The sequence below is a fragment of the Onychostoma macrolepis genome, chromosome 19 (genome assembly GCF_012432095.1).
Source record: "Onychostoma macrolepis isolate SWU-2019 chromosome 19, ASM1243209v1, whole genome shotgun sequence".
Taxonomy (NCBI): domain Eukaryota; kingdom Metazoa; phylum Chordata; class Actinopteri; order Cypriniformes; family Cyprinidae; genus Onychostoma; species Onychostoma macrolepis.
Genome location: NC_081173.1, coordinates 5,122,770 through 5,411,127, shown reverse-complemented (window position 1 = coordinate 5,411,127; position 288,358 = coordinate 5,122,770). Strand labels below are relative to the sequence as shown.

General features: G+C 36.4%; 4 protein-coding genes across 40 annotated transcripts; 2 read left to right on the top strand and 2 right to left on the bottom strand.

Moving 5' to 3' along the window:
* The first annotated feature begins 47,555 nt into the window (after positions 1-47,555).
* On the top strand, positions 47,556-56,040 carry cthrc1a (collagen triple helix repeat containing 1a). Its single transcript, XM_058754069.1, has 4 exons — positions 47,556-47,918; positions 49,961-50,179; positions 52,039-52,255; positions 55,280-56,040. Exons 1-4 carry the CDS (start codon positions 47,802-47,804, stop codon positions 55,420-55,422), a joined length of 696 nt encoding a protein of 231 aa, XP_058610052.1. The 5' UTR covers positions 47,556-47,801; the 3' UTR covers positions 55,423-56,040.
* A 4,134-nt stretch (positions 56,041-60,174) lies between these two features.
* Positions 60,175-73,418, bottom strand: slc25a32a (solute carrier family 25 member 32a). The gene is made up of 7 exons (XM_058754252.1): positions 72,992-73,418; positions 72,051-72,201; positions 69,704-69,789; positions 67,000-67,154; positions 64,146-64,259; positions 61,593-61,738; positions 60,175-61,144 (listed from the first exon to the last, which is right to left on the bottom strand). Exons 1-7 carry the CDS (start codon positions 73,185-73,187, stop codon positions 61,018-61,020), a joined length of 975 nt encoding a protein of 324 aa, XP_058610235.1. The 5' UTR covers positions 73,188-73,418; the 3' UTR covers positions 60,175-61,017.
* Positions 73,419-76,247: 2,829 nt separating this feature from the next.
* rims2b (regulating synaptic membrane exocytosis 2b) lies at positions 76,248-251,737 on the top strand. 36 transcript variants are annotated; one of them, XM_058752960.1, is made up of 40 exons: positions 76,248-76,498; positions 76,879-77,027; positions 92,166-92,204; positions 93,441-93,527; positions 96,591-96,801; positions 115,654-115,826; positions 154,678-155,555; positions 164,707-164,918; positions 168,815-168,934; positions 171,540-171,639; positions 174,298-174,421; positions 177,070-177,116; positions 177,216-177,325; positions 181,448-181,495; positions 185,791-185,921; positions 186,610-186,781; positions 188,290-188,443; positions 189,983-190,009; positions 191,295-191,363; positions 193,042-193,177; positions 194,540-194,626; positions 194,979-195,050; positions 196,932-197,027; positions 200,689-200,748; positions 200,925-200,999; positions 202,807-202,863; positions 203,243-203,428; positions 206,033-206,142; positions 210,332-210,565; positions 212,122-212,169; positions 212,845-212,880; positions 213,816-213,857; positions 216,919-216,941; positions 219,564-219,703; positions 227,806-228,020; positions 245,611-245,752; positions 245,908-246,020; positions 248,299-248,400; positions 248,494-248,633; positions 248,988-251,737. In XM_058752960.1, exons 2-40 carry the CDS (start codon positions 76,894-76,896, stop codon positions 249,192-249,194), a joined length of 5,157 nt encoding a protein of 1,718 aa, XP_058608943.1. In that variant the 5' UTR covers positions 76,248-76,498; positions 76,879-76,893; the 3' UTR covers positions 249,195-251,737. The 36 variants fall into 36 exon arrangements, with proteins under 36 accessions (XP_058608943.1, XP_058608944.1, XP_058608946.1 ...); XM_058752961.1 differs by having other exon boundaries at positions 76,876-77,027; XM_058752963.1 differs by lacking the exon at positions 76,248-76,498 and adding an exon at positions 76,657-76,780 and having other exon boundaries at positions 76,876-77,027; positions 227,833-228,020.
* Positions 251,738-263,264: 11,527 nt separating this feature from the next.
* lrp12 (low density lipoprotein receptor-related protein 12) lies at positions 263,265-278,965 on the bottom strand. Of its 2 annotated transcripts, XM_058753855.1 has the most exons (7): positions 278,026-278,965; positions 275,166-275,222; positions 270,897-271,032; positions 269,835-270,037; positions 267,721-268,822; positions 266,128-266,260; positions 263,265-265,737 (listed from the first exon to the last, which is right to left on the bottom strand). In XM_058753855.1, exons 1-7 carry the CDS (start codon positions 278,090-278,092, stop codon positions 264,808-264,810), a joined length of 2,628 nt encoding a protein of 875 aa, XP_058609838.1. In that variant the 5' UTR covers positions 278,093-278,965; the 3' UTR covers positions 263,265-264,807. The 2 variants fall into 2 exon arrangements, with proteins under 2 accessions (XP_058609838.1, XP_058609839.1); XM_058753856.1 differs by lacking the exon at positions 278,026-278,965 and having other exon boundaries at positions 275,162-275,219.
* Between the last annotated feature and the right edge of the window lie 9,393 nt (positions 278,966-288,358).

The following is a 288,358-nucleotide window of genomic DNA, read 5'->3' as shown; positions in this document are numbered from 1 at the left end:
AGAATGATGAGTACCATCCCAAGAACACCATCCCTACTGTGAAGCATGGGGTGGTAGCATCATGCTTTGGGGTGTTTTTCTGCACATGGGACAGGGCGACTGCACTGTATTAAGGAGAGGATGACCGGGGCCATGTATTGCGAGATTTTGGGGAACAACCTCCTTCCCTCAGTTAGAGCATTGAAGATGGGTCGAGGCTGGGTCTTCCAACATGACAATGACCGAAGCACACAGCCAGGATAACCAAGGAGTGGCTCTGTAAGAAGCATATCAAGGTTCTGGCGTGGCCGAGCCAGTCTCCAGACCTAAACCCAATAGAGAATCTTTGGAGGAGCTCAAACTCCGTGTTTCTCAGCGACAGGCCAGAAACCTGACTGATCTAGAGAAGATCTGTGTGGAGGAGTGGGCCAAAATCCCTCCTGCAGTGTGTGCAAACCTGGTGAAAAACTACAGGAAACGTTTGACCTCTGTAATTGCAAACAAAGGCTACTGTACCAAATATTAACATTGATTTTCTCAGGTGTTCAAATACTTATTTGCAGCTGTATCATACAAATAAATAGTTAAAAATCATACATTGTGATTTCTGGATTTTTTTTAGATTATGTCTCTCACAGTGGACATGCACCTACGATGACAATTTCAGACCCTCCATGATTTCTAAGTGGGAGAACTTGCAAAATAGCAGGGTGTTCAAATACTTATTTTCCTCACTGTATGTATATATGTATGTATATATATATATATATATATGTATATATATATATATATATATATATATATATATATATATATATGTGTGTTTTCAAAGGAAACATGTACTTGTATAATTGTATTAAACGTGTTTTTGAATTGAAAGACAAAGTATATATTAAAAAAAAGAAATACATAAACAACAATAATGAAGAAAACAAGATTATAAGGCAGCAATACAAAGGTTTTTAAGCATCTTTAATAAAACATTAAAGTATTTTTTTTTTTTTTTTTTTTTTGCCTGACGGGATAAACCATTCCATAATTTTATACCCCTAAACTTTATCGAGCATTGACCTCTATGTGAGAAATGTAGGAAGATGAAAATCTAAGATTTGACAAGTTAAATGATAGTTAGCCTGCAAATTTACTATAACATTGGTACAGTATATACTGAGAAATAATCTTTTTAATATTTTATAACATAATTTTTGCCATGTCACCAGTTTATCTGAAAATAAAAAATTCTGTCATTTTTTAACCTTGTGTTGTTCCAAACACATTTGATTTTCAGTGGAAACCAACAGGAGATGTTTAGCAGAATGTTTATGCTGCTCTTTTCCATACAAGCTCCAAAAAGCACAATAAAAGTGCTCCATATGACTCTTTATTTATACTCTATATTCCAAGTCGCCTGAAGCCATACAATAGCTTTGGTTGAGAAAAAAATTAAACTTCATATTATTTACTTCTTATGTCAAAAGGAAAGCATACTTTAGCACAATTTAAAAAAAGAGTAATTATCATGGAAATAATATACTTTAAAAAGAATACACTTAAGAGAGCTGAATAATGTTTCAGACACTTAATTGTATGTTAATTGAATTAAATAAAATGTATTATAGTTTAAATGTATGGTATATTGAATACAGTTAGCTGAAATTTACCGTTTTTTTTTTTTTTTTTACCCATCTAAGTAGGACTTAAATCCATCTTTATGTACATATATCCTAACTTATATTGCCTCTGAAATATGGTTAAATTGTCCTGCTGAATGTACTGACAAGCATTTATGCATTATAACACATACTTTAATGTCATTCCCGTTGAAACTTGGTAATTACACATTGATAATGAAGTTGCAATTAGTACATTTAAAAATATAACTTCAAACTTTACAGTACAGTTAAAATTCACGACAAAATATTTTTAAAACTTGATTTAAAATGTACACTTATTAAGTGTATTTCACTGTGTTAAGAAAGTCATGAAAATGACCTCTCTTTAAGTACACTTTTTATTTCATTATTATAATTTTTTCTGCAAGTGCAGTTTTTTAAAACTATACTTTTAAGATTTGAAGTACACTGCAAGTGCACATTCAATACAATTAAGTGAACTCCTTTTTCACAATGGTTTGCAAAATGTTCCAGTATGCAGCTATAAGAAAGAAACTCACAGTATGATGACATAGCTATCCTTTAACTAATGGCAACTGTTCAGAAATATAACTTGCTGTATTTCAAACTGATTTGGCAATTTCTACACTCTCAAAACAAATGTTAGACATTCCTATTCATCAAATGCTCCACCAGAGCTTTCTCTAACGCGTTAAGTGCTTGTAGATTTTGCTCGGCTCATCACTAAAAACTTTAGAAGACTTGAAATACAGTGGCAGTAACAACCAGTTCAATGTACTTGTATGTGCTTTTTGACCATCTTACAGAAACTGTCCACTTTTAGATTTTTGTATGGAAAAAGTACATCTTTGAATTCTGCAAAATCTCTGTCTTCTGCATTAAAAAAATAAAAGGAAAATAACTTCCTTTCCTCTAACACTCACTAGTCTCCTGCATTGTTTAGAAACAAAACTCAAGAAGTGGTTTGCACACTGAAAGCTTATAAGATGTTGTGGGCTGGAGAAATGAAAAGAAAAAAGCATAAATGGCAAGACTCTAATGCACGAAGGACTAAAATGAATCCAGTCAGCTGTCGTCCTTTAGACATGCTGTACAAAACAGGATCAGGGTTAAATAGAGAGTAAGCGAAGAAAAAAAAAAGGTCTAAATGGAAGGTTGGTTATTGTCGAAGGCTCACTGTGTAACAAATGGACTTCTCTGTCTGAGATAAAAAAAATCAGTGACATGTTTAAAAAGGCTGATTTTCAGAAGTCTGCAGCCCTTAAGAGAGAGGCAGTGTGTAGAGCCGTCACACATGGTCTCGGTTGCCCATGGCGACATTTATCGCTGCTTCAAAGAGTCGACAGTGGAGTTACTTGCGTCCTGATGTTTGCGGTGTAGTGTCACTGCAGAGTAGCATTAATGCGGAGATTTCATGAGGTGCCTGAGTACTAACTCATTAATACCTGCTAAACAGAAGAGGAAACACATTTTTAAGACACAAAAGAACTACACAAAAGCACCGCAGGAAACATCCACCGCACTGCTGCAGCTCCAATATGAAAGCCAGCAAATCATATGGTTGCCATAGCTTCTGAAAACTTTCACTGATAAGATTTACTAAAAGAGTCGTGTGTTGTGACTGTGTACCGCAGACTAGGGTCATTGCTAATAATATATTTTATGTTTTTATTCTGAAGTCAAAGATTGTCACATCTCCCTGTCATTTTTGGAATATATACTGCAGAAATATTAGTACTAGTAAAGGCTTTAAAGACCCCCTGTGGTGAAAATCATCCTTTTAATGCTGTTTACATGTCTGTCTGGTGTTTTTGCAATGTAGTCAATCACAGACATATCTGCTGATTCCTGGAACGAATTGACCAATCAGAGGTCAGATTAAGTTACTCAGAATCCACTCAGCACTCAAATCACCCGAGTTATGTATGATCGCAAATCCTCTCATTATGCAAAATGCAGACAAAATGTAAATGGAGAAAAAGTGTTAATAGTGGTGAAAAATAAAACATTATTTGGAGTTGAAAGAGTTATTAATATTTATATATTAATGAGGCTTTACTGTAGAATTTCCTGCAGTCAGCTAATTTCCTACATGTGCTAGTTTCTTGTATCTGGTATCAATCGGTCATTTCTCACATAATAAAATTCATATTAATATTTCATTACCATGTGATAAGCATGATAAAATATTGTTGGAAGTCGGAAGTCAAGAACAGCCTTCAGCAAGTTCCTTTATTTCAGTGATGCTTATCACACAGTTTAAATATCAGAAAGTCATACAGTCTTATTATAACTAGGCTTATTGCCCCAGACCTCAAATCTAAGCTAAAATGTATGGTAAGTTGACATCTCTCTCGAGTTCCCACATGACTGACAAGGAATTTCAATGATTTTACCAATTGTATGAGATTACTAGATTTAAATCGATTAATTGAAAGCACTGAAAACTCATAAAAACGACAAATCTGACATCATTATGGCTTGCAAATGATTTTTTCACTAAACACGCTATATGCTGTATACAAGAGCAATATGTAGCCGATAAATTCAGTAGAAATTCTCATGAAAAAAACAAGGACTGGAAAACACTATTTAAAAATTCCTTGATATATAGGTTTCCATGATCATAGGAACTTTGTAACTTTTAACTATCAATAAAACTGTAATACAGATTAATTAATAAAAATAAATAAAATAAAAAACATAGCTGTATATAAAATGTTTTAAAAAGAATTAATTTATCAATTTTCACACAGAAATGACTACATTTATGAAAGAAACAAACTTTGAATTAATCATGAAATTTAAAGTATAAAGACTGAAATAATATTCTCTTGTAAACCATACTTCAGTAATCTTTGTTTTATCTGCTTCAAAAATATATTTTTAACAGTGTAGTTAAAATTACTTAACAAAGTACTTAAAATTGATATGATAAACACTTTGACACTCAGCCAGGAAGAGTGTGGAATCACTGCCAATGTTAGTTTGTTCATGAGTGTGATTGACCAATTTAATGTGTTACAGTTACTTCTGGTCTCCCTTATGTTTAGGTATGGGAAATCATGTTATATTGATTGATTATAATCAGAAGTGTTTGGCTCTAGTTGGACGCTCCTCAACCCACATGAGGTGTTGAGTATGCAGACTGTTGTTGACTCAGGGCTTGTGATGGCATTATCCACTCTCATGTGCATCTTGTGTTAATTAGCACCTGGCTGCCTTTTATGTGCTGATGATGGCAGCGGGAATTAAATATAAATTTGCATGAAAAGCATTATAAAGCCTCAGCTGTATAAACATACTTAGAGGCAAAGGGAAACACAGTATCATAGACAAATGAGGAAAATGTTTGACTTTAATTACAGCGATTCATATTAGTTAAGTCAAGACAAATATGGTTTTACATATCCCACACTGCAGGAGTTGGGCTTGTAAATTAATTACTGTAAGATTTAGATTTATTTTCTTAGCACACACTTTAAAGATGACTTTAAAGAAAGTACATACTGTTGTAATGTTAGAACAAAAATATTATTCTTATTTATATGTTCTCGTTTATTTAAAGTGGTGTTCAATGTACATTCATCCAACCTGCCACCTCACTGGCTGCCTCCAGCTTCTTCTTCGTGGGCAAGAAGGACGGGGGCTTGAGGCCTTGCATTAACTACCGTGTTCTGAATTCCCAAACAGCGAGGCTGCCGTATCCACTTCCCCTGGTCCCTGCCGCCCTCGAGGAACTCTGTGGAGCTCGCATTTTCTCCAAGTTGGACCTGCGGAGCGCATATAACCTCGTTCATATCTGGGAGGGCGACGAGTGGAAGACGGCATTCATCACACCATCAGGCCACTATGAGTACAAGGTGATGCCTTGTGGGCTGTCCAACTCACCGTTGGTCTTCCAGAGCTTCATGAACAAGGTGTTCCGGGAGTTCCTCCATCGATTCGTCATAGTGTACATCGACGACATCCTCATATACTCCCAGAACCTGGCCGAACATTGCCACTACGTGAAGCAGGTCCTCCAATGGCTCCGACAACATCACCTCTACCTCAAGCTAGAGAAATGTGAATTCCTGGGATTTGTCAACTTCTACCATCAAGAACTTCAGTATGCTCACTGCTCCGCTCACCTCCCTCCTTCAAGGAAAGCCCCAGTCCCTGTCCTGGAACTCCAACGCACACGAAGCCTTCGAGAAGCTTAAAGAAGCATTCAGCATGGCCCCCATCCTGTGCGATCCTGACTCGTAAGCACCATTCGTGGTAGAGGTAGACGCTTCCACCACCGGAGTTGGGGCTGTGTTGTCCCAGCAGTTTGACGAGCCTCCTAACCTCCACCCTTGCACATATTACTCCAAGAAACTGTCTCCAGCAGAGGTAAACTATGACATCGGTAACCGAGAGCTGTTGGCCATCAAGTTAGCTCTCGAGGAGTGGCGGCACTGGCTGGAGGGAGCACTGCATCCATTCATAGTGATCACAGACCATAAGAACCTCCAGTACCTGAGGGATGCGAAGAGACTAAAGCCCCGTCAAGCATGCTGGGCACTATTCTTCACACAGTTCAATTTCAACATCACCTACCATCCCGGAAACCGCAATTGTAAGGCTGACGCCTTATCATGCTTGTACTCTCCAGAATCACCCTCAGAACCAGAACCCATCATCCTTCCAGCCCTCATTGTCAGTCCCATCCAGTGGGACCTCTCCGAGAACATCCGTGTCACCGCTCTCAACGAACTGGCTCCGCTGGGAGGCCCAGAAGGGAAGATCTACGTTCCAACATCTAAACGTCAACCCCTTCTGGGCTCAGTGCATGACATTCCGGGCTCTGGACACCCAGGCAGCAGACGGACCCTCTCGCTCCTTCAAGCTCGGTTCTGGTGGCCCAGTATGACCCGGGATGTCATCCTGTACGTCCACAGCTGCTCAGTCTGTGCCATGTCGAAGACGCCCTGTCACCTCCCAGTAGGCAAGCTCGTGCCGCTGCCCGTCCCACGTAGGCCCTGGTCCCACATTGGAATTGATTTTGTGATGGACCTTCCCAACTCCGACTGCAACACCTGTGTCCTGGTAGCTGTTGACCGCTTCTTAAAAGACTGCAAGTTCATCCCCCTCAAGGTCTCCCCACAGCCTTAGAAACGGCTGAATGCCTATTTAACCATCTTTTCAGGAACTTCGGTCTTCCAAAGGAGATCGTTACAGTGAGCTTGTTCTCCGGCTACCATCCTCAGACAAATGGCCAGGCTGAGCGTAAGATCCAGGAGCTCGGATGTTACCTTCAGTCATACTGCCATGATGACCAGCACAGCTGGAGTCGCTTCCTCCCCTGGGCCGAGTACGCCCAGAATTCTCTCCGCCAAGACTCCCTTCCAATGCGAGGTCACCTACAAGCTACAACTTCCACCCAGGTACCGCATTCACCCAACCTTCCATGTTTCCCTCCTGAAACCATTCTCTCCAACTGCACCAGGACCTACCGAGCCAGAGACACCTCCTCCTCCAGAAATCCTGGACCAGCCATCCATCTACTAGGTTCGGGACATTCTCGATTCGCGGCGACGGGGTGGCCAGCTAGAGTATCTCATTGACTGGGATGGATACGGACAAGAGGAAAGATCCTGGGCGGCCCGGGATGAAGTGCTCGATCCTTCACTGTTGGCGAAGTTTCACCGTAACCATCCTGATCATCCCACACGCCGCTTGAGGGATACAGGAGGGGGTAATGTCAGGGATTCTGCACAGTCACCATCACCACAGTCACCACAGTCATCATCCCCGACGCACACCAGATCCCAGTCATCTGATTATTAATCACCGGCACCTGCACTCACCAATCAAGCCCTCTACATAACCGCTCCTCATTCAGTCCCTCATCGTCTGGTCTACCATTCACTAGCCTGAACTTACCTGACTCACTCTTGATACTTACCTGAATGTACTTACCCTTAGATACTCCTGCGATCCAGTACTCATCCGCTCCACCATGATCCTGTTCTCCTCAGCTCCAGCACAATCCCGAACCACCTGCAAAAGACCAAACATCAACCATCACAGATAAGAACCCAAGAACTATTCAACGTGTTCAGACTCACCTCCTCACCGCTATCGCGATCTCATTTTGCAAACCTGTCAATAAACTAACCTGTGTTTTCACTTACCTATTGTCTCCGGCTTGTGTTGTGACATAAAGAAGAACAAACGTTTCACTTGTACACTTGTACACTAAACTGTAAATAGTGGTAACTTGTAATTGTTATCCTAAAAAGCTATTTTTTCCTGATATTCCCTTTAAATTGAGTTTTCTCACCAAATTACTGAAGCAACCTAATATTGTATTTCTGATTTGAATGAAATCAATTAAATTAGATGTTGCAACATGAAGCACATATTTAGATTATTATTATTTTTTTTTTTCAGGGAATAATACTGTTCTGTTATTGCATCATGTAAAGAACCATAACAATGTCCTTCAGGAACTGAGCTCTAATTGTCTGATTTTAATTCTGTTGCTCTGTGGAACAACATTTAGTCTATAAACTACCAACTGCTGCTTCCAATAAATCAACAGAGTGAGCAAACGGCTGTGGAAAGTTATTAGAGAAGTGCTTCACTTTAGCTGGAACTGCTCTGAACACAATCGCATATTGCTTTACTGGTATGGGAATTTAATTTAAAAAGAAAATAATAAATAAACAAATAAATAAATAAAAATATAGCCAAAAATATGTCCAACTAAAATGAGATTCTGTTCTCAACAAAAAACTATTTAATTTTATAGATCAGACCCTGAGGGTACAGGACATATTAAACTGGACACAAATAAAAACAAGACTTTTTATTGTAACATGTACCGTTTATGGGTATACACAGACAGACATCATGGGTTGTGAAATTAATATGTGACCTTGAAGGAATTGTTCTCCCTCAAGTTGTTGCAAACCTGTGTGAGTTTGTTTCTTCTGTTGAACATAAAAGAAGATATTTTGAAGAATGTTGGTAACCAAACAATTGACAGTAGCTATTGTAATATAATATAATATTATTAGAGATGTGAAAAGATGAAAGATAAAAATTAAAAATGAGTTTTCTAATCATTTCAACGTTGCATCAACTACTGATAAACACATTTTAATTTGAAGTGTTATTTAACCACTTATTACTGTCTTTGGGAAGCTTTTGTCTTTCAAACACATTAAACACATTTTTATATCATTATGGTACAAGATTATTCAAGTTGGGTCAAAAGTAATCAAAAAAGTAGTCTGATTTTATTAGCTAAATTGTGTAATGTAAAATGTGTAATCATCCTGACCATGACACCCGAATGACCATCACCAGCATATTCTCACAACTGAAATGTACTTTCAAAAGGCTAAAACAACCATATTCATAAGCTTCTACTCAAAGCTTTTTCATTTGGTTGTGCAAACATCCATAATCCAGAAAAACCAACTCGAACTGAGGAAACTTTTCAGTGTAATTTATAGGAATACTTTATGAAAAAGCCATTATACCCAGTTGTCTAAAAACCTCAGATCATCCCAGACTGGCTTGCAACTACAAAAAGAAGCCTTCAGAGATAAGAAAATAATTGAGCCAGGATTGCCTTGTAAATGAGGGCATACCGGCGCAGCTGTGTACACACTGAACAGGTCACCCCACCGAGTAAACACTCTGACCAAACGCAGCAAAGCACGATAAACAGAATTCATTTACAGGACAGAATTTAATTTAATGCTAAAAAGTCTTTTGCTGGCAGTTGTGATTTCAGAGCAGATAAACGCAGTCATTTACTCCTCCACTGTCATTATCCCTGAAAACTGGAAAAGAACACATTTGTACCTCGCTGTTTATTGTACTTCATAGTGGAAGAGCTTTAAAAATGTATTACACGCTGCACTGAGTGAACAGACCCACAAAACAAAAAGCCATCCGAAATTCTCGCTGTGATCTAAAAGTACAGAAATTGTGTGCAATATTGTGATAACTAATGGAGGACTTCATCACAATTCCTCTTCATCGGTATTTCTGAAGATTAAGCCATAGATATCGATACCTTTAAGCAAACAGTCAGTAACGAAGAACAAGGCCTTACACTGTGAAAAATATATATATATATTCCCAGTTTATGGGATTTTTTTAGTCACAAATACTTGCAGTGTGTTTGAAACTACATAAAAACCAATGTTAGACCAACAGAATGTTTAAAAAAAAAAATTGTGTTGTGGTCTATATAAAACCTTAAGAAAACTCTTGGATATCTTTGATCTGTAAGGTGATTATGCCTTCAGAAACAAAGATTGTATAGCTCACTTTATACACTTTTTGTATTAAGTGTTCTTTTGAACATATAAGGGTTTTGAAAACCCTTTATGCCATTATCATCAAAAGCTGCATTTAATGACTCATGTGATGTAACCCCATTGTAAAAAGTAATATTTTCCTTATACCTATATATTTTTCAATGTACACATTTTCTAAACATACATCAAGAGCAATGATTATTATGTTACTTTTAATAATACTGTTGGATTTAATACAGCCCTGCTCCCTTACACTTTCACAAAGATTTAAACTTACAGTAAATCAGTTTTTATAAATGGAAATACCAAATGAAAGTACCCAATTTTAGACCTTGGATGACTACTTTAGTCTAGATAAGTAGTCAGCTACTCATCAGGGCAGTGTTTATATAATATAAATGATTGACCTTACGCTGTGCTGCTTCAGTGGTCTTTGCTGGCCAGTTGAATGCAGTGCTAACAGAGCATGCATGAGTAGAGAGACTGTCTGCACAGCTGAGATGATGTTGGTGAGAAATGCAAGCGTGCATATCTCCTTCACCAGACTCATGCTGCTGGCATTGACACAAACAATGCCAAAACACTCCTGTTCCTCTTGCTTGTACTGTCTGCCAGCCGGTAGTTTCAGGGACAACACAGCATATTCGAAATCTACCATGGATTATAATATGTTTGTGAATGCAAACAGAGACGTCAAGGGAGGAGACCTTCACTAATACAAAATCAATGGACAAAATCATGAACCTCAATATGTTTGTTGCATGCACATTATAGTTGGACCTGCCTGGAAATGTATTTTTCCATATTTTTTCCCCAAAAACAGACAATGTGAGACTCAATCTGTAGTTCTGTAGAAAAGCTCAGCAGATTTGATCTTCTGAGGCTCATGACTTGCTTTATATGAATATGGATGAAAGAGACAGGAGAGGAGGCTGACTGTCAGTTTATATGACTGAATAATGACAGAAGACAGCATGAATGAGCTGAGACAGAAACTTGTACTTTAAACTATTACATTTGAGATGTTTAAAGGAGTTTCTGCAACTTTTATGTCCCAGGGTGTTATATTTCTTTCTTATTATTATATGAAGTCACATTACAACTTGGAAACTGCGCTCAGTTTCTTCATCATTTATTTTTTACTACATATAAAATTAAACACATTTGTGGCATCACTTCCACCACAACAAATGGGTTTCAAATATTTTTCAATAGTTAATGTGCTTCTATCATTTCCAATTAAAGGGTTACTCCACCCCAAAATGAAAATTTTGTCATTAATCACTTACCCCCATGCCGTTCCAAACCCGTAAAAGCTTTGTTCGTCTTCGTAACACAATTTAAGATATTTTGGATGAAAACCAGGAGGCTTGTGACTGTCCCATTGACTGCTAAGCATGTAACACTAGCTGTTAAGGCCCAGAAAAGTATGAAAAACATCATCAAAATAGTCCATCTGCCATCAGTGGTTCAATCTGAATTTTATGAAGTGGCAAGAATACTTTTAGTACACAAAGAAAATGAAAATGATGACTTATTCATCAATTCGTCTCATCTGCATCACCGTAGCGCCATTTTGGAGAGTATCGGCTGGACGCAAACTGCGTACGCTGTTCTGAGTCAGCCGCAGCACACGGGTACGTGTTGAATAAGTCGTTATTTTCGTTTTCGAGTTCTGAACTAACTGGAGTTTATAGAGAAGTTGAGAAGGAAAGCCAGTAAGGAGAGCATTTTAATAAATTATATTTGAGGTAACCAGTGCATGAATAAGAATTGCAGTATTATTTGTTGTGAGAGAAGGATGAAGCTGATTAATATTACGCAGGTGGAAATATGCAGTATGTGTAATATTATTAACACGGGCTTCAAAGGACAGTGTGCTATCAAAAATGGCACCTCCTAACCTGGTGAGAAGGACAAATTACATTATGATCCACAGAAAAACAATCAGATTTAGTTGAGTTTTAGAAAGTTGGCTGTGTAACGTTAGAGGTGTGAAAATGGAGTTGGAGATCCACATGCAGGCTTTATTATAAAGAGCGTAGTCAAAAACAGGCAGGGTCAAAATACCAGCAAAACAGTAATATCCAAGACAATCCAAAAGAGTACTCCACAAACAGGCAATGGTCAGGGCAGGCAGCAAGCAATCACAAAAACCAGGTAGACAGTCCAGGGTTCAAAAACACAAAGGCAAAGCAAGGCAACACGGGTAGAAAACACGGAAGACAATGAAACACACAGGCTAACAATAATCAGGGCTGCATTCTTTTTTTATGACCTTCACTCGCAAACTTCCCCATGTCTCGTTTACTCGAAGGTACGTCATTGATTACGTTGCTGGAGTGCCCACTACTGGCGGAACCTTTAGAATGGGCTGAACTGAAGCATCCTTCACCCTTGATCACTTAGAATCTCCATTGGAGTTGGTTTATTGTTTACGTTTTTCCCCACATTAATTTGTTTGGTGCAGAATTCTATATGAATATAGGTATGCTAATATAGGTATAAATCATTTATATATTATAGTGTTGTTTAGGGTGGGGGGGATAAATTAAATGCGATCAGCGATGACATCATAATCGTGTATAATAATTACATAATTGTATTCTATGGAGCGGCCTGAAGTGTGCATATGAAGCAGACTGGCTCCCTTGGTCAAAATCGAGAGGTCGAGGTGATGTCCATATAAATCTCCCTCGTCTACCTCACGAAGTGGAACACACTTCGAAATGGCAGCGGGTATTCCCCCAAGGGGAAGTGCTTAGGGAAGTTCATGAGTGCATATCTAAAAGTGGAGTGGAACACAGCACAGCAGTGTATGTGTGTGTGTGCAACCTTTATAGTCCTCCTGATAAGAAACAGCTGGAGTCCGATAATGAGTACCTAGGCAGAGGGTTATGGGAAATGGAGTCCAGGGAGAGTGGTAACAGTAAGGGACGGAATGGAGTGCCCTCTAGCTGAGCTCATGGGCACTCCAGCTAGTGATTGTAACAGGCTGAAAGCCAATCTTTAATTTCAGCTAGACATCTAGTCAAGTAAGGAGATGGAAAAGAACTAGAGGGTTTGGAAGACAGGTAGAGCTGGGTGACATCGGCATAGCAGTGAGAATATATACTATATTTCCTGACAATATGGCCAAGGGGGAGTAAATAGATGATGAATGACAGTGGCCCTAAAACAGAACCCTGAAGGACACCAGTGGTAACTGTAGATGGTCTTGATCGAAAATGTTTAATTTGAACAAACTGAGTGCGACCAGTGAGATAAGACCTAAACCAGGACAGGGGGTGCCAGTGATCCTTATAGAAACTAACCTGTCCAGGAGTATTTTATGCGAGATGGTATCAAAGACCACACTCAGCTCGAGAAGGACAAGTATTGTTAATAAACCAGAATCAGCGCTATTACTGTGCGCTCATACTATGTTCACAGTGTGAGGTCACTGTACACTCATACTGTGGTCAATGTGAGGTCACTGCACACTCATACTGTGGTCAATGTGAGGTCACTGCACACTCATACTGTGTGCTCATACTGTGGTCAATGTGAGGTCACTGCACACTTATACTGTGGTCAATGTGAGGTCACTGCACACTCATACTGTGTGCTCATACTGTGGTCAATGTGAGGTCACTGCACACTTATACTGTGGTCAATGTGAGGTCACTGCACACTCATACTGTGTGCTCATACTGTGGTCAATGTGAGGTCACTGCACACTTATACTGTGGTCAATGTGAGGTCACTGCACACTCATACTGTGTGCTCATACTGTGGTCAATGTGAGGTCACTGCACACTCATACTGTGTGTTCATACCGTGGTCAATGTGAGGTCACTGCACACTCATACTGTGGTCAATGTGAGGTCACTGCACACTCATACTGTGTGCTCATACCGTGGTCAATGTGAGGTCACTGCACACTCACTGTGCGCTCATACTGTGGTCAATGTGAGGTCACTGCACACTCATACTGTGCGCTCATATTGTGGTCAATGTGAGGTCACTGCACACTCATACTGTGGTCAATGTGAGGTCACTTCACACTCATACTGTGGTCAATGTGAGGTCACTGCACACTCACTGTGCGCTCATACTGTGGTCAATGTGAGGTCACTGCACACTCATACTGTGGTCAATGTGAGGTCACTGCACACTCATACTGTGCGCTCATACTGTGGTCAATGTGAGGTCACTGCACACTCATACTGTGGTCAATGTGAGGTCACTTCACACTCATACTGTGGTCAATGTGAGGTCACTGCACACTCACTGTGCGCTCATACTGTGGTCAATGTGAGGTCACTGCACACTCATCCTGTGTGCTCATACTGTGGTCAATGTGAGGTCACTGCACACTTGATTCTGCCACGGGATTAACATTCCGTGGTAACTAGGAATTACTGAAGCGTCAGTCTGGATCCAACCCTTAAAAAGATCCAGGATGACCAAACACCTGAGAAGAGATGATGGCAACCCCTCAGAGGACCACGGAGGATGCCAACCCTCAGACAACATACACAATTACCAAGTTAAGTCTGTCATAACTTAAATATATTGGGTTTCTTCTTCACATATATATGTGTATATATGTGTGCATGTGTGCATATGTGTATGCATGTGTATGTGTATAGTAGAAACTTAATTTCCTGTAAAGCTGCTTTGCAACGATTGTATCGTAAAAAGCGCTATACAAATAAACTTGAATTGAATTGAATTGAATTGAATTATACTGTGGTCAATGTGAGGTCACTGCACACTCATACTGTGGTCAATGTGAGGTCACTGTGCGCTCATACTGTGTGTTCATACCGTGGTCAATGTGAGGTCACTGCACACTCATACTGTGTGCTCATACTGTGGTCAATGTGAGGTCACTGCACACTCATACTGTGTGCTCATACTGTGGTCAATGTGAGGTCACTGCACACTCATACTGTGGTCAATGTGAGGTCACTTCACACTCATACCGTGGTCAATGTGAGGTCACTGCACACTCACTGTGCGCTCATACTGTGGTCAATGTGAGGTCACTGCACACTCATACTGTGGTCAATGTGACGTCACTTCACACTCATGCTGTGGTCAATGTGAGGTCACTGCACACTCACTGTGCGCTCATACTGTGGTCAAAGTGAGGTCACTGCACACTCATTCTGTGTGCTCATACTGTGGTCAATGTGAGGTCACTGCACACTTATACTGTGGTCAATGTGAGGTCACTGCAAACTCATACTGTGGTCAATGTGAGGTCACTGTGCGCTCATACTGTGTGCTCATACTGTGGTCAATGTGAGGTCACTGCACACTCATACTGTGGTCAATGTGAGGTCTCTGTGCGCTCATACTGTGTGCTCATACCGTGGTCAATGTGAGGTCACTGCACACTCATACTGTGTGCTCATACTGTGGTCAATGTGAGGTCACTGCACATTCATACTGTGGTCAATGTGAGGTCACTGCACACTCATACTGTGTGCTCATACTGTGGTCAATGTGAGTCAAGTCAAGTCAAGTCACCTTTATTTATATAGCGCTTTTAACAATACAGATTGTGTCAAAGCACTTAACAGTATCAAATTGGAGGATAGAGTGTCAGTAATGTATAATGATAAGATTAAACACTCAATTTTCAGTTAAAGGCATTTCATTATTGAATTCAGAGATGTCATTGTCTAGCACAGTTTAGTTTAAATAGTATCTGTGCAATCAAATCGGCGATAATCGCTAGAAATTAAGTGTCCCCAACTGAGCAAGCCAGAGGCGACAGCGGCAAGGAACCAAAACTCCCTCTGTGACAGAATGGAGAAAAAAAAAAACCTTGGGAGAAACCAGACTCAGTCGGGGGGCCAGTTCTCCTCTGACCAGACGAAACCCACAGTTCAAAAGTTTCTATTTCTATTTCAATTTTGTTGCAAGTTCTAACAATAGTAGTATTATGTAGTTAGGTATTTTATTATATTTTTAGTTATTTTGTTATATTTTTTAGTTTTATTGTATTTTAATCTAGGTTTTCGCTGGGGATATGTCTCTGGGGGTCATCTGGGTGTCCTGGTCTCCGCTGACGATCAGGGCTGTATCATCTCTTGGTGCTGATCCACCATCTGATCGTATACGGACTGAGAAACAGAATAGGAAAGAAACAGACAAATATTAGCGTAGATGCCACTCTTCTTACGATGTAACAAGTATATCGTGTGTTATGGGGAGTGTTCCCGGTTCCGGTTGATCTAATTAATGCAGCCTAACAACCCTTTAACGGATTTGAATTATAGAAGTGTATTAGTGTGTTATGTGTACGCCAGGATAAAGAGATGGGTCTTTAATCTAGATTTGAACTGACAGAGTGTGTCTGCCTCCCGAACAGTGATAGGTAGATTGTTCCAGAGATTGGGTGCTAAATAGGAAAAGGATCTGCCGCCCGCAGTCGATTTTGATATTCTAGGTATTATCAAACGGCCAGAGTTTTGAGAACGCAGCGGACGTGGAGGACTATAATGCGATAAGAGCTCGCTCAAGTACTGAGGAGCTAAACCATTCAGGGCTTTATAAGTAATTAACAAGATTTTAAAATCTATCCGATGTTTGATAGGGAGCCAATGCAGTGTTGACAGAACCGGGCTAATATCGTCATATTTCCTGGTTCTAGTAAGGACTCTAGCTGCTGCATTTTGGACCAACTGTAGTTTGTTGATCAAGCGTGCAGAACAACCACCCAATAAAGCATTACAATAGTCTAACCTTGAGGTCATAAACGCATGAACTAACATTTCTGCATTTGACGTTGAGAGCATAGGTCGCAATTTAGATATGTTTTTGAGATGAAAAAACAAAGTTTAACAGATGCTAGAAACATGGCTTTCAAATGAAAGATTGCTATCGAACAGCACACCTAGGTTCCTGACTGATGAAGAAGAATTTACAGAGCAGCCATCAAGTGTTAGATAATGTTCTAGGTTATTACATGTGGGGTTTTTAGGTCCGATAATTAACACCTCTGTTTTTCAGAATTTAGCAGTAAAAATTACTCGTCATCCAGTTTTTATATCGACTATGCATTCCGTTAGTTTCTCAATTTGGTGTGTTTCACCGGGCCGCGAAGAAATATAGAGCTGAGTATCATCAGCATAACAGTGAAAGCTAACACCATGTCTCCTGATAATATCTCCCAAGGGTAACATGTAAAGAGTGAAAAGTAACGGCCCTAGTACTGAGCCTTGAGGTACTCCATACTGCACTTGTGATCGATATGATAACTCTTCATTCACTGCTACGAACCGATGGCGGTCAGATAAGTACGATTTGAACCATGCTAAGGCGCTTCCACTAATGGCATCAAAGTTTTGTAGTCTATTCAAAAGAATGTTGTGGTCGATAGTGTTGAACGCAGCGCTAAGATCCAGTAGAACTAATAAAGAGATACAACCACGATCAGATGATAGAAGCAGGTCATTTGTAACTCTAATGAGAGCAGTCTCAGTGCTATGATACGATCTAAATCCTGACTGGAATTCCTCACAGATATCATTTTTCTCTAAGAAGGAATATAATTGTGAGGATACTACCTTTTCTAGTATCTTTGACAGAAAAGGGAGATTTGAGATTGGTCTGTAATTAACTAGGTCTTTGGGGTCAAGTTGCGTTTTTTTTATGAGAGGCTTAATAACAGCCAATTTGAAGGTTTTGGGGACATATCCTAATGACAATGATGAATTAATAATAGCCAAAAGAGGATCTATGACTTCTGGAAGCAGCTCTTTTAGTAGTTTAGATGGAATCGGGTCTAACATACATGTTGTTGGTTTAGATGATTTAACAAGTTTATACAATTCTTCCTCTCCTACAGCAGAGAATGAATGGAATTGCTCCTCAGGGGATCTATATCTGATGCGATACTGTAGCTGATGGCTGCAAGGATACAATTTTATCTCTGATAGTATCGATCTCGGAAGTGAAGTAGTTCATAAAGTCATTACTGCTATGCTCTTGGGAAATGCCAACACCTGTTGATGCTTTATTCTTAGTCGCTGTATTGAATAAATACCGAGGGTTATGTTTGTTTTCTTCCAGAAGAGAAGAAAAATAATCAGATCTAGCAGTTTTTAATGCTTTTCTGTAGGATAGGGTACTTTCCCGCCAAGCTAAACGAAATACCTCTAATTTAGTTTTCCTTCAGCTGCGCTCCATTTTCCGGGCTGCTCTCTTTAGGGTGCGAGTGTGCTCATTATACCACGGTGTTGGACTCTTATCCTTAATCTTCCTTAAGCGTAAAGGAGCAACCGCATCTAAAGTGCTGTAAAAGACAGAGTCCATAGTTCCTATTACATCATCGAGTTGTTCTGAGCTATTGGATATGCTGAGGAACTGAGATAAGTCAGGAAGATTATTTATAAAGCAGTCTTTTGTGGTAGAGGTAATGGTTCTACCATATTTGTAACAAGAAGTTGGCTTTACAGCTTTAGCTATATGGAATATACAGGAGACTAGATAATGATCTGAGATATCATCGCTCTGCTGCAAAATTTCAACGCCACTGACATCAATTCCATGTGACAGTATTAAATCTAGAGTATGATTTCGACAATGAGTAGGTAGAATGTCTATAAATACTGATCCCAACGAATCTCTTTCATTATCAACATGGATATTAAAATCACCAGCAATTAGGACTTTATCTGCAGTCAGCACTAACTCCGATAGAAGATCAGAAAATTCTTTAATAAAGTCTGTATGGTGCCCTGGTGGCCTGTATACAGTAGCCAGTACAAACATCACAGGGGATTTATCATTAACACTTGTTTCTTTGGATAACGTTATATGAAGCACCATAACTTCGAACGAATTATACTTGAAATCCGACCTCTGAGAGATACTGAAACTATTGCTATAAATTGTAGCAACACCTCCCCCTTTACCTTTTGGACGCGGTTCATGTTTGTAACAGTAATCTTGTGGTGTAGAATCGTTTAAAGTAATGTAATCATCTTGTTTTAGCCAGGTTTATGTCAGACAAAGCACATCTAGTTTATGGTCAGTGAACATATCATTTACAAAAAGTGCTTTTGAAGAAAGGGATCTAATATTCAATAAGCCAAGCTTTATCATGTGTTCATCTGTATTATATCGGTTTCTTATTTGTTAAACATCAATTAAATTGTTACTATTACTTTGGTTTGGATGTTTTCTGTATTTTCTAGTTCGGGAAACAGACACAGTCTCTATAGAGTGATATCTAGGTGAAGGAGTCTCAATGTGCTGAGAGTTAACTGACTTCTGTGACGTGAGGCGGCTAGCAGACGATCGGTTTAGCCAGTCTGTCTGCTTCCTGACCTGGGCTCCAGTTAGTCAAGTACGAACTCTAAGACTATGTGCCATATTTCTAGAGAGAAGAGCGGCACCACCCCAGGAGGGATGAACACCATCTCTTTTCAACAGGTCAGGTCTGCCCCAAAAATTCTTCCAATTGTCTATGAAGCCTATGTTATTTTGCGGGCACCACTTAGACATCCAGCCATTGAGTGACGACAGTCTGCTATGAATCTCATCACCACGGTAAGCAGGGAGCAGACCAGAGCATATTACAGTGTCTGACATCGTACTTGCAAGTTCACACACCTCTTTAACATTATTTTTGATGATCTCCGACTGGCGAAGTCGAACATCATTAGCGCCGACGTGGATAACAATCTTACTGAATTTACGTTTAGCATTAGTCAGCACTTTTAAATTTGCCAAGATGTCAGGCACTCTGGCTCCTGGTAAACAATGGACTATGGTGGCTGGTGTCTCTATTTTCACGTTCCGTACAATAGAATCGCCAATAATTAGAGCACTTTCATCAGGTTTCTCAGTGGGTGCTTCACTGAGTGGGGAGAACCTGTTTGATGTTTTAATCGGAACGGAAGAGCGGTGTTTTGACCCGCGACTATGCCGCCTCAAGCTTCGTTTATACTCGCGCCTGGCTCCACTTTGCAAGCCTCCGCTGACTGCGCGCGCACCTCCCCAAACGGACGAGGCGTTTATACTTGACGCGTTCGCCATTGAGATATTCTTTGAAACGACAGGGGGCGCACAAACGAAATCGTCCTTTAAATCCGCAGGAAGTAGAAGAGAAGTAGGAATTTTACCGGAATTACGTCAGATCATTCAAGATGGACTATTGTTTGTTGATTTAATAAAATTTTACATCAAACTTTTTGTTCACTCTTTCATTTCTGTGCATAATGCAGACACATTTCTACATATTGTAGTATAGCTAACGGTATGTGGGTTATTCGACAGTGTTGGAATTTACAGGATGTCTTATTTATTATTCTAACATTTCAAATTAGACCACATTATTAGAGTACAAGTTAGACAAAAATATTGCCACGTTGAGGCTCAAGTAGGTGTAGCTGTTCAAATACCAGATTAATGTTATAATGTATATAAGTTGAAACCCTACAGTGTTTTGCAAATGTAACACTTCTATAAAGGTTAGGGACTGCAAAATGTACTTTGCCATAGATTAACCCATGTGATGTCTTTGTTATGTTATATAAAATGAGAAGATATAAGAACAGTTCAAAAGAGCAATGTTGATCAATATTGTTTTATTCTGAATACAATATATTACAGACACATTGTTATGTGGTGCATAGAATACTTTGCTATAGTTACAGTGCTACAGGCATATGTGAATAATTATTTTAAAACTATTATAAAAATTACAAAGAAAATATAAGCTGTTCATGTTGACTGCGGCGCCGCGTGAACTGTTCGAGTTGAGTCTCAAAAAATGTCGTGCACACCGCCACGCGAAATGAGGTCGCGCTCACCCAAAGCGAACTTCCGCTAACACCGCGATGACGTCATATTTGGCGCGCGCACCCAAGCGAACTTGCGGACGCGTCGAGTATAAACCAGGCTTCACTGTCACCCAGTTGCCCTGCTGCACGGGCTCAACCGGAACCGAACAATGTACAGGACTCCCTGAACTAGTCGCATCCAAAGCTATCTACAGCCCTCACATTCTTACTGTCCTCAACTAAAGTTTGGATGCGTGTCTCTAGTTCTAAAACCTTCTCTGTCAGCCTAACTATTTCCCTGCATTTATCACATGTGAATCCCTGGCTGCTGACAGAGACAGATAAACTATACATGTGGCAAACAGTGCAAACAACAATAGCAGGAGAAGAAGCCATTACTCACCGTGATTGATGAATGATACCAACTTAACTTACCACTGTTGTTTGATGAGCTCGTGAAAAACGGAGCGAGAAAAAATTAAATAAAAAAAATAATAGGCCCGAATAGAAATGCAAATGGTAGAGATTCAATAAAAAGCAAAGGTACACGGAGCTACAATCACAAACCTCAGCAGCGCAACAGACTGAAGCAATCGATCTCAGAATTTCTGAGTGACCAAAAATCATTGAGGTCACTTCACACTCATACTGTGGTCAATGTGAGGTCACTGCACACTCACTGTGTGTTCATATTGTAAGCTCAACATGTGAAACCACTGTCATATCATTGTGTTAAACTCATTCTGTTAGTTTAGTGTGAGCTAACTGTGATCTAAAAGTTCTCTAATATCGGTCAGTAATATTACAAACATGTATAATTTCATCTTTTATTTCCTTCCAAGTATTTCTACAGTTCAGTTTCCTTGTTTGAAACTGCCTCCTTACAACCTGCTCAAAACTGAATTCATAATGAGCTCACGTATTACTCACACTGTGAGGATCACAGTATGAGGATCGTTTGAACTCACAAATAGAAAAATTTTAATAGACTCATTTACAACATTAAATAAAATATTTTGTCAGAAACTCAAGTAGGCAAAATTAGCCTACATATTTAGTTTGGTTCGTTCCGTGATCCATGCTGCAGTCAATTAAGAAAATTGCGTCTTAACTGAACTTCTAGGACTTTCAGTTTTGGACGCCGCCATCTTTGATATTTACTTTAGTCTCTGTCGCTATGGTTACAGGTCAAACAGAATACTGGCTTGACTTCTGCGTTTATGATGTTGGACTTAAAAAGTTGTAGTGTATCACTTTTGATCATGTGTTTGACTGGAAGAACAAGATATATCTGTCTGTTTATGAAGGTAAATCTCTATAAAAATACATTAATACAGTGAAAATGATCGACTTGTTCAAGTTAATTCTGAAAAGAATCTCTTAAACATGTTCTTCATTTCTCCCCATCTTCATGCCATTGCCATGCAAGGCAAGAAAGACCGCAATAACAAGTTAGCTAATTTAGAATTTACAAAAAGTTTGAATGTGTATAGCATAACAATACATAAAAACAGTGCAACATGATTTTTTTTTAATTCTGGAAAATCACTGTATTTCTGAACTCTTCTGTTTCTTTCGTTGCATAATTCTTTCCATATACATGTCAAGGTTTGAGTATCATGATGGTAAACTAATGGCAGCAATAAAGATAAATCAAATCTCAAATACATAAAACAATTTTTTAAATTGTATTAACTGATGTTAAATTCCAGCACGAACCTTTAATTTTGGAAAATCACTGTAATTCTGAATATGTTCATCTGTTTCTCTCTTTGTACTCTTTCCCACTACATGTCATGGTTTGAGTGTCACAATGGCAAATATATATATATATATATATATATATATATATATATAAAGATCACATGACAGCAATAAAAGTTAAGTCAAATCTGAAAGTTTTACATATGAATACATTTTAAAACTGTATTGACTTGTGTTAAAGTGCAGCATGATTGTTTTATAATGGAAAGATAAGACAAATATAAATAGATAAGTCAAATATAAATATGAACACATTAAACCAAATGCCCCAAAGACTTGTGTTAGTTTGTGTCAAAGTACAGTAAGAATTGCTGTATTTCTGAACATGTTCTTCTCTGTTGCTTTCTTTGTATGATTCTTTCCATCTACATGCCACGGTTTGATCGGCCACAATGACATGGTAAGGTAAGGTAGATCATCTGACAGCAATATAAGGTATATCCAATCTGAATGTTTTGTATATGAGTACATTAAAAGCTGTATTAAGTTGTTTTCAAGTGCAAATTCACTGCATTTCTAAACATGTTCATCTGTTTCTTTCTGTGCATAACTCTTTCCATCTACATGTCATGTTTGAGCATCACAATGGCAAACTTATGACAGCAATAAAAGGTAAGTCAGATCTCAAAGATTTATATGAAACATTATTAACTGTATATTAACGGATGTAAAATTCCATCAAGAACCTTTAATTTTGCAAAATCACTATTTCTAAGCATGTTCTTCCGTTTCTTTCTTTGCATGACTCTTCTTCTTATTCAAAAACAGTTTTTTTTTTGGAGGTCAGGTGTTAGTCTAGAAGATGATAGACCACCAGCCTAGTCAAGACCTTCAACAGTAACTTAAATTGTAAAAAGAAAAAATGACTAATCAACATGGTCAAGCTAGTTAAGAAGCCTGGTGGGTTTCTCAACAGGGTAATTTTTCAGATTCAACATTTTGGTAAAAAGCTTATTTTGTTGCTATTTGAGTGTTTAATGTCGTCATCGGGTAATGTTTAAAATATTTGCATGAAGAAACAATTCCTGTCAAAGCATCAAGGCTCGTCAAGCTTAAGAACAATAAGAAAAACACAAGAAATGAATGTAGACACTGCAGACAAGGCACACAGAAGAAAAATACAAAATCTGCTCTTCGAGAGGTCTGTTTACTTATATCTATTTTCATTTCTAATGTGTCATTAAACCCTATTTAAGCCATTCATCTTAATTTTGCATTGCATTTACATTACATCACCCCCTTCAAACTACCCACCAAAGATCTATATCATTCATAATTATCAGTTCATAAACCAGTGCTCGTACACTCTCCATCAGACAGGAATCAATACTTAAAGGTAGTCATGACAGGCCTACAAGGAGAGACCGCGCGTGCGTGCGTCCGTGTGTGTGTGTGTGTGTGTTCACTACTCTGTACTAAAGACATTTTTACCCATATGAAGGTGAAGGACTCAGGAGAGCTGGCTCTGTTTGATCTCTCTTGAGAGTTGGATCAATGATGTGCAATAATATAGCTGTCCACTCTGAGAGCTAGCAGGAACATCTGCTGCTTTTGGGAGAGACGCTGTAAGAAGCGTGTAGGGCTGGACTGAGTGCCAATCTTGGATGTGTTACACAGATGGTTTCTCTGAAGCCCATTACCTGAGCTCCAGATTGGTTTGGGCTTAATCAAAACACAAAGAAGGAAAGTGAACAGTATATCGTGGAGAACAATGCCCAAAATGTCACGGTTCTTAAATCCCATGCCTCTTTCTCGTCTCGTGCTCGTTGTTCATGTGTGTGTGAGAGTGTGTGGGCGTGCTGACTAATCAGCGCTGATCAACAATCCAATCATCAGCACCAGCTGCAGCTCATCACATCACCTTTAAATACTCACCACTTTCTCCTCTCCTTTGTCAGATCGTTGTTTGTGAGTCTCCGGTTGTGTTGCCCCGTCTTCATTTCCAGCCTGGTGTTTTCGTCGATCCTGTTTCGTGTTCCTGTGGATTCACTCTGGATTTGTCACGTATCATCAGCACTTCTCTTCACGGCACTCATCTGACCATCGAAGTCCCTGCACCACTATCCTGTTTCTCTCTGAACTGTGTCTATCATCATTTATCTGATTTAATAAACGGAGAGTTTACTTGCAACTTGTTTCCGCGTTTCTATCGTAACAGAACAATCTGACCACCTGATGGAAGCAGCGAGTAGCTCTACCGGATCGCTGGAAGGAGTCGTGAACAGCAGCCTACTTCGTATGGATTCCCAGGAGAAGAATCTCAACAATACAGCTCGCGTTGTTCAGGCTCTAGTGGTGCAGGTGTCCGAGCTCACCCAACAGCTCCAACATCTGCGAGGTTCCACTGCGCCCCCCGCACCGCCGGTTTCCCTACCACCACCAGAGAACCTCTACCAGGCGGAGCCCTGCCTACCAGTTCCAGAGTCATATGCAGGTGAACCCAACTACTGTCGAGCATTCCTAACACGATGTTCCATGCATTTTTCTCTCCAACCCAGAACATTTAATAATGAGCGAGCCAAGGTCGCCTTTGTGCTAACCCTACTGACTGGGAAAGCGGCACTCTGGGGAACGGCGGTGTGGGAAAATCAAGATCCGTGCTGTTCCTCGTTCCAGGATCTCTCCGCAGAGATGAGACGGGTGTTCGATCGGGCCGTTGCTGGTAGAGAGGCAGCAAGGATGTTGGCCGATTTACAACAGAGAGAGAGGTCCGTATCGGATTTTTCGATCGAGTTTTGGACCCTAGCGGCGGAGAGTCAATGGAACGAGGAAGCGCAGTGGGACATGTTCCTGCATGGAGGTCGAATCGAAGGTCAAAGCGGCCTTAGAAGGGGTAACGCCTCCGGCCCGTTGCCCACCGAACCGTTTATTTGTGCCTGAGGAGTTACGGTCCAGCGTTATTCAGTGGGGACATTGTTCCAATGTGGCTTGTCATCCAGGAGTCAGTCGTACTAAATTTTTAGTCAAGCAACGATTCTGGTGGCCTCTCATGGCTCGTGACGTTCACAGTTTTGTCTTGGCTTGCTCAGTCTGTGCCACTGGTAAGTCTTCCAATCGACCCCCAGATGGGTTACTTCAACCGCTGCCGGTGCCTTCGAGACCCTGGTCCCATATCGCTCTAGATTTTGTCACCGCCCTCCCACCCTCCCAGGGTCACACGGTAGTTTTGACCGTGGTGGACCGGTTCTCAAAGGCAACCCATTTTATTCCCTTGCCCAAATTACCATCAGCCAAGGAGATAGCGTTGATTGTCGTTAACCACGTCTTTCGGTTACATGGCCTCCCGATGGACATGGTTTCCGACAGAGGACCCCAATTTGTGTCCAAATTTTGGCGAGAGTTTTGTAAGTTACTGGGGGCGACTGTCAGCCTGTCCTCAGGGTTCCACCCCCAGAGCAATGGTCAAACTGAGCGAGCCAACCAAGATTTAGAAAGAACGCTGCGATGTGTGGTATCCAAGAATCCTTCCTCGTGGAGCCAACAACTTTCTATGGTGGAGTATGCCCACAATGCGTTGCCAGTGTCATCCACGGGCCTATCCCCGTTTGAGTGTAGCGTAGGTTACCAGCCATCAATTTTTCCTAGTCTGGAATCCGAGGTCGCGGTCCCCTCCGCCCACGCCTTCGTCCAGAGGTGTCACCGCACTTGGGCTAGAGCCCGTGAGACTCTACTCCAAGTGGGGTCACGCACCAAGGCTAAAGCCGACCGCCACCGGTCTAGGCCTCCCGTATACTCCCGGGGTACTGTCACGGTTCTTAAATCCAATGCCTCTTTCTCGTCTCGTGCTCGTTGTTTATGTGTGTGGGCGTGCCGACTAATCAGCGCTGATCAACGATCCAATCATCAGCACCAGTTGCAGCTCATCACATCACCTTTAAATACTCACCACTTTCTCCTCTCCTTTGTCAGATCGTTGTTTGTGAGTCTCCGGTTGTGTTGCCCCCGTCTTCATTTCCAGCCTGGTGTTTTCGTCGTTCCTGTTTCGTGTTCCTGTGGATTCACTCTGGATTTGTCACGTACCATCAGCACTTCTCTTCACGGCACTCATCTGACCATCGAAGTCCCTGCACCACTATCCTGTTTCTCTCTGAACTGTGTCTATCATCATTTATCTGATTTAATAAACGGAGAGTTTACTTGCAACTTGTTTCTATCGTAACACAAAAGCATTGTATTTCCCCCCTTTTTCATTCCTTTTCTTGGGTTTTGTCTAACTTTTCTTCCATAGGCTTCCCTCTCTCAGACCCAAATAAAAAGTCCCTTTGGGGCAAATTATTTGTAAAAGAACTGTGTTTTCATTCATCCAAAAGATCCAAAAACATCCTCCTGCGTAATACTTTGAAAAGGGAAAGCATTGGGTTTAGTTAACAGGTGGCATTTCATGGTTGGCAGATTTTCTGACAGTTTAATTATAAAGCTGCATCTTAAAGCCGCTGTAAACAATTTATGTGCAGCTAGTGTCACCAATAGGATTGTCAAAAAATTAGTTTTTAGGTTTCTCAAATAGCCTCATCTGCCATTATCCCAGGTATCCCTAAACTCACACCATTGGCAGCGTTTCTGGTTGGCTAACGGCCCTCAGTCACATTGGTTTATGTTTACAGAGCCTAGAGCTGCCTGACACAGACACAGGTGTGTTTTTGTAAAAGCATCCGTTAGCTTTTTCATTCATCACTGACGATATTCTTGAGGGTGGGCAGAAGACTCAGTCTTCTTTCTCTTTCTAAATGCTTCTATTTTCTTTTTCTCTGTTTTTATCCCTAAGAAGACAGAACCATTACGGAAAATGGCTTTGTGTCACCCAGGGAAATGTATATTCTTACACATATTTCTTAGTTATAGTCTTATTTTGGCTCTTGAATTAAATAGTTCTGTTTATCATTCATTCATTCTGTCCTTATTTACTCATTCACAGTACATAGTGATGTCTGTCAAACTTCAAAATGACCAAAATTACAACAGGTATGTCTGGTTCTCAAACCTGATTGGTAAAGCAGTGTGTTTTAATGCTTCTTGAAATTGTAAAAGGCTTGTAATATGCTCACCAAGGCTGTGTTTATTTGATCAGAAATACAGTTATATTGTGAAATATAACTATAACTTATAAAATATATTATTACAATTTAAAATAACTGTTTTCTATTTGAATATACGCTCAAATTTAATTTATTTGTGTGATGCAACGCTGAATTTACAGCATCATCCAGTCTTCAGTGTCACATGATCCTTCAGAAAGCAATGTTTTTTGGAAACTTTTTTTTTTTTTTTTTTACATGAATAGAAAGTTCAGTCACACTTTATTTTAAGGTCTTATTCTCACTATTAATTATAAAATTATAAATATAATGTTGCTTATTAATAGTTAATAGTGTTTATGCAATAGTTAATAATAATTCTCTTGTGACAGAATTTTCATTTTTGGGTGAACAATTCTTGTAGCCAGAAATACAACATGAAACATTTTATGAAACAAATAACAAAGAAAGATGTAGGACAAGTACATTTCCTACATGGATAAATACAAACCTATAAAATGTCAGCGTTGTTTGAGTCTGAAGACATGCTGGAGAGCTCCATTAATGGATGTGAGACCGCTACAGCAATCACACATCAAAGCACAAAGCCTCAGCAGCACTGTAACATAATGTCTGGAGCTGATTCCACATTTTCTTCCCACTATTCTGTTTCTCCCCAATGAGCTGTGCCAAAATTTCTCTCCACAACAGAAGGGCTAATTAACTATGCTATCCCTGGATGAGGCCGTGACGTTTCTGCTGAGCTTATGGACCGTGGCAGAGCAGTCTGCGAGAGAAGAATCTGTGGGATACAGTGATGTGTTTTGGCTAATTGGCCATGGAAAAAGGACGTCAGAACAGCATGGAGACAGTGAATAATAGATTAATGGGCATGGCCCTAATTGATAAAGCATCACTTTCTGAAGCTAGAGGTTGTGTGGGTATGGAGGATGAATCAGTGAAGAGCGCACTGCATGAACAGGAAATACCAGGTTTACATCCCACCATGAGCTCTTCTGATGGATGAATGCTGTTCATGCAAAGCATTTTAATCTCATCTGCTCTAGGTCATGATACCGTAGCTTTCCAGTTATGTGTGTAATCCATCTACAGTCTGCCAATGTAGATTATTTTGCAAAAGACTGCTTCCTCTTACCTTCTTATAGCTTCTATAAACTTGAATCACGTTTCCACCAATACTCTCATGGCAATTCATAACTTTTTATGTTTTGACAAATAAGTGATGAATTTATGTCATTTTGCATTATTTAATTTGTGCATTTTGTATGATTTGCATACGCCCCACTGAAGACCTTCATGCTTTCTTTTTGTTCTAAAAATCATGTGTTTTTTCATGAATTAAATCATATGAGTTCATGTAAAATTGGAAAATCACAAAATAGTTATGTTTTCTTGTTAGTTTGGGTTTCCACACAGGTTCACAGTTAAAAATAAAGTATGAAAAGTATTTTGTTTGTTTGTTTTACAGTAATGGCATAAGAACCATTTTTGGTTCCGCAAAGAACCTTTTATTGATCCGTTCTTACAGTAAGTACTTTCTTTGTGTGAAGAACATTTCAAAAATCTAAAGAACCTTTTTCCACTATAAAGAATCTTTTGTGGAATTGAAAGGTTCCATGGATGTTAAAGGTTCTTCATGAAACCATCAATGCCAATAAAGAACAACCTTTATTTTTTATTTTATATTTTGGGTTTCCACACAGGTTCACAATTAAAAGTAAAGGTTCCAAAAGGGTTTTGTTTGTTTGTTTGTTTTACAGTAATGGCACAGAAGAACCATTTTTGAAGAACCTTTTATTAATCCGTTCTTTAGTTTTTTCTTGGTGTGAAGAACGTTTAAAAAAATCGAAAGAAACTTTTTCCATTATAAAGAATCTTTTGTGGAATAGATTTTATTTATTTATGTTTTATTTCTAATTATTTTATTTTATCATATGTTTTTGTCCAGTGCACATTAGTTTACAATTTAAAAAAAAATTAACAATGTAAAATAATTGTAAAATAGTTATATTTTCTCCATGACATCAGGTGTGCATTTCCAACTATAGTTGCAAATTTGTCATCAGAAACATATAATAATTTGGTATTTCCCAAATCCATAGTTTCTACAGTCTCGGGCCCTTGGAATCATCCTAACCTTCCCCCCTTACAGCGCCCCCTGGTTGGAACCACAGCTTTCAACCTGTGGTTAGAAGCATAGTTTCTTGTTAGTATGACATATGGACTTAAATACATCATGCTCTTGAGCAAAATAAGCAAACTAACATTCAGTACAATCTAAATCTTTTATTCCATTCATTTACAGATTTCATTCTGTCTTTTAGTTTGTTAAGAGAATTAAAGCTCAGTGCGAACGTGCTCTATTATCATTGAAAACCAGCAAAATAAAGGAGAACGAAAAAGCGCAGCAGTCCTTAGATGCCACACTGTAAAAAGTGATAAGTTGACTTAACATAAAAAAAATTGAAGAAACCCATTGCCTTAAAATGATTAAGTACATAATAATTAAAAAAAAAAAAGTTAAGTTAACTTGACAGTTCAATTAACTTATTTTTTTAATTATCATTTACTTTAAAATTTTAAGGCAACAAGTTTCCTCAATTTTTTTAAGTTAAGTCAACTTATCACTCTTTACAGTGCATTTTCATTATTTACAATAATAATCTGGCATTATTTTAGCAGTTATTACTTAAGTTATTACTCCAACACCCTCTTGACATCATTAACGACAGTTCTAACTAACGTCGTTTGAAGACGGATGTGAGACAGGAAACAATCTTGACCAGCTAGTTAGTTTCTCCAACAATGCATATGGTACAAACCGAACTCCAGAAATGTTGGGAAGTTTTTTAAATTTGAATAAAATGAAAACTGAAAGAATTTCAAATCACATGAGCCAATATTTTATTCACAATAGAACATAGATTATAAAACAAATCTTTAAACTGAGAAATTTTACAATTTTATGCACAAAATGAGCTCATTTCAAATTTGATGCCTGCTACAGGTCTCAAAATAGTTGGGACTGGGGCATGTTTACCGTGGTGTAGCATCTCCTCTTCTTTTCAAAACAGTTTGAAGATGTCTGGGCATCGAGGATATGAGTTTCTGGAGTTTTGGTGTTGGAATTTGGTCCCATTCTTGCCTGATATAGGTTTCCAGCTGCTGAAGAGTTTGTGGTCGTCTTTGACGTATTTTTCGTTTAATGACGCACCAAATGTTCTCTATAGGTGTAAGATCTGGACTGCAGGCAGGCCAATTCAGCACCAGGACTCTTCTACTGCGAAGCCATGCTGTTGTAATAGCTGCAGTATGTGGTTTTGCATTGTCCCGCTGAAATACACGTCGTTTGGAGGGGAGCATTTGTTGCTCTAAAACCTTTATATACCTTTCAGCATTCATAGTGCCTTCCAAAACATGCAAGCTGCCCATACCATATGCACTTATGCACCCCCATACCATCAGAGATGCTGGCTTTTGAACTGAACGCTGATGATACGCTGGAAGATCTCCCTCCTCTTTAGCCCGGAGGACACGACGTCCATGATTTCCAACAAGAATGTCAGATTTGGACTCATCTGACCATAGAACACTTTTCCACTTTGAAACAGTCCATTTTAAGTCAGCCTTGGCCCACAGGACACGATGGCGCTTCTGGACCATGTTCACATATGGCTTACTTTTTGCATGATAGAGCTTTAGTTGGCATCTGCAGATGGCATGGCGGATTGTGTTTACCGACAGTGGTTTCTGGAAGTATTCCTGGGCCCATTTAGTAATGTCAGTGACAGAATTATGCAGATGAGTGATGCAGTATCGCCTGAGGGCCCGAAGACCTTTGTTGGATGGCCGTGGTCTTCGGGCCCTCAGACGATACTGCATCACTCATCTGCATAATTCTGTCACTGACATTACTTGTTCACAGTTAAAAATAATGTTCACAGTTTAAAAAATAATAATTTTAAGGATTTTATCATTTTTACCCTCAAGGTTGTCAGATTTGTGCATTTTTGTAGAAATCAGATCACACAAATTCATATGGAATTGCCATCTAGTAAAATAGTTACATTTGCTCATGAGATCAGGTTGGTTTCCACATAGGCTTTTAGTATTTTTGTTAGGCCCAGTGAACATGATTTGCTTTATACATTTTTTGCTCTGTGCTTCACTATTGTTATTTATCTGATTGAGTAATACCACTGAGACTCTGGGGAAAAGCCATGCAGACAGTCTTTAATGTCACACTGTATGATATCAGTGGCCTTCAAATGTTTGTAAAAGCCAAAGGGAAAGTAGGGTTTTCATAAACTCCTTTAATATTTTGTGATAACAAACTATTAAATCATCTTTATGAAATTATATTTAATTAAAACTACATAGAAGAACATAGTCTGAAATTATTTTATTTGCTAGTCTTAGTTACTAAACTAAACCAACTAAATACCATCTTGACCAGGGGAATCCAGCTTGACCAGACTGAGAGGTCATTTTAGACCAACTTGGGCTGGATTAATCTAGAAATAACAAGAGATAGAATCTCTAAATTGTGATATGATTGGTCTGTTGTGTATTAACCGTAATTGGCAATCCATCAGTTAAGCTATAAGCATATACTGATTTAATAATCTTCAAAAAGAAAGCCAAATAAATCCTGTAATCAGGCATCACAGCTGCCAAAGTGGCGTCTGACTGGGATGTGTATATGCTGCTAATATTATGTAATCGAAATTGAATCATTTTTCTGGTATTCAGTGATAGTAATATTGGTTCTTCACTGACAGGCATTGAAGCAGTAGTCTTTGACATGGTTATACTTAATCTGAGATCCATTGTAATGTGAATCAATTGATGGATGGTAAGCATGTCACAGTAAGGGATCTAATGCTGCTTATTTTGCCCTATGATTAAAGTTATTTGTTTTTTATATCATGGTCGCAAAATCATGCAGTGTAACAAGATTCTTTGCAACCATATTATATGCTAATGACCCAATTTTAAACGAGCAAACTAAGAGGAGCATATGTTAAGGGAATAGGGTCTGATGAGAAACAGCTACCGATAATGACAGACAAATTGAACAGCACAAACAATATGGTAATGTACATACTATATAGGGAATTTAAAACACAAAACAAGTACATTAACATGTTACATAATGAATAGAACAACATTCATTAGCTCCTTCCACTGATGTGTTGCATCAGCAGATGAATGTCTAAATATGTAATGATATAAACACATAAATTAACAAAATCTCATTTTCTTTCTAACGTGGAACACAAAAAGTGGTGTACTGTACTGTAGAGCAGTAGATTTTCAGCAAATTAAGTCTTTGTTCTGTTTGTCACACACTGCTATGACTTACAGTGTAACATTGCACACGAATGATATGAAATATGACTTTGTCCTTGACTAGTCATATAAAGTGATACTACATATTTTGTATAACACAACTGGGATGCATCATTGTTTGTTGCTCCAGTTGTATATGCACACATCATTCCAGACCAGAGTGTGAGTGCTATGGTGTGGAATGGTGTAATATGGGTCATGATCAAGTTTATTGAAAATCAGAGAATCAGTGTGTTTCTGTCACTTGGGATAGTTAGCAAAAGCATAGTTAGCCAACTATCGTTACCAACAATTCATTCTTTCCCAAAACTACAAACATTCACAAACAATATGGTAAATGTTAGTCTATCAAGATAATGAAAGCACCATTTTTGAAGTGTGTGCATGGGCTGTAGTGGATTACTCATGGATTATTGTGATGTTTTTATCAGCTGTTTGGACTCTCATGGGTGACGGCACCCATTCACTGCAGAGGATCCACTGGTGAGCAAGTGCTACATTTCTCCAAATGTGTTCCCATAAAGAAACCAACTTATTTTGGATGGCTTGAGGGTGCATAAACTTTTCAGCAAATTTTCACTTTTTGGGTGAACTATTCCATTAACAGCAGCTCTATATTGTTGAACCGCAACATTTCGATTGACAGATGTGAGAAAAAGTTATTAAGGTTTTGAGAAGCAGCTGCAGCTAATTTCTCCAATGATGCACTGAACTATGGAAGTTACTTGAGTGTTTAAAACTATGGGCTAAAGACCTTAACAGATGTACTGAATATCAGCAATGCTATAATCAGCTACAGCCAAATAAACCTGAAATAAAATAAAAATAAGATCAGAAATATTCTACTATTTATATAAATCATATTTACTAAAGAATTACACGTGCTTCCTACTCCATGTGAGAAAATGAGAGTTTACAAGCACAATAAAGCTGTTCACTCATCAATTCATAGTCCTTCATGCTAATTTGACATGAGCCTCCTCAGGAAATTCGGATGGTTTTGATTTTTTTGTGGTTTTAGACTAATTAATGTCAGTGGTTCACTTGACTTTCATGTTTTGTTCTACAACTTCAGTTACACACAGTCATATTATCTTAAAAAGCGCTGTGTACTTTGAAAACTTATGCTGCTGCATAACGATGACAGTGGTTGCCTAATTAAAGCATGTCACTATAAACCACTTATGTAGCAGCTTGTATAAGCTTATATAATTTGTATAATATGCAGGATATATGCCAAGCTGGCAAGCTCTCTGAGCTAATACAATCATCATCTGATCTGATTATTGCTCAACAAGCACCTGTCAGGGACGGGAAAGCCTCTGCAGAGCAACAAACGCAAAAGCTTGCATGCAGCAGATTTGGAAAAGTTTTAGAAAGTGTACAAAAGATGAAGCAAATAGACAAAGGGCTTGTCTAAACCTGTTCAAACTGTACTTTGATTTTCCACTGCTGAATTCTGAGGTTTTGCCATTGTCCTGTCAATTTGTGCCAAGACTGCAATGGCTCCAGGACACTTTCCAAAGCTACTAATGAGAGAAATATCTGTGACTTGCCAAATAAACCAAAAGATGAACATAGTTTTATAAGTTTCTTTTGGACAAAAACCAACCTAAATGTCAGAGAATGTGATTAAGGAAAAAAGATTAACAGATATTTAAGATAATTTAAAGGAATGTTTTACCCAAAAATAAAAATTTGATTAAAACCATCAGGCTATCAAAGTGTAGAAGAGTTTGTTTCTTCATCAGAACAGATTTTGAGATATGCAGCAATACATCACTTGCTCACCAATGGATCCTCTGCAGTGAATGGGTGCCGTCAGAATGAGAGTCCAACAGCTGATTAAAACATCACAATAATCCACACACTCCAGTCCATCAATTAACATCTGGTGAAGTGAAAAGCCATCATTATAGCATTTTTAAAATTTTTAATCAATACTTCAAGCTAAAATGCAAGTCCTCTATTCATAATATTGTTTTCCTCAGTGAAAAATTAATCTCGTCTGAATCAGGAGAGAAATCTGCACACATCAAGCACCGTTTAGAGGCCCAAACAGTCCAAAACAGTTCTAAACAAATATGTGGGTGGATTTTGATGTGAGAGAACAACTGGAGATGGACTTTTTCTCCAGAGGAAGCATTATTATGGATGCATATTTTGTCCAAAAATGGCAACTTAAAGTTAAAATGCATTTATGATTAATTTGTTTCTTACACACAGCTTTTCTCTTCACAAGACATTAACCGATGGACTGGAGTGGTGAGGATTACTTGTGGATTATTGTGATGTTTTTATCAGCTGTTTGGACTCTCATTCTGACGGCACCCATTCACTGCAGAGCATCCATTGGTGAGCGAGTGATGTAATGCTACATTTCTCCAAATCTGTTCATGAGGAAGAAACAAACTACAAATCTACATCTCGGACATTTTCATCAAATTTTCATTTTTGGTTGAACTGGATGCTTCAACAAAGAAAACTGGTACATCTGCTAATTTTTTAATAAAATTGACAAAACATGAAGGATAACAGCAATCAACAACAGAGTTGTGCAATTCAGGACATTTCTTACAGTCTTCGACCAGCAAATAGATCAATTTTACTTGAATATGTTGCCAGTGATAGACATAACGTGTGATGCCTGCAGCAGAGGCAGCTGTCATACTTCATCTGAGGAAAGCGGGATGATGTGAAGCAGTGCAAAGTGTATACATTTACTGGACTAGTAGTTCGCTTTATGTATGCCCTCAAAACAAAAGCAAATGCAATGTTCAGATATTAAAGATCTTGTCCTTGTGATATTGATCTTCTGTCCAGGACACTTTCTTATATTACATTTTCTAAAGAAAGAAACCAGCACTGCTTCTGCAGCCCTGCTTCATGACTGACATACATTTTAATGCTGTCATTCAGTGGCTAAATATTAAATTAATTAATTAATTGCTTAATTAACAACAGGTGCTTTGCAAGGCTTAACATATTTAGGACTGGGACAATAGCTTGGCTAAATATAATATAATTTCTTCCTAAAAACAGAGCAGAAACCACAGCCAAGATAAAATGTACAAAAGCAAGGTGACTTAATGAGTAAATATTTGAAATGTTCAACTACTAGATAAAGCTATATTACTCAAAAATAATCCACACAGGCCAACATCAAAAGATTTTTAAAATGTGCTTATTGATTTGTGTACTCCATTTTTTTTACTGGAAAATAAATTATTTTATGGTTCATAATCAAATCATATATATATATATATATATATATATAACATCAAACAAGCGGCAATGCAATAAATAATATATATATATATGTATTTATTGCATTGCCGCTTGTTTGATGTTGCTAGAAACTAAATTGTTTTATTTTTGTATTATTCGTTTTATTTATCTCATTGCCACTAGTTTGAAGTTTCTGGAAACTAAATTGTTTTTTTTTTTTATTTATTTATTTTCATTTTATTTATCGCATTGCTATGGAAGCCCGTTTCCGCCACTGAATTTAATCCGCCACTTTTTTTAAAAAGTTTATTGCGACTTTTTATCTCGCAATTGCGAGTTATAAAGTCAGAATTGCGAGAAATAAAGTCAGAATTGTGATTTATAAAGTCACAATAGCTAGATAAAAACTCGCAATTCTGACTTTTTTTCTCAGAATTGTGAAATATAAACTCGCAATTGCGAGTTAAAGTCCAGTTTTGAGGGGGGTGGGGGGGGGGGGGGGGGGTTCACGAATCCGGTTCGTGGTCTTCCGTCCAGGTCGCCTTTCCATCATATTGACTCTCGCACCACACAGACTATTATACACTCTATTTAATACCCACTCAGATCCTGTTCAGATCGCCAAGTATTGTCTAGCGTTTAGCACTCTCCTAGTGTTAGCTACTGTACCGAGTCATTCCGTGTTTGTTTTCTGTTTAGTCTCTAGTATTGTTCTGCGTTTATCATCTCTCCTAGTGATAGCTGCTTTAAGGAGCCTTTTCCTGTCTTAGTTTCCAGTGGTGGAGGTAACAAATTACAACTACTCACGTTACTGTAATTAAGTAGTTTTTTCGGGTACTTGTACTTTTTTGAGTAAATTTTTAAAGCTGTACTTTTACTTGTACTTAAGTACAAATTTAGCAAAATAATCTACTTCGTTACTTTTAAATCATAGTTTGTTACTGAGTACGCCCACAATTTGAATTCATATTCAAACCTTTGTCGGCACTTCAGTAGCCAATAAAGATATCCGATCGTAAACGGACCAATAAAAGCCCTGATATCTGAACCGGGAAAAGCCGCCGCTACAGCAGGTTTTGAAGGAGCTGATCGGACAGTGAGGGAGCTCAGTGTAACTTATGGACTCAAAGTTTGGAGAGACAAATGACATGGTAGTGTTATCCTGAATATCTATATTTTGATACCGATAATGAAATATGATACGGTTCCATTACTCATTCTCCACAGGAGAACCTGTGTCCGGTGTATAGTTTACCGTCTATACACCGATATACGCTGCATCTCTCTCCTCTCCTACAGCGAGTTTGACACCATCAGCCTCCCGTCAGTTACAGAGTCTGAATGTCCGCATGGGATCGCAGGTATTCCGCCTAATTTTAATCATTCCCGCGCAAATGTGGCGAGCGCTTTATTGTAACATGAGAACACAGTCATGTAATCGCAGAAAACTGGATGCGAGCTCTCAAATAGGCCTGACTTATACAAATGAACTGCCTGCCCTCTCACTCCAATATTGCTTGTGCGCACTCAGACTGTGTGCAATCGCGATCGTTCCATGCTTTTAAAGTAGAAATTATTTCTCTTTACTCCTGGATTAAACTTTGTGAAAGGTTATCAACCAATCAGAATAGATCCACGCCTGACTGATGGAAATGCTGGAAATTTTATTGGCTGTAAGTGAAATGCACTAGAAAGTCTTTCAACAATCAAAGATAGAACTTTAATTTCTTTACAATGTAAATTTATGCTAGAAATGTTTCGGAATGGGATATTTGTCTGATTTGTACATATAAATATCCTAGTCTGTCTAACTGCATCACTACATTGTACCGACATTACAGGTCAAAGCCATCCATTTATCAAAATAAACAACATTAAATGGCTCTTAAATCACTGCTTAAAAAAATTCAGTGTTGTCATATTTCGAATACCTCAACTAAATTGAGGTCATTTGTTTTATAATTTTATCACTGATTGTGTACTTGTCTTTTTTTGTAAATTCAATTCAATTTGAAATCGTGCTTTCTTGTGCTGTAAGCTTTTGCAACAGTTACCCTATTTTAAAGACACAAATACACAGAATGAGCAAATGTTTAAGATTGAGATTTTTGTAAAGGTAATTGATCACTGTTTATATGCATGTACATAAAAGCCTATATGAAAATATGTTCATCATATAAAGCGAACGTGTCTTTTTAGAAGACTTGGATTAAACCACTCAAAGCTTGACATAATGATTGCCTTGAAAAAAATGGATGGACAAAAAAAATTGAGATATTAAAATACCTATATGGCAGTATACAGTATGTGGTAGTTTTGCCAATGGTATTGAAAATGATTAAAGTTGTCATGAAATCAAAAAATGACCCTACTTACTTTTTTAGTGCACATTACTAGTCTTGTGGTGAACAATTAAACTGTACACAGAAAAAATAAATAAAAATGGTCTGCCATCGTAATCTTTAATCAAAAACTGAAAATGTGCTTCTGCTCTGGAATGGCGTTCTCGCTCTGATGACGTCAGTTTGACAGCTTGGGGAGAATCCTCTTGTTAAGTCTGACGTAAGGACTGCAGTTTCTGGGTCCATGCCTCTACTTACTTCATTTGAGAATGCCATCTCAACAACCATTTATGAGCACTATTTAATACTACATATATAAGCTAAGCGTATAAAAATATTGCTGTGCACACTACAGTCTCCGTGCTCACAGTGTCCCAGACACTAATATTTTAGTTATTCAGTTTTAGACAGTGTTAATATTTTATAAACACTGTCTGGCCATCTGGGATTTCAGTATGGAGATAAAGGTTAGGGTTATAATTTTTCAGTATTACATGACATCGTGGGTGTATATTAGCACAGTTTGTTGTTTTCTCAGGGCGTCTGGCAGAGCGTTAGGACCCAGAAGTGGTGAAGCGTGATGTCAGACGTAACAAGCAGATATTCTTAACCACTCCTATCCAACCGTGAATCTGCTCTGAGCAAGAGGTGGAGAGGAGGTGCACCACAATAAAACCCCGCCCTTTATTCAGTATTCTGTCTCACTTGGAAATACATCACAGCACTGAAGTCAGTTGCAATGTTCGGTTCATGGGGACCTCAATATTGATATTTTTCAAGGTATTGAAGTTAGAAATAACTGTATCATGACCACTAATTCACGTACTTTGTTAATAAGTTAAAAGTGGGTTTTGTTCAAAGCAGCTATTATCCACATAGATCTTTGATATGAATGAATACGAAAATCATTAAATATCGCTGGCCAAAAAGTAACTAGTACTCTGAGTAGTTTTTGAGAAGAGTAATTTGTACTTTTACTTAAGTACTGTTTTTACACCAGTACTTTTACTTGTAATTGAGTATTATTTCAGCAATGTAACAGTACTTGTACTTAAGTACAAATTTTCAGTACTCTTTCCACCACTGTTAGTTTCTAGTTCCTAGTTCTAGTCTTAGGGTGAATCCCATTTCTCTGTCTTACCCCTTCCCCTACGTCTTACCCCTAACCCTTGTCCCTCGAAACCGAGTGGTAAGCGCTAGGGGTGAAAACATACCCCTATGAAATGAGACATCACTTGGTTACGGTTACGTCATCATACACCGTCGCTAGCTGGTGATGCATCATACGTGATCCGAGCCAACAAGTGTTGATCACGAACTTTGGATCGTTTTACAAACTTGTTAAAACTGTAGACATGCATGGAGTTCATTCAAGGCTAGTCTGCGGGACTGTTGTGCAAATCAGCAATGTAACGTTAGCGTCGCAAACTAGCGATTTTAAAAACGTTTCAATTAAGAACATGGTTGCAAATATATATGTACAGGACTGTCTAGAGCACAAAACAAGACTGTCGTAATTTTTAAATAAATTATTTAAGCCGAAAATACTTGATTGTTGCCGGTTGCGCAGTGTGTTCTGGGTACCCCTCGGTTTCAAGTAAGCTCGCGAAAATGCTTGGTTTTAAAGGGTATCTACCCCTTCCCCTTAGCCCTACCCCTCTATCAAAACGAGAATTGGGATAGCCCTTACTCTCACATGAACGCGCAAAACTAAGGGGAAGGGGTAAGGGTAAGACAGAGAAATGGGATTCACCCTTAGTCTAGTCTCGTTGTGTTTCCAGATTTCCTAGTTCCTGATTCTTGCCCATGTATTTTGGATTAACCCTTTGCTTGCTGTTTCGGACTGTGTTTGCTCCTCGCCTGGACTTTTGCTCACGTTATCGGATTACCCCTCTTGTCAAGCCCTCTGGATATTGTCCGCCGATCAGAGACCCACGTTTGCCCTAGGATTACTCCTCTGTCTTGCCTGTGCCATACCTGTTTGCTGTTGTTCGACCCTACCTGTGTTTTGACCATGTTCCATAATAAAAGCTTGCACTTGGATCCGCACATCTCACATCTCGTTCGCCCCATTAGAGGGGGAAAGACTATGTTCTCAGAATTGCGAGTTTATATCTCAGAATTATGACTTTAACTCGCAATCGCAAAAAGTGTCACGCAATTCTGAGAAATCAGTTGAAAGTTTGAATCACGCAATTATGACAAAAAAAGTCAGAATTGTGAGATTAAAAAGTCGCAATTACCTTTTAAATGTTTTATTCAGTGGCAGAAACGGGCTTCCATACATTGCCACTAGTTTGATGTTTCTGGAAACTAAATTGTTTTAATTTAAAATAATTTATTTCAATCTCATTCCCTTACATTACAAAAAGCAACACTGTGCAAATCAGCATATGCATAAAACGGCGGTATACATTTCATTGCTATACATCACATGCATCCAGTCGCTTGCTCCCAGTGTGCCCAACTTTGATGCACTGTAGCGCTCAAAATACCCTTGATACCGGTCTTCAGATGGTTAAAGACGGCTCACCCAGACAAGGTTGTAACAACATCGTCAGACAGCATCAGAGCCTTTTTCCTCCCCAGCATTTTTATTGTGTTTCTTTTCAAGATATGGGTATAAATGGAGTTCATTTAAAGTTTTTGAAGAAAACAATTTTACCTCAAGGTGGCTTCTTCGATTTTGCTATTGTCAACCATAATAGGAAATTAAAGACTTTCCACTCTATTAAAGACTCGTGGCCACCTGGACATCAACACACGTTTGATCTTCCTATACACTACTGTTCAAAATTAATCAAAAAGAAATTAATACTTTTATAAAACAAAAATGCATTAAATTGATCACAAGTGATAGTAAATACATTTATAATGCTACAAAATACTTCTGTTAATAAATCCAAATAAATCCAAAAGTTCTGTCATGAAACTCTAGATGGCACAGTCCGATAGGTCTAACTCAATCAGACATAATGACATCATTATCACTTAGCGCAGCTGATTGGTTCTTTTTGTACATGACCATGCCAATCCCTCTGAGAGTTGTCATGATAGAAATGCTGTTCTTTTGAACTTTCTATTGATTAAAGAATCCTGGTGTAACAATTTCTCATGTTTTCCACAGAAATATGAAGCAGCACAACTGTTTTCAACATAGATAATAATAAGCATGTTTCTTGAGCAACAAATCAGCATATTAGATTCAGCTTTAATCACATTTTAAAATATATTACTCTAGAAAATAGTTATTTTAAATTGTAAAAATATTTCACAGTATTACTGTTTTTACTTTAGTTTTTGATCAAATAAATCCAGCCTTATTGAGAATGTTGGTATTGACTTTTACTGACCCCAAACATTTGAACAGTGTATTTATGTAACAAAGATGTGTGGAAACTAATGTAAGTCTCACTTTTACTTTGTAATTTGAACAAAACCCTAAAGTCTGACATTTTCGTTAGCGTTTTTTCGTATTTGTCAACCTTTCCTATCAAAATGCTTGCTACGGCAAATTGAAAATTGAACCCGATCCAAATTTTTTATGACAGGAGAAAGTTTCGGAGGAGAATTTCGGACTCAGTGTGCAAAGACCTTAAGTATAAAACTTGAGTGTGTAACTCGTCCTGCACTGTTTGTGCTACAAAATGAATGAAACCTCAAATCATGCGAAAAGCTGAACAGAGGTGTGCAATTACTTTTCTAAGTGACTGGATTTTATTTCACCTAGCGAAAACCCCCAATAGACTTACAATGAAGGAGGGATTCGATTCACATCTAGAGAACAGAATATATTAGCAATTCGGAAGGTGATCTTTTTACCACCTAGCAACCACCCTAGCAACCATGAAGCAATGCATTAAAACACTCAGAACACTTCAAAATAGCTTTAGCAACCAAACAGCAATACTCAATACGCCAATTGCACGGCCAAACACCATATTCATATGCTCTAATTTATCATTTACTTTCCTTACTTTCTCTATGTTTTTTTGCATTGAGAGGAACAAAGTAAGACTGGTTTAACAGCATAAAATGGCATTTTCAGCAAACAATCATCAATTTACCCCAGGGCCTCTATAAGGAAAACACAATTATAAGAGAAGTTCAGAATAATTAGAAAGGGTTTGTTCTCAGCAGGAAACAAGCAAACTCTATATAAGTGCATCGTTCGTATTAATTAAAAAATTAAAAATAAAATAAAAGAATAAATAAACAATAGACCACCAGGAGCTTTGCCGTATTTAAATGCCTCTAATTTATTTTCCCGGTAATTCTATTTACTCAAATAAACAAACTCTGCTCTGGTGATAGACTTTCCACCTCTCCTTGATGGTAACAAAAGAACTAATGACATTTGCTTTCCTTTCTTGTTTAATTATCCGTATTGTGCTTCCACTTCTCATCTCTTTGAATTTAACAAACAAAGTCACTTTGAATTGAGCAAACTGAAGCGAGGGTGGCTGTATTTGCTTGTAATGGGACTAACAAGCTGTCTGAAACTGGCAAGTGTGATTTAAATGCAAAGTGTGTAGCTGGTCTGTCCTCTGCCTGTTGCATAGGAACAATATTACAACCAGGCTGCCTTACTTTTCTTAATCAATGGCTTCCCACTCTGTTGTGAGTCACTGAGCGGACAGAAGAGGTCTGGACACATGGACACAACACACAATGTGTGCTGACAGATTATGAGCAGTGGGCTTTAGATGGGTATTTTTATGAAGAAAATATGGCGACACCACTATGCAGCCTGTTCTGGGTGATTGATTTCTGTCTCAAATCAAAAGAGTTGACTCCTGAATCTCACCGAAGTTCAACGTTGGTCAGAGATCCATCAAGTGTAATCAATAAGGATGCTTGTCTTATAACAAATGCCACTAATAACAAAAGAAAATAACAAAAGAATTATTTCAGTAATTCAACTCAAATTGTGAAACTCGTGTATTAAATAAATTCAATGCACACAAACTGAAGTAGTTCAAGTCTTTGGTTCTTTTAATTGTGATGATTTTAGCTCACATTTAACAAAAACCCACCAATTCACTATCTCAACAAATTAGAATATGGTGACATGCCAATCAGCTAATCAACTCAAAACACCTGCAAAGGTTTCCTGAGCCTTCAAAATGGTCTCTCAGTTTGGTTCACTAGGCTACACAATCACGGGGAAGACTGCTGATCTGACAGTTGTCCAGAAGACAATCATTGACACCCTTCACAAGGAGGGTAAGCCACAAACATTCATTGCTGAAGAAGCTGGCTGTTCACAGAGTGCTGTATCCAAGCATGTTAACAGAAAGTTGAGTGAAGGAAAAAGTGTGGAAGAAGAAGATGCACAACCAACCGAGAGAACCGCAGCCTTATGAGGATTGTCAAGCAAAATCGATTCAAGAATTTGGGTGAACTTCACAAGGAATGGACTGAGGCTGGGGTCAAGGCATCAAGAGCCACCACACACAGACGTGTCAAGGAATTTGGCTACAGTTGTCGTATTCCTCTTGTTAAGCCACTCCTGAACCACAGACAATGTCACAGGTGTCTTACCTGGGCTAAGGAGAAGAAGAACTGGACTGTTGCCCAGTGGTCCAAAGTCCTCTTTTCAGATGAGAGCAAGTTTTGTATTTCATTTGGAAACCAAGGTCCTAGAGTCTGGAGGAAGGGTGGAGAAGCTCATAGCCCAAGTTGCTTGAAGTCCAGTGTTAAGTTTCCACAGTCTGTGATGATTTGGGGTGCAATGTCATCTGCTGGTGTTGGTCCATTGTGTTTTTTGAAAACCAAAGTCACTGCACCCGTTTACCAAGAAATTTTGGAGCACTTCATGCTTCCTTCTGCTGACCAGCTTTTTAAAGATGCTGATTTCATTTTCCAGCAGGATTTGGCACCTGCCCACACTGCCAAAAGCACCAAAAGTTGGTTAAATGGCCATGGTGTTGGTGTGCTTGACTGGCCAGCAAACTCACTAGACCTGAACCCCATAGAGAATCTATGGGGTATTGTCAAGAGGAAAATGAGAAACAAGAGACCAAAAAATGCAGATGAGCTGAAGGCCACTGTCAAAGACACCTGGGCTTCCAGACCACCTCAGCAGTGCCACAAACTGATCACCTCCATGCCACGCCGAACTGAGGCAGTAATTAAAGCAAAAGGAGCCCCTACCAAGTATTGAGTACAAATGCAGTAAATGAACATACTTTCCAGAAGGCCAACAATATTGGTCTTATGAAGTATTCTAATTTGTTGAGAGTGAATTGGTGGGTTTTTGATAAATGTGAGCCAAAATCATCACAATTAAAGAACCAAAGACTTAAACTACTTCAGTCTGTGTGCTTTGAATTTATTTAATACACGAGTTTCACAATTTGAGTTGAATTACTGAAATAAATGAACTTTTCTACAACATTCTAATTTATTGAGATGCACCTGTATTGCCTTTATAGGTTTACTGACCTTTGCTTCTACTAACTTTTGAGTTCTAATTGAGATTTACTGAGAATTATCATGTTGAAAGCGCACTTTACAAGCTGTGTGCATGTGCTTATATGCCATTTTTGAACAGGATGAGTTTTGTAACAAAGTACTTCTGCCATCTACTGGTTCCTTTTTCTGTGTTCATGAAGATCTTGATATGTCAAGTCATTTAAGTTGGTTGAATTCTCTGCAACCATACCTTAAAAAATAAACTAAAATTGAAATGAGACTTATAGAAAAGAGCAACAAAACATTTTTGTTCATATAAGAAAATTATAAAATGTAAAAACTGTAACTTGAATGCAATGTAAGTCGCTTTGGATAAAAGCGTCTGCCAAATGCATAAATGTAAAATGTAAAATGTAAATGAATGTAAATGTGTATACCTAACATATTTTGGGGACAAATTTATACCCAGAACTGAGCTAAACCTGATAAAACCTCCTTTTGAGAATGTGCTCATTTGTAAAAACAGTATGAAATTAAATATAATAAATACTTAAGTTTTTATTATTTTTTTAATTTAAAAAATAACACAATTTAAATGTGCCTTTTAGAAATTAATTACCAATTTTAACATTTTTAAAAAATATAAATAAAGACATAGTCTGTGTCTACATGTAAACTTGCACAAAATTATTTAGCTAAAAATAACATGGTTGATACAATAAAACTGTATGGAAAATATTGCTTATATTGCACTAAACCCTAATCCTAACCCTAACCATACAGTAAGTACATGTAGTTAATTAATATTACTCGGTACTTAAATATATAATTACACTGTAACAAGGACACCTTAAAATAAAGTGTAACCAAAATGGTTTTAATAGTTCAGTTAACATTAACAACAATGTATTTAACAATAACTAGCAAACGTATTAAAATAGTAAAATAGTTACATTTGGCTGATATAACCGCATCTTAAGTGACTGAATTGAGGCAGAATTCCCTTGGAGTCAAATGTTTGCTATTTCCTCAGATAACATTATGAATATGGCCAATGTCAGTGTGTTCATATGTGGCGTGGAGGCAGGGTTACGGGATGTTGACAGGGAAATACCTCAGCTGAGGTCTGAGACCCCCTACAGACGCTGTCTCTGTGGTGCCTCCGGGTCAAAAGAGGAAAAAGAAACACATGGCCTCTCACAGAATGAATAGACTACTTGTTCAGAAACACCTTTTCATTTTTTCAGTTTATATAACTATAGACTGTCATTAAAAAGTCTTAAAAATCTGAAATAACTTTCGCAAGAGTTCCAGAAGTCTTTTCTTTAACCCTGAGAAACTCCAACTGCTACTTTAACAGCTCAAAAACATGACTTTTCATCTGTGAATGTATATGATGATACTACAACAAAGGGTTATGTCTTAAAACTGTGGAATCTTTAGATTTAAAAATGAAGAACAAAATAGGAATGAAATAAAAGGAACAAAATATTTAAAATGAAAAGTAATTACATTATTCTGAATGCACAGTCAAATATACTGTCAAGTATATTTAAAAAAATTTAGCAAATATATGTTTTGTATATTTTAAATGTATAAATATATATTTTTTTAAATATTCAAAAAAATGGCCAAAAATATATATTTGCGAAAATATGTTTCAAAATGTATTCACATAAATATATTTTCTACCAATATATTTTTTGGCCATTTTTTTGAATATTTAAAAAAATATATATTTATACATTTAAAATATACAAAACATATATTTGCTAAAATACGTTTCAAAATATATTTATGTAAATATATTTTCTACCAATATATATATTTTTGTTGTATATTTTTTGTATATTTTTGAAAATATATTGTAAATGTTTAAATATATTTTAAAGCATTTAAAAATATATTTCGCCCTCTATATATTGCATTCACATATGTCACATTTGAAGAAAAACTTGAAAATTTGAACACGTGTGAACATATAACACATTTGAATAAACTTCAGCAAGGAACATAATTTAAAATGCTCCATATAAAAATATTAAACATTATTAAATCATTATAAATTTTGATCTCTAGTAGGCCATTCACATTTATATTTAGCCTAAATATAGGCTATACTGTAAGACTGGAAATGTATTTTCTTGCCCCTGAGATTTTCTATTTCAAAAATATATTTAATTTAGCTTTACTGTTTGCAACATATATTAAAAATATATGTTGGCCACAAAAAAAAAATATATATATATATATATATATATATACAGTATATAGGCCTATATATATAATTTATTTAGTTATTTATTTTTGTCATATGGGTACCTTTACACCATTGAAGGCCTACTGTTTTCTGTGAAAATAATGGGATATAATGAAAGCCTATTTTTTATTTAGTGTAAAAGGAAGATTATATTTATAGTGAGATGCTTTTTGTTTCACGTGTAGCAACAAATATTGTTTACACTATCTTCATGTTTACACTAAGTGCAAATAATGGTAGATACTAGCATAAACACGTACACAAAAGTAGGCTAAACATGAAGTTTGCACGTAAAGTAACACATCTGAGCAAGGTTTATCAGTTTTATTGTTTAAGTGTAATAGGGACAGTGTTGCCATGTGGTACCCGTTACTTTTCTCATCGCTGGTGTGGAAGGATCAATCACAGTCGTTTGTGATTAGAGGATGAAGATCTGTACAGAATAACGTTGTAGAGATTATTGGGGCTGCTTTTCATTTATAATTCAGGTATCAATCCTCGACGTTGAAGTGAACACATCTGTCTCCAGCGACACAGTAGCGTCCCGAGGTTTGAGTGCGGCTCTACGGCGGACTCGTCTTCTCTAGGCCCCCTGCCGGAGACAGAAGAGTCTGCGTCTGTGAGGAAACTCTTATTAGTTGGCAGCAGTTGATCGGAGCAGGAGCGCATGCTGTGAACCGCTGCAGTAAAGCAACGATGGGCACTAAACTGGCTCAACTTCTCCTTTGCTTTTGGATAACTTTACCATTCTGTATCACGGAAAAAGTCAAAGAAAGGAGCGCCCGGCAAAGAGACACGGAGTTCACTGACAAGGTAGGTTTCTTTTTGAAGAAATGTGTTAAACTTTTATATGTGAAAAAGCAAATTCAGGTCAAAGTTAGAGCAGAGGCATCGTACCAGCTCGTTATATTTGAATGTCCCCAATTCTTGCCATTTAGGTATACAATGTGTTTAAGATTGTCAGTCTGATTCTGGAAGAAGACAGCTAGCCTATAATTTGTATAAAAGAAGCCAGCGTTAACTTAAAGTGACATTTTACTTATTTTTCTGCCATTTGAAGGGTTCATTTTTCTTTTGTTCTCCGTTGCTTAGTCATGATTAGTTTGATTACATTTGATTGAGAGATTCAAGAAAAGATTAGCTTATATGGAAAGTCATTATTCAGCCTCATAATGGATTTTTTAAAAAAAGAAAAAAGGTTTATAATGAAATAATCCTACGCCAATTAGAATATTTTTTTTTTTTTTTTTTTTTTTTGTTCATGGATTTAAATATAGCCTATACCAAGATCCAGTGAAACCACACTGTGTTCATGGTGTGTTAAACAATGGCTTTGCAGTGATGTCCGAATCGCGAACGAGTCGTTATTGATTCGGTTCTTTTTAGTCATTCAGTTGAATCGATTCGCAGTGCATTAGTAAATGTAATCAGAATCAGAAGAATAACTTTGTAATGGATTCAGACAGAGATGTGTGTAACCTAATCGAAAAATAGTTGTAAACATCAATAGTCGATTTAAAAAGTAAGGCATAGTACTTCACGGAACACTACTGAGTGGTGCCTCAAAAGAATCGTTTTGATTCATTAAAATGAACTGATTCGCCAAAATGGTTCGGACTAATCTTCAGCTGTTCCTCAAGTGACTCTTTAGAGAAATTGCTATACACGCTAAAGAGATTTGGTTTGAGAATCCGTGGGAACACATTTTAACCTGTTATGTGTATACAAATGTTGTAAGCAGATACAAAGTACTAGCTACACATCACACACAAACTTTACAAATCACAGTCTGTGAATGCAAATTAATTATGATCATAATAAAACAGAGATGAACAATCCAAAATGTAAAATAAGTAAATGTAATGCAAACCTACCTTACGTGATTCACTCAATTCCCTTCATGTTGTCTGATTCATTTGAGTGTTCACTGGAAGACTGTGGGAATGTGGTGACAGATGCTTAACCTGAAATTCAGTTCATTTCCACACTGGTCAAGTGTGATCAAGATGGCCTTTCCACTTGGTACGTTTCTTTGGCGGCTCTGACTTAGCAGCTACCTAATATTTTGGTTGGCTGACTTTCAACTGTCAACCACAATTGAGTAATATTTAAAAAACACAGAACTGTACTTTCCACATTTTTATAAGCGGATGCAAACAAACCACAGCACTGGGACTCATTGGGGTTTGTATGCCTCACTGATGTTCACACATATGGGTTATAATTCATAAAACCTGTGTGAGAAGGGTTTGGTCTGTAAAAACACCACAAGGAAACAGAGAACTGTCATTATTGAAAAACCACAAGATAGTGGATTACATTTACTCACTAGATGAAAACCCAAGAGATATGACAAAGACTAATTAAGATATTTTATTGTGTATCAGTTTCACATAGTATTATATGTATACAGTATATACTACACAGTACTTATACTAAAAAGAATACTAAATTATATATATATATATATATATATATATATATATATATATATAAATGTAGTATTCTATTGATTATATATGTTTACAGTATAAGTACAGTACAGTATTAAAAGTTCCTTCTTTTAGAATTCCTGTAATACTGGCTTTGCTTTGTCTTGTGTCAGAGCTTAAATAAAGTGAACAGACTGTGACTGTGGTCAGGGGATTTTACACCAGTTCTCCTTCCAATTTTGTGTTTTCTTTGTTTTATTCGTTTTGGCACAAACGTGTCCATCTCAAAGAAAACAGGGTCATAGTACTTTCCCACCCGCAGCGGTCTGTGCATCATGATGAATCAGTCCCATTCTCATTAACTAAGCACAAAGCCTCTGCAAAGTACTGACATGCCTGTTTGCTTCATGTTTTTGTCATTAGTACCAGACGTGCATGCAGGGTGTACCTGGAGTGCAGGGCAGGGATGGGAACCCGGGGATAAATGGTATTCCAGGCACCCCAGGAATCCCTGGGAGAGACGGACTTAAGGGCGAGAAGGGAGAGTGTGTGACTGAGAGGTTCGAGGATCCCTGGAAATCCAACTTCAAACAGTGCGCCTGGAATTCTTTAAACTACGGCATTGATCTGGGCAAAATAGCCGTAAGTATTATGTTCGTAATGGAAGAGCTCACAGCAATTTCATGTGCATTCGTACAATGTGAATTGCATGAGAATGTATGATTTTTAGAAGCATGAAACTCCAAAACCTATCCTTCAGTGGGGCGTAAGCAGATCACATGAAAACATACAAATGAGATACGAATTTATACGAATTATCCACTAATTCGAAATTTGAACTGAAACTAACTCATTTGAAATCACTAACCCCAGTATAATCTCTTAATGTTTAATTACGTAATGTTTAATGCACTTCATGAATGGAACGAACGGAATATATTTCCTTTCTCTTTGTATTTTTATACTTTGTGTTTTATGTAAGATTATCCTCTTTAAATCAATCTGATAAACAAGTTTGGTCAAAAGTAATCTAAAAGTAATCAAAAAGTAGTCTGATTATATTACCTAAAATGTGTAATGGATTACTTTACTAACAACAATTTTTATCATGTAATCTGGAATCAGTAACGGACGACAATTTGCACTGCATGCTAACCAGCCAAACTTTAAACTGCCTTTCAACTATCTGTGATATTTGATAGTAAAATGAATGGATAATAAGTATATCCACAAAAATCCTTTACAACAAGGTTTCATTTGTTAACATTAACTGCGTTAAAAAATACAATCAAAAATACTTCTGAAACATTAATTAATCTTAGGTAATGTTCATTTCAATATTTACTAATACATTATTAAAATATTCAAAAGTTGTATCTGCTATATTATTTAATGGACTTGAGCTAACATTAACTAACAATGAACAGATGTATTTTTATTAACTAACATCAAAGATGGATAAATACTGCAACAAATGTATTGCTCTTTGTTAGTTACTGTAAACATAAAGTAACTGCCCACTTTACAGAAATAGTGTTTAAGGTGCCATGTTTTATAGATGATAATAAAAAAAAACATAGATACAGTAGGTGAGAGATTGTCAAAAGATAGAAAGAGAGACATTTCTCTCATCTGAACGCCTCTGATTGGCCATTGCATTCCTAAACTCAACAGAATCGTGTGTGATTGGTTATAATGCGCAACACTGTAAAAATGCCTAAAATGCAATACGGTGCAATATGAGCAAATCTTAATTTAATGCCGCAATCGACACTTTCTATTTGTTTTTACTTTGTTAGCAACAGACATGATAGATTTAATTTGTTTGTGCAGGGGCATTTTTGCCCCAAGTCCCCGTGGCCAGGAAGGCTCCGCCTATGGTAATGGCCCTAAATGTGTCTACAGAGTGCTGCAGTGACATATTTATTGCAGAAAATAAGCTCTGTGATAGATAGTCTTTACAAATGAATGAACTTTTTCTGAATTTTGAAGCCTAAATAAAATTGGCAGAAATAAAATGCTAAACGTAAGTTATAAACAAACTACACCACAGTCACATGACTCCAACGTCACCATCACGGAGCTTCTGACAACTCTTTCAATCTTTATTTAAAAAAAAAATATCACTTAAGTTGAGTTAGAATAGTTTGCTAAAGTGTGATCATAAGCACAATGAGGCTGTGAAAGTGAGTAGTCATCAGATGAGTTTATCTGTTCAGTGTGAGGATGTTTTATGTCCTCAACAACCTCTGTAGTCTCGTTTAGACACTTGTTACTGTATCTGTGAAATATCTTGAGCTTGTGTTCACCACAGACCCTTTCAAATATTTAACCAAAAAAAACATGAAAAAAACCCATTGACTTAAGGATGATGGAACCAGAAGTGATACACAGTAGTCTATAACAAACACTATAGACTGTAGGTTTTCTTGCCGTTAAAAATGATTATTCATTCAGTCAGTGATTTAACAGTGGAATGTGTCTTGATTTTTCTTTCACAGGAGTGCACATTCACCAAGCAGCGATCGGACAGCGCTCTGCGTGTGCTCTTCAGCGGTTCTCTCAGGCTCAAGTGTAAGACGGCCTGCTGTCAGCGCTGGTACTTCACCTTTAATGGGGCTGAGTGCACTGGACCGCTGCCCATAGAGTCCATCATTTACCTGGACCAGGGCAGCCCTGAACTCAACTCCACCATTAACATACACAGGACATCCACAGGTACCATTCACAAACCATAGATCGTTATTTTTTGTTTTCTATAAGACAGTAATATTTACAAGATTGCAAATCTGACATAAAGTATACCTACTAGTCAAAATAAGATAAACACAGACACTTAACAAATAGAAACATATGTTAAAATGAGATATTTTGTTAAATGTTGCCAATAAAAATATTAAATTTTTACATTTTTTTCAAATTTTTCGCTTTGATCTTACATTTACGCTACAAGTATTTAACTGATTACATCTATATTCATTCACTCCCATATGTTCTTAAATAAAAAGTGTGATGTTATAAAAAGATTTTTAATCATAATGCTTGTTTATGGCTGCATGTGTGAATCGCACACTCTGCAATTATGCTCCTATTTATGGCCTTGTTTGGTTTTCAAAATATGGTACACAGCAAACATCAATTGGACTCACAGAATATACATTCCAATAAATTATACATTCCACTTACACAAAAAGGTGTGTGTATTGAAACCTTTTGATTTTAATTCAATTGTCCACTTTCTTTGTGTTCATTCTGTCACGACCAACACTTTCTTGTGATCAGAAATGTTTAAAAATACCATTCTGTTTGAAATACCATTTTCATAATCATACTCCACTGTTTTATACATCAGACTCACACACTGTATTTTTTGAGAGCAGATAGTCTCTTATGCAGATATCTTTGTCACATGGATTCCTTTGAGTGTTCTTTTGTGTGGTTGAATGCACTTTGGCAGCTTTCATAAGCATCTATGCTGCAATTACAGAGAGACCAGAGGAATTTGAGAGCTCTGTGTGGTTTCTCACCAGCTCACATCCCAGCATTCACTCTACACTTACTCATGACCAACACATCAGCATTGCTCAACAACACAGTCTTAACTAGCAGACAGGGACCTGAGATACAGTGTGCATTCATTCACAAAATTACACTGACTGCACAATGCACAAATAAAAATAATAGCAATAATAATTTGTGCAAACTTTGTCCAAAAACCTAAATAAAAAATAGATATAATAAACAAAATAGATATAATAATAAAAAAAAAAAAATAGAAATAATAAAAAAAGATAGATACAGTAGGTGAGAGATGGTCAGAAGATAGACAGACATTTCTCTTGTCTATAGATAGAAGTACAGACAGACAGGTAATAGATAGATAGATAGATAGATAGAAAAACAGACAGGTAATAGATAGACAGACAGACAGACAGATACAGTGAGGAAAATAAGTATTTGAACACCCTGCCATTTTGCAAGTTCTCCCACTTAGAAATCATGGAGGGTCTGAAATTGTCATCGTAGGTGCATGTCCACTGTGAGAGACATAATCTAAAAAAAATCCAGAAATCACAATGTATGATTTTTAACTATTTATTTGTATGATACAGCTGCAAATAAGTATTTGAACACCTGAGAAAATCAATGTTAATATTTGGTACAGTAGCCTTTGTTTGCAATTACAGAGGTCAAACGTTTCCTGTAGTTTTTCACCAGGTTTGCACACACTGCAGGAGGGATTTTGGCCTCCTCCTCACAGATCTTCTCTAGATCAGTCAGGTTTCTGGCCTGTCGCTGAGAAACACGGAGTTTGAGCTCCTCCAAAGATTCTCTATTGGGTTTAGGTCTGAGACTGGCTAGGCCACGCCAGAACCTTGATATGCTTCTTACAGAGCCACTCCTTGGTTATCCTGGCTGTGTGCTTCGGGTCATTGTCATGTTGGAAGACCCAGCCTCGACCCATCTTCAATGCTCTAACTGAGGGAAGGAGGTTGTTCCCCAAAATCTCGCAATACATGGCCCCGGTCATCCTCTCCTTAATACAGTGCAGTCGCCCTGTCCCATGTGCAGAAAAACACCCCAAAGATGATGCTACCACCCCATGCTTCACAGTAGGGATGGTGTTCTTGGATGGTACTCATCATTCTTCTTCCTCCAAACACGTTTAGTGGAATTATGACCAAAAGTTCTATTTTGGTCTCATCTGACCACATGACTTTCTCCCATGACTCCTCTGGATCATCCAAATGGTCATTGGCAAACTTAAGTCGGGCCTGGACATGTGCTGGTTTAAGCAGGGGAACCTTCCGTGCCATGCATGATTTCAAACCATGACGCCTTAGTGTATTACCAACAGTAACCTTGGAAACGGTGGTCCCAGCTCTTTTCAGGTCATTGACCAGCTCCTCCTGTAGTTCTGGGCTGATTTCTCACCTTTCTTAGGATCATTGAGACCCCACGAGGTGAGATCTTGCATGGAGCCCCAGTCCGAGGGAGATTGACAGTCATGTTTAGCTTCTTCCATTTTCTAATGATTGCTCCAACAGTGGACCTTTTTCACCAAGCTGCTTGGCAATTTCCCGTAGCCCTTTCCAGCCTTGTGGAGGTGTACAATTTTGTCTCTAGTGTCTTTGGACAGCTCTTTGGTCTTGGCCATGTTAGTAGTTGGATTCTTACTGATTGTATGGGGTGGACAGGTGTCTTTATGCAGCTAACGACCTCAAACAGGTGCATCTAATTTAGGATAATAAATGGAGTGGAGGTGGACATTTTAAAGGCAGACTAACAGGTCTTTGAGGGTCAGAATTCTAGCTGATAGACAGGTGTTCAAATACTTATTTGCAGCTGTATCATACAAATAAATAGTTAAAAAATCATACATTGTGATTTCTGGATTTTTTTTTTTAGATTATGTCTCTCACAGTGGACATGCACCTACGATGACAATTTCAGACCCCTCCATGATTTCTAAGTGGGAGAACTTGCAAAATAGCAGGGTGTTCAAATACTTATTTTCCTCACTGTAGATAGATAGATAGATAGATTTCTCGTCTATAGAAAGACACGCACACACATATATATGAAAAAAGTAGAAAATTTTTCTTTAAATCAATTATTTGTGTTGTATGTGTGTGTTTGTATGTTACAATAAATGTTAATATTAATAGCACATCAATAAGACATACTGTGTATTAGAGTATACAGTATTGCTGACGGCGTGTGTGTGTGTGTGTGTGACAGTGGAGGGGCTCTGTGACGGGATCCAGGCCGGGCTGGTGGATGTTGGGATCTGGGTGGGCACATGTGCTGATTATCCTCGCGGAGACGCGTCGACAGGATGGAACTCTGTCTCCCGGGTGATCATCGAAGAGCTTCCAAAATGAGCTTCGTCTTCATAACTGATCACTGTCATCATCACCATGGCAATAGAAGACATTGTGTTCCTGTCACAGAGAGGACCTTCCTCACAGAAATGGGACAAATTAAAGCTAATCGAGTTGCTTTGAGTCTGTGCAGATCTCATGTTGTGTCAGATTATTATTCTCATTGTGAAAGTTGGGGAATTCAGTATTCTCAATTTAGACAGTATAGACAGTTACAAAATAGAAGCACCATGTTTGTACTATGGTTTTTTGGACACTACCATAATTGAAATTTTAATGATGAGAAAAGTACCTTGTACAACGTAAATATGGTGTTACTGTATCACGTCATCACTGTACAATGCTACCGCCATTTTAAGGAGAGTCCAACAAAGATGATCCTTGCTTTGCTGATATTTATTTAGTGGCTCCTCCTATTGTGCCTGGATGACTAGAACTCATATTTTTGTATCCATTGTGTTTTTATTACCTAACACTATGAAGAAAAGTCAGGTCATGTTTCACCTCAAAATTAAAAATGAAATGTGAAAACAAATCTCAATTTCTTTACTGTAATATATATACAGTTGTGCTCAAAATTATTCATACCCATGGTAAATATGATCAAAGGTGGCTGTGAAAATAAATCTGTATCATGAATCCTTTTGATCTCTCATTTAAAAAATTTACAAAAATCTAACTTGGGAGAGAAATCTCATTATGAAATAAATGTTTTTCTCTAATACCCATTGGCCAGGAAGTCATGGCTGGACAATTTCATGCTCCTAGTCACCCCGGTGTGATAAAAAATACAAATATGAATAGGAATATACTTCAGAGATGTGTTACTCATAAGAATGTCTAGGGGTGCCAATAATGGTAGCTTACATGCATCGGAGAATAACATTTCATTCATCATGAGATTTTCCCCCACTTTTTTTTACTTCAATTAAAGGTTAGAATTTTTAAAAATTTAAATAAGAGCTTTCTTTAAATATATATATATATGAGAAATGTTGAATGTGTCTGAACAAATTTTGGTTTGATTATATATATACTGTAAAAAAAAAAAAAGTTGAGCCAACTTAAAATTTTAAGGCAACCAGCTTCAGCAGATTTTTGAGTTTGCTCAACTTATTTTTGTGGGAGATTCTCAAATTTTTGTTGTATAAACTTAAAACGACAAGTTGAGAAAACTCAAAAATCTGATGAAGCTGGTTGCCTTAAAATTTTAAGTTGGCTCAACTTTTCTTTTTTTTTTTTTTACAGTGTTTATATACTGTCTGTATATATATATATATATATATATATATATATATATATATATATAAAAGCAACATCACACAAGTAGATGTGAGATATGGCTGTATATCAGCACGGCTGTGATTCAGCCGTACGCATGAGGCTGCAGGCCGTGAGATATACAGCCATATCTCACGTCTATTCATGTGATGTTGGGTTTATACAACAGTTCGACGATGACATCCTGTTCAAAAGTTTACACCCTCTGCCTCTTAATGTTGCCTTCTTGAGCGTCAGTAAATGTTTCCACCTTTTGTAATAGCTGTGTATGAGTCCCTCAATTGCCCTCAGTGTGAAAAGATGGATCTAAAAATTATATAGTCACTGTTGGAAAGGGTTTGAATATGCAGAAGATGCTGGAAAACCAAAGAATGTGCAGGAGCTGGAGGATTTTTCTGAAAAACAGGCAGTTGAACTGCTCAGGAACAACTATCACAACACAGAAAAACAGTCGTGGATCTTCCAGGAAACAACACAGAATATTAAGATTCAAGGGTATGTAAACTTTTGATCTCTTATGTGAAATAGCTTATTCAGGAGAGTACTAAATAAAAATAACATGCAATTTTCATGATCCCTCTTATGTAGTTAAAATTATTAACATATTTGCATATTCTGCAAGGGGTATGTAATCTTAAGAGCACAATTGTATCTATCTATCTATCTATCTATCTATCTATCTATCTATCTATCTATCTATCTATCTATAGAATGCTTAATTTTTAAGAAATTGTTCCAAATCCAAATATATGTATATATTGTTTTCTTATAATATTGGGGTTGAAATATGACAGGCATTACTTTAGGACATTCCCCCCTTTATATCATATACACATTTTGATACATATTAAAAATGCCTATTTTAATTTAGACCAAAGTCTTGGTAATAACTTAAAAAGCTGATGAATAAAAAGTACCAAAAGTACCAGCATCATAAAATGTGGTGTAGATGGAAAACGCAGCGGGCTGAAGTGTGTGCAGCATGACTAAGGCTTGGAATGTCTGCTGTGGTACTGAAGTAGTCTCACAGCTGCTGCTGAGTGTTCAATATTAAGAGAAACCAGATTCCTGTTACTACAGGTTAAGACACACTGGCCAATATAAGTATATACACATAAGTCATACAGTATGTTGCATTAAATAATAAAACAATGCTGTAATATCACCAAATCACCCAATGATTAAAAGTCATTGCAAAAATGACTCAGAAAAGTGTAAGTCTAAGATTTACATTGTGAAAAGAAGTACATTTTTGCATGCTTTCCAAAAGTGTACTTATTACAGAAAGAATATACTTAGGAATATACTTATATGTGAAATGAATGTAATGTTGTCTGACACTTAATTGCATGTTATTTACAACTAAATGAAAATGTATTATAGCTTACTTTATATATAGTATATTATAGTAACTTTAGAGTGATTTTAACCTATACATTGTAAGTAGGACTAAAGTACATCTATATGTCATTTCATAACTACAACCCGAATTCTGGAAATGTTAGGACGTTTTTTTAAATTTGAATAAAATGAAAACTAAAAGAATTTCAAATCAGATGAGCCAATATTTTATTCACAATAGAACATAGAGAATAAAAATGCTTAAACTGAGAAATCTTACAATTTTATGCACAAAATGAGCTCATTTCAAATTTTATGCCTGCTACAGGTCTCAAAATAGTTGGGACGGGGGCCAGGGTTTACCATAGTGTAGCATCTCCTCTTCTTTTCTTAACAGTTTGAAGACGTCTGGGCATCGAGGTTAAGAGTTTCTGGAGTTTTGGTGTTGGAATTTGGTCCCATTCTTGCCTGATATAGGTTTCCAGCTGCTGAAGAGTTCGTGGTCATCTTTGATGTATTTTTCATATAATGATACGCCAAATGTTCTCTATAGGTGAAAGATCTGGACTGCAGGCAGGCCAGTTCAGCACCCGGACTCTTCTACTACGAAGCCATGCTGTTGTAATAGCAGTATGTGGTTTTGCATTGTCCTGCTGACATACACAAGGCCTTCCCTGAAATAGACATCATCTGGAGGGAAGCATATGTTGCTCTAAAACCTTTATATACCTTCATTAATTGTGCCTTCACATATGGCTTCCTTTTTGAATGATAGAGCTTTAGTTGGCATATGCAGATGGCACGGCGGATTGTGTTTACCGACAGTGGTTTCTGGAAGTATTCCTGGGCCCATTTAGTAATGTCAATGACAGAATCAGGCCGATGAGTGATGCAGTGTCGTCTGAGGGCCCGAAGACCACGGGCATCCAACAAAGGTCTTTGGGCTTGTCCCTTACGCACAGGGATTTCTCCAGTTTCTATGAATCTTTTGATGATGTTATGCACTGTAGATGATGAGATTTGCAAAGCCTTTGCAATCTGCCGTATTCCACAATTTCTTTACTCACTCTTTCGCAGATTGGAGAGCCTCTGCCCATCTTTACTTCGGAGAGACTCTGCCTCTCTAAGACATCCCTTTTATAGCTAATCATGTTACAGACCTGATGTCAATTAACTTAATTAGTTGCTAGATATTCTCCCAGCTGAATCTTTTCAAAATTTCTTGCTTTTTCAGCCCTTTGTTGCCCCCGTGCCAACTTTTTTGAGACCTGTAGCAGACAATTTTAAATGAGCTCATTTAGTGGATAAAAGTATAACATTTGTTATACATTTGCTATGTTCTCTATGTTCTATTGTGAATAAAATATTGGCTCATGTGATCTGAAAGTCTTTTAGTTTTCATTTTATTCAAATTTAAAAAAACGTCCGAACATTTCTGGAATTCGGGTTGTATATTGTCTTTAAAATATGGGTAAAGTGTACTGCTGAACGCAGTGACGGACATTTGCACTATGAGAAACTAAAATATACTTTAAATGTCATTTCTATTGAAACTTGTATGTCATGAATTTAAATATATGTGTAACTAATTACACATTAATATTGATGTTGCAATTTAGAACATTTAAAATATATTCCCTTTAAAAGCAATATCAAATAACACACTACATTTAAACTTCTAATGAAGTACTTTTCATGTGCTTTAGTATGTTAGTAAACACATCAAAATAAGTACACTTCTTTAAAGCACAACAAAAGATTATAACAATGATTTAAAATGTAATTTGATGTTAAACTTTTTACATTTGACATTATTACTAAGTGCACTTTTTAAAAATCTACTTAAGTGCATTTAGAAACATGAAAGTGTCTCTCTTTAAGTCACTTAAGTGTCCTTTTATTCCATTAATATTATCTGCAACCGCAAATAAATGATACTTTTAAGATTTGAAGTACACTACAAGTGCGCATTCAGTGCAATTAAGCGCACAAAACCTTAGCTTTTTAGTGTAAACTGCAATTTATTTGATTAATCGTATCTAACGCAGTGACATTAAGACATTTTAAAATGTGAAAAGTCTGAATCGTTTAGAAGTGAAAGTTTATCAGGTTTCTGTCAGACATTATTAAAAACATAGTTTGTACAATAGCTCAGGCTCCTTTGTCTGTTCCATATTTTCCTTTATTAGATGTGTAAAAATGGCTTATACGTACATCAGCTCTTCTTTGTGCATCACAGACAATAGCACATTTATACATACAAACATAACAGCCTCTCAGTTACTCAGTTCTTTCATTGCAGTTAAAGCGCTCCTCTCTTCCAGTAGATGTCATCTACACACATCTGGTTAAAATCTGCTCCTGTCCTCCAGTAAAGTATCAGTTTCTCCATGCCTGTGTGCTATTATCCTGCAGCGTGACATCATTTCCTGAGCATGCCCAGCCAGCCGAGATCTGCTGAGTGGCTTCGTTCTCTCGCAGAGCTCAGCAAATATAGGAGCTGTTTGGTGAAAATATCGTAAAAAAAAGACAAACATCTTCTTAAGCACTGTGTTTGGTGAATACGGTGTTCGGTTCCATTGTCACAGGATGGCTTGAATCCACTTTTCCATGAGCCGTTCTTGTCATTGACAACTAGAAATCAATTCAGATCTTGAAATGACACCTTTTGTAGTTGAATATTCAAGACAATATGTATATTCTCTCAATAAACTCAACAATACAACAATCTCATATATATATATATATATATATATATATATATATATATATATATATGCACCTGTAGTTTCTTCTGTTAATTCAGTGCACACACTAAATGCTAGTTTTGTCTGCATGTCGAGTTCAGAGTTAAACAGGAAATGTTTGGTATTCCTGCTCGTCTCTAACACACACACACACACATACACACAGTCCTGGTATATTGCGTCGAGTTGGTCCGTGGTTGCGTTTGGTGTGAGCGCACCTGAAGCTTTAGTGATACTCGCCCAAAAGCAGGCGCGACACATTTTCGAACACCAAAAATGTGATGCAGCATGCTGGAATGACTCGCACCAGGTTTGGGACCATGCCTTTGTAAAAGCCCTCGACCCCCTCGTTGCTAGAAAGAGCCAAACACAAACATACTGAGCTGATGTACAGTCAATGTTGTTATGCATAACATGAAAAATCGTAGTGAAGAAAAATTATTTAAATAAAGGTTTTCTTGTCGAGATTTTTATTCATTTATTTATTTAAGTACTTTGGGATAATCATGAATTATTATTTAGTTAAAAACATGTATTAATATATTTTTTAATATAAGAATAAGATTAATAAGTAATAAGAACGCATCTATTTTAAACTAGATTTTTAAAGGTTTTTCATGTAAATTTTCTTTATCATTTTTGTTTCTTTATTATATATACTCTTATAAGTCACTGATTAATATTTAGTAATTATTATTGATATTATTTATTTAATTAGCATTATATTATCATCAAGTACAGTTTTTAAAAATATACTTTTAAGATTCTAAGTACATGTGAGATGGAGATGTGACTCCATACCTCCATGTCCTCCTGATGACGTCCACTATGCCACTGTAGTTGTTGTGCTGGTCCTGCAGGCGAGCGCGCACCACCTGGTACGGGTAGGTCACTGCTACAGCAAATATTTTGGAAATGGCTGCCATGGTGATGTATTCCAATGGAGACTGAAGCAGAGGCAGACAGGAAGGAGAGACTGACTCACAAAGATCATTACTGCCTCCAGTACACATAAACCGCTCTTTCTAAAGGTTACAATATACAGTCAAATGCCATATAATGGTACAGCTCATTCTTGTCTGTGGTGCCTTTATGGTACCTCATAAAATGTTGGAAATAAATTTGGATGAGTTTATAGTTCAAGACACTGTCTGAGCGCAAGAGTTTTATTAGATAATATTATTCTACAAAGGTTTCCAAGTCTAGAAACGTCATTGAAATTAAAGGGATAGTACACCCAAAAATGAAAATTACCCCATGATTTACTCACCCTCAAGCCATCCTAGGTGTATATGACTTTCAGACGAAAACAATCGGAGTAAGTTATATTAAAAAATATCCTGGCTCTTTCGAGCTTTATAATGGTAGTGATTCATGATTTTGAAGCCCAAAAAAATGCATCCATCCATCATAAAAAGTGCTCCTCACGGCTCCGGGGGGTGAATAAAGGCCTTCTGAAGTGAATCGATGCGTTTGTGTAAGAAAAACATCCATTTTTAAAACTTTATAAACTGTAATTTCTAGCTTCCACTAACTATCGTATGTGTGTTTGTTCACGAGATAATAAGCTGGTCTCGCAAGAACCAAGTTTTGTTTTCACCAAAGCAAAATCAGTCTCCGAAATCGTCCAACATTTGTCTTTACAAATCCTCGTTTTGTACTTCTGATTCATGAATGGTGTTTTGTTTTGCTCTCTTCTCTGTGCTTCACATTCGTCATTTCTCACCGGAGCTTTCGCTACTCTCTCGTGAACATGAGTACAAGAGTTAGCTGAAGTTAGAGATTACAGTTTGTAAAGTTTTAAATATGGATATTTTTATGATGGATGGATGCACTTTTTTGGGCTTCAAAATCTCGACCAGATTCACTGCCATTATAAAGCTGGGAAGTGCCAGGATATATATTTTTTTAATACACCCCCGATTTAATCTGTCTGAAAGAAGAAAGTCATATACACCTAGAATGGCTCGAAAGGTGAGTAAATCCTCATTAGCCGCTTTCCACTGTCAGGCCAAAATGCTAGTGCACGCCAGGGCCACTGTCACAGTTTGAACGTGCCTCTTCGGGGCATCCGCGGGGCCAATGGCCAGGGTTTTTTGGCCCACCATAAACCTTGGGCCAAAGCTTGAGGAGTGGTTATGAATAAAGGAGGAGTTTCTCCGCGTCTGGAGAGCGTCAGTTCCGTGGATTATTTCATATAGTTAACAGCTATTACACCAGCATTAAAGACTTTTAAAATTATTTTAGCTCAAAACTCACTTTCAGACAGCAGTGAGTTTTTAAAATAACTTCTGTTTGAGATCAGTTGTAGATTATGATCATCATACAAGGCAGAAATATTTATAAGCGATGCAAAAGACTATGCACGCTTGCCATTACCATAGTAAACATGGTAAATACGACTGCTTGAAGAAATCAGACAAATCATGCAGGCTATCATCACAATCTTGTATTTATTTAATAACTTATTTTATCTGTAAGTCTCGTCTTTTTATACCTGACTGTCTGATGTTCATATTTAGCTGATCATAAACATCATACATTTTGTTCGGGAGCTCCCTCTGATACTCAGGTCGTATTTTTGATGGAAAATTATAGAAATGATCATTCTTTCTAAATGTGGTGTACACTGTGACTACAAATAAACAGAAACAGACGTGACTGAATAATTATGTGCCCTCTTTCTTTTGTGAATTAACGGTAAATTATACATTTAAATCTAAGTAAACAACAAAAAATGTAAATAAACTTTTTTCATGTTCATTTTGTGATCTCGCTATTTCCAGTGATTTATTTCTGATTAGTTTTCTGATAACTTCTCTTTGTTGGTGAAATGATGGGGTTGCGTGTTGTTGTTCCAGAGAGGCGTGTAAAGGGCGGCTTTTAGTGAAGCACAGCGGCGCTTCTGGCCTGACGGTGAAAACAGCATGATTTTGGGCTCGGTGCTACAGGTCTGAGGCTATTAGCCCCGCACAGCCCGTTGAAAGCACTGGCTCGCACTGACCTGACAGTGGAAAAGTGGCTATTTTGGGACGAACTATCCCTTTAATTAAAATCTGAAAAAGTCACGGAAATATCTTTTATTTTTATATTTTTATTTCCAGTTATATTGAAGGACTGGTCATTTGCAACCTTTATGCTGGATGTACATGACATAAATTTCTGTCATATGTCCCATTCCTGTTAAAATTTTGCTGACTTGGCCAAAATAAGCTACAAAATGTACCATATGCATAGGAAAACTACACAATTTTAATTTAATCAGAGTTGATGTGAAAATCACAGTGCTGCATCTCATCCTATTGTACGTTCCTAGTGTGTGCTAAAAATGTAAGGCTGTCTTTATTTCCTCACCAGCAGCGATTCAGATGGCATCTTCTTGTATTTGTTCTGCTCTCTTTTTAGCCCCTCATAGGTCATGAACTGCAGTGCAGCATGGGAAGTCCCCACCAGTCCAGGCACGAAACCCTGCAGCGGCAGAACAACAAAATGAGGCTCACAAAACCACAATCATACAGTTACCTCATAGTCTAAGAGCAACGTCATCGTTCTCAACTAGACTAGACTAGAATTAAACTAGAAGGAAGTCTACTTAAATACGTAATAATTTTAGGACAATCTGGCGTGACTCACAAAGCCTATGCTGTATTTAGGCCTAACTGGAAGCACAGGTTAAGAGCTGGATAAATCCTCTAAACATAATACAATCCCACCCTCTTGTGGCACTACAGAAAACTACAATGTTACAGAGCAAAAAGCTGGATCAGCCCACTACTTAAAGTCAACGTGAAATGCAATTCATTTTACATCCATAATGTGACACATATCAGAGTAAACATGATATAATGAGAATAGGCAATTAAGTTATTACTAGTAAATTATTGCACCAATTTAGAATACAAAAGACAAACTTGCACAGATGACCCTTGTGAAAAAAAGAAAGTGCAATTAATTGTATTGAATGTGCGCTTGTATTGTACTTAGAATCTTAAAAGTATATTTTTAAAAACTGTACTTGATGATAATATAATACTAATGAAATAAAAGGCCACTTAAGTGTACTTAAAGAGAGAGAACTTTCATGACTATATTTCTGAATACACTTAAGTACTTTTTTTTTTAAATGCACTATGTAATGATGTCAAATGAGGAGTTTTACTTTAAAGTGCATTTTAAATCAACTTTTGTCATGTTTTAAAAAGTACACATATTTTGATGTGTTGACCAACATTTCTAAAGCACATGTAAAGTACTTGATTATAATTTTAAACTGTAGAGGGTTATTTGATATTACATTTAAAGTTAATATATTTTAGTATTCAATTTCAATGCCATCATTATTTATGTGTAGTTATAAATATATTTAAATACACAACATGTAAGATAAATTAGAAATTACTTTAAAGTAAATTACCATATTTTACAGCAGTACACTTTAACCATATTTCAGAGACAACATAAGTATGAATTATGAAATCATATATAAAGATTAGTGCTGTCAAACGATTAATCGCGATTAATCACATCCAAAATAAAAGTTTTTGTACTGTGTATATTTATTGTGTATATATAAATACAAACACATGCATATATATATTCAAAAAAAAGTTATATTTGTATCTTAAATGTATTTATATATAATATAACATATAAATATAAATATATACATGTAAATATTTTCAAAATATATACTGTATGAGTGTGTATTTATATATACATAATAAATATACACAGTACACACACATATATTATGTAAACAAAAACTTTTATTTTGGATGCGATTAATCGTTTGACAGCACTAATAAAGATGTACTTGCGTCCTGATTTATTGGGTTAAAAAGCACTCTAAACTTCAACTAATTGCATTTAATACAAATTTAACCAATTACATCTTCATTTAATTGTAAATAACATGCATTTAAGAAAACAAATCAAATTTGCACTTAAAGCTGCAGTCCGTAACTTTTTTGAGTTAAAAATGATCCAAAATCCATATTTGAGCAAGTACATAACCAGCCAGTGTTCAAAACTACCGCCTTACTTTAGCCCGATTCACAACGGTTAGCTTATAATAATGTTTTCTAATTTGAGTGGTACGGGTAGGTTTTCGTGGGAAATTCGAGCATGGCACTGCGTCATTACGTCACGTCTGTAAACATTAAGAAGTTGTCCCAGCTAGTAGGCTATCACATGTGAGGATCCTGCAGGTGACGGATCATTTATAGCCTTTTCTCACAGCAGCTGGAATAATTAAATATATCATTTTGATGGCGGATTGTAATCCAGAAAGGATTGTGTGTTTATGAAACACATGTGAATGAAAATAAATTATATTCCAGTTTTAAATGTGCTTCTGATTACAGATAGCCTGGGATTAAACAAGATTTGTATTTTAAAGAAAACCAGTTCGAAGGGAGCATAGTTTGCTTTTTGGGTTAAAATAATTTCTTAATATGAAATTCGAAAGGCATGACAATTAGATATTAGACTGTACAGAAATTGAAATTACACGCTAATACACACTATACTCATAGTCACGCAATGCTGATGTTGTTAACATTAATAATTTGAGAATAAAGTATAACAATAATAATAATTTGCAAGGTTTGATGTGATATGAGCTAACCGATTGTTAAATTAAATCACCATTGGTAGCGAGATTTATGGTAATGTTTTTTTCCTCAGTTGGTCAGAACAAACGTGGCAGACTTGTTACTTACTTGTTCAGATGGCAATATACAGTGAAAATTCTTATTTGGGTCATATATTCCAAGACGTAAGCTAGAATCTGTGATTCCTGAGTACAGTATCCACACCGGTGCGGTGACTGACAGCTACACATTCACCTCAAACATTAGATTCATCTATGCTGGAGAACAACCCCACGCAAGCAAGATAATTCCACACAGAGCTGCAATTCCAGGTTTTCAAACAGAGATGGCGACAAAGAGGCAAAACTTACGGACTGCAGCTTTAAGTATATATATTTTTAATTATATTATTTTCAAAATTAGTACTCTTTTTTTTTTTAAGTATGCTGAAGTGCTTCTTTTTCACAAAGGGGAACTGAGTACAAAACGTGCGTTTAAGGAAGTAATTGGGACAAATGTTTAATTTCATGTTGACTTTAATCTTGAGATTAGCACACATGAAAGCTCTATTCCACCTGCAACAGGATCTCGGGTTAGTTTAAAATCGGTAGATGTACCCTGTAGAGTCCCGGGATACCCTCGTGACGGTATATTTTCACGAGGGCGTCCATCATTCCCTTGTACTGCTTCCGTGAAGGGTCTGCATTGTACTGCAGCACCAGCCGGGTCTTTGTCACCCAGACTGGGTTGGTGAGGCAAAGCGTCAGCATGCCTGGAAACATGGAACAGGGGACCTTCACACCAACATTTAACTAGTCACTCCACGTTAGTGCTCTGTCTGAGATCTTACAGGTTTTTTTTACATGTAAAAGAGACCAATAGGAATAATAATTAATTGCTGTATTATCATTATGCGTCTAAAAATGCAGGCTGGGGTTGATATAGTGTTTTTGTTCATACTGGTAAATCTGAAGCGTGTTCATTTTCTATTAGGTAGTGATAGCATTGTATTGCACTTGATATTGTTGGACTATTTTCTTCCTCAATATTCTTTAGTGATGAATTGAGAAAAAGCAGCTTGTTTCACTTCCTAAGCTGATACCACAGTCTTGTTTCTTCTCTATTTTTTGTCAGTTTCAAATTGGCCACATAGAAAACTGTTTTGAAGCTGGTCATTCCTGTTATGCAATGCACTTTCATATCCTCATGGTATGTATATTAACACACAGGATAGAAATAGGATAGAACTTAAATTCGTTTTTCTTTTCTTTGTTATAATATAATATAATATATTATTCTAGCATTCTTGACTGGAATGAATTGTGATACTACAGATCATATTTACTTGCCATTTTTCTTTAAAGAAATGAACGCAGTAACATCATTAAAATTGGCAGAGACTGCTAATCAAGGCCAACGCTTCACGCAGTCAACGGCAAACAGAGAATCTCATTTAAAAGCTGATACCATTAGTGTAAGTGAAACGAGGTGGCACTTATTTGATCAAAAGGACAGTAAAAACACTAATAATTGAAATGTTATTCCAGTTTAAATGAACTGTTTTCTATGTGAATATATTTTAAAATGTAATTTATTCCTGTGATCAAAGCTGAATTTTCAGCTTCATTTCTCCAGTCTTCAGTGTCACGTGATCCTTCAGAAATCATTCTAATATGCTGATTTGCTGCTCAAGTAACAATTCTTATTATTCTCAATTTCACTTTCCATTCTATTAGTATTTTGGAAAATATCCTTTAAAATGTCCTTAATGACTACCTAATGACATCCTCCAGGAAGTGACATCATTTTTCGGAGGGAAAAACAACAGCCCGATTGTCAATAAAACATTAGTGGATTTAATGATTTCTTTGAAGTTTTATAGTATTATTTGGTTTGTGTCACTCTAAAATATTCTATCGTCTTAAAAATAAATACGAAAATTGTATTACATTACCAACAACATCAAAATAAACTCGAATTTATCTTGAAAGAAAATGAACTCAGTGCCCTCAGCAGATTTAACTGAGCAATATCTAACTTCAGCTATTTCCATCCTGTTTGTTTGCTTGTCATTGTGCAAATAATCAAGTTTAAGCCTCTGAGTTTGACCTGTTACATTCAGTCTGGTCTATTTTATTAAATTAAAACAAGTGGTTAACATTTGATGGTCACAGAGTGTGCGGCATAGCCTAAAGTTCAGGCATAACAGGAATGATCCAGTGGAAGAACACAGAGTCTCCAAGGTAGGGGTGTGCGATATTGAAAAAAAAAGAGAAAAAAGAAAAGATATCTTGATATTTTCTGGGGTTTTATTGATAACGATAATTAGACAATATTTTGTTGAGAGTGTTATTATTCTGGTATCTTAAGGACTGCCGTGGACGGCTGACTCTTAAAGTTTTTGATATTCTTCATACTCTGTGTGGTGGTCTGTTCACAGCAGTGATAGAAATTCAACTTTTCCAATATGTTTAAATAGATTTTTACCTTTTATGGACATTTTTACCTTTATAAAGCCATTTTTACTATTTTTATACAGTTTTCCTCATCCTTTGAGCCATATTCTTACATTTAATCAGTCATTTAGAATAATGAGATATTTGGGTTGTTACCAAGTAAATTAAATCAATATCAATAAAATTCATCTTTGCAATGCAGAGGAAACACAGAAGCTGCATCTGAAGTAGCATTTACACACTGTTTAATGCAGGACATGAATGCATTTAACCTGCAGTTACAAATGCATAAATAAAGTTTTGAATACTCATTTGAAATTATTTACAAAGAAGAAAGAACACTTTAAATGTGAAATTAAAACAACCAGTATATAAGTGAGTCATTGCAATTCAACCGACTCATTTAAACAGTTGATTCATTCAGGAACGAAATGTTGCTCACAAATGCAAAACTGTGCTGTGGTGGCTGTGTGATTTTTGGAGAAAGAAATGGCACTCTTTGTGTGATATTGATTAACTATACGAAATTACATAAATATATACATTTTCTGTACCTATATCTTAAATTTCGGGATCATTCTAAATGCATTTTAACAGACTGAATCACGCAGTGAAAGAACGCACTCTAAATGTGCGCGCACTATCTACTATACTTCACGGCACACTGTAGGAGTGTTTTGTTTGGATTTTGCATTACTCGATAATGTCAAATCGCACATCGTTAAAACAACAATTACGATATTATATACCGCACACCCCTAGTCCAAAGCCTCTGACATTCCAGTTGTTCCCGTCTCATAGCTGAGCTACAGATTTAGCTGTGTTTAGTTTGTCAGGCTCACAGGTGGCTCTTTCTCAAACTGACCTGCCTCCGCTGCAGACACCAGGTGTTCGCCAGCACTCAGCTCTGTTTGCCGTCCCTCCTGCGTGTACGCTTTAATAGCATTATAACTGCAGGAAGATGAGAAAGGACCACATTATGTTCCCCAGAGTCCTTTAGCACATGCATGTCTATTGTACAGTGAGGTAAACTGGCCATCCTTTATGTAACTGTTATTGAATCACCATGGGGATTTCAGGGAGGTTAGACTTACATTCATGGAAAATGAAAAACATTAATTACGTCATCATTTACTCACTTTCATGTCGTGACAACCTGTAGGACTTGAGTAAATCAACAGTTTTTATTTTTGGGTCAGTGCTGCTGGATATAAGACTGCTGAGCTAAATCTCTCCAGATTTATTGTTATGGTCAGATCTTCACCTGATTTCCCTCTCACTTAATCTCTTTTATCCACAGCATGACTGATTCTATAAACAAAATATTAGAAGAAACGTTCTTCTTGACATTAGAGTCTGCTTACCCACTGTTTTTTGAAGGACAAAGACCAAATCAACAAGGATCTACTACTTATATTTCAGTGTTGGCACCCGTGTAAAGTTGCACATACACACTTTGTTTGCCAGTGATCCTGATCTGAAATTAGGTCAGATGACTTCCTGGAGTATCTTCATAACTCATACAGTATCAACTGACACGGCACTGTTGGCAGCTTCTTTTTTTGGCCTGTGAGCTTTAAAGGATCCATGCCTTTTCAAGAAAGTTAACTTCTATTATTATTATTTCTTTGTTATTTTATTTTAATTAATTAATTTGTTTATTTGCATTTATTTATTTTGTAAAAAGTCAATATCAATGCCATTTACACTACTATTCAAACGATTGAAGATAAGTATTTTCTGCTCACCAAGGCTGCATTTATTTGATTACAAATACAGTAATATTGTGAAATATTATTACAATTTATAATAACTTTTTTTGTGTGTGTGTATATATATATATATATATATATATATATATATAGTTTAAATATTCAAGGACTCATGTATGTCAAAAATGTTCCCACCTGGCATTTTTCATGCTTTAAAATATTTTACTAAATATATACAGTATATATAACCACTACTGGTCCTCAGAAATCATTCTAATATGCTGATTTGCTGCTCAAGAAATATTTCTTATTACAATTGTGCTGCTTCATATTTTTGTAAAAATCGTGACATTTTTTTATCAGGATTCTTTGATGAATAAAAAGAACAGCATTCATTTGAAATACAAATCTTTTGGAAAATTTCATCTTTTTATCAATTTAATACAATCTTGCTAAATTAAAGTATTTTATTTAGCAAGTAAATTAAAAGAAAAAAAAAAATTGTATTGACCCAAACTTTTGATCAGTACTGTATTGTCAGTTTTGGGGAGTAACTAGTTACATGTAACATAGTTACATAATTTAATTACAAAATAAATGTAACTGTAATCCGTTACAGTTACTGAGAAAAAAAAAATGTAATTAAATTACATTTGCATTTAGTCATTTAGCAAATGCTTTTATCCAAAGCGACTTAGAAATAGTAAATTACAGTTACTTATGAATTTTATTTTATTCCCATTTTCATTTTCAAACAATTACACCGGGTGCTACATCTGAATATTTGCTGTAAAAAGTTAGGATATGTTGAATAATATTAATTTGTTATTTTGTCTGTTTTTGATTGACCGCTCTAAAATATGAGACACCAATATTTCAGGAGTTTAGGACACAGAATAGTACAAATGCTTATTCAATAACTATTTATGCATATGCTTTATTTTTTAAGATTAACAGTTTTTTTTTCCCAAAGGCACTGTTAGACGCCAGTGTTTCCTGTCATAGCTATGCAAAGATTTGATTTCAAAAACAGTATCACAGCTATTAAACCATTTCTTGTGATTTTAAATCTGTATTTAACCTCAAAGTAAAAAGAGGTGTTAAAGTCTGATTTTGTGGAGGATGTGCTTTAAAACTAAATTACTATAATCTTAATTCAAGTGATGAAAGATTGTGAAAGTCTGACAGTAATCAGTGTTGAGTACTGCTCTAAGGTTAAGCCTGCCTGCTTTAAATGTTTCTAAATGATTAACACAGTTGAAAAATTTGGTTAGAAATTTAGAAAAGTAATCAAATGTAATCAGTTACATTACTTTAATAAAGTAATTTAAATAGTTACATTATTTATTGCATTTTAAATATGGTAATTTGTAATCTGTAACCTTTAAATTTTCTAAGTAACCTTCCCAACACTGAATATAGTGAAGTTGTGTTTAGAATACATTCAAACAGGAAATTCCATTCTGTGCTTCCCTTTTCAACACAACTCTGACAACTTACAAGAGGAAGTACAGGCCCCATGATGCCCCGGCCCCCCAGATGTTGGGGGTCACACCCTGATAGAGACCTCTAATCCCTTCCATCTTCCAGATGGTCTTCATGCAGTGCATCAAGCCATCGTACTGGGGTCGCATTTTCAGACCATCACTTACTGGAAAGAGTAAGAAACAGTGAGGGAAACAACACAATCTCACTTCTGCTTTAAAATAATCTAAAAAAAAAAACTTGTGTTGTGCCCTCTGTGTGTGTTTTTCTAGTTTTCTGGGATGTGTCCCAAAACCTTAGTGCTGTCAAGCGATTAATCGCATCCGAAATAAAGTTTTGTTTACATAATGTGTGTGTGTGCTGTGTATATTTATTATGTATACATAAATACACATACATGCACATATATTTACATTTAGTCATTTAGCAGACGCTTTTATCCAAATATATTTAAGAAAAATATGTTAGGTTTACACATAAATATATTTATATATAATATAAATTATACGAATGTAAACATGTATGTAAATACATCTATACTGTCTGTGTGTGTATTTATGCATACATAAATATACACAGCACACACACACATATTATGTAAACAAAAACGTTTATTTCGGATGTGATTAATCGCGATTAATCGTTTGACAGCGCTACAAAACCTAGAGAGAGCATGACACAGTTTTTCAGATTGTGAAATTGGATCAGCATAGTGTTTTTTCTCTGTTGTTTGCATAGCAATTTTTGACAACATGCATAATTAGGTTAAGATTTTGAACATTTCATTTATTTAACAGAAATAATGGAAAACTATGAGTAGTGAGTTATTGTGACATTTTTTTTTTTTTTTTTTATTAAAAAGCCTGTCTAAACAGTATTTTTGGCCATTAATACATGCTGTCTAGGTAGGCAGCTCTAGGTTTTGAGAGTATTATATAAGATAAGCATGTACTTACCTGCGAACCTGATTTTGATCAGATCCAGGGGGTGCAACACCATTGTGGAAATAACACCCCCGCTAAGTCCAGCAGCAAGATTTTCATATTTGATGTGTTTCGAGAGTCGCAGGAGGCTTGCAGTAAGAGAAAAAGAAGAGCCAGAGGAGTCTGCAGCGACTGCAGCTTGTCTCTGCCTGGAAATGGTAGCGGTCATGTTTGTTTACGTACTAGAGACGGACACCCTGAGCAGCAAGAGGCAGTAAAATATACTTTGTGAGGGCAGACAGCGGCACACTAACCCTGTTTAAAAAATATAGATATTTATATATATATATATAAACATCAAGTAACCAATGCCCCTATTAAATTCAGCAGCCACCTCTGGGCCATCATTAATCGCTCCCGTTCGTCTGACCTGCACTCCTCTCCACTGCGGGATAAGATGGTAAATAACAGAGCGTCGTGACGCACTCAGTGGGCGGAGCGACGTGCATCGCAGCAGCCAATCCCCATCACGCATGATGTGACGTCAGTCCTCTCCACAGGCTCTAGAAATCTGTGCGTGTGTGCATTGTTTTGAGATTGAGCTTGAGCTATATTTGACGACGATTTATTACACTATATTTACTGTGACCTGCTATTTATATATTTATAGTAAATGTGCTCTACATACTATTTTGTACTATATTCTAATGCGGCGCCTTATAGTAGCCTATATATTCAAGCTACTCAAAATGAATGAATGAATTATATAATGATTGATTTTGAATGAATGAATTTAATGAATGAATTCTCTCCTTCACACTACTTCCGAAACCTGTTATTATTTTATAGGCTACAGCAATCTGAAAGAAGAAGAAGAAGAAGAAAAACACCAGACACATTTTATATTTTATTTATATTTACAGTTTATATTCAATTTATATATATATTTATATATATATATATATATATACAGTGTGTATATATATATGCCATTTCGACCTAAACGATTATGATTCAATGTTTTAAATTAGTATTGTTGATGTTATTATAGCACATCATAAGTCGTGCCTTACTTTGAATTTAAATTGAAGACCAAAATGGTATTTCCTTTTCTTTATGAATGAGATAAATGTGGCTCATGATAAGTGACAGGATATGAACTCCTTCAACAAGGCATCTCAGTATGCAACTCATAAAGTTGGTTGAAAGAAGGTCCTCAGGTAATAGCAGCTCTGAAAAGGTGGAAGCTCAAATATAAAATCTGATTTGCATTTTTATCATTTTGATGCATTTATTTTAAAATGTTTGGGTAATGTTGTAGATGTATAAAACTATTTAAACATTTCATATGACACCATACCTGCTTCAAAGATGATGCACATGTTGGTCTGTTATTACATAACGTTTATTAATTGTAAGACATATTTTAAAATGTAATTTATTCCTGTGATCAAAGCTGAATTTTCAGCATCATTACTCCAGTCTTCAGTGTCACGTTATCCTTCAGAAACCAGACTAATATGCTGATTTTCTTATAATCATCAATAATAAAAACAGTGATACATTTTTTTTTCAGGATTTTTTAATGAATAGAAAGAACAGCTTTTATTTGAATTAGAAATCTTTTATAATTGTAAATGTATTCACAGTTACTTTTGACAAATATAATTAGTTCGTGCTGAATTTAAAACACTTACTGAGTCCAAACTTTTGAACGGTAGTGAAAATCTGATTATAGGCCTATGTGCAATGTCACTAACTGACGTCCAGATGTATCATTTTAACATTCAATTTATAATCTGCCACTCAGTTAATACTTAGTTTTGAGTTATGCCTTTTAGTTTTATAATGCACTTCCAAAAACACGTGGATGATTTGATGGCAATGGTATTAAGTTAGGTAACATACTTCTTAAAGAGATCTGAGGTGAAAAAAAAGAAAAAAAGAATTTAAACTAATAGAAAGAGTTTTAATTCACCACATAAACGATTTAAAAATAATAATAAATTAAAAACATAATAAAAAAAAAATGTGGTTGATGACTTGTCACCAGTGTTGGGAAGTAGTTACATGTAACGGAATTATGTAATTTAATTACAAAATAAATGTAATCAGTTACTGACAAAAATGTAAAAAAATAAATAAAATACAGTTACTGATGAAAATGGTAACGATTACAAACAGGGTTACATCTGAATATTTTCACACACACACACACACACACACACACTCACACATGTTCGTTTTTGTGAAAAGTGGGGACATTCCATAGGCGTAATGGTTTTTATACTGTACTTACTGTATGTGCTATTGTCCTACACCAACCCTACACCTAAACCTACCCTTTACAGGAGACTGTGCATTTCAACTTTCCCCAAAAAAACCTCACTCTGATTTATAAGCGTTTTGAAAAGTGGGGACATGGGTCAATGTCCTGAAAAGTCACCTTCACACACACACACACACACACACACACACACATTCAGATTTAATTGATTTCTTTCATAAATTGCATCGACTGCTCTAAAATATGAGGCACCAATATTTCAGGAGTTTAGGACACAGAATAGTATACAAATGCTTATTCAATAACTGTTTTCTATCCAATTTGGATTTATGTATATGCTTTTTATTTTTATTAGTTTTTTTCCTTGGCATTGTTAGATGCCAGTGTTTCCTGCCATATAGCTATGCAAAGATTTGATTTCAAAAACAGCATCATAACTATTAAACTATATCTTGTTATGATTTTAATTCAGTATTTTTAACCTCAGAACGACCTCAAAATAAAAAGAGGTGCTAAAGTCTGAAATTAAATGATTATAATCTTAAATCAAAGATTTTGAAAGTCTGACAGTAATCAGTGTTGAGCACTGCTGGAAGGTTAACCCTGCCTGCTTTAAATGTTTCAAAATGATTAACACAGTTGAAAACATTATAATTTTAGAAAAGTAATCAAAAAGTAATAATAATAGCCAAAGTTACATTACTTGGTAACACTTTATTTTAAGGCGTCCTTGTTACACAGGTTGCATGTACTACCATTATAATAACAATTAATTATGCAAGTAACCCTAACCATATAGTAGGCTACATGTAATATTACTCAGTACTTAAATGTATAATTACACTGTAACAAGGACACCTTTATTACAGCCTAATTGAAATAGTTACACTACTTATTACATTTTGAACAGGGTAACTTGTAATCTGTAATCTATTACATTTGCAAAGTAACCTTCCCAACACTCTCTCCTCCCGTTAATGAACGCGGCGGGCGGGGGCGGCGGAAGTGGGACCGGACCATCTGATCTTTGTCCTACGTAAGACCGTCGCTCCGCCTCGCTCTCCTATCGGACCGTTTCCCTACCGCATCCATTTTTGTGCATTCAAGAAATCTCTTGGAGTTAGCAGCAGCAGCAGCAGCGGCGGGAGGGAATCGCGGCGGAAGCGAGGACGCCGACAACCGCAACAAGGATCGCGGCAGCAGCAGCAGCAGCCATGGGTTAGACTGCATTCACCATGATTGCGAAATAAAAGGCAAGCGCCCGTTTTATCTCCACACACATTAAAGCCTGGGATGCCCTCGGCTCCCGGAAACGCGAGAAGCCCGAGGGTTTTCTCACACCTTATTCTCAGAAGATGCTTGTTTTTATGAGGCAGCGTGACAAGCTACATCGCGTACACGCGTTTCCCATGCTGTCACTGGGATGCATATTGATTCTAGCTAATAATGCACCACTAAATCTACCAATGCAGGGTGGGAAGGTGTTATTATTATGAAACCATTAGTTGTCTGCGGTCTTCAGCATCATAATGCATGTACTAGATGAGATCAATACACTCATAAACACAACATTGGCTACACGTGTAGGATGCATAGAGACGTGTTTAACGTTCACGCATCGCTCTCTCAGCAGCATCCACACCTGAAGATGTCAGCTTTGGGGGCCCCTGCGGCTCCCGCTCCGCCGGACCTGAGCCACCTCACCGAGGAGGAGAGGAGGATCATCCTCTCGGTCATGGAGCGGCAGAAGAAAGAGGAGGAGAAAGAGCAGTCCATGCTGAAGTAAGCTTGCGTTCAGCACCCTTAATAGGGGACGAGGGCTGCATTAAACGCGCTCCCTGTCATTTTCAGCATGACTGTGTCCTGAAATTTAATACGTCTGCTTACGTCGACTGTCAATATTAGGCTATTGTTGAGACGAGAGCGGACAAAACAGAAGGGTTAGCCGTCAGAGGAGTCAATGTCACGCGTCTGGCGGCTTTTCGGCGCTCGTGTGCCGCGTGTGGATGTAGTATTTCGCCTCTGGTGGGCTGGGTTAGCTGTGGGCGCCATCTTCGCTAAAAATCCCATCAGCCGCCGTTTATACCAGAGATTACTACACGCTTGAATGCGTGCTGTCGAATAGGTCAGGCGTTAAACATTAACGCGACGCCCAGCGCCGCGATGTATGCGCGATTGCGGTTGCCATGGAGCCAGCGCGGTGTTTTCAGCACCACGGCGCTGTCCGCTGCGGATGAGTGTGTCTCTGACTCCGCGCTGCTGACTGACAGATCAGGCTGCCTGTGTGTGTGTGTGTGTGTGTGTGTGTGTGTGTGTGTGTGTGTGCTCGTGTTTGCTTGACAGGCCTTATTAATTGCAAGGGTGCACCTGTTTTTCTTGTGTGTATAGAGGTAGTTGATATCAAGCAGTGAAAGTGTCCTGCAGTGTAACATGAAACACTTCCTCTAAGTCTGTCTGAAACAGCACTGGACCTGTAATTCTTGTTTGATTACTATAGTATTTTATTTTATTTATTTATTTTTTGTAGTTTTGTTTGTATATGTATGCATGTGTGTGTGTGTGTGTGTGTGTGCGTGTATACAGTGGTGGCCAACATTATTAAAACACTAGTATATTCACCAGCAATAAAAATGGTTTTAAGTCAGTTATTTCTATCTTTTGCTGTAGTGTGTCAGTAGGAAATATCAGTTTACATTTCCAGACATTAATTTTGCCATTAATTGTAATAATCCAGTGAGATTTTTGTCTGACAGCAGAGATCTGATCTGATCATCATCCAGTCTGTCTGTAATGACATGAAGAAACTGAACAAACTGAGACAGACTCAGTCCAGAAGAACTGAGGCAACGTCTCCAAGACGCTTCAAGAAACCTCCCTACAAAGCTACAGTACTGTTAAAAGTTTTAGGCACTTGTGTAAAAATGCTGTAAAATGAGGATGCTGTCAAAAATAATGTCAGAAATAGATTTTCTTTATCAGTTAATTTCTATTAACTAAATTAAATCAACATTTGGTTTGAGCATCCTTTGTGTTTAAAGCAGCTTTTGCCCTCGGTGCACTTGAACAGAGTTTCTCAGGGAGATTTGCAGGAAGGTTTCTTGAAGCATCTTGGAGACGTTGCCTCAGTTCTTCTGGATTGAGTCTGTCTCAGTTTGTTCAGTTTCTTCATGTCATTACAGACAGACTGGAGGATGATCAGATCAGATCTCTGTGTGGAGCACTGGCTGTTCTCAGACAAAAATCTCACTGGATTATTACAATTAATGGCAAAATGAATGTTTGGAAATGTAAACTGATATTTCCTACTGACACACTACAGCAAAAGATAGAAATAACTCACTTAAAACCATTTTTTAGCTGGTGAATATACTAGTGTTCTAATCATTTTGGCCACCACTGTGTATATATATATATATATATATATATATATATATTCAATATTCATTATTAACTCATATGAAATTATATATCATAATAGCAAGAAGATTCTACATTATTTCTAGGTTGCTAATTATGTGTTGGTCAAAAGGTGAAAGTGATTTGAACTTTTTGAGTCAAAATGCTGCTATTTTTGTAGTTTAATACAAATTATATTAATAGCATGAAAATTGCTATATCACTTTGAAAAATTGAGTATGCCTTCTTTATGGTGTGAAATGATTCTGCACTGTTCTGCACTATTCAAGATAAATTTATATTTATATCATATTTATATAATTTAAACTTGGATTTTTATGGCATGAATTAAAGAATATTCTGCATTGCTTCTAGGTTTCTAATCAAATGCAAGCAATTGTATTTTTGACTATATTGGTCGAGAAGTCAAAATGATTTGCACTTGTTGAGTCAAAGTGCTACTGTTTTAGCTTAATATAAATTCCAGCACATATTAATAGCATGAAAAATAAGCACGGATTGGAAAATATCCCTCTTTTGTTTTAATGTCTGCAGCATTTGATCTGCATGAGCTCCACGAGTTTGTATGAAACCCGATGATCATGTTTCCCAGCATGATTTGAGAAATATTCTGAGCATCTGAACGTCATATGATCATGAACTACTCATAACCTGGAGTCCTCTGTGATACAGTCATCTGCTATTTCTGTATAATCAGTAATAATAATAATAATAATAATAAAAAAAAAAACACTAGACGTTGCTTTTGACATACTAGAGGCAAATTGATTGCTGAGAATTGATGGTTTTATCCACATTTATCCACGTATTGCTCAATGCCTCAAGGCACTGGGAAGAATTTAAAATATTTATTTCAACTATCCCATAATTAAGCATCTGTTTATCAAGCAGTCTTGCGCTGTGGTTCTGCATCTTGCTCTTAATATTTGCTCTCAGATGCAGTGAGCTCTGTGTTTAGAGAGAGAGTAGACATATTATTTACTGGAGTGGCCCAGTTGGCTCCACGTTCCAGGGCTGGACTGAACCCAGTGGACCTCCGGTGCTGTGCCAGTGCTCCGCTCACGTCTGTTTGTAGGCCACCTGACCGGCATCACTGCCAAACAGCGTGAGCTTCAGCTGCTCTACACCTCTGCCACGTGTTTGTTGATAGAGAACTGAGACCAAACTGAAACTGGTGTAACTCACCTCCAATGCTGAAGCTTCAAGTATTATCGCATGATTTTTATAAAAACTCAATGGACTCAAGCTCTCCGGTGTCACACTTCCAGAGTGTACTGTTGGGATACTGCTGTGTTTTGATGCCTCGAGACTGTGTTTATCAAGCTCTTGTGGTGGCAGATCAGACTGGTTAATCAAAGTTCATGTTTCTGATAAGCCATATCACTGATGTTCTGCATAATGCAAACATGTCTGGGTTATTGCTGGTAACTGTTCAGTTTAGTTATTTGTTTATTGTGACATACCACCGGTCAAGGTTTTTATTTCTTTGATAGTATCTATACGTTTTCTCAGCAAGGATGCATTAAACTGACCAAAAGTGACAGCAAATACATTTCTAATGTTACAAAATATTTTTTATTTCAAATAAATGCTGTTCTTTTGACCGTGATTCATCAAAGGATCCTGAAAAAATGTATCACGGTTTCCACAAAAAGAAAAAATCAGCATGTTAGCATGATTTCTGAAGGGTCATGTGACACTGAAGACTGGAGTAATGATGCTGAAAATTTAGCAGTTTATATCACAACAATAAATTGCATTTTACAATATATTCACATTGAAAACAGTTATTTTAAATTGCAATAATATTTCACAATATTACTGTTTTTACTGTATTTTTGATACAGTAAAATTAAATGCAGCCTTGGTGAGCAGAAGAGAGAGAGAGAGAGAGATTACCAAATCATTTGAATGCATGCGTGCATATACAATCTGCAATGTTTGAGATTTTCACTTCCACCCCAAATGATCTGTTTGCACTGTTGTTGTGCTGAAAGTATAATAGGACATTGATAGCTTAAAAATCAATGCGTTTACTGCCAGACTCAAACGCGCCACAGTAACTACTGAGCATGAGAAGAGAAAACATTCTTGTGCATTTTGGACACATTTCAAGCTCAAGTGAGATTTTCCAAATATTCCACATGAGTAATTGCTATATTTACATTTACATTCATTCATTTAGCAGATGATTTTATCCAAAACAACATACAAACAAGCTGTTGTGTTAGTATGTGATTTTGGTTGCACTTTATTTTACAGTACATGCACTTACATGTAATTACAGTGTACTTACTTAAGAAAGTCCTGGATAATATAAGGTAACCACATGGGTTAAGTTAGGTTTAGGGGTAGGTTCAAGTTTAGTACCTAGTTATTGACCAGTTATTGTAATTACAATAATAAGTGCATACAGAACAGGAGTGTAAAATGAAGTGCTACCATGATATCTCTCTTAATAGTGCTAATATATTGCTCATTCTTTAGGCTAGACATTTTGGTAACTCTTTATTTTACAGCATCTTTGTTACATATTGCATGTACTTGCTATAATAATAACAATAAATTATGCATAATTACATGCAACTACCTCAAAATTTAACCCTTATCCTAAGCCGAATCATATAGTAAGTACATGTAGTCAGTTAATATCACTCAGTTCTTCAATGTATAAGTACACTGAACCAAGGACACAAAATAAAGTGTAACCGAAATTTAAAAAACAAAAAAACTGTAGTCACGTAACAGTGATGTAAAAATATCACAGCACACATCTCTAAATAAACTGCATGAGACATCATTCATGTTGTGAAAACATTATATGAATGTCTGTTTTATTCAGTTGGAGAGACTGTATTTAAAGTTCCTTAATCTCTGTCTATGGCAGTATCGGCACCTGACATGAACTTGTTTGACTGACACAGTTTTGTAAGGCCTGTGCCACTGGAGATCTCACAGTCACTCGGTCGGATGTCAGTCTCTCTGATCTGGGTTGGATACTGTGGATTAATCTGATCGCTGTCTTATTAATTAGTAGTTCACCGGTGTCTTTCTCACAAATGTGAGATTATTAACATCCAAGAAAAATATTTTAGAAGAACTTGCTGTTTTTTTCTAGTCTAGTTTCTTGTGTATGTTACTCCAAGTTCAAGCTTGAATTTATTATAGCATTTGGATTTAAAACATACACTGAAACGCCCATCTTAAAGGGATAGTCCAGCTAAAAATGTACATTTTGTCATCATTTACTCAACCTACACGAGCTTCCTTCTTCTGTTGAACACAAAAGAAGAAATTTTAAAGAATGCTGGTAACCAGTTGATAGTTGTCATTGACTTCCATAGGATGGCAAAAATAAATTGACAAAAAAGTCGATGGCTACCGTCAACTGTTTGGTTACCAGCATTCTTTAAAATTTCTTCTTTTGTGTGAGTGAATAAATGAATTTTAATTTTTGGGTGAACTATCCCTTTAAGAAATGTGTTTCAATGTATGAAGTGTTTATTTGCAAAAACAGATAACTCTTTTTTTTTTTTTTAATTTTCAGAAATCGTGTTTTTGTTATTATGTTATCATGTTTTTATTGTGGTAGTTAGCTGTATTTTTTAGTTATTTTTTAACCTAATCAAAACAACCCAACTGCAGTTTGATTGAGATTAACTGGAATGCACAATGAAAAAAAACATGATTTTTGAGTTATCAGTTTTTGCAAATGAAATCTTCAAATGCTTTATATGCAAATACTACAAAACTACCATACATTCAAGCTTGATTTGATCAAGAAGACATCTAACCCATTAAAGTTGAACTATTTTTAGACAAAAATATTTTATACATTCAGAGTAACATCTTTAGCCACAAGCTTTTTAAAACTTGTCTCGAGACTCCTGTCATCTGTGGGATCCTGTTGTGCTTTGTAGCTGTTTTGCACATCGCTAAAATCAACGGCTGATGTTGAAATGTTTTTTGGCAGAGCAGCACACAAACGGTCATCTGAGGCGAGACGGTGCTTTCTAGCAGATATGTCCATATCTTGTGCTTTCACTCACTCCTGAGTGTTAAGTGCTCAGAATGATGATCTATGGAAAAATGAGGCTTCTTATGAAGATTAAAGAGTTTTTGCTAAGTCAGTCATGTGCTGGTTAAGTATTAATCAAGTAAGTGCAGACCCACTGCAACATGCTGGAGTTCGTATCTTCGTCTCTGTGTGTCTGTTTTGATAACAGTTGTGCTGAAGTCTCACACACTCTTTGCTTTAAGACGTGTCTGCTGCGTTTGTGCTCAGATAGAGAATGAAACAGTGTTGTGGTCTGATAAACCTATGATGCTGGAAAAACTCTCATCCGTTGTTCAAACAGATGTTGGTGCATTTAGTTTAAGAAATTCTTTCCTGGTATGCCAGGTTAAATTTGTAGAGTCAGCTATTTTTAGGTTGACTTGAGTGTAAACAAGTGGTTCTTTCAAAACTTTGTTTGCTTGTTTGACCACCCCAGTGTGCCAGCTTTTGAAATTACATAGAAATATCCTAAAATAAAATAAAAAAAATAGATCAACATGTAACATACATTTGAACTATAATACATCTTCATTTAATTGCAGTAACATGCAGTCAAAATCTTACATTTAGTTAAAGTATAATATTTCTGTAATAAGTACTTTTTTTAAAAGTGTACTTGTTTTTCACATGGGTACCTATTTGTCTGAACAATGAAAAAAAAAAAAACAATGCAGAAAAATAGTAAAAAAATAAAAAATGTAATAAAAGTTAATACAATTAAAAAAAAAAATAATAAAATAAAGCAATTTAAAAAAAGGTATTTATTTTATGAGACTACTCACTACTCAAAAAAAAAGATTTTTCAGAGTTCGATTATTGAAATACATTTTACAATAAAATACTCTTTCAGACATTCTATTTCATAATTGAATGTTTAATTCAATGTATTACTTGAATGCGATTTCTTTGTTTATTTGTGAAACTTACACTGTAAGAAATACTGTATATCTGTAAAATAACAGCTCATTACTGGGACATTATCCATTAATTTTACGGACATTTCTGTTGACTCTAAAACACAACACAATGCGGTGTAAATTCAAAGGAACAACATCTGTAAACAATAAATACGGAAAAGTCCTTCAAATTAAGATACTGTTCATTGTGCCTTATTTTACTTGTACTTTATTTATGTATTTTTTTTAAATTGTACTAGCAATTTCAGAATTCTGAGTGACGATTGTTTCACAGTAAATCCTACACCTTTTTTTCAGTATAAGCTTCTAGTATTAGTATGTCTGCAAGTGTTTGCTGCACATGGTTCAGCAGAATTCATAGAGCGTTTTAATGCAAAATGCAATGCACACTTCTTCATCTATGCTAGGATTGAGTTCGCTATGTCTGGTGACTGCTGTGTTTCAGGCTCTGGTCTGGTAATATAACTGTTGCTGGTTTGGTGTCAGGTAGAGTCACTTATGAAATGAATTACTGGGAAACGTCTGTCACCGCTGTGCCCTTGGGTCAGACACTTAACCCCAGCGTGCTCCAGCGGGACAGTCCCGGCAATTAGCACACCGTAATACGCTTTGGAAAAACACGTCTGCTAAATGACAAATAAACTAGTCTGTCTAAAAACACATTGCTGTATCTATTATGAGCCTTTAGCTTTAAATTCAGAGTCTGGATTGGCTTCTGAGTTGGAGTTTGATTGGACTGCATGTCACAATGTGACGTAATGCACAAAGACAGAGAAAACCCTGTGGGTATTCCTCCACACAGCACAATGAGTGAGTACAGCATTTAAGAATTAGGTAATGTTGTGTCTCTTGTTTAGTAATGCCATTATTTGTTCAGTCATACAGCTGCTCTGTGATTGGCTGCCTAGTCAGATACACTGTTGCTTTAAATGGTGCCTGATCACTTGACATTTATCAGAGTAAAGCCATATGAGGCATATTCCATTCAGACTCCATTCAAACATTTGTGTCTGACTTGATCTGGCCAAGCGGATGTGTTTTAGCCTGTAGAGAGTGTAGCTGTGTTCCAGAACCTCATTCGCTTATTAATAAGGGTGTAACGATCCATCGATATGGATCCATACATCGATCAAATGTTTAACAATACGATGTATTGATGTCGCACGTAAAATATCGATATCTGTAGTATAAATAGGCACCTTATTTTGGCACTGTCCATATTTTCACGCAATGTCCGTCTATGCATTACCACCAATGTATGCATTCTCATTCAAACTCACGTGTCAGGACTCGATAATAAGACTGCCTGAAGGCACAAGGTGAGCGTAAAAGACGCTTGGGACAGCTGTGAGAAGTTTTGAGAAGGATGAACAAATACAGACAAAATTTAATCAATATGCGAGTCTTGGTGAATATCCTAGTAAACACAGTAGTGCTGTCAAACGATTAATCGCGATTAATCACATCCAAAATAAACGTTTTTGTTTACATACATTACGTGTGTGTACTGTATATACTGTATATATAATATACAGTATAATATATCTCTATATAAATACACATACACACTGTAAAAAAAAAAATCCTTAAAATTTACGGTAAAAAAAACGGCAGCTGTGGTTGCCAGAATTCTATCATAGAAAATACGGTAGCAACATTTTAGGTTTTACGGTTTTAACTTAAATTTACAGTTAAATACCGTAATTTCATTAACTGATATAATGTTAATATACCAACCTATAGAAGTACTGAAATCTGTTTTGTATCTTTGTAATGCACTGACAACCACCAAATGCAGGTGGTGATGAGAAAGTCATGTTCAAGATGAACGAAAGCCCATCACAAGCAGCTTTTAAATAATAACATAGGTACATCTCAATAAATTAGAATGTAGTGGAAAAGTTCATTTATTTCAGTAATTCAACTCAAATTGTGAAACTCATGTATTAAATAAATTCAAAGCACACAGACTGAAGTAGTTTAAGTCTTTGGTTCTTTTAATTGTGATGATTTTGGCTCATATTTAACAAAAACCCACCAATTCACTATCTCAACAAATTAGAATATGGTGACATGCCAATCAGCTAATCAACTCAAAACACCTGCAAAGGTTTCCTGAGCCTTCAAAATGGTCTCTCAGTTTGGTTCACTAGGCTACACAATCATGGGGAAGACTGCTGATCTGACAGCTGTCCAGAAGACAATCATTGACACCCTTCACAAGGAGGGTAAGCCACAAACATTCATTGCCGAAGAAGCTGGCTGTTCACAGAGTGCTGTATCCAAGCATGTTAACAGAAAGTTGAGTGGAAGGAAAAAGTGTGGAAGAAAAAGATGCACAACCAACCGAGAGAACAGCAGCCTTATGAGGATTGTCAAGCAAATTGTTCAAGAATTTGGGTGAACTTCACAGGGAATGGACTGAGGCTGGAGTCAAGGCATCAAGAGCCACCACACACAGACGTGTCGAGGAATTTGGCTACAGTTGTCGGATTCCTCTTGTTAAGCCATTCCTGAACCACAGACAACGTCAGAGGCGTCTTACCTGAGCTAAGGAGAAGAAGAACTGGACTGTTGCCCAGTGGTCCAAAGTCCTCTTTTCAGATGAGAGCAAGTTTTGTATTTCATTTGGAAACCAAGGTCCTAGAGTCTGGAGGACGGGTGGAGAAGCTCATAGCCCAAGTTGCTTGAAGTCCAGTGTTAAGTTTCCACAGTCTGTGATGATTTGGGGTGCAATGTCATCTGCTGGTGTTGGTCCATTGTGTTTTTTGAAAACCAAAGTCACTGCACCCGTTTACCAAGAAATTTTGGAGCACTTCATGCTTCCTTCTGCTGACCAGCTTTTTAAAGATGCTGATTTCATTTTCCAGCAGGATTTGGCACCTGCCCACACTGCCAAAAGCACCAAAAGTTGGTTAAATGGCCATGGTGTTGGTGTGCTTGACTGGCCAGCAAACTCACCAAACCTGAACCCCATAGAGAATCTATGGGGTATTGTCAAGAGGAAAATGAGAAACAAGAGACCAAAAAATGCAGATGAGCTGAAGGCCACTGTCAAAGAAACCTGGGCTTCCATACCACTTCAGCAGTGCCACAAACTGATCACTTCCATGCCACGCCGGAGGTGATGGCATGGAGGTGATCAGTTTGGTAGGGTATTTGAGCAAACAAATACCCTACCAAGTATTGAGTACATATACAGTAAATGAACATACTTTCCAGAAGGCCAACAATTCACTAAAAATGTTTTTTTATTGGTCTTGTGAAGTATTCTAATTTGTTGAGATAGTGAATTGGTGGGTTTTTGTTAAATGTGAGCCAAAATCATCACAATTAAAAGAACTAAAGACTTAAACCACTTCAATCTGTGTGCATTGAATTTATTTAATACACGAGTTTCACAATTTGAGTTTAATTACTGAAATAAATGAACTTTTCTACAACATTCTAATTTATTGAGATGCACCTGTATATAGAAGGTGCACAGTGTCATTCACACAAACACTAAACACCATCATGGTGAGACTCATTAAACTGAAATATGCAATAAACATTAATTTAACAACATTAGACGTAACATACAACCCTAATTGTGGCGAGTAGGGCAGGGCCGAGAGCCGTGGGAACGGAGCGAGGCCGGTGGAGTTAATGATAATGAGCGACACCTGCGCCACTCACCACACTAATATACATAAATGATAAGAAAAAACTAAGAAACAGTTATTTCAAAGAAAAAACATCCAATTTGAAATGCAACGCAGGGAATTCTGGGAACGTCAATTTACTGTTTTTTCCTGTAAATTGTACATCCTTTTCCACTTCCAAAAACGGTATTTCACCATACATTTGTCTGAAATGTCTATTACAGTTTTTCACCGTATATATCAGGGGAACTTACTGTTAACCATTTAATAGGTTTTTACTGTAGCATTTTCACAGTTTTTTACCGTTAAAATCACGGTCATTTTTTACAGTGCATGCAAGTAAATATTTAAGAAAATTACTGTATGTTTACACATAAATATATTTATATATAATTTAAATACGAATATAAACATATATGTAAATGTAAATATTTTCAAAATGTATACTGTCTGTGTGTGTCTTTATATATGCATAATAAATATACACAGTACACACACATATATTATGTAAACAAAAACTTTTATTTCAGATGCGATTAATCGTTTAACAGCACTAAAACACAGACGGTTAGGCCTATGTCTTAACGTAAACAGTTCTCTCACTGCTCTTGACTGAACAACTTTTGTAACCTAAATAAGATTTAATCTATATGCATTTAATGTATACAGTAACAACTATGCAGGGTTATTTTACATATAATTATTTACATTTCTGTACCTTAATATTTCTTTTAGACCTACCTGAAAAACCTAAAAAGCACTGTTTATTTAATTTGTCTTTGTTCTGTTGTATTTATTTTCTGCTATTGCTTGTAATTTGGTTATCTGTAGAAATTATTCTTAGCTCTGAGCCCATAGTCATAGCCAAAAAAAGAGTCTTAAAAATATGTTTTAACAGCTTATTTTTGCTGATTTTTTAAATTTCATTTTTCTTTTTTTTAAAGATTTGTTTTTGGCGTTTTTGCCTTTTATTTGATAGGACAGTAGGTAGACAGGAAACGAAGTTGGAGAGAGAGAGGGGGACGGGATCGGGAAAGGTCCGCGAGCCGGGACTCGACGCGCTGCCCACGAGGCTATCGGCGCCGACAATTTAATATTTCTTCATTAACATATTTTTTGTACAGCTGGAGTACTTCGTTTTTTGTTTTTTTCCTAAGGATTTACATTATACACTTTGCACATTTTAACGCAGAAGCCTGAAAGATTTCCTTGACTGTTGTTGTGTCATAAGATTACTGATCTGATTTAAATTATTGTTCCAATTATTTATTTATTTATTAAAGTGTATTTTTTGTTGTGAATGTCCCAATTGAGGTACAGGATGTGGAAATTTCAGATAAATGTTCAAGTTATATATTTTGGTTGCATTTGTGAGTTAATAAAAATGTAGATGTTTTTTTTTTTAAATGGGTACATAATATCATTATATGAATAAATCGATCGGTATATTCCTGGATCGAATCGTATCGAAATCTTATCATAGAATTTTTTGAGGTATCGGCAAATATCTTATCGCTGGGTATGAGAATCCATATCATATATCATATCATATCATATCATATCATATCATATCACTCTCTATTGAGTACTGCAGTGATAATGTTTTGTAGGCCAAGCCTGAAGTTCCCTCAACAGGATTTCTCCATTGGCTTTTGGATTATTCCATTTAATAAGATCTATGACCAACAAAAGTTTATGATTCTTGCATGTTTTGTCCTTCATGATATTCTTAATAAATGAAGACAGCTTTTATAGATTTTGAAGCTGAAAGACAATCAGCAGAAGTAAAAAGCTAAACATAGGCTATAAATGATCTATAGTTACATGACTTCAGTATCACCACCATTAAGCTTCTGACAATTCTTTCAATCTTTATTTAAACACATTTTCCCTGAAAGTTTGAGTTAGAATAGTTTGTGAGAGCGAGTTTATAAACACAATGAGGCTGTGAAAGTGACTAGGTGCTATCTTGAGCTTAGTGTTAGACACACACCTTATTTCAGGCATTAAACAAAAAAAACATTCAAAAAATAGGAAAAAGAGCCTTTGACTTTAGGACGATGGAACCGGAAGTGATGAAATGCAACTCCTTTTTGGGTTTTGGCCTACAAAAATACATAATTCCTGTAGCACTCCACTGAATTAAATGTGAATAGAGTAGATGTGTTTGTTGAGTTCTGAACAAATATTAACTGAACAAATATTGTTATTTTCAGTTTTGGAATTTGCCCTAGTTGGTATCCTCTGTACAAAATACATTACAGCATCAAAGTGTGCTTAATTCAGGTATATGTCAACTTATTCTACTAACCCTAACTTTGTCAGTCTACTAATACTCTAATGACAATTAGTTGACATGTAGTTGCAAAGTTGGTCCATCGAAATAAAGTGTAACCTTAATAACTGGACATTTTGGAGAACCATTCATATTTCACTGCATCCAAACTCCAACTCCAAACTCACTCACACAACACACTCTCAACCTGTCCATAACATCTGAATGATGCAGTTTTCTTAAACGAGGACAGACGATGTTTATAGACCCTAAATGCAACACTCATGTACTGCTTGCTGCACACTGTGCAGTATTTATACTGCATGCTAGTTTGTAAAACTACACTGTATGCTGCATCATGCCGGTATTCCCAGCATGCAGAGCGCACATACTGTACACATATAAATATTGCATACTGCAGAAGAGTAGTGCTACAGTATGAATGATGCTACAGTGGTGCAAGTGCACTTGATCTCTGTGTCTGAGCTGCATTAGGACTCAGTGTCGGGCATTTAGAAGCGCCGGTGCTGATTGGCTGATCACAGCTAGTAATCTCTTTATGTGTTCAAAGTACACAGTGTTTAGCTGGACAAACATACACTAGGGTTTCCACTGGACTGCTCTTTGACTATAAAATATTTCCATATGACAGTGCAGGAATTGTATTTTTTTTCTCTCCATGTGATGCTGTAAACATAACTCTGTGCATGAGCTTTTATGAGGTCTCAAGTAATGAGTTTATGTCAGGCTTGTTGTGTGAAGACGTTGTGTAACAAGATTAACACTTATAGTAACCTATGCTCATTGGCTCTGCCTTAAAAGGTTGCTGTATAAGTATACTACTTTTCACTCAGACTAGGGTATAAAACAACAACGGTACAGTAATTTTTTTTTTTTCAATTATTTTATAGCCTTGTACACTGTTTACATTTAAATATATATTAAAGATTTCAAATGGTACCATTCTACATTAGAGTCCAGATAGATTTTTTAATTTAATCCAGTTATGTGCAAAATATATTTTGGATATATTTAAGTCAGAACAAATAATAATAACAATACAAAAAACAAAAAAAACAAAAAAACAAATTAAGTTTAAATTTAAGTTTTTCAAACTTAGGGTTAACCAATTAACAGATTATTACATTGTATTTTTATAATCTTTACTGTTAAGATTGCAAACATTTTTATAGCCATTAAAAAGAAATAACCAGTTTATTCATTAAACATGTGGTAGGCCACATTAAGCACATTGCATTGTGGGATATAGTGTGTTTCATGCAGTGCATCCTGGTTGTGTAATATATTATGGCGACTGCATGCATACAGAAAATGAGCGTAATGTTGTGTACAGTACGGTATGTATACTGTATGCCGCAGAAACAGTGTGGTTGTGTGCGACTGTGTGCTGAGCACTGTGGATGTGAAGATCTGTGCATCTCAGAATTATGTTGTGATATAATAGTTCTCAGATGAACAATGTGTTAATTGGCTAATTATCATGGGATTATGGGATTTTACACAAAAGGTCTTTAGATTAAAGATTAATATTATAGCACATTGCATACAACACCAAAAATCACATATAAGGCAAAACATCTGTTTCTCTCACTATATATGATTTGTTCTCTTTATGTTAATGTGTTTCATTATGTGATTTTAAGATTCATGTTGGTTTATAAATATATTCTTTTGTAACACTCATGATTTATGTTTATTTATATAATCATCCGCCTATGTATTTGGGCTGCCAATAGATAGAGCTTTATCGATCTTATAAATTTCTCAAATGCTGAATTTGGTTAATTTTGTATCAAAATATAGGCAAGGCAAGTTTATTTATATAGCACATTTCATACACAATGTAAATGCTTTACATAAAAATGATTTAAAATGATCATAAAATAATCACAGCAGATGCACAATAAATAAGAGTAATAATAAAAGCAGAGAATAAAAATGATTATTAAAATGTAAAATGTATTAAATTGGTTAAGACCATCCATATGAACCATCGGAGGAACTTGAACCATCCATTTCCAGGATATATTTACATAAACTTTGATGAATACATTAGCAAATTTACACTAATTCATAATTCTTAAACGTCTACTAAATTATGCTAAAATTAGTTCTGGGCAATGATTAATTGCAATTATTCACTTCCAAAACAAAAGTTTTTCTTTATATAATATATCTGTGTGTACTGTGTATATTTAGACTGTATATATATTTTGAAAATATTTACATGTATTTGCATGTATGTATTTATATTCATATAATTTATATTACATATAAATATATTTAATATATAAACATAACACATATTTCTTAAATATATACATACATGTATATACATAATACATATACACAGTACACACACATATATTATGTGCACAACAACTTTTATTTTGGATGCATTTAATCATTGCTCAGCACTAGCTAAAATAAAATTGCATTAAATGTAGTAGTAATAATAATAATAAATAAGCTTGCATATTAATTTGGCAGCCCTAACTTATTTATTTATTTATTTCATTTGTTTCTGCTTTGATTTAGTCTGTTGTTTTGCCCTGTATGTGTGCTGAGCTGTTGAACATGTCTTTTTAGGGAACCTCCTAAAGAAGACACAAAGCCTCAGCCAACTCAGTGAGTACAAGACAACTCTTCCAGCGTTCAACCTTCCTTCTCCACCCTTCGCTGTCTGTGACACATCCCTCAGAGCTGACCCGTGATCAGTTATTTGACTCTATGATGTCCTGTAGTTGGTACACTTGTACAGCATCACCTCTAGTTTTCTTAATACAATGCTTTTACTGAAACTGTTCCTGTTTTCTCACCCTACTTACCTTTTTATCCGTTCAGTAGCACATCTGTGTTGCTGTAGTGATGTAGTTGGTCAGCTGCTCCTCCAGAGTGCTCCAGTAATACAGCGCTACTGTCTTCTTGTGATTCAGACTCAGCTGCTTTCTCCTCCCTCAGTCCTTATGCTGCTGTTTCTCTAATCACTCGTCTCTTTTTAGTCAATTCTAATGCATTACTCTCTCGTTCACCAGTAAAACTAGTGAGCATGCTTTAAACTAGATCAGTTTACTTAAGTGGCATTAGACTTGTTTTAATAGACTATATCTTTAACAAAGATCATTTAATTTGTAGAAGAAAAAAAAAATTCTTGTTTTAAAAATATACCTTTTGTTACCAGTAATTTATTTTAAAACAAAATCAAAAAATGTCTTTACAACAAAAATACAGTTTTGTTCTCAAGTACATTACAAAAAAAAACAAAAAAACAAAAAACAAAACAACAACAACAATGATAACAATAATAATAATATCAATGTAGTTTTAATGTTTAACTTTTAATGTTAAAGTTATTTTTGTGGAATCCATGACATTTTTTTCTGCTGACACTTTAGGTCGATTAATGCATCTTTGCTAAATAAATTTTATACATGCATACATAAAATCTTATTAACCCCAACATTTTTAACCATAGTTGAAACATTGATAGTCTATTCAAAAGTGAAACTCTGCTCATCATCATGTCATTCTAAACCTGTTTGACTTTCATTTTTAAAGCACAAAAGGAAATATTAGGCTATATCCAAACTGAAAAACAGCTGAATAAACAGTTTGTTCAATATCCCCTAATGTGTTCAGGTTTGCTGTGACATGACATTTTCATTTTTGGATGAACAATCTCTTTAAACACAGAAAAAAACAGATAAGATTTGACATATATGCAGTGATTAACAGTTGCAATCAAGTATTACAGCACAGTTCAACAAAATGTTTTGGGATTCCCAAATTTGAAGTGTTAGAGGAACAGACAGAAACACACCCCTTGGTTTTTGCCACTTGATGTTGCTATGCTTGTCTGAACAGGTGGAATCCTTTCAGTGGAATCACTGAGCTGGTTAGTAATGTTCTTCAGCCCCAGTCAAAGTCCCCCAGTGAGGAGCAGCCGAAGCCGTAAGTACAGCGCAGGGCCTTCAGTGCATACTGCCGAAAGAAATAGTTCACCTGAACATGAAAATCTGCTCACCCTCAGGCCATCCAAGATGTAGATGTTTGTTTCTTCATCAGATTTGAAGAAATGTAGCACTACATCACTTGTTCACCGATGGATGCTCTGCAGTGAATGGGTGCCGTCAGAATGAGAGTCCAAACAGCTGATAAAAACAGCACAATAATTCACAAGTAATCCACTCCAGTTCATCAGTTAAGGTCTTGTGAAGAGAAAAGCTGCATGTTTGTCAGAAACAAATCTATCATTATGGCGTTTCAACCTTAAACCATAATAGCTGGCCAAAATATAAGTCCATAATCCATAATAATGCTTCCTCCACACATTTGATCAACTGTTTTGGACTGTTTTTGCTTGTAAACAGTTCTTGATCTGTGCAGATTTCTCTCCTGATTCAGACGAGATTACCTTTTCACTGAAGAAAGCAATATTTAGATAGAGGACTCACATTTTAGCTAGAAGCAACAGTTGTCTTAAGGATGGATTTGTTTATTACAAACATGCAGCTTTTCACTTCACAAGATGTTAATTGATGGACTGGAGTGGTGTGGATGATTGTGATGTTTTTATCAGCTGTTTGGACTCTCATTCTGACGGCACCCATTCACTGAAGAGGATCCATTGGTGAGTAAGCCATGTAATGCTACATTTCTCCAAACAAACACATCTACATATTGGATGGCCTGAGGATGATGAAATTTTAGCAAACTTTCATTTTTGGTGAAACATTGCTGTAGTCCAGTTGGGCCAAGTCCAGTGCTCTAGTGGGTTTGATCCCATATATAGTGAATGGTTTGTCACTATAATTATACTACAAAAGAAATGAGTAACATTTTACTTGAAGCCTTTGTGTATAATGCATTATATCTTCTCATAAATAAGATATAAAGTCAAAATGAATTATAATATCTGCAGATTCCTTGTTACATCTGGTTGTTTGTCATGTGTTTGAATGTGTTATACTTTCTAAAGGTGTAACAATGTATTATGATGTATTATAAGGTGCGTAATTAATGCATAAAAGTATGTTTATAATGCATTATATATAAGGTTTCAAGGGAAGGGTTACCAAGAAATGCTCTGGGCTCAAAAGTACCCATGGCTGCATTTACAGGGCATATCATGTGAAAGTTACCACGCGCACATATAGATAAAAACACTGCCAACCCTATGAGCGCGTACTAAAGTTTAAAATGTTTTGATGCTTGAATGGACAGTCTTGTCAATCTCCTAAATTCTATGTCAATCCATGAGCCACGCATGACCAGTGACTCTGGATATTCAGAGAACTCCTGCGGAGAAACAGTGTCGGATTGTTTCAGTGTGAACACCATTGATTTTCTGGGGCTCAAACTGAATATCATGATGTGTAGAGCGTGTACAGTAAAAGCCGCCCCTGTCACATACTTCACTGCTCCATGCGTCTTAAAAAACAATGGAAAATTCACTCCGGATCAATAAACATCTGATGAGTAAGTGTTTTCTCGGGATAGATTATTGATCGAGTCTGTCTGCATTAGGTTTGGATCCTGTCAAACCGGCACACTCTCTCATCCCGAGTCTTATTATAGCATTAGACGTATCCTATCAGTGGTTACGGTCTCGTTTCAATATGGTTTGACTGATGAATGGAGAATAGGAATTAACCCAGAGTGTCAAGCCTATTATATTAATGCAATTACTACTGAATAAAGAACTTAAGTCATGTTTACTTCCCCAGTGCTCTCTAAAACCCAAAGAACCACAACACTCATGTGCCAAACCATTACGGTTTTGGAAACTATTGTTTTATACATTCTCAAAATAAAAGGCACGAAATCTGTCAATGGGGCGATACTCTTAAAACATGCAATAATGCATGTACCATTTAGAGGTAAATAAGGTACAAAAGTGTACTTTTTTAAAAGGTACCGCCCCAGTGATAGCTTCCGTACTTTGTTTTCTGAGTGTGTCCATACTATTTGCACTTGAATGTTATTTTAGTATTATTATACTATTTATTCATATTTTGATTAGCTTTTATTTTCAGTTTTCATTTTAATTCTGATACTTTTAGTAGTTTTGGTATTTCTATGTGCTTTTGTATTTTTATTATTATTTCTTTTCTCTTTAGCTTTAAGTTATTTTTATTTCAGTTTAGATTTAATCATTTTCTACTTAAACTATTTAAAAGTTAAATTTTATTTCAACTTTATTTTCAGCTAATATATAATACAACCGAAAAAGTTGTAAATGTATTGATTTGATGCATATAAAAAATGATTTTTAGAAGAAAAGCAAGCATGAAAGTCCACTTCTAAACCATGGTGTAAGCAAACTGTACATATATGTATGAAAGAAATCATACAAATTAACAACCAATTCACCAAAACGTAAAATAGTTTTACATTACGTTATGTTGTAACCTGTTTCTCTTTACTATGTTAAACAATTTTGGTATTGTTATCCTTTTTAAAAGATGGAACATCTAGGCATCAAGGAAGTCAATCCATTTCCTCAATTTCTATAAAAAAGGTGAATCATTTTAGTTTAGACAGTTTTAGAGTTTTTTATTTATTTATTTTTTTCAAAATGTAAAGTTTATTTCTAGAAAATAATTATTGTTATTATTAAACATTTTTAATGTTTTAATAGTATTCAGGCATGCCCTCAAAATTGCTACCCTCATATAAACAATCATAAAAACAGCTCATAATATTTAGTTTGACCTCTTGAACTGGACAAACAGAACATTTTCCTAAAGTTACTTCTTTTCGCAAGATTGATTTATTTTTTCCAAGTAGCACACCCTATTTTGCATCATATTTGTGGAAAGCTCCTGTTAAATGCATCTTTTTTTGCAGTAACATGCAGGGTATGCTGAACGATGTATTCCTGACGAGTTTCGCACGCATGTTAATTAACAGGTGTCAACCCTGTCACAGCACAAACTCAGACTGATCCAGGAGCAGCTCTTCACACCCTGCAACTACAAGAAAACACTAAATGTCCCTCTCTGCCCTCCACAGGAAGCTGCACCAGCAGTTTGAGATGTACAAGGACCAGGTGAAGAAGATCGGAGAGGAGACTCAGAAGAACCCGGAGCAGAAGGCAGACTCGCCCACCTGTGGGATCTGCCACAAAACCAAGTTTGCCGATGGCTGTGGCCGCGTCTGTTCTTATTGCCAAACCAAGTTCTGCGCGCGCTGTGGAGGACGCGTCTCCCTCCGCTCCAACAAAGTATGTCTGACTTCTCTCTATCTCAGCATAGAGTCTGTAGACAAGTCATATAAAAACCCCTTCACCACTGTGTCCGTACTGTACAGTATGTCGGATTTCTACATCTTTCATGTTGCATCTGAATTTGGTGGTTTTTGATTACTCAGGAAATTAACCATTTAATCTCATGACCACAAGAGGGTGCTGGAACGTAACAAGAAAATAAAGCCCCAGAATATTCCTATACCTGAGTGTCTCCGTAACTGCAGCTGTTGTCTTTCTAATGGCCTCCTCAGCTGTTGATCTATGACAGAACATATGTGCAGTGCCTGGTAGCTGTAGTCCATTACTGATTCCAAATAACATGACAAAAATTGTAGTTAGTTGCATAATCCATTATATTACATATTTTAGGCAATATAATCAGACTACTTTTTGATTACTTTTGATTTAACTTCTTTATTGATTTAAATAGGATAATATTGTACCATACTGATAAAAAAGACAATATATTACATTTATTGTTTTTAACAACATTAAGTGCAATAAACATTAAATTACGCCAAGGTTTCTCCAACTGGACTTCATGAAGAAACCGCAGGGGGTTTGTGAGTTTAATGAAAAGCATATATTTTTTAAGCATATCATTTTAAAATAACGACAATCAAAATAAAACACTTACTTAAAAAGATCAAATATTTTATTTGATCATTTGCATGTCATGTAAACCAACATCAGAGAACTGTAAACATGCAAATGTGTTACTTACCGTAAAATCTCAGGGGTACTTCAAGTAAATATATTACCGGTAAGTGAAAGATGTTCGACTGACAAAAACCTTTGAGAGTGCCTGCATTACATCTAAATAAGAAATAATGTGAATTTGTGCATTTTAAACGTTCTAATAAATGGTTAACTCTGTGTGATAATGTGATGATAACACAGAGTAATAATTCAAATGAACATTAATGTGTTCATCAGATGCAAAGTTGACATGCTGAGAAAACACTTCTTAAAACTGAAATGATTTTTTGTAAATCCAGAGGTTAAATACTGTGTAGCCTCTCAATTTTCTGTTATTACAGCCACCGGACTAGTGACTGGTTTGTTTGTTTTGTTTATTTGTTTACAGGGGCAATGCACATTAATAAACATGACTGTAAATGTGCCAGAATTAGCCAAAAAGGCTATTTTTCATCTGTAGACCCTTGACAGCATGTTAAAAAGTCACCCTAAAACCAAAAACAGAGCATCTTACACACATATACAAATCTACAAAGAAAAGGGAGTAAAAAGTAAAATACTGAAAAAATACAGATACATGAATGCACAAAATCACTACTAAAATACAAATATAAGAAGTTATCTAGACAAAATAAAGTATAAGGTAAAGGAGAGAGAGAGAGAGAGCCAAGAGCAATTAGTACAAAGATGTCTACTGTCAAGAATACAGTACTAATGTTGACAGTGCTGAGTTGTCAGTAACCATTTTTTTTTTTTTTAATGAAACTGAAAAGAACCATAAGTATCTAGTCTTCAAATTGTTGATGGGATGGAGTTACATTCCCTTGCAGCTTTGACTGAGAATATACAGACTGACTAAATTTACATCTTTTGAGAGGAATAATACAGTCCCCTCTTTCCCCACCCCTTGTAGACCGATGAGCAGTTGTTCTAATTATCTTGTTATCCCAGCTTAGCAAATTATATATTTTTTTGTATGGAGCAATCATGAAACCAAACTGATTTCTTATCAAGAGTTTTTAGTGATTGTTTATACAAAGACTCCAGTGGTTCCAGAGTAGTTATACTAGTTGCGACCAAGTAGTTAAACAATAAGTGATATGAGAAATAATCATGGAGTGCACACACATCAAAGCAGCTTCAGACGACATATAATAAGACAGACTAGATCTGACCCGGTTACAGACCTTTTTAACCTGAGCCTTAAATGAAAGTCTGGAATCAATCAGAACACCGAGGTACTTATATTCAGATACAACTTGTAGTCTTTCTCCTGATACAAAAACATCTGGCACTACACTTGAACTATTCGTTTTTGTAAAGAACATACACACTGTTTAAGAGATGTTCAAATGTAAACAGCATTGTTCTAGCCAAGCTGTGACATGAACCAAGGATTCTGTGAGTTCATCTGCAACTTGTGACACACTGCTTCCGTGTACGTATATAGATGACAGTGTCGTCCGCATAAATTTGGATGTTAGTGTTAGGACAGACGGATGGAAGATCATTGATGTACAATGTGAAAAGCAAAGGACCCAGAATAGATCCTTGTGGAACACCAGTGGATATACTTAGGGGGGCTGACTTATAATTCTGTATACTGACATACTGGGTGCGACCTGACAAGTATGATTCAAGTATGGTCTGTGTGAATGTCCACAAAACTGGATGATTTTCTGAATGGTAGATAAGATGAAAAAGAAAATTAGGGAGAATCAATAAATAATGATTCATCTATTGCTATTATGTGGATATTATGTAATCAATCAAAAGTAACTGTAGTCTGATTAGGAGTATTTTAAATGTAATTTCTAATTACAAGTGGAATCTGATTACATAATCCAGATTACATGTAATCAGTTATATATGTATATTTTCAACATGCTGTCGCCACCCATCTAAATGAGTGTCTGCAAGAGGATTAAAAATCTCTGGACATTTTGAGAGACAGGAGAAGATATATGCTGATGAATAATATCAGAATGAACTTTTACTTAATTGTAATGTTTTAATCAATCATTTTATCAGATGTAACTTGCGTGTTAATGCCAAAAATCATAGTATTACTCATTTTGGGGTGCTGATTCCAAAAATAGTGGCTGTTTTGCTCTTGCTATAGTCATACTTTCTTACAAAATAGGATGTGCATTTTGTAGCATTATTGTTTTAGAAGATTCGTAAGGTGAAGAATGAAGATTTATTATCCCTTAAAAGCAGAAAAAAAAAACTGCTACAAACACATGATTCCTGTCTTCCTCTGAGCCAGAGTACAACTATTCGTTCAATTCTCAAACGATTTTCACATATATGAATGATTCTAAAGACATGAATTTATTTTCTTCTGGCCAGTGACAGAAGAAAATACAAACATGAGCCAGATGTCTGCTACATCTGTAGGTGTTTTACTATATCCATACAGTGACAGAAAATGTAAGATTTTGATGTTTTTTGACATTAAATGGAGTATTTGAACATATTTGCAGATTACAAGTTAAATTTAAATACTTATTTTTGTCATTAAATCCAACACCTTTGACTGGTTTTGTTATTTTGATAAATGCATTAAAGCTGATATACATACAGTTGAGGTCAAAAGTTTTCAGCTGGGGGTGGAAACTTTTGAACAGAATGGAGATGTGTACATTTTTCTTAATTTGCCTAAATATCATATTTTTTTTCAGTTAGTACTGCCCTTCAGAGGCTACAGAAGATAGTTACATGTTTTTCCCAGAAGACAAAATAAGTTAAATTTACCCTGATCTTCAAATACAACAGGTTTTCACCCCCCGGCTCTTAATGCATGCTTTTTCCTTCTGGAGCATCATTGAGCATTTTGGACCTTCTGTAATAGTTGCATATGAGTCCCATAGTTGTCCTCAGTGTGAAAAGATGGATCTCAAAATCATACAGTCATTGTTGGAAAGGGTTCAAATAAACAAAAATGCTGGAAAACCAAAGAATTTGTGGGACCTGAAGGATTTTTCCGAAGAACAGCTGGCAGTTTAACTGTTCAGGACAATAAGGGACTCATGAACAACTATCACTAAACAAAAAACAAAACAAAAAAAAACAGCTGTGGATCATTCAGGTAACAACACAGTATTAAGAATCAAGGGGATGTAAACTTTTGAACGGGGTCATTTTTATAAATTCAACTATTATTTTCTCTTGTGGACTATATGTAAACATCTTTTATGTGAAATATCTCATTCAGGTCAGTACTAAATAAACAATAACATGTATTTTGTATGATCCCTCTTATTTTATATTTTTTCTTATTTGTGAAATGTGATGGAAAGGTTTTATTGATATTTTAACTCAGCATCATCTAATTAGGTAGTATTAGGTCTTTTTTGCAAACCATCAGCACTAACCAACCAGCAGCACTAGTTTTGTTCTTCCTTTATTTTAATTAATTAATTTATTTTTTGAAAGAATACATTCTATTTTAATGAAACCAACACAGGAGGTTATTCAGTACTGTTTCCACTAGTGGGCACCGTCTCCCATTATACTCCACACAGTGATTCAGCCTTTCCTCTGTGCCTCATGTTTGATTTCAAACACCTATTATCAAATTTTTGTCTAACTGCAGTTTTGTCTTACAGTAGTCAGTGAACCATTTAAGTTTAGACTTGAATACATGAATCAATTCTAATATTACAGTACATTTCCCTCTGTTCCTCTCGTTTTCTTTCTTTTTTTATCTCTCGGACACGTTCCATTTCATCACACTCTCACTTTCTCGCATAAATTTACAGCAGGGGGACAAATTGTTCAGCAGCTCCTCATTTTCTTAGTGTTTATTTTCTCTTTATGGTTTTATCATTATGACTAAATTCTCACAAGCCCTTTTATCATGGACCATTAATATTGTATAATAGTGAATTACAATGACATTCGGATGTATCCAAAAATAATGCACTTAATTGTTCCATGCTGCAGGCGGATTATTGTCCCATGAGAGTGAAAGAAAATGAAATGTTTAGGACTATTAATATATTTATACCACCGTTTTTATACACACACACACACACACACACACACACGTATATATTTCAGAAAAGTAGGTTATTTTTATATACTAAATATATTTATTGATAATATAAATTATATGAATATAAATATAGACATGTAAATATTTTCAAAATATATACATGCATATGTGTGCATTTATATATATATATATACATAATAAATATACACAGAACACACATATATTATGCAAACAAAAACTTTTATTTTGGAATGGGATGCGATTAATCGTTTGACAGCACTAATATATATATATATATAATTATTATTTTACACTACAAAGGTTTGGGGTTGGTTCAAGATTTTCTAACGTTTTCTGAAAGAAGTCTCCATGCTCAGCAATACTGCATTTATTTGATCAAAAATACAGTAAAAACTGTAATATTGTGAAATATTATTATTACAATTCAACATAACTGTTTTCTATATTGTAATATATTGTAAAATGTCATTCACTCCTGTGATTAAAGCTGAATTTTCAGTCTTCAGTGTCACACGATCCTTCAGAAAGCATTCCAATATGCTGATTTGCTGCTCGAGAAACATTTCTTATTATTATCATCAATACTCTATGCAATATTTTCTCTTGATTTTGAGGTGAGGTTCATCAGGTTTCCAGGTCAATTTGACACTCGCACTAAAGTAACTGATTGAATATCAAAGAGCAAAGCTGTTCACTGAACAGGGTTACATACGTAACTCTGGCATAATTCCAAATGATTTATTTAAACAAGCGTCACTTCATTTAAGTTGTGAAAACAGATCCCGAGCTTTGTTTGTTGTGTAGATTAGCTCACCTCAGACAGCTGCTTCAGCCAGACAATCGCTTCGGTGTATAGAGATTATTTACATCCTAATTTGTCGGCCGCCTGTACTCTCTGCCCTCGGAGGAGCATAAGAATGTGGAAAATAACTTTACTGATGGTCAATTGTTAATCAGTGACTAATTCACTATTCACAGCTCATGAATGATGAATGATGTGCATAATGCATAGTGTTTAGTGAGGGCACAGCAGCAGGAAGATCTGTACATGTTTCTGATGAGATAACACTGCGATAAACAACACTTGTATGTAGTTAGCAATGGTCACCCAGCTTGAGTTCTTGCTGGTGGAGGCAAAGACTGTGTAGGTCTAATTCAAGCGACACAAGGAAACAGTAAAGTGGGTTTTGATGAGATCTCAGCGCTGAGGTTTTAAATCAGAAGTATATGGGACGGCAAACCAAAATATGTATTTATCTAGATGGTAGTTTTTAGATAAACTGTTTATGCACTTACTTGGCACATGAGTTTTGTTCGATTAGTTTCCCAGGCTTGAGATCAATATGGATGATTGCGGCATAATTGTGTGAAATGAAATGAATTGTGATGAATCTGGATTTTGGAAGCTGAATGGAGCTGAGCGGGTTGTTTTATTCCCGTGGTGCTGTGGCTGTGGCGCTGTCATGGACACCGGCGCTGCTGTGTCTGATGTCAGTGTCAATGGCTCCACATGTTAGTGAGGCCATGGATTGAGTTCCCGCGCAGTGCTAGATGACCAGATTCTTTTTCAGCGCTGGGACAGTGATGTCATGGAGCTCTTTCTCCACGCCCTTAAACACACACACACACACGCACGTCTGGTTTGCTATCCTTGTGGGGACTCTCCATGGGCGTAATGCTTTTTCTACTGTACAGACTGTATATTCTATCACCCTACACCTAAACCTACCCCTTACAGGAAACTTTCTGCATTTTTAGATTTTCAAAAAACTTAATTCTGTGTGATTTATTAGCCATGGAGACCTCAATTTAGGTCCCCACCGTGACATGAGTCCCCATGAGTCTGTGTGTATTCAGGTTTAAGTCCCCACCTGAATAGAAAAACAGGTACACACTCACACACGCAAACGCACACGCGCACACACACACAGCATTTCATATGGGAAGACAACTGACAAAAAACCCCCACACTTTATAATAATAACATTAACTAATCATAAAATGCATTGTAACTGCATTTATAGTGGGTATCAATACCTTATAAATTTGAATAACGGCAAGTAATAATTCTGAATAATTGAGTTATATAATTCTACTTTAAAAGTATCAACATCCAATTCTGTGTGCTATGTGTTAAAATGCATAGTTAAATATTATATTATACTGTGGCTGGACATATTTATGAAAATATCGCCTTTATAATGCATTCAAGGAATAGTTCACCCAAAAATTTTAATTTGCTGAAAATTTTGTCACCCTCAGGTCATCCAAGATGTAGAGGAGTTTGTTTCTTCATTGGAAAAAAAGGAGAAATTTAGCATTACGTCACTCACAAATGGATCCTCTGCAGTGAATGGGTGCCGTCAGAATAAGAGTCCAAACAGCTGATAAAAACAGTTGGTATTTTGGCCAGAAGAGATAGTTTAAAGTCAAAAAGGACTAACTGATGGACTGGAGTGGTGTGGATTACTTGTGGATTATCGTGATGTTTTTATCAGCTGTTTGGACTCTCATTCTGACGGCACCCATTCACTGCAGAGCATCCATTGGTGAGCAAGTGATGTAGTGCTACATTTCTTCAAATCTGTTCAGATGAACAAACTAACTCTTCTACAACTGGGAAGTCTGATGTTTTCACTGAAAAGGTCCAGTTATGAGTTTTTGATTAAACATTATGAGGTCAAATCATTTAAAATCATATAACCATTTAAAAAAAAAAAATAGGGTGAATATTCGTTTCATGTTAATTTAGTGCTAACACAAACATTATTAAATAGATATTAAAATAGCTGTGCAAGGTAATGAAACTTTTACCTATATTTTCAGATGCATATCTGAACAGACATTATTTTTTATTAAGGATTACTAATTTAATAAAAGTTATCATAAAGTTTTGAACCCCTTTAACTTTTAATGCTTTACAGATGTGCTTTCCCAGTATCCCTGAAGGCTACTTGATTTTAGATTATTTGTTTCCACTTATTTCAGACACATTGTTTGTGTGTGTGTGTGTGTGTGTGTGTGTGTGTGAGTGTGTGTGTGTGAGTGTGTGAACGAGATTTGCAAAATCAGAAAGTCATGTTTTAAAACAGCACTGTTTCTTGTGCTCCAAACACGTCTGCTGTGACGGATGGGAATGTGTAAATAGGTATTTGGAATTAATAGAGGTTTTGGATTTGTTTACTGTTGTTGATGCTGTTTTATTTTAACTAGCTGTTTTGTTTGAAGCCAACATTATACCAATTAGACTTTTTCTTGGTAAACTTGCTCAATTTAAGCCAATTCTCTCCTCGTGAATACAAACAGATTACACAAGAGCTGATTCTGTTGCACTGTGAAGTGTTGGGTGAGAATGAAGCGAGTTTAATGGTGTCTGACTTCTAATGTTTCCCTCATGCTACAGTGTTGTTGATGTTTTAGCCATTTCAATTAAATGTAGGCTATTTAGTGAAAACAACAATATTTGTATTTCAAATCTTAGTTCATTCACACATTGTGAGTTCATGTTAGGTGAAGTGCATTACAGCTTTTGAGAGAGATGAATTACCCCGAGGAGGCTCATTCACTTACATTGTTTGAGTGTATTCCGCTTTTTAGTGTTTACAGAGTTTGGCTGCAGCTTCGTGTCTGTTTTTACCTGTGTTTTTTCGGGCGGTTTGAGGCGGCATGCATTCGTAATGAACTGAATTCCGGCTTAGTGGCTTGATAGCGGCAGGATACGTAAATAATGTAGGCTAAAGCGAAGAGCAGTGGGTTCCGCAGCTTCATCGCGCATGCAGCCTCTCTTAAACGCCGATGGGTCTCGCTGTCAGACATGCGCAGCACCGACAGCGGCTTCTCATGCCGTTCTCAGAATCCAGTTTCTCGTTCTGACGGAAGCAGAAGACGCAGCAGAGTCCATTAAACGCTATAAAGATCTTCTCTGTCGCCGTTCACCGCGTCTCGACGGACACAGAATGACTCGCAACGACGAAATGGGTAGGACAATCATTTATTATGCGTAAAGTTTGATGTTAAATGTCTTCGAGACATTCCACAAGTGTAGGTGAGACTAGGGGCTAGTTGTCACAGGTTGCCACAATATATCTCAATAACTTTTTTTCAGTTAAAAGTCCAGTTACATAAATGTGCGTTTTATCTAGCAGTTTAAAAAAATGTATCGAATTACTTTTTTTTCTTCAGTTCTGTCCTAAAATAAAATATTTTTGTTAAGTAAACAAGTGAACAAACAAACAGAGCGTAGGATATAGACGTTCATGCGTCAAATAGATTATAACTGAAAGAACTGAACTGTCTGTTTTAATACACTGAAAAGTGTGTTCTTCATAAAAGTCAGATCAGGGATTTTATATATATATATATATATATATATATATATATATATATATATATATATATATATATATATATACACTGTAGACTATTTGCTGTTCAAAGCTATATTTGAGATTTCTTAAGGTTTTTTTTTTTTTAATAACACTTTTGTTTGCCTATAGTGGAACTTCAGGTTCCCATTGTGACAACTTACCCCATATAGTATTACAACATTCCCAGCTATTGTAAACAAATAAATTCAATGAATTAATTTATTGAATTAAATACATTTGTTAAAAGTTAGTAAACTATTTTCTTCATGAACATTAGCATGCAACAGTTTGGTGCTGGAATTAAAAATCCCATTCATTTTCTCCATAGAGGAATTCACTTTTAACACTAACTTATATGCCTGTAAAAATCTACCATGAGCTCTGAGGTTGTTTATCGGTTATTTACTTTTTGAAGCTATCAGTCCACATTATTTTATCTAAATTTTTTAAGCAATATCAATGACTGCGCACCTGAGAAGTATGTACTCACATTTCTCTGGTTCGTAGACCCAAAACATTTATATGATAGAAAACACACACACTGAGATAATTGATTTGATGTTGATGTTTGATGTTTAAGAGTTGATGCTGAAAATGTGTCTTTTTGCTATTATCTTAACTTAAAATAATAATAATAATAATAATAACAGTGCAGTTCCCTGTGACGAACCTACCCATGATCCCTCAGAGAAATATCCACCAATCAAGAAACGCAGCAAACAACCGATACCAAAAAAGCTCTGCAGTGACCGCCCGCTTTCATAAAGCACTACCAATGACTTAATCAAGTCTCTATGCTTACTAAACTAGTATACACATGGTTAACTTCAACTGCACTGTTTCTATAAATCAATAGTTTTTTCAAATAGTTTTTAATTTTATTATGTTGTTCACAGTGTTTTATACTGCAAGTCTTGTATTAGTCAGTGGTTTCTTTGTGTTCCTCTAAAATGCAGAAATTTGTGTAGCCTCTGCAGTAATGCATTTCTCATGTAGCAACATTTGCATTGAGCACTTTAATGTCCACAGTCCATTTGAAAGCAGTTCAGGCAATATTTCCTTATTACTTGGCTGTCACTAATGGCCCTCTTGTTCTATTTTCTGAGCCCATTTCATTCACACACAAACCCATTTTCTCCCTTTTGAACTGTCTGTCTTTCTGTCTCTCTCTCTGTCTCTGGTGACTCAGCAAAGGCAGGTGACCGCTCTCCTCCAGCAGCAGCTCTAATGGTTGTCATTGATTTACCCGCTCTCACTGTCTCTCTCTCAGTTTAAATGAGTGTGTGTGACTGTGTGACTTTAGTGTGTGAGTGTGCAGTTTATAGAGGTGTGAGTCTGTCAGTGTCACAGTCTTGCGAACATTCACCATAGCAAACACATTCTCTGCTAAAATAATAGTTATTACAGTTATTGATACTCACAGTTTTGAACAAAGCCATAACCCTAATTACTAAACTAGCATGTAACCCGTCACACTCTATTAGCATTATGGAAATGGAGGATACCTGGTATGTTATGGTATGGAATTATGGTCAATTATAAGGGAACTGAATTTTAGCGGTAGTTTATTTTTTTCGATATTTTTTGTTTCTTATTTATTGAAAGTAGTTTGCACATAGTGCAACAAATACTCTTGTGAAAAAGAAGCACACTTTAGCATACAATTTCAAAAGAATACTGTATGTATTATGGAAATAATATACTAAGTGCAAACTGAATGCAATATTTTCAAACACTTAGATGCAAGTTAATTTCAATTAAATGAAAATGTATTATAGCTTAATCTTTTGTGAAATGAACTTAAAGGGTTACTCCACCCCAAAATGAAAATTTTGTCATTAATCACTTACCCCCCATGTCGTTCCAAACCCGTAAAAGCTTTGTTCGTCTTCAGAACACAATTTAAGATATTTTGGATGAAAACCGGAAGGTTTGTGACTGTCCCATTGACTGCCATGTAAATAACACTGTCAAGGCACAGTAAAGTATAAAAAAAACATCGCAAAAATAGTCAATCTGCCATCAGTGGTTCAACCGTAATTTTACGAAGCTACGAGAATACCTTTTGTACGCAAAGAAAACAAAAATAACGACTTTATTCAACAATATAGTCGTTATTTTTGTTTTCTTTGCGTACAAAATAATTTTTTTTTATTTTATTTCCTTTATTTAACCAGGTAGTCACATTGAGATATTGCTATCTCTTCTTCCAGTGAGACCTGGTCAAGACGGCAGCACATAAAGTTTCATAGAAAGAAGCACATTTACCAAATTTTGACAATACCCTTGGAACTTTTAACCGAATACAAGAACCCGATCTAGTACAACGACTGTTAATATGTAACGTTAACAAATTAGAAATATAAGATGGTAATTTACCTAAGAGAGCCTTTATGATGAATAAATGCATATGCAACTTTCTGTAAATCTTTTTGATGTAAAGATAACCAATCTAAAGATTCATACAGAATACAGTGATACGTCCATGACTCTGCACCTGTATTAAAACGTAATGCTGCATGATAAACAGAATCTAATTTTCTAAGTAAAGAAGTAGCTGCATGCATATATAGATGATCACCATAATCAATTATGGATAAAAATGTACTCTCTACCAATTTCTTGCGGGCCTTATAAGGGAAACAGTTTTTGAGACGATAAAAGAAGCCTAATTTTGGTCTAAGCTTTTTCAACAACTTATCAATGTGTATATCAAAAGCTAACTTTCATCCATCCAAATACCTAGATATTTATAGGAGCTGACTCTTTCTATAAATGAACGATTCAAGGTTGTAATTTTCAGGTATGTTACCTTAGTGCGACCAAGACTAAAAATCATATACTTTGTCTCTCAATTTTAACTTTAACAACGAGCCCTGCAGAACTTGAAAAGCATCCTGTAATTGCTGTAAAGCTTGTTCTAAAGAAGATGCTGCCATATAAATAATTGTATTACAATTGTATACAAATGTATTTTAGCTAAATCTATTCCATGACCTAAATCATTAATATGAATAGAAAATAACAAAGGGGCTAAAACAGATCCTTGAGGAACTCCAGTATTTACATGAAGAAAAGGTGAGTTATAATTTTCAACAGACACACATTGAGTGCATTCTGAGAATTCATTTTTGAACCATTTTAAAGCAGCTTCACTGAGACCTATATACCCAAGTTTCTGTAACATTAATTTGTGATCTACTGAATCGAAAGCTTTAGACAGATCAATAAATAAAGCGGCACAGGACTTTTTACTATCTAGAGCGGTTATAATATCATTTGAGACTAATGTAGCTGCAGAAATGGTGCTATGTCCCATTCTGAACCCTGACTGATAATCCTGAAGAATATTATTAGCTGACAAAAATTGTTTTAATTGATCGTTTATCAGTGATTCAAAGACTTTTGCCAAGACCGGCAATTTAGAAATAGGATGATAGTTATTTGGATCAGCAGAATCTCCCCCCTTGAATAATGGAATAACCATTGCTGATTTCCACATTTTTGGTATTTCGTTGGAGGTGAGGCTTAAATTAAATATAGAGGCTATAGGTTCTGCTACAAGATCAGCTGCCAGTCGTAGAAAATAGGGCTCAATTTTATCAATTCCTGGTGACTTCTTTGTATCTAAATTCTCTAGTGTTTTATGAACTTGTGCAGTAGTAATGGACATAAAATTAAATGAATATGAAGTGCAGTTTTGAACAAACTCAACAGTTTCCGTAGAAGTGTGTACACCCGAATTAGTAAATTCAGAGGTTGAGCCAACTGATGTAAAATTATTATTACAAATATCTGCAATAACTTCTCTGCCCTTTACTTCAGTGTGATTAATATTGAAATGATTTGGGAAATTAGATACCAGTTTCTCGTAAAATTTATTAAAAGCTTTGTAAAATTACGGTTGAACCACTGATGGCAGATGGACTATTTTGACGATGTCTTTCATACTTTTCTGGGCCTTGACAGTGTTATTTACTTGGCAGTCAATGGGACAGTCACAAGCCTCCCGGTTTTCATCCAAAATATCTTAAATTGTGTTTAAGACGAACAAAGATTTTACGGGTTTGGAACGACGTGGGGGTAAGTGATTAATGACAAAATTTTCATTTTGGGATGGAGTAACTCTTTAAGACTTTTGCTGAACTAAGAGTGCATTTTTCATTCCCTTATGTAGAACTTAGGGTGTATTCACACCTGTCTTGTTTGGATCGATTGAATTGAACTCAAGCTCGTTTCCCCCCTTGGTGCTGATCTTTTGGGCAGGTGTGAATACAGCAATCACACTCGGGTGCGGACCAAACAACTGTACCGAGACCCAGCTGAAGAGGTGGTCTCTGTCCGCTTCCAAACGAACTCTGGTACAGCTGAATGGATGAACCAATGAACGGATGACCTTAAGCACATGTGTGGTTTTGTTTACAATTTCTGGTTCACTTGCAAAAAAGGCAGCGTGAAAGCAAACCGCACCAAAAAAAAAAAAAAAAAAAAAATCAACATTGTATTTGGTTCGGACCAAAGCAAGTGAACTAGTGGACTTTCCTGGTGTGAATACACCCTTAAGTACATCTTAATATGTCATTTCATAATTACTTCTGTTGTCTTTGAAATATGGTTAAAGTGAACTACTGAATGTACTGACAAGCATGTATGATAAACTTAAATATACTTTAATGTCATTTCTATTCAAACGTGTACATCTTGTATTTAAATTAGTGTTGTCAAATGATTAAAATGTTTAATTTAATTAATTACATGATGTGCTGATTATCTAATTAATCACACATCAATTTGGGCTGAGAAATTACCCCCAAAAGAGCATTTAATGTCATTGCTGTGTTAAATAAGACAATCATTGAATAGACATTACAGAAAAGTTGATGATGAGTCAACATAGAAAAAATTAATATTGAAATATGAAAATATTACTATTATTATTTTAATGAAATTACACTCTAAATATGAAACTAAAGCCGCAAGTAGGTGGCGGCAAGTCACTATTTTAACGAGATAACAGATTCGTTCAAATGGCTGATTCATTCAGCAATGAAGCAAGTGACTGTCTTTATGAATGAGTCACTGAATCATTGACTCACGCTATTCATTCAAAACCACAGATACAATACAGTTTTGTTGAGGCTTTTTTTAGAACTATGTTCGTTTGTGAAATAGAGCAACAACAGACAATCCTGACAATGTTGTGTCTTAAAATGTTTATTGTTTGTTGCACTTTTGTATAAAATCAATATCACATTTGCAGTTGTGCAGAAATATGGAAAAAACAGCACTCTTACTCATGTGATATTGCTAAACTATATCATATGATATAAATATTAGACAAAAACCCATACAGAGGCATTTTTCCCCTCATATCTTGTATTTTAGGTCATATTCTAATAGGTTACAACACACAGTCACTTGTCATCCTGCATCTGCCATTCAGCGACTGTGTACAATGTAAGATGACATCAGGGGAGTAGCCATCATTTCAGAAGTGAGGGGGACAGAAATGTTATACAGTAGGGAAAAAAATTATTTGATCCCCTGCTGATTTTGTACGTTTGCCCACTGACAAAGAAATGATCAGTCTATAATTTTAATGGTAGGTTTATTTGAACAGTGAGAGAAAAAAAAAATGCATTTCAAAAAAGTTATAAATTGATTTGCATTTTAATGAGTCAAATAAGTATTTGATCCCTATCAATCAGCAAGATTTCTGGCTCCCAGGTGTCTTTTATACAGGTATGGAGCTTAGATTAGGAGCAGTCTCTTAAAGGGAGTGCTCCTAATCTTAGCTTGTTACCTGTATAAAAGACAACCTGTCCACAGAAGCAATAAATCAATCAGATTCCAAACTCTCCACCATGGCCAAGACCAAAGAGCTGTCCAAGGATGTCAGGGACAAGATTGTAGACCTACACAAGGCTGGAATGGGCTACAAGACCATCGCCAAGCAGCTTGGTGAGAAGGTGACAACAGTTGGTGCAATTATTCACAAATGGAAGAAACACAAAATAACTGTCAATCTCCCTCGGTCTGGGGCTCCATGCAAGATCTCACCTCGTGGAGTTTCAATGATCATGAGAACAGTGAGGAATCAACCCAGAACTACACGGGAGGATCTTGTCAATGATCTCAAGGCAGCTGGGACCATAGTCACCAAGAAAACAATTGGTAACACACTACGCCGTGAAGGACTGAAATCCTGCAGCGCCCGCAAGCTCCCCCTGCTCAAGAAAGCACATGTACAGCCCGTCTGAAGTTTGCCAATGATTCAGAGGAGAACTGGGTGAAAGTGTTGTGGTCAGATGAGACCAAAATCCAGCTCTTTGGCATCAACTCAACTCGCCGTGTTTTGAGGAGGAGGAATGCTGCCTATGACCCTAAGAACACCATCCCCACCATCAAACATGGAGGTGGAAACATTATGCTTTGGGGGTGTTTTTCTGCTAATGACAGGACAACTGCACCGCATCAAAGGGACGATGGACGGGGCCATGTACCGTCAGGGCCAGGGCATTGAAAATGGGTCGTGGATGGGTATTCCAGCATGACAATGACCCAAAACACACGGCCAAGGCAACAAAGGAGTGGCTCAAGAAGAAGCACATTAAGGTCCTGGAGTGGCCGAGCCAGTCTCCAGAGCTTAATCCCATAGAAAATCTGTGGAGGGAGCTGACGGTTCGAGTTGCCAAACATCAGCCTCGAAACCTTAATGACTTGGAGAGGATCTGCAAAGAGGAGTGGGACAAAATCCCTCCTGAGATGTGTGCAAACCTGGTGGCCAACTACAAGAAACATCTGACCTCTGTGATTGCCAACAAGGGTTTTGCCAAGTACTGAGTCATGTTTTGCAAAGGAGTCAAATACTTATTTATACTTACAAATCAATTTATAACTTTTTTTGAAATGCGTTTTTCTGGATTTTTTAGTTGTTATTCTGTCTCTCACTGTTCAAATAAACCTACCATTAAAATTATAGACTGATTATTTCTTTGTCAGTGGGCAAACGTACATAATCATACATTTCTCCCCACTGTGTGTGTGTGTGTGTGTGTGTGTATGTGTTTATTTATATATATATATATATATATATATATATATATATACATACTATTTTAATATAATTAATATTTACATTTACTATAATATATATTATATACACTGACTACAAGCTTTTGAATGGTATAGTGTAATGTTACAAAAGCTTTTTGTTTCAGATAAATGCTGATCTTTGGATCTTTCTATTCATCAAATAATCCTGAAAACATTAATAATAATTATAATAATAAATGTTTCTTGAGCAGCAAATCAGTATATTAGAATGATTTCTGAAGGATCATGTGACACTGAAGACTGGAGTAATGATGCTGAAAATTTATTGTGCATATTAAAAGTAAGGGGGACACATCCCCCACGTGATCTACGCCCATGGATGACACATACAGGTCTGAGCGGGGTGGAAGAGCTCAGCCAATCAGAATCAAGCAGTGGAACTATCTGTTTTATGAAAATAAAGTTTATTCTATTTTTTGTTTTTTTTCCCCCTTAGGATAACCTCCTGAGACCCAGAAAAACAATTTTAGGAAAATAAAATAGTATTTTTTTTATGTCATTACATTATTTAGAGCATATAAAAATGTAAAAATGATTCATTTCATTCATATCTTATGCTATGTCACCAATACATTTTTAGAACTGTATTGATTTTTTTTATACCAAACTTTGTATAAAGATTATTCTGAACTATGTTATAACAGAATGATTTGATATAGGGTACAATGGGGCTAAAGGCCACCTTAAGAAAAAATGTGCTATTCACTGCGCCTAAAATGTATAATTGCAGAAAAAAAAAAAATTGTTGTATTGAACATTAATGGAGCAACAGATTTTGTGTGAAAATAAATCATTCAAGTTTGAATAAGGTCATTCAAGGTCATTCAAGATCATTCAAATCTTATAAATGTATGAGGTGGCAAGGTGGTGAAAGGCACACGGTATTGATACAAATACTTCAGCTAAAATATTAATAAATTAAAATAAAATGTTTTGTTTAATATAAAATATAATAAAATGTTTTATTTAATGATGTCTAAGTTAATACTTGTTCAAAACAATCACTTTATCAAAGTTTGTACTGTTTTCTAATTAATTTGAAAAAAATATATATTTTAAAATACAGAAACAAAATAATTTTAATAAGATTCTGAAAGTATTGAAGGAGATCCAATAATAATTGAAAATATAATTACAGTAATAACAACAAATTATATTTTATTATATGATATGATTAATATCATGTTTTTAAATATGATGATTTCATTCTAAACATGGTGATTATCGCTAATATGGACACATACATAATATATATATATATGATATTTATAACAACATAATATATGATATTTACCATCTGAATCTAACCATGTCATGTGAACTAATGGAAAAGTCAGCCATCTATTAATTATCATGTTAATTACTGTGCACCTTTAGACCCAACAGCAGAGGTGCTTTTTACCCCAAATACATATTTTTACGTTATTTAAAAATTGTTGCTTTAATAATCTTAAGCAAAACTGAAAATCATAAAGAAGACCTTTGTCTCAAAATATGTGCATTAATTTTAGCGATTCACATTTGCTACTTCAATCTACAGCATTTTAAAAAACATAAAACATTAGATCAAGCAAGCACAGAATCAACTTTGCACTGCTTCAAAGATCAGATAAATATACACCTGCATGTTGAAAAGTCAATGTTTTGCAAAGTGCTACGCCACGTTATTGTGCCATCTAGTGGTTTAGATGAAAATAATACCAAAGGCGCCTTTTTACCCCGTTGTACCCTATACCATTTTTCTTTATGAAAAATGTGTGTAAAATGGCCATAAATGGGTTTTCCCATTATATACAATGTATCCATGAACTGTATCTAATTTGCATATTAATGTGTTTTTGGGGCAACATGTAATGAAAAAAGAAGTATAATAATGGGAGTAATAATTAACAAGTTTTTCATAAAAATATATAATATTTCATAGGAATATTGAAATGTTTTCTTTCCCTATTCAGTTGTTGTGTCTCCCAAAATGCGTAATAAACATGCTTTTAGTCCCGGTGTTCTCAACTGAGGACATGCATGAAATCAATGTCCTGTTTCGTAACAGAAAGTCATATTTTGATTTGAAACCCCATAACATTTTTATATATAATTACAAACATTTTACAAAATATTATCATATTTCCATAAGGGTGTTACACTTGATCACTAAATTAATGTCAGCCATTTTATTTGGTATCTCTGAGAAGCCCTGAATGTGCTCTGTACAGGACATCCAGACTTAAAACTGTGGCATGTATAGTCTTCACTAAAATATAAAATTCACTAAAATATAATGTCCTCATATGAGGATGCAGGGTCTCAGGAGCATCACCACAACACTACATAGGACAATCGGTTTGGAAAATGGATGGATAGATGTTTTATTAGCAATAGTAGAAAATAATGTGATAGTTGAATCATCTACTCACCCTGACAGACGGTGCAGGGGTTTACACAAAGGTCCTCTGGCTGACCTGCGTTGTATTTGTAGCATCTGTATTATTAAAAAAAGAAATAGTTAGAAGACCATCCATCCATCCGTGAAAACTGCACATCTTGGTTTGTTATTGTATTGCTTTCGTGCTTCTTATCTCATATTTCCCTGAATTCCCCCAGTATTAATTGTCATTTTATATGTAGGTAATGTGGGTATGCAACCTGTGCCGAAAACAACAAGAAATCCTCACCAAGTCGGGAGCGTGGTTCTACAGCGATCCTGAGGTCTCCAGATCAGGGCCCCAAGCCAAAGTAAGGGGAGGCCCAGCCGGAGCAAACCAGGACCCTCTCAGAAACGGTTCAGGGATCCCAGGCAGGTCAGTTCATACCTTATTCATCTTACTTGGCCTCAGACAGTGTAAAATGTTGCTCCGTTCAGTATTGTGTGGGTCTGATGTTGTGAGAAGGCTTTTAAGTTTGTCTCAATTAGGGATGCTTTGAGGATAATTCAAGATTCAAGGGTTATTTTTAGAGTGGTGGGGGGGGGGTCGTCATGTGACACACAGCAGCCACAACAGTACTTATGCTTTATTTTGATTTTTTCCTTTATATTCGAAACATTCCCAAACGCATTAACTATATCATGAAATATCTTGATTCTCACCTTTATAGATTATGTTAGTTGATATATAGTGGGCGATGGTCAAAGTAACCTAATAATAAAACCTGTCTGTTTACTTAATTAACAGATATGGGTGTCATGCCATAACATATTTTAATACGACTGACTTTATATTTAATGTGAATTTAACATTGAAAGTTAATGTGAATAAAAACATTGTAAGTTAGGCTACTAATCATAACACTTTCATTGTACAGAAAGAGCGCGAAGAACATTTCCATTATCAAAGGACATTTTTACTGACAGTCTAGAGTTCAAGCACTCTCAAAAACTCCCATTAAAATCATTGAAGCTGTTTACACTATGAAATTAATATCTTACATATTCATACACACATTTGCACTTTGTTGTTTCTGACGAGAGAATTCGCCAGAAAGAGGTATTCAGTCAGCGAGCGAGTGAAGAAAACACCGCATTTTAGCGATGACTCATCTGAACGCTTCTGATTGGTCATTGCATTCATAAGCTCAACAGCATCGTGTGTGATTGGTTATAATGTGCAGCGCTGTATAAACGCGTCTGTATCTGGCTCAGCGCCAGCCAGTGAATGCAGATTTGAATTTAGCAGCTGATGATAGACGCACTGAACGTTCTAATCACGCCGGTGTGATTGTATTGTATATAGAAAATATTAATCAGCTATTTTTTGTCTTTTGGAAGCTGCATTCAAAATCCACTTGGCTCAAAAATCTGAGGGGGCACGTGCCCCTCACTGTGAATGGGCACGACGCCTCTGATCAGAGATAGATCCAATGGAAATGGATTTTGCAGTAACTGCATTGTTACATTTTAAGAAGTGAATGTGAGTGATACCCGCTTGTGCTCCGCTTTCTGCTACTGTACTAGGATGTTGTGATTAATATGTGTTTGCTTGTCAGTATTATTACGATTATTATGATATTAACCATCTGAAAAAGGTACATTAAAAGAATACTTATTACAGAAATTATTACAGAATATACTTAAGTATGAATATAGTGTTTTTGGATAATTAATTGCATGCAGTTGCATTAAAGTGTGTTATAGTTTTAATTTGTATTAAATGCAGTTATTTGAACTTTAAAGTACTTTTTTGACCCACTTTTCACCCAAAAATGAAAATTGTCATCATTTCAGTTTCTTTCTTCTTTTGAGCACAAACGAAGATATTTTGAATTATGTTGGTTATCAAATAGATGTTGGCCCCAATCGACATCCATAGTAGGAAAAAAAATACTATGGAAGTCAATAGGGACCATCAACTGTTTTATTACCAGTATTCTTCAAAATATCTTCTTTTGTCTTCAACATACAGGTTTGGAACGACATGAGGGTGAGTAAATAATGACAAAATTTTCATTTTGGGGTGAACTATTCCACAAGTGCACATTCAATACAATTAAGCACAATTTTTTCACAAGGGTAAATAATACTGGACAATGCTTAGGATTTAAAGTGGGTTGCTTTACATAATAATAGTACTAGTGATGCTTACAACCCTCATGACTTGACCAGATATTTCACTACTAAGCTACAGGCAGCAGTACCCATTATCTCTGGCCTGACTCATAAAGTGGACTAGAGATCCCGTCAGACTCTTTCCAGCAGATCATTAGGGGCTGTAAGTGGTCCAGGAACTAATGAGGAAAGTGCACTGACTACACAGGCCACATCAGATGCATCAGACGGACTCACACATTGTGCTCAGACAGATGATGGTAATAATTAATTATGTCAGTAATTCAGTTTTTCAGTAATTAATTTTTTTTCCAGCAAGTTTGACTGCTCAAATTTTCAACATATTGTTCCATCTAGTAGTTGGAATGGGACGCATGAGCAGTTCCATCTGATCTGTTTTAATTGTCGGTACATATGCATCAGATAAATTTCTATGGCTGTTTCATTGCATCTTGCTGTTTTTTTCTGTGTCAGAAACATCATAATTGTCTTGTCTGAAGGTTCTGTTTCATTGAGCTGTGCTCAGCTGTTTTTGAATGCAAACACACACAACAACCTTCCAATACTTAGTGACCACTTACAGTGTCTCTATATTACTGTTGCAGACAAAAACACCACCATATTAAAGGAGTAGTTCACACAAAACTTGCTCACCCTCAGGCCAACCTAGATATAGATGAGTTTGTTTCTTCATGGGAACAGATTTGAGGAAATTTAGCATTACGTCACTTGCTCACCAATAAATCCTCTGCAGTGAATGGGTGCCGTCAGAATGAGAGTCTAAACAGCTGATAAAAACAGCACAATAATCCACAAGTAATCCACACCACTCCAGTCCATCAGTTAACATCTGAAAAGCTGCATTTTTGTAAGAAACAAATCCATCAAGATGTTTTTAAAGGGATAGTTCACCCAAAAACGAAAAAATGCTGTTAATTTACTCACCCTCCAGATGTCTTTTTTTCTTCAGTAGATAAGTAAAGATTTTTAACCGAAACTGTGGTCCTTAGTGATTTATAAAATGCAAGTCAGCGGCTGCTCGTCTTTTGAGAATGAAAAAAAAAAAAACATATCAAAGACACCTGACGATATATTAAGGTCTTGTGAAGCAAAACAATAGTCAGTGCAAAAAACTGAACATTATTTACTACGTTATCACCTGTAATCCAGAGCCTCAGGCAAACGTCTGTAGTGATGTCCAGTTTGAGAACAAATCGTTCTTTTCAACCAGTTGTTTTTGGTGAACTACTTGAACCAGAATCGTCTGAATCATCTGAAACATTTTGCGGCTCAAGAAGCACAGATCTACAAGTTACTCAATCAAAACTCACTTTCAGATGCCTGACAGTCACTGCGACTCGAAATCAGCCAAAATACCGGCATAATCCTGTGATGATGTTTTTGCCAACTCATTCAGCACTCCAGTTCCTCCAACTGTCACTGAACCGAACCGAAGACCAGTGAGCCGCTGATATGCACATATGTGAACCGAGCACTTGAATGAAGGGGCCAAATGAATGTTTTTATGGTTTCTCATTGTTTATGTAAAAAGGTGAGCTGATGAAGAAAAGTTCACTTTGCTTTAGACATCTGACACATCCACGTTTCACATCATTATTGGGTGCTTTAATAATAATTGTGGATTATTGTGATGTTTTTATCAGCTGTTTGGACTCTCATTCTGACGGCACCCATTCACTGCAGAGATGAGTGATGTAATGCTAAATATCTCCAAATCTGTTCCCACGAAAAAAAAAGAAAAAAAAGCTCATCTACATCATGGATGGCCTGAGGGTGATGACTTTTTAAGGAAATCTAAATTTTTGGGTGAACTATTCCTTCAACCAGTCACAACATAAAGGCCCATTCACACCAAGGATGATAACTGTAACTATGTAGTTTTAATAATTGTAAGACAACTGCAAAGTTTACACCACAACAGTAATAACACAGAGACACGATATGGTTGGAATTACTTTCAGAATGATTTTTTTCAGTTGTTTAAGTATAAAAACCATTGGCAGGCAGCCAATCAGAATCCACCCAAATTTAAAGAGCATGAGCATTTAAAGCGACAGATGACAAAACTCCAGCGTGGGCTTAAATTGTGTTTTCATCATTTGTGTCACTTTCTAGAGAACTACAATTTTTTTTTTTTGTACTAGATTAAGTAGTACTAGAGGACTGGGATGCTCGAGTGATGATCCTTTGTAATGATGATTATGATGATGATGATGATGATGATGATGATGACGATGGCAGCCGTGATTAGCTTTTATGACGACGATGACGGAGAGAAAAAGAGAAACAAATGAAAAAAGGAGAAAATGTCCATAAAATGTGATCGATGGTTTTAACAGCGCTAGGAAATTAAAACGGGTACTCACGTCCCAGAACGGAGAAGGAGATTCGCACAGAGACGCCCTTACGTTGCCAGATCCTCTTCAAATATCACTTCCTAAAGTGACCGATTTTGAACGGCGTCGATGAGGTAAATAACAAATTAGGTTGGTTCGTAAAGGTGTTACATATATCAGTCGTGCACTGTAGAGCGCGCTGCCCCGGTGCTTTGAGCGTCGCTGAAATCAAGTCCAGCGCACTGGCTGTGTCTCAAAACCTAGTAAGCTGACTGCCTAGACAGCGTATTTGGACATCATATGCGTTCACCTACAAATGCAGTTTATGAGGCTCGCTATTTTGCCTCTCTGTTCTTCCCCAGTTAGAGCTCACTGTAACAGTACGCTCCCGTTTGCGCATCTCTCACTGAGAGAGCCGTGCAATAAAGCAGCCCATGCAAGCGCGTCAGGAATGATATATGTGTGTGTGTGTGTGTGTGTGTGAGAGAGAGAGAGAGAGAGTCTGTGCTGCTCCAGTTTGTCTGATTCTCCGAGGCGAGACGGTGGCGCATGGACGCAGCTCCAGATATTCCAGCAGCCGGTAAAAATGCAGCGCTGTTTTTCTCTCTCTCTGGCACGCCGTCAGACAGAATCCATCCCCCGCTCCCAGAAGCCGCAGCAGCACCTCAGGGCTGGAGCATGAGGCGCACATCCATCAGATCTCCGGGAAAATATGGGACTTGATCGACACGGCAGCGCGTCGGATGTTGCGGTCGCGGGGCTGTGGGTCTGCTGCTGCTGCTGTTTCCTCAAGTGAAAGACTACTGGGTTCGGTTAGGGAGGAGGGGGGTTAGGTGAAAATGCAATTTGGGACATTGCGACAGTTCTGTAGCTCTTTTCTATCGCATTTTAATCCACCCCAGAACATCTCGAAGCCAGAGCTGTTGGGACAGGCGCGGAACGGCAGGTGAGGCGATCGATACCCGCACACCGATCATCACACCAGGGCTAAACAAATACAGAAATGCATTACAGGCACATCCAGTGCTGTAGACTGACATTCGGGTTTGAATTTACGATGCTGTTTAACGCTTAAGATTCGCATGGGTGTTTTATAATGGTAACTGCGCCTCCGTGCCAAACGACTTCATTTGATACGGCTGTGATACGATGCTTAAGAATATGGGAACACTCTTTATTACAATGCCCATTAATTATTATATGCAAATTAAGTGATTCATATTGCTATTTATATACTACATCTAAAGTAAAGTGCCAGAAATGAATGCTGTTTATTTAATATTAGGCAATTAGACTACTTAGCACAATGTAGAAAAGTGAAAAGATGCAGTTTTTACTTTAACTAGCTGGTGTGGCTTTTAAAATTTATTTAATGTAGGTTAATGTAGTCATTTGGCAATTTGATTCATAATATTCCTAAATGCAACCACATGATTTAAAGGCTGACCAAGAAAGCATGTAACATTGTGACATACAGTATGTACTGACTGATAATGTTGTTGCCAGTGCACTTTATTTATTTATTTATTTATTTATAAATCCCAGATGGGATCATTGCTTCTTGGACATGGATTTATAGGGCAACAGGACAACCTCAGGTTTTTCTTTTGCCTCCTTTTATAGTGCGTTGTTATACTTTTATTTTTTCTTCTTCTTCTTTTCTCATCTAAATTCTTCCTTGTGCAAATTTCTATAGAAGTTTATTTTTGCTTAATAAATGGCTCTCCCTCATGCGTTTTTGCTGATTCTTTGCTGGAGTGTATTTGAGAGTTTCTTTACGACGCTAATTCAGACTATGAGGAGCCTTGAGCTATTTATAACTCCAGCACAATAACTTGCTTTGGGGAAAATGTCCTAGTGAGTCATTCAGTGAAGTCCTGATTTATTAAGCAATATTATGGCATGCCTGGAAACAGTGCATATGGGTTATATCATAATACAAACAAACAGCAGTATATTTTTATTCACAGCATACAGGCTACATAATACAGGCTTCTTGGACGCGTTTATTCACGGGCGCCTTTCACAAGAGGCTTGTGTTCACAGGAGCGTCTTGTTCAAGTAACACTTTGTCATGTGCATGTGTCATCTGCATATGAAGCCTGAATAAGATGGGAAAAGATTTGAAAAATTGCATGGCAGCAATAGTCCCATAAAATGTACAACATGTCAAATAATAACCCCAAGAACACAAATAATACAGATCATTTAGGCTTGTCTTGAGTGTTTGCACTAGTGCTTAAAATTGTGTGGCTCTGCATAGTTTGCATGTGTTGAAGAAACCATACGCAGAATTTTTACTTCAAGTCAGAGTGACATGGCGTTCTCATTAATTAATTAATTTGATGTATTTCTCAGTGAAAAGTATATTAAGTGAGGTATGGTGTTTTTTTTGTTTTGTTTTTTTTACGAGCTTATAATTCACGAAGAGCTTTCAAAATGTATAAATGAGTCGAAACAGCAGAAGGAATTTTTAGGGTCACATTTTATGACGTCACGTCCTGTTTTTGGTAGTTTCGATGTCTTTGGTCTGCGTTGTGTTTATATCAGAATTCCTTTGGAACATTGTTTGTTTTGCACTAAGGTTCGGATGCCAGCGTTCAGACTTATTCAAATGGAACGCACTAATAGAACAATCCGATAGTTCCTTTTATCCCTCATGTTTTTCATTTGCTAGATATTGGACTGAAAAATACTGATGTTACTCAAACTGGGTATAACAACTTACGGAAATAATTTTTGATGACAAAAATTTCTCGTTATGCTATATTTTTAATATTTTTTATCAATTTGTTTTATTTCAATTTCTTTTTGGAACTGATTGATTTTAGGCCTCATTGATTTGATCTTATTCACCACATTGTTTAAAATAAATATAGCCAATATTATCCACAGATAATGCTTTTTTTCACTCAAAATCTGAGATGCATACAGGCCTACGATCAATCAGTTCCAAAAAGAAATACAAACCCCAAGATTTGGTGATAATAAAGCATAATGAAAGATTGACAAGCAATTTTTAATATGGCTGGTCATTTTTGATCAGGAACCCAAAATTAGGTAAAGGATTTAAAATTTTTACATAGTAAAATTATTGCATTTTTTATGAAAATGATCAAGGCAAGTATTTTTGTAGTTTGCAGCAGCATGCTTTAAACAAAAAAGACCCGGAATATGTCTCTGGAAAGTAAATAGAGTCATTGTTGACTCATTTTTTTACTCAAACATCCAAATGGGGAGGACTTGAGCATAAATGTAAGTGTATTAAATTATTTTACTGTTATTAGGAGAATGTAATCACAAAAAAGTTAGTCACATAATTGTTTTAGCTATTTTTGTGGTGATGGACACTTTTATTCAGAAGTTATTTTTGGTTTACTTAGGTCACCTTTGAGAGATTTTATCTGTCACCCACAAATCATTTCACTTATGCTGCATAATGTTTTCCGATACATAAGTTATGTATTGGCAAAATTACAGACTTTAATGCAGTCGGCTGCTACATAGCTGCAAGTGACAGTCTGACTCCCGGTGAATGAGTGTTTGATAAGTTTGTGTGTGTGATGATGATAATGAGATCCTCATTGCATGCTTATTCATTTGCTTCAAATTGAGCATATGCATATTATTTTTAAAAATGAAAAAAACGAAGAAAATTGATGAATCACTTGATCTGCCATTTGTTAACGTTATTATTCATCCATTCATTATCATACAAATATGCTTTGTAAACCTAAAAATCTTTTTTTTTGCATTCCAAATATATTTTGCACATAAATGTTACATACACTAAGAAAAATTGATGTAGAAACCCCTTTCATTTAGAAATTCCTAGTACATTTCACAAATAATCACAGAAACAAGAGGAAACACATTGAATTAAAAATTTTGAAGTAGAAATACTGAATTTGTATTTTTTTGTAACATACTCCAATAATTTATTTACAACTTTGAAATATATTTATATTTAATAGTATTTTTTTTTTTTTTTTTTTTTACAGGATATTCAATAGTCTCACGAAATAAATAAATAACAATAAATAAGCAATTATGCTGGTGTGTATAGCAGTATACTACACATTTCTCAGTGCTGTTTATCCCGTCCCACCTCCCAGCCCTTCTTACAATTCTGGCTGATACTTTATTTGCAAAATCCTTATACCCACTTAGCAGCAACCCATATCTCAACGGACCGAATCATAGACTCTCTGTGCTAATGCTGTTGATATTGCATGTGAGTGGTGGGCTACAGAAATGGAATCTGACTCCCTCAGATGTCCTAATTAATTGCCGGCCACATTTCGGCCTCTTTCACTCTGGCTGATTTACTCCCTCAATCATTGATTATTTAGGAGCTGTATTTTCTCTAGTGTACTCTCTTCCCAAAAGCACTCGCTCTGAATCAGTCAGGCCTTGTGTGCCAGCTCCTTTTAATGGAAATCCAAACCGATCGATGGACAGTCAGAGCAGCCCATCCCGCTGCGGGCTGGAGCTGTTATAATGTTGGACTGGATGATTCTCTCTTTTCAAGTAGTGGAAAGTCAAAGAGCTGCAGCTCCACTGATGAAAGTAAACATGCTTATTATGCATCATATGTCATAAGAGCCATGTTTCAACTTATTTGTTTTGAAAGAAGTCTCTTCTGTTTACTAAGGCTGCATTTATTTGTTTTCAGCATTGATAATAATCTGAAATAAATTTTTGAGCATCAGATCAGTATACAAGAATCATTTCTGCAGGATCATGTGACACTGAAGACTGGAATAATGATGCTGAAAATTCAGCTTTGATCACTGGAATAAATTACATTTTAAAATATATTCACATAGAAAACATTTTTTTTAAATTTGTAATTTTTTCCCCCCCCCACAGTATTGCTATTTTTAATGTATTTTTGATCAAATAAATGCAACCTTAGTGAGACTTTTTAAAAATGTTTTCTTGGTTACATAATTGTAGTTCAACTATTGTAACAGTAATTTATATTATTACATTGTATAATGATTTGCTTCAGATTGTTGGTTGATATTTATTCAATAATTAAGAAAATATTTTAAGAAAATTCTAGAATATTTTTTTTTTATTATTTTTTTTATACCAGCACACCTTGCACAGACCCTTGACTGAAAAGTCTACTTGATTAAAATGAAATGTATAACGAAGTCTTTATCTTCAGTCTTTCAGTTCTTCAGACAAAGTGCAAATTGGAACTAGATTTTGATATTTTCTGAAGAAAGTGTGTGTGAGTGCTGCTTACCTGTGCAAATCTCAGTGGCACAGTGCTGGGGTGCTGTGGGTGTTTGCCAGAGGTGTTGCTAAAAAAGGCCGCTGCGTGTGGTTTGTAAGGAGTTCTGAGTGCTTTGTTGAGTGTTACTACGCAGTTGCCATGGTGTTGTGGGTGCATTGCTCAGTGGTTACTTATTGGCCCATCAAATAAATGCCCACCTGGGGCTGTGCGATAGGGAGAATAATGAAATCTTGATTTTTATTTGATTTTTTTTTTTTCCAGATTCAAGAACTAGTCAGCCTAAAAATGTAACTACATGATTCAAGTAACATTCTCTTTTTTAAAAAGCTCTATTCCATTGTTTTTTCTGTGGGAACATGCGCTTGATGGATGTGTTTGAACACTGTGTTTGCGTCTCATGTCTTTTGCAGTGTCTGGTGCATGAAAGGCCATTCTAAAAACGGCACACAAGTTAAAGGTGCAGTATGTAATATTGTCAGCTAGTGGTTGCAAGGGGTACTGCAGTCCAAATTCAAAATATTGGAGAGAGTTGTTTCTTTCGTCCCTCCTCCTCAGACTCAATGCTCACGCGGGTTGACAGGTTGAGGACACGCAGGAATGAGCACAATTAAAAACAGAAGGCAACAAGCTTTACATTGTAAATTGATGAGTTGATTTATCTGTGTTTTAATATTCCTCTGGTCATAGAGTTTTTTTTGGATGGATGCTGGGGCTTTTTAGATCTGGTAGAATCTGCGATCTCTGATCATGGCTGCAATACGCTGTGTTTTCCGCCAACTGGCAACCCAGGGTGTCGAAATACTATTGGGTAATTTGACAGTGGGCGGAAACGCACAGACCAAAACAAAAACAGACATTCCGACACAGAACAACCATTTAACAGCAGAATAACTGGCTGTAGCACTGTTTTTCAGAGAAACAAGTACTGTATGTAAACTTAGCATGTTTCGGTAATGCTTTATTTTAAAGCTGCAGTCCGTAACTTTTGGCGCTCTTTGTTAATAAACAAAACTGCATGCATCTTGTGGAAGAGCACTGTAGCCGGAGTAGGGCCCTATTATTTCCGCAATGTGGAATATGCGGACGGAATTGTGGAATCCACTTAGAAAAACGGACTTAACCGTTTAACGCGGAATGTCACAGAAATTGCCAAAGTTTGGATGAATTAATCAAAAGTAAATCATTACACTTAAATCAAATCGCGATATCGACTAGTATTTGTAAATATTAAGCCGTAAAAAGACTATTTAAATATGAATCCTACGTGTCTCTGTGTTAATGAATGGCACAGACATGCGGTTTTGTTTACTACTCGTACTGAAGCGAGTGATTTCAGCCTCTGCCCCCTCAATATACGAGTACTTAAATACATGAACATCATCTCCAGAACTGCTCTGAGAGTCACTTCCTGAGCATTTTACCGTTTCATTTGAGACACATCACACAGAAATTTAAAGGTATTCACGGCAAACCATTCAAAATAAGAGTTCGGTTTAAGTTGAAGATATTGTGGCAGAAATACATTATTATTGCAGAATATACGTAATACTACTACTAAAATTATTAAAACCTTATTTTTTTGAAAGAAATAATCATACAATATTTCTTCAATGTTTTAATTGTAAATTCCCTTTATTTGCCAAAAAATAAAAATCGTTTAATTTTCATTAGTGAAAAGATAAATTAATGTTTCATGCCTTCATTTGATAACCAGAAAAATATAATTACACAAAAACATTTCATAAGGCTATTGTAAGGATAAATTAAACTTGTTTTTATGCATTCAAATAATTAGACACGCTAAAACACAGAATTAGTAACAAAACACAAGGTGGGAAAAAATAAAACATTTCATAGGGCCCTAAACATGTAATTTTTGTTGAACTTTTAATAAATTGATGTTAATTTGTTTAAGTTTAATGATTTTAATTAGTTAGACATGCTTTTTGATTTATAAAATTTAATTTAACCATTAAAAAGGAGTCCAGGAAAATTAAAAAAAAACAACAACAAAAAAACAGAATCCAGAAAAATGTAAATGGAAAAAACTGAATTTGGAAAAAAATAAAATGGATTTCATAGGGCCCTACCGGAGCTACTTCTCTCTGTTTAGGTCTATGACGAATCATGCAGGTACTGGGCTACTCCGCAATGGTTCCTACCAGAACCAGTCAAAAATAGTCTGAATATAAAAACCTATTATAGGTGTACCGTAGTGATTCAGGATAAGCCAAATCATGGTTTGGAAAATGGATTCATGATGAACTCGCTTATTATATAAATTAAAAAAAAAAATTACAGACTGCAGCTTTAAGGTGTCCTTGTTACACGTTACATGTACTTACTATTATAATAACAATAAATTATGCATAATTACATGCAAGTAACCAAAACATTTTCATTGCCATGAAAATAGCCTAAGATGCTGACATGGCATTAAATAAATATATATTACTACTACATGCAAGTAACCCTAAACCAAACCCTAATCCTAACCCTGAACATATAGTAAGTACAACCCGAATTCCGGAAATGTTGGGACGTTTTTTAAAATTGAATAAAATGAAAACTAAAGACTTTCAAATCACATGAGCCAATATTTTATTCACAATAGAACATAGAGTACACAGGGCACAGGGGCAACAAAGGGCTGAAAAAGCAAGACATTTTGAAAAGATTCAGCTGGGAGAACATCTAGCAATTAATTAAGTTAATTGACATCAGAAGTAAAGATGGGCAGAGGCTCTCCAATCTGTGAAAGAGTGCGTAAAAAGAATGTGGAATACTTTAAAAACAACGTTCCTCAACGTCAAATTGCAAAGGCTTTGCAAATCTCATCATCTACAGTGCATAACATCATCAAAAGATTCAGAGAAACTGGAGAAATCTCTGTGCGTAAGGGACAAGCCCAAAGACCTTTGTTGGATGCCCGTGGTCTTCGGGCCCTCAGACGACACTGCATCACTCATCGGCATGATTCTGTCATTGACATTACTAAATGGGCCCAGGAATACTTCCAGAAACCACTGTTGATAAACACAATCCACCGTGCCATCTGCAGATGCCAACTAATACTCTATCATGCAAAAAGGAAGCCATATGTGAACATGGTCCAGAAGCGCCATCGTGTCATGTGGGCCAAGGCTCATTTAAAATGGACTGTTTCAAAGTGGAAAAGTGCTCTATGGTCAGATGAGTCCAAATTTGACATTCTTGTTGGAAATCACGGACGTCGTGTCCTCCGGGCTACAGAGGAGGGAGACCTTCCAGCGTATCATCAGTGTTCAGTTCAAAAGCCAGCATCTCTGATGTTATAGGGTGCATAAGTGCATACGGTATTGGCAGCTTGCATGTTTTGGAAGGCACTATGAATGCTGAAAGGTATATAAATGTTTTAGAGCAACATATGCTCCCCTCCAGACGACGTGTATTTCAGCAGGGCAATGCAAAACCACATACTGCAGCTATTACAACAGCATGGCTTCGTAGTAGAAGAGTCCTGGTGCTGAATTGGCCTGCCTGCAGTCCAGATCTTTCATCTATAGAGAACATTTGGTGCGTCATTAAACTAAAAATACATCAAAGACGACCACAAACTCTTCAGCAGCTGGAAACCTATATCAGGCAAGAATGGGACCAAATTCCAACACTCCAGAAACTCATATCCTCGATGCCCAGATGTCTTCAAACTGTTTTGAAAAGAAGAGGAGATGCTACACCATGGTAAACATGCCCCCGTCCCAACTATTTTGAGACCTGTAGCAGGCATCAAATTTGAAATGAGATCATTTTGTGCATAAAATTGTAAACTTTCTCAGTTTAAACATTTGTTATGTTGTCTATGTTCTATTGTGAATAAAATATTGGCTCATGTGATTTGAATGTATTTTAGTTTTCATTTTATTCAAATTTAAAAAATGTCCCAACATTTCCGAATTCGGGTTGTACATGTAGTTAATTATTATTACTAAGTACTTAAATCTATAATTACACTGCAACAAGAACATCTTAAAATAAAGTTTAACCCATGTTTCTTAAATATTTGTATTTCTATGCTTTAGTGCAGTCAAAAAATTATATACAGATCCTTTGAACTTGTGTCTCGTAACCTTGCATTTTTACCATTCCATTGCCCTCGTCTTGTGTTTTTCAATGCAAGAATGCATTCTGTGTGAATAGCCACTTAGGACTAGCAATATGTTTTATGTAAGCAAGAAATGTCCAGTCTTTCATACAGCACGTCACGTGTGATGAAAATTTTTGACTCTGGCTTTTCAGAATGACTGAAACAATATTTTAGATGGTGTGCAATGAGATTGGACCAGTCACATGATCTGTTGAGGCAAAGTGATGAGTTTTTTGTTGCGCATCCAGGAGCTTAATTGACCTATCGGTAAGCCCCGCCCCCCCCTTAGTTACTGTTGCTCCCTCGGACAAACAAACGGAGTTGCTCACTGTCTTTCAATGACAGCTACAGTGTGAAAACCTTGTCCCACGATGTTTTTGCACAATTTTGGACACAGAAAGCCACCAAATGGGAATTAAATATTCCATGGAGGGATTTATCAAATATTTAAAAATAAATACGGTGGGTAACTTGAAGCAAGGGTTTACAGATCACGATGCAAGCGGGAGAAGTCTCATATTGCGGTCGGTCATCACGATCGCGGATGACAACATGCAGGATCAACACTGTTCATGTATCGCAGGGTACAAATAAATTAATGTACATTTAACCAGTTTAATATGGAGAGGCACTGAAATGTAGACCTACGTTTGTGTGTTTTTGACCTACACTGTACAAGACGCGAGGACAGTCCGCTATTTAGGTTGTACGTTAGCATGGATGCACTAACTTTAACGTTAGCTAGTTTTAGCCAGAGATACCTTGCTAAAGCACAAGATAACATTAACGTTCTGCTTGAGCAGATGATAACTGTAACTTAATGAGTGTATGACAACCAGAAAATGAACGTTTTTGTCTTTATTTGTATTGGGGTGAATACTTAGGGACATTTTGCTCTGTTTAGTTTGGATTCAGGAAATGTAATAAAATAAATTATATTGCCCATCATCTCAGGATACCTGGAATCAGTGTTACAAGTACCCCAGGCACATCGTTTTTCCATTTTTGAAGCATAAACCCCGTAAAACCGATGTAAGCTTCGGATCTTCCAATGTTTCTCTATGGCGCTGAAACCTAAAGATGTCCAAGTTCTGCTCCCCGTGCAACTGATACTCGACTGACATTGGCTAGTCTGTGTTCGAGGGGAGGGGCTTACCGATAGGTCAATTGGTAGATGTGTTTCTGTCTAGTTTATGCATGACTCAAAGGAAAACCTTTGAGTCTGATCACTTTGAACAGTAATGGCACACCTTTTCCTCAACTAGTCACACAATTTGAGTCGTCATTCATTTCTAAACACTGTGGGCTGAGTTATAGCAATAACAATAGTGAGCGTTGCCTTATCATGCAGCACTAATAAGGTCAGGGCAGACGCAATAGACAAGGTGAAGATAAATCAAGACTTGGAGTTTGGTGTTGGTTTATTGATCTTTAAGCTGAGGTTAAATTTAAATGACGCCATTTAGCTGGCAGGATATTTGTCCTAATAAGATCATTGATTGGTTGATTAACAGCATTGTGAATCTATTGAGTGAATTCCACCAATGAGAAAGATGATTTTTGAGTCTGTCACAGTCGTTGTTACAATAAGTAGCCACTAAAGAATAGAAAGAGATGATGACACTATTGGGAGCCTGTTTTCTTCATTGTGTTTGAAGAGGAAGATACGTTTAGCATTAAAGACGGTCAGTTAGACAGCAGTGGCCTTGCTTAGTCAAGAGGAATAGATCAATGCATGCGATGGGAGGCTGCTTGACCTTTGCCTAGTAGGTCAGGGTTCCCAGATCATGAATGGAGCTATTTATATAGGACAGACGAGTGTCTACCAATAATATTTCATCATATTATTTAGCCGAATATTTAGATTATCTTTTTACCTTTGTAAGATTGAGTTGTGTAGGAACAGAAACATGTGAAGTATACATGTGGAGATGTTCAATATATTTCAAGAAAATAGGGGGAAATGTGATGCAGTGCATGAGATGGAGGATCAGTTGTAGACAAATTTTTCATCACTTTGTGTAGTGTGTAGTAATATAAGTAGTATTTAGTGTTAATTTTTGGAGGACTAAATAACATAACAATTCATTGTTATTTCTAATGGAATGTAACACTTTGCATTCTTTCTTCTCACTCTCATTTGGCTAAAGGCTGGAATAAACTATACATTTTTCCCAGATATTTGCTTGGCCTGGGCTGAAATATCGATTTCTTGATTTTAATCGATTCTCATTTTAATGAACCAATATCGATTGTTAAATCCCAAGAATCGATCTATGCTGTTTTCAGTTGATGTGTGACTAAAACTTAAAGAAACATTATTTGTAGCGTGCCTATCATTCAATAAATTGCAGTAAGCTTTGTGCTTCATTAATTTTGATATGTAACAGTGTCAGCTTTTAAATTCTGTCAAATTTACTATGAAATTCAAACAATACATACAGTTTTAGCGCTCTTTAATGTGGCGTGACAGATTGCTGTAGCTGCCTCAGTTCTAACGTCACATGAGATCAAATCAACCGATCATCTCTTCCTCTTTACTACTAGTTATAGCATGACATAAACATGAATCAATATCAGTAGGTGTTGAAAGAAACAGTACCTCTCACTGGAGTTAATGTCTCATGTAATCGCTTAATCAGTGTTTGAAATGCAGAAAGACATCAAAAAGCTTGTACAATATGTGTCATGTAACGTTACATCAGAAAAGCCTTTCATTGTCCATAAACTCGATAGCTAGCCACATAAATGTTAGCTACAAATAAGGAGCATTTTGCTAAAATATGAACTATAGTACATGCTCATTATAGTTTTATTCTACCTGTTCTTCAGTATTTATGTAGCCTATGTTTGAGTAGATCCATCAAGAACGCAAGTTATGACATCCACTGTTTAAATGTTTATATTAAATTATAATTATAATTGTTGAATTATAATTAAATCATTATGTATATATAATTATATCATATATCATTTTTTATTATAAAACATTTCTTCCTTTGCATTTCGCATACAGACGACAATGTTTTCAAAACAATCCCAGTTCACGTGGATCTGTGAAAGGACTAAATATGCTGTATTATTAATGCCAGGCCAGTAGTTGGAGATGTTACTTTGTAAAGAAACCTATATAGACTGATGCCTGTTGGCTGAACACGCAATACACATGTGCATAACATTACCGTTTTCACAAATTTGCATTATCCTATTTTACAGTGAGACAATAATGGTATAGTTTTCAAAAACGTACACTTTGAAACTTTTTTCAGGCCCCTAAAATGCTGCCGTCGTGTAAATGAATGGGCAAAATGCATAAAAAGTTTTCGTCTAAACACCCCTAAATTGAGAGAGACTTTTTCCTTGAAAAACAGTTGACATGTTCTATACCTGATTGCATATATATCTAAATGAATCAGTAAGGTAATTTGTAAGGCATCTGCAATTTGCCCAGATTTGCAGTCTGGAGAAGTTGGAGCTGTAGTTGCAGAAAGTCAGAAGAAATCTGCAGATTCGAGTTGACAGATTTCACAGAAAATCGAGCAGTATGATGGACACGGACTCTTGTTTTCAGCTTCAGACTGAACCCACCCATCCAGAAGATTTCAAACATGTCTGATATTTTGAGCTGATTTTAAAGCACATTGTTTTCATCTGTCATGTGTCTCTGAGGCACGTGTTGCATATATACTGCATGCTGAAGCATTTTAGCAAGTACAAGCTCAGTATCGGTGCATCCCTACATCCCTGCCATTTTTGACTCCACATGAAAAGGCTGCACACAACACTTCTTGCTACACTGTAGAGTGTCATTTCCCAAACCCACAGCCGTTTCATCCTCCCAGAGCTCCCGTCCTCTCCGTCACTGACAGCAGCATGACATCTCTCTGCCTTTGATAATACGCAAAGAAATATTCATCATTTTTGCCCTTGAGAAACAAACTTTGCTATAGAAATAACAGCGATACTTGGCTCCGAGCGGGTCGCCAACGCATTTTTAGCTCTCTGTGCTCAGCGCCACTGCAATTTTCTGCACTTCAGCCGTCGTGCGTCGCACTGCATTTTTCTTTTGTGGGAAATCTGATTGAAAGTGCTAGAAAGGGCTCGACTGGAGTGGATGAATTGGGCAGTGTTTATCGGAGAGAGAAGAGACAGAAAATCTGTTTTCATTTAAAACGAGACGAGAAAGTCTCCCGTCTGACTGCGCCGCTCACCCACGTCTCTCGCAGCACTGTGCTGCATCGCATGCGTCAGAGGAACCGACGTGTGTTCATTTGTACTCTTTCCTTCGCATCCTCTTTTAAGGCTGCCGACTCGGCCGCCATCCACTAAATAAAGAAACAAATAATTTATTCAGCAGCCTGCAAGGCACTCTACGGCCCTATGACCTGCCTGTCCGGGCCCAGAATAGAGACGGTCTGTGTGGGGTGCTGGACTAAGTGATTCAAATCCCACCACACTGGAGTGGCCATTAGTTACAGAGTGATCCTTACAAGACACGAAGTGCATTTAAAGGAATAGTTTGCTTGAAATGAAAATACTAACCAATTTACTCACCCTTATGTCATTCCAAACATGCATGACTTTGTTTTTTTTAGTTTTTTTAAGTGGGATGCTAAAAGAGAAATTCTGGACTGCTACTTCTTCTCCATGCAGTTTCAAGCAGTGGGAACTGACAAAATTATTCACCATAAAGGCATCACGGAAGTATGGCTTGTGTTCCAAGACTTCTGAATGTATAAAATTGCTTTTTTTGTGAGAAACAGACTGAAATAGAAATAGTATTGTTCAACTGATCAATTTGGTTCACAAATGAATTGTTCGGATGATATTGTGAACCTGATCAAATGATTCATCAAAGAGATCCATCTCAAAAGAAAAACTGTCAATGAAAAATAGCTTTTACTCTGTTCCTCACACAAAGCTATTGTATGGCTTTAGAAGACTTGGAATGTAGTTCACAAGTCATGTGCACTACTTTCATAATATGTTTTTGAAGTTTGAAAGATTCAGTCCCATTCATTGTACACTACTGTTCAAAAATTTGGGTTTTTAAAAAATATTTTTGATTCAAGTCATCATGCGACTATATTTATTTAATGAAAAATACAATAAAAACATTAATATTGTGAAATATTATTGCAATTTACAGTAACTGTTTTTTAATTAAATATATTTTAAAAAGTAATTTACACGTGATCCTTCAGAAATCATTCTAATATGCTGATTTGCTGCTCAACAATCATTTGAAATTTGATAGAGAAATGTTTTATGAATCTCTTTATTCTCACTTTTGAACAATTTAATGCATCCTTGCTAAATAAAATGATGAATTAATGAAAATAATGAGAAAAATAAACTTTTCAACAGTAGTGTAATCTCAAGGAAAAGCGTGTAAAAAAATATTTTCATATGAAAGTAAGTCATGCAGGTTTGGAAAGACATGATGGTGAATAAACAATGACCGATTAAATATGAATATTCATATTTTGTGTGAACTCTTTCTTTAAATCTTCCCCCTCTGTTGGAAAGAGAGGAAGTTGACTGGGCTTTGGACTCCAGCAAACAGCATTACTCCATCAGAATTGCAGCGTTTGAGTGATGTAACCTGAATCGGAAGAGTAGGTAATTAAAATCAGTGCATATTTGGAACACAACGAGCATACTAATAGATCCAGAGTACTGCACCAGCGTTCTGGAGCATTCGCTACTGCCTTCTGAAGTATGACTCATGTCTGGCACGCTGTACTTAGCGCAGAGTTACATTTCTGAGTGCTATTGTCTCTGGATGTTGGTGTTGCTTTGGTGGTGGTGGTGGGGGGGAGGAGTGGAATAAATGACAGGTCTATAGCATTCTGTAATCTAACTAATGGTGAAGCTTATTATAACCATACAGAGCAGTCAGCTGTGATTTAACGGAGAAATATTTTTTGTGGTGTTTGCTAACGCAAGCATCATTATAACTATTGTACACACTTAGGGTTATGAGTTCAAATCACAAACCCTAAGCAGAGATGCCCAGTGACTTGGATCAATACGCGATCACCTAGCAACCACCCTAACACCTTATCATCCACATAGCAACATGACGAAATTACTCGGAACACCCTAGCAACCACCCAACAACACCCTAACAATACCAATTAATGGCCAATATATTGGTGGATTCTTAATGGTTTGTGTGCCTCTTAAGGTTCATGTGTCCAGTATTTTGCCTTCCTGTGCTTTACCTTATTGGCAGGTCTGTTTACCTCACCAGTTGTTGATTCTCTTCCCCGGATGCTCTGCACCTCTTCCATGGGGTGTGTCCCACTCTACTGGGGTATGGCCTACTTACGGCATGTGCGTGTGTGTGTTTTGAGAAGCTAATAAGGCAGTCTTAGAGCTTTTACATGGAAGCAGGTCAGTCGGATCCCTCTCGGTGAGAGGCTGTGATCTCTGCTGCTGTCTGATGGAGGCTCCAGAGGGCCCATCACAACACTGCTCAAATCAATGTGCGGGAGCAGATTTGATTTATACCATCTGTCCTAAAGTGGGACTGGATGATGAACCTTGCTAGCCTGGCAACAACAGGTCAGAAGGTGCAGTCATTCAAAATAGCATAGCAGGGCGACATAAAATAAGACAAAACAGACATTAAAATAAGCGCAAACAATCAAACATCAGGATATGTTTTATTTTAATTGTCATTTTTCTCTTTTTTTTAGAACAAGGGTTCCCTCTGTTTTGAAAAACCTGAATCGGTGTAGCCTAATATTTCACCCTAAAATCATACTCTATCATATTTGATACACAAATTTCTAAGGCCTCTAAATGATCAACATGAACAACATTTCGCTGAAAAACCTTTTGTAAACAATCTACTACATGCCTTTTGACTGATAGTTTTAATTTTTAAGCAAGTGGTTCACGTGTCTTTCTGCTGTGAAATCTTTGCTGATTTTCATAAAGTAAACGTAAGAATAAGGCCCAGTCTCATTTCTACCCCTACCCCTCTGTTTGGTGTGTTCACGTGAAGGGGTAGGGGTGTCTCAATTCTCTTTTGGTTGGAGGGGTAGAGGTAAGGTGAAGGGCCAGATAGCCCTTAAAACAAAGATTTTTCGGGACCACACTTCAAACGAAGGGGTATGAGAATTATCTCAGCATAAACCGGTTACAGCGACAACAGCTGCCCAAGCAAACAAGAAAACCAATAAATGTAAGCATTTTTGGCATTAATAAAGATTCAAATTATTATTTGAATTGAATCATTTGTTTTATGTTGAATTCAATCGTGCGTTCATATTTACTGTGATGTTATTCAAAGACATGTTCACAAAATTAGCTAAAGTTTGCTTCCATGACTGCACGATAGTCCCACAACATATTGTCATGTCTGATCAGAGCCATAACCACCGTAGACATTGAGGGGGGCCAGTCCCCCCAATAATTATAAATCGCTAATTTGTTTTCTCAAATAAGGCCAATCTGAGAGAGAGAGATGAAAGTTGAGTGTATGCGCATCTGAGTTTACTGGAAAAGTCTCATTGCTGGAAAATATAATATAGTGATTCAGTATTGAAACTATTTTATTAATAAAAGACGCTGGGCAGCGTTGACAAGTTTCTTTGCTCCTGGATGTGTGTGTATTGTAGGAGCTAGACGACGTATGATGACCTGTAATGCTATAGTAGTGGTGTCCCATTTCTTAGGGGAATATTTTCACCCCTACCCCTAGACATTGTGTTTCAAAGGACAAGGGGAAGGGGTAGGCACAGGGGTATAAAATATAATTGGGATTGGGCCTAACTTTTATATTGTTAAATAGGGCTGCACGATATTTTGTATTTTAGCAATATGTATTGCGATATGAAAAAAAAAACACCAGATGACTTGAAAAGCTCTATTTGGGAAAAATAAATAAATCAATGATTGGGGTGATTTTGTAGGTGAGTAAATCAGCATAGAAAAATAAACAAATTACAAACATAGATAAATATAATAGAACAAAGATATAAAATAAATAAACAGTGCTTTATATTTTTCCAGTAAGTCTAATAGTATTCAGGTACAGAAATTGAATAATCAAATGTAAAATAACACTGCATAGTCTTCCCTGTATAAATTGCATCTAATAAATCAGTGTTAAAGCTACAAAAGTGATTTTTCTCTGTGTTTTGTTGTTTGATTAACATTCATGACTCAGAATGCCTTAGGAACATTAAACTGTTGTGAGCCTATAGTTGTCACATCTACGCTGGAGCAAGGAGAACACAGGAGTCGAGGAGCACAATCAAACCTTCTTTTAATGACGCACAAACACAGGGAAACATGGAGCACGGGGGAAAGACAAATAATACAGGACATCAGACACAAGGAAAACCAAGACTTAAGTATACTGGAAATTAATCAAGGAGAACAGAAACGGGTGAGGAGAAAATCAAACACAGACGGAGACTAATGAACTAATAAAGACAGGAACAGGAAGGACCAAATATGGGCATGGGGAACAAGACATACGTGACAGATCGCACCCCTCCCGGTAGGCGCGTCCCGCACCGTAACAGTTCTACCGGGGAGGGGGGGCGGGCGCCCTGGAGGCCAGGGCAGGGCAGGAACAGGGAGGAGCTTAGGAAGGCCTCCAGGGTGGGTCAGGGGAGTCAGGCGGCCATGGCGGGTCAGGGGTCTCATGGCATATGGCCCCCCCCAAAATTTTCCAGGGGGAAACTATGGAGTCTAGTGGGCGCTCAAGACGAGCGGGCTCTGGTGGGCGCTCTGGAAGCGTGGTCTCTGGTGGGCGCTCTGGAAGCGTGGACACTTGGGGCGCTCTGGAGTAAGGAGAGGCGCTGAAAACTCCAGGGGTAGCGCCGTATCCAGGAGCTCTGGGGTTAGAGCCGGCAGGCTGGACAGCGCATAGGCAGGCGGACTTAAGTGGGCGGCATGAATTTCCCCGTGAACGGCGGCCTTGAGTGAGCCGCGGACGGCGGCCAGGATTTCCCTGCGAACGGCGGCCTGAATTTCCCCGCGAACGGCAGGCTTGATTTCACCATGGATGGTGGCCTTGGATGAGCCGCGGACGGTGGCCTGGATTTCCCCGCGAACGGCGGGCTTCGTGAGCCACGAACGGCGGCCTGAATTTCCCATGAACGGCAGGCTTGATTTCACCATGGATGGTGGCCTTGGATGAGCCGCGGACGGTGGCCTGGATTTCCCAGCGAACGGCGGGCTTCGTGAGCCACGAACGGCGGCCTGAATTTCCGCGAACGGCGGGCTTCGTGAGCCACGAACGGCGGCCTGAATTTCCCATGAACGGCAGGCTTGATTTCACCATGGATGGTGGCCTTGGATGAGCCGCGGACGGCGGCCAGGATTTCCCTGCGAATGGCAGCCTGAATTTCCCATGAACGGCAGGCTTGATTTCACCATGGATGGTGGCCTTGGATGAGCCGCGGACGGCGGCCAGGATTTCCCTGCGAATGGCAGCCTGAATTTCCGCGAACGGCGGGCTTCGTGAGCCACGAACGGCGGCCTGAATTTCCCATGAACGGCAGGCTTGATTTCACCATGGATGGTGGCCTTGGATGAGCCGCGGACGGTGGCCTGGATTTCCCAGCGAACGGCGGGCTTCGTGAGCCACGAACGGCGGCCTGAATTTCCCATGAACGGCAGGCTTGATTTCACCATGGATGGTGGCCTTGGATGAGCCGCGGACGGCGGCCAGGATTTCCCTGCGAATGGCAGCCTGAATTTCCCATGAACGGCAGGCTTGATTTCACCATGGATGGTGGCCTTGGATGAGCCGCGGACGGCGGCCAGGATTTCCCTGCGAATGGCAGCCTGAATTTCCCATGAACGGCAGGCTTGATTTCACCATGGATGGTGGCCTTGGATGAGCCGCGGACGGCGGCCAGGATTTCCCTGCGAATGGCAGCCTGAATTTCCCATGAACGGCAGGCTTGATTTCACCATGGATGGTGGCCTTGGATGAGCCGCGGACGGTGGCCTGGATTTCCGCGAACGGCAGGCTTGATTTCACCATGGATGGTGGCCTTGGATGAGCCGCGGACGGCGGCCAGGATTTCCCTGCGAATGGCAGCCTGAATTTCCCATGAACGGCAGGCTTGATTTCACCATGGATGGTGGCCTTGGATGAGCCGCGGACGGCGGCCAGGATTTCCCTGCGAATGGCAGCCTGAATTTCCCATGAACGGCAGGCTTGATTTCACCATGGATGGTGGCCTTGGATGAGCCGCGGACGGCGGCCAGGATTTCCCTGCGAATGGCAGCCTGAATTTCCCCGCGAACGGCAGGCTTGATTTCACCATGGATGGTGGCCTTGGATGAGCCGCGGACGGTGGCCTGGATTTCCGCGAACGGCAGGCTTGATTTCACCATGGATGGTGGCCTTGGATGAGCCGCGGACGGTGGCCTGGATTTCCCCGCGAACGGCGGGCTTCGGTGAGCCACGAACGGCGGCCTGAAGTTCCCCACGAAGGGCGGCCTTGCATTGGCCGCGAGCGGTGGCTGGCTTGACTTCCCCGTGAACGGTGGCGGTCTTAAGTGAGCGGCGACTTCCATTTCCGCGGGAAGGAGGAAAAGCAGACAAACAAAAACTTTCAAAAAACGAGAAAAAACAAACGGGGGAAAGGAGCGCCGATCACAATTTTTGTGGACCTGGTATTCTGTCACAATCTACGCTGGAGCAAGGAGAACGCAGGAGTCGAGGAGCACAATCAAACCTTCTTTTAATGAAGCACAAACACAGGGAAACATGGAGCACGGGGGAAAGACAAACAATACCGGACATCAGACATGAGGAAAACCAAGGCTTAAGAATACTGGAAATTAATCAAGGAGAACAGAAACAGGTAAGGAGAAAATCAAACACAGACGGAGACTAATGAACTAATAAAGACAGGAACAGGAAGGACCAAATATGGGCATGGGGAACAAGACATGTGACAATACTATTCATTTTCTTTATCAATTATTTACCTTCACCTAAGCCATAAGCAACTGTTTACAAGGATACTTGCAGAGACATGCATTTTGACAGTTTTGTGTGTATGTGTCATTTCAGGCACAAATAGACGTCGAAGTGAATGTAATTCAGTGTTCACGTGCATCTGCGTAGCTCTCACCGTGTCTACAATCGCGGCGCGACAAAATACAATAGAACCCATTATAATCAGTGATGCTGTCTATGCTGGATGCAGTGCGACACGGCAAATCCCCGCGAGTAAATACCTCGTTCTTTTTATGACGTAGTTCAAAGGATTTTCAACAGTCACTTTGTTGCATCCAGTGTAGACAGCACGGCACGGGGTGGTCATTACGCGAAAGCTGTCGCGAAAACAGTCAGTATAAATATAACGATCAGTATACTAAAATCGCACATCCTGCGATGTGACTATCGCGGATGTGCACATCGCGATATCGATGCTGAAACGATATATTGTGCAACCCTAGTTAAAGCTGCAGTCCGTAAGTTTTGCCTCTTTGTCGCCATCTCTGTTTGAAAACCTGGAATTGCAGCTGGGTGCGGAATTATCTTGCTTGCGTGGGCTATACTCCGGAATGGCTCCAGTATGGATGAATCTAATGTTTTGAGGTGAATGTGTAGCTGTCAGTCACCGCACCGGTGTGGATGTTTACTGTACTTCGCAATCACAGATTCTAGCCTATGTCTTGGAATATATGACCCAAATAATAATTTTCACAGTATATTGCCATCTGAACAAGTAAGTAACAAGTCTGCCACGTTTGTTCTGACCAACTGAGGAAAAAACCATTACCATAAATCGCGCTACCAATGGTGATTTAATCTAAAGATCGGTTAGCTCATATCACATCAAACCATGCAAAGTATTATTATTGTTATACTTTATTCTTTAGCTCTAATAATGTTTCAAGATGAACACTTACTGTACTGAATCAATTTAGGTTTACTTGATTATCCATGCATCATTTTTTTAGAAAAATAATTTTAAAATGTGATACATCAACACATTCTCACTCCCAACTCGTCACATATTGAAGCTTGGTCAGGACCCTTTGGCATCACTTTTTGACAATGCAGGGTCTTCCATTGCTGTAAATAAGAAACCCTTGGCATCAATATGCCGACGTGAAAGGCACTGGGAATTTTATCGTTATGATTAAATTATATATTGGGTAATAATATTGCCACTATTGCATATATGTTGGGGTATGATTTTTCAGTGTAAACAGTCACAACAGTTTTATTTATATTTACACATTTATAAGCACGTAACCCATCCTCTGCCCCTAAACCTACCATTTGTCAATTTGTGAGAGGAATACACGCAATCGCCATCCGCCATAAAGCTCATCCTGTGTGTACTGCAGTCTGTGTGCAAATTCAAAAAATGCTGCCAGAAGAAGCCTTACGTCAGCCTTGGTTGTGAAATGCTATTGGCTCTTGTGTACCTCGTGACCGATTGCGTCATGCTACTGGAGTATCTTTTTGAATGAGAAGTGAGCACATTAACGGAGTGGGATCATTTATCAGCGATTAAAACCATATGTTTTACTATCTTCTTCGCATAAAATATTGTATGGCTTCAGAAGACTTGGAATGCAACACGACTTGTTTGTAATGCTTTTATACTGCTTTTTATTGTCAGTTTTTGCAGTAAATACCTGTCACTGTACTTATATTTGCCTGTTACCTGTTTTATATTGTTCAGAAGTGGGTAGGTTTAGGGTAGGGGTGAGGTTAGGCGCTCCAATGAAAGTATAAATTTATATAAAATTATTTGTATTTTTTACAAATGCATGCACATCATTAAATTAAGACAAACAACTGAAAACAATGGAGGACCTACACATCGAAAAGTGACGCTAAAAGGATACCCCTGTGCATCGAAAAATGACACCAAGGGGTCCTGACCAAGCGTCAATATGTGACGATCAGAGTTGGGTATAACGCGTTACTCAGTAACACGTTACTGTAATCGAATTACTTTTCCTGGTAACGCAGTAAAGTAATGAGTTACATTTTAAATTTATGTTATTTGATTACAGTTACTTATGTCAATAAAATTGCGTTACTTAAGTTACAAATGCAGTGTAAAAAAAAAAAAATGAAATAAAGCGCGTCAGTATGCCCTTTAATAAATCACGGAGAATGCGAGCTAAAATGAGAGTCCTACGACATTTAGATGCAATGAAAGGTTTCCTATCATATTTCAAAATGTTGCACTCAATGTATTTTAGTCTGGCATTATAGTTTGGGAAAAGTTCAACAAGTGAATGTGTAGAATTTTATGTCACAGTAACACTAATAAAGTAAAAAATAAATGACTCATCAGAATGAGATTACCCGCTGGATTAAACCACGTCGGCATCACAATTCAAGGCTTATTCCTCACAGCGCATCTTCTTCCAAAAACGAAAAGTAGCTGAGATGAACTTGAATCCTTCTACAGAGGTGACATGAGCGTTGACATGTTCGTGCGTCTCAAGCTTGGTTTCGCGTGGATGGTTATTTTATAGCGCGCGATGTGCCTGGGATTGATCACATTATAGGTGAGCTCAGACAGGAAAGACTGTACCTAGCGTTGGTTTCATACGGATTATTTTATCAAAGTATATTTGTCTTTAACATGATTTACTTCATTAATAATAGACACTTCAAGCTTTCTTCAGATATACTGCATTTCTCATGTCATTTTCGTTCATTCTAGTTAAATAGACACTTCAAGCTTTCTTTAGATATACTGTATTTGTCATGTCATTTTTGTTCATTCTATTGACTCGTTTCAGGAAGATATTCACAGAGACTGAGAATGCAGAAAGCGCACCCTATTTGTTTTCTTTATTTTACAAAAACAAAAAAAAAAGGTTTTGTTGATATTGGGAGCGAATAAGGGTATACAAATAATAGGCCTACTTATGTATTTTTTTCAGTCAATATGAAATTAATGAAATAACTACGAGTTTCTCTTTGTATTGTATTTTTTAGGTTTGATAACTTGAAAAGTAAAGTAAACTTGAAAGTAAAGTAATTACTAATCTGATTACTTTTTAAATGCAGTAATCAGTAATGTAATCAAATTACAATTTTAAAGAAGTAATTAGTAATTGGATACATGCATACATTTGCTCAGTTTGTGCTTCTGTATGAGCTATAAAACCCTGATGTGTCAAATACTATATATATATAAGTGTCAACGTTAATATTTTTTTAACGCAGATTATTCGCTTGATAAGGTTTGACCCCAACTTCCCGTCATCGCAGCACGGAAGGTTATCTATCATTGTGTGATGAGGGTACAGCGAACCAGTGTTGCCAGGGTAACGGCACAAGTGGGATATTTTGAAAATACAGTTGCGGTTTTTTGGGCTACTTTTATAATGTACCGCAGCTGCCCAAAGTGTATATAGACAAATTAAAATTAAAATAGATCCTTTTACTAATGTGTATTATACTTGGAATGTATCCCTGACAACTTAATAACAGAGAGGCGGTTGTAATGAATGAATCACAAAAGGCAGATTCGAACCCCAGTCGATCGTGTCAAAAGGAGTGTGACACACACTTTACCATCTGCGCCACTGCATCAGACAACTGATTATCGTCTTTTGCCAATTTGACTATCCCAGTCATACGTTTGTGGGTGGAGTTAGTGCAAATAGTCTCTGCCAACAAACGGGCTATTTGCACTTAAATAGTCACTCTGATTTTTTTTATATATATTCCCAACAGTTAAACAGTTGCCCACAGAAAAAAACAGGGGGTGCTGCAGCACCCTCAGCACCCCCACTTCCCGCGCCTCTGATTATTACTCGCACACAGAAATTTGTCAACACTACCCCGCGACTTTTATTGTAATAAAATAGTTTCCATACTGAATCGCCGCATTATATTTCTCAGCAACGACGTGTTTTTGAAGTAGGACTAAATTCACAGTTTCATCGTTTGTAGGGACAGACAAACAGATGCAGATAATTAACACACACACATTTCCTCTCTCTCTCTCTCTCTCTTAAAATGGGCATATTTGAGAAAAAATATATTTGAGGGGAGGGGGCATTTGGTAATTTCTAATTATTGGGGGGGACTTGTCCCCCTCAATGTCTATGGTGGTTACGGCTCTGTATGTATATATATATATATATATATATATATATATATATATATTAATACCAGACTTATGCACTCTCTCTGTCTATATTATGAAAATTGGTTAAACAAATGAAAAATATTATAACAGTGAAATTCCTAATAGTAATTCCAAATTGCAATAGCCTGTGTTTCTCTATTCAAACAACAGCGGTTGAGTAAGTGCATTTATTCAGCGATCACAATCGCAAACAATACAGTCGAGATCTCATGACAGAACACAGACTGGTTGAGTGACACTTTCATTTAGATTGTTAAACTCCAGCTTGTTTGTCGGTGTTTTCAGGTCATGGTCGGCGGCGCTTCCGCAATGAGGAGTGAGCGTGAGCGCATGGTTGCCAGATTGCTTAAAATAAGCAAAACACCGGGTAGAAAATGTTTCCTTTTAACAGCGAAGCTCTGATTCGGGGATTTGAACTCTTGATATCTGGCAACTGCACTCATGCAAGCTCGTGTACTAGAGGTGTGTAGAGCAGTCCGCAATAACATTTTGTCTCCTTTTTTTGACGAAAATACCGAGAGGTTTTTGGTAAAGTTTTTATTTTTTTGAATACATTTTAGTCTTGTCTTTTTTTTCATCAACGAAATTGCATGTTCATATAGTCATAGTCTTCGTTTACTGACCTTATTGTCATCTTGTCTTCGTTTTGTTTTTAAGTCATGGGGAAAAAAGCTCGTCAACAAACATCATCTTAGTTTTCATTAATGAAATTAACACTAGTCTCCATTTTGCTAATGTGTAAAAAAAAGACCCTCCCCCACCTCACGTCTCTTGCACGGTAATACATAAGGGGACGTAATATTGGACGTTCGGCGCGTTCTTTTGGGAAAGTATGTCTGAATTTGAATTATTCTATATTCGTGATATTTTCAAATTTTACATCGTCGTCAAAATGATTGCGATATTATCGCTAATATATGATATATCGCCCAGCCCTACCTGGAAATGTCATGTAAATGAATAAAATCATAAAACTGGACATTTCATAATGAATATACATTTTTTTAGTTATGCCAATCTCTAAAATATTTTATCAGGTAGAAAAATGAAGTAAAATATTGTTTAAAAATATTTAGTGAATCAATAACCACTGGAAAAGTAATGGGGCCTTTGATTATTGTTGAGGACAATGAGGGCTTTGGAGTCAAAGAGGCTGAGAATTATTGCACTTGCAGCTCCAAATGGATTTGCACAAATAACTAGATTTGACGATGCAAGCTAGACGTAGGAGGTTTTTAATGTACTGCTGTGCAGTTGCTTAAGATGTTCTACGTGGTTGCTAGGCTGTTGCTTGCTGTTGTGCAAGGTGTGTTCACACTGACTAATGTATTTTAAACAGATTTTTAATGGAGCACAGTGGTTGATATAAATGCTATCCTAACTGTATAACTACAGATATTATATAACTAATGTAATGTGCATCTTTAACTACACATTGTCATATGCACAACTAGTCAATCCTTAAAAACTAGTCTGTCCTTAAAAACATAAACCTTAAACACGACATAACACAGGATCAGTCACACATGATTAAAACTGATCTGACTTGTGATTCAGTGAGCGAGTAATTAATTCAGTAATCACTCCCACTGACTCATAAGCGTTGTTGATGTATTGGGGGGAAAAAAAAAAGCGTGCGTCATAAGAGTCATTTGCTCACTTTTTTTGCTGCCTGCAATGCAATATTAATATTTCACATTAGGGTTGGGCGATGTCTACAAAATTGGCATCGGACAATGTCTACAGTGAAACATCGCGATGGACGATGACATTGGGGTGGGGTGGGAGTTAGGGGGTGTTTAGATGTTTGTCAGTGGTGCTAAGTACTGCCGCTCCATAGTATAAACAGAGTAACTCACGCGATCGCGAATCTCGAAAGTGAAACTAAAAAGCGTTCGCGCATTCAAAAGCAGTTTCAATGCCAGGCATAATAGTGGCTCCCTGATGCCCGCAATTATATACAATACAGTATAATTACCCAATGATATAACTGCGAGAGAAAGTATTGAAATATGTATTTTCCTCCCATCTTGTATTTAATCCCTTTAGGGCTCAACATTGCGATGTCTATCAGCCATCGATGATGGCATCGTCAATCGGCCCAACTCTATTTCATATTCAATTTAAACCACAAGCTCAAATGTAATTTCTCAGCAGTAGGCATGGGATTCAAGGTATACCGCGGTATGGAAAATTCACGGTTTCAAAACCACAAAAATTTTCCATTATACCGTTCCTGCGGTATGCGCAGTTTTTTTACGTGTCTTCGAAGATGAAAAGTGCAGGACTCCCTCAGTTGTGAGCAGTGAAGAGCGTAACGAGTCACACGACTCCTCCTCCTCCGGATAGCGGTCAGTGAGAGTCACCTGTGTGTAGGATGATGGCCGAAGGAGGTGAATCCCTGGAACTTTTTCCCCCGTCGAAAAAGGCGAAGTCTGCCGTATGGGAATTTCTCGGGTAAAGTAGACCAATCATGTTCCGTACACAATGATGTTCGGTACAAATGACGTTTTGGCACCGATCGCTAAATAAATACTTCCAGGTCGTACACAAACGCTATATCTGTGTCGTCTTCATTCCTCCCTCTTTCACCCTCAATCAAGACAGAGACCCATTCGCCAGTTGTTTCAGTGTTGAAATAAATACTATTTGGCTTGCTACCGAGGCAGATAACATACCTAATTAACTAGCTAACGTCAACCAGTTTCCTCCCTCACGTTACTTCACAGAGCGGGGAATAGCAGACTATAGTACTACATTTCTGCGATTTAGTACAATAAATGTAGCTGGTATCACGTCTATAATTTTAAGCCTCCTGCCGCTCATAACTTGGACTGAAAGATGAATGTGTAGAAAGTGAGCATATCTCCAAAAACTTGTTGAGCTGCAGGTTTAATGACTGCATTTTTTATTTTTTACAGAAATTGTTTTGATTTATGTTTTTGATTATTGAGCTATAGGTTTAGGTTAAGTGACTGCATTATGAACAAAGGAGAATCTTTAAGGACTCCCTGCTGTTTCCGTCAACACAAAAGTTCAGTGGTTTAATTTTTGAAAATGAAGTAATTAAAACAGCCATTAATATTGGTATTGCGATTTTACAGTTACAATTTAAGTTAAAAATTTAATTATTATGATTTTTTCAATACTTGATTTTTGTATTTTACAGGGAAATATTTAAATAGTAAATATTTCAGTAATCATTTTAGATTAATTTAGTATTTCTGTATACTTATATTTAATATTAATACAATTAGTGTTGTTTAAGTAATAATAATAATGATTAATATTATTATTATTATTATTAATCATTTTATTAATATTTATTATTAATAGTAGTGGAAGTAGTAGTAGTAGTAGTAGTAGTATTTTATAGCCATATTGATATATAATCACAAGTTTTGGTCAAATTGTGCATCCCTACAATCAACCACAGCAAACTTGGCATTTTTAAATCAGATTTTAAATGGCAATCACAATTTTTATCAGATAGACAGCAATTTGATTTCCCCCAAATCATGCACCCCTAAATTCCAGCATGTTTGTGTACTCATGTACTATAATTCACCCTGTTTTGTAGATATTTGCATGAGCCATTAAGTTATACATAACATTTTTATATAGTTGTGAATGTGATACACCCTTTTAATTACCACCAATCAGCTAACGTGTAATATATTGCACTGGCTTTAGGTGGCGCTGAGTTCTCACTCTCACACAGATGCATATATACACACACACACACACACACACACACACACATGCCCGCAAGGCTCAGAGTTAATCTGTCCGCTTGAGAAAGAGACTGTGTGCATATACACACGCACACACACACACACACACTGGATGTATGAATATTTGTGAACACACACATGCTCGATCGCCCACACAAGCTCAGGGAAAGGCGCCCACACACGCATGCATTTACTGCACACATGCTGAGACAGCCAACTTCTACATGCTGATGCATCATATCCAGAGAGGTTTATTTCACTGGGATATTGTTCCCGCTTTGTTCCTGGAGTTTGCCGGGGCAAAGAGGAAGATGATTATGCTGAAATCCAGACTTGGGTGCTCAGAGAAGGAGTTCCCGGGCCGTACGATTGCTAAGCAATAACCGCCATGCAGCCAGTAATCAGCTAAGTACCATAATCCTCCTTGCAGGGTAAAGTCGTGCTTGACCTCCAGCTATATACAGCCTGTGATAACAGCATTAAACGGTAACACCGCTCTCCACTCCCAGAAGCCTTTGCACCTTGTGCGTTCAGGCCTCTCGGCACCCCTCGGCGCCTCTCGGCCCGCTTCGGCTTTCTAGATTTGGCTCTTTGCTCCGGTGTGGCCTGCGTCTGCGAGAGCATGCTGGGAGGGGTGGAGGACGCACTAAGCTAGCAGCTGCTATGGACTAGTGCATGTGTTTCCTGTAACCGTGACCTTGTTTCCCCCCCCGGCTGGACCTCTTCTGCCCTTTCAGCGGCGTGCGGTGTGGTGCATTTGTGTTTGATGCAGCCGCACGGTCGACATACTCGCGCCCGCAGCCCAGATGTGCAGCTCTTGAGTGACAGGTGCGTGCACGCGCAACGCGCTCGGCCGTGGAGGATTGTTTTTTTTGCCGGTGCAGCATTCGTGTGACAGTCGAGTGCCTCTCGCTGAATGCTGCTTAGTTGACGGTTTTGTGACAGGCGTGCAGATGTTCCTAGAGGAGTAATTATAACGCCTGAGTAATGCTTGCACAGAACTGGCCGTACAGTTGGGAAAGATTATCATGCATGAGGTTTAGGGCTGTTTACATCTCGTGATGCCATGTTGTGGGTATAGAATTAACACTTATTCTGTTTGTTTTCCTCTTTTTGTCCCATTAAGATGCTGTTTTGAGCAACATTATACGTTTGAGTCCCTTTCTATGCAATATATACTTATTATTGCAATATACATGTACACTGCGGTTCAAAATTTGGGGTCAGTAAGATTGAAGAAATTAATACTTTTATTTAGCAAGGATGGATTAAATTGATCAAAAGTGACAAAGACGCTTACATTTCAATTTCAAATAAATGCTATTAAAGTATGCAGAAAAATGTATCATGGTTTTCGCAGAAATATGAAGCATCACAACTGTTTTCAGCATTGATAATAATCAGAGCTGTTTCTTGAGCAGTACATCAGCATATTAGAATGATTTCTGAAGGATCATGTGACACTGAAGAGTAATGATGCTGAAAATTCAGCATTTCACCACAGAAATAAATTGAATGTTACAATATTTTCAATTAGAAAACCGTTATTTTAAATTGTAATAATATACCATAATTTCACAGTGTATTTTTATTATTAAATAAATGGAGAGCAAAAGAGACTTGTTAAAATTAAAAAAAAAAAAAAAAAACCCAAACCTCTGAACGATATTGTGATCATACATTTGAACAGGTTGTGGTTTATTTTTAATATTGTGTATTTTATTTAGGTTTTACTTTATTTTAAGGTCCAATTCTCGCTATTAACAAACCATTGTCTATGACTTTTTCCTCAATAAATTCCTAATTTGCTGTTTATTAAGAGTTAATTAGGTGGTTGTTAAGTTTAGATATTGGGTAGGACTAGTAATGTAGAATATGGTACTAATAAACAGCCAATTTGATAATAATAAGCAACTAATTAATAGCGAGAATGGGTCCCTATACTAGTGTTATCTTTATTTACAGCCAGCAAATATTTCCATAGGTACTTTTACAGTACTTTTTCCCCAGTAAATTTGCATTTACAGACAAGCATGTGTTCAGGAAATTCACCGACGTTTAGATTATGACAATTTTTGATTTTGAACTATGACAGCTCCAAACGGCAAATAAAAATAGATGGTACAAAACCACTTCTGTATTCATGAGCATTTTAATCTACATGTTCTAATGTGTGATGTGACACTTTTAGTTGACTGGCACTGTTACTGGTCCTATTTTTGTAACATTGCACAGTTGCTCCAGTGAGTTTATATTCCCCATTTTAAGTAAATTGTGTGTTTATTTACAAATATCACATTTATTACTATGAATTTTAATTGTTATATATTTAAATAGCTTCATGGCTTTTACTTAATGAACATAACTGTTGACTGCAGAAATATGTTGAATCGAATCACTTTGGATGCAAATATATGTACCTGTAGTGTCATTTGATATGTCTTCAACCCCGGCACCATTTCAGTGGAAATGAGGAATTATTGTTTGGGATCTTTACTTCCATGGCCATTGCAGTAATGTATTGCAATATTTTGTTATTTTGTGGGGTGAGCCGACATATGGCAAACAGAAAATACCATTATGTGCACAGTCTAGTCTCAGCTGTGAGCAAAATGTCAAAATGGCCTTTATTTTAAAGCAAACAGCCGCTGAATGTTGTAATGATTTGGTCTTTGAGTTTTGTGTGTCGGGCCGCTCTGATTTGAGAAGCTCATAGGACTTTGCACAGAGACGACAGGCACAAATCAAGGAATAATATCACCCATATTGCAGCATGCATATGATGACACAATGGATGATGTCACATTTACATTTAGACATTCAGCAATCATTTACTGCTGGAATATGGTGCAGCTCAATATGGTACTGCTGCTGACTCTGCACAATCATTTAATGATGCATTGCCCACGTCAATAAAAATAAGATGTTTGCCCATGCAAAAGCGAGCACTATAATACTAAGGTATTATGGGTGGTTGTTAGGGTGTTTCTACGTGGTTGCCAAGTTGTTAACAGCATTTTACAGTGAGTTGCAGATTGGTTTTAAGATCGGTGTAGGTTTACGGGATATTTTTATCCACCAGTCTGCAAGCCAAATCACTTAGAAAAGTAAGGCCAGTGTTATGTTTGATCATTAAAATACAGTTTTATTAACATTTTGTCTTTTTTTTTAGTAGTAGTTTTTCATTTTAATTTTAGATATAAAATGAAATGAAATTAAAATGATTTTTTAATGTCTATGTAGTTTTTATACATTTTTATTTCAGTTTTAGTTTGTTATTTTAGTGAATCAAGTTAAACTAAATTGAAATGAGAGATCTTGCTTATTTTGTGTCTTTTTTAGGAATTTTCCGTTTGAATTTTAGTAAACTTTTTTAATTTAGTTTAAATTAAATTTAAAATGATTTTTAATGTCTGTAGTTTTTATACATTTTTATTTCAGATTTAGTTTGTTATTTTAGTGCATCAAGTTGAACTAAATTTAAATGAGAGATCTTGCTTATTTTGAGTCACTTTTTTAGTTGTTTTTCATTGAATTTTAGTAAAAAAAATTAAATTTTGTTTACATTAAAATTATTTTTTAATGTCTGTAGTTTTTATAAATTTTTGTTTTAGTTATTTTGGTGCATCAAGTTATACTAATTGTTTATGGCTTTAGTTTTAGTTAACTATAACATATAACATTCATGCCTATAAAACAAGCGATGAGAGATCATTCACACTCAACTTTAATACTTAAGGTTATGGTTTTTGTTTCAAATCACAAACCGTAAGTATGAGCAATAGTAAAATGGCAGTTTACTTTAACAATCTCTTTCCAGCTGCGGGAGAGTAGCAGCATCTGCTGTAAGTGAGACTGCCCGGCGTGATATAACATAGTTAATGAGAGAGAAACAGAAAGGGAGGGAACTAAACGCATCTGGCTCTGTCTTGGCACTGCAGTGTTTCTCTAACTCAGTGTGACACACTTCCCCTCATGACTCTGGCCAGAGCCGAACACTCTGCCCTTACAGGTTAACCGCTATGAAAGCCATGGCTCAAAGGTTTGTTATGGCAGACAGGTCCCAGACCACCAAACCCCATCCAACTGGCTACTCTCACAGAGCTTTACAGTCCCTGTGGGCTCCTCACGATGAAAGAGCTCCAGGGCAGGAACAACAGCGATGCTTGTTGACGTATGCCTGCTTAAACAAGAGAGTCCTGAAGCCAAGTGCGGATAGACTCATGGGCAGTGAACTTGAGGTGACTGGTGGTGTCGAACAGTTTAGTCTGTGTCAGTCTGAGGGACTAGAAAGACAGTGGAAGGCATAAATTAGGCATGGATCAGGATGCTGTGCTCCTTCAGGGTTTTTTTTTTTTTTTTTAAAGACAAGAACCCCAAATATGATAATCCTCTTGCGAAGGGGAATATAAATAGAATATAAGGGCAGCTTTATTTTTATGTATAAAGACTCATTTATATGGTGTTAGGAAAAAGAAAACTGTTCCTTTGTTACTAAAATTGAACAACTGGCACTGGAATTGTATTAAAGCAAGATTTTTTTTTATTTAAATATAATGTTAGATGTGTAAACCAGAGAAACATTTTCAAATGAAATCCAATTTTTTTTCCCCCCACAAAACTGTATGCAGATTTGATCTTCATTATTTACTGTTAAACACTGAGGATAAAATAATCATTATTAATCTTATGATTTTTGACCAGAAAGCAAATCAAGAAATAACTTAAATTTGGTAAATGTGTTAAAATGATTGTGTTAAACATATTTAAGTAATATATTTATAAAAAATAAATAAATGCAAATGTACACATGAACTTTGACAACTCTAGGGTCCTATGAAATCAGTTTTATTCTTTCCCAAATTCGTTTTTTATTTTTTATTTTTTATTTTTTTAGTTAAAAATTTTCTGGTCTTTTTCTTAATGGTTAAATTAAATGTTATTAAGCAAAGAGCATGCATAATGAATTAAAATCATGAAACTTGTACAATTTAAGATCAATCTATTAAAAGTTGAATAAAAATGATATTTTTAGGGCCCCATTAAATGTTTTATTTTTCCTCAACAACTTAATTTATTCCTTTTTTTTTCTCTCTCTCTCTCTCTCTCTCTCTCTCTCTCAGAAATTATGTGTTGTGTACTTAAATTTTTCTGGTTATCAAATGGAAGCATAAAACTTAATTTAATTTAATTTAATTTAATTTAATTTAATTTAATTTAATTTAATTTATCTTTTAATGAAATGAAAGTTAAACAAACTCTTTAATTTTTGGCAAACAAAGGGGTTTACTATTCAAATGAAAACATTATAACAATGTTTGTGTAACAAATATTGTGTGATTATTCCTAAAAAAAAGTTTTACAAATTAAATTAGTAGTAGTAGTAGTAGTGTTACATAAATTCTAATGGACAATAGTAATATATTTCTGACAATTTCTTCAAGTTAAACCGAGCATTTATTTTGACGTGTGGCCATGAGGACCTTTACATTTATGTGTGTATATGATATGACAATAATTGTACTCAACTAAAAGGGTCAAATGTTCATGTAGTGACTCTCAGAGCAGTTCTGGGGATGTTGCTCATGTATTTATGCCCTCATTTATTTAGACGGCAGATGCTGAAATCATGACGAGCGTCACGTACGCTACAGTATGTGTGTAGTAAACGAAACCACGTGTCTATACCATTCATTTGCACAGAGACACGCAGAACATACATATTTAAATAGTCTTTTGTGACTTAATATTTACAGATTCTAGTCCATATCACAAATTGATTTAAGGGTGCTGACCTACTTTTGATTAATTCATCCAAACTTTGACAAATTCCGTGACATTCCGTGTTATACAGTAAATTCTGTTTTATGATTGGAGTCCGCAATTCTGTCCGCGTTTTCCACATTGTGGATATCATAGGGCCCTGCAACTCTAAAAAACTTTTTTTTTTTAAGTTACTGTATATGTTTGCCATTCATGATTTTATTGTGATAGGACAGTAGTATTGGTGACAGGAAGTGATAGGAGTGGGGAACAGGAGTGGGAAAGGACCACAAGACGGGGCTCAATCTCAGGTCTTGTGATATATGTCAGAGCACGGACCACAAGGCTAACCCTGAGAAACATTTGAAGATTATAATTTTTTTAATTGTTGATCTATGTACACATGAGGATGGACGTTTATGTTGCACATTTGGTCATTTTGTTGCAACTTGCTGATTCTTTAGCATCCTGCACCATGATCATCCCGAGACCATTGCATTTTGTTCCATTTCAGTATTTAGCACTCATTTTTGAATACAAGAATACATTTTATGTGTAAGTAATTAAACAGGGCTTCGTTAAGTCGAATATATGTTCAAACAACTCACCTCTAGGTAATTTTGAATGTATGTAGTTTTGTTCAACCCTAGTGTGAATCACTTGAGAAATGAAGCTCATTTTTGATTGAATACAGTGTTAGTCTCACCTCACTGCATTGACCACTCACACTGACCTCATTTCCTTTTACATTCTTAGAAACAGAAGCCCATCAGCATCCAGGGACCCCAACGCGGCATATAACCAAAGGGAGGGGGAAGGAGGACTGCAGTATGCCCCGGCTGAAGGAGGCATGCCCCGCTCTCCGTCCGACTACGGACGTGACCCTGGCCATTCGCCGAGGAGTTCAAGAATGTACAATGAGGTGGGTGGTTATCAAGACAGCCGAGGACGCTGGCACTCGCAAGGCCAGCGTTTGGATGGCCAGCTAGAAGACTATGAACTCCAAAGACGCCGTGAGGAGGAATACCAGGCCCGATACCGCAGCGACCCCAACCTGGCGCGCTACCCAGTCAAACCCCAGCCCTACGAGGAGCAGATGCGCATCCATGCCCAGGTGTCACGGGCTCGGCACGAGCGGCGACATAGTGACGTCTCGCTCGCCTATACAGAACTTGACGAGCCTCTGCATGGGCCCGGTGGGCGGCAGTCGCGCCTCCCTCTGTTGGGAGGCCCAAGTCAACGCTCGTACTCCATGGACAGGAGCTCACCAGGACATCGGATGTCGAATCACAGCCCACCAACACCACACCGCAGCCCGGTGCTGAGTGATAGCCGGCGAGGACCGGCAGAGCCAACGAGGAAACCCATACCCCAACAGCACCACTTGGACCCTAGCTCAGCCATGCGCAGGAACAAACGGGACAAAATGGATAACATGCTACGAAACGACTCTCTAAGCTCGGACCAATCCGAGTCGGTTCGGCCTCCTCCACCTCGACCGCACCGCAGCAAACGCCTTGGCAAGCTCAGAACCATGGGCAGCTTCAGCAGCTCAGAAGAGGAACTGGCAACCACGCCAGAGTACACCAGCTGTGAGGATGTGGAGCTGGAGAGTGAGTCCATCAGTGAAAAAGGTAAACGCTGCGGACTCTGAATGGAATTATTGAATTGCTGATTGATAAACGTTGCAGTGTTTTAGGGAGAAAAGTTGCATTAAACGTTTCTGGAGTCTCAGATGTGACTCCAGTCATATCAGTTTTCTAGAAAGAGCCATGCCTTCATGGTAACCACCATGTTGCTCCAGAGCTGGTGGGGGCAGCAGAGAGTTCAATCGCTAGCAGAAATTCAAAATGCCTATGTTTTGCGTTGTTTATGGATGCTCAAATCAGTCAAACCGAGAAACCACAAGGAGCTTTTATCATGTACGAAAATTTGTTGTTCATAAGGGGGAAAAGGCAAGAAATTGACTAAAAAATGCAAGAAAAAGTGGCTTGTAAACCTGCGTCTGCGGTCAGGAGGAGCCGAGTCAGATAATGTTCAACAAATTTCAATCGTGTGCTCTTTGAGTAGGTACTTCTTTTGAAAAAGTAGCTACTTTGTGACTTAAAAAGTATGTTCTATATAGTATGAATTTGTGTAGTATGAATATAATATGGATACACTGTTGCTCTCGGCATGTTGCCATTGTCATGTGAACTACTGTTCCAGTCTCATCTCTCGTGGCCTCATGGGATAGTAAAGTGTCCTTCAGATACACACTTCAGAATCTCTCCTGAAGTATTAGTTAAATGGAGGACTTTGTGTCTACTGTTTTGTGAATTTGCACATACTATGCTTTTAACATACTGTTTTTCATATAGTATGGAAGTATGCTGGTTTGGATGCAGCCTGTGTGCACCTTATGAACACAGCCAGATGAATCTTGTGGTTTGACATCCTAGATCAGGGATATCCAGCCCTGCTCCTGGAGAGCTACCTTCCTGCAGACTTCACTTTCAACTAGGGCTGGGCGAGAAATCGATAACGCTAATTATCGCGATATAATTTTACTTGATAAAACAATATGAAGAGACCAAAAGCCGCACAGACCATTTATCCGCTCGGATCAAAGTTCAAAACGGCCGTGCAGTGCGAGTTTACCAGAGCAGATGTGCAGTGATACAGTCAGAAGGCTTTTCGGCCTACAAATAATTGCCATTGATGCCATTTTCAAACTACAACTAACCGTGCCATGGTATTGTGTCAGAAATGTGGGATATTCATATTTAATTTTAATGTAATATAATTATAGTATTTATTTGTGATGAAGCTATAGCATGTGCGCATTTATACTAAATGTTTTTAAACTACAAATACCTAAAAACCATCTAGTTATATTTTTACCATGGTATTGAGGTGTGCTATATGTGTGGTTTATCTGTGTTTATCATGATTTAAATCAAAGTCTCTTTAAGACAAGTCATGTCACTCGGCGGCCATCTTTGAAACGCCTCTCAGGCATGCAAGTGCAGCTCCTGTCTCTTTGAATGGGGAAACATCAAATTCTCCAAAACTGTTCACTAAGCTTACAATTAAATTTCATATTTGAAATCACCAAAGAAATCTGATGACAACTGTATCATAAATGTTGTTTCTTTTGCTCAAATAGCTTTATAAAAAGCTTATTTTTCAGCTTTTTATGAAACAGTGCGTATGCGCAGTCCTAAGTGCACGTCTCAAAACGCTGACTGTTTCTATAGCAACCGGGACTTCTAACGGCAGCTGCAGTGACACGTTGACTTTACCGATTAGTGATTGGCTCTTTCATTCAGAATTGAATGACCCTCTTCCTGCGATTGAGCGGCCATATTGAGCGTTGCATTTTTCCCCATTCAAAACTATACGAGTGACATGTCTTGGGTATTCTATAGTTTTTGTTTAAATGTATGCTACTATGGGAGACCAATGGTTAATAAAAAAAAAAAAAATAAATTTCACCATAAAAAAATGAGGTTGCCACAATTTTTTACAGATGTTACTGATTTTGATAATGAACAAATATTTACATCAGCATTCTAACTCAAGCTACTATCAAATGTGCATTTCTAAAAGACAATATTATATATAATAATAATAATAATAATATAAATTATTAATATTATCAAGCAACAAACAAACAGTTTCTTGAGTTGAAACAATATCTCTCGTTAGAACATGCAGAAACTAAGAAATTTATTTTTCTATTAATATATTTATTTTGTTAAGGAAAATTAAGGAACAACTCGCTTTGGAGGAAAAATCTGGCTTTAAACTTGAAAAAAATAAAGATTCAACATTTATCGTGATAATTATCGATATCGACTGATATGAAAAAAAATATTATGAGAATTTTTTTGGCCATATCGCCCAGCCCTACTTTCAACTCAACACATCTGACTGCAATTTTTCAGTAACCCCAAACAGCTTTATTAGCTGGCTCAGGTGCATTTGATTGGGGCTGTGGCTGAACTCTGCAGGACGGTAGATTTCCAGGAGCACATCCTAGATCTTAAATGATTTTGGTTAGGCTACTCTACTGATTCGTCTTGGTTGTCCCACTTAAATAAGAGAGTCAGTTTTGGCAGAGCAGAACTTGTTGATGGTGAGGTTAGAGTCATGATGCTGTGGGTTAAGATGTCGTCTTACTGAGTCTGCCTTAAATACAGATTTGGAGAGGCTCTTTTAATTAAGAGAGCATAGTGAAATCATTTGTTGAAGAATTGTTGCTTTTTTTTTTTTTCAGTTGTGCTTGATGCCAACTACATTATGTAATTAATTGTTGTTGAATATTAACTCTGATTACTGCTTGTAACAGTAACCCCTTAGTTAATATTCTCAACACAGTCAGATGAGAAGTCAAAAAATGAGAAAATTAAGTATAAGACTTGCAAGGTTGTTGCATTGACCTCAGATTCAGTAAAAGTGCCAGTTCTCTTGGTAATTCTCTTTTTGTTTTAGTTTCTGTGCTTTGGGGTTGTTAAGATCAGTTATAACATGTCATTTATTCTGTGACCTTTCTCCTCTAAATTCAGTTTAAAACTGCACTTAAGATAAAGGAGAATCCACTGACGCTTGTAATTAATTGGGGTGAGTCACATGACCAGGGTTTAAACCATGGAGGGTGTTTCATTATTCAAGCAGGTTTAATTATGTAATGCAAGCCGGGCTGAAGATGCTAAAGTGTGAATGGGGACACAGGACACAGTCATACATTGCCATTCGCTGTTAAGTAGAATCCTGTTATCCTGTTAGAATATGATTTTTTATAGCTTTTGCTGTTAGACATTTAAAGTGAGAATATTTCTATGAGCTCAGTTGAAGAGCAAGGCATGATACATCTTGACATGTATAACAGCTAATATGTTTCTTTAAGATGTAAGATAATTCAAATGTCTTTTTTAGCCAGGCCCATGTTTCTTTATTAGTCATACAGCCAGACTTTTCAAACTGAATCTCCCCAGCACTGCACATTTTGGATGTCTTCTTTATTTAACACACCTGAGTTAACTGAATAGTAAAGTACTCCATGGCCTGAACTGGATCTGTCAAAAAAGAGAGATTCAAAATGGGCAGCACCACAGGGAGGCTTTAGGAGTTATTTTCAACCTAATATCTGTGGCATGTTGTTTACTACGTTAAATAATTGCCATTGATGTCTCAGCATGTGCATTTTAAATAAAGACTCTTACACATGGGAAAGCTCAGTTGGAGCGTTTAACACATAAAGATGCATAAAGGGGGTTGCACATCATATTTGCGATTGATGCTTTAATTCTTGAAGTTAACTTTTGACTGCTTGGCCCGTTTTCACCAAGTGGGTACGGTTCAGTACTGTACAGTATGGTATGGTACACAATTATGTCTGTTTCCATTGTCAGAAGTTGTGAATGATACCAAAAAATAGTACCATACCAATTTTTTTGGTACCCTTCCGTTGGGGTAGTACTTCGATACCTAAAGGGTGGAGCTAGACTCGCTGCAGAACATTGATTGGTTGACAGAAGATTGTCACTTGCTCGTGCTACAAGGGGAATGAAGCGTCTCCTTCACTCTTTCCACCATACTGCTCGTGTGTGTTGGGCTTGTATACAACAGAGTGTGCAAACACAAAAATAAATAACAATGCATTTTATAATTTAATGTTTTCAAACACATACACACAGACAATGTTTTCTTCTTCACTTGAGAATGACGTAGATCACTACATTTTTGGAATAAACTACACCTATGAGGTAAGGGTACTCTTGGTAGTGGAAATGCAAGCTGGATCAGGGTGTACTTTCCTGAATTGTACCGTACTGTACTGTACTGACCTGTACTGTTTGGTGGAGATGAGCCATTATATACCCCTAAAAATTGAGCATTGGTACCTTAGAGTAATAATGTGTAGGGCTGGGTGATATGGCCAAAATATTTTTTTTTCATATCAGTCGATATCGATAATTATCACGATAAATGTCAAATCTTTATTTTTTTCAAGTTTAAAGCCAGAATCAAATGTTTGTTCATTATCAAAATCAGCAACATCTGTAAAAAATTTTGCAACCTCATTTTTTTATGGTGAAATTGAATTATTCTGACACCTCAATACCATGGTAAAAATATAACTATACGGTTTTCAGGTATTTGTATGAAAAACAGTGGTTTAAAAACATTTAGTATAAATGCACACATGCTATAGCTTAATCACAAATAAATACTATAATTATATTACATGAAAATTCAATATGTAGTGTTACTACAGTAAATCCATGGTAAATGGCGGCGACTTTTAGATTGAAAAGTCTTCTGACTTTATCATGGCACACAGTATTTCTCCTGTTTGTCAGCACTGTTTCATCCGGCTTTAAAATCACCGAGTCATTTGTGTTGCTCGCTGAATGCAAGCACTTCACACTGGATCTCACAGCACTGTTTAGTGCTCGCGTGACCGTCTCATCAGCGAGTGAACGCATCTGCTCTGGTAAACTCACGCTGCGTGGGCGTTTTGAACTTTGATCGTTCCGCTTTTGATGCATAAACATTATGTCGAACATTTATCGAACTCTTCATATAATTTTATCGAGGAAAATTATAATCGTGATAATTATCGCTATCGATTTATCACCCAGCCCTTATAATGTGTACTCTTAAAGTACTACTATGAACGTTTTTAGGGATAAAAGATATTAATTTAAGGGTGCTATCCCAGTGACAAGCTGTTGTACCCCTAAAGGTATGATTTCTGAACAGTTTTTTGAGAGTGTATCCACAATGTGGTGTGGCACTTCTCTTCTGGGGTGAAAGTGATGTAAGAGCAAGGTCAGTTTGAAATGAGTGAGAGTACAGCAGGTTGGATGTCTGAAAACACAACTGGACTCTTTGAAACTCCCATTGATCAATGGTTGCTTAAGCTAGAGTGTTTCAGCAAAAGTTAAAATTTTCTCTTCTTTTGGTGTCATGGTGCTCATTATCATTAGGATTCCGGGAATGGATATGGAATGCTACTATCTTTGCTGTCTGTGAAGTACCTGTCCTTCCTCTTCCTCCTTTTTCTTCTACCATGTAAGATTTTGCCCTCCCCTAAAAGCTCTGATGTTGTCAGGGTCACAATTAGCTCAATTGGATAAGCCTCTTTGCACAGGAGCAGTCTCGAGAGAGCTCCCCAGAACCTTCCTTCATCTGCAGAAGTAGGCAGAGGGAGTCCTAGCAGCTTTGCAGTGGTAGAGGGTCACTTCCATGTCAGAGTCAGGAAGTGAAATAGCAGCAGTGCATCTGTCATGGTTACCTCTCCACCACAGCTGCTTAATGCACTCAAGAGGCTACAGTGGAGCAGAAGAAAGTAGGACACGTAGTGACTCAAAAAGACACTTGCTTCCACCTTCATCCAGCTCATACTCAGTCTCTCTGTTTCAGTCAGCTTTCTAAAGGCTGGTTCACACCACCCCAACAAACACCAACAAGTCTCCAAATCCCAATGCTTTATCAGTAGGGTAACCATGTTGGTATTTGTTCAGGCAATGAATGTTTCCCAAAATTTCCAATCCAGCATCCAACATTAAACTCTAGAGTTGCCACAAATCTAGCAGGCATCCAATCACTCCATCTGACCTCATAAGAGTGGCACACCTTTTGACTGTAGACAGGAAGGAGCTTGATCTCTGACAAGCTTATCCTTCCATTGGGTGCCATTGGACATACGTCAATCAGTCAATGACAGCCCAACCTGATTGGTTCAAAGTACTCAATTCCCTCCCCACCTGCAGAAAGAGAAAAGGATTTGGTCAAAGTAGCAAACTAGTGGAGGCACACACCAAGACGGCACGCTGTGTGAAGCCTGGGAAAATGGTGGTAAGTCAATATTTCATCAAACTGCCAACACTTGGAATGGTGACTTGGAATGCTGCTGTGTGCTTTGGAGTAAGGACTTTTAACTTAATTGTTTGCTCTGAAATTTCCCTTTCATGTAAAAACCACCAACCAGAAGGTTGGAAAATCTAAAAGAAAGGAATAGTTCTATTGGTTGGGTGCAAGCGATTGAGGCCAATGCTTGCTTCCATGGAGCCATGAGCAAACTGTAAGGGTTCTCGGAGTCAGGGATCAGCTCGGCAAACTAAGGGAAACAGTCTGTTGTGATGCGGGGACTATGTAGGGCAGGGTGTTTGAGCTGGCTTACAAGAATAACGGTAAGCTCATTATTCTAAGGCATGAACTCCATTTCAGTGCAAGGAGATAGAGAGAGGGAAAGAGAACGACACCGTGAGAGGCAATGAAAAAAAATGGCAAACAGTTGGGTTTTGACGTCTTCCTTGAAGGGGATGTGCAAGACCTTTAAAGACTGACCCAAGTGTGATTTGAAGAGCTGCAGTTGAGTTCTAGTCCTTGTTCTGGTGGACGTAGTTGAGTAAATCAGCTTTGCAGAACTTTAACTTGCCAAGGTTTGGAAGGGGTGGTGCAGCAAAGACGGATTATCAATAATATATTGGGACTAAACAGAACAAATTCTTTTTTCCTGAAGACGCTGGGAACGGTCTGCACATGGTGCTTGGACAAATGGCGAACGCTTCTGGTTTGTGAGGCATGGTGTATATTAAGGCAGAAGTAATGTCTACAGAAGTAAGCTTTTACAATGTTCATTCTTTTCACGGTAGCATACAGATATCACCGCATGCTGGCAGGGAAATTGGGGACAGGATGATGCAATGTTGGCAGCAGTAATCAGACTTCTGCAATATTAAAGTTTCCGTGCTGTACACTAGGATACAATTTCTTTTATCCATTTATTATAGTGCCGTTGTGATATTGCACTGAATCTGGCTGTTAAAATTATGGATGCATAATAACCATATTTTTTATCTTTAAACTACAGCTTGGTTTCTTAATCAAATATATCGTATTGATGACACAGGCACATGTATATAACTATTATTTTTCACATATGAAGTGAGTCCTATGACAATGGTTTACTTAAATCCAGTCCGGTTTATTTTGCACATTTCAAGTGAATCTTATGATGATGGTTTGCATAAATTCAGTCCAGTTTATATTTAAAGGAGCTGGACCTTGAAACTGGACCTTGTTCTTTGTTTTGAACTGCTAAGAAAGTATCAGTACAATATTGCTGCATTGCAAATCCATCTGCTTGCCAACCCATGTAAATAATTGCAAGACAAGAGAAGTAAGGTCATAAAATGTATTGCTAAAATGTCATACTAACACAGTTGAAAAGTTAGAGTTGGGAACTTGGGAAACTTTACTTTTTAATGGAAATTTTTGCTTTCTCACCATCAGTTGCCTGCATCTCTATTATGGAGTGATATCGCTTGGCTTGCAAATTTTTTTTTTTCTTTCAGTTTAACTAATGTTATAACATACCAGTTTATATGCTAAAGGTTTACTTATTGATGATGAACTCATCTCTTTCTGGCATTTGTGTTTTTAAAGGTTTTGTGCATTAAATTATTCTTTGACACTAAAACTAGCCTGACATTCCAGGAATTCAGTGAGAATATCTGCGTGTTCATAACAGAAAATATGCACAATATATACTGTATGTATGTGTTAAATATCCCATATACAACATCAGCAAAATGGGATGCGTTTTATGGTATTATGTACATTATGCAACAGCATGGAACAGTATCAAACAGAACAACAACAAAAAAAAAAGATGTCTTTTATATGTCATTTAAGCACTAGATTTTAATGTCTGTGTGTCTCCAACCAGATAAAGATTTCCTAACAGAAAGGTTCTCTATCAACAGAAATAGTGCTGTTTAGATGTATGGCACTCAGGTAATTTGCTTTCTCAGAAAATGTCCTTTCAGATATAGAGCTAAGAAGCCAATATTTTGTCTTTTCTTTTTGTCAAATTGCTGGAAAAACAGGGTTTGTCTTATAGTTTTGGCCGTGTTGTAGTTAATGCTCTTTTTGTAACACTATACACCTTTAAAATATCTGTATGTGTTCTTTCTTTCCATTTGCTTTATAGGTAAGTGCATACAAATAAAAGTGATATCAATTGTTACATGTGTTGATTTAAAGTGATAATTAACCCAAAAATGACAATTCTGTCATCATTTAGTCACCCTGATTAGTCACCAACCTGTATGACTTTCTTTCTTCTGTGGAAAACAAACAAAAAAATTTAAAGAATGCACTATTTCTTTTTTTTCATGTTTTTCATGCAATGAATGGAGACTGAAGGTTTCACAAAAGCACCACAAAAGTAGTTCTTATAACTCCATTTCATTACTAAATGAATGGTAATTTAATTTTGCATAAGAAGAAGAACGATCCATTCTTGAATCAGGCATTGCAGTTTCCATCGTGAACATCCTTTTTGCAAGTTGCAGTCCCCATTCATTGTAATTGCATGGAACAAAATGGCTAGTACATTCTTTAAAATATCTTCTTTTGTGTTTCACGGAAGAAAGACAGTTGTACGGTTGCAGAACGACATGAGGGTGAGTAAATGATGGCAGCATTTTCATTTTTGTCGAACTACTCCTTTAAAAGAGCTGTAAGAGAAAGCGTGAGTTAATGAATGTTACGTATTTGCCTATATAAGTTAAATGTTGTTGACACGAGTGTGTGCGTATGTGTCCTCTCACTGTGCTGTCCTCAGGAGATATGGATGGTCACTGGTGGGACCATGCGTCTTGGCATAGCGAGGCCTCCTCAATGTCTATGGTGAGGCTTGTGACCCTCTCACCCCATTTCCCCTCGTTTAATTCACCTCTGCATGTTTTGTTTCTCCTCCTTTTTTATATCATCCATAACTTTTAGGCAACATTCAAAGGGGAAAAAGAAAAACAAATGAGCAGGCATATTTTTTGGACGCCAGTTATGCCCCGTCTGAGAGGCAAAAGACAGTGGTGCAATTTTGGGAGCGCTCCCACGACGAAGATGCAGAGTGGTGCGAGCCGCAGGTCAAAGATTCAGGGGTTGACACGTGCAGTAGCACCACGCTAAACGAGGAGCATAGCCATAGCGACAAGGTACTGAGACGACTTCCTGCCGCCTGCCTCTCGCTTCCTGTGACTGACCTGCTCGACTGTCTGTTTCTGCCCCAAGAGGCTTTCCTACACTAATCGTGCCTCTCAGATGAGAGGAGAATCCTCTGGTTTGCTTTGCTCCACTGTCTTCTGGCTGCAAAGTCGTAGCGCATCCTAACACACAGAAAGATGAATGACAAACTTCCTGGCACTGTTTGCTCCATATGCTGCATGCTTCTCGATGCGGACAGACGCTCCATTCTGATTGCAAACCTGTTTTCCTCACTTGGTCACGTCACCTTTTCACGCTGTTCCCCCCCTTTGGGATTTCCTGACATGATTTTTTCCACACAATCCTTCAGTCTCAGCTTAAACACAGGGATAGACTAGTGTGGCAATCAATCTTGCACTAAGCAGTTGTTTTTCTTTTCCCCTTTTCACTGTCTCATTCTTCATGCTGTCCTTTTCTGTCCCATCTTTGGTTTTTGTTCGTTCACCGCGTCTTTCGCGATAGCGAATAGAAGTAGCTTGCTACATCCATACTGCTTGAGGGTGTGAGAGCAATTTACTTTGCTTTTCTGGTTAATCAGTGGATTGATCTAGATCAGTGCTTCTCAACTGGTATTGTTTCAACTCGTTCAAAACGTCTCTTTAAAATTAGATATCGATATTTGTGAATTGGTTTAAACATTGGTTAACCATTTAGTGTAGGGAATAATTCTCACTATTAACTTACTATTAACTGTGACTTTTGCCTCAATAAACTCCTAATTTGATGTTTATTAATAGTTAGTAAGGTGGTTGTTAAGTTTAGGTAGATTAAGGGATCTAAAATATGGTCATGCAGAATAATATGTGCTTTATAAGTGCTAATAAATAGCCAGTATGCTAGTAATATGCATGCTAATAAGCAACTAGTTAATAGTGAGAATTGGTCCTTAAAATAAAGTGTTACCATTAATATTTGTGATGCGATAAAGCAACAAGCATAACTTTTGAGTTTTTGTCCTGACTAACAAGTACTGGAACATTTTGTTAATTGTTTGGTTTTATTTTTGAAGCATTGCACTGCATAGTCCCACCCACTGTAAAATCTTATTGGTCCAGAATCCTCCACCACATATATTAAATATCTTCTGACTGGCTGTGATTCAAATCAACAATGTTTCATATTCAGGTTGGACATATAATTTGCTTGTTGCTGGAGACTTTTCACAACACTCCTGGTTCACTTTAATTAATCACTAAAAAACACAGTATGGTTGACCCAAACAATTGATTGTAGTTTGAGTTTTATCTTCCTTTACTCATGTGTAGCTTTGATTATTTTAAGGAAGAAGGCATGATGGGAACTGTTGTGTTGCCAACGTGCCCATGTTGGAATCGATCTAATTTAACTTTTTAACAAGTATGTGAAGAACCAAGTGAACGAAGATTTATGTTAAAACAGAGGAATTTGTACAAAAGAATGTAAAGTTGGATTGTATGTACAGACTTTGACATCAGTAACAAAATATGTGATGTTCTCTTTAGCTTTAACTATTCTATTTATATTTTTCATTTTATGCCTGCGTCCTAAAGTATTATAAACCATGACCACTATAACTTTTTGCAAAGAAAAAAAATGGCTTGTGGATGTCATTGATACAACCATTGAAACGATCTTTTCAAGTATATGATATATTTACTGTGTTTTATTTTTAAAATGTTTATAAGATTAAACTTTCAAATCTCGTCACGTATGAAATAACTGCTATTAGTGAAATATTCAGTTTTGCAGTTAAATGCAGTAACTGTAGAGTTTCGTAATTAAAGTACTTTAAAAAGTGGGGAAAACAATCATGATGACAAAATTCAATTGGCTTTGTGGGGGGCGTAACTTAAAGTAGTCATAACTTGTAGTGGCCATGGTTTCTAGTTCTGTGGAATGCTTTGAAGCCGTAGTAAAATACAGCATAAACACACACCTGTGACCTTATTACATCACTATTACTCTGTTCAACTCAATACAACTCCACTCCGTTCTGTAAAAACGTCCCACAGCTGTTCTAAAATCACTGTAAACCACTGCTTCTTGGAGGTTATTGCTTTAATCAACTAATACGTGCCCTATCCGTACAGTGTTGTGATTCACCAGTTGAGAACTGCTGATCTAGTTTACTGCTTTGAGTCGTTGTCAAGAATCTGTCCTGACTGTTGTTGTCTGTACTTTAGTAAATGCACAAACCGAACAAATATTGGGTGGACAATTCTTTTGAAGACAATTACTTTCATGCTGTTAGCAAATGCCAAGATCCTGCCATCATTTCCTCACCCTCATGTCGTTCCAGACCTGTAGGACTTTCTTTCTTTCCTCTGTTAAACACAACAGGAGATGTACTGCAGGATGTCTGGAGAGCAGAGCTCTGATTCATAATGGGGACTGGAGCTGTCAAGCTCCAACAATGGCAAGAACATGTGCCAAAAAGTGGTCTATACAAACCATGTTCTATATTCCAAGCTTTCTGAAGGCATACAATAGCTTTGAGTGAGGAACATACTCTTAAGAAAAATCTGTAAAAATATTTGCCTTGTTAAAGTGATAGTTCATTGAAAATGAAAGTTTGCTGTTAATTTACTCACCCTCAGGCCGTCCAAGATGTAGCTGAATTGTTTTTCTTCAGTAGAACAGTAAAGAAGAAACCGTGAACCTGTTTAGCTGAATTTTCACAGGTGTTTTACCCGTATTTTGAAATACGCTTTGCATAGTATTGTGTTTTAGTGTCCGTAATGTTAACAAAAAACATACTGGTAATTTTCTGCCTGGACATTATCCATTTTCTTAGATATTTTTTCTTACATCTTAAATCACATACAATTCACATATGGTGCAAAGTTTAACACTATAGTGCCAAAGAAAGAAGAAAAAAAAAAGAGTAATTGTACATTGACATCAAAATTGGCACATTGTGTTTTGATGCACCATATGAATTGAGTGTATATTAGATTTGAGAACTACAGTAGATGGGAACATTTTCAGGGTTTTACCTTATATTGGTTTATGACATGAGAGTGCAAAATGATGAAAGGATTTAAAATTTTGCTTTAATTATTCCTTTAAATACTGTAAATGTTACGGCATTTATTGCTAATACAAAAATACCCTTATCAAGTCATCATGAAATCAAACAGACCCTATTTACTTAATTAATATGTGTTCCTGGTCTTATTGGCAAGATTCACATGTGCATGTTATTGTCTTCATAATTTTTCATCAAAATGAAATAACTTACTCCACCTACAACAATGTTTGTTTTCAGCTGACGTTACAAATCTCTCTTACAATCTTTTACAGATCTTCTACAGAAAGTAACACTTTCGATTCACTATTATGCTTTTTCCTGCTCAATACCTATTTGCTGCTTATTAATAGTTAATAAGGCAATTGTTGTAGTAGTTACGTTATGCATTGTGGTTTATAGGTGTTAATAAACATGCAGTGTGCTAGTAATATGCATGCTCACAAGAAACTAATTAATAGTGAGTAGTGTTCTCTAATCTAAAGTGTTACCATCTTCTCCTACCAACCTTGTAACTCCATTCTGGCCTGTAACACCAACTTGTCATGACTCTTATCACTTCCCAAATGGATAAAATCAAACCCTATCCAAATTTGTTTTTGCATTAAACATACTGTTTCACTCAAATATATGATTACAAAGTAAAATGGGTTGTGAATGTATTTCATGTTGACTTGTATTTTAAGTGGCGCCTTGGTTCGGTTTGTGTCTTCACAGCAAACAATAGTTGACCTCCTCCTTTAATTTCCTGAGCCTGTGTGTGTGTGCGTGTGTTTGTAATGTGATGTGTGTTGATGCTTGTATAAAAACCAGAGGTGTATTGTCACTTTGACCCCGTAGCACCCGGTGACATGGCAACCATCCAAAGATGGAGAGCGCCTAATAGGGCGGATAGTGCTAAACAAGCGGATGAAAGATGGCACGGTGCCCAGAGACACGGGGGCACTGCTGGGCCTCAAGGTAAGGATGCCCAAACACTGTCAAAGATCACTCGATCAAAGCCATGCTAATGACCCGAGATCATAAGAGATCTTCAGCTTCATACACAATGCACAGTTTACTAACTACAATTTTCTCTTAATGATTTGAACTTTGACCTTATTGTGGACCGAATTAGTTGGCTTGAGTTCTTGTGTTATAAATTGGGGTGTAACGATATTCAAACCGAACTGAAAAACCGCGATACACCACCACCGATACGTCCTGCTGAGACACTTTAAAAACGTGTACAGCCATGATGGGTTTGAATTGCTTGAATCACTTTGAAGGTACCACTAAGGACAACATGTGCAGAACAAATCTGTCATATAGGCTTCACAAAATGTATTATAATGGAGAACACGACTGTAAAAAAATATGCCATGATTCAGCATGTTGTTATGGAAAGAATGCATCCACAGAGTTTTATATATATATATATATATATATATATATATATATATATATATATATAGGGCTAGTTATATATAGGGCTAGCACAGTCAAGTTTGCTTGTGCAGCCACTTACAGCCTTTTGTGGAGCTGTTAGTTGCAATATTTTGTTGATATATATATATATATATATAGTGTGTGTGTGTGTGTGTGTGTGTGTGTGTGTGTGTGTGTGTGTTATTTATCTTGTATAAGATAGGTTGAGTTATGCTGCAGTAAAGCGCTTCATTGTAGTACTACGGTGATTATCTCTTCAACACGCAGCACGAGCAGCACAAACAACAATGCATAATATTAATAACTATGACTGGGACTGTCATGTATTTAACATTATAATAAGAACACTGTTATAATAAAAAGTTTAGTTGACATGTGCCTGCACGTTGTTGCGTGAAAAACGCGTCCACAAAAGGAGTTAGACATTCAGAGCAGCGCAGACACGTTCACTTATGCAATTCGTGGTGTTTTGTGCAGATAGCCTATAAGTTGTAATATGAACGTTATGTAGTATAAATAATGAAGCGTATTCTGTATGAGATAAATCTGATTAATTAAATCCCATTGATTAAAAACCCGCTATCAAAATGCATCGTCCTACATGACCTTCAGTGCGCGGCTCAAAACAGAAATGCAGAACATTAATAAGTACTGTCATATAAATAACGTTATAATGAGATCACTGTTGTAAAAATGTTGTGAATTCTTAGGGTTTAGCTGACGTTTTTAGCGTGCTGTTACAAAAATGCGTCCACAGAAGAAGCTACACAGTTTGTAATTTGCAGGCATCGTGCGTAATTCTACACATTCCCGCAGATTTTGCGATTATAAAGTGGGAAATTCCCATAAACATTAATACTCTGTAGCATGAATCCAGATTATCAGAGCAGATCAGTCATTTGAAAACTTTCTGTGAGACGGAATTTCACAAACAGTGTGAGTGATTGTAGCCTACCGCGGCTTCTCCCGCTCTCTCAAAATGCACAAATGGCCTCACACATAAAATCCACGTCGAGTCAAGTCAGATTGAGTTATTACTAGTGCTGTCAAATGATTAATCGCGATTAATCGCATCCAAAAAAAATATTTTGTTTGCATAATATATGTGTGTGTACTGTGTATATTTATGTATATATAAATACACACTCATACAGTATATATTTAGAAAATATTTACATTTATATTCATATAATTTATATTATATATAAATATATTTAGTATATAAACATAACATATTTTTCTGTTATGTGTGTCTATTTATATATATGTAATAAATACACAGTACACACACACATATATTATGTAAACAAAAAGTTTTATTTTGGATGCGATTAATCACGATTAATCATTTGACCGCACTAGTTATTACATATTTGATTAAAATCATTTCCTTATTGTCCAGTTATTCCATTTTATTTACAAAGCAACACTTTACAAAGCAACAATTTTTAAAGTCTTATTCGTTAATGCATTATTGAACTAACAGAGCATTATTATTAAGTTAAAAGTGAAATGTTCTTTAGCATTGCTGGTGCCATGCCATGAACACTACCCCCACAGCAAACATAACTGAACCGAACCGAACCGTGGCTCCAAAACCGGGAACCGAACCATGGCATTGGTGTATCGTTACACCCCTAATTATAATTTGGTTACTGATGGTCCTTTTCACTTACAGTAAAGCAGTAACCATTCCCACAAAAGGGTAAATTAAGGTAGTGTTTGTGGTGGTGTGCTTTAGTTCCTGTAAGTTTGCCCACTCACTGTCTTCCAGCCATTATCTGACTACATTTCTGTGAATAGAGAGCAATATTTCCTGTGCAAACTGTGTTTAGCATTCATTTTGTGGGTGCGTTCGCTGAGTTGCTTGATTTGCATAATTCCTTTAGTGAGTGGGGTGTTAAAATAATGCAGAAAAGCATGCAAAAACTGTAAATGATGCTATCAGCAATTCCAGTTCAATCTTAGTGAACTTTCCCCATAGTATTAGCACACATGGTATTGATGTGAATCATCATTTCTCCATAGCACAGGTCAAACTTTCAGCCTTTAAATTCCACATAAATAATCACCTTTCAGGCCCTTTGTTACATTTCATGTAAAAGATATTTTGCATTGCCTGTTGTCTGTGTTGCAGGTGGTGGGGGGGAAGATGACAGAGTCTGGCAGACTTTGTGCTTTCATTACGAAGGTGAAGAGAGGAAGTCTAGCAGACACTGTCGGCCATCTCCGACCAGGTGAACACATCTATTCAGATTTAACAACTAAGCACATTTCTTTTAACTCACTTTAGACTGTGGAAGGCATAAACGCATTTGCTCTGAAACCACGTGAAGTCAGAGCTGCTGCTTCTACAGTCCTGCTGAATTATGGGATTCTGTATACGAGTAAAGAAGTTACGATAAAGGTTTTTAGGGCCTGCTTTACATTAGGTGTCTTTAAATACTATGTACTTAATAGTAAAGTAATGAATTGTTAGGTACAAGGTACCTATTGTGTTCTTGTTGAATTGTAAATCACCTCTGCTGCTATTGATGGGGATACAGGTAAAGTTAGGGGCAGGTTTGGTGGTCTGGTTAGGTGTAATGGGTAGAGGTTGGGTCAAACAATAAATACCATTTTGTGGCTCTTTAATGTGTCGTGACAGATCACTGTATTGCCTCAGTTCAAGCAGCATGTGAACCGATCGACTTTTCACATTTACTTAGAGCATGAAATGAACACGAATGAACATCAGAACATATTTTGTATTATTACTTAATTGAATTTCATTTTATTACACAGTAAGTGCATTGTATCAAATTATTAATTTAAATATAAGTGCATAGTAGTTAAGGACGCTTAATATGAAGAGGGTCCTTTCTGTGTGTTTTTAACTTAAAGGGTAAGTTCACACAAAAATTAAAATTCTGTCACCCTCATACTGTATAGATTACTTTTACAGTGTCTTTATGTACTTTTTGAAAATGGAAAGACTTGGTGGAATGGACTTTTGAATGGAGGGACAACAATGACTTTTCATTAATTTGTGTTTGAATTAAACCATTCATTCAGTTTATATTGGATTTAAATGGATTTTAAGCTTTCCTGTGGTTGTCAGAAAGAGCTTTATTTCCAAGTATGTTTACACACACAAGGAATTTGACTTGATGACAGGAGCTTCCAGTGCAGAAGAAAGTACGGACATAGTGCAGACATGAGGACTCTACAGTGCGACCATTTCAGTCGCATTTAGGAATGTAAACTACTGGGTGCGACTACGAAAAAATATTTAGGAGCACCTGTGCGACTGACCCGATTTTCTAACGTACTTATGTATTTTTGCAGCGTTGAGTAATGTATCAGACGTATCCTCTCATTATAACAAAGTGTAGACAGAGTGTAAATAAGAAATTCACTGTGCAGTGTGGAGAGCTGCGTTTATTATAGTGGAGTTTTGTGAGATCGCGATGAACTAAGGAGAGTGACAGCTTGCAAATGTGATATTTATTTAATACAACAGTTCGTTAAACAATAAGTTAATATTAAGTTACTTATATTGTCTGACTACAACATCATTGCCTTATTTTGCTCTATTTCGTCAACAAAAATAGTTTCAGACAAAGTGACAGCTGAGCCGCTGCGCATCTCCATTCAAACACAGTGGTTCAATGATTCAATTACCCATTCATAAAGACAGTCAGATGCTTCGTTCCTGAATGAATCGGCTGTTCGAACGAATCAATTAAATGAATGATTCAGTGATAAAATCAGTGACTTGCCGCCACCTACTGGCGGTTTTAATTTAATTTTTAAAGTATCTTTTCTGTTATTTACATCATTTAATATTTCTATATTCAAAATTGTATATTTAAAACATTAAACTCAACATGAATTTATGAATTTAATTTCACTCATGCGACCTCTGAGCCTCATTAAATGTCTGAAAATACACCTACAAGCCACTTTTGTGTTCTTCTGTGCCACCTCTGTAGTACAAATGTATTTCTTAAATACTGATTTAATTTTATTGGTAACTTATTCTTATTCTACTTATTCTGTTGTTTTATTTAAAAATGTTAAAAAGCTTATAAATATATATTTTTGACAAAAGATGACATACTTTTAATAAAGTTAGAAAAATGCCATTACAAAGGTAAAAACTAAATTCCCTGTAAATCACTTTAAGGAGTCAAATATCACCTCGTAATAGGAAGGTTAATTTTTTGATCAGAATTTTGATTATACATTTTTTAAATCTTTAAAGAAAAAGTAAGCGTAGAGCCCTGGACATACACAGGAATAACACAGCAGAGATGGAATATAACACTAATGTAAGAAAAACAGAAAATTAAATAATGCACTATATACAGACGTAGAAGTGTAGAGAAAAAATGTAATTGTTTAAATGAATGTACAGATATGTTATTTACAATTGTGCAGTTTACAAACGGTCAATATTCAAAAAGTTCATAAAGACACTGTAAAAGTAATATTTTTTAGTCGATTTGCTGTAATTTAGGTTATTATGACAATGACTTGTACAACTAAGTTGATTATACTTAAAAATTGAGGCAGCAATTGAGCTCAGGTTTTTAAGTTGAAACAGGTGGAAATTTTTACACTGTATGGATTTATTTTACAATGTCTTTATGAACTTTTTTGAAGCTTCAAAGTTTTGGTTGCATGAACTTTCAGTGGAGGGACAGAAATCTCTCAGGTTTCATTAAAAATGTCATCATTTGTGTTTCGAAATTGAATGAAAGTCTTATGGGTTTAGAACAACATGAGAGTGAGTTGATGATAACAGAATAAAATTTTTGAGCGAACTATCCCTTTAACTTTTAAATGATCCCTTTAATGTTGGTTAGCTCATATTCTGTGTTGTATTGATGCGGTGTTGTGTCGGTCCTCAGGTGATCAGGTCCTGGAGTGGAACGGGAGGGTCTTACAGGGAGCCACATTCAAGGAAGTTTACAATATCATTCTAGAATCCAAGCCAGAGCCGCAGGTGGAGCTGGTGGTCTCGCGGCCCATCGGGTGAGTGAGGCGGATGATGGATCATTACAATACTCAACGTGTCAGTTCAGGGACACAGAGCACATTTTCTTTGACAATAGAGCTTTATGAAGAAGGATAGCCTGTGGGAGCCCAACATATGAATGCTTATATTCACATACACACTCACACATAGAAACATATTCACTGCTTGAAATGAAAGTCCTGCTTCAGGTCTGTGCTTTAGGAGGACAGATTGACATAATTAGAAATATATATATATTTTGTTACATTCAATGCTAGGCATTTTTCCCCTTTATTAGGTTAATGGCTATCAGTCATGCATGTGCTGTCATTTTGACAGCAATATACAGTAAAATGACCTAGCATCGTGAATATTTGAATGATTTTTTTATTTGGCAATTATATATATCCTGAAAAGCAAACCAAAGCCAGTGTTGCGCTGGCTTCAAAGTTTAAGATATTTTAATGTCATCTTTGATTTTATCCTCATTGCAAAAGTGCAAACAGATTTTGGAAGTTCATTTTTAATTCAGTGAATCATTTAAAAATTCAAGGACTCATCATCATCACTCAAAATGTTCCCATGTGGCATTTCTCATACTTTAAAATGTTTTAGTAAAAATATATACTATATACACTGCCAGTCAAAAGTTTGGAATAATTATGATGTTTTAAGGTTTTTGAAATAAGTCTCTTACCAAGGCTGCACTTTTTTTAAAATAAAAATGCAGTACATTATTTGGAATATTATTACAACTTAAAATAACTGTTTTCTTTTTTAAAATGTAATTTATTCCTGTGATGACAAAGCTGAATTTTCAGCATCATTACTCCAGTGTCACATGATCCTTCAGAAATCATAATAATATGCTGATTTGATGCTTAAGACATGTGTATTATTATCAGTGTTGAAAATGGTGAGCATAAGAGACTTCTTTCAGAAATATCTTTATTATTCCAGACTTCTGAGCTTCAGTAGTGTATGTAAATATTGCCATTTATAACTATGGCGTTTATAAATAAAAATGATTAAATGTAATTCTTTCGCTTGTTAATTTATAGAAAAACAGTGTGGATGTCTTAATTATTTTTTAACTACATTTACTGTATTTTACTTCTTGATTTAAAAATGTTAATCTTTTCTACAACAGTGGCTGTTTGGTTGAAATGATTGTTTAAAACAATTTCAGAGAATATAAATAAATATCAGGATTTATATTTAAATTAGGGATGCACTATATATCGTCCACCATATTGGTATCGGCCGATAAATGTAAATTTTTCTGTTATCGTTATCGAAGTGATAAGAAAATCTGGCCGATATATTAAAGCCGATAATAAAAAAGAAAATGCATTATTTCCTGCAGAGGCACTTCAGATGCGCACTGTTCACCATGATGGTTTTTAATTGCTTGAAATATTATTGGAATCACTTCGAAAAGGAAAATACAATGAAGTGCAACATGTGCAGGGCAAGTCTGTCATATTATAATGAGAACATTATATAACATGTTGTGGGAAGAGGGCATCCACAACAGAAGTTACACATTCTGGTTAGCACGTAACTTTAGTTCGAGTTCACTTGTGCATTTGCGTCTTTTTGTACATACAAGTTATATTATGTTTAGTTTATTTATGTGTAGTATAAATAGCTGATTAATCTCATATATGATGAATTTCCTTGAGTTAAATAAGCTGCCAGCAAAGCACTTCAGTTTATCAGTGTTCATTCAGCTCAAAGTTTCAGCGCACGCAGCTCGAACAGCAATACACAACATTAATAACAATGATTGGAACTATCATATATATAATATCATAATGAGAACACTATTATAATAAAACGTTGTGAATTCTTTGGTTTAATTTGTCGTGTTTCAGCACGTTGTTGCGGGAAGATCCAAGAGCACGTCACATCTTATTAGCGCATAACTTAGTTCAAGATTACTTGCGCATTTGCGTCTTTTTGTGCATATATAGAAGTTATAATATTATGTTTATGTTGTATAAATAATAAGCGCTTCAGGTTACCGGTGTTCATTCAGCTCTTCAGCACAGTTTCTGCTATTTGAAACAGTGGTATTCATTTATGATACTTCTTTTTCAAAATCATTATTTTAATAATAATAACCACCACTTTTATTTTTATATTATTTTCATCAACAATATGGTTTAATTAAAATAATTTAATTGTCGGAGCGGAGGCTATTCTGTTTAATTTATCCATGGCACATTATTATTATTATTTTTTTTTTTATTTATATTTTTTTTAACATGTATGTTGTCCAGTGACTTGTTTGCATTATTTAAGCATTGTTTTATTTATTTGTAAGGCTGCTTTATGTTTGATTTATGTTGAAGTGTTTAATGCTTTTAATGGTGAGACTTTTTTGTAATCAGGCTCAAAAATTATATAAAAATTTGGATTTAGATTTATCGGCAAACATATCGGTTATCGGCTTTCATTTATAAAGAAGTATCGGTTATTGGTATTGGCCAAAATTTTCATATCGGTGCATCCCTAATTTAAATTCATCAATGCCTTACGATTTAGCTGCAGTATATCACCCAGCTATATAACCTTCTGATATACAGTTGGGACGCTCTGAGTTTTTATTTACAGACATGCACCTGCTATCATTAAAATGCTCTTCACTGTTTTCTTGTAGCGATGTCCCTAGAATACCAGAGAGCACACATGGACAACTTGAATCAAGTAAGTTTAGCTAGTTTTGATCTATAAAACATATCAATACTTCAGCACTGCATTTCACAGCAGGAGAACCAATTTAAGCATTCTTTGCCGATTTTTCAGGTTCAAGTTCCTTTGAATCCCAAAAGATGGGCCCATCCATCTCTGTTACGTCCCCCATGAGTCCTGGCATGCACCGGGACAACCCTCAGTATCTGTCCGGACAGCTCTCAGTGAGTACCAGCGTCTGCACATGTGCCTGATCTCTGGACTTCTTGTGCTTTTCTTTGGCCGCTCATCTCAGGGCTTTACTGATGAAATGCCGCTAGCTTTGAGGTTTAGCGATTATTTCACATGTCTTCAGGGAGTTTGCCAGTGTTTACTGTTTGTTCACAAAGAACATAAGATGATACAAGACCTTAAAAGAGCGTGTGCAGAGTTGACAAATGAACATAGACTACTTTTTTAACATTAAGAATTTAAGTTATAATTTACACTAGTGTTGAAAAGTTTGGGGTCAGTAAGATTTATTTATTTTTTTTAAAGAAATGTATAATTTTATTGAGAAAGGATGCATTATATTGATCAAAAGTGACAGTAAAAAATACATTTCTAATGCTACAAAAGATTTCGGTTTTAAATAAATGCTTTCTATTCAACAAAGAATCCAGAATTATAAGCAGCACAGCTGTTTTCAGTATTGATAATAATCAGAAATGTTTCTTGATTGATTTCTGAAGGATCATGTGACACTGAAGACTGGAGTAATGATGCTGAAAATTCAGCTTTGATCACAGGAATAAATTACATCTTAACGTATATTCACACAGAAAACAGTTATTTTAAATTGTAAAAATATTTTACAATATTGCTATTTTTTACTGTATTTTTGATCAAACATTTGCAGCCTTGGTGAGCATAGGAGACTAAAAAAAATCTTACTTACACCAAACTTTTGAACAGTATTTGAACAGTGCATTTACAGTAGAAGCAGACAGAGTATGTTTACACATATATTTTTTTTTATTTCACTGGTAAATATTAATGGTCTTCCAGTGTGACAAATTCTATATACAGATATTTCACATGGTCATTGCAGGCACAATAATTATAATAACATTTCCACATAAATATTACACATTTGATTAATCGTAAGAGTTAAAACTCTCCCTCTTCCTAATTTACAATCATAAAAATGGCTTATTTACTTGCTGTTGGTGTCCTAATTAACTAAATGTTTGAGAATTCTCTAAAGATTGCGTAATTAGAAATAGATATCGTGAGTTGCTCCTCAGGACTCAGTATTAACAATATTTTATTTGTATAATATTACTAACACAATATATAAATTAATGACCTGCCTTTTTTTCTTTTCTTTTTTTTTTGTTTTTAAAATACACACTAATTAGGTTGTGTATTAGAATTGTATTTCTATTTACCCCGTTCATTTTGATACTTGATTTTGACAGGTTTAGTGGAATGTTAAATGCTACAAGCATTAGAATGTAATTTGAACAGATAATGTTATTTTAAAATCTGTGTTCTGAAATTAAAATGAACGAAATCGAAGATATTTAAATACATATAATAATATAATAAAATATTAAATAACGGACAGTAAAATGAACGTCACATCAGCTGCTCATCTTGCATTTGCTAGTCAGGTGTGTTTTCTAGACAGTTGTGTGTCAGTGCTAGACAGTGTCCATCAGACCAGCTTGAATCCTGGAAAGAATCCTGACATGGAAAAAGTATTCTTAGTTTTCAAGCTTGTTACCTGATTGACGTAGACTCTGCAGGTCAGCTCTGACACAGCGCTGCCGATCAGGATGTTAGGTAAACGCACTTCCTTGAAAGACTAGCTATTGTACTTTCTGCTGAAGTCCTTGCGTTTTAATTGAACAATCAGCCTCGATCTTAACTGCAGTTTGAAACTTAGCGAATAAATAATTCACGCCGTTTGCGTTATCAGTGTCTTTAACTGTACGCCTGAGACGTCTGCGAGGTAAGTTTGACCCAGGTGTTTGTATAGTACAGTAAAGTGCTTCAGGCGTGGAAACAGAGTAGCCGTTATTGTGCCTTTTAATTGTTTAATAGCGAAACGAGCTGTAGCCACGACTGTAAACATGATGTGGAGAGACTGTGTTAAAAAAGGAAATACTGATTAATAATAATAATAATGTATGCACTTTTTCTGTTTTTGCACTGAAGTGTGTTCTTCTGTCCGGGCGATGCTTTAATGTCTCACTATGGTTTGCGCTGTTGTAAATTTGTTTTCTTTTTGTTTGGAATGAGGGAGATTTATCCTAAAATATTGAAGTTAGAATACTTAACACACACACACACACACACACACACACACACATATACTGATCATTGCTGTATGTTGGTGTTTATATATTTGTTATTGAGAAACACAACCAATGCATTGAAATGTTTTAGACGCAGCCTTAAGGGTAATCATTTAATAGTTTAAAGTGACATTTGTTTTACTCTCTTTTTGAATGTGGCATGTTTTTTTTGTTGTTGTTTTTTTTTAAATAACATCGAAAGTCTCTAAAACTTTAAAACTGAGTTTTACATTTTTCATTCTTTGTCACGTAACATGGAACTATATTTGTATTATATTTTTTTGAAAATAGTTCATATGAAAGGTTCATATGTTGGTAACACTTTATAATAAGTATAGAGTAATGAAATTATTTGCAAACTATTATATTATTGATAATTCATAGTTTATAGACTGTAGTCTCTACATTGTTAATACATTAATATGCTATGTACAAATAGTGACTTCTTCATTCATCGTCACAATAGTTAACAAATTATTATTGTTTAATCGGCTCACATGTAAAGAGTTATATAATGTTTTATTATCGTTTGTTAACAACTTGTTAAGCATACCTAAGTGATGTACAGTATTTAAACCAGTAGTAAAGGAGTGGTTTATGGTTATCAGGAGTAAATAATTCTCACTTTAGATTAGATCTCAGAAAATACTAAATTAAAGGTAATAACCTGCCTTTATTAGACATTAATTGCATTAATACCAAGTTCACCAAGTTTACAAATACATTTACAAATACAAGCATACTGTAAATGTGTATTAGTTCGCTTTACACATAAACATTACACAAAGTTCTTTATTATAAATTAATAACTTCATGATGTTTTTGTTAACGTTATTTATTTATTTTTTTCTCGTAACCCTGTACCTCCAATCCTAAACTTAACTGCTTTTCAAAAATACTAAAAATATAGTTGCCAGAAAAATGTAAAATGACAGTAAATACATAAACATGTAAATATTGTATGCTTTTGTGTCTATTCAAACGTAAGTAAATTAACGCTACATAAAATAAATACAGAGATCACATTAAGTACATTAGTTAGCGTTAGGATACAATGAGTAGAAAACAAAGGATAAAATCACATTATATAGCTCTGGACATATAAGCTAATTAAACAATAATTTGTAAATTATGTGACAATGAATCAAGGACTCGCTATTTGTACAAAACCTATTAATGTATTAACAATGTAGAAACTGCATTTTATAAACTATGAATTAACTAAAAACTAATAGTTTGCAAATGATTTATAAGTATTTTATTACTGTGTACTAAGTGTTTCCTATATGTTTTCCTAGTTGGTACAATTTCTGAGAAAAAACAAAACAAAAAAACATTACAGATGCTAAGTTTGGATCAGTACTATCAAATAGTATGTTCTGTGTTACAGTGAAGAGATACAGTATGTTAATCGCACTTTTAAGATATCATTGACACAGGGCTGTAAAATCGATTAATTGTGATTAATTGCATCCAAAATTAAAGTTTTTTTTTATTTTTTTTACATAATATATTTGTGTGTGTATTTATATGTACATATTTAAGAAATATATGTAATAATATGTGATAATAAAAAAAAAAACTTTTATTTTGGATGCAATTAATCACAATTAATCGATTTTACAGCCCTACATTGAAATACTGTAAAACCGGTAGTGATGCATCTTAATGTGGCAGGTTTGAATATTTTAATTTATTTTAAATATATTTGTTATTTTAAAAGTATTTTAAAATGTCATACTAACATGGTTATAACATTTCTGTTGCATTATGAATTATGTTTTGACACATTTCAGTACTCGCATACAGGCTTAAGTTTATTTATGTTGTAGGATTCTGGTAATGTTTGAGTATGAAACAGTCTGATAATTGAATTAAAGCTGTCTTACGTCACTCAGTTAGGCTAAATCTCTTCTCAGATGGGTTGATTTGATTTGTGTGCCTCTGTGCAGTTTTGGTTTAGTTGTATTGCTTTTGTTTTCTTTGTTAATTTTGCTTATCCAGAGTCCATGCCTTAGTAGAAGAACCACGCCTTTTGTCCCTAGGGTCCAGGTAACATCGTCAGACTTCTCTCTCTTTCTCTGCTCAGTCTCTTTTTAATCTTTTCTTTCATTTCTGGCAGTCTTTCTCAATCCTTCATTACTCTCTCTCTCTCTGTGCGTTATTTGGAAAATGCACTGCAGGAAAACGGCAGCATTCCAAGTTTCTCCCCCTTTGCTCTTTTGTTCAGATTTTATTTTTCCCCCCAAAGTTATACGTCATTGCCCTTACGATTTATAACCACAATTCATAAGAGCTGTTTCATTATTACAGTTTGAATTTTGCTTAATTAATTGGACGGCAGTCTTGCTGAGGCTGAAATATTTTGCATGAATTATATACTTTTTTTAATTGTTTATTTTTTTCCACACTTTTTAAATGTGGCATGGTTTTAACATCGCTTACTAAATTAAATCTCTTTAAATTTTAAACAGATTTTTTAAACATTTTTCATCCTTTGTCATGTAACATGGAACGTTATATTTGTATTATGTTGTATAGACAATAGTTTGTATAAAATGCATATGTTTCCTATAGTTTAAATTTAGTATGAGGAAGTCATTATGAAGTCTGGTTTGGATCAGTACTATCAAATATTATGTTCTGTGTTACAATGAAGAGATACAGTATGTTATTTACCACACTTTTAAGATATTGCATTTTCCAATGTAGAGAATTTCTCTAAACCTCATAGATAATAAACAAATTGTACCAAAGACTATTTAGGCAAACCTGTATGGCTTTTTTTCTTATGTGGAATGCAAAAGATTAATTTGGCAAGATATCATTGACATAAAACCTGCAGTGATTTAAATTTAATTTTTTTAATATTTTTTTTAAATATTTAAAATTAAGAAATAAATCTGTTCCACAAAGAAAAAAGTAATATGGGTTTGGAACAACATGAGGGATCTCCCATTTAACTGCAATAATAAACTTTTGTAGTTTTCAAAAATGGAGTTTTAGACGAAAATGGATTTCATACTGTTTCCTGATGCAGTCAACTAATAAAAGCACAGACCTCGATACGTCTGTAGAAGAATCAAACGGTACAATTTGTTTGGACTGAAGCCTTCCCCCTGCTGTTTTTGTAATGGAAGCTACCTGGATTGCTCTAGTCTGTATTGAGCTCTTTCTGTTGCTTTGCTGCATGCATTAGTACTGCAGTAGTACTATCTAGAATAGCAAGTTCTCTCTAAAGGTGCATTATAGACATGTGTTTCTTTCAGCTCTAGTGGTCTGGAAGGGCAAATGCTGGGAGGACAGAGAATTTCTATCGATGAACGCTTGAGAAGTGCTCAACATGAAATAATTAAATGTTAACTTTGTAAATCAGGAAATAAAACTAGTGATCTTCATTTTATTAATTTAGAAATACTATTTTGTATGTAGAAAAACATTTGAGAAAATAAATAAATAAATACAACAAATATATAATTACATTACAGAATAAATTATGGATATTATTATAAGTTTGTTGAAATATTACAAACAAATTGGTACATTTAATTATTTAATAAATAAATAGGCACATTTAAATAATTAACACTGATTGAATTATTAAAAAAAAAAAATATATATATATATATATATATATATATATATATATATATATATATATATATATATATATATATATATGATTTATTCAATTAAGTACATTAAACTTTTAATTTATTTCAAAATAAATTATTACATTTATATTTGGATGAATTTGATTATTTAAGGATTTATTTATTCAGAATAATTTTGTTCTCCATATTTTATAACCTTCCTGCAGTCTTCCAGTTTTCGCCCTTCCTGTTTTTACTGTTTTTTTTTTATTTATTTTTTTTTTTAGGATTTATTTACTGTGTAAGAATAGATGCATGTGTGAGATTGAATCTTTAGTTGAATTCATTCCCAGATAGCTGCCACTGAGACTTTCAAAGCTGCTTTGTTTAAATTCTGCTTTGGGTTGAAATCAGATAATCACACAAAGTTTGAGCATTTTTCATTTTGTTACATTTCCTTTGCTTAGTCTGTTGTGTTGTGTGGTATGTTATTTGATTTGGATTGCTGGGCTTTGAAAGTGTCTGTCAGTTTTAGAGTAAATGTGACAAATTGTGAATAATTTCGTGTCCTCTGATTGGACGAGACCTGTGGCAGACACGCCCTCATCCCCTGGCCAGCCAATGAGGAATGGGATATTCCAGCCCAGACTGGCGGCACACAAACAACTTTTCACATCCTCTCTCCTGCAGCCCAACATGCCAGAAGAATATTCTGGGTTCAATGCAATTTTAAGTCTATTGGTGTCCATCAGTGGCATACTGCTGATTATTCCAGAAACTTGTCCCTCAGTTTGTAAAATAAAAGGAAAAACACATTTTGGGATCCTTTTGAGAATTAGCTGTACTGGGCAAGAATGAAATGAGCATGAATTTATATGTGTAAACCATTTGTAAAACAATTTTTCTGTAAATTGTCATCATAAATGAAGACCATTCATGGCCGCGGGAACTAGGGGTGCTGAGGGTGCTGCTGCACCCCCCGCCGCAGGACCGGGTCTGAGATTTTCCATTTGCCCCTCGATCATCCCCAAAATTCTTAATTTTTGTGATTATTTATTAAACTGACCAGAAATATGTAGCCCAGTGCGGTTGTATTTTTCTTGCGCGCCTCATGGTGCGCATCCCTACATCTCCCCCTCACACTGACTGAATTTCATGTGAATGTTCACGCGATATTACCGTAATTTTACATTGCGACTTGTAAAAACCATTCACGTCCTCGTCCTTTTTATGAGCTGTTTTCCGAAGCTTTCTTGCTTCTCAAGACGGCCACCGTTAATAAGCACTGCTCTTTAATTGCACTCTGGTCAAACACGCTCAAACCACTGCAGTCTAATGTAATCTATTAACTACGCACATCATAACGTTTTAGGCAAGTAGGCTATCCATATTATGACAAAATATTTTAATAAGACTGAATTTGAATTTAACCTGATCACGTTTAATAAAAAAAAACATTTTAAGTTTAATTATAACGCGCATGTCCACTATTATTCAAACAACAAAGAACATTTACATTATCAAAGAATATTACTGAAGCGTGATTGTAAGCACTCTAAAAAACTATAAGCTATAATCAGTGATGTTGTCTGCAGTGTATGAATTCATCTCTTACATCGCAGGTAGGTAGGCTACATCTGCACTTTGTTGTTTCTGATGAGAGAATTTGATAAAGTGCATTGACTAAAACTTTTGCGTATCAGCGATGTTAATATTTAATAAAATCCCCTTAAATAATAGAAATATTAAAGAAAAAATTCTTGAACTAAAATCACAAAAGCACAAATATATATTGGTTCGCATATAGGCTACATCTTCATTTGTATGTTAATCTATAAGAGTTTGGGCTGTTTATAGGATCTTGTCAAAAATCCCCCACTGTGGCCCCGCCCTGCCACATCAAGCCCCGCCCCTCAACACCCCCCAGATAAAATATGTTCCCGCGGCTATGAGACCATTGTGTGAAACTCACTGGGATTACCATGGCTGGTTTAGCAGTGTTATTTTAATATTGTTTTATATTAATTTATATATAATTTTATATTAATTTAAATATTATTTAGATTAATATTATATTATAAGTTTTACTAATGTTTCTTATTATTTACAAAAATATTATTATTATTTATTATTATATAATTAAATAATAATAAATTATATATTATTTTATATATATATATATATATATATATATACATACTAATACTAATATTCTTTTATTTTATACACTTTTCTATTTTATAACAGTTTTACATACAGACTGTTTTAGTTAACAATAACAACACTGCAAAACAGTAATATTTTGATATTTTATCATTTATCCTGCCGCAGTGCCTTGCCCTGTAGTAATTGCAGTACTGTTGAAAATAAATAAATAAATAGGTTACAAACTGAGATACAAGTCAAAAAATTTTGTCTGTAGTAATGAAGCTGTATTTAAACTCGAAATGGAGTACAGTATAAAGTCAGACCCCTTAAACACTGTGCTGTCAAACTATGTGATTCAGTGCTTAGAAGTAGTTGAATTTCGTATTTGTTTCAGTGGTGAATTTAGCTAATGATTAAAGACTGAGGAGTTGAGAGGTAGTCAGCTTGATGTAGTTGGTGTGTGCTGGTGCTGTTCCTGCTCTGGGAAAGATCTGCCAAGCATGTGATGCTGCACACATTGCATAAGGGGCTCTGCAGGTCTGCCCCGGACCTTCTGGGGTGAGCTCTCCTCACAGACCTCCTAACAGAGCCCGTCTCTTCCTGCAGGTCAAGCTGTGGTACGATAAAGTAGGACATCAGCTCATCGTCACTATCCTGGGCGCCAAAGACCTGCCTTCACGAGAAGACGGGCGACCTAGGAATCCATACGTCAAAATCTACTTCCTCCCCGACAGAAGGTATGCCAGAGTTCAGATATATCCAAAACAACTTTGAATAAGGATTTTAAATTATCTTTTTGTTTTCAAAAGAAGTCTCTTATGCGCACCAAAGCTCTAATTTATTGATTTATTTAATCAAAAATACAGTAAAAATAGTAATATTGTAAAAAAAATGATTTCTATTTCAAATAACCATTGTCTATTTGAATATATTTTAAAATGTAATTTATTCCCGTGATCAAAGCTGAATTTTTCAGCATCATTACTCCAGTCTTCAGTGTCACATGATCCTTCAGAAATCATTCTAATATGCTGATTTGCTGTTTTTCAAAAATTTTAATGCATAGAAATTCCAAAAGAACAGATTTTAAATTTGTATGTAATTCTCCAAAAAATAAATAAATAAAATATAAAAACAATTAATGTATATTTATATAAAAATTAATTCAGTTATATTTGAAAATGTCTAAATACATCTATTTTATTTTATTATTTTATTTTATTTTTTTATTTGTTTTGAGGAGGGGGTGGAAAAACAACAACAACAACAGCAATGAATGAATAATTAGGTGTAATGATGTCTATGAAAATGTGTGCTATTAATGAAAAGTTTCAAATCGGGGGTCCTTGGATTGGTTAGTGCCTTTTGTGGGTCTGTAAAGTCACATCAGCAGCTGTAAATTATGAACTCACCTGCTCTTCTCAGCGATAAAAGCAAGAGGAGAACGAAAACAGTGAAGAAATCTTTGGAGCCCAAGTGGAACCAGACGTTCATGTACTCGCCGGTGCACAGACGAGAGTTCAGGGAGCGCATGCTGGAGATCACGCTATGGGACCAGGCCAGAGTCCGAGAGGAGGAGAGCGAGTTCCTGGGAGAGGTGAGAGAGACCCACACCGTCCTGAAAAGATCTATCAATATTTACTCAGTATGATGCAAGACAGCTGTTGTGGCAGCAATATAAGACGTGAATAGAAGTTTTAGTTTAAAATCAATTATAAAACTATTTTGTACCTTCCTTTGCCAAGCTTGAACGCTAAGCATTATAACTTGAAGTTTTTTTCTCAGATTTTTTTAACGCAAGAAATGTTCCACATTTAAGTCATGATAAACGGATGTGTGTTTAATGTAGGACTGGACGATTAATCGAAACCGAAATTAAGAAACTCTAACCAACTTCATTTTTTCAGTTTTTTAATCCTATTAATACTTTCCCCTTAAAAACATACTACCATAATTGGCGCTATACGGACTCACATGTATCGATATTTTCTTACACCCCTACGTCTCGCGCGCGAGAGGCGCATTTAAAAAAAGGAATTGAAACTTTTACACACAGAGCCGCTCATCAGTGCCAGTTCCAAAACAGTGGACCAATCAGGAGACCCCAGATTGCAGGGCAAGCAGGTTGGCATGGCAACTTTTGTATTTGTGACCCTGGACCACAAAACCAGTCATAAGGGTAAATTTTTTGAAGTTGAGATTTATACATCATCTGAATAAATAAGCTTTCCATTGATGTATGGTTTGTTAGGACAATATTTGAAAATCTGGAATCTGAGGGTGCAAAAAAATCGAAATATTGAGAAAATCGCCTTTAAAGTTGTCCAAATGAAGTTCTTAGCAATGCATATTTTTAATAAAAAAATAAGTTTTGATATACTTACGGTAGGAAATGTACAAAATATCTTCATGGAACATGATCTTTACTTAATATCCTAATGATTTTTGGCATAAAAGAAAAATCTATAATTTTGACCCATACAGTGTATGTTTTGGCTTTTGCTACAAATATACCTGTGGTACTTACAGTATGACTGGTTTTGTGGTCCAGGGTCACATTTGACAGCAACGTGGCAGAGTAGGCATTCTGCGCTGCACTTAAAAAAAAATAAATAAAAACATTCCTGAGCTCTGTGTCTCGCGGTTTTAGACACAAAGATGTGTTTTTCGTGCATGGTTAGTAAGAACCTAGAGTGAGTACTTGCATATATAGCTTGACAGAACAAGATCAATGAGATTCTGCCCTGCTCTTTCTCTTAATCAGCAGTGTTCTATTTACAGTCATTATTTAAAACATTCAGGGGATGCAAGTTATTATTTTCTACTTTTGACATGGCAATATTCATTTATTTTGTTTGCAAAAAAATGAAAGATAAGAAATGCACTCTTTCATTAGAAAAAAAATCCCACCTTTAATAGCTGAGTATATTTACAGTGCAAACCTTTAATGAACTATGAAGAAAAAAAACAAAAAACAATAAAAATAACAAAATAAAATAATCGTTCAATAATCGCAATCGAGGTAAAGTGTTCAATTAATCAAGGTTTTGATTTTAGGTCACATCGCCCAGCCCTAGTTTGATGCCTGTGTGTTTGTGTGTGTAGATTCTGATCGAGCTGGAGACGGCGCTGTTGGACGATCAGCCTCACTGGTATAAGCTCCAAACACACGACCTGTCCTCGATGCCGCTGCCGAACCCCTCGCCCTACATGCAGAGACGCCTCCTGCACGGAGAGAGCCCGACACGCAGGTTACAGAGTACGTACTGTTACAGCAAACACAAGCACACACCCTCAGGAAGAAATACAAAGCTGACCCTAAGGTACAAAAGCTAGACGGTACATCTTTATACTATATTTTCTCCATAGTGGTACATATTAATATGTTGGTGGTAATGCATTACAAGTAACTCGAGTTACGCAATCACATTACTTTTTTCAAGTAACCAGTAAAGTAGTGCATTCCTTTTTTTGAGTTACTTTTTGAAATGCGTAACGTAAGTTACTTTGTTTTTCCATGTACTCACTGACAGCACTCTTGTCCCCATGTTGAGAGAAATCGGAGAAACTTTCTTCAGCCTGAGGCTTATTCAATTAACTTTTGGTGTGAAAGGGGCCTTTAGAGTTGCCAAAAAGTATCGAAAAAGTAACGTAATGCATTACTTGCATTAAAGGGATAGTTCAACCAAAAATGAAAATTCTGTCATTTACTCATCAAGTTGCTGGTACCCTTTGACTTACACGGTAATTTTTTTCATACTATGGAAGTCAATGGCTACTGTTAACAGTTTTTTTTAAATATCTTCTTTTGTGTTCAATACAAGAAAGAAATTCATACAGGTTTGAAACAAGGTGAGGGTGAGTAAATGATGACAGATATTTCATTTTGGGGTGATCTGTCACTTTAAGTGTTCACACTACAGTTGAATGTGATCTCAATCTGATTGTGAAAAGCAAAAATCACACTGAATCACATTTTCAAATGCGGTCTGGGCCATTTTTATATGTGGAAATCAACTTCTGTGTGATTTGTGTGATTTTTACGTCAGTCATTCATCATAATTTTGTGTTTAGTTTACCATTTGTGTCAATCATAAAAGAATTAATGAATTGCACCGTATTACATAGAGATGAGCAAAAATACAAAAATACTGTTCAAAAGCTTTTGGTCGGTAAGATTTTAAAAATGTTTTTGAAAGTATTCTCTTCTGCTTACCAAGGCTGCATTTATTTGATCAAAAATACAGTACAATCAGAAATATTGTGAAATATTATTACAATTTAAACTATCTGTTTTCTATATGAATGTAATTTATTCCTGTGATCAAAGCTGAATTTTCAGCATCGTTACTCCAGTCTTCAGTGTCACATGATCTTTTTAGAATTCATTCTAATATGCTGATTTGCTGCTCAAGAAACATAATTATCATTATCACACTTGTGATGAATCCTTGTTGTAATATTATTAACATACTGATAAAAATATAAATAAAGGCATTGATTAAAAAGTATTAAGTAATATAAAACAAACAGACCTCAAACTTTTGAACGTATTTAAATTTAAAGAACTTTTAAAAAGAATTTTAAAAATCAGAACACAACACTTTGTCAGTTTGAATGTAGGCAATTTACAGGCCTGCGTATGGTACGAATGTCCTGTATATTCTGTATCGTTTTTATGTCCAGAACTGATATGATCATATTTTATGTATGTTTGTTTTTGTTGATGTTTCTTGTTTTCATGTTTTGTTTCCTTCAAAAAAATATTACTGTCTATCCACCACTGACACATTTCCAGACAAGGGCCCATATTTTTACAACTCAGGTAACTTTGCCCTGCTTGCTCCAGCTAGCATGTGATTGGCCAGCAGTGTGATTTTACTCTCCTCTACACTCTCAAAGTGTGATCTCCCCTCACTTCCGCCTCATGCTCTCCAGAAACCCACGCTGTCCCTCACAGCCTGCATGGAGCTGACGCCCATCGCTGCTGCTACATGCCACCAGTCCTCATTGTACAGCTTATCTTCACCATTACAATATAAAGAAAAGCAGCCTAGTTAACAGTCCTGAGTGTGGCCTGCTCACGCTTTTCCCAGCCTCTCACAAACCTTTCTGTGATTGGTGTTTGCTGTGTTTCACTGTTTTGATTTCAGACTAAATAATAGCAAACCTCATGCAGCTCGGTTCTGCTCATACCGATCTCGTTTGTATTATTTGAGTCTGAACACAGTGTGTTATCAATGTGATTTTCAACATGAGCTGCAGCTGGGTTTTTTTTGCTGTAGTGAGGTAACAAATGAGAAAACATCTTTTAAAATCACCATAGACTGTCTGCCGTGGATATTTTGTGATATTGTGGCAAATGCATTATACTATACATGCAAATTATACATCTTCAGTAGCAACTCACTTTCACGAGCATGGAAAGAGTTTTCATGTCTGCAGTGACATCTGTTGTATAAAACACTCAGTTTTATTCTTTCATTGTATTTTTATATCATTATTTCAGTTATTTAACTTTTAACTTTTATTTTTTTAAAGCCTCTTTTGGGCTGACAGTACGTTTGCAATTCTTAAAGACAATGAAAAAGATTTATTCATCTTAGTTAATGGTAATTTCAAAATTAATTTATACATTATTGAAATAAAGGTGCATCTGTTAATATTATTTAATGGATCTGAGCTATCGTGCTAAATAAACGAGCTTCCATTAATATCAATATCATTTTTATTTAAAGTGAAGAATTTGCTTTATCCACTAAAATAATAATAAAATATTGTTTTAAATAAAAATAATTAGCCACTATAAATAAATATATCCGTTTTAAAAAAAATAAAATATTCTAAATTATTTGAAAAATTTCTTAAAACTTCTAAAATAAATTAATATAATATTTCTATATTGATTCATCCCTCATTACCTGTTATGATAATATAATGCTAGCTTAGTATGTGTGTCTGCTGTGCTATAAGCCTAGTTGGATTACTTTACCTCACATGGACTGTCCTGTGAATTATAACACACAGTCACGTTAAGAGGGTCTTTTCTTCATGGTGACTCTCGTGATCTGTTCCTCCACCCTTCCTTTCTCTGTTTCTCTGTCTCTCAGGGTCACAGAGAATCAGTGACAGCGAGTTCTCTGATTACGACTGTGAAGACGGGATTGGTGTTATCTCAGGTACAGCTTTAGCGCCGCACTGTACTTACAAAACTGAAGACTTGAGCGTGCTTGAAAGCATTTTATTCACTGCTTTTCAGTTAAATTCATAATTACATACATATCAATACATTTATAATATAACTATTAGAAGTATTTGTAACAAACACAAAACATCTTTTTGCACTTTTGTGCACCATAATATGAGTGAAATACTGTTCAAAAGTTTGGGGTCAGTAAGATTTTTATATGTTTTATAAAGAAGCCTCTTCTGCTCACCAAGACTGCAATTAGTTGATCAAAAATACAGTAAAAACATTAATATTGTGAAATATTTTTGCAATTTAAAACAACTCGTTTCTATATAAATATATTGTAAAATTTAATTTATTTCTGTGATCAAAGCTGATTTTTTAGTATCATTATTCCAGTCTTCAGTGTCACATGATCCTTCAGAAATCATTATTTTATGCTGATTTGCTGCTCAAGAAACATTCATTATTATTATTATTATTATCAATGTTGAAAACAGTTGTGCTGCTTCATATTTCTGTGGAAACGAGGATTCACATATGAATAGAAAGTACAGCATTTATTTGAAATAAAAATCTTTTTTCATCATTGTCATTACTGTCACTTTTGATAAATTGTTTAATAAAAGTTTAATTTCTTTCAAAAAGCATCTTACTGACCCCAAACTTTTGAACATACAGCCAAACACTGATTTAATGGGGCACAATCTGATCTGAATAAATGAATAAATGTCTGTAATGATCTTTTCGATGTCTGATCGTACACGGCTTGTCCCGTTCACACATGCTTATCAACAGATCAAGTTAAAGGATATCGTCAGAGAGAAGATTACTGTGAACTTTAGTCATTTCACAATGACCGCATTGGTTCTGTTCACTTTTTAAGGTGTTTTCATGTTCCTAAATTAAGTGTTGATATCACTGTAAAATATAGTTCAGAGTGGTAGACCACATAAAGTTCTGCTAAAAAATATTTGGACACCTAAAAATGCCTGGATGCCGTTGTATTAGATCCCAATTTGCTCCTATTTTTCAGTAAATGTGAATGTGTGATTTATAATTAGGTATTATTTGGTTGTTAAAGGGTTAGTTCAGCCAAAAATGAAAATTAGCTCATGTTTTACTCACCCTCGAAGCATCCCAGGTGTATATGACTTTCTTCTTTCAGACGAATCCAATTGGAGTTATATTAAAAATTGTCCTGTCTCATCTAAGCTCTATCATTGCAGTGGGTGGGTGCTTTTTGTTCATCCTAAGCATCCTTCGTCATCCACCGGAACGGCTTCCGCCTACGACAGATACCGGAAGTGAGAGAAAAGTATTTATTGCGTTTGAAATATGGATATTTTTCTTACAAAAACGCATGGATTCGCTACAGGAGGCCTTTATTAACGCCCCGGAGCCATGTGAGGCACGTTTTATTATGAATGCGCGCACTTTATTTGACGTCTTGTGGACTGTAGAACAAAAAGCACCCACCCACTGCAATGATAAAGCTTGGAAGTGCCAGGACAATTTTTAATATAACTCCGATTGGATTTGTCTGAAAGAAGAAAGTCATATACACCTAGGATGCCTCGAGGTGAGTAAAGGGTTCATTTTTGCCTGAACGAACCCTTTAAATGGCATTGCTGAAGTAAATGTGTGTTGTGTTGTGTTTGCCTCAGATTACCGGCACAATGGCAGGGATTTCCAGAGCTCCACTCTGTCTGTCCCTGAGCAGGTGATGTCGTCCAATCACTGCTCCCGATCAGACATGACCCGCACACGCTCGCGCTCACCCAGCGTCCCTCCACCGCAAAGGTACAAACAAACGCATAAGAGCCTGTCGTTATGGGTCAAGAGGTCATATCATAAAACATACTCCAGACTTCCTTCCAAAGACAAAAAAAAAGATGATTTATTGATTTATGTAACAATTCTCATTCTTCAACTTTCTGACATCAAATGGATAAATCCATGTTTTATATCAGTCGTGTCTATTTTCTAGTCTGCAACTTTGCCACCCAGGTGGCATTTAACTAGAAATGCTAAGCCTAAGATATCAGGATGGTTTGCCAAACATTGTGCTGCTCCAGGATCCCAGCATTAAAAACTGGTGGCTAATGTTTTAACAATGTGTCTGGTTGTTTCAGGCTGATCTTAATAGGTGGTACAACTAAAGCCTTTCAGTATAATTGTAAACATCCATATTCAAGCTGTGGTTTATATGTATTTTTGATGTGTTTAAAATCTGTCATGATTTTTATAAAGCAAACATAATAATTTTTTATATTGTTAGTAATATTTAGTAACACTTTAGATCAGGGAACCATATTCACTATTAACTAGTTGTTTATTAGCATGCATATTACTAGCATATGGGCTGTTTATTAGTGCTAATAAAGCGCATATTAATGCATTAATGCTATATACTAGATCACTTTACCCAAGCCCATACCTAAACATCACTACTACAACAACTACCTTACTTACTATCAATAATCAGCAAATTAGGAGTTTTTGGATGCAAAACTCAAAGTATTGTGTTCCCTAATCTAAATGTCATCGTATTGTTCATTGTATATAATTTTATTGCATTACATTATATGTTTTGCTTTGATCATAAAACTAAGCATTTGAATATTGTCTTACTAAGACATATTGTTGAGAGATTCAGAGTGAAATCTGATATTTATATCATTTTATGTAAGTATCTGCTATAGTGTTCTCATTGATTTACATTACAAGCTTTCAGAATTTCGTTGTATTTTGTGGGCACAAAAATATCAGCAACTGCAACAAATCGCATATTTTTTGCTCAATTAGAGCCTCTAGAAATTATAAGTCTTGCTGTGGCAACTAGCTGAAATAAACAAACAAAAAAGAAAAGTTGAAGGTTACTTGAATTACTAAAATAAGTTGAAATAAAATACAATTAAAGCTAATTATGATATTTAAATAAATAAATAAAAGTTTTATATATATATATATATATTTAAAATAAATATTTTTTAAAAATCAAAAGCACAAGAATAAAAAAAAAAATAAAATAAAAATGAATTGAAAATAATAATTATTAATAATATATACAGAATTTTTAAATAACACTGCTCACAATTAAAACTAGCACTAGTGTCACTAGCGCACTTTGTCATAGCAGGGCTCTCATTTTCTCTCCTTCAGTCGAAGTTTAGACCACGGTGTGAGAGGAGGACCCTCGCTTTACGGCCCCCGACATCACCTGTCTGAAGACAGATACTCACCAGACAGGTATGAGTTTGCAAAACACGCTCAGATGCCACGGTTTACATACAGCGCTTGCCCTTAAAAGCTTTATTGTTTTCTAGATTGCCTTTGCTGATACTGGGAACATAAATGGGAATGTTTCCATATACCTTCTTCATTTCATATAACATGATTACACACATTCAGTGTGAGAAATATGATGTGCCACATAGAGAGAACCATAGAAAGCAGGAAAAAAATTATTCCTCCTCTTTTCTTTTTGACATTACTCTGTCATTTTATCTGCCAATCTCTCGCTTTTGTTTATCTTTCCATCGCTCCATATTCAATATCTCCATTCAGCCATATTTCTGTTCTTTACTCCCTGTGGTTGCAGCCAGTATCTTACCCTCCCTCCTCGAACCAGACAAAGACAGCCAAGCGTCGACCCCGCTATCCAGGACCCCAGGTATTCTGTCAGGCCAGAGCAGCGTTACGCGGCCCTGCCCACCTCCCCCTTCTGTCCAATCACAGCACTCCTCTCACTTTCACCCGCCCACTTCCCCCTGCTGCTAGTTGACTGATAGGTGACAGCTTGCCCACACATAGCACTGCACAAGAGGTTGCTCTTGTCACTTTATTCATTATAAATATGAAATGAAGACTAGTGAACGCACTCATACATAATATATCCCATCTTAGGACAACAGAGTCATGTTTCTACACAAGAAAACATCTGTTACTGAAACTCTCACTTTCTTAGATTTTAAAGGAAAGCTCAAGTTTCAATACAAGCAAAGCTCTGTCGACATAATTTTGTGACAAACTGTCTTGTTACCATAGAAAATCATTTGGACTTGCTCTTAAGTTTTAGTAGTTCCACTCATTAATAATAAAGTAATACACTTATTTTGCACTTATTTTTGCTAAAGCGCTTCTTACTTACAGAAAAATTACAAAATTATTCATCTCATTTCAAGACTTTTAATGTGGCAATAATTTGTTTTTAAATATTTATTATTTAACATAAATGTAACATCTGTATATATAGCAAATGTAATACTGTAAATGTGATTTTGGTTTGTTTTGTGTTATTTAATCTAATTTAAAATTAATTTACATTTAAAATACAGTAAAAACAGTAATATTGTGAAATATTATTTCAATTTAAAATAAGCGTTTTATATTATTATATATTTTAAAATGTAATTTATTTCTGTGATCAAGGCTAGATTTTCAGCATCATTATTCCAGTCTTCAGTGTCACATTATCCTTCAGAAATCATTCTAATATGCTGATTTGATGCTCAAGAAACATGATTATTATTATCTATTCTGTGGTCAAAGAGAAAAGCTTGTATTAAAACTGGCAGTAGGATTCACTGAGTCTCTCTCTCTCTCTCTCTATATATATACAGTATATACTGTATACATATACAGCAAAATTATTAAAACACTAGTATATTCACCAGCTAAAAATGGTTTTAAGTCAGTTATTTCTATGTTTTGCTGTAGTGTGTCAGTAGGAAATATCAGTTTACATTTCCAAACATTCATTTTGTCATTAATTGTAATAATCCAGTGAGATTTTTGTTTGCACAAGGAGTCTTTGCAGGTAGGTTTCTTGAAGCATCTTGGAGACGTTGCCTCAGTTCTTCTGGATTTAGTCTCAGTTTGTTCTGTTTCTTCGTGTCGTTCCAGACAGACTGGATGATGATCAGATCAGATCTCTGCTATCAGACAAAAATCTCACTGGATTATTATAATTAATGGCAAAATTAATGTTTGGAAATGTAAACTGATATTTCTTACTGACACACTACAGCAAAATATAGAAATAACTGACTTTAAAACCATTTTAGCTGCTGAAAATACTAGTGTTCTAATAATTTTGGCCACCACTATATGCATATTTATATAAAGTAGTCAACATTTGAAGTGGTTTAAAAAATTCATCAACGTTGTCCTAAGGCAAGAACTCATTTTGGTTTTAGGACAACTTTGATGAAAGGTGTGTGTGTGTGTGTATATATATATATATATATATATATATATATATATATATATGACTCACAAAAAGGAAACATTGTTTAGTCTGCTGGTGTGTGCTACAACATCAATGATAGTTTTGATAGCTTTGCATATCTGCTAGTTATTTTGGCCCAAGGTTACTTGATTTCCCGCTTTTGTGCTTTGGGCGATCTTCACCTGTGCCTTCTTTCAGAGAGGAAGTGCTAAAAAAAAAAAAGAGGGTAGAAAAGCTCCGCCCCCTTAACACCCAAATAACTCCCACTTGCCCCAATTCTCCCAATTCTAACCACCTCACTCTCGTTTCTGTTCTGACTCATAGTATGTGCCCCCTCTTTCGGGAGGACGCGGTCAGGTTACTGCGCTCCACTAGGATGGCCCGTGCATACTCAGACGGGGCTTACAATAGCATGGACAGGTAGTAAACCACAGCAGTTCACTCTCGTTTTCACGATGCTCCATATTAGTGCTGTGTGGGTAGTAGTTTGGACTAGAACAGCTAGTGGCGCCTCTCAAAATGTTTCACATCTACAGTATGTAGGGCTGCACGATAACTGGTTAAATGGTTAATCATGAATTTGCTTAAAAATATAACCATGAAATTCTGTCATTTCATCAGAATCATCAGAATTCATTTAAGCACAAATCAAGAGAATTTCAACTTGCATGCTTTGCTCATGGGTTTAGTCACTGCAAACAGCACAAGTGACCGTGTGAAAGAAAGCAGAGTGCCTGGATTACAGTTTTATTTGAGCAGAAACTAAACTCCAGTTTACATGTTTGCTGGTGTTTCCAGCTCATCAGCGCTTTTTCCGTAATGTAGAGAGAACACGTATGTATGGTTGCCAGGTTGGGCAGATTAAGTAAACCACTGGGATGAAAATCTATGGATTTAAGAAAAAAGCTCTGATTGGGGGATTTAAACACTTGAAATCTGGCAACCATCACAATGAAAGCTTGTGGAATCTTGCAAGATGCTGAATTGAAATGAATTGTTTTCAGGTTAAATAACCACTGATGATTATCCTAGGGGATAGTTTATCCAAAAATTAAAATTTTGTCATTTACTCACCCTCACTTTGTTCCAAACCTGTATGAATTTCTTTCTTCTGTGGAACATAAAAGAACACATTTTGAAGAATGTGTGTAATCAAACAATTGCTGGTAACCATTGACTTTCATATTACTTTTTTCTCTACTTGGGAAGTCAATGGCCACCAGTAAGTGTTTGGTTTCTAGCGAACTATCCCTTCAAATCAAGAAAGGTGGAAATCGTTCATGATTAAAATGCAATTCATCGTGCAACCCTACGTTTATGTCACCATTGTAGACTAGGATCCAATTTACGAAATTTTCCAATGGGTGGAATAGAAGACGATATCATAAAAAATCATTTTCTTAGAGAAATGTGGTAAAGGTTTGAAAAACGCTTTGGCTGTAGCGTCATTCTTCCACCCATTGAGAAAGCTTTGTGCAGGAGTCGTTTCGGCTCCTCTCTGGAGGATAACGTACATGATAGGGTTCAGATTGTAACTTTGCCAACTACGCCACTAAGTCCGCCAGCAATATTTCCCAAAGGAAATGTGTGCAATGTGTCCTTAGCAGCTCCCACTCCATCCTTCCTGCCGTGGTGTAATGAATTGTATCCTCATCGCTGCTCTCTGGAAGGCTGGAGCTGTTTTGATGAGTGAGCACTCACTCTTTCGGTCCCAAGCCAACTAGCGTCACTCTATGACAGAACTGCCAGTCAAAAAACTGCAAGCTACAGTGGATGTTCACCATGCTTATATATAAATGTATTATTTAGAAATGTGGAATTTCATCTATTCTGGATATATTTGTAGGCTTAGTGGAGACTCAGATATTGTCGATCTAGCCAGCTTTGGTTACAGACGCTCTGAGGTGCAATAGATTCACATTCGCAAAATTTTGCAGGCAAAAAGGTCCATTGTCAAAATGCATGAAGCACAGTTCAAGATATATATATATTTTTTCATACAACCAAATAATCCATTAGTAATCAGATTAATGCTTCAATCGGATTGAAAAGCCTTCATGTAAACAGTCAATCCGAATAAAATTTCAATTTATATTAGAAGGGTTGGTGTAGACTTGAAATTATCTGATCGGAAGCAAACATATGTATATTTACATAAGTTTCATGTCTTTTTATGAACTGATCAGTGGAGGAGACTTATTTTCTAAATATTTGCTAAGAAACGTCATAGGTCACAGTATGTGCCATGAAGTTTTGTTCAGAATACGTCATGCATATGTAAATGAATATGAAAAGTGGATTGTAAAGTTTAGAGCTCATATAATCAGAACTACAAAATCTGAAATCTGATTGGATTCATTCTGATTACTGAAAATTTGTGCATTTAAGCATACCTGCAGAAGCCACTTTAAAACCAAGAGTGTTTACGTGACCAGCTTCAACACTTTGTGAAATCTGTGTGGGGAAATCTTTCCCCCTCATACAAAAATTCCTATAGAAATAGCTTGATTTCTTCAGTGAAAATTTGCCTTCCTGGGGGACTGCACCTTGATTTACTTGTGTTGCACTTCCATGATGTAACCATCTAAAGCAGTTTACATTTCATTCAAAGTATTCTGTATATTGTATTTGTTCATGCATTCTCTAGGAATCAAACCCATGACCTTGGCATTGATAGCACCATGCTTTTGTTTGAACTACAGGTATGCTATAAATCAGTGGTGTTTGCTAAATCAATCATCACTGTTAGTATTGCTCATAGTAAGTACTACATTTTGACACATACAAAAAGTTATCCCATGCATTTATTTGCTACAGGCATGATCGGTTCCTCAAATCATGTGGCTTGTTGACGAGGTATATAATTGCCAGGGAGAAACATCTATAAAATACAATAAAATCCCATAGTCTATATTAATACACCTAAGAGTGGGCTCTTTTGACTTTAACCAGTAGGTATCCTCCTAGAAATGCAAAAACAACATGCTAAAAAGCCACACTGAACCCCTGAGCAACGTTCTTGCAATCATTCACAACAACCCTGCACTGTGGCATTGAGATTTGCATGGGCAGTCTTTTATTTATTGAAAATCGTAGATTTATTGAGAGATTTCCTGTAGCTCCAACAGTAGAGCATGGCACTAGCAACACCAAGGTCATGGGTTTGATTCCCAGGGAATGCATGAACCAATAAAATGTATACATTGAATACAATGTAAGTCACTTTAAATAAAAGTGTCTACCAAATTACTATTAACTAGTTGCTTTTTAGCATGCATATAACTAGCATATTGGCTGTTTATTAGTAGCTATAAAGCACATATTAATGCCTTATGTTGTGTGCACACCAAAAGCAAATCTAATTATTTGCGCGAGTAGATATACATACAAAGTCGATGCAAAGACTTGAAAAGATGCAAATTTGCGCTGGGTGACGTGAATGATGCAAATTGGGATATTCGTCTCAATCACATCTTTCTTGAAAGATGAAAAAATTTAAACTTGAGCAGAAAATTAGCATGACGTGTTGTCACACAAGCCAATCAGAGAAAGCTTGTTGACACATCCGGTTTTATCAGAAAACTGTTTTTATTGTTTTTATGTTTTTGTTCACGCGAGTAACATGAAAAAATCCCACGAGTAATCTAGAGTGAGTAACGCGATGCAAATATTCGCTTCGCTTTTGGTGTGCACACCATTATTCTGCATGACCATATTTTAGATCCTTTTAATCCAACCCCATAAATACACTTAATAACTATCTTACTAACTATTAATAAGCAGTAATTAGTAGTATATTGAGGCAAAAGTCAATGTTAATAGTTATTTAATAGTGAGATTTGGTCCCCAAACAAAAGTGTGACCTGTAAATATTCCGTTATCTTAATGTGCCATTATCTTGGAAAAATAGCAAGTGATATATCAAACCATATCATGAGAATGAATATGAATATTGAGAATGAATATGTTAACGTGAGGAAATGTGAATCCACAGCAACTTCGGGCTGCGCTGGACTTCTTTTTTGGCAGGTAGAATTATGTTTGGTACATAGGATCTGATTGTGTGTTATTTTGTGTTCAGGAGGATGAGGAGAGATAGACAAATGTCTGCCTACAGTGACTCGTATGAATCTCCTGAGAGGTAAAATCCGGATACTTTAGTTGAGACATGCATTGTGTTCATGCATCCATAATAGGACTGTTGTATACTAGTTACAGACTTAACCCTCACCCCTTGCCCTGATACAGCTGTTGCTCATTCTAATCATACTTTCCTTTCTTCATTCCAATCTATCAATCCTCATCCTCCATTTAAAGATATTACAATGGGCCCAATCATGTATCTACTCCATGGCCCAATCATGTCATGAATGGAAACGGTGGAGACAACAGGTAAGACTTCTGAAGAGATAAACACCCACATCACAAACATCACAAACCCTCGCTCTTTCTTTACTCATCTGTTATCAATTGCCTGGAAAAGATGCCACATTTATGTTCCCACTGAGGCTTTGTCTAGTAATAGATGGCAGTAATGGATCCGAGGCTCCAGTTTATTTTATTTATTTACTTTACTGACCTGTTATAACTTTTTTTATATTTAATATCATGTACTAAGTGTGGCACTAACACACTGAGGTTGGTTTATTCAGTAGGACGTGCCCCAGGATAGAAATTGAGCCTTCTACAGATACAGAAAGGTATAATTACAATAAATGCAGTAGTTTCAGTGCAGAGTCAAGCTGGATTTAGATTTTGTAGTTGTACTGTGACCTTTCCATTTTTACAGAAGTGTTTAATGTTCTTGATATTCTGGAAAATGGCTTCTTACATAATAGAAGATTTCATAAACGTCACTAGCATTCACAGTAGCATAGCTGAAACATCAGAATCTTAGTACGGTAGCTAGTTTTTAGAATGTAATTATATTTAGTTTTAGTTAGTAACTTTGAACTAGTAACTGAATCTCACTTCGAACATTACACTATACTGTATTTTATCAGTATACCCTTGTGAAAAAGTACTTATTACAAAAAATTTTACTTTAGAAAATACTGAACTGAGTGCATTGTTTTCAGACACTTAATTTCATGTTAATTGCAATTAAATGAAAACATATTATAGTTTAAATTTACATTAAATGCAATTAGTTAAACTTACCTACTTAAGTAGGACTTAAGTACCTGTTTGTCATTTCATAATTACTTCTATTAACTTTGAAATATGGTTAAAGTATTACTAACATTTAATGTCACTATTAAAACTTGTATGTCCTTTATTTAAATATATTTGTAATTACACATTTGTAATGGTAGAGGTGCAATTTATTACATTTTAAAACGTGACAAAAGATTATTAAAACATAATTATTTTAAATATATATATTAAAGTAAAACTACTTATTTGACATTATTAAAAGTGCACTTTTTAAAACTCTACTTAAAGCGATTTTTAAAAAAACGATGTTGATATTTGAAAGCACCAAAACAAACACGCCCCTTAGCCCAATAGGACCTCGCCCCTATTTTGATATCTCCGCCCCACACGTTCGTACACAACCCTGACATAACGACGATCGCGGAAACAAGTGAAGATTACACACAAGCATATTTAAACAAAAGCCAACACAGATAAGTTGTGTGAAACAATGCAAAATCAACGTTACTCACCTACCAAAAAGAAACACTGTACACTCAAATTGAGCACTGTATCATTACCAGACACGCCCCTTACTGCTGATTGGCTGCAAGTGTGTTTTGGGACGTAGTACCACACTACGGTCAAAAACGTTTTTCAAAAATTGCTTAGTGTACCTTTAAGTGTGTTAAGAATCATAGTCATGAACAGTGTTGAGGTAAGGCGAGTTACTAATCAGATTACTTTTTTCTGCTAGTAAGTAACACATTACTTTTAAATTGACAACCAAATATCTGAGTTACTTTATTGTAATGCATTACTTTTAAATGTATCTTTCCCCAGCACTGGTCATGAATGTGGCTCTATTTAAGTACACTTAAGTGGCCTTTTATTTGTAAGTAGTTTTTAGAAGTATACCTTTAAGACTTGAGGTACACAACAAGTGCACATTCAATACTTTTTCACAAGGGTAGATTGTATAATAAGGCTGTTTAGCGACTACTGACAGTTATAAGAGCTTCTAAATTAGCATTTTATGTTCTTCTCTTACGCTCCTCCATAGAGAGGAGAATATCCCAGAGTTCCCAGCTAACCATGAACACTATGAGGATGATCTGAGGTAATACAGCAGAATTTGTGCAAGTATTCCCATAGATAGAGTACTATATAGGAGTAGAGTCGACTGTAGTCACGGGGCTTATAGTTGTGTTAGTATGAAATGTGTTCACCTGTTTTCTTTGCAGCAGCTTCCAGAAGCTTCTGTTTGCTTGTTTGTTTCATGTCAATTTGTTGGTTAACGCTTATTTTTGGTTGTTTTAGTTTGGTAAATCTCCTTCGTTTTATGATTTCCCTGAGCGGCCAATGCTGAAACTCAAATCCACTTTTGTTTGGTGTGCTAATTATTAGCCAAGCGACGTCATTTCACAGCTGAGACGCCCTGTGATCCCATGATGCACTGGGGCTCGTCTGAGCGTGGCTTTTTGACTAACGTTCTGCAGGTATAGCCGCAGCATGGTGGACAGACATGAGCATTACAGGTCCAGGTCAGCTGACCAGCGGCCCATGATGGAGCGACCGGTCTACACACGCTCCCGCTCGTCCGAGCGGCCCGACTCCGGCTATATGAGATCCATGCCGTCCTTACCGTCAGGGAGATCCGCCCCTCCCTCTCCTGCCTTAACGAGGTGACCCGACCCATCACAACAAGCACTAAAGCGCTAAACGAACCCATGCCTTCTGCTTCCTGTCACCTGGAATGCCCCTCTCTCCACTTCCTCTTATTTTAACCCTGTGTAACGATGCTGTTTATGATTTTAATTTCATTTGTAGAGTAGAGAGTAGTGATGATGGTTGCTACTAACGTCTTTTCATTTGGATTATAGACACACCTGTTATATCCTCTTGAGATATAATGGTGTGTACCTGGCATCGTACAGTTTCGTTTGACTTTTTATTATTATTTTTGTGTGTGTGTGTTACTAACATTATTTATTTGTTGTTTAACAGTTTACACTTTGAGTTATGGGCTGTAATGAGTGCCGTGTGCTCATGCATTGAGGCCTTTTCACTTTCCTTGCAGCTTTAGCCTCTCCTGATGCTGATTCCATCACACCTTTTGAGACCCCATAACACCTTTTGACTTACGATTTGCCCGCACGTCATAAGTCACTAGGAAATGACATAAATGTGTCAGATTTGCGCATGAACTTTCACTGATGCGGTAGCTTTTGGATGTGCCACAGTTGATTTTGAGACGTGAGCCACATGAACTGAAAGCTGATGTGACACTGAGCTCAAAAGGTGCTTTAAAGATCATTGTGTTTACTGTGGAGTTGATGTGCATTTTACACGTATGTATTTGTGTTTACGTGGCTAAAATGCACATGACTGTGACATATTTATTAAATGCATGCTCTTTTATGGTCAGATATTTTTTTCTGACAAAATAATGCTGTCAAGAACATGCTAGGTCATATTTTACTACAAAAAAAAAAAAAATTGTATTCTGTAATTCAGTTTGTGTGTGTGTGTGTATATATATATATATATATATATATGTATGTATTTAAAAATAGTTTTACACTAGTAAAACTTTACAATTTATATACAGTGCTGTTCAAAGGTTTTGGGATCAGTAAGATTTTTTATGTTTTTTAAAGATGTTTCTTATGCACATCAAAGCTGCATTTATTTGATCGAAAATACAGAAAACTAATTTTGTGAAATATTATTGCAAATTGAAATAACAGTTTTCGATAACATTTTATTTTAGGGTCTCTTAACTAATTGCTTATTAGCATGCATATTACTAGAATATTAGCCATTTATTAGTAGTAATTAAGCACATATTAATGCCTTATTCTGCATGACCTTATTCTACATCCCTAATCCTACCCAATACCTAAACTTAACAACTACCTTACTAACTATTAATAAGCAGCAAATTAGGAATTTATTGAGGGAAAAGTCATAGTTAATAGTGAATAAGTGTTCCCTATTCTGAAGTGTTACCCAGTTTTCTATTTTAATATACTTTAAAATATAATTTATTCCTGTGAAGCAAAGCTGAATTTTCAGCATCATTACTCCAGTCTTCAGTGTCACATGATCCTTCAAGAAATCATTCTAATATCTTGATTTATAATCAATGTTGGAAACACTTGTGCTGCTTAATATTTTTGGGACATGTGATACATTTTATTTTTTATTTTTCAGGATTCTTTGATAAATAAAAAGTTCAAAAGAACAGTGTTTATTCAAAATAGAAATGTTTTGTTATAATATACAGTACTATTCAAAAGTTTTTTTGTTTTTTTTCCGTTTTTTAAGAGATTATTACTTTTATTCAGCAAGGATGTGTTAAATGGATAAAAAGTGATAGTAAAGACTTGTATTGTTGGAAAAGATTTCTATTTTGAATAAATGCTGTTCTTTTTAACTTTATATTAGTGTCACAGGTTCCAAAAAATTATTAAGCATCACAACAGTTTCAACACTGATAATAAATCAATATATTTGAATGGTTTCTGAAGGATCATGTGACACTGAAGACTAGAGTTATGGCTGATGAAAATTCAGCGCTGCGTCACAGAAATAAATTCTAAAGTAGAAATAAATTCTACTTTAAATTAAAACAGGAAATCAATATTAGAAATTGCAATAATATTTCACAATATCACAGTTTTTTCTGTATATTTGATCAAATAAATACAGCCTTGATGAGCATAAGAGACTTAAAAAACATTAAAAACCTTACTGATCATAAACATTTGAACGGCAGTGTATATATAGGGTAAAGTAGGCTAAAATAGGCTTTGTTGATGATATGGAAAAAAAAAATCTTATTTATCTCTTGATATTGGAGTGAAATATGACTTGTCAGGTTCCATGCTATTCACCTACAGTCTTATCTGGGTTGCTGTACAGCTTATGTTGATGTACCTTATCTACAGGACATATTTTACCAAATGTTTTTACTTCCCCCAAAAGTTTCTTACTAACTCCAGAAAAAAACTGTGCCAAATATTGACTTGTTTTGTTTAATAGTACAAAGTATATGTCCCTTTTTATAGCATTCAAGTGGAATGTGTTTTGTGACACTATTGTCTCATTAAATGATGCTACTGCCAATATAACCATAGTTAGTAGGTTTGTTTGTATTAGTGTCCTCTCACCAGCGTGTTCTGCGTTAGTCTAACAGTGTTTTGGCCAGGTTTATGACTCGACCACCAACACTTCTTTAGATAAAATGCTTTATGTTCATTCCTGACACGCCACCTGTCCCGCAGGGCAAACATCCGCACCGGATCGGTCCAAACAAGTCCCACCAGCACGCCAGTATCGAGTCGAAGAGGTCGGCAGCTACCGCAAGTCCCACTGAAGGGCTCTATGGACAGAAGTGAGTAGATCAACCAGGCTTCTACCAAATTGCAGAGTTTGTGGTGCTTGAGTGGAAAACTTACGTTTTACGAGTCACAAGATACGTTTATGTGGACGATAAGAGTAACCTTTCCATTGGGTAATTCAGCAAATAAGGAAAGTAAACAACCACTATTGCACAATAGATATTGCAAAAAAATGGCTTATGCATAAACAACCAGTCAAGTAAAGAATATTGTGTAACAATAGAATAATAGAATTCTCCTTTACATAACATAGCATGGATTGTTTTTTTCCCCACCCTTTTCCCCAGAAGATGGCGAGGGCATTACTGAGCCTTATGAAGGTCTGTAAGCACTAGCTTCTGTGTGTTTAGCCTCGTCTCCGTCTTCTTTATTACAGCTTTATCATCTCCTCTGTTTGATTCAACCTGTGAGCTTTACCTGTCATTGGTCTAGCTTCTACCGTTCGTTTAGTGGAGTGAACAGATGTATTAATTTGTGCTTCAGCCATGTTAGTGCAATCAGTAGTGCTGTACGTGTATCATTATAGATGTATGCTGTGTAGTCTATGTACTTCGTCTATGTCTGGATTAATGTCCAAATCTGCTACGGTGGATATCAAAAGTCCCAAAGACTGTTTTTGCAACTTTATCTTACAATTCTGACTTTATTTTTTGCCATTTTTATGTCTCACAATTAGTACTGTTTTCTTGGAAGATGAGAGGTGTAAAATTCTGAGGGGGAAAAAAAGTCCTAAGTGTGAGATATAAAGTCAGAATTACAAGGAATTAAGTTATAAACTTTCAATTCTTGGAGAAAACGTCCAAATTTCAAGACATAATTTTGCAGTTCTGAGAAAAGAAATAAAAGTCAGTTGCGAGATGTTAACTCAAAATTCCAAAATACAAACTTGGAATTGTGAGAAATGTTACAAAATCTCAATTTTGGGAGAGAAAGTCTAATTTGCAAAATGTAAACTTCAAATTATGAAAATAAATAAAAACTCAAAATTGCAAAACACAAATTTGGAATAGTAAGAAATAAAGTCAGAATTGTGTTCCAAAACTAGATATAAACTAGCAATTCTGAGATAAAAGTATGAATTACAATTTGTTAACTCAATATTATGAGATAAATTGCGAGAAATAGTCATAACTGTGAGATAAATCATCGCAATTTTGTATCATTATTCTATAGCATAAACAGGCTTCCATACAAATCAGTGTGCCCTTATTGAAATTTGTTGAGGTAAAAGCTAAAAGCAGTTTATGTCAGACCTTTAATGTTAGTAGCATCTTCTGGCAGTATTTAAGTTGCAGAATAGCCAGGCTAAGTTCTGGTATGTTTATAGCATAAACAAGCTCTGCAACCTTAGAAGGGTTAATCATTGGCATAAGAGCAATGTTGAGAGACAAATATATCTTTATATCGTGTTTTAGAAATGACAGTCTACTTCTAGCAGTGATCCTCTCAGTCACAGAGTGATAGTCACGGTTTGTTAGTCACCTAGTGACGTTATGGTTTGTTTTCTCTTTTGATTGGCACAACTCATCAACCAATGAAGCAGGAACAGGGGCGGTACATCAGCCTCCTGCTCCGTCCCCTGTTCTGTCCCAGCTTTCACAGACACTGGCTGGTAACTTATATTTAGGACACATGGATGCTTAACATCAGTCAAATGCAAATGTATATGTATAGTACACTTCAATGGGTCTCTACACTTTTATATTATTTAATTATTCAGTTTGCAAAATTGTGTTTGCATTTGAGGTTACTGTAGCATACTGTAGTTGGCAGTGTTGGGGAGTAGCTAGCTACAAGTAGCGATGCTACTAACGTAACTACATTTTTCAGTAGCGTGACGGTAGCTCTGCGACTTTTAGAACAGTGTAGCTTTTCCAGTAGCTAACTACTTTTTCCAGCAAGTAGCGGTGTAGCGCGACCAAACGCTACATTCTGTTTTACGTTCTGACGAGTCACGAGCCTTTAATGCATTGAAGCGGTGCAGCGTCGTCTTCTGACTAGATCACAAACTAAATTTGTTCATTACCGCTATTTGTTGATATTTCACGCATCTCTTGGCTTTACAGTCTGTCCTCCGACAAGAGACCGATGATTTTGCAGAGGATGTACAGGAGTGGATATTTCACATGAATCAACTGTAATTTATGCAAAACAAAGATTAAAATGCGGTCTACGTCAAAGACTTAAAGCACATACAGGAGGTGAATAATAGCCTTTTAAACTGATTAATTTTTCTGCTTTATTGCACTCTATATCAAATGTCTATTTACAATGTTGAACCGTCATAATATAATCTGATCCCCCAAGTTTTGTAATGAACACTAATAATTGAACAGAAAATAAAATCGCAATATAGTAGTGTGCTTATCATTTGGCAAATGATGGTTGCAGCGGGATTCCACGCAAAGTGCAGTGTTCACGCGCGCAGCTGATGATTGACGTCTCCATTCACAGTCAGTAAATACCGCATGTGCTGTGAGTTTAACCTGCTTATTTTACGACTTCTCCGTATCCAGTTTAAGTTGCATAAATTTTGTTCTTGCATTGATGTAACATTTGTAGCAATTTTACACTTTGACAGTCAGTTTGAGATGTAACTATATAACTATATTTTATTATTGTGTGTATCAGATAGTTTACAAAATCAAAGGATTGGGACACTTTTTGTAATTAAAATGACTTGGAAAAAGTGTCCCAATCAACCAGAATTCACCCTACTCTTTGAAATCATGTTTGCATTACAATATGCTGTTTAAATCAACAAATAATTTACTTACAACTTCATTATATTTTACTTAACTGCATTATTATTCTTCATTAACAATTATTCAGTTATTTGTAATGTTAAATGTAAAAAAAAAAAACATTAAAATAATAATAACAAAAAGTTGAAAGTAGTCTCAATGTAGCTAGCTACTTTTTGATAGTAACTTGTTTTTTTGTAACTACTTTTTCAGAAGGTTGCCTTGAATGTAGCTTAACTGCTTTAATTTACAAGTAGCTTGTAGCTGGTTAAGCTACAGTTTCAGAGTAGCTTCCCCAACACTGGTAGTTGGTATGTTTAGTGACCAGGTGGAGTAAATTAGCATAGAAAATTATTTTAGCTTTTCTTTTCAATTTTTTGTTGTTCTCATCTTCATGTCTGATGGCATACTTCTGTCTTTCTTTCCTACTCTCATTTCTGTTTGAATGTTGAAGCAGTGGGAGGGGCTTCACTACCCCCGGCCCCGCCCCCTCCTCCTACACAAGCAATGGCTGGTAATGCTGTTGTTACATAGCAAAGATAGCCATTTGATCAAATAATCAGAATAAACAAATAATAATAAAAAACTTTAGAAGATATTAAAAAAATAACAATAGAGTGGCACAAACTGCCTTGTTGTGTGTTTGTGTGTGTCATCTTATATTTATTAGTGATGAACCAAAATCATAAATGCTGATTGAAAATTAGACTTTGTTTGGAATAACTGTATTCTATAAAATATGATATTTTTCCTGCCACTTAAGTTACTATATAACTTGTTATATGCAAGTCTATATACTATCGTTCAAAATTTGTGGTTAGTACGTTTTTTTTTTTCCCATACCTTTATTCAGCAAGGTTGCATTAAATTGATCAAAAGTAACAGTAAAAACTTTTACATTTCTACAAAAGATTTCTATGTAATAATAAGAAATATTTCTGTATTTTGATCAAATAAATGCAGCCTTGGTGATAATAAGAGACTTATTTCAAAACCATTAAAAAATATATCATGAAGTCCCAAACTTTTGAACAATAATGTACATATTACAGTCTCAGAATTTTAAAAAATATATATTTTCCAAATTATAAAACAAGTATTATTAAATAAAATAGTTCAAGTAAAAATAATAAAGTATTCTGGTAAATTGCATTATTATAAATTATGATAATAGTAAATATTATATCACGAGAAAATATGATAAACTATAATAAATAAGTTAAAGTGGATAATTTCATATGAATGTTTTGTTATAGTAGCTATTTTAAGGCTTATGATCTTTTTTTTTTTTTTTTTTTTTTTTTTTCTCGGCGCATCAATACATTTTATAAATATTCATCCATATGATCCTCTTGTTAATTTTCTTGTGTTTCTTTTTGTCTTTTTGTCCACAACACTGTCTCTGCCAATCCTGTTGTCTTCATTGTCATCATCAAAGCTCATATGGGAATGGAGTCTCCTGTCCCGGGCCCTGCTGCCACCCATTCCCCCGTACCGCCTCTTGCACATGCTCCTCCCCCTCCTGCACACGCCCATCTGCCTTCTTCAGTTGCCACTCCCCCACCCACACATGCCCCTCCCTCTCCAGCTCCTCCCCCTGCTCCCGCCCCTCCTCCTCCTGCTGCTGCTCCATCATCATCCTCACTGCTCGTCCAGCAGGCTTCTGTGCCAGGTGTGTCAATGCAAATGAGCTGAACACAAGCACACTGCCTATGTTTGGAATGGAATACTAGTGTACTTCTTACTGTATGCCACACAGTATATACTTAGGGCCTTATAAATACTAGTGTACTGCTTAATGCGTACTGCACAGTATTGCACAGTATACACTTGGGGCCTTATAAATGCTAGTGTACTGCTTAATGGGTACTGCACAGTATGCACTTAGGGCCTTACAGATACTAGTGTACTGCTTAATGCGTTCTGCACTGTATAAACTTAGGGTCTTACAAATACTTGTGTACTGCTTAATGCATACTGCACAGTACTGTATAGTATACACTTAGGGCCTTACAGATACTAGTGTACTGCTTAATGCGTACTGCACTGTATACATTTAGGGCCTTACAGATACTAGTGTACTGCTTAATGTATACTGCACTGTATACACTTAGGGTCTTACAAATACTTGTGTACTGCTTAATGTATACTGCACAGTACTGTATAGTATACACTTAGGGCCTTACAAATACTAGTGTACTGCTTAATGCATACTGCACAGTACTGTAGTATACACTTAGGGCCTTACAGATACTAGTGTACTGCTTAATGCGTATTGCACAGTACTGTACAGTATACACTTAGGGCCTTACAAATACTAGTGTACTGCTTAATGTATACTGTACAGTATACACTTAGGGCCTTGTAAATACTAGTGTACTGCATACTGCACAGTATTCACTTATTTTTTTTCTGGATTATGTTTTAATGGTTTAATTAAATATGAATAATCAAGAAGCGTTAATCAATTGAATTCATAAAACTTTAAAAATGTATTTAAAAATGTAACAGTAATAGTGCCCAATTAAATGTTTTTTTTTTCTTATATAATTTGCATTGTAATTTTTTTAATGGTTTCTATTTTTGTATTATTTAATTCAAATTTATTGTCAAAAACTGTGGTAATCAGTTGAATTCATAAATACGTAATGCGTTCTTCAGTATGTGTAGTAGACAGAGACAAGCAGAACATGCACATTTCATATTTAAATGACAGTCTTTCGCTGTTTAATATTCACAGATTTTATTCCATATCTTTATTTGATTAAGTGTACAGCCCTACTTTGGATTTATTAATCCAAACTTTGCTGTGACATTCTGCATTATACAGTAAATTCCATTATATAGATTCTGCGATTCTGTATTCATTTTCTGCACTGCAGAAATCATAGGGCCCTATGCACTGTATATTGCCTGCGATTATTTCAATACTACAGTCAGTAGTATGCTAGAAACTGCACACTGCACAAAAACAGTGGAGTAGTATGCTGTTCTGAACATCGTCTGAGTGCCTGTTTCTTTGCATCGTTTATTTAGCTTACAGCAATATTTAGTTATTTTTATTTTTTTACTTTATTTTAAAAGTGTTGGTAACTTCTCTTGAGCACGTGTGTGTGTGTGTGTGTGTGTGTGTGTGTGTTAACTTGTTAGTGTGTACCTGTGTGTTTGTGGGAAACACTGATCATTCGACTCACCCTCTGTTTATGTGTGTGCCATTTCCTACACAAGAATCCGAGGAAAAGCCTGTAGCTCCCCCACCTGTCAATGGGAGGAAAGGCAAGTGTGTGTGAGCGTGGGAATCTCTCTGTGATGCTTTACTGTGTTTGTGCTGGTTAGACTTAGTACAAATAGATGTTGTATACATTTGCAGTACTTACTCTTTATGCGGTTGTCATCAGATATACAGTATAGTATAGTATGCTATGATTGTGTTGGCGATGCCATTAAGAAACCTATTTTATTATTGAAAATTCTGGTTTTACACCAAGCTGCACTATTTTTCTAGTTTTGTGGAATTTAATATTAATTTAATTAAGAATAATCGGTTATTATTATGTTTTTTAAGCCACTGTACCCATGTGTAAACTGAATACCTTAATTAACCTTGTAGATGGCTCAATAGTACTAAAAAAAAAAAAAAAACACTTTCATAGTTAGAACTAAAGCTACATTTTTTTTTTTTTTTTTTTTTAATTACTACTAAGTTAGTATAGTATTAGTATATTAGTTAGTACAAGTGAAAAAAATATAGATTTTTTATTTTTTATTTTTTTTAATTTGGTTTTATGGAGAAGCACTTTTTAACACTATAAGGGTAAATTGTACAAAATTGAACATGCTTAAATGTGCCTTATACAGTATGTGCACTCTGCAGGCCTGTACTATGCACATCTAATTAACAGTTTTGTTAAGCAGGAGCATTGATTGTTTCTCCTTGTGTTGTAACTTCAGAGGTGACATGGGAGGACCAGCAGAAGAAAGCTCCTGGTATGGCACAACCTGTGCTCTTCATCGGCCCTTAGTAGAGTAGATCAATCCTAGTTTGCTTCTCAGGGATCTAGATTTCAGCTCTTCTTCTGCGCTGTCACTCTCTGCTCTCTCTGCTCTTGTTGCTGCTGTGTTATTTGTCAAAACTGAACCTTCTGAAGGTTCAAGTAGAGACATCAAATTGAATCGCTAATTTTTCTTTGGGGTCACTATAGCAACTTGAGGAAGAAGTAAGGTCACATTCATAGTCATTTACACAATTAATTAATTAACACACTTTTATTGATGCTGAGACAAACTGATACCTTATGATACACAAACATGTAAGTTTTCATTTCTGGAATTATTACTACTTACAATTGAAGTAAATATGAACAATAGAATAAAGTACATGAGTCATTATATTTACAGCACTAAAATAGGAAAAAATTAAACTGGAGGCTTGTGGGATTTTGGAAAGCTACTGAACTGATAATGGCCTTTTTTGTTGTAAATATCATTTTATAAGATTGTGCTTTTCAAATGAAACTTATAAAATGGTTTAAATGAGAGCCGAATTGAGACAGTGACATGTGAGTGATTATAAATGCATTGTAAACATTGTAAATTGTAGCATTGCTTGTAGTATGTAGTGGGGAAAATTGGCTATCGATGGTGGTCTGTCTGTAGTGTGTGTTTGAGATTTATGTATTTCATTAACCTTTGCTCAAAGTATGCATCAGTTCTTTGTTTTGATGCTTTAAATCTTTTAAAGGGTTCTTTAGGTGTTGGATTTCTCAGATCTGTTTTACGTTTGTTTCGGCATGTTATTAGTGATGAGTTTCTGAATGAAATTCATCTAACCTCTGATTGTGTGTGAGAGTGTGTGTCCATCATCACATTGTGTGTCTTGTGTCTGTCTAAACTGTCTTGTTTTCCTCTCATCCACACATCAGCTGTAGTGTCAGAGTCAGCAGTGTCAGAGAATGGAGATGCAGGTATTGTATACAGATTAAGTTTGTGTAAACATAAAGCCCTTCAAAACAACCTTTGGAGACGTGTACGTGTGTGTGTGTGTGTGTGTGTGTGTGTGTGTGTGTGTGTGTATGCTGGAATAAGCAGTGTGTATGATTGGGTAGAATTGCTAAAAGAGTTTAAAACATCGCAACTACTCAAAAGTTCAAGAGTTTGAGGTCAATTTCTTTAAAAGAAATTCATGCTTTTATTCAGCAAGGATGCATTAAATTGATCAAGAGTGACAATAAATACTTTCACATTGTAATAAACTACTTCTGTTTTATTTAAATACTGTTCTTTTGAACTTTCCATTTCTCAAAGAATCCTGAAAAATAGAAAGCAATTGTTTTAAATTGCAATAATATTTATTTTTATTACAGTAAAACCAGTGGTGAGACTTTTAAACAAAAAACATTTGTGGCCTCAAACTTTTGAATGGCCTTATATAAAGAGTTTATTTAAAGTGTGCAAGTTTTAACTGCACACTTGAAGAAAAATTGTGCAAAAAATGTACTTTGAGGGGTACAACAGCTTATCACTGGGGCAGCTCCTTCAAAAAGGACATCTCCATACCTCTTAACCACTAAAGGGTGCATAATAGTACAATTAGAGTACACATTACTACCTTAAGGGTACATATTACTAATATAATGTACTAATATGCATCCTTTAAGGCCAAGTATACTTCGGTTTTTACATATACATAAGGGTCTGTGTACAGTGCATGTGACGCAAATTTAGGTCCAAATATACTTTGTTTTTTACGTTGTACGCGTAGCCTTTCAAAATATAATCCATTTCAGGTGTACGCGAATGCAGGCAGTTGAAAGCTTCATCTTTGTCCAGTGTCTGCGCTGTTTTTCTCCAGAAGTTATGACCATTAAAAATGTCTCTGTACTCTTTTATCTTAAAGTTGTGTCTATCCCACAACCCCCTCAAACAAACACTTGTCAATGTTGGTGTATTTGTTGCAGTCTCCGCTGTTTTGATGTTGTTTCGTCTCTTTAGTTTTATTTTGTACTGTGAAACAACAGCTCGGGCCAGTGCTGCCACCTTGTGGACCAACTGATTAGTGCAAAACAAACTCAATGCGCATGTGCGAACTGCACGAACAAAGTTTGTGAGGTTACAAAAATCGGATGGTGTGCGTACAGTACACACATACTATTCTGGTGACGAAATTTGCGTCATGCACACAGTAAGCAGACTCTTGCATGCATGTGAAAAACAAAGTATACTTTGCCCTTTTTTACCAGAATAGTACATGCACCACCAGATTTACTTTGTATTCACAGTTTGCACATGCACATTGAGTATGTTTGCACTAATCAGTTGTTCCACAAGGTGGCAGCACTGCCCGGGCTTCACAGTAGAAAACAAAACTAAAGAGATGGAACAGCAACAACATTGCGGAGACTGTAACAATAACAGACAGATGCATTGACAAGCGCTTTGTGAGGGGGTTATGAGATAGACGCAACTTTATTTTAAAAGAGTACAACAACATTTTCATCATAACTTCTGGAGAAAAATAACGCAGACGCTGGACAAAGATGAAGCTTTCTAGAGCGTATTTGTGTAGACTGCCTGAGTTCATGCACACCATCAAGTGGAGTACACTTTGAAAGGCTACACATTTGACTATGCATACGCTAACATACAAGTACAAAAACAAAGTATACTTTGGGCTGTAGGAGTAAAGAAGGATGTTCCTTTGTTGTCCCTTTGAGGTTACTGGCCCAGTGACAGTGTTGCCAAGTCTGCGGTTTTCCCGCGGAATTGGGCTACTTTAACACTGTTGCTGCGGGTTGTTTTTCATATCCGTGGGTTGAAGCGACCCCAATAACTTGAGATTTAGCCTCTGAAATGCTAATTTTACTGTTGAACCCTGCCAAACAATGTGTATTTTACCCCCCGGAACGCAATGTTTAATGGTTGACCCCCCTCGAAACGTGACTGGGTTAGTTTTGGGCTAGTTTTGAGTAGCATTCGGGCAACCCTGCCCAGTGACATGCTGTTGTACTCCTAAAGGTACAAATTTTTGTCCTTTTTTTTTTCTTTACTGAGAGTTCACACCCAGTTCAGATGTTTATGGATTTCCATAACTAAGCTTACTGTATAAGAGTCAGCAGTATCATCTTTCTGATAAAAAACAGTTAGACCAGCTTGCTTAACTAGCTGGACTGATTAACTTGCGTAACCAGGACCGAGTTTTGCTGGTTAAGTTGGTGGAGTGGATACACATATCGAAGACCAGAATCCAAAGAGTTACTCTGGTCTTTTCAGTGATTCACAGAATTAGGATATCATGTTGTATCTTCCAGACAGAAGTCGATTAGATTTGTTGTAATTCATTGCATTAATGTTGATATTATAAAACATGTGGAATTCAATGATATATCACTATATCAGTCCAAACATCCAAGGCATCAGTGTTAAATCCAAGTGTTGAAATATGAGCGTTTCCTGTGTTGGTTGATGAGTTTTATTGAATATGTGTGATAAAAGTTCAAAAGCTTATACAATTTTTTTTCTTAATCAGTTCCATGAGGACTCTGTGAACTCGTTATTTTTGTGGCTTTTTGTTCATTGCTGCGTTATGAGCTCATGTGTGTTAGTTTTGAGCTTATCTACTGCACAGTATATGCACGTGTACTCCTAAAAGTTGACAAAGGAAATGTTTAGCAGACATGCAGTGCAAGATTTAAAGATGCAGTCTCTTCTTTAGTCTTACAGAATCAATGATGGCTGTTCAATCTGCTGATTAAACATGTTCATAAAACAGAAGTTACTTTGAATAACTGGTCAAATCAATTTACATTCTGCTGGTTCATGGCATTATGTTTTCTTTCTGGTTTTCTGGGTTGACTGGATCAGATACAGTTGAAAAAATGCTGTCCATATAAGTTTATGTCAGTCGTGTGTCGCTTTGAAGTTTGCTGATGTGTATTTGTATGTAACAAGCATCAATGCTGTGTCACATGCTGTGCTTTTGTGTGATGAGTTTCAGTACATCTAACCCTTGTTTGTCTTTCCACACAGGCACTTTGAAGGATCCATCAAGGGTATGTTTCTTTCTCTTATTGCTTGTTTATTTCCTCAGTGTTTTGTGTCCTTCTACAATAAAGCAATAGTAGTTTCCTCAGTATTTGGGAATAGAGGAGCTTTTCTTCATGGTGGCTTCATTCAGAGAGGTGAAGTCTAAGCCAGTGGATCATTTGCAGCTTAACTCCCTTGATATTTTAAGCACATTTACAAACATGTCAGATGCCAGTCGTTTGGTCTTTGTCACCAGTGGACTGGTTGAGAATAGCTGGCAGTAAGGAATGAACTCTTGAGCTTATATAAAGTGTCACCACCGTTACACTGTGTCCCAGCCAGGTGCAAAATGGATCCAGTGGGTCCAAAAGATATTTGGATGCAAATGACTAGCAATTTATGCAAACATTTTTAATAAACTGATGTTTTGGTATTATCTCCACTGTAAAAAGTGATAAGTTGACTTAACTTAATGAGGAAACCCGTTGCCTTAAAATTATTAAGTAAATAATAATTTTAAAAAATAAGTTAATAACTTTTTACAGTGTAGTGGATGTTTGAAGTCAGTTTATCTCAGGTTCACACTGGTGTTCAATCGGTGTGTAGAGAATCACATTAACATTAACACAATTCACTAACATTTGACTACATTTGACCATTACTTTTCATTTTAAATGGTATATCTATTGTTTTAAGGTCTGTAATTTACAACTTATGATACGCTACCATTCAGAAGCTTGAGGTGAGATTAATTTTAAAAAATAAATAAAATTAATTAATACTTTTATTCAGCAAGGATGCATTAAATTTATCAAAAGTGACAGTAAAGACATTTATAATGTTACAAAATACTTCTATTTATATAAATGCTATTCTTTTGAACTTTCTATTCATCAAAATCCTGGAAAAAATATATATAATTTCTAAAAATAATTCATGTTTCTTGAGCAGCAAATCGGCATATTAGAATATTTTCTGAAGGATCATGTGACACTGAAGACTGGAGTAATGATGCTGAAAAATTCAGCTTTACATCACAGAAATAAATTACATTTTACAATATATTACTATAGAAAACAGTTATTTTAAACTGTAATAATGTTTTACAATATTACTGTTTTTACTGTGTATTTGATCAAATAAATGCACCCTTGGTGAAATTAAGAGACTTCTTTCAAAAACAATTTTAAATATTAAAAAAAAAAAAAAACTTTTAAACGGTTGTGTACATTTTGTGAAATGTTTTATTTTCTAACTTAAATAAGACACTGAACTTTTTTTCAGTATCCAAGTACTTTTTGTGGCCACCTCATGTTAAATGATGTTAAATGAACACAAATAAAACCAAAGCGACCACCAAAATGGCTTATCGTGCAGTGTTTGGTTGCAGTTAGTGAGAACAAAAACTCTTTAGATTAGCATTAAGAATTTACTGTTTGTTGCTTTATCATGTTGTGCCTGCTTAGATCCTCACGCAAGCTGTTTCTCATGGTTACATAAAGCGTCAAGTATCTGTCAAACCTGTGTTCCTGATACACTGCTGAAATATAGCATCCGTGTTGAGTTTACTATAAGAGAAGATGAGCTCTGTGAATCCTGTCATTATATAAACAGCTGATCTTTTTCCTGTCCTCTGTTCTCTTTTGATTAATTGTATAAGTTATATACAATCTGGTTTTTGACAGCTGAGAACTGTGTGTGTTGGATTATGACATCCTTTGTGAATTTTCTAAACATTTTAATTATTGGTTAGCTGACTACCTAGACAACATTTAACACACTTTCCACTAGAAACAAAGGACTGACAAACATAAAATAAGCTACAAGGTGGCATCACATGTATGCCACATGATGGCTGAGGAACTCCTGACCAGAAATATACTGATATATAATTCAAAAATTCAATGTAGCAGTACCCTGACTAAAGTCTATTGTTATGCTTAATAGTGTATTATTGTTAGCTTAGCAGCATGCTAACGTCATAGAGTGCAGCATTCCGGTTCCAGAAGTAAAAACTTAATTCATTTTCTCCGTAGGGAAATAGATTTTTAATGATAACTTGTAAACCTTTACAGGCAGACTTCTCGTGAGCTCTGTGGTTGTTAATTGATTGTATATGCTTTTGTTGAATCCATTGTGTTCACATCATTTCAAATAATCATGTTGAACAGTGGAATTCAAAAACTACATTACTCCTGATGCTCGACAGCAAATTCCACCAATCAGAAAGTTGGGGTGAGCAAATTGCGCCAAAAGATCTTTAGCTCCGCCCATTCCCATGAAGCAGCGTAAATTACGTAATTGCGCCAGCCGCCATATGCTCTCAAAGCACTTGAATATTTGTATCGTATGCATAATTTGAAATACACTTAAAATATGTTATTTCTATATGTATAGTAAGCTAATTTAATTTGTACCTTCATATTTTGGTCTGATTTTCATTTACTTTTTTGCTTCAAATCAAATTTTGTAATGTTGTTCAACAAAGACTGTTTTCCAGTGGGCGGGCACTAACGCACTCTATAGGAATCAGTTGTGAGATTAATGCAGTTCCTGATTGTGTTCGAGATGTATGCAGTTCCTGTTTAGAAGGCAGTTTGTGCAGCATTATTTTAATGTAATAATCAGTTTTTTTCCTTCCCTCACAGCGTGGGATGGACAGTCTCTCCATGAGGTCGTCGGACAGTGATGTAAGCGACGTGTCCGCTATGTCGAGCGCATCTCGGCTTAGCAGCACGAGCTACATGTCTGTCCAGTCAGAAAGGGTGCGAGCGAGCCGCAAGATCAGGTAAGTGCACAGTAAACCCCCTGACCCTCATATCTGTGGATGTGTCTGCAGTCAGGAACACACTTACTGTGCTTCTGGTGAGTTCAGGTTCGGCTCTGCCTGCTTGTGAAGTGATCCGAACCTCTGAACTTGCCAAGAGTGTGTTTACCAATGACTGAGACCACATCACATGGTTTTGAACAAACGTATATTCAGTAGGTGAATCTCAAGAAGAAATGTCCAACTCATATTTACCTTCAAAACAAAAAGGAAACAAATATCAGTTATTTTTACTGTAATGCAATTCATATAATTTGGTAAGGCAAGATTTATCAATGCTTTTGAAAGAACTCACTTATGCTCATGAAAGCTGCACTTATTTGATATAGTAAATACAATAATATTTTGAAATATTATTGCAATTTTAAATAAGTGTTTTCTATTGTAATCTATTTTAGAATGTAATTTATTCCTGTGATCAAAAGCTGAATTTTCAGCATCATTACTCCAGTCTTCAGTGTCACATGATCCCTCAGAATCATTCTAATATGCTGATTTACTTCAATGTTGAAAACTGTTATGTTGCTTCATATTAATAATTTAATATAATTTTATTTATTTTAATATAATTAAATTTTAATAATATAATTTTTTTTTTTTAAAGAATTCTTTGAATTTGTTCAAAAGATTTTTTGATTAACTTTTGATTCATTTAATGCACCTTTGCTGAATAAAATATAAATTTCTTTAAAAATAAATAATTGATTTTCATTATTAAATATTTTCATATAAGACAAATGAGAATGATAATTGATGCTAAAGCTTATTTTCGATGTTAAAGCTTACTTTTCATGAATGTTGCAATGCAAAAAGTGTTTATAGCCTAAAATGTATTTTTGAAATATGGATTGGACGTTTTTCACTATTTATAAAAGATTCACCCATTAACAGAAGGAATGAAACTCTTAAAGATAATCTCACAGTATATGACAGCATCATTCTGTCACAGAATCTCTCTTGTTCATAAAGAGAGTTCATTTTTCACATTTTCACACTGTTATTTTGCTCAATGTTTCTTTTCTTTTCTTCATCTCATGTCTGCCAGGCTTATATCTGTCTTTTCTGTGTCTTTTCTGTCTTGCATGCTTCCTTTCACCGTGTCGTGGCATGGTTTGGTTTTACGTGTGTTTGTGTGTGTGTGTGTGTGTGTGTGTGTGTGTGTGTCAGCCGTGCGGAGGCTCTTCAGAGTCAGGGAGAGGAGGGCGCTGTCTCTGTGGAAGAGCAGGTGGAAGCCGCTACAGCAAGCACACAGGGGGCGGGGCATGATGGGGAGGTGGGTGGGGCTACTGTCAACCCAGAGCAAGAGGAAGAAGAGGAGGAACGTGAGAGGTTAGATGCAAAGCGTCTCATAAACCCAGCTAGTGTCCTTGAGCTAGCATCCTTTAGCTAATGTCCTCTAACTTAGTGTCCTCCAGCTAGTGTGATCATGCCTCTAAATATCTGATGTATTGTATGTAAATCTCATGAAATAAGAGTTTAGGAATGAGGAGAGCTAGGACATTGTTTTATTTACATAGTGTAAATGTCAAGTTGTTAGCACACTGAAAAATTTTATTTTTATTTTTTTTGGACAAACAAAACAAAAATACAAAAAAAAAATCTCTTAATTAGTTACAGGCAAATGTAATAGTTTTTGTTAAATCATATTTATGGTTTGATTGAAACCTTACTTTTTGATTTAATATTAGTGAAAAATATTAATTATTATTATAAATATTATTAAAAATATATATTTATTTTACAAAAACATTCATACAAAGTAAAAAGATTATTTATTATAAGGATCATACTTAAGCAATATATTTTCTGTAGACATAAGCTAAAATTTAACTTAATGTAGGTCAGTATAACAATTAGAGCCCGACCAATATGGGTTTTTGGTATTATTTTCTGGTAATTCATATTTAAATAGTCTTTTTGCAGTTTTATATTCACAGACACTAGTCTACATTGCAATTTAATTTAAATTTAATTTCTTCATGAAATATAAGACAAATTTCGTGAAATTCCGCGCTATACTGTAAATTCCGTTTTTATGACTGGATTCCGCGATTCCGTCCGCATTTTCTGCATTGCGGAAATCACAGGGCCGTACTAATGTAGCAAACGAGTATGATAAGCTCATTGAGAGAGTAAAAGACGGGGAAATTGTTTATTTACTTTATAGAATTGCGTCTCACCAACTAGGTGACAACATAGTATTAAATCACCATTCAACAGGAAATGTGATAAGCATGTGTGACATAGCAGTTTTAAGGGACGGGGTTAACGCCACAAACAGAGGTGCAACAAAGTCCAGGTGGCAGCTGGCTTGACTGCGGTGGGTTAACGTTATGTTGGACTTATATTGAAAAGGGAAACTTATGGGGTAATTGTTTATTAAAGGGGTGGTTGACTACTTTTTTGTTAGGCTTGATTGTGTTTATGGGGTGCAGGCTAACATGTGTTCCGATTGTATTGTAAAAAATGAGGTCGTCAATATTGCTTATCAATTTGAGCCCGATTGAGACTCAGAGAATATTAGTGAAGAAGATCACGCAGAACCTGTGCAAACACGGCTCTTACAGGACGTTTCAGAATCTTTTTTTTTTTACTTATATTACATTTCATGTTTATTTTTATGTTTTTATTTTTATTTAATTAATTAATTTTATTTGGACTTCTATGGGAAGTATTTTTTGCTTTTAGATGACAAAATCAAAAACAGGTTTAAACCAGAAAGCATGATTCTCGATTAGACCAATATCAAAATGCACTTTAAAAAATAAATGACACTGTCATTTCACTCTTTTCACTGTCTTGTAAACCAGTTGCGTGTTTGTTAGTTGTGAATGACACCTCTCTCCACTGCCATATAATTCATCATACTATCCCAAAAGAGCTTGTGTCTTACGTAATATCACAGTCATCTCAGTATCCCTGGGGAGAGTCGCATGAACAGCTGCCGTCTCCACTCCAATTAGAGCAAAACCAAGAAAAAAGCTTCAGTTCTCAAGCATTTCCAGCGATTTCCACTTCAATAAGTTTTCAGTGCCATTTGTGGGTCACTAATTGAATATAGATGAAGAGTTTGTGATCATTAAAAACGCTACAGAAGATAAAATAGAATTTTAATGTCGTTAACGGAATTTTTTCACCAATTAGCAAAGTTTTTACATAACCAGCACTCAGAGATTCTCTCGTACAGATGCTGAGTACCACAGACCGCATTTTTATTAGGTTACAATCATTTCAAAGTAGCGGCCGTGCTCTTGAAAACATTTTACGTCTCTTTTGGTCATTCATGTTGGGTTAATGGTGGGGAATCTCATTCATAGAGTCAGATGCTGTTGTCAAAGCCAGGCAAGGTCACTTCCTGTCTGTTATTGTGCATTTTAACTCGTAGCTTCTGACCCAAACAGTTCCTCATCTTCATTGCTTTCTGGAGTTTCCACAGAAACACTGAGCTGCTGCAGCATGAGGTTAGGTGCCAAGAAACGATGAAATGGAGGTGGCTCATCAAAGACAAATTAGCCCTAGGCTACTCCTTCTTTGTCATGTGAAGAGGGATGACTGAGTCCTTCTGTCCACCCACTGTTTCCGTTTTGCCTGAAAAGACTTAAAACTAGTGATTGACCGATACATCACCAAGGTCAATATATCGGCAGATATTTGGCATTTTTCAAATATCGGCATTGGCCAATATGTTTTTCTGTTTGGCCAATGTGTTCGAGGCGGGACTTTCACACAGAACGCATATTTTGTGCATTTTCTAGTGGGGCATCTATCACCGTTGCACTCGCGTCTCACACAAGAGAGACACATGTTTAGAAAGCCATGTAAAATTATACGTTCAAAATTTTAAAACCATCTCTCGAGACTTTATGGCGTTTTGCTTATGTTTTAAATGAAAAAAGTACTCTGTGTGATTAGCTTTCGGTCCTTTGTATTAGACTATACATACATACATGATGCTGTTTTGTTTATAATAGTTTAAGCAGCTTAATTAATTATATTTGAAACATATTTAAACATTATTTTAAACATTATGCACTTTTTTTCAAAGATTCGTGTTATTTTATTGCTTTGAATAAACAAGTATTAGTAATATTTTGCTCGATGCACTCTCTTGTGGACTCAGGAGAGAAGCCAAAAACTTTTTCCCCCTAACTGAAATTATGCCTTTTAAATTCGAATATAATTCAAATATTGATAATATTTTTAAATGTAGTTTTACAGCCCTAACGACAGCAGAAGCACCAGTTTTCCATTTCAGTAGTTTAAAGTGAGAGCCAAACATGCTCTCTGTGCGCATCGCTTCTCGCTCCCGCTAAAGACGTAAAAGCTCTGCAAGAGCTACAGATGATTCGCTTATTTTAACAACAGTAGCAAAAACACAGTGAGCAGCAAAATACGTTGTTACTTTTGTTAAAACACTGCAGAAAACCAGAAGGCAGCAAATGCAATTATTTTTTCTCTGTTATACATGTATAAACAAGGTTTGTGACTAGACGTTTTCTTATTAACTCTTTCCCCGCCAGCGTTTTAAAAAAAAAAGTTGCTAGCCACCGACAGCATTTTTGATGATTTTCACCTAAATTTTAAGGCCTTCAGAATGTTTTCTACTATGAATATATGAACTTATTATATATCAAAATAAAGAACTGAGCCTCTGCTTTTAAACAAAAAAACCCCTATTTTATTCTGTCTTCATGTGTTCATGTTTTATCACCACTTGAATGCAGATAGGTATATATATACACACACACACACACACATATAACATATATAGATCACGTACACACGTATACACACACATACATGTACATATTCAGATCGATGGGTTATCAGTCTATCCACGACACAACTAGAGATGTTTCTGTGTCTGTAAAGGCATCTCCATCACTGACTACTTCGTCCCAATCAGATTCAAAATGGTCAAAACATGATCTACATAGATGATCTACATTTTCTCTGATCCTTCTGTTTATGCCGACCCGGAAGTCCCGTAACTCATTCAGGACATACGCTTTTTTTTTTTAACGTTATTGTAACATTATAAATCTTTTTACTTTTTTCAAATTTGATCAATTTAATGGATCCTTGCTGAATAATAATAATAATAATACCTCACTGACCCCACATTTTTTAACTGTAGTGTTCAGACCATATAAATATAAACATACAATACTTTCAATATGTATAAAACTGTAGATTTGTCATGACATGAGTTCATATAAACTAAAAGGGCTTGATGCTCAATGAAATTATACTGCATTTCTCAGAGCTCAAAACCTTCATCCAGGTCAAAAAATATGCAAAAATTACAATTGTAATCACAATCTTAAACACCATAAGAACTAACTATACAGTGTAAGTAAAATGTGCTGTCAAACCTCTGCAGTTCCTTCTGCAGGATCCCAACATTAGACACAAATACAAAGAGCACAGATTGGGGAGAAAATGAGTGGGTCTTTAAATTGTCTTTTTTGCTCAGAAACCTTGTCTAAAATCCCAAGTACAATATTTCAAGAATAGAATAGGAGAATAGAAGTTTGTTGAAACTATTTTATCAAGTTATAGACAACTGTTTGTACAGCTACAATAATAGGACCTACTGAAAACTTTTGATATCCACATCGCAAGCAATATCAGGTTGTAGAGGCATATTTAAAATTATAAATAACACGTACATTTGAGTCAGTGTCTAAGTGTTTGATGTCAGGTGATCCTGCCTGATGAAGACTTTAACATTCAGAGCAAAGATGAGGCTAGAAGATACAGTTGTCATAGAAACAGCTTCATCTTTTTCGTCACAGCCGTAAAAATGTTTCAGCTCAGTGTCAATGGAAATGTTCTCGCAAAAGTCTCCTCCAGTAGTATTTTATATGGTAAATACAAACCTACACAGAAAAATAAATAAAAAATCACCTAAAAACTTGCCATTCACAGAAAACCAACAGAACAGTAATCTGTGGTTTCTATTAGTCAGACGGGTCACTGCCACAGGATCAGATCTCATGTTTGTATCCTCTCATATTTTCTCAGGAGAGTTTGATGAGTCACCGTCTCATTATTTCCTCCGTGTTTGACTCAAGAGCTTGCCTCATGTCATCTATATAGGTCATTATATAAGCTTTCTGCAAACTGTCTCTGTGTATAAATACTTACAGTGTCTATACATACTGACCTTTCTATAAGATAGGCTAAAGTAAACCTTTCAGTTAAAATGATGTTAAGGATGATTGATTAAATTAATGGTGTATAGATCGACTTTACGCTAGAGCAGTTTTTATTTTTACAGCAGTCTGTTGTGGCAGATGAACTCAAAATAGACACAGCAGCACACAGTCTTTACACCTCATGACACCATTACCCTAGTAAAAAAAAAAAAACTATGCCAAAATTGATTTAAAATACATTTATTTCATACTAAGTATACTTCAAATCCATCAACACATTTATTGACGTATCACTCAGAGACTTGCTGATATAAAATTAGAGTTAAGCTTTATTTTGAGTATTTCTTTATTGCACATTTCTTAATATTATGCATAAAATGTGTTTTAATATCTAAAAAACATTTCTTAAGGATATGTCTTTAAATGCAAGATATTTAAAGTGTACCTGAAGTATACTTGCAATAGTTCCACTTATAGCACAATCAAATATACTTCAGTGTATCTTTAGCTGGACGTCAGCACTATACTTCCACACAGTTAAATTGCATTAAGTACAAAATTAGTTGTTCCTCTTTAGCAGACTTTAACTATACTAGTTCAGTACACCAACAGTACAGTGGCAGGGTATTTTATTGAGAAATATGTAAATTAATTTGCAGTATACTTAGCACAAAATAAATATATTTCAAATATTTTTTTTTTTATTTAAAAAAAAAAAAAAATTAAAATCCAGATAATTCAGTAAGGACTCATGTCTCATCGAATGGTCTGTGTAGAGCAGGGGTGGCAAACTCCGGCCCTGCAGAGTTCAGCTCCAACCCTAATTAAAACTCACCTGCCTGTAGCTTCCTAGTAACCATTCAGACCTTGATTAGCTTTGTTCAAGTGTGTTTGATTAGGGTTGAAGCAAAATTCTGCAGGGCTGCGGCTCTCCAGGACCAACGTTCGCCACCCCTGGTGTAGAGTAACATCAAGTTACTTGAGAACTTCTAAAGCCGCTTACATTTTAAGGTCGTTTTTATTTGTTTGGTGCTTTTGCTAACAGATCGATGTGCAAAAACAGGCTTCAGGACCCACAAAGTTGTCCAGTTTTCATAGATTTCTCTTGTAAGGTGCTATGGGTGTATTTTTGTAGACCAACCCATAAATGTTTGCATCAGCCTGGTTCCTTTGACAAAAAACCTAAAAGCATTTTCCATTGGCTTTTGGATAATTGCAAAAAAAAAATTCAAATGTATTTTTCGTCATATAATCTTCACAAATGAACACTTCTATGAATTGTGAAGCCTGGGCTTCAAGTAGGCTATAAACAAACTACACCATCTTTATTCAAAAACATTTTCTCTTGTTTGAGTCAGAGTAGTTTACAAGAGCAAGATTCTAAACATAGGCTGTGAAAGACTAGTGACTAGATGAGTTTGTGTTCTGTTAGGTTTGATGATTTTTAATGTCCTCAACAACCTCCGTAGTCCAATTTAGACGCTTGTTGGCAAACACATTTTCAAGACAAAGGAAAAGCTTTAAAAATCACAAGAGATATTACTGATGTATTTTATGTTGTAGAATAAAATTGAGTTTGTGTTAACACAGACCTTATTTCAGGAATTCAAAAAAAACATTCAAAAAAACCTGGTGATTTCAGGACAGTGCTTAAATGCAACTCATTTCTGGGTTTTGGCATACAAAAATACATCATCCCTTCAGCTCTCCATAGATGCAGGTCATGCTTACGCTCCTCAGTAGATGTCCCTTCTTGTGTATGTTGTAGCCGTGTGTCTGTCCTTCACCTTTAACCCTTCGCCTAAATCCTATAGCTGAATCCTGTCCTTTCCTCTCTCTTCCTGTCCCTGTCCTCCTCTCCTTTCCTCTTCCTGTATCTCCTGCACCTGACATGGCTGACAGTGAGTTTACATCTAAAATGAAACACAGGGCTCAGACGGCCACTCCGGGCTCCAACATCACCAAGAGCTCCAGTGTGGGTGGAGACATGTGCTCGCTGGGCAGGAATGACGACGAGGACGACGACAAGAAGAGGCGCTCCAGCTTCGGAGCCAAGATGGCCGCCATGGTGGGACTGGGGAAGAAGAGTCAAAGCACCTCCCAGCTGGACCCAGAGGGTGAGTGAACGGAGCTGGTACACAAACACAAACGTGTGGTGAACTTGATGAAAGCTCCCTGATAAAACGACCAGGGGTGCATTTCCTAAAAGCATCGTTAGCCAACTGTGGTCGCAAGTTCTGTCGTTACCAACTCAGAGTTCAATGATTCGGTGTTTCCCGAAACCATAGTTCAAATGAACATTCGCAATCAGCGTCACAAACTTACATGGTTGGAACTACAGCTCTCGACCTGTGGTTAGAAGCATAGTTTCTTGTTAGTAAGACATATGGGCTTAAATAAATTATGCTCTTGGGCACAATAAGCAAGCTGACATGCAATACAATCTATATCTTCCATTCTGTCTAACATAAATGCATTTTAATCAATGTATTTTAGCGCATTCTCGATAAGCGCACCTCGATGAGTGCACATGGGAACCCTGGGGTATGACCTAAGAGGGAACTCCCGATGACTCAATCATCAAATAAAGCTAAATAACAGGGAACAAAAAAATAGTAAATTAGTCATCAGGTGCCATGTTCAATACAGCAGCATCTCAGAGATCTCAAATCAGTTAAATAGCAGAAGTTATTACTCCACCACATGCATGTGACGCCATTAACAACGGCCCTATATTGTTGAACTAATGTGGTTCAAATGACGGAGATGCAACCGTGTTTGGGAAACATTCGTGACTAGCTAGTTCGTTTCCTCAACAATGCATTGTACTATGGTGGTTAATCAGCGAGTTACATCATTGTACAGAAAATGCACACAGAATGGTTTTACGTGTTGGTTCAGTGCTGGTGATGCAGGTTGACAATTGTAAGGTCCACACGATTGGTCCAAGGAAGGTGTCCAATGGTGGCTGACGGTTTCCTGCGTGTTTGGTCTTTTCAATGCGCAAAGCTCTTCTAATCTGACTCCATTTTATTATGACCTCAAATTTAGGTTGAAATTCCAATTGGTTATTTGTTCATTTCTAATTATTATTGATTTTTCTACTTCACTCTTTAATCATATTGAATCTCATTAATCTTATTCCTATAACACTTTGAGTCTTGTACCGGCCGGTATACGGATCTCATTCACAAACTCGTCAGTCTTGGTCATTAGACAGAGGCGATTGACTCATATTCTAGATGGCTCGTGCAATACTTAGCTCATTCTAGAATACTTTTATTAGTCCCCATAGATCTGTAAACACCTAATTAAGGTAAGACTATATCTAACCAGAGGTCATGACCATTACTATAGAACCAAGTTGACCAACTTAACTCCTTCTATTGTAACTTTATATAATCATGCCGTGATTTCTCAGGTACACTTAGAATAATTTTACATTGTATTGGAAGTGTAATTAATTTTTTTATTTTGACCGAAGTCCCATTCGTTTACATGGAGAGGGCGGGGTTTATGACCTGTACTGCAGCCAGCCAACAGGGGGCGATCAAAGAGCCCGCAGCTTCACTTTTAAGGACGAGTGAGGCACACCCGGTCTGTACTAACTAAAGCGCAGATTTGCAGTGTTGTAGACTTAGCATAATTAATTAGAGTCAGTGATCTCCGAGTAAGTCAGAATAAATTCAAATGTAACAATTTATTATCAGTCAGGTAAATGTGTATTATGTCAATTACATAGCCAATTCAGGGATATCAAATCATATCAATACAAATCATCAAATTCTCAAAGATTAATCTTAAGAGTAAAAGATGCATACCTGACCTTAGAAAATACATAGTATGGAGTGTAGAGACACACCACACTACGAGCTTCTGGCTACAGAATCCCCTGATCTTCTTGCAAGATTTCCTTAAGTACTCTGACCAAGATAAACATCCCCCAAAATGGAGACAGGGACTAACAATTGGAATTTGCATTGATTAAGTAGTTATCACCTTTTGGGACAGAAGGTAATTTACATCAAAAACACTGGGAGTAGTCTGTTTTCAGTATTTTCTAATCTTGATGGCTGTCTGTCCTGTTGTTTAAGAGAATGAGACCCTTTACCAGACACACAGAGACCTTTCAGGTGACATCAAAACATGAACAGTTGCATTGTTATAAACTGATTAAGAACAGTGGTTTTGGTGATCTCTGTAGTGTAATCATTCATAAGGTGTGAAACTTTTGTCTCTCTCAGTCTTGAATGAGGATGTGAGGCTTGTTAGACAGTGTTCAGATGCTGATTCTCGCAAGAGTTCTTTGTCTTTTCAGACTGTGGCCCTCCTCCGGTCCAGACAAATAGCATCAGCTTTACAGTTCATCGAAGTGTCTGAGATTCTGTAAATCTTACTAGTTTTGATGGTTAAGCTACTGTAGTTGAGAAGTTTTCTAGGGAAGCATTCAAAACACACGATAAGATAGCAGGCAATCTCTGGACAACTTTTACAGTTCAGTTCTCACGGTCATGGAAATTTCTGTGGTGAATATGCATTTTACTAGTTTTGCTCTACTCTAAAATGTTTATCAGCTAAACATTGCTGATAAACCATAGTTTGCTTGTAAACCATATTTTAATGAACCAGTTAAGTACAGATAAAGGGCTACCATTTTAGACAATTTTAGGCAATTTTTAAAACCATTGTAAGCTGAAAAACATCAAAAAGAGGGCCATTATAGTCTTTTCGAACACTTTACATTGCCGTTCAAAAGCCTGGGGTTGGCAAGATTTTTTATTTATTTTTTGCTTTATTTGATCAAAAACGCAGTAAAAATAGTAATATTGTGGAAATATTATTATAATTTACGATATCTGTTTTCTGTTTGAATATATGGTAAAGTGTAATTTATTTATGTGATGCAAAGCTGAATTTTCAGCATCATTACTCCAGTCTTAAGTGTCACATGATCCTTCAGAAATCATTCTAATATACTGATTTGCTGCTCAAGAAACATTTATTATTATCATAATTTTGATTAATATTTTTGTAAAAACCATGATGCATTTTTTTGTTATTTGATGAATAGAAAGTTCAAAAGAAGATTATTTATTTGAAACAGAAATCTTTTGCAACATTGTAACAACCTTTTGTAAATGTCTTTACTGTCACTTTTGATCAATTTAATGCATCCTTGCTGAATAAAAAAAATAATTTCTTAAAAGTAAAATAAAATGTAACTGACCCCAAACTTTAATGTATATACTTCTCTTTTTCTTACTTAGTATTTTTTGTCTTGTTTTCCGTACAAATATATAATCATTCTTGAATCAAGATGCATTTCCTTGAGAAGCAAAATGGCTTAAGATATTAAGTCTTGTTTTCTGAAAAAAATGTCAAAATGTTGTTAGTTTTTGCTTAAAACAAGAAAAAAATATCTGCCAATGGGGCAACAAAAACAATATTGTTTTGCCTTTGAATTAAGATTATTTTTCTTACCCCATTGGCAGATACCTTTTCTTGATTTAAGCAAGAACTAACAAAATATAAATAATATAAATATATTTAGATAAAATTAAAAATAATATAGATATATTTTTCTGAAAATAAGACTTAATATCTTAAGTCATTTTGCTTCTCAAGAAAATGCATCTTGATTCAAGAATGTTTAGATTTTAAAAAAGAAAACAAGACAAAAATACTAAGAAAATATTTTTTTTTGCAGTGTAGTGCTTTGGGAGATGGCCTTGCAATTATTTTCATTGGCTTTTACTTTATGTAGTTCACACCCACGTGGAACTTTTACCGTTTTTCCCTCTATTAATTTACCGTGAATAAGGATGTCTGGTTGATATGATGTTTTGTTGATGACCTAAATAACAGATAAAGAGAGGGCCATGTTTGGATGACATATTTTGCAGAGCATTCAGTTCAATTGTAAATGCGGGTCATGCAATCAATATGCACCGATTCAGCCCGTTTATACAGCCCAATCCACTATGATGTGGTTTTTCTATTTCTGTCAGTGAGAGTTATTTTGTTGGGGCGTTTATCAGCACAATGGCTTTGAGCAGAAGCTCTCACGTGCAGCTCTTCAGATAGATGTGGAGGAACCATGAACAAGCATGAATGTTTTTCTAGGCCACAGTGTTTGTTGTTGTGGAGATGAATGGGGTCTGGTCGTCTTGAAGTCTGTTACATTTCGATATTCGGACTATGACGTGGCAGCTGCACTGATGCCAACACCATCATGGATCGCATGTCAATCTTTTCAATTACTTGCGAGTTTCTTAAAAATGAAGGTTCTTTATTGGCATAAACCTTAAACATCCATGGAATCTTTCCATTGTACAAAAGGTTTGTTATGGAAAAAGGTTCTTTAGAATATTAAAATGTTCTTCATACTGAGACAAACAATGGTTCTTTTAGGAACCGATCACTGAAAGGATCTTTTGGGAACAAAAAAGGGTTCTTCTATGGCATTTACTGGCGAAACCCACTTTTGGGCCTATTTTTATATTGTTCTACACTGTTATGCAAGAGCTGGCTTCGAGCATACAGCTCAGCCATTCAGATCAATCAGGATTGATGCAGGATTATGACCATGCAGTGAAACTGGTACAATTTATTCATAAAACTGAATCTGAATAGGTCTGTGTTCATTCATTTTACAGCCCTGTGTAATATAATATATATATATATATATATATATCACTGCCAGTATAAACTATTGTAGAAGTCATGTGGTGCAACTACCCTGCAGAAAAACCTAAAACAGGAAGTGATGTCATTGAGATGGCACCTGCAGAGCCCCACATTCAGTCAAGGTCCTGAAATATAAGATAAATTTACTTTTTTGTGATAAACCAAGCATCATTTAGGTTGCAAAATGTCACTTGGTGCATCTACCCAAAAGCGTAATGATATTTTCATGATATGTATAAAAAAAGTACTACATAAAGATGTACAACTTACACTAATATGTTCAAAATATGAGAAAAATATTTTATTATTTTTTACTTGGTTACACCACATGACATAAGTCATTAAAAGCAATAATTCACCCAAAAATGCTAACGATGGATGATTCAAAAATACATTTTTCAAAATAGTCATACAGGTTTGGGACCACATAACAGTGAGTAAATGATGAGAGAATATTCATTGCTTTTCAGTTATAAATATTTTGAAAGAATTATCTCTTTAATATACAGCATCAAAGTTTTGCAAAACCATATAAAACTAGTATGAATAAAAAAAATGAAAGAACTACTAAACACTAATAAAGTGTTATAGGAAAAAACTGAAACTTTACCTTTAAAAAAAAATCTTTGAAAAAAATATTCCTTTAACGTCCCAAAATTACCTCCTATTCCCTCTCTTTCTGAGAAAAAGCACCTCGTCATTCACTTTTTCCGAAGTGGCCCATCTGAACACACACACACACACAGTGATATGAGCTAGCTTTGAGGAAGCGCATGTCCCTCTCTACAGCTCACAGGCAGGATTCAGGGGTCCCACTGGTGTAATCATGCCTCGCGCCCTGCTCTGCCTCATAAAGACCTGCTGGGATGGGATAGATTGAATCGGATGCTCTGCGTGGTCGTGCGGTGAAATCTATGATCAGACACACTGGTCAAAGCTTCCCTTTAGATAGAGTAGATTTACAACATTTACAGCATGCGAGGGGGTAAATTGCCCTCAGAGATGCCCTGTTGCTGTCTGTTGAGGGAAGACTGTTGGGTTTAAAAGGGCTTTGCTTCTGGAGGAACTTCCTGCAGCGCTTGCTTTGAATGGTGAATTGACATAATGGATGCAAATGAGCACTATTTCAATTCATTTAAGCTAACAGCTTGAGTGGCGCATCTGTGCTGGAAAGAACACAGCGTTTCTCTGGCTTTGTGTAAAGTGTGTACAATCAGACAACATCCTTGCATGCATTCCCTTTTATGGCTAGGTGTTGTATGTAATGTTTTGACTGTACTAAGGCATAACAATACCATAATATGTTTGCAGATATTTAGGAAACATGCCAAGTTCACATCAGAAAAACTGTGCTACAGCCAGTTATTCTACTTTGTAATATGTGTTCCGTGTCGGAATGCCTGTTTTTGTTTTGGTCTGTGTGACTCCACCCACTGCCAGTTTACCCCATAGTATTGACACCCTGGGTTGCCAGTTGGTGCAAAACACAGCATATTGCAGCCATTGAAGCCAGCAAACAAACTGGATTAGAGATTGCAGATTCTACCCGACCTAAAAAGCCTCGGCATCCATCTAAAAAATCTCTATGACCAGAGGAATGTTAAAACACAGAAAAATCAACTTAAATGACAAAGTAGGGCTCATCACCTTCAATTGTCAATTGCGCTCGTTCTTGTTGCATGTCCTCAATCTGGCAGCCCGTGTGAGTGTTGAGTCTGAGGAGGAGGGAGCAGGAGTGACAGCTCCCTTCAGTATTTTGAATTTGGACTGCGATGCCCATTTCAACCATTAGTTGTCAATATTACATACTGCACATTTGTGTCATTTACGCACCCTCAGGGCTTATAACAAGCTGGATCCGGATCCGGCACTTCCGAAATCTGATCGGGCACTTCATTTGGCAGATCCCTCTCCTCACGCACCAATTAAAGACGTTCGTGCTGACTTACAGCATGCATATTTCATTAAAAAGCACGTATAATAATGATAATGTCAATAACTTTATCCCCTTTAAATATGAATTGATAATAAAAGCATGAAATTAGATATGCGTGTTATCCATGCCAGGTTTTGTAGGTTTTATTTCCACGGTAAACTACATCTGTAATTGGTGGATACTGATTTGTGTGTGTGTGGGGAAGGGAAGCTTAATTGGAAATGTGCAACAATGGCGAATTCTCTCTCTCTTATTTTCTTTCTTGTTTGTTTGTTTGTTTGTTTACAAAAATACCAGCTTTTTTACTTTCTACATAAATAAGTACAGATAATTAAAAACCTCAAAACTTAAAATATTACACACAAACACGTTTACAGGATAATTGCCTTTAATTGCCTTAATACAGCATATTTTACCATTTAAACATAAATACAATATTTCTTACATTTAAACTTGTTTAAAAAGTATTTTATAAGTAAAGATTAAACTTAAATATAATCATCGTGAAAAGACTAATGTGACTCATTTAGGTGACTGACATCTTTAGTTTGCTTTGAATAAAATAAAATGATTTACAGCAAATAAATAGTTTTATAGATTAAATAAAACATACACAAACCTATATTTTACCAAAGAAATGCAAGTCGGCGGCACTGAGAACTTCCTGAAGTGGATGCAAAATATTCATGCTTGCCAGATCGGTCACCCCACTTTGTTCCAGGACCTTGTAATCCACAAATTAAAAGTTAAATTAAAATTTAATTTAATTTAATTTTTAACAAATTACAAATTAAAGCTGCAGTCTGTAAATTTTGCCTCTTTGCCGCCATCTCTGTTTGAAAACCTGGAATTGCAACTTATTGCGGAATTATCTTCCTTGCGTGTGGTTGTGAGTCGGCACGGCTCCAGCGTGGATGAATCTAATGTTTTGAGGAGTATGTGTGTCAGTCTGTCAGTCACCGCACCGGTGTGGATGTTTACTGTACTTCGCAATCACAGATTCTAGCCTATGTCTTAGAATATATGACTCAAATAAGAATTTTCACTGTATATTGTCATCTGAACAAGCAAGTAACAAGTCTGCCACGTTTGTTCTGACCAACTGAGGAAAAAAGCATTACCATAAATCGCGCTACCAATGGTTATTTAATCTAAAGATCGGTTATCTTATATCACATTAAACCATGCAAATTATTATTATTGTTATACTTTATTCTCAAATTATTAATGTTAACAACATCAGCTTTGCGTGACTGTGAGTATAGTGTGTATTAGCGTGTAGATTTCAATAGCCCCTTTCGCACCGCTTTAGTTCCAGAACTAAAAGTACGTACTAAAGTACTGGGACGATTTTGCGCGAACTATTTCCCAGTACCATTTAAAGGGTTGCATTCGCACCGACAGTGGGAACTAAGAAGTCACGTAAGCCGGTCGACAGCGACGTCATTTGTGCGCGGCGTTCAACAACGAAAACAAAGAAAAACAACGTTAACAACAGGAGGATGGAGGACACTGTGATCGGAGCTGTGTTTTTGTTGTGTCTTGTGGGGTTCACAATAATGGACATGGAATGTCGACGTAACTTGTACGTCAAGCGATTGAAAGATCGGAAATGAGTTCAAAATGTTCAAAAGTGCCTTCACTTCAGCGTCCGTCCATCTATCGCTGTTCTCCATTCTTGCAAAATATAAGTTGATGTGATGTTTACACAGTATGTGTTTACACAGCGTTTTAAATCATGGCGGGTGAGGGCGTTTTCGTACGTGTTTAGCCAATCAGCGTACACTTACGTCACGATAGTTCCTATGGAACTGTTTTAGACCCTACTCTGAAGTAGGAGCTAAATAGTTCCTCCAAACGGAGTTCCGGGAACTAAAACAGTTCCTAGTTCCCGTGGTGCGAACACGCCAAAAAGTGGGTAGTTCCACAATTAGTTCGGGTACTATGAAAAGGTTCCTGCGGTGCGAAAGGGCCTAATTTCTGTACAGTCTAATATCTAATTGTCATGCCATTTGAATTTCATATTTAGAAATTCTTTTAACCCAAAAAGCAAACTATGCTCCCTTCAAACTGGTTTTCTTTAAAATTCAAATCTTGTGTAATCCCAGGTTATCTGTAATCAGAAGCATATTTAAAACTGGAATATAATTTAATTTAATTCACATGTGTTTCATAAACACATAATCCTTTCTGGATTACAATCTGCCATCAAAATGATACATTTAATTAATCTAGCTGCTGTGAGAAAAGGCTATAAACGATCTGCCTCCTACAGAATCCTCACATACGATATCCTAGTAGCCGGGAAAACTTATTTATGTTTACAGACGTGATGTAATGACGCAGTGCCATTCTCAAATTTCCCACGAAAACCTACCCGTACCACTCAAATTAGAAAACATTATTATAAGCTCACCATTGTGAATCGGCTGGTTATGTACTTGCTCAAATATTGATTTCGGATCATTTTTAACCAAAAAAAGTTACGGACTGCAGCTTTAAGCACGGCACACCCTGGACTTGTTCCAAACCTGTATGAGTTTCATTCCTTTGCTGAACACAAAAGAAGAGATTTTGAAGAGTGTTGGCAATCAACAGTTGCATGTATCCATTGAGTTCCATAGCATTTTTTCCCCCATACTATGGAAGTCAATGGCTACTTGCAACAATTTGTTTACCCACATTGTTCATAATATCTTCTTTTGTGTTCAGAAGATATTGGTTTGCAATTGACAGGTTTGCGACAACTTGAAGATGAGATCTATTTAACACACTCAAGTACACTTTTAAAAAGTGCACTTTGTAATAATGCCAAGTTAAAAGTTTTAAAGTACATTTCAATCATCAGTTACTCACCCTCATGTCGTTCCAAACCTGTATAAGTTTTTTTTTTTTGTGGAACGTAGAAGATATTTTGAGAAGTGTTTATTGTCCATTCAGTGGAAGTTAATAATCACCAAAACTATTTGGTTACCAACATTCATCAAAATATCTTATTTTGTGTTCACGAAAAGTAGTTACGTATGGCTGTGTGCCTCCACCAGAATCTCTTAAAATAGGTCAGAGAATATTTTTGTGGCATCAGAGCTGCTGCAGTAGATGCAGTTATGATTCACTCTCCCGCTGTTCAGATCAACATGTTTCCATACTTAACAGACTCGTTCTCACTCGCAGTGCTCGTTCCTCGCGTATTTAAAGATCGTCTCCTTTCTGTTTCCTGCCAGATCAGTCATATACAGCTAAAAATACATCTCCTGATTCCTCTGATTTTCACACACAGACACACAGAGTCTGGAGGAGGATAGATACACTGGCTGTGTACGTCAGTATGGCATGATGTAAAATCCTGCTCTTCATGAGCACATGCCTCTGGAGTGGCACTTAATGATATATTAACACACTACCACAAAAGAGTCAAATACTTTCTGGATTTCATTTAAAGTGCTTAATATTAGATACAAACTTTTTTTAATGGATTGAAACTAGATTTTTACAATATCTGAAGAAATTGAGATCAGTGCTTGGCCAAGCAAACGTGATGGTGGGATGTTGTGGGTATGATTTTGTGGTTGCAGAGGGCTTTTAAGTGTGTTCTGAGTGGTTAATAGCTGGTTGTTTACAGGTTCAACTCAAAGGAGTCCATCTTTAGGTCTATGTGATGTTATGCTACAATAAAAGCCCACTCATTTTATCATCTGAAGATGAAATATCTAAGTCAGATTACTCATACCATATGATTTGAAGCATAATTTATTGACAAACATGTGGGATGAGATACGCGTTTTAGCAAACAGTGCTAATAATATTTTTCTGATGAGTCCAGCGGCTTTTGTCAGTGTATCATTGGCTGTGGTCATACGGTTTGTTGTTCAGTCGGGTAATGGGGACCTGGTGTTAATGGGTCACACTGTTTTTCTTCAGAGAGATAACATGCTGTTCCTAGGAGCTATTTACTTTTACAGCTACATTGAGTATACTAATACCAGCATATACTAATGGACTGGAAATAAAGCAGAACTGCAAAATATTCATATCTGGTGTGTATATATAGTTTGTAAGGTGTGTTTTTACCCAACACAAAAAAAAAAGAAAAAGAAAAAAGTCATGCCTGTAAATGGATACAGAGTTGCGATGGCTGTTCTTATAAATTCTGATTTGTGCAGGTAATTTGTCCACATTGTACAGCTTTCTCTCACTTTTAGAGTGATTATTTCTTCCTCGGTTTACAGTCTTGCAGTCTGTTTCTGCAGAATCACTAAAAAGTTAAAGAAATAATTAATCCGATAATTAAAATGAGCTGAAAATGTATTCACCCTTAGGCCAAGATGATGTAGATGAGATTGTTTCTTCACGGAAACAGATTTAGAGAAATTTAGCATTACGTCACTTGCTCACCAATGGATGCTCTGCAGTGAATGGGTGCCGTCAGAATGAGAGTCCAAACAGCTGATAAAAACATCACAATAATCCACAAAATCATCATTAAGATGTTGTCAACGTTAAACCATCGCTGGCCTAAATGAGTTCATAATCTATAATAACGCTTCCTTAATCATTATTATACATTTGTTTATCACAAACACGCAGCTTTTCGCTTTTCACATCCAACACGCACAGACCACTGGTAACTACTTCCAATGATTAGCTTCATAGTGCATTGATTGCTGTTTGTAATGTCAGTTTTGTGTTATTTTCATTGCCAAAAGAGCTCATTTTAGCTTAATTTTAATGAATCAGTTAATTCAAATGGTTCCTGTGAATGAACCTTTTGCAAAAAGAATCTCGTACTGTAGCTTGACAAACAACCAAAGTGGCTTTCAAAGGAGATAAGGATACATTGGCGTCGTTATACACCATATAAATAGTGCATTTAAATACTGGCTAAAATTGTGCATTTTTTGTCAAATATTATTGTATAAATGAAACACAATTTTGACTACCTACATTTTAAAGAGTTATGCACATCTATAGGTATAATAGGGCCTGTAACCTAAAATAGCCTTAAAATGATGTCTAGGTAGGCAGTTTACTAGGGTTTGGAAGTGATAAATGAAAAATAGGATCATGAAAATGTTCCCAAAGCTCTCTGCTCAGGCGCCAAGCCTTTCTAAACACCCTGTCATGGGCTGTTTTACAGGATTGTGTAAACCACTTGTTGTGGAATAATGGACTTGCATTTACAGTCCGTGTGGTCCGGCTGTTAATAACACACTGACCGCTCACTACGTCCATCTGTTCCTGTGGGTCATAGGTCACCAGCCAATATCTCAGCACATGATACGATGGTAAAGAGACATTTCAACACCTGGTTGTTATTCGAGAGACTGTATTTATTGGAGCATTAAAGCTCTCCCGAGTGTTGCATTATGAATTCTAAAAGAATGACATTGTGGAATATTCCAATTCTTTGTTACACAGATTCTTTCAGTTTTATTTTTGTCTGTATTCCATTTATACTGCATTTAATAAACATCATAATGTTTGTGGTAATAAAAAAAAAGACATTAATACTTTTTATCCAGCAAAGATGTATTAAATTAATCAAAAGTGTTGAAATGTTTCTTCTTCAGCAAATCTGCATATTAAAATGATTTCTGAAGGATCATGTGACACTGAAGACTGGGATAAATTCAGCTTTGATCACAGCAATAAATTACTTTTTTAAAATATATTCACATAGAAAACAGTTATTTAAAAAAATAAAAATAAATTATATATATACAGTGGTGTGAAAAAGTGTTGGCCCCCTTCCTGATTTAAATTTTTTTTGCATATTTGTCACACTTAAAAGATTCAGATCATCAAACAAATTTTAATATTACACAAAGATAATGCAAGCCAAAAAAAAAAAAAAAATGCCTTTTTTAAATGATGATTTCATTTATTAAGGGAAAAAAGCTATCCAAACCTACCTGGCCCTGTGTGAAAAAGTGCTTGCCCCCTCCTAATAAATCATGAAAGAACTGTGAAGTTCTTTCCACAAATGGAGAAAACTTGGAACCGTGGTGAACCTTCCCAGGAGTAACCAAAATTACTCCAAGAGCACAAAGACGACTCATCCAGGAGGTCATAAAATAACCCAGAACAACATCTAAAGAACTGCAGGCCTCACTTGCCTCAATTAAGGTCAGTGTTCATGATTCAACAATAAGAAAGAGACTGGGCAAAAACAACATCCATGGGAGAGTTCCAAGGCAAAAGCCATTGCTGACCAAAAAGAACACAAAGGCTCGTCTCACATTTGCCAAAAAATATCTTGATTATCCCCAAGACTTTTGGGCAAATATTCTGTGGACTGATGCAACAAAAGTTGAACTTTTTGGAAGGTGTGTGTCCTGTTACATCTGGCGTAAATCCAACACAGCATTTCATAAATAGAACATCATACCAACAGTCAAACATGGTGGTGGTAGTGTGATGGTTTGAGGCTGCTTTGCAGCTTCAGAACCTGGATGACTTGCCATAATTGAAGGAACCATGAATTCTGCACTCTATCAGAAAATCCTGAAGGAGAATGTCCAGCCATCAGTTTGTGACCTCAAGCTCAAGTGCACTTGGGTTCTGCAGCAGGACAATGATTCCAAACACAGCAGCAAGTCCACCTCTGAATGTCTCAAGAAAAACAAAATTAAGGTTTTGGAGTGGCCAAGTCAAAGTCTGGACTTAAATCCAATTGAAATGCTGTGGCATGACCTTAAACAGTCCATTCATGCTCAAACCCTCCAATGTGGCTGAATTAAAACAATTCTGCAAAGAAGAGTGGGCCAAAATTTTTCCACAGCGATGTGAAAGACTCATTGCCAGTTATCACAAACACTTGATTGCAGTTGTTGCTGCTAAGGGTGGCACAACCAGTTATTAGGTTTAGGGGGCAAGCACTTTTTCACACAGGGCCATGTGGGTTTGGATTTTGTTTTCCCTTCATAATAAAAAACTTCGTTTAAAAACTGCATGTTGTGTTTACTTGTGTTATCTTTGATTAATATTTAAATTTGTTTGATGATCTGAAACATTAAAGTGTGACAAACGTGCAAAAAAAAAAAAAAAGGAAGGAAGGGGGCCAACACTTTTTCACACCACTGTATATATATATATTTTTTTTTTATAATATTTTTTTCTGTATTTGTGATCAAATAAATGCATCTTTGGTGAGCAGAAGAATCTTATCAACCCAAACCTTTGAATATAGTGTAGATAGTCCTTCTATTCCCAAAGGCCTGCCTATTACTGCAGTTTGCTGGGTTGCAAGATTTGAAATTATGTAATTAAAAAATTAATTTAATTAAAGTGAGCGCAGATTTGGAGCATGCTGTGCTTTATACATATAATGAATGTATTATATGTACTTGCTGCATCTTACATCTGAAGACATAAAGCACTACTTGTCTGCGGCCGTGACTTAAACCAGCTTCCTTTTTGTTTGTTCTGACATTGTTGAGACCACACAGTGAATCTAATGTCAGATAAGAGTCTTCTGTGTCTGTTTAATATACAGTAGATGGCACATTTACTAGGCGGTGGTTTACATTACAGATTTCAACTACCCAGTTATTTTTAGTACTTAGATGGTATTTTAAGTTTGTTGGATTGTGTACTTAAAAGAAACGATACAAGAGAAACGTGCTGGGAAGTATTGCACTCTGCTGGATTTACGTGCAGTAGATTATTTGTGTTAGTGTCTGACATGTTGAGGTTTGAGCAGTGATATGAGTCATGCCTGCATTCTTTAGACTTTAATAGGAAGGTTCGAGATGTTTCTATTTTGAGCCGGTATTGAGCAGGGTGATGATTTAAGCTTACACACAATAAAGATATTTATAGCTACAGAAGTGTACATTTTGTCTCAAATTTAAGCTGAAGGTCCTGTCTTCATTGAGGTCTGTTTGCCTAAAAACTCATCATGAAGTGAAATGTCAGGTTTTATTGTCATCTCATGCCTTTACAGTAACGAAATCAGACTGCTAGTTGCCACACTGTCAATGGTAAAGCTTACTAAGCTTAACTTTGCAATGTTAATACCAGAAGCTTTGAAACACGAGGTTTTGTGCAAGTGTGGTGGTTTAATGCAGAACAATAGAAAATGTAATCAACAATTTGATAAAGATCGCAGAAAGTCTGGACCTATTTGCAGCATATTCTTGACAATAACCACCTAATTATACAGCAGGAGTAGCTTGACTGACATGTTAATCATTCAATAATTGAATGTGCCATTTAGGGGCAGAGTTTATGTAAGATACAACACCGTTCAGAACTTTCAGTGCATTTTCTTTCTTTCTTTCTTTTTTATTTGTTTGTTTGTTTGTTTGTTTGAAAGATGTCTCTTACCAAGGCTCCATTTATTTGATCAAAATACAGTAAAACAAATAAAATACCTGTTTTCTATTTGAATATAATTTAAAATGTAATTTATTGCTGTCATCAAAGCTGAATTTTCAGCATCATTACTCCAGTCTTCAATGTCACATGATCCTTCAGAAATCATTCTAATATGCTGATTTGCCGCTCAAGAAACTGATTATTATCAATGTTGGAAACAGTTGTGCTGCTTCATATTTTTATGGAAACTATGGGAACTGTGATTTCAGGATTTTTTATTAATAGAAAGTTTAAAAGACTTTGAAACAAATGCTTTTGAAAATCTTTCGTAACAATGTAAAAGTATCAATTTAATGGATCCTTGGAAAAAAAAAAAACTCTTACTGGGAAGACTAATAAAAATTGTGTGCCCTATTGGATTCGATCTTACTAGTTTAAGTGTTTTCCAACACTCATCTCTTTCAGCTACAAGGAAAGTTTAAGGACTATATGGCAGATTGACTTGATGTCTGCCACCAGCTGTTGTTTCTGTTCACTCTTCTGTGCATCTGCGTCCACAATACAAGGCAATATAAAAAGCAGTCGTGTAGCATTTCATTGAAAAATGCAGCTTGTTACTGGAAAAGCTGCATGAAAACAGTTCACTTGTCACACTACTAAATAAATGTAATCAAGTTAGAAGCTTTGCTACTTTTAGCCACTTCCCAACACTGTTGTGTGAATATAATTGTCAGTGTAGTGGCTGATGAAGCTGCAGTCAGAAGGCAAGTCATGTGCATGTGCGGTCGTATCTCTAGGCAGAGCTCTGTCTCCTGGAGAAGCGTTTGTGGGGTCTCTTAGTTTCTCTGCCTCTGATTGGCCACATCATCTGTGAGCCACATGCACATGCCACCATCTGCCCCTCCCACCCCTCAGATGAAGTAGCGCGCTGCAGAAGAGACAGTCAGACAGTCATCCTCACCGCATAACGACCTGAGAACTAATAAGACTCGCGGCTGCTACCGATGAGAGGCTTTGAATACAACATTATCGAACCTGTTTCTCCAAAACCGTCCCACAGCATTAGCTCTACTCGTCTACCATCCTCTTTCGGTGTTGTTAGAGGTGTTTGAGGGTGCTGGGGTGGTAAAAATGGGCAGACAAGGGCAGGATGGCAGCGCCGCTCTCCCCGGCATGCGAATGCAGCGCTCACAGAGCCGGCTTAGCCTGTCTGCCTCCTTCGAGGCACTGGCCGTCTACTTCCCCTGCATGAACTCCTTTGACGAGACAGACGGAGGTAAGGATGAAGCCACATGCCAAGTGTGACAGGCGCTGCTATGTCCAGTTCTTTTGAAAGCTTTTTGTTAGCACTGAATGTCATTGTGAATGGTTTGTGACCAACTGAAAGCCAGAAGAGCTGTATGTGATGTGTGATTTATTTTGGTTTCTCTGCTTTTATTGGATGTGTATAATCTGATAGATAGATAGATAGATAGATAGATAGATAGATAGATAGATAGATAGATAGATAGATAGATAGATAGATAGATAGATAGATAGATAGATAGATAGATATGTGCGTGCATGATAGATAGATAGATAGATAGATAGATAGATAGATAGATAGATAGATAGATAGATAGATAGATAGATAGATAGATAGATAGATAGATAGATAGATATGTGCAAGATAGATAGATAGATATGTGCATGATAGATAGATAGATAGATGATAGATAGATAGATAGATAGATAGATAGATAGATAGATAGATAGATAGATAGATAGATAGATAGATAGATAGATAGATATGTGCATAATCAGATAGATGGATGGATAGATATGTGCAAGATGGATAGATAGATAGATAGATAGATAGATAGATAGATAGATAGATAGATATAGATAGATAGATAGATAGATAGATAGATGGATAGATGGATGCATGGATGAATATGTGCATTATAGATAGATAGATAGATAGATAGATAGATGGATAGATGGATGGATCTATGGGACACTCGGGACAGTGCCGCTGCTCTGAGTGGCACACTGATGCCCCCTGTTGGTCATAACACGTCTTTGTTTAAGCATCTCATTCAGCGCTGGTCAATGATGTGTTTTTCTTAAAGGGTGAAATATGTCATGTTTTCAGATGTTAAAATACTTTCTCTGGCCCAGTTTGATGAGCAGAGACAACAGTAAGTAACCATTTGTAGAGTGAACAACACTATTGCTCTGTGACACTTTCAGAACATTGCTGTTTGTTTGAACAGTTCGACATGTCGACATCTGGCAACTCTTCTGCCACAAGTTTGGGATGGGACTATATGTTTGCCCAAACAACGGCAGTGGGTGTGGAGTGGCAGTGTTACAGCCGAGACCAGCTCATTCAAGTCAGAGTCCAGGCTGAGACCTGAGTAGGTTCAGTCTGAGACAAGACAGAGAGTGGAAGAGGCTCTGAATGATTCCTATAGTATGAATGAAGCCATGGTTTCACGTCAGTGTCACGTGACCCACACAGTGTGCTCCGATCCAGAGATAGACGATTGCACTGAGAGACCTTGTGTGCGAGTTGGTACAGACCACAAAACATATCTGCAGATCCGTAGTACTCAACACTGCACTTGATCTGATTTAAGGCTGAGTCCAAATGCTCCCGAGTCATGACAAGACCAAGACCATGAAACTATGCTGTTGGATTCAGAATCAAGAAGGACTCGAGACACTGTTTGTAGAAGTGTCACACATTTACTCATCTTCCCTTCCCTTGTTGTCATTTTCAGAGGAGGGTAAGAAGAAGAAGCCGGTGCGTCTGGCGATCCAGCGGAGCGTAGAGACTGGTTTAGCAGTCGAGATGAAGAGCAGGATGACACGGCAGCCCAGCCGAGAGACCACAGATGACGGTGAAAAGGCAAAACCTGGAAAGTAAGTACTGTAAAATCTACTTCTGAATACAAATGTTCCTAAATCGCATGCCATCACCACTATTGCTGGTTGGCGGGTTTTGTGTCAGTGATGATGTCTTGTCAGAGGCTATTAGCACCCAATTAACAGATGTTCTGTCCATTATCTGTTCAAAGTCTGATCTTCCCTGGAGTGAAGATCTCATCAGATAGCCAGTTCACTGAGTTTTTGGATGGTCTTGGCCCCGCCCAGCTGGCAGGGAGACAGACACTGGCCACGCCCCCAATGGGTTAGTATCATCGCTTACTGTTTTCTTTTGTTGTTCACATGAACAACTCTCTCTGGTGTTGAATAAGACACTGTAAAGCTCAAAGTATATTTCACTTTTGTCTCAAGTAGTTCCATTTCATCCATGAAACAGGACCATGGCTCCAACTGGTTTTAAGATGTGTTTTTAGTGACCCGATCACAATTACTATTTACACCTGCTCTTAACATGCCTTTTAAATGCATCTCCTGTTACCATTTGTGTTGGAATTTCGTCTAGACCAGGGGTGTCCAAACCTACTCCTGGAGGACCACTTTCCTGCAGTTTATCTCCAACTCTAATAAACACACCTGACCCAGCTAATCAAGGGCTGTATCCGAAAACCTAGGCAGCTGGCTTGTTATCTGGCAATGACAGGCAGGCAGCGTTTGCACACGAAGGCACCTCACAAAACTGATTTCGGACATACTTCTGAGGCAGCGTAACGGTTTAATAATCTACAACAAAACAGAACGAGCTTTGGTGATATCTAAGCCAATATTCAGTTACTATAATACTGATTTCTTGCTAGAAATAACATCAAAAGTACAAAAAGTTGTCCAGAAACATACATTTACACTAGGGGTGTAATGATACACGTATTCGTATTTAACTGTTTGGTACGAGGCTTTCGGTTTGGTACGCATTACAAACCGAACGATTCGTTGGACTAATCCAGTGATAACCTCCCCTTGCTGGGTTGCGTCGAAAGACGATGATCTTGTATCGACGATAGCCAGAGATATTGTCAAAAACATCATTTATTGGCAAAGAGGATTTGACATTTCCAATTAATATAGGCCTGTTACATTCTTATTTTTATTAGGCCTCTTATTATTAAGTTACTTTTATTATTAAATTAAAATTACAATTAATTTGCCCCGCAATAATTACAGCATAACTGACACGCTGCGAGGATAACAAAATATTAGGCTATTTACTTCTCAATTAAAATGTTTTTAAAAAAGGTCTTTTAAAACAGGTCTATTAATAGCTTACAATGAATTATAGGCCTATAATTAAAATATTAACACTGCAGTCATCAATAAAAATCAATGAAATTAAACACTTTAGCCTATTTCAAGCACCAACTTTCAAAAACAACCTGTTTAACACAAAATAAGTTTCTTCTCATTTTTTTTCACTATGTACAGGCCACAAGAGAAATATTAAAACAGTTAGCTATATACCATTATCAGCATATGTAGATGTAGATTTGTCTCTAGAATATAGTAGAATATGCTGTATCAGATGCTGAAAGGTCCGTCATTAATCCGTCATTACATTTTTACTTTCACTTTCTGCATATAGTGAATTGACTGAGATTAAGACGTTTACCGGCATAACTCTTGCGCAAAGTTTGATATCCATTGTCTCGCCTTCATGGTTTAAAACAGAAATATTTCCAACATTGAGATGTAACCAATTATCCCCCACCCCCGAATAGAAAAACATAGCCTTGATGCCTTCCTGCATTGAAATGTGTCCTCTGAAGGCAGCGTTTTCCAGTTTTCGGATGCAGCCAAGGTCTCACTAGGCATACTAGAAACTTCCAGGCAGGTGTGTTGAGGCAAGTGAAACTCTGCAGGATGATGGCCCTCCAGGAGCAGGATTGGACACTGCATCACTTTCGCAGGAGCGCCGAATTCTGTGCACGAATACTTTGAATGAATGAAGCTATTTTGCGGCTTACGAACAAGCAGGAAAAGAAGCGAATGGAAAGAATACAAATGTTAACACAGATTTTGTTCGTAACCTATGTGTTTTAATACAACACATCAAAGTATGAATCTATTGTTTTGGTGCATTTTCTCAAAACACGTCCCATAATGCTCACATGCTAGATCAGTTTGCGGCTACCTCTGAAAGTGATGGAAAGCTCTCAAATGTTTTAGACTTCAGGTATTTAGTGTCATCCACTTGTGATCGATAAAAATGCATCTGTAAACGCAGGTGTAAACAGTGCCTGTGAATTAACAGGCAGAGCCAGTGTTGCCACCTTGTGGACAAAGTAATGTGCAAAAAAACAAAGTACATGCGCAAGGTAAAATTAGTTTGAACAATCGCATTTACATTACTTGCGCTGTGCGCATAGACTAGTATAAGTGTAAAAAAACAAACTATACTTTGGGCTTAACACACAAATCTCTACCAAAAAGTAATGTTTTTGTCCATAGCACTGTAATACCTTTAATCAAATGGTTTCAATGAAGTGACCTTTTGTCTGCTCTAAGAGTTTGGATGTGGCCTTTCTCCGCAGGAGACATCCAGATCGGTATGGTACACAGGAAGGAGAGGCTGGATGTTGAAGTTATTCGGGCTCGAGGCCTGGTGGGCAAACCAGGGAACAAACAGACGCCAGGTATGTCTCATCCATGACACGATGCTTATTTTTTTTGTTCCTGGACTATTTTGTGAGGTTTCTATGTAAATCCTTGTGGTCTATTATTTGCAGCACCTTACGTAAAAGTATATCTGCTGGACAACGGGAAGTGTATCAACAAAAAGAAAACACGGACAGCGAGAAAAACACTGGATCCTCTTTATCAACAGCAGCTTCAGTTTGAGGAGAATCCTGAGGGGAAGGTTTTACAGGTAACACCATGACCGCATCCTATTTGCTTACTTTAATAAGTATGAACAATATGTAATGCAAAAAATTATAGTAAAGTGTGTACTTTTCATGTAAGGCTTAATTGTGATGAAAATGTGCCAAATATATATTTCTTTTGATTTGTGGGTGAAATTTGACTTGGATGTGTTTTCACTCCCTCAGTTATTTCAGCAATATTTATTATATAGTATTATATAGTATTTATTTTATAGTATTTATTAATATTGTATGTACTTCAGCTTATTTCTTTTTTTTAGGTTTTCATTTTAGTCAACGATAACAACACTGCACCACATCCCCTGAAACTCTTTGACCTATCGTGTCTTTCTTTACAGATCATTGTTTGGGGGGACTATGGACGCATGGACCACAAATCCTTCATGGGAGCCGCCCAGATCCTGTTAGACGATTTAGAGCTGACCAACATGGTGATTGGCTGGTACAAGCTCTTCCCTCCCACCTCATTAGTGGACCCAACTTTGGCACCTTTAAGTAGTAAACCTCCAGATTCAGGCCTGGACAGTTCCAACGTTCGGTCGTAGCGGCACGAGGTGGTGAGCGGTAGAGAGCGGCGCGAGTAGCACCAGCTACAGAAAGAGAGGAGATGGTCTCGACGGGTCACGTTCTGGTTACACTGCATGCTTGATGTTGTGTCCTCTGAGCCCATGTGACAAGAGGCTAAGAAAAGGCCTGCGTCCTTCTGCCAAAAAAATTAACGAAAAGAAAATGTATGCTGCTGTCACACGCAGGGAAAGAACGCCACAGAAAGTCTCTCTGTTCAGCTGAAGAGATGCAGCCAGGGATTCGGTGGAGTCTGACTCTTAACCGTAGGACGTTAAGAGTGCTGATTTCCACCGGAAAAGGAAGACGCCGTTTTACTCTGGCTGCTTCCTCTCTGTTGTATTCAAAGAGATGTCAGTGTTTCTTACCTACAGTAGAACTTGAAGCGTTGTAGCCATAACTGTAAGCCAAGCTGTCAAAAGAAGATCCATAAAGAGAGAAGCGCTTGGCTAAGACGGGACAGAAAAGGGAAAGCGTAACCTCAGAGACATGACATTCTCAAGGGAATGACCCTACATCAAGCCAGATCTCCACTGGATTGATCTTCAAAGTTCGGTGATGAGGAAATGAGAAAACAGGCCAGAGTTCCTGTTTGATTCAGGAAACAACAGAATTCTGGGGGGGGGGGAAGAAAAAAAGAAATTAATTAAATAATGGAACTTTTTTTGTGCTCCGGTATGATGTTCTCTTTGTTGATGTACTGTATGAAATTTATGAGATATTTTTTTTTTTCTTTTGGGTTTTTTTTTTTGCATGGATGCAGAGTTGTTTAAAAAAATCGGAAGTTTATTTTCCTCGAGACTTGCAAAAAAAAAAAAAAGAAAAAAAAGAGAGGAAGAAACTTATTTAAGGATGACCAGATCAGCCATTTTCAACAATTTGTATTATTTTTAATATGAAATTCTCTAGTGCATGATTTTCAAAGAGACTGAATGCAAAATGATAACGATGTGATTGTCATCCTTTAGAATATTCTTCTGTATTTTTACAGATCTCAGTTACAGGTGTGGCCTGGTGAGACTTTGTATCTCATATTATTAACAGAAAAAAGCAAGGGATTGTCAAGGAAAACAATAAATGTACAATATTGATTTCGATATGAAAACGAACAGGAAAATTGTACATTTCTCCCTTCAAATGCAGCCATAATTCTGTGTTCATGTGGAGACGGAGCTGTAGATTATGGGTCTGTCATGATTCCACTGTTCTGTTACAATAGAATGGCTCATTCATTCAAAGCAAGCATGTTGAAAAGGGTCTGCAACATGGATTGAGCACACCGTCTGAGTAATACAGCATGTTTTGATAGAGACATCTGGGAATTTTTCGCAGTTTTGTGTACAGTGCATGTGGACCAGAGGCTAGGCCATCCCCCTGATCTAGTGTCGTCCACGGATTCAGGTCAGGGTCCAGGTTTTGTGGCCGACGGTTCAGACATTCAACGCAACATTCCACCTCTTGGCACTCATCTTTTCTTGAAGTTTTGAAAAGAAAAAAAGGAAAAGAAAATCAAACAGACAAAAGAAATCTAAAAAACAAGAGGGAAAAAGTTAAGAAAATTTATATTTATTCAAGTTTGACTTGAAAAAAAGTTGCAAGTATATTTTATTTTATTATTGTTATAAAGAAAATGTTATAAAAACAGATCCCATTGGATGGTGCTGTACGAAGTCTCTGAACTCGGAGAGGACTGGACAATGTTCATTCTCGTTGTGTTCAATGCAACAGACACTGGTTGTCGATTGAGGAGCGAGTCACAGTTTGTGGAGATGGGAAAATTGCCACACAATATGAATTTTTAATTGTTTCTTGTTTTGAGAGAATAAAATTCATTTACTAATCCCTGTGTTTGTCTGCAGTCATTCACCAAACCTTCTCACAAGCATGACATGCTACCAAAAAAACACCAAAACATTACCTTCATGGCCACTTAACATACTGCAGAGTATCTAGACGCCAGTACTAAACCATACTAAATACTTAAGTAAACAGTGGTACAAATAATCAAATCAAATATAGTCTCAGTCAGAAGCAATTCAAAAGTTTAAATGTATAACAGTAAGCCACAGATGTGCTAATGGGAGAATTATTTAGGTCTACTTTTCACCTAAATAAGACAAAATCTGCTAAGGGGTAATTAAATGTAACACATCATGATATTGGAGAAGACTACAAGTGATATACATTATAAAAATCACCTATCAATTTCAGCGAATGAAGAACAAATTCATACTCGCGTGCATGTTAATAACGTATTAGGTACGTTACTGTCTCTGACAGACAGCATATTGAAGCCACTCATGCCGCCATTTTCTTCTTCTTGGAAAGCGATGTAGTCAAAGTATCAGGTAGTGTGTGGGTTTTCCAGAAAATGTGTGCACTCCCTGGACCTCTGCAAGTTTATTTGAAATAAAACCGTATATTGTGCATGTTATGTTGACAGACAAAATGTTACATTCAGCTGTTGCAAGTTCTCCGATTTAAAGCCACAGCTAGGAGCAAAGAAAGTAACTTAGTCCTTTTTTTTTTTTTTTTTTTTTAATAATGTAACTTAAAAAATAGAACAAAACCGTTGCTTTCATTCATATTAAACAGAACTTAAGTACCGACTGGTTCTTAAGACATTATTGGTTGTTTGTTATTTTTGTGAAGAAAAAAAAAAGGTTAAGAACATTTTACTTTAATTTACTTAAATATAATTTTTTAAATGTGTTTAACAACATCAAAGAAGCAATATGCAATTTTAAAAGGTCATTGCAGTATTGGGTGTACTAGAATAGGTTAACATGCTTTAATGTTGGTGAACTGGATTATTTAACAAAAAATATTTACAGGCCATTTTTATACATTTTGGAGGTCTGTTGTTTTTTAAATATGTATTTTTTTTTATTATTATATTATTCACAGGTTAATTCACCAGAGCATGTTTAAACTTAAGGATTTATACTTTCATTCATTTGATTGTAATTTATTCATATAATAGTTTAGTTGGTCTTTGTTTCATGTCTTTCATTCACGATCAGATGAATGTGCTAAACTGACACAGACTGATACACACTTTGCTGACGCGGATTAATATAGCATTGTTCGAAAATACATTCACATAACATAAAAACAAGCGGTGCGGTCTCATATCTGCCCATATCATTTTCAGTTAGGGCATGCAGCATTTCCATTTTTCACCACAAATTTACATTGGAGAAATATGAGTCACATTTGAGCTTGGGAGGGCAGCAGTTGTCAATTACGACAAGCCAAAAATGCAGAATAGATGATCTGGATATCTCTAAATTACTAGTTGAGCCAGGTGTATGAAATCCTAAAATGGTTTTCCATACCCCTGTGGGCTTCAAATAGCAAATAGAGGGCCATAGAGAGTAACTCATTTTTGAGATGTTACTTACCTGTTATTACTTACCTGGTGAGATTATTTTTTCAAATTAACATTCAATGTGATGAATATACAGTAGTAAATTGAGAGTGTTAACCTCTTCAGAACTGAAGCAAAATAGGAATGGTTAATATTTCCAGATCATATGTTTCCCTGTTTAAACAACCAAGCGGCAATTAACCTTCCAGTCTCTCTCTTGAATCCAACACGTGACTTAAACTGCAATTCGTTGACTGGCCACTAGAGACGGGCTCCAAAAGGGAGTCAATCCCATAGTCAAGCTGTTTGTCAAGCTAGGTGAGCATGGTTTCAACAACCAGGCACCTCAGCTCCACCTACGTCCCACCCCTTTAGGGTTGGGTACCGAACTCGGTACTTTTAAGGGTACGGACCGAATTGCGTCGGTACTACCGAGTATCGATTCACATGAAATCATTCGGTACCAAATTTCGGTACCTGAGAACGCATTTGGGCGCATACGAGAGACAGAGAGAGAGAGAGACCCTGTGACTTGTCACCCCTGCAACTCTTTAAAACACAACACGCAGAGCAAACCGAAATGTTCTGAAGTGTGCTTACATTTCTAGGGTCATATGGTTTCCGCGAAAACGCGGACAGGATGGCGGAGTCCATTCATATAAACGGAATTTACTCTATAACGCGGAATGCCACGGAATTCGGCAAGTTTTGGATGAATAAAAGAATGTCTGTCACTTAATTCGAATCGCGATATGAACTAGTGTATGTGAATATTAAAACGCAAAAAGACGGTTTAAATATGAATGTTCCGCATGTTCCGTTAGCCTCGGTATGTATGAATGGCGGAGACGCGGTTTTGTTTAATAAACAAATACTGAAGCACACGTGAACTCGCGGTGATTTTCGGCCTCTGCACTACATGAACACATGAACTTACAGGCTGTGAGTCACTTCATGAGAATTTTACCGTTTCATTTGAGAAAACTAGCATCATATCATACTGTATACACACAGAAACTTCACGCAACCTGTCAAAATAAAAGTGCGGTTTAACATGTAACAGAAATATATTACTCTTGTATTACTTTTGTACAGTATAATGTACGTCTTTATATATTCCATTTACTGACAAATTTAAATAAAACAATTAAATTATAAAAATAATTATTACAACCACATTAACGACTTAATTGTAGAAAAAATACAATTATTATTATAACTTTTTAAAGGTATATTCACATCATTTTCTACCATGTATTAATTTTAACAGTAAACCTCTGTTTGTTTGCCAAAAAAATAAAAGGGTTTCATTTTGATTTGATTAGAAATAAATAAATGTTTCATGCCTTCATTTGATTATCAGAAAAAAAATAAAACACAAGAATTTCTGGAAGAAAAAAGAAAACAATTGTTGGGTCCAATTGTTCAAAATGTTGAAATTGAGAGTTTTGGACTTATTTTTTCACTGAAATAAATGTTTTTGTTATTACACAGAGAGTAAAGTACCGAAAAAAGGTACCGTTGGGTACCGGTACCGAATTTCAGATACCGGTACCGGTACCGTACCGGTTCAAATGTGAACGGTACCCAACCCTACACCCCTTTGCCCATTTTCAATTTTCCGGGAGTGACGCGTGGTGATGCGCTGTCAAGATGGGCTTCAAAAATGCTCTTCAGCAACCTACGGGTGACGTTGCAGACACTATGTACATGTTTTATACAGTCTATGAAAACAACGCATTTTTGTGTATTTACACAATATTTTTAACAGGTACACAGGTGTGATAAATTTATGGAGGAATCACATCAGTAATGCAATCTGTAATGCAGCTGTGACAGATTCCTCTTGGACCAGAGCGGCTTTATAGAAACCTCTGGGACCAGTGAGGTTGAGAGATGAGCTCTGGGACTGGAGCAGCTTCGACACCAGCTCTGGCTGAGGCTACGGCAGGATAACCTGGGGCAGCCTTGTCTGTCTTGTCTTGTTCCTTGCTGGAACTTCTCTGGCTGCATGAATCTCTGCACCACTATGAGAGGAACATTTGTGGTGGACATGACGGCATCAGTGTGACCCGGTCAGTCATGTAATGAACCTCTGGGAAGCTGTATAACTGCCGCTGCCACAACACAGAGCTGTGGAACCGTATTGGATTCCGGGGTTGCAGCATCAGAACCTCCAAGCTTCTTGTCCAAGACAGGGTTCCTGTCCCCATTTAGTTAATTCAGTTCCACCTGTGTTTTATTAATTATCTCATTTAGTCCTGTGTACTTTAGCCCTGTGTTTTCCCTTGTCTAGCGTCCGGTATTACACATCGATGGTGTGTTTCCTGTGTGTCTCTGCCTGCCTTGTGTTACCTCGTTTTGGATCATTAAAGACTGTTTACTTTGAGTTCAACCCACGTCTCCTTGTTCTTCATTTCGCCACAGTGAGCAACCGTGACGCCACGGTTTATCTATAGTAATTTCCGTAAGGGGAGATTCTCACAAAACCATGTCTAATGATGAATGATGTGACAAAAAAGAGTATTAAAACAGTATCAAAACATATATAATTCTTGTTTATTCAAAATAAATTTCAGTATATTTTACGACATATTTTTGTCATATTTCACCTGATTTATTTATTAATATGTATAATAACCTATACAGTGTTGGGGTAGTTACAAGTAGTTACATGTAACGGAATTACATAATTTAATTACAAAATAAATGTAACTGTTACAGTTACTTATGAAAATGTTAACAATTACAAAGGGGGTTACATCTGAATATTTTCACGCACATACAGATTTGATTGATTTCTTTCTCAAATTGCATTGACTGCTCTAAAATATGAGACACCAATGTTTCAGGAGTTTAGGACACAAGCTTATTATATAACTATTTTATTTCTTATTTTGGTTGATGCTTTATTTTTTTAAGATTAAGGTTTTTAAGAACTGTTTTTTTCCAAGGCATTGTTGGATTCCAGTGTTTCTTGTCATAACTATGCAAAGATTTTATTTCAAAAACAGCATCATAGCTATTAAAATGCCCCGGTCCAATTTAAACCCTGGGTTGACGTATAAACCAGTACTGTAAAATCCTAATCAAATATGGGGGAACCGCTCTGTCTTGTAACTTCAGTTTTGTCTTTAAATTATTTTAAATCTGTATTTAACTTCAGAATGATCTCAAAATCTTAAAATTCAAATATTATAATCTTAATTCAAGTGATAAAGGATTTTGAAAGTCTGACAGTAATCAGTGTTGAATACTACTGTAAGTTAGTGCCTGGTTTACATGTTTGAAAATGATTAATAGATCAAATTTAGAAAAGTAATCAAAAGGTAATCAAATGTAATAAGTTACATTACTTTAATAAATTTACATTTTAAATAGGGTAACTTGTATTATTATTATTTCTTTATTTCAGACCCTTTGGTCCATATCACAATAAAAACAGAATACACAAAGGAAGAAAATTACATACCAACATACATTCACATACAACAACCACTTAAGAGAAAGAAACATACAAACTTGAATTCCAGTGCTTCCAGAACAAGGAACAATACCTTGTGTCACTTAATGTGGGATCATTTAAGGCCAATATGATTGTATTTCTTACAATCATAATGATTACAATAAGTCATCAGCATACATCAAATGGTTAATAAGACTATCTTCTATTACACATCCAGTTTTACATTCATTTAACTCAACAGAGAGATCATCCATATACAAATTAAAAAGAAGAGGTGGTAATATTCCACCTTGCCGAACCCCATTCGTCTTATAAAAGGGTGCCGAAACATTCCTACCCCATCTGACTTGTATAGGTTGACGCAGGGGTTAAATTGGGATTTGTTATGTAGGGGGGCTCTATGGTATCAAGCTTATATATATATATATATATATATATATATATATTTACATTTAGTAATTTAGCAGATACTTTTATCCAAAGCGACTTACAAATGAGGACAATGGAAATATATATGTATTATGTGTGTGTTTTGTTTTTTTGCAAAGATGATTTATTCTAATGCAATATTCTCATCGGTTTTCATAGCTGTGACATAGGCTAAAAATCTGTATTTTTTACATTTTATCCAAGGTATTTTTCTTTACCTTTATAGAGGGCATTTTCCCACTAATCTCATTAACTTTCATTTCAAATTCTTACATTTGATCTATAAATTCAATTATATGAATGTGATTGTTATTATCTATAAGCTATCAAATTAAATCATTTACACTGAAAAATACAACTACATGAAATTATGAGATTCTTTAAATAAAATGTTTTGAATATACAAAAAAGAAATGGTGGAAATTATACTTTTAAACTAAATTAAAACGGCAGTAGGTGCCAGTAGTGAGCGTTTAATGAGTGAGTCATTGAGTCGTTCATTCAAACGATTCGTTCAAACGGCATATTCATCAGATGTTTATGCATGGGCTAATGATACTTTGACACAACCGATTTGTTCAAAACACTGAATCATTCAGCAATGAATCAGATGGTTGCTTTGAGATGCGCTGTGGTTTTGCCAAAAATATAAGTGACTTAATATTATTGTATTTGCTCATTGAACTGTTTATAGAACTATTAAACAGTCGTAATGGTGAGTGATGTTGCCTAACTAACTGTATTTTAAATATAAAAAACTTTCCATTTCGAATTTTTACCTCAATAGGCTATGCTGAGTTTCTTACCCGGTCAACACGTGAGATCACAGTGTGAGTAAGATATGACCTCAATGTGAACTCAAAAAGATGAGCGGGGTTCTTATTTCTGTCAGACATCTACAAAAGCGCTTATTGAGAATTAACAGATTTAGATGATGATGTTTTATTGTTTTGTTTGACGTTACCATCGTGGTGAGTAGTGTTTGCTTTAGTTGGGCTCTTGACACTTGACTTTATATCATTATATTTTTTGGGGCTGCTGTAACTGTGTTAGAAAAGCACATTTGTTATGGCGAGGAAAACTAAAAAGAGACTGCAGCCAGATGATATTGGTTTGTTACTGATGATAACAGTGCGACCATCATCTAGATTCAGTATGCAGTCTTTGTGAGGGGTTATTAATCTAAAGTTTTTAATAATAGCTCTGTGATTATACAGTATAGGACCCTGCAGTGGCACAATCATTTATGAAAGATTTTAAAAGCATGATAAGACAAACATTTTGAACTACTGTGTCATTTAAACACAAAGAGAGACATCAAGAATCAGTGTATGAATCTCAACAATGGTGACAATCAAAAGCTTCATGCTGCAATGCATGCTGGGTACCTAGTCTCTGTGCAGTGAGTGCACTTTGACCTCACATTAGTATGAGCTCACAGTGAGGGCGCTTTGAGGTTAAACTTTTAGCTCACTGTTAACTCACATTGTGACCTCATCACGAGTATCCTGTGAGCTCATGGTGAGATCAAATTGTTGACTGGGTAGTTTTGTTGTTTTGATTTCTCCTCGAGAGGCTGCATGAACCTCGCCTCAGCGGCGCAACCTTATACTGTCAATAGATGCATTATATACAGTAGCTATATCCACTATTCGCCACTTACTCTAAATGTAATGAAATCAGAATAATACTTGCGTTTTGGTGTTTACATAGTTATTTTTGGTTATTGATGTTTTAATCATGTTACTTGTCTGGCATTAATGAAGCGTTAATGTCGAGCCCTGGAGTCTATGTGCCGGGGCTTAGCCCCGGATGGCCCCGGCCCAATTTAAACCCTGGGTTGACGTATAAACCAGTACTGTAAAATCCTAATCAAATATGGGGGAACCCCTCTGTCTTGTAACTTCAGTTTTGTCTTTAATTACTGGCACTAATAAAACTGTCAACATAGATTGAGGTAACACACCATGTATCAAAAATCCTGTAAAGCAAGTAACACTAAAATTTGTTTGGCTAGCATACTTCAGATGTTCAGCTACTATTAAATCAGGGCCACATGCTTTATTTACTGCCAATTTCTCAATAGCATAATTAACCTCAGAAGGTCTAATAATCACACCAATATCACTCGGTGCATGACCTAATTCAAATTCATGCCTCAATTAAAAATATCCCTATAATATTCTCTCCACAATTTGACAACATTATCAGCCCCAACAACCCCTTCAATACTAGCTGGAAGCGGTACTTTACTGTTATTAATAACCTTAACTTCTTTCCAAAAGTCATGAACATCACTTTTCTGAAATTTCATAGCCATTGAGTTTGCTCTCATGGTTGCGTCATTTCTTTTAATAAACCGTACAGCATATTTAAATTTGGCATTTGCCAATTTCTTTTTCTCAAATTCTGGGCCATGCCTTGCTTTCCCTGTTAAAACCCAATTTTAAAAGCATCTTTAGCCTCCAAATGCAATTCAGATACATATTCATTCCACCCAGCCCTAAAAAATCTGTAACCTGTAACATCCGTAATCTGTAACCTATTACTTTTCCGAAGTAACCTTCCCAAAACTCTGATAACTGTATACACGTTATTATTATTATTATTGATGTGATAAATTAGGCCTATCTTACTGCAATAATAACAATTACTGTAATAATGCTCACACAACCCTAATTTTGGGTAAGAAATAGTCAAAATAATATTTTTCTGTAAAAAATTTTTGAAGTACGATAATCCATATGATAATCCATATGCATGCGCTTGCTGTGTTGACTGATAGCTACGTTAGACCATTTAAAATGTTAAATACACAACTAAAACTACATCTGTCTCTGGAAAAAAAGAATAATAATAAAATAAATAAATAAATACATTTTATTAACCATATTATTTATTATTTTATGGAATTTTTTTTTTTTTTTCGAGTACACTGAAAAGTCATGATCGCAACCACAAGAAAAAAAAAATATGTCAAGATGAGAAATTTAGGTCAAGATCAGAAGAAAACAAGAAAGAAAAAAATAATGCATGGCCTCTTTAAGACCAAACTATTTAAAAGAAAAAAACGTTTGGGTTTTTGATCGAAATCAAGGGAGAGTTGCACTGATATAGAAATTGCGATATGTTGGTTGATTTGAATGTCATGTCCAATAATTATCATGTAGGCCAGTGTTATGAATTTATCATGTTTTTATGTCTAGATGCAGCTTACTTCAGTCAGTCTCAGCCGTTGACATCAGTAATGACAGGTAAATTATGCTCTACACTCATATTACATGCTTTCATCACTGAAAGGTCTATTCATAACTGAGAGGTCGTGACCCTGAAAATGTGTTGCAGGTCAATATCATGTTCAAAACGGAGTGCTAAATCCAGTTTGAGTCAAGATCAGACACTCTTTAAACTGGCCTTCAGGAAATCAAGCTCACAGACTTAACGAGCAAACAGAATAATATCTGGAATTTTGTGGAAACCTGTGGGCTGTTGTATGAGTCTAAATGATTCATAAAGATATTAAAATTCTAATTAGAGTTATAAATTAAACTCGGACAACTTGAATAAAATGCATGTTTTCATTATTTTTCATGTTTCTAACCAAATAACAACACTCTGGCAACGCACAACATTGAGCTCCTGATGTTGTTTAGTTAGATTTCACGCTGTTTGTTTTAATTGTTGTTTTAGTTTAGTTTTAGAATTTTTCAGTGTTTTATATAGTTTTTCAGTATATATATTTTTGCTAGTGTTAGTAAACTGAGATGTTTTAAGCATGTTTAATACTGTTAAATATAGTTAAACCTTAGATTGCTTGTCGCTCCTCCACCAGTGCCTTCACCGTTTTCCTCCATTAATCCTGTAATATCTGTAATACGTGTGTATGTGTATGTGTCTGTATATGTTCTTTTATTAATTTGTAGGACTTGTTGATTACTCATCCTCATAAACCATATTTAGGTCATGGCTGTCAGTTGTTTGTGAACTGAATTTTAAGCTGTTTACTGCAATTCCTAAATGTGGGCATTTTGGTAAAAATTATAATTAAAAATCCCATGCATCTTCCCCACTGCTGCAGCTTTGAAATATATAAAACTAGCTTTAACCAATTTGATCCCTGTTTTTTTTTTTTTTTTTAATTGTACAATATGTCATCTCATTACACATTTACATGCACACTGTTTTCTTAAAAAATAAAATAAAAATGCTAAATAAATAAATAAATATATATATATATATTTATATGTATGTATATACAGGTGCATCTCAATAAATTAGAATGTCGTGGAAAAGTTCATTTATTTCAGTAATTCAACTCAAATTGTGAAACTCATGTATTAAATAAAAACTGAAGTAGTTTAAGTCGTTGGTTCTTTTAATTGTGATGATTTTGGCTCATATTTAACAAAAACCCACCAATTCACTATCTCAACAAATTAGAATACTTCATAAGTATAAAATATTTTTAGTGAATTGTTGGCCTTCTGACATTTGACATTAAATATCATTCAGTGTCTATTTCAGTGTGCTGCAGCTTTTTCCACATAGTATAACACTCTTTTCACATAATTAAATAATCTCTAATCCAACCTGTTCCATTTCTTAATTAGAGTAATAAAATTAATACTGTGGACAGCAAGAAGGCAGAGGCTCCCAAAAAGGGGGGAGCACGTGCACCAGCACCACTGACAGATGAAGAAGAGATGGTCAAGTATTGGAAGAATTCTAAAATCCAAAAGTAAAAAGAATAACTTTTGCTTTTCTATTTGTAGGAAATGAAGATGACCATAAAACAATTGTGAATAATTTGTGTTGATTTAACAGCTGTGGTTACGGCATCTTGTAGCTACTCCATCTGGCATCCTTCCATTCCATACAGTAATTCGTTTCATTTTCAGAAGGTGCAATGGTGGAGATATGCTTGTAATCAATGCATCCAACCACACTGGAAATCCTGAAGGAAATTCTGATTATTGGGTTACTTCCAGAGGTCACAGAAAGATGTTATCAAGTGAATGTCATTTATCAGATTAGCCTAATTTAAACCGATTTTTACACCACTGATTTACAGTCCTGTGAAACTCCTCTTTGACGGATTTGTGCCCAGGAAAATATTATCAGAATGAGTGTGAGAGGGATGGACACTTTCCTTAAAATCTGCATACAGCAGACTTATACACTGAAAAAAAGTTATGATACTACATTTTTTAAAGGTAAGTGGTTGCAAACAATTTATTTTAGATACATTAAAATAAATAAATAAATAAATATATATATATATGTTGAAAGTCAGTCAACTTAATTTGTTTATTTAAATGTAGATAAAATAAATTGATAGCAACCACGTACTTTAAATTTTTTTAGTACCTAAATTCAATTAATCTTTTTTTTTTTTTTTCAGTGTAATGTGCTCTGCATCTCCGATGTGTTAAAGTGCATTTTTCTTATTTTTCAAATTATCTGTTAATGGGGCAATAAATAAAAAATATTCTTGTTTCAGTTTGCATTAAGATTTTTTCTTACGGCGGACAATTTTATACTTGTTTTATGTAAAATGCACTTAAAAGGAAAGGAAGACTAAATATCTTAGACAATTTTCATCTATAAAATGCATATTACAAATTTTTAGCTATTTGGACTTGAAATAAGACAAAAATACTCAGTAAAAAAGCATTTTTGCAGCGTGAATGAATGAATAAGGTATTTAAACATCGCTTACGCTTTAAAACGGGGGTGGAGACCGAAAGAAACTCCGGCTTTAGCGAAGAAAACCTGCTCCCGACCAGGTTAGGTTCACAGAGTAGGGTTAGGGTTACCACAGTAACTGACTCTGAGTATAAGTTACCTCTCTTTCAGAAACGGGCTTGACTTACCCTGCTTTCCAAGGTTTGACAAACCTCCCATTTTGAAACAGAAAACCCAGAGTTTCCCTCATTTCAGGGTTAACATACTCAGTTTTCACTTAACTTCCTTTCTGAAACGGGCCCAGATCCAGCTAAAAAAAATAATTTAAAAAATCATAATAAAATACAATGTTTGTTTACTTGCAGATCAATTAATTTTTAATGTTTAACTAATCTTAATTGTTAGTTCTGGCTAATTGATAACTCATAATAATAATAATAATAATAAATACCTAGGGCTGCAAATAATGATTATACTGATAATTGATTAATCTATCAATCATTTTCTCATATACCAAAGGGCATTTTAATTTTATGGGAAAAAATATTATTCTACATCTTCCACATCTCCAAACAGTGAATGTATCTATATTATGTATGCAGGTATGTACAATATTTCTTGTCTCATAGGAATGAAGTGGCTATGGATATGGTTTTGTAAAGTGTAAAATACTTTGTAAATGGTATTTCCGAAAGAAATGTCCACTGTGTGGCACTACAAATTGTTTAAGGCATCAGAAAGCGCCGTTTTCATAGATTTTATACTTTTTTAAATCCAGATTTTGATACAGTTGGTTTTTTTTTTTTTATATATATATATATACATATAAATACATATGTTTAAAACCTTAAAATATGTTTATAAGCTGGCTTTGGCTCAACTTAGCAGAAACTGCAAATATCTATGCAGTCATGTTCTTTCCTTCTCAGTGTAACTCAACATTTCTTGTTTCAGTGTGCCTAGAGGCCATCATGAGACACGGCTGTGGTTTCTTTTCTGCAGTCCACAAATGACTTTTAGAGTGCAGCTTTTTTCCCACAAACGAAAATCCAATGACCACTCTTGCTCACTTTAAAAAACAAAAAACAAGTCCAACACAAGTGGGATGAACACTTTTATTCTCTTAGTGCAGTAAACATTTTTCTTTTTATCTTTATATATATATCTCTCTTTTGCATGTTTGTGTATGTGTGTATATAATTATATAGATATATATATTAACACCGCATCATGAAATGGAAAAAAAAAAAAAAGCACAAGACAGCTGGACATGCTTTTCAAGTAAACGCTATCGAAATGAAAACCAATAATAAATACACACACTCACAAGAATTCTCAGTACCAAAACAGTAAGGTTACCAAAACGTTAACAGGAACAAAAAAAATAAATACAACAAACAAAAGTGGCTGTTATACAATGCAATATCCTTTAAAAATAGTAGCTCCCTCTCAGATTATAATCTGTTATAAATAAATGTCCCTCGCTCAGAATCGCAGGTAATGCACCAAGTACCACTGCAGCAGGGACACAAACTCACACCGAAATGAACAAACGTACCAAATTTTCTTTGATCTCCCACTTTTTGCAAGCAGAATAATTTTACCCAAAATGAAGATTCTGTCATTTACTCAGCTGTTCCAAACCTGTATGACTTTATCATAAGAAATATAAAATTACTTTGAATTAGGAGTATTTTTTTCTTACCCCTAAACAAACTTTGAGCTACTTTGCAGAATGCCCAAGCTGCTCTTTTCCACACAGTGAAACTACATGGGTACAACAAAACAATTAACAAAAGAGAACCCTGAAATAAGCCCATATGACTTCTGCATGACTATTGTTAATCATCAAAACATCTGATGCCAAACCTAACACAACATACCTTAATATGCCATATGTACAAGAAGGATTTGAGAACTACTGTGAAGGTGAAATTTTCTAAACAGAAATTGAAGTCCTCAAAACAAAGCTCATATAACAGAATCTAGAGTCATATGGATCGCATAACACCTTTGTGGAGCTTTATCATTTTTGATGCTTGACAGCCCTGTCCCGGTTCACTTTCACTGTACAGAAAAGAGCTGCTAGGACACCTTTCACAATAACTGTACAAAAGAAACCATGTCTGGAATAACATTAGGGTGAGTAGACGTTTCATTTTTGGGTCAACCATTCTTTTAATAAAACAAAAGTCTGACATCAAAAGTACAAATAAATTAAAGGTTAGGTAACAAATCTCTCAGAGCGCTTGTATGTGTTCAGTCTTTTGTTGTCCCACACTGTCCAGGATAGACGCATCTGTTTGTGCTCCTTTCCCATATGGAGAACTGCAGAGCGGCTCACTCTCGACTCTACGTGAGCTTAATTTGACTCTTCAGAAAAATAGACTTTGACCTGGTAAACACCTCAACGAATACTAATATTGCACAGTGGAAGGGACAGTGGGATTGGGGAGCTCTCGTACTCCGTATGATCTTTACAGACTGCTCTTTAAAAGGACCTGATTTCTGAAGCTCTTCGTTTTGTCTGAAGACATTCAAACCTCCGCTCCACTAGGGGGCGATAACAGAAATGACAAGCTGTGAGCAGGGGCATTTTAGAGTCATATGGGTCATGTACCGAGTCAGGGAGTTCCTCTGAGTCTTAACAGAGCAGCAGTGACTCATCATCACTAGTTTCTGTTTTCGCCGTCGCCTCCAGACAAGCGTCTGGGATCCGTGCCGTATGGACAATTCCACAGTGTTCACAGGGGCCGTCCCTACCCACCAGCCGGCCTCTGAGAGAGACCGCAGCGGGGGTCAGGTGGGGCCCAAAGGCCTGCTCCAGGCCTTGTTCCAGCAGAGGCCTGGAGCTCTCATCACTGTCCAGGGAGCCGGCATCTGAGACAGGAATGAGGAGCTCCACGTCATCCTCATCCTCGCCTCTAATGCCGACCCCAGTGCAACCCGCACTTCCTTGCTCCAGTTGCCGCAGAGGGCTGTGATTCTGCCCAATGCTACTTCCTCCACTGTCTCCAGATCGCCCTAGAGAGAAACGAATCCAGCGCAGGCTGCGGGTGACCCGGCTTAGAGCGCTGCTGAAGGGGCTTCTTGCAGAAGTAGTAGTAGCAGTAGTAGTACATGAAGATCCAGTTACTCCAGAACTTTCTGAGATGCTCTCAGAGATGCTGCTCTCCCGGCTGACGAGTGGAGCTGAGCTGGCAGACACCGAGACGATGGCCTCCACGGCTGTTGTAGGGGGAGTTTTCTGTGGCAGTGGGGCCATCAGGCCTCCAACAGCTCCTGGGACATCCCTGCGGGGATGCTGCTCACTCTCAGTGTCCGTATCGTCGGAGTCCAAGGGCAAGAGTCCACGGTGAGAGCCAAGCCTCTCCGGCTCACGAGCTGAAGCACTGCCATCAGGACCCTCTTCTGTGTCCGCAGACACCAATGCGAGAGAACCAGAGCGCCGTGAACGTGTGAAATTGAACAGGCGTCTCCAGATGTTGCCGTGGCGCCCTGTGGTGGGGAGTCGGATTGAGGTGAATCCCAGCTGAGAGCGAACTGCCAGTCTTAGGTTTTCTAAAACAGATGCCTGAAAGTAAGAATAGGGAGTGTTACCCAAGGTCATCCAAAACATGAATTCTCTGGGAATTTTCCAAGGTCAGTCAGACAGCACCTTGATGCAAGTTTACCAAGCCTACTATAGAGAAGGCTTGGCTCATAAATTTTCATTTAGCCAATACGCCAACTAAAATTTAGACAATGATAAGTGGTGAGCCAATGACATTTTGAGAAAAACTACTCACTATGCAAGATATCTCTTTAAAACCAACACAAACTCCTGAAACTTCAAATCAAAACTGAACGTCTTGGACATGTCTAAACATTTTAGTTACTGGCCAAACATGGAAGGGTAAAAGACAGTTTTTTGCCACACAACGGATGATCAGGCTTTAACTACATAACTATGTAGTCTTCTTACCTGGTTTCCAGAGCAGACAGGAAAATCTTCCACTGGGGGAATCAGTCCTTGAGCAATCAGCTGCCCATATGATGGAGGAGCTTCTCTTCTCAGTAACTCGGCTTCCACTCTAGAGAGCTGAGTCTCAAATGACCTGGAAGAACAACCAACCCATTAATTGGTAGCTGATGAGAGTACAGTCACAAAAGCATAAATTGATCAAACTAATAAATTAGGGCTGTTGGTTTAATACATTAATTAATTAATAATGGAAAATAATAAATTAAAATTAACATACACACCCCACCCATGTATATCATCTTACCTACACAGTTTATTGGTGACGTACGTGATGCAATGCATCAACTCAACACATGATGTAGCCTAAAGAATGCAGTCATATGCCCCTAAAATTCAAGAGATTAGGGGAAACATGCCCCTGTATGAGATTTAATCTCATATTTATATCATATGATATCAGTGTTTCCCATATATTGATTTATTTGTGGCAGCCTGCCACAATATCAAAACGGACCACCACAAATAGATTTTCCAAAAGGCTTTGACTTCGCTGAATAAACATAAGCACTGCACGTTTCAAAAACAAAATGCGGGGCGGGTGTTAATATGAATGTATATTTGAAGGGAACCAACTGTCTTCAGAAAAGTTTTGATGTCATTTTCATTTCATCATTCCTATAATGCCTGATAAAGTAGCATTTATTGAGCGCAGCCCTGCTTTGATTACAGCCCTTACCGGGGAAACAGCTATTTCTGCCGCTCCAAATTCTCTGCCTCCTGACAGAGAATGAATTTGCATTTTTAATCAGCCTCTCTGCTGTTTTCGTTCAGACCAACACGAATATCGACTGATGTTTTTATGCAGTAAACATGTATACACATATATATATCTCCTGCAACGAGTGCAATATCACACAAGTGCTGAATAGTAAGAGTACAAATGTGATATTGATTTTATACAAGTTCAATAAATAAGAACTTAATATTGTGTTATATTTCAGACACAATATTGTCTGTTTTGCCAACACAAATATTACCTATTAAAGCGACAGAACTGTTGTGCGTCTCCAAGCAACACACAATTTCTGAATGAATCTGTGTTTTTGAATGAATCGGGTGAACCAATGTTTTAATGGCTCATAAATTCCTAAATGAATCAGCTGTTTGAACGAATCAAATGAATGAATGAATGAATGAATGATGGACTCAATGACTTGCAAGACATTTACTGCCACCTACTGGCAGTTTTAGTTCCTTATTTAAATTATAATTTCATTAAAAAACAATATTAGTTACATATTAATAAAAACTAATTAGAGACAGTTCAACCAAAAATGAAAAAAAAGAAGAAAAAAAAATCTTTCTAAAGCTACTTTTCGTAATATCTATTTCATGCCTTTCTCATGGCTTTAAATGATCTTTTGCGGGTAATTTCTCAGCCGAATTTGAAGTGCGATTAATACGATTAATTAATGGCCACCGTGTAATCAATTAGATTAAACATTTTAATCGATTGACAGCCTTATAATAAATATTTTTCCTGAACAATCCATTTCGGTTTTAGCTCTAGTCTGGCGGAGTGGCTTCACTTACCTGCGCTCAAACATCCTGAGTGAGTAGAGTTTGCATGTGCAGCCCAAAGCAATGACCAGCAGCAGGCCGCAGATCAGACTCCCAATTACAGCGGCAGTGATGACTCGTGTGGGTACGATTACCGGGCAGCTCTCCTCATCGCTTCCATCCCCGCAGTCGTCTTGCGCATCACACACCCAGCTTTCAAAAACACAGCGGTTGTTCTTGCAGTGGAAGTTTCCAGGTTGGCAGAAAAAGCAGTTCTTCTCATCAGAGCCGTTTGGGCAGCGGTTCTGGTAGTTGCACCGGTCAGAGCGTGGGTAGCAGGCACCGTTTCGTGAGCATGGGAACTCGTCTTCCTGGCAGTTGCTGCAGTTGAGCTCGTCCCTGCCATTGGGACAGTGCCAGTAGCCGTCACAGCGCTGTTGTTCATTGTAGCAACCCCAGTTCCCTCCGCATGGGATTTCCCATGGCAGGCAGAAACCGTCCACTTGATACGTAACATTAAAGCCTCGAGCCGCATTGATTTTGTCAGCATAAAAGTGTATCCGAAGCTGTCCTGAAGATGACACCACTGCTACAGGGGCTCGAGAGTCGAACGCAGTCAACACACGCAACAGACGCCTGGGGTTCTCCTCTAGTCCATCGTAGACTTTAACATAATCGCCATAGCCTGTGCCATCCAGCTTGAAGTCCATAAAGCGCAGGATAACCTTACGGTGGTCACCGGTGTCGATCAGCCAGGTGCAGTTACTACCAGGCGGATAGAAGTCAGGATAGTTGGGCGAGCTGAAGGTACCGTAGAAATTGCGCAGCCATTCGCCACAGGTGGGCACGTCACAGTCGATTTCGTCACCCAAGTCCTGACAGTCAATGCTGCCGTCGCATTTGAGCGACTCTGGCAGACAGGTGTAAACACGGGTATAGCGTGAGAGACAAGGGAACTGATTGAAGGCGCAAGGTTGGAAGGAGAAGAACGCGGAGGGATTGGGCTGTACACACAGCTCCTCGTCGGAGTTATCGCCACATTCATCCATGGTGTTGCACTTCCATGACTCTGGGATACACTTTCCATTAGCGCAGTGGAACTGGTCAGGCTTGCAGCTGGCTTCTTCCGATTTTCCTACAAATCACACACACAAATTACCCATTGAAAGAGACATAGGCTTTAGCAGTAATGTTTGATGAATGAGTTATTGGAAGGATTTCAGAGGTTTCTGCAAGTTTTATAAAGGATAATTTGAGACTTTGTTTTTTTAAGACCAAATAAAGAAAATTTAAAAAGGAACTGTGTGTTGTCTAAATGTAAGACTTAGGAGAATCCAATGAGTTGTATTAGTAGCACTTCAATGTTTGAAAATACAACTTTCAATTTTACAAACCAAAACTGCTTAACTAGAATATGAAAATAACTTTTACTGTACCTTCTAAACCCCTTCTAAGGTCTTGTTTTCTGAGAAATGTATCAAAATAAAGTGAATTTGATTAAAAAAAAAAAAGAAAATCAGCTTAATTCAAATTTCATTCAATTTCTCAGAAAACAAGGCCTAATATGTTCAATTTGCATCTCGATTTAAGGATGTTTAGACATTTGTACTGGAAAACAAAAATACCGACACTTTTTTTGCAGTGCTAGCAACATTTTAATGCCATAACTTTATAAATTTAAGATGTCCTGCTCCAATATAAGACCCTTCAAGGCCCTAATTTGTTTAAGGGGAAATTAGGACTTTTGAAAACTTGCAGAAACCCTGAGAGAATAATTGTAACAGCAACAAGTATATATGAGGTTTTATATAGCCATAAGTCAGCACAAAATAGCCAAGCTCCCAAGTGCCTATACAATTCTGGTCTCTAAACATGACTTGCTTCCTTTATTCAATCCAAGTCTATGACATCTAATCCAATTTTATCATTGGCCAGTTTTTCCAAAACAACAGTGATGCTTGCCTTAGAAAGAAACCAATTCAAAGAATGACGCTAATGTGTTCTTGAAAAGCAGGTCATTTTTCAGTAACCAAATACATTTTGAGAGTGAGAGAATTTACGAGGGTCACATGGCAGTGTGAGACATCTACGTAACTGCATCCTCTCTGATACAGCTGTATCTAAAGGGATATAAATAGCAGGTCTACCTGTTATGTAAGAGAGCCTGAAGCCTTTTCCAGTCATGCTGTCATCAGAGTGGAACTTGATCCATACGTGATCCTGAGAGGAGATGTATGGGGCTGGAATAGACGAGCCACAGGCCCGGTACCCATCCAGGTTCTTGTAGGTTCCAATGGAGATCCAGTCTAAACCACATCGGTGCGAGCTCTGAATTTCAAAGTCCTGAAAACTAAAAATACAACCGATTTTAAGTACAGGAACATTGGGTATGGGCACATCCCTGTCATCAGAGTTCATTCAAATTAGGCACACGGTTGCGTACTGTTGCACGACATGCCTCAGACATCAATAGATCAAGACTTGAATGCGTATTGTTATTAAGAAGTCCCAACTAAGAAATGATGCCGGGAAAAGCTCCACCAAATTAAATACCTATAAAAAGAAAGGTACACATGTCTCGCTGAAAACTGAACCAATCATCTTTTTAAGACCGTTCCCATTTGCAGAATTAGTGAGTTGCTGTGTTTACCACAAAAATCACATCCCATGGAAAAAAAATACCCATTTGGTCTATTTCTGTGCCAGTAACCATGGACACCATTCTAGGATAAAGATGCAAACAAACACTCTGGTTGAAGCAAACAGACAGTGCAAGTATAGAGCAGATGCGGAATATAAAAATAGAAATAAAAAAAGCTTTCAAAGGGAGTTTGATGTGGCAGCAGCTTAAAAAAAACCCACAGCATTATTCCTTTAAACCAAGACAGAACTCAAAATACAATCCGAACCTCTTGATAATTCAAGAGATGCTGCTCTGCCTTAAAGATCTCTGTTAAAGAAATGACAAACAAACAGATCCCCAAAGTTTTGCATCTGTATCTAAAGAGGCAGATTGTTTTCGCAAAAGCAGTTGCGTGCATTGGTACAGAGAATCAGACTCCACCAGCACTGCAGGAATTTATAGTCAGTATAACCACAACAGTTAAGCCTGCAATTAAGGCAAACTGTGATGAACATCTTTATTCTTGATCAGCTCTTGACTGCGTCAGTGGAATGGTAAATATTGCAGTATTGTGGCAAGGTGTTACCTGATGGTGATGATCTCTCCAGGGTTGGCCCTGATGTTCCAGCTGCAGTTGATGTGAGAAGGGTATTCAAAGGGCCAGCCAGGGCTGGTTATCACTCCACTGGACGCCCTTATCTGCTCCGCTACATCACCACAGGCTGGAGAAGACCACAAAAACAAAGATTACGACCCTGCATGTACATTTCAACACATAATAGGTGATTAAAGGTAGGGTAGGCGATTTCAGAGAGGCTAGCAATAGCAAGCTAGCTAGCTTTGAAAGCATAAGATCCCACCCTGCCTGTAAATCACTCTCCAAAGCCACGCCTCCTCCAAAACATGAACGCACACAGGCAGACCAGTGGCTAAGCAGTGACACGATGAGAGACGGCTAAAAATCATATGTAATTTATGAATTAATAATTCAATGACTCGCTCTAGATTTACTTGTTTAATTACTGGATGAATCAGCATTTTTTAACAATTCTCTTGAATCGTTCAATGACAAATAGGCTACATTTTAACAGCCCCTTTTCGCCACCAACTGGCATAATGTAATTGAAAAATCTTTATTTGAAGTGTCAGATTGCTTACAATAGGTTATTTGCTCTATTGTGATCACTACCGTACACATCAGAGTTTATATCCGAACTAGAAACTTTTATCCCAGTATTTCTGTGATTATTTGTAACACAGAAATCATGATTGCTGTGTGGTTGAAAAGACTGTGAAGCTGTTTCATTCATATACATGACAGCTGCTCTCTTTAGGTCAGCGGCAGCTCGATCACAAATGTCAAAGGTTGAGGGATGAATCTTTGTCATTTAGGAATAGAATCACGTTGGTGTTTGAATCGTGTTCGTGATCTTTAATGATCTGTTAAATTAAAGTGCTTTGCCATGGTGGTGGTGACACCTCTCTTGCAACATGTTTAGCTTATCACAAATATTATACTTAGCTTTTTCGTAGGGTGGCCATATGTGACCCTGGACTCTGGATCATAAGTGTCAATTTTTCGAAATTGAGATTTATACATCATCTGAAAGCTGAATAAATAAGCTTTCCATTGATGTATGGTTGGTTAGGACAATATTTGGCTCAGAAACAACTATTTGAAAATCTGGAATCTGAGGGTGCAAAAAATAAATAAATAAAAATATGTGTCCAAATGAAGTTCTTAGCAGTGCATGTTACTAATCAAAAATGAAGTTTTGATATATTTATTGTAAGAAATTTACAAAATATCTTCATGGAACATGATCTTTCCTTAATATCCTAATGATTTTTGGCATAAAAGAAAAATCGATAATTTTGACGCATACAATGTATTTTTGGCTATTGCTACAAATATATCTCAGAGACTTAAGACTGGTTTTGTGGTCCAGGGTCACATATGTGCCATTTATACGGGACACGTCCTGGCCAGGATTTTTATATGGACCTTTTTCACATTTCCGGGTTTCTTAGCAGCGGAAGTCGTCATAGTTGGGTTAACTTGAAGAGCGGTGAATGGGAGGATACCACAAATATATTTTTTGCACTCCCATTTGCTCAAATAGCAATAGAAAAACTCCACGATAGTGTTTCATGACTTTCAATAAAAGGGAAAAAAACAGAGAGACTGATAACGGCAGTCAGAAGAGAGAACGATGTCAAATTTACCATCCCTCCCATAGACGCTGCATTAGAAACACTCTCGCATTAGTGTAACCTAGTTTTTTTTGTAATTTGATGCAAGATAATACAATACAAAGAATAGTGTTATAAATGTACATACATTTTTTTAAAAATACAAATATGAAAAACTTGAGGATTTATGATGCTGATGACCGTTAAATGCGTCATCACAGTCTTGTGAAAAGGGTCCATTGCCTAAAACATCCAAAGTAGTTTGACCAATAACATGCAGGTATTGTACATAATCGACCAATCGTGGCACGTCGCGCATGAGAAGGTGAGAATGATCAAAGCGATGCAAATACGCACACGTGTTTGTTTGTTCGTTCAACTGAAGCTGCGCACCGATCATTGTATGACACCGAAGTATCGCGAGAGCAATTTGAAAGCATAAGAAGCCGTCTGCTCTGCTCTCTATAACTCTCGTGAAATAATGTCATACAACGATCGATCTGCACAGTGCAAACAGCCAAAACCTGGATATTTTAGGTAATATAGAAATCCTGGCAAGGGTGTGTCCCGTAAAAATGGCCCATATGGTCACCCTGCTTTTTCGGCTTCTGATCGCAAGTGTACCCAAACTTTGGAGCGTTTAGATTAGCGAGCAAGGTCCGGGCAGATGGCCAGGTCGGGGCCTCACAGATTAAAAAAAAAAAAATCAGTTTTGTGCGCAGGGAGGGGCATTTTTCTACGTGAATATGAGCAGCATGGCACTGCGGTTTATATGTATATTTGTCCAGAAATGGAAAAATATTAATTCTGCTGTTAAAAAGAATAAAGAAACGGTGTAGGAGAGTGGTTGTTATGTGCAAACAGTGAGAAACTCTATATCTGTGCAGTGTGCGCATGTCAAAAAAGATCTATTCCGATTTGAAGACATATAAACCTGCACATCAACCCGATCACTTTGTTTAGCGTTCATGTAAACACTACATTCAGAATCATCAATCAGAATGAATTCAGTCCAATTGAACCAAAAATTGTGCATGTAAACGTAGCCATTGAATATTAACTCTTTCCCCGCCATTGACGAGATATCTCGTCAATTAAGAGACAGCGCTTCCCCGCCAAAGACGAGTTTGTACAGCAATCTGTGTTCTAGGTGTACTACGGTAAGGAAAGCTCTAGCATATGTCCTGAATGAGTTATGGGACTTCCGGGTCGGCATAAACAGAAGGATCAAAGAAAATGTAGATCATGTTTTGACCATTTTGAATCCGATTGGGACGAAGTAGTCAGTGATTGAGATGCCTTTACAGACACAGAAACATCTCTAGTTGTGTCGTGGATAGACCGATAACCCATCGATCTGAATATGTACATGTATGTGTGTGTATATGTTAGGGGTTGCACCAACTAATCGACTTACTATGTTCATATATTCATGAAAATCATCAATGCTGGCGGTGGCTGGCAAACTTTTTTTTTTTTTTTTTTTTTTTAATATATAAACGCTGGCTGGGAAAGAGTTAGTAAAACAACAAAACATGAAGAGAAAAATCCCTCACTACTCTTGACTGAAAAACTTTAATAGGAATTAATCTATATAGTGTTTTATTTTTATATTTCATTCAATTTCTTGAATGCTCCTGCTAAATACACCTACTGGACCTGAAAATAAAGCACTGTTTGTTTTATTTGTACATTGTGTATATTTGTAATGTGTATCTTTGTTCTTATTTTTTAATAAGATTTTTATGTTGTTATATTTTGTTACCCTGAAAGGCTTTGTCTTTATAATAAGGAAATTAGTTTGGCTGTAATGCTCAGACAACTTGAAAAATAGTAAAACCAACATGACAAATAATCATGAAGAGTGATATTTCTGAAAAATCGTGATATGATATTTTATTGCCCACCCCTAATCCTAGTTGTATATGACTTTCTTCTTTCAGACGAATCCAATGATATCATGATGATCTTTGCTCTTCCAAGCTTTAGAATGGGAGTTGGTGGGTGTTTTTTTTTTCCAAACAGTCCAAAAGGCGTCATGATTTTCGATTCTCAACCCTACTTCCAGCCCTTTTTAACAATTATATCACATACAATACATGATTAAATACAAAATTAATAGTAGTTATTATAACTGTGGTTTGGAATTGATAAAATGTGTTTGGAAAAAAAATAAAACCAGAATATCAACTTGCACAATAATTAAGCACGCACTGTTTTTGTTCACTCATCTCTAGAATGGGAAATAATGTTTTGAAATGCTTATAGGTCCCTAATTTTGGAAACAAGCTAGTGAGTGGATATGAAATATGAACACCAAAATAATAGCTATAATAACTAATACAGTTGCAGAACTCCCCTCAAGCAATGCTAGAACTACAACAGGCCTGCTAATGAAATGGGATGGATGAAAGACTAGCAAGTAATCTTTCAGTTAACAGTTAGGCAAGAGGTAACATGTGCAGACTAATCTGGGCTAAATATCATGAGCATTCCTTTGATCTGCAGAGGCATATACAGTTCCCTACAAGCTGTGTTTGAGGACTTCAGAAACTACTGAGGAGCTCTGGTTAACAGTCATCCACACAGAGTCTATTTTTCTCTGAAGATTAACAAGATCTATAGCTTGGGTCTGTAAAGCAAACCTGAAGCCAGGACTCACCGTTTGACATGCCTGATACATAAACGTTCTCGCCGTGCTCTGATGAAACTGCATTTCCTGTAAAAAAAAAAAAAAAAACACTGAAAAAAAGAGAGGCACATGACACTATTCTGCTGCAGAAAGCAATATGTGAAGATGAAAACCTAAAGGGGGCAAAGAGCTGATCCATTAAACAGTCTGCTGTGCAGCAGGGCTTTGAAAACCAAGGGTTGAAATTCCATCCACAGTTGGACACAAGTAAGAACAATGTGGAGTCATTATCAAACCGATATTAAAATAGCACATTTGTGTGTGACAGACTGACCTAGAATACTTCCAGCATTGTTGCGAAATTTGGTTCAAACGCCCACAACAATTCAGAAGACACAATGCTTCACTTCAAAATCAGAATAGAAAAGGAATGCTGAACCTACATTGTAATTAAGCCAACGGCATAACCAAAGCTGATGGTCATGTATTTGAATGCATTTAAGAGATCAAGCCATGAACATCAGGCCTGCATAACCCTCGGCTAATATTTTGACTTGTTCTGACTGATCGATGCCACGGTTCATGCAAACCTTTTCAACTGCTAAACTTAGTAAGCATTTTGAGTTTTTCTAGCGTTTATCTATCAACAAAGAGATTGGATTAAAAACCTGGCTTAAGGCCCATTCACACCAAGAACGATAACTATAAAGATAACGATATTAGCGTCCACACCAGCAGACGATATCATCTGTTTATTCTAAGCACACGCTCGTCTGCCGCTTTAAATTCTCCAGCTGGTTATAGCAGGAAGGATTCTGATTGGGTGTCAACGTTTGTATCGTTCATCAGCTGGAAAAAAAAAAAATTGTTCTGAAAGTGATTCCAACTATATAGTTTCTCTGCTATTCTTTAATATTGAGAATGATTTTTAGAACTATATCTTTATAGATATTGTCCTTGGTGTGAACGGGCTTTAGTCTTGTATGGCCATTGGCCTAAATGCGCTAACAAATTCAATTTGCATTTTCAATATCAATTCCAAATTTTATGAGTGAGGTCTGAAAGGAGTAACTTCACTATAACTAAATTTCGTGAGACACTGTCTGGGCCAATTGCTATAGCAAATAAGTGATGTCTGCTTAGTATTTTGGCATGTTCCAGTATGTCACCTTCAGCCAAAATCCAACATCAATACAATCTAATCAGAAGCAACCATCTAATAGCCACATAACGTGATCTAATAGAACTGAGGGCGTTAGCAATTAAATCTCTGACTATGTCCCAATGGCATAGCACTCTTCTATTTTTGCAGTATAGGCATGCTATTCACAATATAGGGCCTATTACTTTTCTGTATGCACGACCACAGAAAACCCCAATGTTAGCCCTGAAGGGCATGTATTGTCTGGGCTCACTGATCATCTGTTGGGGTTTCCCTCACTTATGTCGGTTTGCTTACAGCAGCTGACTGCATGATGGGAGCACAACGAAGGGGAAACGGCCACATGCAAACACAAGCATGCAAACCTGGCTGCTGCCACACAACAAATGTACAACAACTGATGGACACAGCTCGTCTATATCAATAGGCCAGTTGTGATGTTGCCAGCAACAGATCTGACAACTGGAACAGATGCACTGGTCTTTACAATACTTCACAAGCAATCATTTTTTAAATTAAAAAAATTAAAAAAACAAATCTTGAATAACACCAGTGTGATTATTGGTTAATCTAACTTCACACAGATTTGTTTTTTTTTGTGTGTGTGTGTAAACCTCTGTATATTACTCTTCAGTACTAGTCTGTGTATTGTACTTTGCTATACATGTCTGTATTCCTCTAACCTAAATTTGTAAAGCGACTTTGGGCTTTGGAGGGGCGCTATAAAAGTAAATTATTATTATTATTAAATAATCAAGTGCAAGAAAAACAATGGCCAGTGGTCAGTGAAAGGCAGTCACTTGCTTGATGCTGCATCTTAAGTTTGTTGATTTTGCACTTTCTGTATCTGAATTTTTTGTTGTGAATTGTGCTGATACAAATGTGACCCAAGTAATGTTATCCAACATGATGTTTTTTTCAGTTTTTTAGAAATTAATTCAGATAATGCTGGAAGCCCTTAGAATGAAAACATGAACAAATCAGTACATGCACCCATTTTATTTCTTCTTTTTTTTTTTATGTGCATTAATAGCTGCCATTATAGCAGTAACATTTCCAGTCAAAGGGGAGAAAAACATCCTTATTGTTGAGCAATCAACTGTTTTGCAGCAGATTATATGATATTATATGGACGGTTAGAAAGAGGGAATTAAAATAGTAAACTAAATTAAAAGTGAAAGGAAGGGGGACAAACAAAAAACAAAAGAAAAAAAAAATTCTCCCAAAACATTTACGACTGAAAATTCCCTATCAGGTCAAATAAAGAGAGGTGGAGAGGAAATAAATGAGAGAATGAAGGGCAAAGGATTATTTTTTGTTTTCAGTCAAGATGATGGGATTCAATCACAGAGATAGACAGACATGCGTAAACAATAGAAGTCTTTGTTCCCTTCATTCACCCGGATCTGATCTCAAACACACAGGCCATGTTGTTTCATCACTCTACATGTTTAAAGTGTGTCAGAGTTTCGCTACGATTCTGTGGCAGTAATTAAATCAACCCCCATATAACCATTAGAGAAACCACAATGTATGTGAATGAATACCAGCACACTATTTCACACAGCAGCAGCACCACCACCATTAAAATATCACTACTCTGTGATTTCAATGAAGCAACATTGTTTAGCATGAAAGATAAACAAACGCCATTTTTCATAACAAGCAGTTACTTTAACACACAAGGAGATTTCAAGATATTTTGAGTAGAGAAATAAAGTGTCTTACCCATGAAAATGAAGAGTGTATGTGTCCATAGCAAACAGATCTTGTTTAAGCTCGAAGTGTAGGCCATACTAGCTTTAAACGATAAAATGTGCTACTCTGTAGCTTCAGTATCGTTATTTATACACAATATCCGTGTTTGTTTTATAGGCGAATATTACCAGAGACACTAGCTGTTCAACATTTCCTTTCGCTTCCTACTCCTATCATAATAAAACACTGATGTTACAGTCAAACGAACGTTTTAGATAAACGATAGTAAGATATAAACAATAAAACAATCAATAAGACTGAATAAAAACCAAATTTCCCTCAATAAAAAGCAAAGTGATTGATATCTCAATCAGTCTTCTCAACAAAGGAGTCGCTAATGCTAACAGACTACTGCTAATGTCAACCTACACCGCTAATCTAACCTACAAATATCAAACTCATCGATTCATCTAATGAACCTCTGAGTCCTAATGCACATTTATATAATTAGTAAAGCAGCTAAATCCTTTCCGATGTCCATAACTGATAGATTTCCAAATAAAACGACTAAAGCCACCGGTGTTTGACTAGCTGGCTGTGCTAGCGCTTTTGTTGTTAGCTCACGAGCTCCTGTAAAACACACACAAACAGTGTCCTTAAAAGCCTGAGACGAGATCAACACTAATCTAGCGATGATCCGACGTGAAAGCGCTAATTCCAAGAGTTTAAAGGTGTCAAACAGCCCTAATCCCGACAAATATAGCCACACACTGATCTACAGCATGATGACAAGAACTGAAATCTGTCCGAATCAAATGCTGGAAATAAAACTAGACATCAGGCTTAATCAATAGCATGATCGTCTGCTCCTCTGACTGTAATCCACACGAGAAATTCTGGCCTTTCCGATCGGTTATGTGTGTTGTTACAGCCGGGTATTTACCACCACAAATCACCCCTTCCCCCTCTAACCATCCCTCTCTCTCTCTCTCTCTCCTCCCTTTCTCTTTCTCTCTCTCTCTCACTCACTCTCTCTCACTCACTCACTCTCTCTCTCTCTCTCTCACTCACTCACTCTCTCACTCACTCACTCACTCACTCTCTCTCTCTCTCTCTCACACACACACACACACACACACGCACAGAGAGAGAGAGAGAGTAAAATACGTTCTTTCTTTGTTTCTTTATGCTAAGGAAGCAAGGCTGCATTTATTTGTTCAAAAATACAATAAAACAGTAAACATGTGAAAAATTATTAGAATATAAAATACATTTTTTAAAATTGTTTAATTTATTTGTTTTTGTAACATTATTAATGTATTTACTGTATCTTTTGATAAATTTAATGCATCACTTCTAAATAAAAGTAGCAAATCTTAAAAATGAAGAGAAAAAACAACAACACATTCTTAACCCAAACCTTTGAATGGAAGCATCATGGTTTCCACACAAAAAAAAAAAAAATTAATAATAATAATAATAAATAAAAATAAGCAGCACTCACTGTTTTCAGCATTGATAATTAATAATAATAAATGTTTTTTTGTTGTTGTTGTTTTTTTAGCGGAAATCAGCATATTAGAATGATTTCTGAAGGATCATGTGACACTGAATAGTGAAGACTGGAGTAATGAAGCTGTAAATTCAGGTCTGATCACAGGAATAAATTACATTTTAAAATAGATTCAAATAGAAAACAGTTATTTTAAATGATAATAATATTTCAAAATTTTTCTGTATTTTAGATTAAATAAATGCAGCCATGGTAAGCATAAGTGAGTTCTTTCAAAAGCAATAAAAAACTAAATTATTCAATAATTTTGACCGATAGTATTATAGATTTATTCCTATTATTTATAAAAGTATCATAGTATTATAATCACTCTAGCATAGTATGTAAGGGAGTGAATACACATTGACTGAATGTCACCTGTAATATTTTATCAAAGGCAAACTAGCTATGAATTTACAAATTCAGCTGTTTATTTGTCTGCCCTCTTGTATCCATGAAACATGCTTGTTATGTAATCATGTTATGATTATAATTAAACATGTTATGCATTTCTATTGTGTTCACATTTAACTTTTTAATAGTGACCTATTACATAAAATAGTTTTAATAATTATCTTTTTAAATAATTTCTAAAGTTCAGAGGAGCCAGGGCTACTGTGGAAAGAGCCAGAAACACATGCACCCGTTCTGTTGAACAAAGGCTGTGACCGCGGGGTCCCGCTGTCATTATAGTCCGAGGGGTCACTGCATTCAGACACCCCAGTATTGTTGAGCTCAGATCATCAGGGGTTGAAAAACCAACATCTGTCTCTATTCAAACGGCCCACGTGCCCCTCAGTGAGTGACAGATGTCGTGTCATCCACGCACACCCAACCACGGGGTTAAATCCGTTAGGAAGCAAACAGATGGTTGGGGATTTTATGTTCTCTGTGTCCAAAACCTGCTGGAGTTCGTATTTTTTTATTACGTAATTTTCTAGTTGCACAAATCAATGATTCTTAAAGAACACTGTGTATAATGTTCATAGTGACCGTGACTGTCATTCACTGTTTATGTGCTTTTTGTAGTATTCAGAAGAAAAAAATATAGATTTATATAATTCATCAACAAAAATCAAACCTAATGACTTTCTGCAGTGTTGATACTTAAATGCATCATTTGTTGTGATGGAAATGACACCAGTACTGACAAATACATTATTTTCAAACAATAAATCATGAAATGTTTTAGGTTTATTTTACTCTTTGTTGTTTGTTTACATTTATTCATTTAGCAGATGCCTTCTATCAAAGGCCATACAAATGAGGAATAAAAAAATGTATTAATTAATTTTTTTTTTTTTTCTAATTAAATTTAGGCAATAATACGAGAAGTGCTAGCAATACACACAGTTTCATATGTGACCCTGGACCACAAAACCAGTCTTAAGTCGCTGGGGTATATTTGTAGCAATAGCCAAAAATACATTGTATGGGTCAAAATTATCCATTTTTATTTTATGCCAAAAATCATCAGGATATTAAGTAAAGATCATGTTCCATGAATATATTTTGTAAATTTCTTACTGTAAATGTATCAAAACTTAATTTTTGATTAGTAATATGCATAGCTAAGAACTTCATTTGGACAACTTTAAAGGTGATTTTCTCAATATTTAGATTTTTTTTTTGCACCCTCAGATTCCAGATTTTTAAATTTTCAAAGCTTATTTATTCAGCTTTCAGATGATGTATAAATCTCAATTTCGAAAAATTGACACTTATGACTGGTTTTGTGGTCCAGAGTCACACACACACACACACACACATGTTTGTTTTAGTGGTTTATGGGGACTCTCCATAGGCGTAATGGTTTTATACTGTACAAACTGTATGTGCTATTGCCCTACACCAACCCTACACCTAAACCTACCCCTTACAGGAGACTGTCTGCATTTTTAGATTAAAAAAAAACACCATTTAGTATGTTTTTTAAGCCTTTTGTTTTATGGGGACATAGGCATTGTCCTCATAAACCATCTTCAAATTGTAATGCCTCTGTCATACCCATGTTATTATACAAATTTTGTCCCCGTAAACCACAAAAACCAGTACACACACACACACACACACACATATATATATATATAGAGAGAGAGAGAGAGAGAAAGATAGATAGATAGATATGCAACATGACTTTTTATCAGTATAAAAAAGAAGCAAACCAAAGATTATTATTTGTTAAATCAAGGGCTAGATTACTTTTAAAACCCTTAAATACTGAAACCCAGGTGTGATGAACAACAAACAAAAGTAACACCCATCTGACTAGACACTTAGGCCTAAATTCACCATGAAATTAAAAATGATTTTTCTTATTTTTTAAATGGAAAATTGCAGGGATTGTTAGAAATGATTTATCTGTGCACATCATTATTTATTTATTTTTTTTAATTCAGGTGCACAAAATTTAATCAAATAGGCTACATCTCTTCTCTCATGATATGTGCACCATTGCGAGGGCTGGCCAAGAGTTTCAATCCCTCCCGTTTCATTTCATGTTCATTTCAATCATTTTTACAGACTCTAGTTCAGCAAAATGATTAAATCTTTATTCAAGTAATTTTGTTCATTTGAAAACTCAAACGATTAGTTCCCCTAGCTCCCAAGTCATTCGTTCATTTGTCACGTGACCAAATTGTTAATGAATGACCCATCACTATTTTACTCATTTATGTCACAATAGAGAGGAAAATACAGTTTTCCAACTTAAAAATCATAGATTGTGACAATCTGCTTATAATTGATCCTGTTTCTTCAGTCAAACTTAATTCACTGAGTTTTTTTTGGTTTGTTTTTTTTGGTTTCTTATCCTTTTTTACACTGGAATAATAGAGATAAGCATTTTAATAGTTTGATTTTAAACATTTTATCCACAGCTTTAGTATATATTTTTTGAATGTAATATGTTTAAATAAAAGTCCTGTTTGTGTAAAGCTAACATAAAAACAGCATTACGTAAAATATATTTTACATGTGTAAGTGTAATATTATGAACCAAGCCCAAATGGACACGGTGATGGGAAAAATTAGATATGTGGCAAAATTATGTTTCAGTGCTGTTGCATTCACACACAAAAGTTTTGCTTTCCCACTACACTCTCAGAAATAAAGGTACAAAAGCTGTCACTGGGGCGGTACCTTTTCAAAAGGTACACTTTTGTACCTATTAGGTTCAAATATGTACACTTTAAGTACTAATATGTACCTTTTAGGTACCAAAATGGACCCTTTAGGTACAAACATGTACCTTTTGAAAAGGTACAGCCCAGTGACAACTTTTGTGCCTTTTTTTCTGAGAGTGTAGAAACTTTGCTTTCGCTCACAAAAGCATATAGTTTAGCCTCTGACCTCATTTTACCAAGCCTCTCGTTGGAACGCAAATGTTTCGTAAACGAACACAAAGGCATTGACATTTACTTTTTCCTCCCACCTCATTTTCTCCCCTTCATGTAACTTTAGGGGTTTCTGCAAATATAACAGAAGACAATATTTGAACATTTAATTTGAATGTTGGTTATGCTATTAGACTCTAAAAAATAAGATCAGTATATGTTTTAACAAAAAAGAGGGGAAAAGAGTGTAGAAGCAATTTTTATAATTACACACTTTTGATAAAACATCTGACTTATGTAAAATAAAATGATCCGTTATGTCCTGTTTCAGGAACATATGTGACCCTGGACCACAAAACCAGTCTTAAGTGTCAATTTTTCAAAATTGAGATTTATACATCATCTGAAAGCTGAATAAATAAAAGCTGAATAAAAGCTTTCCATTGATGTATGGTTTGTTAGGATCGGACAATATTTGGAAAAATGTAGAAAATCGCCTTTAAAGTTGACCAAATGAATTCTCAGCAATGCATTTTACTAATCAAAAATGACGTTTTGATATATTTACAGTAGTAAATTTACAAAATATCCTCATGGAATATGATCTTTTCTTAATATCCTAATGATTTTTGGCATAAAAGAAAAATCTATAATTTTGACCCATACAGTGTATTTTTGGCTATTACTACAAATATAACCCCAGAGACTTAAGACTGGTTTTGTGGTCCAGGGTCACATATTACTCTTAAATTCATATAAATATTGAGGGTATATCAAGTTTTTGCCATTCAGTATGTCAAAATATGCCAATCATGACAAGGCCTTCTTTTGTCCAGTCCTCTCCCTAAATTAGAGTCGTGTCTCTTTTGCTCACTAGATGGCAGCATTGTAGTGCTGTCCTCCTTCCCCATGCTGTGAAGAGCATCCCTTGACTGTTTGTTGACATCTCTTCATTATTGTCTAAAAATGTTCTACCAATATCCAACCAGTTTCTTTACTAAAAGCAAAGACATGTCTGATAAAGACAATCTTAGAAACACCTTGACAGCTTTACAAAGGAGACATATTATTTTCACATATCACTTTCAAATCAACAAGGACCTTTTCAGTGTTCCTCGATAATGTTAGAAATGCTTTTCAAACACATCCAGAGCGTTAAAGCTGGTTTGTTCCAAAATGCCACAAAGATCTTCTTTGAAAGACATTTTACATATCAGTAAATCTGTCAAGAATCAAAACTCGACCTGATCCAGTCATCAGCTGGTCCATCCACACAAGAGGAAGAAAACAGTAATGTCTTCTAATAATATGTAGCTTTTAGTTTATCTTTGAACAAACAATGTAGAATCCATTAATTAAAAAGACATATACCTTTGAATATGACGGAAGTAAACAAAAACCCGCCCTTTTAGTAGAGATACAACTTTTAGAGTTCTATATAATAATAATAATAGCCTATTTATATTATAAAATATCTTTTAGGCATTTAATATATATAGAATATTTAGATAATAATACATATAAATTATTACTATAATTAACTGACATTAATATCAATTTATAAGACGAGAAAGAGAAGATTCACAGAAGGCTCCAGTTGAAACCATTTTCAAAAATTAACATTAAATGTTCCCATACAGTTGCATCAACATAATCCCTCATTATTATTATTTTTTTTATTAAACGAGCATGTGTCACCCGAAAGTTGGATGTCAGTAAGGGGCTCAGAACTCTACATATCAGTGTCTTCCTGTGTTAAGATCAGTGGTGCTATCAGAGCGGTTCAGCGCACTCTCAGTGCTGGCAAACCCTGGAGAGAAAAGCTTAAGACACAGCCCTCGATAAGAGACTGTTGACTCCATAAAATGTCACCCCAGTCATATCTCAGTGCTCAGATGAAGGGTCTTTAGAGGAAGGTTAAAAATAGTAACCCTGCCATACAATAAGAAGGTAAGCAGAAATAGAGAGGGAGGAAGGGAATGAATGACTTAGAAGAACAGAAAGATACATTAAACATCAGCAAGTGACCCTGAACTCAGTGTGAACCATCTGTCTGAATTTACAGCTCAAGATACTTGCAGAGAATTATCAGTATCACGAATTATAACTCTATACTTGACAGAGTAATGCGCTGTTCTTCTCTACACATAAAACTTGCAATAATACTTTTCACATTTTCTGAAGAAAACTTCCAATCAAAATTACTTCCACAATGCTATATGTTTTTTTTCCCCCCAGTTTTTTTCCCAATGGTAGGACAAAATGTTGTTAATGTTTATGGAATGCCTTATAATTTTATTAATACTTGATATACATTCTCATAATGTTGAGAGAAAATGTTCTTAGAACAATATTCTCAAAGCATCCTTATGATGTTATTTGTATTTGAATAATGTTATAATCAATACAAGAAAACTGGACATTTCAATATTCTTAGAATATTAAAACATAAACATTCAATTTACATTATATTTTGGGTGAAAATAAAGTTTGTAGAATGACGCAAGAATCATTTTTGTAACATTTAAATAGCGTTATACACTGTAAAAAAAAAAAAAAGTTGAGCCAACTTAAAATTTGAAGGCAACCAGTTTCAGCAGATCTTTGAGTTTTTTCAACTTGTTGTTTTAAGTTGAGACAATTCAAAAAAACTCAAAAATCTGCTGAAGCTGGCTGCCTTCAAATTTTAAGTTGGCTCAATTTTTTTTTTTTTTTTTACCGTGTAATCTCGACAAGGACATTTCAACGTTTTACAAACAATTTCAAAACAATGCTCCCACAACGTTTTTATAATGTAAACTTGGTGCATCATTGCAGGGCATGCGGTTGTTAAGGTGTAGTGAGTGTTTTATAGTAACTTATTTTGTTTTTGCAACACGAAAGTAAGCTATTTTCTTAGAATGTGCGAGATTTCCGATTCATTCGCCGCAAAACACAGTTGTGAAGTAAACGGTAAAACTATTTACTAAATTGACTAAAATAAAACTACTACAAGCCAGATTATGATAATAAATTAAACTAACAGGTTATAGTAAAAAATAAATAAATACTAGTTTACAATATAAATCATCACAATGGATTGTTTAGTACAGGTAAAATAACTTAAAGCAAATGACACCGGAAGCCTTGCACATTCACGTTACAAATGACAGAAACCTGTTATACGTAAAAAAAAAAAAAAAAATCAGTGTATGTTATGGGATTTTCCCGCTTGTTTTATTGCCCATCATACAAAACCGTATGTTTGACATCTTAGAAAAGCAATAAAACATCCCTTCTCATCAAGCTACTTGATTTGAGGTAGGCTATCTGTTCGTAAACAGCGCAAGACGTGTTACACACCAAACCGGAGTTATGCTAACTGTGAGCAATAGGAGTTGTGATGCTTGCCTCAGCAAACAGCGCTAATTAAATTTGCCTCCATATCCTTAAATTAACTCCATTTGTGCAAAGTAATAGCTCAGTGTCACCAGCTCGAATGGCCCAGTGTGCTGTGAGCAGTCAGTACACAGCTGCCATGCGTCAGTTTGCTGAAGCGATAAACATCGTCCTCTCTGATGAAAGCTTGTCAACCCGGAGAGCGCCATTACGGCTGATGACTGACAAGTGCAGAATCTCGTACGATGCCATTTGGGATTTGCTTTTCCAGATGTTTTCCAACTTCTCCTTTCTCATTTTCAGCGGGATTGCGGGCAAATAGCGTACAAAGTGAGCAGGGCACCGCATTGTGGTCTCATACTGGAGTGCCAATCTCGACTGACGCGTCTCTTTTGAAGTATTCATCAATTTTGACAACCATCTGCACAGATTACTGGTTTCTTTCCACACATGCACAATTAGAAGTTTGCTGTTGTTGTCTTCTGTTGCTCAGACTGGATCAGCCCATCGTAGATCGTGCAGAATAACTCCCAGATTTGTTTATAAAGCAAATACCATATGGATTAAAGTGAATGCATATGTGTGGCATATGGGCAAACTAATTAAGGATTAAAAATAAGTTTCTTTAGAAAGTTGAATCATTTACAAGACATTTCTTAATCTCTTAAAGTTTGTGTGTTTGCATTTACCCAGAGGATTTTTTAAAATTGTTTTTAAGCATCTTTGTCTCAGATGTTTCTTGTACAATTTCTGAAGACTCTGGGAAGCTGGAGATTTAGCCTAAGCAAAATATCAGTTTTACCTCATTGCTGACATGCTGAGATATTCAAGAAATCTAATTTGTGATTTTACTTCCCTGAGGCATTCGACAATCCAGAGGAAACGCTTATAGCTCTGAGGTTGTACTCTCAAAGCTCAGGAAAATTATTGGAGATGTTTTTTTTGTCATATATGCACATTTCTGAGGCCTTTAAATTGTCAACATGTTACAAAATTTGCTAAAAAAAAAAAAATGTTGCCCGCAATCTGCTACATGCTTGTGGTCTGATTCTTTCCAAAAATAAAAAATAAACTAGTAAAAGGCCTTTTAGTATAATTGTACAAACATCCACCTTCAGCTTGTGGTTAATGTGCCTTTTTGCTGTGAAATCTTTACAGATTTTTATGAAGTAGCCTACATTTAAGAATTGTTATATTGTTTGTAATATTCCAAGATGAACACTAGGTTTAACTGATTATCTATATATCATTTTTTTTTTAGAAAAATCATGTTAAAATGTGATTATTAAATATGATCATAAGGCTTTTGAGGAACATTTATTTGTTCATCTCTCAATCATCATTGTATTGCACTGCTTTATATGTTTTGCCCCCACAATAAAAAGTACAGAGCTTTAATCTTAGAATTTAATATTTAAATATCAAGACATATTATTGGGATAACTAGATTGGCAACTGATAATTATGTGCATTTTATGTAAGTAGTCTGTTATACTGTTATAAACATCTCAATGATTTACATTACAAACTAATTTCATCTTACTTTTAGGCTGTATAAATACCAGCAACTTCACCAAATTCCACGTTTGCTCAGTTTGAATTAAAGTGTTTTTCTTCCTCAATTGTGAGCTCCATATTCTCACTATATCATATATGAGCCATAGAAGCCTTATGTAAAATTGGTTTGCCTAAAGGTTCAATAAACTGTTCAGTTTAAAAAAAATCAGTCTATTATTACAAATGTCAGGCTTTATAGGGTTAAAAGTAATTTGGGCAAATTAAATTAGCCAATTGTTGAGCTGAGCTGCAAAAATAAATGTGGTTTGCATAGAGTTCATATTGATATCTTGATGGCATTTAGACTTTTGATTGCAGAATTTAGCATCTTGGCTAATATAAGCATAGTTTGAGACATTGTTGAGATCTCTTTCAAAACGTTAGAGCAGACACATGAGATTACTGAGGTGTTTTTCTCTGGAGAAAAGCCCATGACACTTAATCAGAAGTCTCAGTTTGATTTTGATTTTATCTTATTGCTATTTAGAGACATCTTATGTTATTTTTCTCTATTTGGGAACCTGAAATAGCGAGCATTGTA

Bases quoted from the DNA above. Each gene is read 5' to 3' on its own strand.
- cthrc1a (XM_058754069.1), top strand. From the start codon at position 47,802: ATGGGCACTAAACTGGCTCAACTTCTCCTTTGCTTTTGGATAACTTTA. The intron at 50,180-52,038 runs GTAAGTATTATG...TTTCTTTCACAG, and splicing joins TTGATCTGGGCAAAATAGCC to GAGTGCACATTCACCAAGCA. The intron at 52,256-55,279 runs GTACCATTCACA...TGTGTGTGACAG, and splicing joins CATACACAGGACATCCACAG to TGGAGGGGCTCTGTGACGGG.
- slc25a32a (XM_058754252.1), bottom strand. From the start codon at position 73,187: ATGACCGCTACCATTTCCAGGCAGAGACAAGCTGCAGTCGCTGCAGAC. The intron at 72,202-72,991 runs GTAAGTACATGC...TACTCTTTCCAG, and splicing joins GATCAAAATCAGGTTCGCAG to TAAGTGATGGTCTGAAAATG. The intron at 67,155-69,703 runs GTCAGTTTGAGA...CCATGTTTCCAG, and splicing joins GGTGTCTGCAGCGGAGGCAG to GCATGCTGACGCTTTGCCTC.
- rims2b (XM_058752959.1), top strand. The intron at 92,205-93,440 runs GTGAGTACAAGA...TTGTCTGAACAG, and splicing joins ACAAAGCCTCAGCCAACTCA to GTGGAATCCTTTCAGTGGAA. The intron at 197,028-200,688 runs GTAGTAAACCAC...TTTTGTGTTCAG, and splicing joins GCTTACAATAGCATGGACAG to GAGGATGAGGAGAGATAGAC.
- lrp12 (XM_058753855.1), bottom strand. From the start codon at position 278,092: ATGGCCTACACTTCGAGCTTAAACAAGATCTGTTTGCTATGGACACAT. The intron at 275,223-278,025 runs GTAAGACACTTT...TTTTTTTTACAG, and splicing joins TACACTCTTCATTTTCATGG to GAAATGCAGTTTCATCAGAG. The intron at 270,038-270,896 runs GTAACACCTTGC...TTGTATTTTTAG, and splicing joins GGAGAGATCATCACCATCAG to TTTTCAGGACTTTGAAATTC.